At 39.1% G+C, this 239,826-nt stretch overlaps 5 protein-coding genes across 18 annotated transcripts; 3 read left to right on the forward strand and 2 right to left on the reverse strand.

Annotated features, from left to right (window-relative positions):
* The first annotated feature begins 921 nt into the window (after positions 1–921).
* On the forward strand, positions 922–36,220 carry APOOL (apolipoprotein O like). 2 transcript variants are annotated; one of them, XM_067548373.1, is made up of 9 exons: positions 922–1,030; positions 11,921–12,025; positions 14,541–14,660; positions 23,221–23,275; positions 24,799–24,897; positions 27,322–27,413; positions 29,677–29,793; positions 32,235–32,430; positions 35,450–36,220. In XM_067548373.1, exons 1-9 carry the CDS (start codon positions 1,019–1,021, stop codon positions 35,545–35,547), a joined length of 894 nt encoding a protein of 297 aa, XP_067404474.1. In that variant the 5' UTR covers positions 922–1,018; the 3' UTR covers positions 35,548–36,220. The 2 variants fall into 2 exon arrangements, with proteins under 2 accessions (XP_067404474.1, XP_067404476.1); XM_067548375.1 differs by lacking the exon at positions 24,799–24,897.
* A 3,661-nt stretch (positions 36,221–39,881) lies between these two features.
* On the reverse strand, positions 39,882–49,467 carry SATL1 (spermidine/spermine N1-acetyl transferase like 1). The gene is made up of 6 exons (XM_067548377.1): positions 49,346–49,467; positions 44,335–44,386; positions 42,865–42,945; positions 41,916–42,017; positions 40,960–41,000; positions 39,882–40,052 (listed from the first exon to the last, which is right to left on the reverse strand). Exons 1-6 carry the CDS (start codon positions 49,409–49,411, stop codon positions 39,882–39,884), a joined length of 513 nt encoding a protein of 170 aa, XP_067404478.1. The 5' UTR covers positions 49,412–49,467.
* LOC137153233 (uncharacterized) lies at positions 41,517–81,443 on the forward strand. Its single transcript, XM_067548376.1, has 8 exons — positions 41,517–41,530; positions 59,257–59,389; positions 64,183–64,288; positions 66,637–66,828; positions 68,614–68,716; positions 72,911–73,008; positions 76,179–76,344; positions 79,633–81,443. Exons 2-8 carry the CDS (start codon positions 59,314–59,316, stop codon positions 79,756–79,758), a joined length of 867 nt encoding a protein of 288 aa, XP_067404477.1. The 5' UTR covers positions 41,517–41,530; positions 59,257–59,313; the 3' UTR covers positions 79,759–81,443.
* Positions 81,444–83,969: 2,526 nt separating this feature from the next.
* On the forward strand, positions 83,970–151,550 carry ZNF711 (zinc finger protein 711). Of its 13 annotated transcripts, XR_010919729.1 has the most exons (15): positions 83,970–84,515; positions 102,824–102,931; positions 104,819–105,349; positions 112,622–112,780; positions 113,385–113,531; positions 114,228–114,365; positions 120,733–120,780; positions 121,457–121,600; positions 122,218–122,387; positions 126,003–127,594; positions 134,979–135,046; positions 136,257–136,334; positions 137,464–137,529; positions 140,801–140,949; positions 148,455–151,550. XR_010919729.1 is itself a non-coding variant. In XM_067548378.1 (9 exons), exons 2-9 carry the CDS (start codon positions 102,853–102,855, stop codon positions 123,393–123,395), a joined length of 2,424 nt encoding a protein of 807 aa, XP_067404479.1. In that variant the 5' UTR covers positions 83,970–84,515; positions 102,824–102,852; the 3' UTR covers positions 123,396–125,044. The 13 variants fall into 13 exon arrangements, 6 of the variants coding, with proteins under 6 accessions (XP_067404479.1, XP_067404480.1, XP_067404481.1 ...); XR_010919726.1 differs by lacking the exon at positions 140,801–140,949; XR_010919728.1 differs by lacking the exons at positions 140,801–140,949; positions 148,455–151,550 and having other exon boundaries at positions 137,464–137,625.
* On the reverse strand, positions 137,770–177,981 carry POF1B (POF1B actin binding protein). Its single transcript, XM_067548384.1, has 14 exons — positions 177,023–177,981; positions 164,100–164,201; positions 160,264–160,464; positions 150,539–150,669; positions 149,566–149,593; positions 148,449–148,523; positions 146,281–146,373; positions 145,114–145,227; positions 143,921–144,073; positions 143,598–143,708; positions 141,771–141,899; positions 141,118–141,194; positions 139,803–139,917; positions 137,770–137,877 (listed from the first exon to the last, which is right to left on the reverse strand). Exons 1-13 carry the CDS (start codon positions 177,752–177,754, stop codon positions 139,809–139,811), a joined length of 2,055 nt encoding a protein of 684 aa, XP_067404485.1. The 5' UTR covers positions 177,755–177,981; the 3' UTR covers positions 137,770–137,877; positions 139,803–139,808.
* Between the last annotated feature and the right edge of the window lie 61,845 nt (positions 177,982–239,826).

Here is a 239,826-nt window from a genome sequence, read left to right on the forward strand (position 1 = left end):
AGTCCTTAAAGAGGGGACCCAGGTGCAGGCCAGCAGCTTCTGGAGAGAGAGGGCAGAGGTGCCTTGCCAGAGGTGGGTTTTTTTGCCTACTTGCCACTTGCCACCATCTGTTTTCAGATGAAACAGGTCTGTATGTTTTGTAAACAAATTAGACTACAAAAACACAAGGTCCTACCTCCTCACCCACTTCTGCTCCAGACACTGACCTGGAGGGCCCTGAATTCTGCTGGGCAACACAGCACCAAGAGGTAAAGCAGTACACAGCAGTTGTCCTCTGCTTGCTTTGGCTTTTTTGTGGCCAGACTGTGGAGGGACCACATTTTTGCTGAGCTGTTGCACGGGGGAGCAGCGAAACAAATTCTCTGGCGGGGCTGTGGAAACTGGCCCATCGGACCAAACCCTGTCTCCGTCCAGCAGGGGTCAGGGCTCAACCCAAGGTTTTGTGAACCCTGCTGTGCCGAGACTAACCGGCGTCTGGCCGCGGCGGTTTATGCTGGAGTAGGAGCGGCTCGGGCCAGCATCGCTGGGGCAGCGGGAGGGGGGCGCTCGGAGTAGGAGGAGCGGCACAGCATCACTGGGGGGGGGGGGGGGGGCGGCTTGTTAGCTCATTTAACGATACAGTGGGGGGATCTGGGGGGTAGCGTTGAGGCCTACCCCAAATTTGTCCCCGAGCCCAGCCGCCCAGCCCCGAGGAACGGCTCCGCCCAGCGCCCCACAAGCATCCCCAGCTCGGGGCCCGATGCGTGAAGGGGTCCCGCCCCGACAGGGGCCCTAGCTCCATGGCGCATTGGGGGCTCGGTCTGACCAGGAGGAAGACGAGGCACGAGGGACACTCAGGGACCAGGGAGGCTCAGATGAGCGGCCGGTGTCTCTAGCTCCGCCCCCTCATTCTCACACTGAGGGCGGAGGAGGGGCGTCGCCATGCCAGTCCCACAGGCCCCGCGAAGCAAGAGCACTGGTTTGGCCTCCTCTCTTGCCGTACGGACTCTGGTGGGCGGGGACGGGACGGGACGCTAAGATGGCGCCTGAGGTGAGTGTCCGTCCCCGCTCCGACTGCTGACGGGCGAGGGCAGCGGTTCTGCCGCCCCCGAGACACGCTACAGGGGCGGGCAGCGCGGGCGGGGACAGTCCGTGCTCCCTTCCCCAGCGTTGAGGCCTGGAGACGCTCCACCTGGCCCCTCCTGTTTGTCCTCAGTTCTCCCCTCAGGGCCTGGAGACGTGCGCTCCCCCCAGGGGTCCTGCTCCGCCGCCGCTTCCCCTCTGCGGCCGCTCCTGGCTTTGCAGCGGCCCGGACGCTCCTCCCTACGGTCAGGTGCTGCCGGGCCGGGGCCCCCGATCCACCGGGGTTTGCGGCTGGGAGAGTCTTCGCTTGCTCTTGCTCTTGCCCTTGCCCTGGCAGGTCTGCACGGCCCCGGCCTGGGATGTTCTCTGAGGCTGCAGCTGGGGCAGAGGAAGCACATGGTGGGCTAGTTCGTACCGCCCGCCTGGAGCCTGTGGCTGTGTCTATGTGGCCTTGGAGCACCAATGCCACCCAGCCTGGAGTCGGTGGGGCTCTGCACTGCACGGCACAGGCGGCATGATGATGTAGGTCTGGGTAGTCGTCGTAGTCACTTCACTTCATTGGCTCACGCTCTTATTGTGTCTCTGCCTTGGCCACTTGTAACTCCTGCCTTGTGGAGGCCAATGTTGTCGGGCTGACAGAAGTGCGGGTTCAGTGTTGGAGACTTGTGCTATTCATTCATACTTACCTGTGTATCTCTTAGGTGGTGCCAAAAATATCTGTTGGAGTCACTGCTTCACATTTTTTCTTGACTTCGTTAAACATGACTCTGCTTCAAGGCATCTTTATTTTTATGTCTCTAGATTAGAGTATTGAGTTTATAGCCATAGGGAAACACTGGCTTTCCCCTTATGGTCTGGTTAATAATGCATTTACTTCAGCATTTGTACACACAGCAATTTTAAATATTAGAGATTAAAATAATAATTGACGAAGTCATCTCAAATAACTCCATCACCACAAGAAAATAAAAATGAAACCCAATATACGTGTATTGCGTCATTTGACCAAAAGCCTGATTAACACTGGTTTCCACTGACCATTTATAGCTGTATTCCCTAAGAAAGCTTGTATACCTACTTTCAAATGGAAAAAAAATTAGTTTCTGATCCTACAAACATTTATGCATATGCTTAAATTAGTTTGTGAGATTTTGGGTGCTAAAATCAAGCCCCAGTTGGAGTGAACTGGGGGAAAAAAGACTGTCTTAAAAATGTTTATTTAAGGTCCAGTGTTTAATGGCTAGTCAGGTGTAAAAGCACTGCAAATGAAAGTCTAGATCCTGCAGTATATTGCGTGGGGATGGCCTGCTCTTCCCACATGGAGCTCCTTAGACTTTACTGTGTTTGCATGTGGGTGCAGCAGTCTGCTTCCATGATTGGGGCCTTATATTACATTTTTAGTACAATACATTTTTATTGAAGCTACATTTTCTAGGGTTCTCATGCTGCTTTTATTTGTTTAAATTAATATCCACAATACCTTAGTAAAATTGTTTAAAACCTTATGTGACTGATATACCAGATTAAGAGTCTTTTGACTGAGAACTTAATTTTTCACTTCTTTATTAATGCTTTGTCTCCTCGGGCCCCATGAATGAGTTCTTCATTCCATAGGCCCTTCTGAATTGGACCTAGCATCTAGCTGCCAAGGAGAGTGCAATATGGGTTCTCTAGGACCCCACCTGTGTGAAAAACATCATAAGGGGACAAAGGTAGAGTTACTCTACTCTCCTGGTCCCCTACCCACCCTGACAAACTGTGTTTGGTTCTGAAGGAGCCCAAAGAGCTTAATTAGGGTAATCACCCCACATGAATGGGTTCCTATCTTTACTTTTCATCTTCTCTCCATTCCCCATCTCCTCACCCCCATGAATTTCTCTCTTTTCCCACCCCCTCTCCAGTTTCCATCTTCTTCTGCCCCATCACCTCAGATTTCTTTCTACAGTCCTCCAAAATCAGATATGGTAGCAAGCAAGTTGGATTCTTTCCAAACTAATTAAATTGGCTTGTCTAGAGCCTATACTCTTCTATTGTCTATAGCTCAGCCCCAAAGGATTAATACTCCTTGAAAAATGCCCTACCAATTAAAACTTCCCCCATCACAGGTGGGTAAGGAACTGACTCTTGAATGTAAAGTTTGGAACTCTCAATCTACCACTACTATGCCAAAAAAAGTCCAAGGCAGTGAGGAAGACCTTAACGGTAATTTTTGATTAAGGAACAGAAAGACTTCTTCACTCTACAAATTCTCCCAAAAAAAATTCTACCCTCCTTTTTAAACATTCCAGTTTGTAGGCAAATCAGTTATTTCTCTCAAAAGTTAGAGGGTGATACAAAATAGGAGGTTATAACAAAGTCTAAACCTAACCTTTAAGTGGAGTTGAGGCTTTAGCTTCCATAATGAAATCACGAAGCATCATAACAGCCTGTGAAGTAGATAAAATATTGTAATGCCCTTTTTTTTTTTTTTAAATTGAGACATCACAGAGCTCAAGTGACATGACCAAGGTATCACAATAAGACAGTGGCATCTCTGGCTATAGGCCCAGGAGTCCTGATTTCTAAAAACTTAACTCAATCAGTAGATGCACATTCTAAATGGAGAGCAAGAATATAATCATAAGTTGATGCACTGTTGTATATAATCAATAATGCTGATGTTATTGCATCATAGATATTTAACAGAGTAATATTCCTGATACTCCATATTTTTTCTTTTACCAAATTACTTCGTTTGCTCCACGCTCAATGATAGATTATACGTTGCCTGTTATAACAGTCCCTTGTCACAAGCATACAAAAGATTCTCTTTTGAATTGCAAAGGTAAACTGAAAGTTGAAATAAATACTTTAAAACTGTAAAAATATCAAAGTGATTCTGAAAATTCTTAAAGGTTCAATACTCTCTTCTCTCCAAACACCTTCTATGATTTACTCACTTGGAAGAGAACAGGAATTGGAAGAGAACTTAGAAATACTATTTACTATTTTGGAATCTGCTCCTTGATACTTTTGACAGTCATGTTTTATTTAATGGATTATTAATTTTTAAAATTGAGAGAATTGAAAAGGAAAAAAAAATCCATCTAATTGAAAAAAAAACAAAAAACCCTACATTTGTCAGCCATGTTTCATATAAACTTATATAGCCTTTAAATGATGACTATTAATAAAACTTGAAGCAAGGTACACTTATTGGAGGCACAATGAGAGAAATTAACTTGCAATATGCAGTCAGTTACTTAAAATGGGAATGTAGTCTGATGTCTGATTGTAACTGAAGTACTTCGCTTCAATGGAGTTATTCCAGATTGACACCAGTAAAACTGTGATTTCCCCTCTCCAGGGTAGAGTTCCAGCTATTAGCTATCCATTCTTAATCTGCTCAGTAGCATTGGTTTCTGCTCTCAGGGCTGCTAGCCTTGCTTCCTGACAAAAATGAAGTGGTGTCTGATTAAAAAATGAAAAAAAACCTAGAGAATCAGTTTTATTAATAATTTTTACAGTCCTTTTCATCTTCACAGCATTTTGCAGACATTGACTGACTAAATTAATCCTCACAACATTCCGGCAGGATAGGTGAAACCAAAGCAGAGGTTAAGAGCTTGATCATGCAAGTTTCTGCCATTTTGCAGTTGGACCCAATGTGCCTTGTCCAAAGCTACATAAGAAATCATTCTTACATCCGGGTTGGGCACACTGAAGTTCCTGGCTCCCACTCATGTTCAAACAACTAGAGCATATCCTTTTTACTTACTTTGGAATTGGAGCACAGAGTACAGTGATGTATTAAGAAATTTCAAACTTTTTTGATAAAATGTTTAAGTAAATAAATGGACTATCAGCAAGTTTAAGATGTGTCCTTATGCCTAATTATGGAGCAAGTATAATCACACAATTTTACCAACAAGATTGTTTATTTCACACCATGGCCATTCCCACCTGTTATGCATGCCCTGTGCAGCTTGACATTTACTTAATTTAAATGAGCTGTACAGTACCATGGAATAACTACAGAATTTCACATAATGTATTTACTTTGCATACATAAAATTATACACAAGATTAATATTTTTAAGAACAGGCTATAAGTACAATAGAAATTGATTCCTTATAAATAGTTGAAGTAATGTTTAGAATATGCAATTATACATAAGGAAATGACATTAGAACATGCTATATTATAAGCAACAAAATGCTTTAAATACATAAAATATAGATAATAGATGTTAAATGCTGCACAATTTTAAATGACATAAAATATACCTAAAGGTCTCTACTAGGCTTCCATTCAGGTGTGCAAACAAATGCGTGCACACTTTTTCAGTACAAACATGAATCAGACTGTTGATCAGACAGTTCTTGTACCTGCTCACATGCAAGTGGTGTTTGCCCCTACAAAACCGTTAGAGCAAATGTGTGTACACATTTGTTTGCAGTTTTATTCTACTTGCACCCTTATTTTGCATATGCATACAAGTGGAGTCAATGTGATGAAAATCAGGTTTGTCATCTAAAATTCAGTTAAGATGCATTTTCTCAAAAAGGATCTGTACAGCTTGCCTCTGTGGATGGATAGTGTTGTCTCAATAGTATTTGGTGTATGAATATGAGTGAGGTTCAAAGTCTGTGTAGCAGTGCCCCACCGGGAACTCCTCTGCCCCTGCCTCCTCCTGGCTCAAAAACCACTCAGAGACCCTCCAGTTCAGCAATCACCGGTGCAGTTTATTTACAGCATGCAGTTCCACCATCTTCTTTTAATAACATGGCTTGGGTTAGAAGCCTCAGGGGCTTCTGCCACCAGGCAGGAAGAGCCTCTGCTCACCTTCCACCCTTTGGCTTTCCTTTCATGTCCTTCACCTGAGCCTATATATAGCCTCTAGCTAATTAGGGTGACAGTTGCTTCCTATTCAACAATCAGGTACAGGTGTCTCTAGCCAGCTCCAATTTACCTCACATAATCAGGGCTGATGTGACAGAGGGCTGGCTAAGGAGTTGCTGCTCAGCATCCTGTTACAGTCTGCTTATGTGACATCATATCCTATTACTGTATATACTGTTGTCTTCCATTTACTACCAAAATTCACTAAGTGTGGGCCTTGTTCATCTTGTAATAGAAACTTTTACAGTTTGTTGGTCATCTGCTAAAGCAAAGGTTACCAGTAAAAGTAACACAGGTTCCCCGTCAATAAGAGCATTTGAAGTGGAGGTCTGCTCTGTTAAATTTTGTTAAGTTGTCGTCACAGACTTGTAAAACATTATTCAATGTTAGTGCTTATGTAGGCTACAGCGTTGTGTTCAATCTTGCATTTGCTTCCCATTGTCAAAATATTAATATTGCAGCTAAACTGAATGGAAGTTTCCCAATAAAAACATCTGGTATAGTTAAATGCCTATGTGACTGATTGACTGACTACTTAGTGGTGCTTTATAGCAGGATCCACATTACATTATAAGAATGGCCATACTGGGTCAGATCAGTGGTCCATTAGCGGCGCCCAATATCCTGTCTTCCTGGAGTGGCCAGTCACAGATGTTTCAAAGGGAATGAATACAACAGGGCAATTATCACTTGATCCATCCCTTGTTGTCCAGTCCCAGCTTCTGGTAATCAGAGGTTTAGGGACACCCAGAGCATGGGATTGTATCTTTGGCTGTCTTGGATAATAGCCATTGATGAACCTATCCTCCATAACTTTGGACCATCAGTGCTCCAAGGTTTGAGAATCCAGTTACGTAAGTACAATGGTTCAGGAATGAAAAGATTCATTATAAAGGAAAACATTTGCTTTGAATTTGCCTTTTATTTGTCAAAGATCTGTATAAGAATGACAAAAATGGAAAAGTTATCAGTAGACAATGTGCCTTTGATTTTATATTTCCAATGCACTTTCTGATTTTGCAGTTAGTAGTAGTTAAATATCTAAAGGCTGTCATTTTCACTTGCAATTCATTTCAGATGCAGAATTGGAGTCTCTGTATATAAAAATCTATGGGCCAAATTCTGCCTGCCTCTCTGTGTGTGCGCAGAGTGCATCTTTCATGAAAGTCAGAGGGTGTTATGTGATTGTGTGTAAAGGCAGAATTTGGCCCCGGAATCTGTTTTCTTTATTTCAAAAACATGTTAGTGTACAGGATGGATTGATTTTAAATTAACCAGCAGGAAACCTTGATTTAAGTCACTGATTTTAGTCTTGTTTAGCAGTTGTACATTTTTGTGGTTTTCCTAAAGAAAGTCTGATTCATAACCATTAAAACACATTGCTTTGCAGCTAAATAGAGATTTTACATAGAATTTGTGCTGCTTTTTGCTGACCAAGAGGTTACACTATGCGTATACATATTTATTTAAGCAATTATATTTCTTACATTTATTCAGACTCTTAATTTTCACATTTTTATAATGTTTGAAAATGGTGAAGGATGCATTTATTTACTAAATTAATAATATTTTTACTAGCGATTTGTGTCAAGCTCTATTTGGATGGAAATTCAAATAAAATGGACAAAAACAGCATTTTAAAATGTTTATTATTTATTAAACCACTCTTGGATACATTAAAAATTATCAAAGCATCTTTTGAATTTAAAACTAATGGTTTTATTAAACAAAGGAAGTATTATCTCTTGTTGAACTAAACTGTTTTTGGTCACCAGGTCCTTCAGGATTTTAGAACTAGCAGATTTCATCCTCTCACACCTTTGTTTTTATTCATAATTAGAAAATAACCTTTTTTGCTTTTTTTCAACTTCCGTTAGTTTCTTAACTTTGAATTTGTCATTGAACTCAATTAGCTGAATAAATTGAATGAAGAAAATATTCTCTTTGCCCCTGCAGAAGAGGCTACTGCTGTCAAAAGCTGGTTTAGCACTCCAACAAATTCTGGGTTCCAGGTGCTCTACCAGGGACTTCTGCCAGATCAGTGGTTTGGCTTCTTTATAACTTGGCAGCAAATGGCCCGCTTAATATTTTTTTGTTTTATTGGTTTTATTACAGTATAGTAAGTTTAGATCTTAAAACAGGTTGTCATAATTTCACATTTAATTTTAAATAGGTTTCTTTTTTAAAAGGAAACTTGTATTTAATAAAATCTGATTTAAAATAAAAAAAAAATCCAATTTTATTTTTTTAAAATAATTGATTTTTATCCATCCTGTTCATGTATTTTTTAAGAGTTTGTCACCATAGTATTTAGGTATTTCATATCTCCAGCTTACATGTGCCCATATATTTTGTTTATGTAAGGTGTTTGTGGAGCAGGTTGAATGCATTGACTGCAGACACTTTCAGCACCTGTCAGTTTTCTGTGCTAACCAGACGGCCTTGAGTAAAATGGGGTGTGCAAGGACTACTTAAATACATGGCAAATAAGCTACAGAACTGTCTAGTTTGTTTGTGCTCTTGTTTCTACCACTCCCAATTCCTGTAAAATTTACTTTCTTCCACACATACATTCTGAATAGACATGCCTTCAAAAAACACAACTGCTGTTGGTAAAATAATAATAAATTGGGTTATTTGTTTTATTGTATTGTAGTTATTAAAATAACCAGAGAGACCTCATGTGGGTGTGAAATAACATCTTCACTCTGTTGTTCCTGTGAGATACTTTCAAAAGCATAAGGAGTTCTGAAGTGTTAGATTTTTTTGTCCAGTATGGCCACTACTCTGCAATTGATCAGATTGTGGAATCCCTGTTGAAAGTAACAAGATATCTGCACAGATTTTGAATGTAGAGTATGTTTGTTATAGAAAACTAAGTGGTCATGGAAGACATCTTTTGATATCAAAGTTATTCCTACTACAGCTTTAAGTAGAGTCCACCTATGTGAAAATACGACCCATGCGGCAGTTGCTAAAATTAGACCTATCTTGATCTGATTTTTAAGTACTGGTGTTGTGTGAGAGAGCTGCTGAAGGCAACTTTTATCAAATACAGACACTTTTTTTTTTTTTTGAAAGTTACTTTCCAGAGTTCAGTGTATAACCTGCTTATTTGAGTCTTTTACCTTTTCTCACTTGAGATTTATCCCCACCTGCTGTGTAGGTTTCCTTAGCTTTACACCACATTTTTGGGGAAAATACCAAGGTTGCAGAGTTTTAATGAGAATAACACACTTTCATTATAGTCACAAATGTGTAACATAAATTAAAGCATAATGGAACCCTAAATCTTCGAGTAGCAAGGCTCTGAATGCTTTGTAGTGCTGTAACTGTTTAATTTTCATACTTTTTGCAAATCTGTATTTTTGATCTCTGATATCATTCCAACACTTTGAAGTAGATTGTTTGAAATGCAGAGACTTAAAGCCAAAATTATGTAGGTATATTTTGACAGCTTTATTATTATACTTTGATTTGTTTTACTCCAGTTCTGTTATAATAGAAATTATGCTTTTAACAATTTTTCCCCCTGGAATATTTGCTAAGTCAGAATTTTTCCACTTAAGCAAAATATCTGCTATTCATGGTTCTGTGACCAAAAATAATGCCAAGACTGTTAGTCTCCGCCAGTGGTTCTCAACCTGTGGCCCAATCAGCACAGCTGCCACCCATGTGACATCCTTAGGGCTATCCAGGTAGTATATATATTGTGTGGATGCAGCCCACATAGAGAGATGCATATGTGGCCCACAATGGTAAATAGGTTGGGAACCATTGGTCTTTGCTGTTTTATAAAAATGGTTTAGTCCTTTGGAGTGAGATGACTGATCGCTTTTTATCCATATAAGAGATACATTAGAGCCCCATGTTTTTTGCAAATGCAAAATAACACAAAAAGAAATAAAAACAGCCTATAAAACGGAATAACTTACCCTGCAACAGCAGCTCCTGCCTGTGGAGATGGGCCCACTCTCGCATTCCAGGCGTTGTGATGTGGTGCACAGGGTCACAGTGCCACTGACTCAAATGTGGCCCATCTGCCTCTCACCTCCTGGTCATGAAGGAGGGGTGACCAAGTCAAATTTGAGCAGCGCTATGCATCAGGTTGCAATGCCTGGAGTAGGAGGCTGGGCCTACCCCCATGGGACAGGAGCCGTTGCTGCAGGGTGAGTACAGGCAGGCTCACTCTGCAAACCTCCCCTACCCCCCTGGAGACAGGACCCAACCACCTCTTCCCATGGCTTCCCCCCACTACCCTGGGGTATACATTCCTGGAGGGAGGATTCATTCCCCTTCCCCAGGGCTACCCCCCAGGAGTAGGACCTGATCCCCCCGACCCATCCCCCTTTCCAGGGCCTCCCACAGGCTCCCACCCCCAGGGACAGGACCCACCTCTGCCTACAGGCCTCTCACAATAAAAAAAATTAAAATAATTTCACGCAGGTCAAGAATGTGTGATGTACTACACAGTCTTGAGGTCTCCCTTTGCCAACTTGCTCTGTGGCATTGTAGAGAAACACTTTCTGATTGTTATCCATGACCCAACTTTCAGTCCTGAATGCCAAAGTCACTGAGAAACTCAGGAACCAAAAACCCTGGCTCTGAATACCCTACAATTCTAATGATTTGGATCCATACTCACCCTGGATTCATCTCTGCAAAATAGTGTTTGAATTCAGTCATTTTAACAGTTCCTAAAGCAACATTTTATAAAAGTTTTTTATTGTGAGCACTACCTGGTACTGCTTTTCATTTACCACCTGATTTCGTGTCCATTGAAGCCAGTGGGAAGATTTCCATTGACTTTATTTGGGGTTGGATCAGGTCTTTAGTAAAAATAAAAAAGAGATCACACAAAAATGCATTGCAAATATTAAGTAACTGAATTCTTATTCTAGAATTTCATGCTGTTCCATGTCAAGGGATATTTTTCAACATAAAAAGTTGTTTAAAAATGCATTTCTTGAAAGTTCCTGTGATTAGTGCTTTGAAATAGAACAAGATATTCTGGCATAAAATTAGACACACACACTTCTCTTCTTTTCTGAAGTCATTCTCCTGATTAGCATGAAATTCCAGTTTGATTTTTATGGCCTTGAGCTTGTGTACAGAAGTTTCCTTTTGTGCTGCTTTTAGCAAGTCCGCAAGAGCTGAAGAGACTACATGATCATGCTTTTCTTTCTCTCTCTAATATCTTTTTATAGAAAATTTAAAATTCTTAAGAAACCAGAAAAATTTTGACTTTACCTATGTAATATGAAAGTTCTAGGGCTCATATGCATATCTTACGCTTTTCATCTTAATTGTGTTTTTCTTTGTTTAAATGAACAATGCTTTGAAATTATAAATTTTATTTTACTATGTTTGACCTAATTATTTATTAGGCTCAGGAGGAGGACAAACTAACCAGTGGACATGGTAAAGTCTCATAAATGTAGCACAAGTATGATGCTGCTTTTCTTGCCTTTGTTATTTTAATAAGAATAATTGAATCAAATAATTATTGGACAGTAAAGTGATGATCAGTAGCATTTTGTTAGTCATTATACAGTTGTCTTTAAAAGCATCTAAAGTGAAGCAGTTAATGCCATTCAAGAATTGGACTATTTTCACCATTCACAATATAGCAGAAGTAATTCTGATAAATAAAAAATTACTGACAAATTAGTAGTAGGGCCATCCCAATGCATTGGACTGCACATTTCAGACTCTAGATCTCTTCCAAAGTGAATGCTCTTGTACTTTTGTTGTATCAAAAAGGTTTCTAGTGTTTTTGTGTGTGAGAAGTGGATTTTAAAAGGTACTTTCTTAAGCTGATTTTTAATTTAAAATAACTTGATATGCTTAGTCTGTTAGGTCAATCAGACAGATGACAGTATTACTGAAATTACCTCTGGATTTTAGTGAGGAGGAGAAAATGTAATTTCTAATTAACAAATAAAGGGGTTTTTTTAATCTCGGTCTTTCTCCCAGATGGCAAGGCTCGCAGCTATCCCTGCTGGTCTGGCATTTGCGTCTATTAATGTATATGCTGCAACACAGGAAGAATCAAAAGCCCAGTCACTAAAGCCAAATCAGGTAAGATTGTTGCTATTGTCTCATGCATTTTTTTAAGGATAACTGGAAGTATACAAATACCAGTGAAGCTTTACTGTAAACTATATTATACAGAAAACAAAGAGTAATATTTAGATATGTTTTGGAATGCTGTAGCACTGTTTTATATGCTGCTACAAATGGTCAAAATATAGACAATTACAAGATAATAGTTTTAACGTTTAATATAATAATTAATAATTGAAATTTTTATGGATCTAGGTCAAGGAGGAGGAAATACAGTTGTCACAGATCTTAGCAGGTGACCCCTCCTGGCCACTCACTAGGACTGCTGTGAGGGGAATCCGAGCTTTTGTGTCCTTGGGTCCCCAAGTTGTGTTAAGCCCCTGAATGGAGCCTGAACAGAGTCCAGGCACTGCCCCAATCTTTGGAACCTTAGTGGCATTCTCAGAGCACAGAGCTTTTATCTGGCACCCCTTCAGAGAGCTGGAATCCGTTGTCCATCTGCCTGGCCCTTTGGAGCAATAGCGGTTCATCTAAATTCCCTTGTACTTAAACACACCCTCTCCCAAAACTCCACCCAAAATATGTGAAGCTTCTGGTTTATGCTTATGTCAGGCCTTGTTTACACTAGAAAAATAAGTCAATCTAACAGGTCAACTTATAGCCACCAATTAATGTGGTGGTTGATGTCCACACTACTCTCCTTGGGTCAATGGAGTGCATCCTCACCAGGAACACTGTCACCGACTTAGGAGGAGCCGTGTGGGGAGCTGAAAGATTGGGCTCTGGGCTGCCCTTCCTCTCTTACCCCCCATTCCCCACTCAGAGCCAGCCCTGGGCTGCTCCCTTCCCCATTCCAAGCTGGGGAAAGCCGCCCGAGGCTTCTCGCCGCTGACGAGTGGGGTCCAGCTGCCCAGGATTCTTGGCCTTCCCCCAATCCCGAACTGGCAGCCTTGTCAATTTCTCTCCTTACCTTCTCCCCTCCCAGAACCCCTTCTCTGTTCCTACTCTCTCTGGGAACCAGGCAGCCATGTCAATTTCAGGGCTTAGTCCTGAAATTGACAAGGCTGCCCTGGGTCCCCTGGAGAAGCACCCTGGTTTCTTTCTGGGAAACCAGGCTTCTGGGCTTCTCAGCCCCCTCCCAGCCAGGAGCAGAGACCAGCTGCTCAGCTCTCAGGGAGGCTTTCTTGTCAATTTTACTGACAAGAAATTGACAAGAATGACAGCCCCACAGCTGATGTAAGGGATGCAGTGTCTATATTGACACTGCATTGCCCTAACTAAGCTAACACAAGACCTACACCGCTCGTTGAAGTGGTTTTATTTTGTCAAAAAAATGGCAGTTTTGTTGGCAGGGGGCGTGATTGCAATGTGTACACCAGTACTGCTTTGTTGAAAAAAGCTGACTTTGGTTGACAAAAAAGTCTAGTGTAGACCAGGCCTCAGGGTGATGCAACAGCTGCAAAGTAGTTAATGCACACTTGCACACTTTGCACAGAGTCTAGCAGATTTGCTCTTTTACTTAATCATATAAAACATAGGCAAGTACAGCTCCTGCAGAACAATAAACATCTTAACCTGCAGTGTCCCTCACATTCTAGCAGAGCCTTCCCTTAAGGGTTCTTGAGGATTGTTGATGTTCAGAAAGGCAGGCAGGCAGGCAGGCAGGCAAAGTGTCTCCTGCCTCACAGAGACTGTTACGTGGTGGGTGGCCTCTCCCTCATGGAGTCGCTTACTCAGCTTCTGTGACCTTGCTGTTTCCTACCTCCCCGCTTCCTCTTCTCATGTGGCTCGCTATTTAATCCGCCTTGGCTGCCTTTGTTCTGTCCTTTTGGGTAACTTCTCACTGCTGCTACCTCCCCCTTCCTCTTCAGAGGAGTCCGTTAAACTTGATTTCCAAAAATACAGTTGTTTTTCTCTATAATCTTCGTGTGCTTGAAGTACTGTCATTAACCTCAAGTATATTCCACTGTCCCTGTCTGGTGTGTACCTGATACAGGACTTGTCAGCAGTGGTGGATCTGTATACATGTAGACCCCTATTTTTTCATAATACAAACTTCACAATGTCAACCAAAAGTCATAAGTTGCACAGACATAGCCTCAATTCATCACAACAGTATTTACTGAAACTTGATGTTACTATTGCTCTAAGGTTCAATATTAAGTAATATCACACATTTAGATATATTTGTATTAATATTAAAAAAACTGGTTTTCCAATTCTTGCCCTCATTTTATTTTCTAGTGTAGAAGGTGTGCGTGTGTGACTATATCATACTCAATAATAATGCTACTAATTAAAACTTATATAATGCTTCTCATCTCCAAGAACTTTATAAGTATTAATTAACCTGCACCGCAGTTTTGTAACATAAGTTTATAGATATAACATGATATGGAGGCTTTATTTTCTTATGGGTAGAAAGGATTTACTGTTTTCTTTAAAGTTGTTCTAAAATTTAGTATTTGCATCTAATGATTTTCATATGTTTCTGAAACTAGCCTCTAAAGTAGACTCTTTTTCTGTTCAGCTTCCCATTTATTCTGTGCCGCCTCTGAAATCTAGATATGTTGAAGACGACCCTGGTCATTTGCAGGTGGGGTTTTCTACATTAAGAAAGACAACTAGTCATTATGTTGGGTGGTGCAAGGTAAGAAATATAGTTTGATTAATTATTGACAGCAAAATGTCCTGGAATTCCTGACTGAACACTTGAGTATAACATTAAAGTACAGCATATTCCATCCCATTTGTTGGGCATGTCATTCAATGAGAATTGCCATGGTATGTAGGGGACAATGTGAATGATGTTCCTGGTCTGAGTTTAGCAAGAAGCCAAGGAAGGTATGCAGAGAATGATAAGATCTATTCAGTCTCCCTGCAGTCAAAACCAACAGCATTGAGACCGAAAGGTCCCTTTCTGTCTACCCTTGGATTTCACAATTATGACAGTATTCAGAATAACTACTTGGTTAAAACAAAAGTGGAATATGTTAATGTATTGTTTTTTCCAATGTTATTACATTTTAATTTTTGTCTCTTTAATCTAAATGACTTTTAAAAACAAAGCATTATATCCTACTCTCACTGAATAGGCATATTCACTGAGGCATAAGTCTTTGTAGGAATAGGGTCCAATTTTGAATTGAGATTATAATTTTACTTTTCCCCAGCTAAATTGGTTGAAATGAATTTGATGGAAAATTTGAATGCTGTGGAATAGTAAGTTCTAAGACTTACCATGGTTTGCTTGATTAAATAATTGAAATAGCCATATTTTATACTATGAATACAGTCGTTAATAGTAGTACTAACTCCTTAGACCACATGGTCAATTCCATATTTTTAAAAGTTCACATCTCAAACTACAGATGACAATTTAAAAAAAAAATTAAAGTAATATCAATTACTTCAGCTTTGCAGATTTAATTAAATTGACTATAGCACCATAAAGTAAAGGGAATAAAAACATTTCTTTAGTTCTTTTCATTAGAATAAAGTCTGTTTTACAGTTTAGGAAGCTAATAATTCAGTTTTCTAATTGGATCCAAGGAGCTGTATTTAATACCAGTGTTCTTTCAGCTGTCATTGTTACTACAGTTATGCCATATGATTTCTTATGATGTCTAGCTTGGAGCTCTTGAAATTTACAATTATTTTAAAATTTATTTTTCCTCCATTAACCTCATGACCTCACTATCTACTATATCTTTGGTATGGTCCTCATCAAACTAAGCTCTATTTTTTGCAAGTTCATACACTTTATGTAGAAGGTTGTCTTGGCTTTTTTTTTTTCCATGTACAATACCTCCTCATGCTAAGTATAAGTGCAATGTTAGCTAACAAGGAAAAAAAGATGAAGAAAGGAAGGAAATTCAATGGTGCGGAAACTATCTGGATGAGCTGAATGATCAGTGGGTTGGTATAAGGTCCTGAAGATACAGTATAATAAGTCTGTGGGACACACTTGAGGGGGTTGCTCAGTGTTAGCTAAAATTTCATGTCAAGATTTGCCAGTCTACATAATATGGAGTTTTAGCTTTAAATTTCCTAAATAGTTTTATCTTTGTACAGCATCACAGGAGGACTGCAATTATAGCTGAGTGCCCAGCTTTTCCCACAGTCACTTTTTGTTTATGTGGCGTAGGGATGTTGCTGTGTCTTGTTCTTTTCTATATGTTAATGTCTTTTGTAAGTCTCTTCAAGGGACACTGACTTAAGAATCATACTCTGGCTATGCCTTAGGTATGCCTGACCAACCTGATTGCCTTCTATGAGATGACTGGCTCTGTGAATGTGGGGAAAGCGGTGGACGTGAAATACATTGACTTGAGCAAAGTTTTTGATACAGTCTCCCACAGTATGCTTATCAGCAAGTTAAAGTAGTATAGGTTGGATGAATGGACTATAAGGTGGATAGAAAGCTGGCTAGATCATTGGGCTCAACAGGTAGTGATCGACAGCTCGATGTCTAGTTGACTGCCGATATCAAGCAGAGTGCCCCAGGGGTCGGTCCTGGGGCAGTTTTGTTCAACATCATCTTTAATGATCTGGATGATGGGATGGATTGCATCCTTAGCAAGTTCGTGGATGACACTAAGCTGCGGGGAGTGGTAGATACACTGGAAGGTAGGGATAGGATTCAGAGTGACCTAGACAAATTGGAGGATTGAGCCAAAAGAAAATCTGATGAGATTCAACAAGGACAAGTGCAGAGTCCTGCAGTTAGGATGGAAGAATCCCATGCACTGCTACCGGCTGGGCCGGCTGGCTAAGCAGTAGTTTTGCAGAAAAGGATGGCGGGTAACAGTGGACAAGAAGCTGGATCTGAGTCAACAGTGTGCCCTTGTTGCCAAGAAGGCTAACAGCATATTGGGCTGCATTAGTAGGAGCATTGCCAGCAGATGGAGGGAAGTGATTATTCCCCTTTATTCAGCACTGGTAAGGCCACATCTGGAGTACTGTGTCCAGTTTTGGGCCCCACACGACAGAATGTGGATAAATTGAGAGAGTCCAGCAGAGGGCAATTAAAATGATTAGGGGGCTGGGGGCTGACTAGGGGGCTGACTTATGAGGAGAGGCTGAGGGAAATGGGCTTATTTAGTCTGCAGAAGAAAAGAGTGAAGGGGAATTTGATTGGAGCCTTCAACTACCTAAAGGGGGCTTCCAAAGAGGATGGAGCTAGGCTGTTCTCAGTAGTGGCAGATGACAGAAAAGGGAGCAGTGGTCTCAAGTTGCAATGGGGGAGATCTAGGTTGGATATTAGGAAAAACCTTTTTTCACTAGGAAGGTGGTGAAGCACTGGTTAGGTTATCTAGGGAGGTGGTGAAATCTCCATCCTTAGAGATTTTTAAGGCCTGGCTTGACAAAGCCCTGGCTGGGATGATTTAGTTGGGGTTGGTCCTTGCTTTGAGCAGGGGGTTGTACTAGATGACCTCCTGAGGTCCCTTCCAATTCTATGATTCATTTTTTTTGGCTGCTATTTTTATAAATAACACCTCAGTTTATAACAACTGAGAGTTAGCAACCATGTATCTCTCTTGTTTGTTTACTTTATGAATTTGACAGAATTTTGTATATCGCCACTTCACAATTTCCCCTTGTATAGTCATTCTATTTTCCTTTTTGTTTGTGTGGACCTTGTGTGGAGGGAAGAGAAAATATTTACAAACAGGAAAACATGATTGTAAAATACAAAAACTGGGTTATGTTATGGGTAAGTGTAGTACATGAAAATATTTTAAACACTTTCTTTAATTGACTAGATTTCAAGTTGATTGTCCCTTTAAAATGAGGGTAACCAGTCACTGTATATTGCTTTTTTGTATTGAAAAACCAACTGCTTCACTCCTTTTGGAAGGAATCTGTGCCACTGGAAAAGGCATATTATTACAACAGACAATAACCAAAATATTGCTTATTTTATAAAATACATTCATTTGTTCATCGCCACAGATAATTTGAGGGTTTTAAACTAATGTTATAAAGTAGTGCGAGATTGTTATTTAAGGTATATAAATTTTCTGTGCACTTAAAGCACAACATGAACTACGTCAGCTATGCTTTAAGTATGATATTTTAGTAAAGCTCTATTTTAAGACAAAGAAAAATTCCACGGTAAGTATGTCACCCAAAACAATCTTTGATACTAAATAATCAGGTTAAAGGAAGGGAAGTAAATAACCTGAAGAAACTTTGTGTAAAGTAGATTTTTCTTAAATTTCATAAGCATTGCTACTTTTAAGTCCCAGTTATGCAAACACATACACCTGTGAATGCTATTGAGTATGATTATTCACCTATATAGGGATAGATGAATAGATTCCAAGGCCAGATGGGACCATTCTGATCATCTAGTCCAGGGGTGGCCAACCCGCGGCTTGCAAGCGGCATGCGGTTCTTTGCTCCTCTGAATGCGGCTGGCAGCAGGCCCATGCTCTTTGCTCTGAAATTGACAAGCAGCAGAGGAGGGGAAAGTGAAATTGACAAGCCCTCCCCTGAAATTGAAATTGATGGATTGGTGCTAATTGTCTGGGAGGGTAAGAGTGGAGGGGAAAGTAAAATTTACAAGCTGCCACGAAATTGACCTATGTAAGGGAGGAGGGAAGTTTGTCAATTGAGAAGTGAAATTGACAAGCTGCCATGGAAAATGAGGGATCAGCGGGAATTGTCAGTGGAGGGTAAGGAAAATGCGGCTCTTAGCATTATCAATAGCTATTTTTTTGGCTCTTCGTCTCTGACTGGTTGGCCACCTCTGATCTAGTCTGACCCCCTGTAGAATACAGGTCTTAGAACATCCTCAAAATAGTTCCTAGAGTATCTTTTAGAAAAAAAAATCCAATCTTGATTTCAAGTTTGTCTGTGATGAATAATCTGCCACAACCCTTGGTAAATTGTTCCAATGACTAATTACCCTCACTATTAAAAATTTGTTTTATTTCCAGTCTGAATTTGTCTGTCTTCAGCTTCCAGCCATTAGAATATGTTATGCCTTGCTCAGCTAGATTGAAGAGCCCATTATTAAATATTTGTTCTCCATGTAGATATTTATAGACTTCTTTTTGTTAAGCTAAATAGAATGAGCACATTGAGTCTTTCATGATAAGGCTGGTTTTTTAATCCTTTCATCGTTCTCCTGGCTCTTCTCTGAACCCTCTCCAATTTATTAACATCCTTTTAGAATAATGGGTACCACAACTGGACATAGTATTCCAGCAGCAATTGCCAATGCCAAATAAAGAGGTGAAATAACCTCTCTACACCTACCCAAGATTCCCCTGTTTATGCATCCCGGGATCACATTAGCTCTTTTGGCGACAGCATCATACTGGGAGCTCATGTTCAGCTGGTTGAAAGACATCTGCAGGTTGTGGTGGATAGAGTCATTGCTTCCCAGAATAGAGTCCCCCATCATATAAGTGTGGCCTACATTCTTTGTTCCTAGAGGTATGCTTTTTTATTTAGCTATTGTGGCAGGGTGCGCCTGTCCCGCCCTGTGGATCCTGCGCTTCAGCGGCTATGCCAGTGGTGCGGCGGGAAGGGGAGTGCAGGGGGAGGGGGAGACCCGGTCCCGCCCTCTTCCCCGGGCCCCCGACCCAGGGACCCCACAAGGAGTGGTCTCGCCCTGCTTAGTCCTGGAGACCTACTACCTTCCCTGGGTCGCCTGTCTGTGGCCCCCCCGGCCTGTAGACTGCTCCCTCATACCGGCGTGAAGGGTTGTGGTGTCTTCCCCGGCTGGAGCCTCTCTGTCTCAGTATGGTAGCGGCCGTGGATGATAGTCCCAAGCCCTGCAGCTACAGTGGCGGCAGGGCAGGGCAGGGCAGCTCCGCTTCACTCCTCTGTGCTCTGCGTTGCTCGCTTTGCTCTGCCTCCTCTCCTCTGGCTGTTAACTCCCTTTCAGCCTACTTGGCCTGCCTGAAATGGAGGCTTTTAACTGCTGGGGCAGCTTCTTTGATAGGCTCCAGGTGGCCTAATTGGCCCAACTGTCTTCAATTAGCCCCAGCTGGGTTACCCAGGGAAGAGGGCTTTATGGAGCCTGGGGCTAATATACATGCCTTCCAGTACCCTTTCATAGCCCTGCAGTCTGGCCCTGTCACACCATATTAAAACACAAATTGCTCTGAATCTGTGAGCTGTTCTCTTCATTATTTACCACTCCCTCAATTTTTGTGTCATCTACACATTTTATCAGTGAGGATTTTGTTTTCTTTCAGGTCATTGATAAAAATATTAAATAATACAGGGCCAATAACTAATCCCTGCAGGACCCCCACTGGAAACGTACCTACTTGATGATGATTTCCCATTTGTAGTTACATTTTGAGACCTATCAATTAGTCTGTTTTTAATCTATTTAATATGTGCCATGTTAATTTTACATCTAAAAAATTTTAGTTTTTTAATCAAGATGTAGTATGGTACCAAGTCAAACTTCTTAGAGAAATATATTCTGTCGACACTATTACCTTTGTCAACCAAACTTGTAATCTCATTAAAAAGATATCAAGTTAGTTTGATAGGTTCTAGTTTCTTTAAACCCATAATGATTTGCATTAATTACTTTACCCTCCTTTAGGTCTTAATTAATTGCGTCCTATTTAAGCCGCTCCATTATCTTGCCAGGGATCTATGTCAGACTGACAGGCTTGTAATTACCTGGATCATCCCATTTACCCTTTTTAAAAATTGGTACACATTGGCGTTCTTCCAGTCTTTTGGAATGTCCCTGGTGCTGCAAGACTTATGAAAGTTCACATTAACAGTCCAGCGAGCTCCTCAACTAGCACTTTTAAAACTCTTGTATGCAAGTTATCTGGACTTTCTGATTTAAAAAGTCTTACTTTAGTAGCTTATATATTTAACATTCTCCAGATACTAGTGGAATGGAAAGTCTTTTATTACTATATGATGAGACTATATAATCTGTTTTTCCCCAAATACAGAACAGAAATTTGAATTAAACACTTCTACCTTTTCTGCATTATTATTGATAATTCTACCATTCCTATCTAGTAATGGAGCAGTGTCATTGTCAACATTCTTTTTGTTCCTAATATATTTTAAAAACTCCTTATTGTCCTTAAATCTGCTTGCCAGAGATTTCTTCTTGTGTCCATTGGCTTCCCTTATCAATTTTCTGCAATTCCTAACTTCTAATTTATATTCATTACTACCAACTCCCCCTTCTTCCATTTGGGGGGGTGGGTGTGTGTATGTGTGTGTATATATATATATATATATATATATATATATATATATTTATTTAGACCCTTGGAGTAAAATTTTCAGTAACACCTATATGGCTTAAGTCCCATGTTCAAAAGGCTCCTAAGTTACTTAGGCACTTTTAAAAATGTAAGTGTAGTTGTTGTAATCAATATTTACTCAATGTCAGATCCTGATTCCATTTAAATCAATGGGATATTTGCCACTGACTTCACTGAAACAAGAATTTGGCCCTGAAGCATTCACAATTAAAGTGATTCAGACCCAGTTATGAGTGTATATCAAGCTTTTTTTGTATATGTTAGCTTAAACAATTTCCAGAGTGGTTTATAATATTTCAGAGCTTAAATAGCAGAGACTCCTTGTGGTGTAAATTCAAAAATTGATTGGAACAAAATTTCTCACAAAAGAAATAGAATTATACCATATAATCTGAAGTTGTTAAATGTTCTGAAGTATGTGCAGTTTACTTAGTAAGACTGACTTCAATTTTTTCAAACTATAAGCTGTCAGACTATATCTTCCTTTACTACTTCAAGAAAAACATTAAATATTACTTTTGACCAGTCTGAAATTTTGCTGTGGAGTAGTCCATTTGAATGGTTCTTTTGTTGGATGTCAGTAGGATTGGTAAATTACTTTCTGAGGCTAAGTTGCACATCTGAGCTCTATCACTGGACACAAATTATTCAATGCAAATCACTCTTGTACATCACAATCTTTAAGTCTATAGAGGAGTTAAATATTAGATGTAAGTGCACATGTAAAAGTTGGGCTTTTCCCCGACCTGTATAACTTTACTATATGTGGAAAAATCAATTTTGCATAATATTACATTAAATAATATTATATTACATATTTCAGATACTATGAAGAATAATCTTACAGCTGGGTGCTCGATTTTTTCCTCCCCAGATTATTTTTTTAAATCACAATACAAATTTATTTCAAGGAATGCCGTCATGTGGAAATTTGGAAAAACCTTCAGTATGTACAAGAGCCATACTGGGTTTTTTTTATTTTAAAAATAAAAAACTGCCTCTATATCCCCCTCCGTGGTCCACTCCACAAGTGCCCAATCAAGTCACCAGCTGTCACCTGTCTCTGGGCATGGACCCTTGTCCCACTTCTTTCTGTCTGGGGAGTTTTAAGCTGCACAGCTCCCTGCCTTACATTATGATATCCCCAGCAAGCCAGTCTGCCTAAAGGCTAGCGCCTGTGCGTTGTTTTCTCTCTTGGAGCTATGAACAGGGTAATGCCAGCAGTCACAAGTTACCACACAGCTCTTTCTAAGCAAGCACATTTATTCTTAAAGTTAAAATATAATAAAAACAATAAACACTAAAGATACCAGTGGTCACTCATCAGTTTTATGGGGCCATTATAGGCCAAAGACTTTCTAACTTTACCACAATGATTGGGGCCCCTATAGGACAGAAGGTCCATTTGCTGGATCAGAAAGAAGGCCCTGAGTCTGTTTGAACTCTGCCTTTTTTATGCCCCAAACTCTTTCTTTTTCTGTTGATCTCTGGAAAACCCAGTTTGAACCAGTATGTGCAAACCTCCCCATGGATGGTACCTCTCTGGAGGTGTTTTTTAACCGAGTGATTCACCTTTATCACACCCCCACTGTTCTTAGTTCCTGGCAGAGCTGTTCCTCCTCCCCCTCCCCCCGGGGTTGTATACAGTCCTTGGCCTACAGTGATACATAAACCATACATATGCTTATATTCCATCTGGTTGCAATATCTGTCACACCATCCATATATAATTTAAAAACACAATGTATGTACTGGGAGCAAAGTAGAAATGTATCTCTGCATTGTTAATTGTAGAAGCTTTTTGACTGACCTGTTTCTTTTACTTTCTGTGTAATTACATGGTGCTATTTGGCCAGAGATGAAAAGTATGTGCTCCAGTGTGTTGGCATTGAAGTCTTCAACTTAAAAACAGAATTCACTTTACCTAAATTTTCTTTCATATAGGATGCCTGTGTCTTTGTTAAAAATGGGATAATGGATTCAATACAGTTTGGAAAAGGTAGGTGAGTCATATAATCAAAATTGAAAACTAGTCTCTTCCTGCTCAGTGTTTGGCTATGAAAGTTAGAAAGCTGGTTAAAACCAGAGAACAGCAAATTCTATAAAAATATTGGTATTGTACCAGAGCAAACACAAGAATCAATGAAAAAGAAGACACATACCATTTGTAGCCCACCCCTCCACATAGCTGGCTTCATGCTATTTACTGTAGTCTTGTTTGAAAACGAAAAGAAAGTTCCTGATGCCTTTTTGTAATTATGACTCAACCAGCTTAGCTAGTGTTTGTAATTCCTTTGATTTTAAGTTATTAGATGACATTTTGAGGCTAAATGCTATCCAATCCCTCTGTGGGCTCAGAAGCTTTTAAATACCATAGAATTGTCATGATTTTACTGCAGGGTTAGACAGAAGGGGAAAGGCACAAGAAACCTCATACAGAGTGTCTCGGTAGTGTGCTACGTGCTGAAGAGTGCGCTACATGCTGCAGATCTTTTCTCCATGGTTTGGGGAGAAATGCCCCAAACCGTAGTCCATGATTTGGAGAAGGGGGGGGGGGTGGAGTGGCATCAGATGCTTAAACCTCTGCAGAGATGGTGCATAGGTAGTCCAACTGTCATTACAACCCAGAGCTGTGGTAGCAGCAGGGAGGAGGCTACACAGCTGCTCTGCACCAAGCTGTTGTATAGGAGAGAAGAATTCTTTTCCCTTCCTTATTTTACTTCTCATTTATACTTCACAGTTTGGTCCTAATTCTGGCAGATAAAATACTAGACGATAAAAATACTCTTTGTATTAAAGATGCATTTCTGAAATTACCTGTGGAAAATAAGTTACATTAAAAAGAAACAAAGGATGGTCCAGTGGTGAGGGCACTAGCTTGGGTTTTGGGCAGTCCCGATCCAATTCCTTGCTCTGCTGCAGACATCCTATGTGATCTTGGCGAGTCTCTCTGTGCTTCAGTTCTGTAAAAATGGGGATAAGAAAACTTCCCTACTTCACAGGGGCATTGCAAGGATAAATATGTTAAAGATTGTGAAGTACTTTAAGATCTACTGATGAAAAGTGCTATATATGAGTAGTATTTAAAAAAATCAAGAAACACCAACATAGTGGCATCTCCTTTTACCAATACTAACTACATTTTTGACATAAATTGAAAAGTCAAAACCCTGTCACTTGCGTTAAGAACAAGTGGTAGCATTTTACTAAGTACAAAAAGATATATAAAGAACATGACTGTGAACTTTGCAAAATGTATATTTTGTGAATGACCTGTCAGAATCCTGATCCTGTAGTTGGTCTCACTAATGCAGACTCCCATATGTGCGCCTGCAAAGTAAGTCAGTGAGGCTCCCAATGGATAGATGTATCCACAGTAACAGTTCCAATTGTAAGATGGGGCCTACCTCAGCATTCGTCTTTGGATAGACATGATTTTACTGTTCTCTGAAAATGAAAGAAAAGAGAGAAATTTGAATAATGTTCAGTTGTTATACCATAGTTGTTTTTAATTTTTTAAAGATGCATATGTTTACCTGAAGAATCCACCTCCAGAATTTCTTCCAAAAGTTGGTGTAATTACAATTTCAGGCCTAGCTGGCTTAGTTCTGGCAAGAAAAGGTATGCTTTTTTGTTTTCAAACACTGTCAGATTGGTAATTGGATGACGCATCTTAAATTTAACTGAGATGCTTTCTGCAATTTTGATTTAAGTTTTGGTAAAACCTTTTGAATACTTGTGAAGTTACAGTAGTTTAAAAACAAACAAACAAGATTTCAGATAGTTATAGTATCTGTACTATAGTATAGTAGCATAGAGGGGATATAAGAAAAACATCTAATATAGCTTTGTTTAATTTACTTATTTAAAATAACAAATGTATATGTAATTCTATAGCTTAACATTGTTTTATTAGAAGTACGGGCACTATTGTGCCTTAATTTTCTTTGGTAATTTATTATTTATTTGATAATTAATTTAAATCAGCGCACAATGTAAATTATCATGTTCACAGTTTCTACAGTCAGGGAAAAGATATGCAAATCTAGATCCACATGAATAAGATACTGTAGAAAGTCTGCCAGCAGGGAGATGGGATGTGAGGAGGAACTTATTCAACAAGATAATTACTCCTGTACAATATTCTTTAGCATCACAGAGTACCTCCCCCATTCCTTTAAAGGAGCAGCATAAGTTGTAGGTGTCTTCCTGGAGGAAGAAGCACATCAAACCCCTGTTGGTCGATCAAGAAGTATTTCTAGTGGACACTGAAGAGTCTCTCTCAGTGCTAATGGACCAGAGTGATGATAGTTGTGATATGGAATGTTGAGAAAGAGGTGTGTAAGTCAGTGGGGATTTGAATGCTGTAATACAGGAACAGAGATGTGCTGGAGGGAAATGATGTATTCAAAATCATTGGATTAAATTTTCATGCAATTATGAAATATACATTCAAAATCACCAGACTTAATTTTCATAAAATTATGAAATATCATTTTAGGCTTAATATTTCATTATTACTATAGAATTTACAAATATTTCCTTCTGAAATTTTCATAAGGATAAATGTCAGGGGAAACTAATATTTTAGATTATGGAAATTCATAACTGTGTGATTTTTAGGTAAAGCTATCAACAAATTGAAGGAGAATACCGGGCATAATCGGAATATCACATTTGCAAATGACCTTTATTTCCTTGGATTTTTAAACAGACCCAGATCTAAATCATTCCCCACTGTTTGGATGATACAATGGTAGTATAGTAAAAAGGACGGATTTAGGAATCACCGAACTAATTGGGGAATGGATGGTTTAGACATAAGAAAAGGGTTCCAAAGTGGAACCAAATATGCAGAGGTTAAAAGCAAAAACTGGTGAACCAAAATGCCTGGCAATGGAAGATGACCTTGAAAAAATAGGCATTTTTGAAACATGATCGAATGACAATTGGTAGCTATTAAAAATGAGGCACTGTCAGTGTTTTAACGGTCAAAAAAGAAAATGCTGGAACAAATAGATAAATTAGATCCTGATCCACATGAAACTGCTGGCAGGATCGAGTCCTTAAAGGGCAACAAGTCACCAGAACTGTATAGTGTATACCGTGCTGAACTGAAATGGTTAAACTGCTAGCAAAAACATGCAATTACTGTACTCAAAGGATAGCAAGTACCTATTTTTATAAAAGGTGTTGGGGTGAGTGACTGACAAAAATTATCTTTATTTCGGTATCAGGTAAAATGCTTGAAACAGTACTTACGTAGAGTTATATGACACCTGCCAATAGGTGAATTTGATACAGACAAACCAGCACAGTTTATTCAAGGAAATGATTTGCTTTTGTTGTCTGCTAGATTTTAAGTTTGTCAACAAAATAATGGGTAAAAGAGAACTAATAGATATAATGTATTTGGGCTTTCAAAAACCCTTTGCTAAAGTGAATGAGGAGGCTATTAAGGAAATTTAAGTAGTCCTGGTATGAAAGAACTGTCATGGATTAGGAATTGGCTAAGAGACAATAAACAAAGAATAGGAATAAACGATCAGTGTTAACAATAGATTGCCTCAGGGATATATAATAGGATAAATGTTTAATACATTCATTAGTGATCTGGAAAAGGTTGGGGGAACAATGAGGTGGTAAAATTAACAGATAACACAACATTATGTAGGATAGTCAAGAGCAGAGAAGGATGTGAATATTCATAGGGGCATAAGAAAGTCAGTTAGTTAGGTAGAAGGATGGCAGAGGAAACTCTTTAATAAATGCAAGATAATACACATTGGAATTTGAACTAGTTATGTAGACAATTTTAATAATATTTCATAATTGAAGATATATCTTTTTTTTTAATTTAGTACATTTTACTGAAACATCAGTAGGCCTGTTGGAATACAGATCCTAACTCTATGCCAGTCATACTTGTAATAGATTTGATTTGGATAGTTGCCAAAGCATCAGAAGTTAAAATTACATGGCTATCCAGTACTATATTTCATTTGTGTCTAGTACCTGTTTAAATTATTTGTGTGGCTTATACAGGTTCTAGATTTAAGAAAATTGCTTATCCCCTGGGGCTTGCCACATTAGCAGTATCCGTTTGTTACCCAGCTCAGTCAGTAGTAATTGTTAAGGTAAGTTTTGTTTTTTTGTTTTTTCATAATGTGACAATATCAACATTTTAATATTTAAGATGAGTGGGGCTGAAATGTTGCAACACGTCTACAGTATTTAATTTCTGGGGATATGGAGCTGGCATCAGTTTAAACGTGTGTGTGTGTGTGTGTGTGTTGCATCACAGTTGTTAATTACACGTCCATCAGAAACGAATAAAATGGCTGCATTTACTTGCCAGTGCAGTGCTATTGTAAATATATAATTCTTACTTGAAGAAAGGAAAGTTTCATTTTTAGATGCTATATAATTAAATTAACAGAAAATTGCATTTCTTAACAACTGCTCGTTTCAATTTATTAACATAATCCAAGAAACTACCCAATGGATACACAGCTGAGATTTCTGAAGCTCTTTCTTTTAATGTATATCCAGCATTGGATCCATGTAAAACAGGGAATCCCCCTCACTATTTTCTTGTGACAGTCATCTTGACATTTGTTTGTTGGCTACCTGGTTAGAATACTGATCAGAATTGTTTTTGCTACTTGTAGAAAATTTATTGTACTGTATTTAGATTTTTGCATATATGATTTGGTTGTATAGGGTAATTGTTGTATTGCCATTAGATTGAGAGAGATGAGATGTAACCATTTTTCCTTCTTGAGCTACAAAACAGTATCTTTCCTATTTGAAAAGTATATATTGTTTTGCAATGCCCTTCTTGCTGCTTGGTGGATTTTCTGTATTTAGACTCTCAAATGTGTATTTTTATTTTATTTGCAAAATCTTGAGGTAGAAGAACTCCCAGCTCTGTGATCAAGTAGAATCTAGATATTAAGGATGGCTTTAGTGAATCATTTTGATAAATAATCAGACTTAGAAATCTTGAAAAAAAGAAGCTGAGCATTGCCCTTATATCTGATTATGGTGGGATTAAGAGCTGAAAAGTGGGGCAGAATACCAGTCTCTTAGAAACACATGGGATTTGGCCACACAACTCCCATTAACTTCTTGTCATTAACAGAAACCTTGCAAGTTGATTCCCTGTAATTCCTGATTACTTGGACGACTTGTGGAAATTTATAGTTGTGGTTTTTAACTTCTTTGGGAAAAGCTAGTTACCACATTAGAGTAGCATTTATGCTGTATAAATGAATGACTACTTATATGTAATAGTGTGCTGTAATCCTCAGTGGGATTTGAGTGGCTGCAAACAGCGGCTTCATGATTGTAAGAATTACATTTCAGGGTTAGCATATGCACATCTTAATAGGAGGCAGACAGTGACAGTGTTCTGTGCCTAGCTGAAAGACTCATCACTAACTGCCAAATCCTTAACCCCATGCAAACTCTTTAAAGGCTTAACTACAATGCCCGGCAGTTCAGGCTACAATGTGACAAAATGCTGCACTCTAACTCCCCTGTGTAACACTTTAGGTGTGAACTAAAAGGTTCCTAGTTTACATAAATGTAGTCCTCTTTAGACAAGACTACTTAAGCGAACAAGGAACCTCTTAGTTTGCCCCTGCAGTGACCACACATGGGAGTTTCAGTACAGCACTTTGCTGTGCCTTGCTGTTTACACCCTTGTTGTCCGAACTGCAGGACAGTCATAGCCATAGTATCAGAACTTTGTGCACCCACTCTGTGGGTGAGGAAATAGAATCCTCTCTGGCTGCAGCTTATCTGTATAGCCAATCCACAAATGTTGCTTCATGCAACCTCACACGGTTTACTTAAAGTAAAAACTTACAAATTCAGACCTTTGTGAAGAAAAACAGCAATGTTCACTAATTTTAGTCAGGTCCTTTTATTTCTTGGTTGTATCTTTCCGTACCATGGGATTTGCTTTAACTGGGCATGAATTTAGCTCTGATTGTCTTTGCGTGAATATGAAGAGCCTAGGTAAAATGAGACAAGTTTTCGCATCAAGTTTGTAGCATATGATATGTCTGACTTTTCTTGCTGTTCCAGCATCTAGTGCATTCATTTATTCAAACCCCTATTCCCTGATTGTTTTAAATTCATTTTATGTAAATGGATGCACTGCAGCTGATTTACAATATGATTTAAACATGATTTATAACGTAAGATTGGGAATGGTGGGGCGGGGGAGATATGAGATGCATCAAATTTTTGACATGCAGATTCTGTCTTCCAGTACTGAAGCTAATATACAATTTATTAGAGGAAAACATTCGCTTTATTTGAAATGTTCTGTGAACCCTATCATTTTTAAAGTTGCTTATTAAAATAATACATTTTAACAAACTAAATTAGATAACAGGGAAAAAAGTGTACGCTGCAAGCCATCAAACATATGAAGCAATAAGATCACTATGGACAAAAAACTCATCTATGAAAGAAGTGCTATTCACACAGAAAGAAGACACCAAGGTAGGTTTTTCCAAGGAACGGTCAGTTAGTTATTCAGTTCAACGCCTTTCATTGATTTCTGAAATGCAAATTTAAGCAAAAAGACACAGGTGTATTTATTGATACTATTTAATATCACTATAAAGCAAGTTATGAGGCACAAAAGGCCCTCATATTTTATTGCTTTTGCTGTTTTATTTTGTATTATCGTAGCACCTAGAAGTCCTGGTTCTGGACCAGGACCCCATTGTGCTAGGTCCTGTACAAACATAGAACAGAGAGAGAGTCCCTGTCCCAAAGATGTTACAGTCTAAGTGATTTTTTAAAAAATTTTTGTTTGAATGTAGTGTTTGTGATAAATCCTAGGCTCACAGTCTTTGAGGTCTATTTATTCATATAACATATTCATCATGTGCAACAGCAGGGTAAGCTTCCCTTCACTGCCCTTTTAATATGCCTCATTTCTGATCTGGGGATGCACCCATAAGAAGATAGTTCATTCTCTTTATTCAAGCCACAGACCTGTAAATACTTACTTACATGATTATCTTTGCTACCTCTGAGGGGCCTCATTGATTCAGTAGGTTTACTCATGGTAATTTCATAACAAACGTGTGAAAATGTTGGCAGGATAAGTCCTGGGCACCTCTGTTGATATCGCTAATGTGAGTGCCAATTAATGGAAAATGTGATGCTTTTTAGCCTGTGGATGCCTATCAAGTGGCAACTGGCCAGAACACACCAATTTTATTACAGTTAAAAAGTGTAAATAAAACATTTATTTTTAGTGAATAAAAAATAAATAGATTTTTCCATTGGTTCTAATGATTCCAGATGTTTTTGAATTTGACTTACTTTAGTTTGGAAACCTGTATATTGTGAATGCCAGTTTACAGTGTAAAAAATCTTATCAGATTATGACTGTATATCTGAGTAATAACAACATGATTATAAATTGGATCTGAGGAAAAATTGGAATTTCCATCCTGTGGGAAATTCTGATATTTCAACAGTTTAAAAAAAAAAAAATCCTGAATTAAGATAAAAAGTTGAAAGTAAAACTTTTGCAAACGGAAAGTTTAAAAAAAAAAAAAAATTTTGATTAAAAAATGGTGAAATGTTTCAGTTCATCATTTTTGAGAGAAACAAAACATTTTCAATCAGTTCAGCATTAAACTGCATTTCCCTATGGGAAGACACTGGCATAAGAAGTTTATGGTTTTGCGTGTCTCATGCTCCATTTTCTGCATTGCACCCAGCTCACTGGCCAGACTACATTTCCGCTGATGCACCCCAATGCTCAGTCAGAGGAGGAGATCACAGTGCATCATGGGAGATGTAGTCTGGCTAGACACCCAAGCCAGTAGGAGAAAGTTAAGGCATAAGATGCCCAAACTACAAGTTCCAAGAGGCATCGAGGCACTGTATGGAAATAGTTTTATGTATAACTGATTAGAAGTTAAACATTTCAGGTTACACCAACAAACAAACATTTTGATATTTTATTTCACTTTTCTTCTTGAAAGATCAAAAAAGAAGTCTGGCAAAATAAAAATTTTCCGGTATGAAAATTTCAGTTTAGCAAAAACTATTTTCTGTCAAAATAATTTCAGCGGAAAATTCCTGATTAGCTTTAATAATAAAAAAGTCTGTTTATTAAAACACTGATATGCTTTGACATTTTTGTTAATCCTCAGTTTTATTTCCATTGAGAACCATGAACAGAAATTTGACTGTGGAGTATTTTATTTCAGTTGAGTACTGAGAAACTGTTAGAAATAGGAACTGAAGTGGTAAGCAGAATTATAAACTATCAGAGTTTTGCTAAATAAGTTCTGCTGTTTCCTAAACTAAACAGTTGCTCATCACTAGTCAAGAATAATCTGCAGGATGTTTGTTAGTCATCTTGCTCTAAGTGGTTAGTGATAATTCAAACTCCAAGTCTCTTAATAACTTTGCTAAGGCAAAAGGTAATTATCCTGTAAATCCACCTATTTGTCTAACTTTATTCTGTGCTTCAGTTTCCCCATCTGTAAAGCCTGTACCCTTGTTTGTAAAACAATTTACATCTTGGATGAAAAGCAGTATATCAAAACTAAGTATTATTATTCATTAACCATTAAACAGGCTTCCATATATCCAAATTTGAAGTTCCTTGTATCTTGAGAAATGCATCTTCTGTCCCCTTATTGTGTTGACCATCGTTATGCAGACAACCTTAACATCATTAAGGAATATCCTCAATTATTTGGATCTAACGTGAAGTAAATTGAGGTATATAGTACACTAATTTCTTCTAGCATATTTCTGTGTATCCAGTATAAAACTTTGTAAACTGAATGCGTATCTGGAAATAATTTATTAAAAGATGACAGCTCTTTTGTAATTTCCTTTATTAACAATATAATAAAATACACATAAATATTATTCTGTTTTGTTTGATTGGTTCATTTGCAATTTAGCATAATTCACATCTGCAACAAATTCTGGAACCAATTGTAGGAGATCAAAAACATGCAAAGATTCTTAAACCAACCCCTGAACCTGAGGTTAAGTCAAAACCACTCGCTATAACAGATTCTTCTGAAATGAAGATTGAGAGTTCAAAAGATCCGGTGCCTTTGCCAGCAAAAATAAAAGTGCCAAATGTCATCTCAGGTACGAAACTCAAATTAGCATAAACTGCAGTGAATTGTGAATTATTTGACTTTATTTTTCATTATTCTTTCAAAATTCTTTTAAAAACTTGATATAGCATACTAAGATCCCAAATAGGGGGTCTCACACAGTGGACCACACCTCAGTAAAGAATATGTAATGTGGACTACTTTTCTTTCCATTCCCAATTATATGGATCCTTCTTGCTGTCAGTTGCATATCTCCTCTATGGAAACTGCAGTGTTTGCTTTCGTAAAAGGGTAATATTGCTTGAATGTGGCATCTGTTTCCTCACATGTATATCAGCTTACTTGTGAAGGCAACTATTGTGGCTTCCCCTTGTTTCCAGTTGCTTTTACAGGCATCCTGGCTTTCTTAAAATGAAATATCTAGGTATCTGTAAAAACAGCTGGATATAAAGAGATCCAGCACCAGGTTATCAGGTTTGAAAGCCCCTACCCTAAAGCATTGACCAAGTCCACACAATTTATATATGAAGCATTGTATTTTAGTTTCACTAGTTCTTTATTGTGTTGCTCTTCATGCATTTTAAGTGATCAATAAGGGATTCATTGCATTGCATGCTGATGATGAAAAATCCTTGAATGTGCTCATAATTAACAATTCAATTCATATCGGGACATTACAGTAAAATTATCATGTCCTTCTTCTTTCAGTAAGAATCATTTTCCTAGTAATCAAGAAAAGTAGTAACTAGCCTATCTAGTAAAACAGAGCTATGCCTATTACTGATAACGCAAATTTTAGTTTGAAAATGTTATATTAAGTTCTTCCAATATCCTCCTATCACCTTTTACACATGCCCATCTGTCTTTGTATAAAACTAAACATAACCTGTTAGGGGTTTGCTATTAAGGTGTATTTTTGTTGTTTGTTTTTGTACCCGTGACATTCACAAGGGTACCCAGGGTTGTGAGGCACCTTGCTGTCACCTGCTGGCAGCATGAGAAAGCCTTGTCTGTGCCTCTTGTGGTTCAGCTCCCCAACTCCACCAGCCTCTGGCACCATAAACACTGCCTTCCAGGCCTCCACAGGCCCCACTCTTTCTTTTCAGGTTAATTATAGGCACATTCCAACGTCTGAGTCCTCTGAGCATCTCCCTGGAGTGCCCATCTCCTGATCCACTGGGCACTTACAGAATTCCCAGATCCTTTGCTCCTGAAGCAACAGTACACCCCAGCTTACCAGTTATACCCTAGATCAGAGCGCTGCTTAACATGCAGCACTTAGTTTATGGTAAAAATAAGAAGTTTATTTAACAACGAGCAAAGATGATAGCAAGTGATAGCAAGTAGAAATATTGGAGACAAATGGTTACATATAAAAGAAAATCCTAACACACATTCTAGAGCCTAGATTTAATTAACAAAAACCCCTTGTCAAATCAAGTTTAGCTCACCCTTGAAGTCTTTCCAGCATTTTTTCAGCCAGACTTGGTTGTCATCCTTTTTTCATGAAGCAAACACACTATCAGCTTTCTTCCTAGGTGAAGTATACCTTGTTCCTAGGTTAAGTATACCTGAGTATGACATGGTTCCAGTAATCTATTGTCTTCACTTGTAAGCAGGGTAACCCCTGCTAATTGTTTTATTTCCTATCTAAAATCTCCCTTAGAGAGTTTTCATCCCTTAATCAAACTGTAAACAGGTGTTCATTGTGAAGCATATAATACTCAATCATCATGTAACTAGACAGGTAGATAAAGCATCTCTGCCTGAAATAAACCTGTTTATCATGTTCTGTGATACTTGTATATACATTGCACAATGATTATGGTGGTCAATGTGACACAAGCTTTCAGCAGAAACTTTACTTGACTCCCTTTGATGAACTATTATGTAGAGATCAGAACCAGGGGATCTCTGTAATCCTGTGCACCCCTGTCATTTGGCACCAGGGACCTCTTCACCCTTTAACGTATTAATCCTTGTTTATCCCATGGCTCCCTTATTTTTCCTCTTTTAGTTTGTGAAATTATTGGGTCTCTTTGTACATATCTTTCTCATTCGCTGCAGCTCCCACTTTCCCTTTCATATTAAATGTATATACTTATAGAAGTTTAAAGATAAAATAAAGTTTTTCCTATTTGTCACCACATTTCCAGGTGAAATCAGTTCTATTTCCCTAATGGAGTCAACAGCTTTCCATCCTTTTGGCTCAAATGAGCTCGATGGAGTTTACTTCCCATAAACTCTACACATTGTTTGGGAGGATCACTTCATACAAGATATTCCCTGTGCTCCACCTCCCTGGACTGAGTGTGCTGCCTGCACATTTTAATAAACTTATGAAATCATCAACTAAGTCAAATTGTGTGAATTTGTTTGCTCTAATTTAGGCCTAGATAATCCATTTGTGATATAGCTCATAGTATGGTGCAGTGAGTTGTGCAGTTTGTCCCTGGACCAGCTGTGAGTGAGATTGTGACTGAGTCAGTATCTGCTTCCCAGTCTCCCCATTGCTCTGGAATGGTAGTAAACTATGATCCTGTCACTGCACATTCTGCCCAGTGAGCTGGTCTAACTCCTTGTGGGAGGAGAAGAGTCAAGTTTCTTCCTTCTTTCCAATTTGTCTCATTCATTGCTTCCCACCTTCAGGAGGGATGGATGTAGTAGCTCTGCAGAGCCAGCGTCCATGATGTAAGGGAGTAAAGGGGAGGCTTACACACTGCCCCTTTTCTCCCTTGTGCTAGTGCTCAGGACGTGCTATGATCAGGCCTTTAATAAATTACTTTGTAATTGTGAAAACAATTTAGTGACCAGTTTGTCAGAGATTGTAGATCTTTCAAATGTTTTTCTTACTTGATGTGATTTTCACTGCATTGCAACAATCTGCCTACACTATTCCAACCAATGTAACTTAGTAGATCACTTTATAATAATGTTTGAATGTTCACACTGCCAGTATGTATAACTTCTGAATAAGCATTTAAAAAAAAAAAGAGGAGAAAAAGCTTTTATGCCTTTACTATAACTTTTCATTTTAATATCTTTAACAGATGTAGTGAAGACAACAAAAATTAAGCTTGACCCCAAGCTAATGGACCATGGTCAGTCCAACCCAGAGGATGTGGATATGTACAGTACTAGAAGCTAAGGCACCAGTTTACAAATATTGGGAAGTACTAACAATAGCAAAGAAAAATGGAAGGCTTATGCAATGTATGATTGTACCATATGTGGTATAATTTAATCAGGTATTTTCTTAAGTCCCAGTGTGTAGAGTCTATATACTTTGTTCTTGTTGTTTATTGTATATTGTTTCTTACCACCTATAAGCAATTAACAAATAATTAAATACTTTAATTTCTTTGAACAATAATTAGCTGTTTGACACTGAGAATTATATTTTTCTCAATATGTGCTTGCAATGTGGTGTGACAGGATTGTCAGTGTCAAGTTGTTAATAAACATAAATCACCTTTATAAGGGACTGTTTGAAAGCGAAAATATATTTCTGTCCTTCGTCTGCTTAGTTGTTCAAAGACGGTAAAAGAGAAATCAGGTAATCTTTTGGTGGTTGTCTTCCTTCTCACTCACTTCCAGCTCTGGAATGTTATGTGGAAATGGTAGCATTTGGCATCTATGGCTCAAATACCTTATTAGTCTGAGCACTCACAAGATGAAAGAAACCAGTTGTGATTGTGGTACCCTCTCAATTTTAGTTGCTTTAAGATTTGTGTAAGCTAACTCCTTTTGCAAAAACTTCTGCTGTTTTTAATCTCTTTTCCGCTGAGGTAACTAGAATAGAAAATAAATTTTGCTCTGTATGTGTGTAGTTTTCCTGATTTAAAAATAACATTTAAAGTTAAAAGAAAAATTGTAGATAGTCTTCAAAGCATCCCTTGTAGGCCACACGTAAGTTTTCAGTCAACCTTTAACAACATAAACTGATGTTTATTTAGGTTTAGTCTACTTCAACCCATGTTAGTGGTACTATTTGTGCTAACGTGGAACATATTCACAAATTATGGCAGGAAAGTTGGGCATTTTAGTGACACAGAGGTTAAAACTGGCAGTTGTACTATTAGCTTAAAGTGCTCTCACAGCTTAACTTAAAAAAAAAAAAAAAAAAAAAGTTATGGAGATTAGTAGGGATAAAACCAAGGTCAACAATCTGTCTTTAAGCATGCATACCCAGAGCCCATTGACTTCAATGGGATATATGTGAACATAAGAACGAGTAGCTATTTAGATGGAATTTTTCACTCTGGTAAAGTTTGGATATGATAACGTGCTTTGAGACAAAATGGAAATCCTTTTTAAGGACTGTTTGTTTAACTAGTGAAGAATAGCATGGCCTGGCATAATAGAGCACCCAGCTATAGCTATCATTTATGGAGCAGAACATATACACAGTTCTTTGACTCTTGAAGTAATTATGCCAATGTTACGTCATAGTGTGTCAACAGTTTAATATCAACATATAGTTTAAAAATGTGAAAAATAGTTAATATCTATGGCTAGCAGTCTCTTTCTAAACAAACAACATGGCTGTTTCAGTAAAGAAAACAGGAATACCTAAAATACTGAGTTCCTGTTAAGTGACTAAAGTCTCAAGCCCGCAAACTGTTGTGTGTATAATTTACGTACCATGAGTATTCCCATTGAATCCAACATGGAAGTGTAGGAATTTCAGTATCTGGCTAGGCAAGGATTAGATGAATTTATTGGGACTACTCATTCATAAAATTATTTGTGTCTTTGCATGATTGTGCTTTAAGGGTCTACAACAGTGGAACAATACAAGACATGTTGTTCTTCTGAAATTGAGTCTCTCACCTAACTGAGGAAAATATAGTAATAGATTAAGAGTGCTAGAAATGCAGTTCAATTTTCTATGTGAAACTTAGAGGTACATTTTAAAAGTGATAATGATTTAGCCACAAGATATCAATTAGTGTCACTGGGAGTCATATGTTTATATCACTAGGTTCCATGAAATACACACACAAAAGACATTTTGAAAGTTTACCCTGAATCACTGACTTGTGAGGAAAGAATCTGCATTTAGATTCTACACAGCTAACCATCATTCACTTCTTAATCCTTTTGGTTATGGAAAAGAGGGGCGTTAACACAAAGGATTGCAACACAAAGGATTTTCTCTACAAAACTTACTTTAAAATAAACTAAGAATATTTTAAAAGAAATTGGGAATCCTAAATTAAGTTAAGCAGTATAATGTTGGAGCCCAAGATGCAGAGTACTAATGTGCAGTGATTGAACTTTCTGAACTTGATTCTTTTCAAGTCAGACATTGAACATATTACAATTCCATGATTTCTTCAAAAAATATAAACTAATGCTTACATAAGTGTTTTAGAAAGAGAACCTTGAGTTCTGTATATTTTCAGGGAAAAAGCTGTACATTTATAAAACTTTATTAAACCCTGTAAGTCTTCAGGTTCCAGCAGGTTTCTTAGCTTTTGTCATCTGCACTAACCAAATTAGTCTTGTGTTTCCTACTAACCTCAGTGTATCATCCAGCTGGTCAACGTCTAACTTCTTTTGGGAAAGAATTATCTAAGTGTTCAGTAGAATTATGGAAAAGGGAAAAAGATGACACTAGGGACACAGCAGAAAGAGAGTGATGTCTTCTGTTCTCATAGTCACAGAGTGGCTGAGATGTGCCTGGTTAATAAATTCTCCCTCCTCAAAGCTAGGGATTTCCAATTAGTTTTGTGTTGCCTCATCTATTCGTTCCTTAAAGAAGAGTAGTATGTCTGTTTATTACAGCTATATAGTCTTTTTCTGAATATTGCCTATCCCATGGGATCTTGACTAGGAAATCCAGTATCCCTTCCATTCTTTCAGAATGGGTTTGAGAAAGGGCTCTCTACTAGCTTCCCTAGGTTCCAGCCCTTCTGCATGTCCTCAGAAGTTCCATTAAAGGGTTCCTGAAAGCAGTCTCTTACTTTAAAGTCTACAGATCATCTATTTTGACCTGTTGGAACATATCCTTATCATTCTGAATGGTCCTCCTGACAAGGAAAGTGGCCTTTCCTAGTGATCATGCCCTCAGCCCAAAGAGTCAGGAAACTTGCAGTCCTAGCTTGCAATTCCTCATTTGTAATTTTCTACAAAGGGACAGTAGTTCTCTGAAAGTACCCCAGCTTTCTGTCAAAGTGGTCTCTCAGCCTTTCTCCTTAACCATGAGATCTTGCTTCCCAACTCCTGCTCTGGCCCTAAAGCCAGACTCAGGAAATGGTGGCACTTCCTGGATCCCCCAAGAGCTTGAGATCTGCATTACCTCATCTAAATTATTCCCCAAATCCAAGTCACTGTTCATGCAGTTCAAAGGGGCTCATAATGAGGAGGAGAAGGGTCCAAATATGTCTTTTTCTGCAGGATCCAAAATTATGTCCAGCACTTCAGCTCCCTTCCAGGCCACACTTACCCAGAAGAGATTTGAACTCGTATCCCAATTGTGGCCATGTCCTGAATAGAGTTGAGAGGGGCCTTAGTCGAGCTTTTCCATACTGCTACTTGATGCTCAGATCTTACCTGTTTGGTACAGTACTGGCTGGATTTGCATTTGCTGAAGAGGCCTTTGGTCAGGAAGTTCCCATAGGGGACCTTCCTCGGCAATTTTAAAGAGGCTGCCTTCAGAAGGTCTGCTCATCCCAATAAGCTCTTCATGGTTATCATCTTCTCTTGTCACTTTATCCTAGCCTATCTTAACTTTTCCTTAGTTACTCCTTCCCTCCCTGGTAGCTGGATCCATTCATCATTAATGGTAGCACCAGCATCACAAGAAAAACAAATTTCTCTCACCTTGCTTTCTTTAAAGTAGCAACGCCAGTATGAAAACTGACTGTATGCCCCAGTGAGTAATCAGTCTCAGACAAAGTGACTAGGTAGGATGATAATTTTCTCCAGCTATATTGGTCATTAACAAGGGGTGCCTACTTGCACCCCCATATGAGCAAGATTTGGGTGAAAAATTCTAATCTTGATTGGCTACTACCTGCCTGAAAGATGAGGACACAGCCATTCATCATACTGATCATGTCACATCATGGAAACCGGTTAGAAACATGTCAATTGTTTTTATAGCAGGCAGGATTACTTTAAATAGAAATATGCTTATGATACAATGCAAAGAGTACATTAAAACTTTAAAATATACGTCTATTCGTAAATAGAGGTGGGGGAAAAATAAAACATGGGGTCTCCTTGAAAAGTGTCTAGTTATGTAACAAATGATGAAAGAAACTTTAGGAATTCTAGTGGTACCTAATTGTAATAAAGGCTGCTGGTCATAAAACAGAAGTTATATAAACTTGATTGATCTTGTTAAATGATTAACAAACTGGAACTGTGTGTAAGCAGCAGATGTTGTATTGTGTAAAACCAAAAGTAGGTCAAACTGATTGCAGATCAATAATCTAATCTCACAAATTTTGGAATGGTAAAGGGGAACTTCCTTCATTCTTCAGATGCCATTCTGAGAAGATTCTCTCTGTCAAATCTGAAGAGATGCCAGCCCTCTTCAATGGAAAGGTCTGAAGCTCCACGTCTCACATAGTACTCTATAGATGGCTTGTTCCAAATGACTACAAGGAAATGCATGCAGCTACAGTGGGTTTTAATTGCTATCTGTTGAAAAGTAAACATTCTGTATTACTTGCAAGGCATTATTTTGGGATGCCTTCCCCAGTCCGGATACTCATCTACAAACAGAACAATCTGGGAAAAGGGCCACTGGTACCATTGTGAAAGGCCACTGCACACATAGTAGATGCCAAAGCAGTTCATGTTTTCTAATAAACTAGTCCCTTTTTGCACATGGTATAGTGATGAACTCAAGAAAATAGCATCAGTTTGAGCCAAAATTCTCTGCAGAGATGTCTTACCCTCTTCTAGCATAGTGACATTCACAGGACCAACAAGCCAGTGGTCTGCTAGATTAGATCGCTCTTAGGTAACAGTTTGAGAAAAAGGGCAGTGTAAGAACTAGTCGATGTTTCAATTCCTGGAAATTCTGCAAAACACTAGTATATGAGTTTGGCAGAGTGGGATTCTCAAGTGGCATGGGATAGCGACTCCCAGGGTATATCTACGCGACAGCTGGGAGCAAGCCTCCCAGCCTGGATAGACTTGTGTTAGCGGAACTTGTGCTAGTGCTAAAAATAGCCATGTGGCTCTTGCAGCCCTGGTGAAGGCTCAGGCTAGTCACTAGAGCGTGGGGGCTAGTCCATGCAGCAACATCCACATGGCTATTTTTAGCACACTAGTGCAAGCCCCACTAGCACAAGTCTGTCTACCAAAGCTAGAAGGTTCACTCCTAACTACAGTGTAGACATATCCCAACATAAGCCTTGGAGATGATGCACATCTACTACTGCAATACGAAGACTGCAGCTGCTCTGCTGATTTCCATAGGGGATTTGACCAGTGCAGTGAATTTAATAATCAAAATCTTAACTGTCATAGATTATAAAATGAGAGAAATGACCATTTAAGTTATGCAGTGTTTGTAAATCTTGTTTTAAATGATACATACCTGACTTAATCGCTTTAAGATTTCTGATCCAATGCCCAAGCCTGGTAAATAGTGCAAATATTAAAATATCAGTACACACAAAAGTTTCATAGCAAGATATATTTTTATGAAGTTGTAGCTGGACATTTAAAATATTTAACTGGAAATTCATATTAATTTAACTTCTATATAGAAAGATAATAGAATTACTTTTCTAATGTCATTGGCAGTGAGAAAATATACATTTTGTATCATATAATTTATATACTATAAATACATTTTCAACTAAGCTGTGTGTTTTGGAACTGGATCATAAAGGAACATTGATTTATAGTGAAGTAGTAATACTTTTAAACTATTGCATGAAATATATTTTCATTTGAGATTACTTATACTAGTTTGAAATTTTGGAATTTGTTTAAATTTGTTGAATTTATTTGTGAATAATTATATTTGTTTTATCACTTTCAGAAGTACTTGAAATAAAGGGTTGGCATGGGAAATATTTTTAAAAGTTAATTATTTTGTATATTTTGTCAATATCATTTCTAATAGGTTAAACCCTTGATCCTTGTATTTGATTACATTTAAGGTAATTAAAAGTTACTTTTAAACATGATTGTTGGACATTAAAATATACTTATTTCACTAGGACTGGAAAACAATATTAACTTCACCTTTAAAATTTTAAAATTCTGCAACATAATTACTTGGAAGAGTTCTGAAAATCATGCACAGAATGTATTAATACTAGCATTCCAAATATTATATTTCAATAGACAAAGTCCTCTCATGTTTGGAGACAAATTCATGCTCTCTTCCCTTACGAAACTTGTAGGATATTTATTTACAGAACTATATAACATAGAAGTATAGAAAGAGAAGGCTGAAAGCTGATTCATACTGAAAGAGTAATTATTTGATAATTTTTTTATTAAGAATGAGGCAGTTAACAAGCTTATTTGTTTGTTTATTACCTCTATAAGGTTCCATGACATAGAAGTCTTCCAGGTAAAGTAACTTGCCAATCCAAGGATCATATGTAAAGTAATACATAGCATAGCCTACAGTGCAACAACCTGAAAAGAAAGAAAATGTAAAGTGAAATAACTAGCTAGCTTACGTAAAGTATAATATCAATATGATTCTTTATAGTTATCCTTCAGTCTTTTAAAGGAAGCTTTTTATATAAATACAAGTGACTGTCTGTGAAAATTCTTGTGTTCTGAACCATATTAATATCCAGCAAACATAGATTTCAGACCAAACAAGCACTACAATATTTATTTTAATAGTATTGAAAGGTATGCACTCCAAACTTCAGGGTTTTTTAAAAGTCCTGGGTATTTTTCATACAGAAGACACTTGTAACATCTGGAGGTACTAGGAAGGAAACCTCAGATCCATGCTGATACTAAGGTGTAATCAAGAAGGCAGAATGTGTTATCAAAAGAATTTTGCACAATTATCTTGGATTGGTAGAGGGGTTCTTCATAAGGAGCAGGTTTCAGATGAGATTTATTTGCCATACTAACAATTGTCTAGTCTCTACCCTTTGTCCACCTCCACAGAATTAGTACCACTAACTAGCACTCTTGTCACTCTCCAGAGACTGCCATAAAGTGGAATGTGCATTGTGCATGAACACTCACTAGTGTGCATCAACTATGACCTACAGAGAGCACATTTTCGATAGAAATAATTCAGTCTCTGTCCATTCATCATTGATGGTTGTGATCTTGTTTTTATTAAAATATCTAAAAGAAAAATCCATGAAGTTTCACTACTGTGATCAGCTAATGGGTCCATATAGGAGCTTGAGACATCCTCATCCTTTTCAGTATTGTTATCCCTTATGTCACTCTTTGTGTAATCAGGGATTGCTAGAGTTAATCAATAGATAAATATTTGAGACGTGTAGCTTACTTCCTGTTTGTCCTTCTTTTGGCACCTCTGCTATTAGACAGTGGAAGAAAGGATGTTCTCCAAAGCCATCTTCAAGCAAATCTAAAAATAAAATTAAAATCTGTGAGCTAATGGCAGACTTACCGCATTAAAAACATTAATAAATAAGAATATTTTTAAAGTAGCTTTCCATTTGAGGGAGTACTTGGAAATAACTATTGTTGGTACTACAACTACAGTCTATCAGCCTTTTCCAGAAGAATGTATGGATTGTTTAAAAGGGGTAGACTGGAAGAAAAAGAAAAGGGCATGGTGGGGTGAGAGTATTTATTTAGGAGTGTGAGTCAAGATATTAATGCTCCAGATTGTATTTGCAGTAATCTTTAATTAATACTGGGAAAAAAGCCTAAATCTAAAGGAAAATTAAAGGTTATGAAATGGAAAACATTCAAACATCAATATTTGGGGGAAGGGGAGTTCTAAAATGTCTGCTCTTCTTGGACTATCAAAACATACAAATAAGAAACGATTATTTACAGCTGACCTGTATGGCCCTCCCATGCAGCCTCATCCAAAACCTATTGAAGGCAATAGGCAATTCTTTCTGTTGACTTCAGTGGGCTTTGGATCAGACCCACGATAAGCAATTCCAGCTCTGCTGCAAGAGTGCTTCAAAGAAACATTAAGGGTTATGGTTTTGGATAGTTTCTTTAGAGCAGTAAAGTGATAAATATAAAAACCTCAAATGTTGCACTTCACTGTTGATCTGGAACTGCAGCATTAAAAGTAGTTTGACTATTTCACCTACTGTTTTTAGCTAGCAACTAAACTGGAAGAAATTTTCCTAGGACAGTGTTAACTATGCTGAGTGGACTGATCCTGCATCCTTTGCTCACATGAGTACTCCTGCTGACTTCAATAGTCACATGAGTAAAGGCTACAAGATCAGGACCTTAGTTTGTGGTCCCCTCCTTTAATCAAGGTTACAAATAACTCGGCTGTAGATGAAGAAATGCCACACAACATAAAACTTCAGTTTCTGTGTTTTAAAAGTGAGCATTCAATTTTATTTACAGTGCTCTTAGCATACAGGTTCAGTATGGAACCAGATGGGAAACAAAGCTAATTACAAAAACAAAAGTATATGAAAGGAATAACACTTTACACTTATGCAGCACTTTTAAGAATCTTGCAGCTGAAGATCTTGCAGCTTTTAACTGAGGTAAGTGTTTTCTCCATTAATAGATGAGGAGATTGAGACTGTAGTGGTTCTAGTGTAACTGCAAGTAGCAGTGAACCAATAGCAAAGTTGGGAATAGAACTCCGGTCTTTCAGTCTGTCCTATGCTCTAAAACTACTATAACACATTGCCTCCAACAGCAATATTCATCAGAATGTCTCCTAAATATATACTGCATATTTCTTTATGTGTAATGCATGGGTTTCTCTAGGTGATTTTATTTAGAGCAAAATACAAGCTTAGAATCTTACCTTCTTCTGTTAATTTTACTGCATTTGGCATGTTTTCATATGCAGCTAGTTCCTGTCAGATGAAGAAATTGGAGTTTGAGGTTTCATCAGTAACTGAGGTCTTTACAAAGTACTATCCAAAAGATTAATGTTTATGCTAAACTTTGACTTCAATGCAAAATGCTGCCTTAGGCCCCAATCCTGCAGTGAGCTCTGCAAGTGAGGTAAGCAGAAACTGTTAATCTATAGCTGCTACAGTCTATCTTACTATGGAAACGGGGGGGGGGAAACCCCTGCAAATATGTGTTATCCTATAAACTGAGCACAGTCTAACCATAGTAATACTTTTACACTTACATAGCACCTTTTTATCAGAGACTAGCAAAGCATTTCACAGTCATTAAAAGCTGTCAACTTGAAAAAGAGAAGTAGTTTCATAAACTATCCATCCCAAATCCCCCTGCCAATTTGTAACATAATTCCATTTTTATTTTTTGTTAAAACAAAATCTCCTTTGTTTGAAAGGCAAACTACATATAAGAAATAGCAATATTGACTATACACCAGCTGGAAAAATAGAGAAAATTATTTTCTTTAGCCAGTTTTATAGTAACTTTAGGCGTCTTTTGTAAGACATGTAGATGGCAAAAACTTAGTGTGACTTTTTTTAAGTTGATGATGTCCCTTTGAGTAATGATGCTTCACAACACTTGTGAGACGGGTAAATGGAAAGTAGTTGTTACCTCCCCACAGTCTTGCCGTGAGTCAATAGTAAAGTTAGAAACAATACACGAGTCCCAATTTCCACGGATCTGCTGCAACCACTAGAGATGCTTTTTGTTTGTTATTAGAAAGAACATTCCTAAGTATTTTGTGAAGCATGTAGCATAGTGTCTTGTCACATCAGCAAAACTCTACAAATGATGAAAAATTGATGTTGTTAAGGCTAGCTCAATATCTTACAGAAAACATCTGCCATATTATTGAAAATTAACTCCTGAAGACGGGCAGTATTTTAGCTACCCCTCCAGAAGACCTGAACTGATTAGGAAACTCTCTTGGACCATTTGTGAAACACTTTGTAAAAGTGATGAACATCTTAGCTGTGGGAAGGATTGCTGTAGCAAGTGCATGCAACTACACTTGAACTGACTTCATAAAAGTAAGAATACTGTTCCAACAGGTGTAGGAGCATATTAGCTTAGCCTACAGGTATCTGGGCTTATTTCTTACATAGAGGAACATTATACCGTTCCTGTGCATGTTAACCTTACTATCCCTTCATAGTTTTGTGTGTCCATGATGTTATACCTTCTCTGGCTTACAGATGAGATGCAGTCAAAAACTAGCAAGAGAATGCAGGGAATAAATACAAAAAATTAAAATAGCAGCTGGAGGACCCCATTTAGGGAACAAGATCAGTTTTTGTTCTTTCTAGATGTAAATCTTGGACATATCACCTTTGGAGAACAGGATGTCTTTAAAGGCCTGATAGGGAGAGAGAAATATCAATAGTTAGCGCCAGATTTGGCTGTAAGCCACTGGCCACATTGTGGGGATTGTACTTGGGCTATTATGCAGTGGTACTCACTTAGAGAATTCTACCTGACTCCTACTGTGGCTCTGTGGTAATGCACACTGCAGTTGAAGTTACTCTGGTCTTTGAAATGGGATGGCATAAGTTTTTGCACCCACAATGTCCCAGCTTAACTGGCATGTAGGGACAGGAACATGATTATGTCCCCTCCTCAGCTCTCCCCATCGTCTTGGGGAGTGTAACAGTAGCCTTTGCTCTCCATGATAACTGTGACTGTCCCTTCCACAGGGACACACAGAGGGTGGGGAGGGTCTTGCATGCTCTGACTTCCTAATGCACCAATCAGGACCTGCCACAATCTTAAAGTGAAACTCACCATTCCATGTCCAAATTCAGAGTATTATTACCACTAATTTATCTAGCAGCCAAAATGTGTTAGGAATTTTACAGATGAGGAAGAAGACAAGGTCCTTGTGATGGGGTGGACTAGACCCTGCTGGAGGCCTGCCACACCCAGTCTCAGAAAGAAGCAGAGGAGAAGTCATCCAAGTGGCCTAGAGTGGCTGCAAGAGAAACAGCCAGAGAGGCTACTGGAGTAGCCAATCAGGCCGGGAGGGCCATAGAAAAAGAAGCAGCAGAGACAGAGCAGTCAGTTGCTGCCTAGAGCTGGAAGATGGAGGACTGGGTTCCTGGCTAGTTGAAAGAGCAGCAGGACCATGGAGAGCTCAGAGTGAGCAAGGACTAAGCCCGGAGCCTAGCTCAATCAAGCGAAGCTATCGCAATGTGCACTGTTGTACTGTTCTAGAAGACTGTGTCTCCAGGGAGGAAGCCCTGGCGGTACAGCCCCATACCAGTCTGGAAGGGGTTTGCTTGTTCCTCCTACAGACTGTGTGTGACTTGGCCGGAGGGCTAAGTCATTGAAGACCCACCAAAGAAACCATCAACTGATGTGAGTGCTGACCCTATTCCAAGAACTGAATGATTGCAGACACGGACTCGACCAATGGGGTGCTCATGAGAGGCAGATGTTGAACCCGTTACAGTCCTTCCCCAATAGAGAAAATGTGCAGCTTAAGGATGGGAAATAGTATGCAACAAGAAGTAAAATGGTTGAGTTTCAAGCTAAAGCATGACCCTTATTAGTGCCACTTTTGCCATTCCTCTTTTCCTTTTTTAACATTTCTGTCAGAAGAATACCATAGCTTTCAGCATGTTGAAAGGACTTTTAAAGAGCTCTGTGAAGGCGCTGCAGGCATTTCTGATCGGATATGGGAGGTAATTGCAGGTGTACTGGAGTAAGGCACAAAGCAGGAAATTAAGGGCAGTTTGCACAGGCAAAATGAACGTGTTCAGGAGTGATAAAAAAAGAAATGGGGACAGAGGTAGAATTTTCATGGGTATTTTATTTGGGGATTGTTTTTATGACACTGGTAAACCTGTATAGTTTATTTTTATTTATTTATTTATATAGATATATAATATTTATTTTAAAAAGCCAAAATCTGAGGGGAAAAGAAATCTAACTCTGAATTAAATTGAGAACATTGTGCAGTCTTGAAGAGAAGATCAATGCAGAAGGTGAGTAAACAAGCTTTTTAGGAGGAGCTAGGTGTGGGATGAGGAGATGGAATCATCACTTCCAGCACTTGGACAAGACTCGGAGTTGCAGTACAATCTGTTGGCATTTGCTATTTGAGGTTTCCTATCTACTGGTCCACATAAGTGTAGATCCAAGAGGCCCATCCAGAGCCCAGGCTTCTCTGTGCTGGTATTAGAGCTGGCATGGAGCCCATCTGCATGGTATGCAGGGGATAGAGAGAGACTCCTCTGAGTCACTTTGCCTTCATACATAGGGCTAACAAGAGATATTGACAGTGCAGAGAGACTGGTATAGGCCATCCTTGGAGAGGTGAATTCCATTCAAATCGTTTTATCCAGTCTGCCTTTTAAAATGCCAAGTGATGAGGCTTCTATTACTTTCCTTGGGAGACTGTTAACTAATGAATCTCACATGTGTAACCCTTGATTTGTGTTCCTTATTAGTAATTTAAAATATAAAGAATAAAATCAAACTGAATTTTTTAAAGTTCAAGTCTACAGAGTTGTTACAGATAACATAATTTAGCGGAAGGCTGTGAATGACACGAGTGATAAAATTAAAATATGTAATATAAAATAATTAAGCAAATAAGCATTACATTGTAACCCTCCACTGCATTTATACTCCTAAGGTGAAATGATGCATTTAGGAGTGTTTAATCCCTAAATGAGGCAACTAGGCATAATCCTTTCTGTAACCTTGATGGAGGATGGGCATGTCTAATCTAAAATTAGTGTGCTGCCCTTTTCATAATCAACTATAATAATGCCGCTTAATCAATTAATATTAAATTAACTTTTTAGCACATCTATATTTCTTCTACCAAAATTAAATATTTTCTGCTTTCTCATTAGCTATTTAACATGAAGCATCGTCTTAACATCTGCATAAATACCATACCTACAACTAATAATAAAGATTGCATTTTCCAAAACATTAACATTTTATCTAAAATACTCATAACAATCAGTTAGGACCAAAATATGTTTATAACATGATCTAGGGTTATGCCATAACTTATCTCCAACTTGCTTCGAAATTGTCTCACTTTACTTCACTCATATTTTACCAGACTTTGCCTCATTATCATCAATCGTATTTTTAGGAAATAGATTTTTGGGCCAATGTACATTTCTATATAAACATAAGTAAACATCATTTCGATAGGCTACATGTCAGGGAAAACTGAATTTCTTCTGTTTCTTGCTTTATTCTTAATTGATTATAGTATTTGTACAGTACCAACAGTGTGCTAGGTGTTTAGAGACAATGTCCCTATCTCAAAGGGTTTACAGCATAAAGATATAGCATACTAATTACTGTAAGGGGCAGGATGTAATGAAAAATAGTATGCGTGAGTGGTGAAGTTTAGCACAGGACTGTATGTCTTGGCAGCTCCATGATTATAGTTGGGGGGAGGTTCCCCCCAGTCTTGTTAGCAGGTCACTTCTCTTGTAGGGAGGATTATGATTTATAATCTTGGAAGAAATGACAGGAACTGGAAGATGAGAGGATTAAAGCATGGCAGACCAAGATAGGGAGGAAGCAGTATGGAGGAAGGATGGGAAACAGGACTGAGAGAGACAGGAAGAGGGCAGGTGGTCATGTGGCTTGGATGGAGTGAAAGGAGGAAATGGATTGGGGAAACAAAAGACAGGATATCAGAGAGGTAGGCAAGAGTTCCCCCTACACCTCATACTTCTAACTATCTGAGCCATCCTAACTAATTTGTCTTACATACTATTATCCACCAGCACATTAACAGTAGTAGCTGATAAAGATGCTTGCTGGGGTTTATGCCTAGCAGAGGAAGTACCAGTAAGCTTTAAAAAGAAAACTTGGAAAGACATTGACTGAGAGAAAGATGCTTGCACACCTCACTGTCCCTCTCTTACTTTGATGAGGCGCAGAAGTTCAGAACAGTCCTGGGGCTCTCCTGGGCGGATTCGGAAACAGCTCATGGCGCCAGCGCCAAGGCCAGACCTGTGGAAAGCAGGAGCCAGAGGCAGCAAAGGACTGATTACTTCCCAGGAGGATGCTGGAGCACTGTTGGGCCACCGTTTGAGAGATGTTCCTCCTCATTCACCATTTCAAAGAGCACTTTGGGGCAGGAAAGAAACAGAAATGTTTTCTTCCTCTCCTCCTCCTCCTCTCTTTCCTTCACTGAAGTAGTAATTTGGCCTCCATTCCTTGCCTCTGCTTTAGTTACATCCTACCCCTAGTTATCCTTGTGACCTACTACTTTCTTTTAAAGCAGCAGCTCCTGGGCAGGTTGGGAGTCACAATGGAAACCAGCATCACAATACCCACCTTTCCCCTGCCTCAGGTTCATGGCATAGCAGGATGTTGTGATCACTGAGACTGGAAGAAAAAAAAAGACAGAGGGGAGCTAAACTCAGTGGATTTACGGGGAGCAATTGCTTTCCATAGTACCAGCTGTATGTTTTTGCCCAGAAGGGCAGAGCTGAGGATTGTTGCCTGTTCTCTCACCTATGATTTCATTGAGTAGGGGATGGACTGTCACAAAGATAAGTGAGTTTGGAAACATGCAAATGTGGTGGGAGTATTAGGCATGAGGGGGGGAGCAGCAGGAGTCTTGGGTGTGCAAGATGATTCACGACTAGGAGAGGAGGCTATGTATTGAAGGGAGGGGTATGGCTGGCCAGGAGGTGGGAGGAGGTAGACAATAAAGGCAGTCCAACATCTGTCTTTCCTTGCTGCAGCCTGATCAAGCCACTAGCTTTTTCTGGATTGAGAGTTCCAGAGCCCAGGTTCCAGCCTAAGCCTGAACATCACCACTGCAATTTTATAGCCCCACAGTCTGAGCCCTGTAAGCCCAACTCAGCTGACATGGGCCAACCATGGGTGTCTTATTGCGGTGTAGACGTACACTATGAGGACCTGTGCATTGATACCTTTATCTTTCTTGGTACAGTTCCCCTTGGCCCAAATCCTGCATTAATTTTTCCAAAAGAGCAACCCAAGGAAAACACATGAGGGTCCTTGCAGTTTTCCTGCAGGTGTATCTACGGGAGAGATGCTTGTATCCATTCTGCTTTCCTTCCTGAATTCCCTATGCACTTCAGACTCAGTAGTAGTTTTCTATCACTTACTTTTATAGAATGTCTGTGCTGCTAAAGCAGTGGCTGCATTTCAGTGCTGGATAAATGATCCCTTTCTATAGTTTACACATCTGTTTAGGTGCTGTATGCACCTGTGGGATGACAGGCATATTATAAGTGTAAGATCTTTGTTTATTCCACCTGAAGTCAATAAGGCTATAGGGTTGTAACAGTGACCAAAATTTGACCCTATATGTTCACAGAAAACAGAATCTCTTAAAGTATATACTTTATATAAGTACATATAAGTATGTACTGATATAATAATAAATCCTTATCTGAATAAAGCTACAGTTCAGTCTGAAATAAATCTAAGTTTATTTCCTCTTTTACGGAAAGAACACAGTTCAAGGGAAATTGCTGTAGTATAAGAATGATCAGCTAGTCTTACTGGAAATTTCAGGGCAAAGAACATGGAATTTTAAATACCTCCTTTCAGAAACAGAATTGAAGATGTAGGTGTTTCATTTTAAACTTTGGGAGAAGTTATGGTAAAATCAAAGTGCAAATATTGCAAGCCATCGAAATCATAGCAAAAATTTGAACCTGTCATTAACATGTTTTGTAACCAAACTGATATGGCCAAAGGAAAGAGGTGTGGATGGAGTGCTACTATACTCCAGCAATGCTTTAAAAGGTAAAGTATAGTCACCTCTATTTCCCCCTGCTATTTCCAAGCAGAGCTCAAATGGACCTAAAGTGTTAGCCTATGTCCTTTAAATAAAGTTACCTGAAAATTTCTCAGCATTTCTAAACTCCAAATGGGAAAATGTTTGGAAGCCATTATTGACCTGGCAGCCATGTAAGTGCATCTATTCCTGAGTCAATGGCCTTCTGAATCTCCTTAACTCTATAGCTAACTAATATCAAAATATCTTGATAGATGCAGGCCACAATATTCCTTCAGAGTTCTTCCTCTTCTAGTCCACAAAACAAACATTTCAGTACAGAAACTGGTTGCATATATGGTACTAAAATACTGGAGAATGACAATTGTGTGGCATGTATATATAATCTACAGTAGTTCCTTTATTACCTTCCATTGTAATACTTTTAATATAGCCTCCTGAGTTTAGTAGCATGAACTTAACTTCCCTGTTGATATAATGGCAAGGCCTGTTATGGTTCTGTGAATTCATTTTGCCACTTCTAGGCTAATAAGCTATTTACACTTATGTGGGCTAACAATGGACACAAAATATAAAGATCAAAGGCCTTAAACTTCCTAATGTAAGGGAGAAATATCTCCCTTGACAGGAAGTTGGGTAAAATAAAACCGGTTTGCATTTTATTGGACTGGGGCCAGAACCCCTCTTGAGTATTAAGTGAATTAAAACCCTTGAGCCATTTACATGCTATTTTAGTCCATTTTGTACTGAATAGCATTATTCTACTTAAAATTCCTATGGAAAAAATCTTTACATCTTAAAACTTGTCTTTTAACCTAAACACTATATTTCTGTCAATATTTCTGGTGCTAATTCAGAATCCTGCATTGTCCATTGTGGTTTCTCTAAGGATTTTGAAACTAACACTTCTGTTTTTACATAACACCACCACTCTTTTTTTCGTAACAAGAAAAAGGCAGATTCAGATTAATGTACTTTCATACTTATGCATGTATTACTTTTTTTGACACTTTAAAAATAGCTTCTGGATTCATTGAGCATTCAAATTATCCAACCCATTACTCAGATGCAGACAGAGCATAAGTAGTGTTTGGTTTAAAAAAAAGTCAATCCAAACTGGGTTAACATAATTTCCATGAAACAAAGTTTACAATAAAAACCTATTTCAGTATTTCTGGAACTGGCAATTTTGGATTATGTTATACTTTTAAAGAATAGAAACATGCTTTGCTCAGACACCTAGTATTTTATAGATATATGACCTGACGCTGGAGAATGTGAATTTGATTATTATTGTACCAAGAAATAGCATTCACTGTGAGTCCAAGTCACTGAAACCAAGTTCCACTAGGCTCTACCTCAGGTTGCAGTCTTGCCAGACTCTTTAAGATAGGTAGTCAGGCATGGTTGGTGCTGGGAGGAATATCCATTAAAATTCAGGTGATGCTGCAGAAAGCTTTAATAAAATAATAATAATATATTGGCTTTTCTAGAGCACTTGTAACATATAGGACCAAATCCTAAAGAATGTAGCAAAGCTTGAACAAAATAAATTTTATAAGGAAAATATGCTGAAACACATTAATGCTTAGAAGAGGAATCCTTCAGACCATTAAAATTCACTTAGCTGACTTGTGACTGCCTACTGCAGAGTATTGGAGTACTGGAGAGTAGCAAATGTGGCTCTTTTCCTCCCATCCAGTATAAAGCTTTAACCCTTGTAAGTTCATGCTGTATGTGAACTTTTAGACCATTACCACAACATGCTCACTTCCACCATCCAAGTGGCAGAGTGGAGCGCTTAAGTACATGGAGTTGTAGAGTCTTCCTCTAAAGCTCTCGCTGCTTGACCCACTAGCACAGCGGAATAGCATTATTTCCATAGTTCTTAGTCCATAAGTGGGAACAGATGTCCATTTAGGACATAGCCACTGGTTTCTTGAATCACTTTATAAAATGTTTAGAGTTCTTCTTCGAGTGATTGCTCATGTCCATTCCACTATAGGTGAGTACACTCCATCATGCACGGTTCCCGGAACCTTTTTCCCCCTTAGCAGACCTTGTAAGGCCAGCTCAGGTGCCCCCTGGAGTCCTGCTTGCATGCTGCGGTACATGAGGCATTGCCAGCCCTACGCCCCCTCAGTTCCGTCTTTTCACCCGTGATGGTAGCTGGAACTAGCCTTGCTCTCTGCAAGTACAATTCCCCTTCTTTAAACTCCTCGTTATTCGAAGTACTTTAGTTCGTTTTAAGTAGCGTTAAGTGTAGTTAGATAAGAAGTCCCTGAGGGACTTAGAACTGCCAGGCCATGCCCCGGTCGCCTGGATTTAAGCCATGTGCCTCCTGCGGGAGGGCTTTTTTGCTCAGCGACCCCCCACGATCGGTGCCTTAAGTGTCTTGGGGAAGAGCACAGGAAAAATAAATGTAAGCTCTGCAAGACTTTTAAACTGTGGACTCAGAAGAACCAAGAGATCCGGTTAAAAGCCCTGCTCATGGAGGCCCTGCTCCCCCCGGTGTCCAAGCCATCCCGCTCCAACCTCGGGACCGAGCATCACCTTAGTGCAGAGTGCACCGCCAGCACCAGGCCCAACTCGGCACCGAGCAACATCCCCAGTGCCAAAGAAGAAGAGACGGAGCGCGGATACTCCCCTGCGCCGTCAGTACGGGCAGAATCGAGTGCGGAGATGCACCGGCCACGGCCCGTCAAGTCTTCTCCGGGGTCTGCATCTCCGAGCAGGGAGCCTCTCCGGACTCCTGGAAGTGGGAGAGTGCCCCTGCCGACACTGGAGACTTTTCAGGTGGCAAGAGCCTTGTTGGCCTTGCCTATGCCACTTCCGCCTCCCCCTCTGCTGAGGGAGAAGGGGCCGGTGTCCTGGGGCAAGCCCGCGTTGGGTTCCCCCGAAGGGCGGTGGAGATCCCCAGTATGGGGAGGAAGATCTCCTGCCAGACAGCAACTGGGGGTAGAGCGAGGACGCTCCCCCAGCAGCCGGCCGCTTCAACTCAGGATGTGGAGTCTCCCTCTCAGCGCCGACGTCGGTCCCCAGCATTGGAGGCAGCCAGGCCAAGAAGTGGCACCGGTCGAGGTCTGCCAAGCGATGCTTGGACAGCTCCTGTTCCAGATCCCTGGCACTGAGGAGTTCACCCGCACTGAGGCGGTGCAGAATCCGGTCACCATTGGAGGACTCGGCACCGAGGGGTTCGCCCGCACTGATGCGGCATGGAACCCAGTCGCCATACGAGGACCCCGCACCGCGCAGTCCCCGATGCGGAACCCAGTCACTGGTGTCCGGCTCGGCACTGCGGAGTTCAGAGTGGCTCCGGTCTTGATCACCGAAGGGCAAGCGGCACCGCAAGTCCTCAGTACCGAGACGGCACTCCAGTACCGCGAGCTCTTCGGAGCGTGCTTCCATCCGTCGGCACCGCTTGCGGCGACGGAGGCGGTCCTCGTCATCCTCCATGTTGGAGGAGTTGAGAGGACTGTCCTCGGCACGCCAAGGCACCCGGGACCGAGGATAGGCACGGCACCGCTGGTCTAGTGGCTCGGGGTCCCGCAGGCGTGACAGTCATCGGGACAGCTGGTGCCCCCACAAGGCATCACGGCAGGTGGCATAGTCAGCCCCGGTTTGGCCCCAGGGACAATGACTGCAACAATGGCCTTATTGGGCCCCATGGGGCATCCAGATGGGACCGGGGCCCCAATCCATCCTGTCAGCAGGAGTGCAGATTACGTCAAACCGTTGGGTCCTCGGGATAGTCTCTGGGGGCTACGCCATACAGTTTACCTCTGTCCTCCTCCCCCCCAACAACCCCGTCCTTCCGTCCCTCTTCAGGGACCCCTCTCACGAGCAACTCCTCCTGCAGGAGGTGGACACCCTCCTCAACATAGGAGTGGTGGTTATAGTTCCTCAAGGCAGAAGGGGGAAGGGGTTCTATTTGAGGTACTTCCTCATCCCCAAGGCGAAGAGGGGTCTGAGACCCATATTAGACCTGCATCATCTAAACAAATATGTCAAACGACTCAGGTTTTGCATGGTTTCCCTAGCCTCCATAATCCCTTCCCTGGATCCGGGAGACTGGTATGCCGCCCTGGACCTCAAGGACGCAAACTTTCATGTGTCCATCCTCCCCAGCCACAGGCACTTCCTCCACTTCATGGTGGCTGGCTCCCACTACCAATTTACAGCCCTGTCCTTTGGCCTATCTTCGGCTCCAAGGGTGTTTACCAAATGCATGGGGGTAGTGGCGGCCCACCTGAGGCGAAAGAGTATGCAAATCTTCCCTTACCTGGACGATTGGCTGATCAGGGGCAGGTCCAGGCCCCAAGTGCAGGAGAGCGTGACTGTCACTTGCTCCTCGTGCAGCAGGCTGGGACTGCTCATAAACAAGCAGAAGTCCACACTAACCCCAATGCAACGCATAGAATTCATTGGGGCCATCCTGAATGCTTCCCAGGCCAGAGCCTTCCTGCCTCAGCCACGTTTTGAGGCGATGGTCTCTATCATCTCCCAGCTGCACCGACACCCCACAACAACACCCAGGCACTGCCTACAGCTGTTAGGCCACATGGCGGCCTGCACGTACATAGTGAGACTAGCTCTCCTGAGGCTCAGGCTGCTTCAGGCGTGGTTGGCCTTGCATGTGGGATGGGGAGCCCACATCAGCACCAACCTCAGCACTCGGGCTCTGGTCAACGGAGGATAGGCACCTGCACATCAACATGAAGGAGCTGAGGGCTATTCGCCTAGCGTGCAGGGTATTCCTCCGATTCCTGACAGGCAGAGTGGTGCAGGTGCTGACGGACAACACCACAGCTATGTTTTATATAAACAGGCAGAGAGAGGTACACTCCTCGGCTCTCTGTGAGGAAGCTACCCGTCTGTGGGACTTTGCCCTGAGGCACAACTTCCACTTGGCTGCCTCTCACCTCCTGGGAGTGAGGAACAATGAGGTGGATCACCTCAGCAGGTCATTTCTACCCTGCCACGACTGGTCGCTGCACCTTTTGGGCAGAGTCCTGGGGCATTCCGCCCAGCCTCTCACCTCTGCAGGTGATCCTGGAGTACCTGCTCAGCTAAAGCTCCAGGGCCTGGTGCTGGCCTCATTGAAGGTTCACTTGGCGACCATTTCGTCCTTCCATTAGCCACTAGAGGGAAGATCCCTGTTCTCCCATCCCATGTCGGTCAGGTTCTTCAAGGGGGTAGAGAGGCTTTATCCGCAGGTCCGCAACCCAGTGCCTCCCTGGAATCTCAAACTGGTCCTTTTGAGACTCACAGAGCCCCCCTTTGAACCCATGGCTTCATGCCCTCTGCTCATGCTTTCATGGAAGGTAGCCTTCCTGGTGGCCATTACCTCAGCTAGGAGGGTCTCCGAAATTAGGGCCTTGACCTCAGAGCCCCCTTATACAGTATTCTATAAGGATAAGGTGCAGTTGAGGTCTTACCCAGCCTTCCTGCCCAATGTGGTTTCCCAATTTCATTGTAACCAAGATATTTTTCTCCCTGTGTTTTTCCCCAAACTGTACGGTTCGGGGGAGGAGAGGAGATGGCATTCGCTGGATGTGGGATGAGCCCTGGCCTTCTACATCGAGCGTACAAAGCTATTCCGGAAATCAATGCAGCTTTTCGTTGCAGTGGCAGTCTGGATGAAAGGCTCATCTGTCTCCACCCAGCGCATCTCCTCATGGATTACATTGTGCATCAAGTTCTGCTATGAGCAGGCGTGGGTGCCGCTTCCGGGAACCATCACAGCGCACTCAACCAGAGCTCAAGCCTCGTCTACAGCCTTCCTGGAGAGAGTGCCCCTGCAGGACATCTGCAAAACCACCACCTGGTTGTCGGTGCATACCTTCACGTCCCACTACGCTATCGTCCAGCAGGCATGAGAGGACGCAGGATTTGGCAGAGCTGTGCAGAGAGCAGCTCACTGGTAACTCCTACCCACGTCCAAGGTATTGCTTGTTAGTCACCTATAGTGGAATGGACATGAGCAATCACGCGAAGAAGAAAACAAGGTTACTTACCAGTAACTGATGTTCTTTGAGATGTGTTGCTCATGTCCATTCCACAACCCACCCTCCGTCTCCACTGCCGGAGTTGGCAGAAAGAAGGGATTGAGGGGGCGTAGGGCCGGCAGTGCTTCATATACCGTGGCATGCGCACAGGACTCCAGGGGGCACCAGATCCGGCCCTACGGGATCTGCTAAGGGGAAAAACGTTCCAGGAACTGTGCACAGTGGCGTGCATTCACCTATAGTGGAATGGACGTGAGCAACACATCTTGAAGAACATCAGTTACTGGTAAGTAACCTTGGTTTTTTTTGAAGCTTGATATAAATGTCACCATGTATGTCAGTTATTGTCACACTAAAGCAAACCTTAAAGCTGCAATGCAATATATATAACATATATTTATTTAATCATTTATTTTACTATTATTTAATCATTATTAATTTATTTATTTAATCACAGTTCAGTGTAACAACCATTGATGTACTTTACAACAAGGTGCCATATAAATGAAAAACTTTAAAGCTGAATGGTCATCTCTCTTTACGAACACAACAGAACCCCTGTGAAATGGACGGTTTAAACTGAAAGTCAACCAACTAAGTTTATGGGTTTTAGGTTTTACATTTTGGTTCTCTTCTTTATTTGTTAATTCTAACTGTTAGACAGCAGTTGTGCCAAACGGAAAACAGGTAGATTTTTTTCTACAGTCATTATACATGGTTTTTATTAATTCTAAAAATGTTTGCCAATTAAATGCTTTATATTCATTGTATTGATAAGGCTTCTGTTTCATAGATTTCATAGAGTTTAAAGCCAGAAAGGGCCATTACATTATCTGGTATATCGCAGGCTACCTAAATTTCACCCACCCAGCTCTAGTAAGCTCAGAAGTATTCAGTCATCAGAAAACTAGATTATGAAAAGCTATAAATTATGAAAATCTATATTAAAGAAAGAACAAAGCTGAACAAATACATGTTCTTGATGAATCTCTAACCCTTTATGCCACTATGGTGACTTTTTTTTGGGAGGGGGAGGGCGGGGGGGCATATGATTCAACAAGGACAAGTGCAAAGTCCTCCACTTAGGACAGAAGAATCCCATGCACAGCTACAGATGGGGGACCAACGAGCTAGGCAGCAGTTCTGCAGAAAAGGACCGGGGGGGTTACAGTGGATAAGAAGCTAGATATGAGTCAGCAGTGTGCCCTGGTTGCCAAGAAGGCTAATAGCATATTGGGCTGCATTAGTAGGAGAATTGCCAGCAGATCACGGGAAGTGATTATTCCCCTCTATTCGGCATTGATGAGGCTGCATTTGGAGTATTGTGTCCAGTTTTGGGACCCCCACTACAAAAAGGATATGGACAAGTTGGAGAGAGTCCAGTGGAGGGCAACAAAAATGATTAGGGGGCTGGAGCACAGGACTTATGAGGAGAGGCTGAAGGAACTAGACTTGTTTAGTCTACAAAAGAGAAGAATGAGAGGGGATTTGATAGCAGCCTTTACCTGAAAGGGGGTTCCAGGGAGGATGGAGCTAGGCTGTACTCAATGGTAGCAGATGACAGAACAAGGAGCAATAGTCTCAAGTTGCAGTGGGGGAGGTCTAGGTTGGATATTAGGAAAAAGTTTTTCACTAGGAGGGTGGTGAAGCACTGGAATGGGTTACCTAGGGAGGTGGTGAAATCTCCATCTTTAGAGGTTTTGAAGCTGCAGCTTGACAAAGCCCTGGCTAGGATGATTTAGCTGAGGTTAGCTCTGCTTTGAGCAGGGGCTTGGACTAGATGACCTCCTGAGGTCCCTTCCAACTCTAATATTCTATGATTACAGGAATTCAGGAAGAAAGGGGTTAATGGTAAAGATTTGTATAGACATATTTTGTAACCATAGAAGATTTATATGATAGAAAAAATGCCAGTATGTTTATAAGAAAGAGGTTAATTAGTAATTATGTACAGGGAAGGATGCTGTAAACCAAGTTCAAAATCCATGATCTTTGATCTGCTACAACAAAAGCAAACTCCGAAAGTAACATCTGTTACTGTTAACAGCGGCTGAAAAAATCTGGGAGAAGAACTTGTGTCGTTTCTTACAGTAACAGCTTCACAATGTCCAATTTCAGTGACTTCTTACGTCTCATTGTGTTACTGTCAAGTGGTTTGCTGACTGAACAGACTTCAGAACGTAAGAAATGTTTGGGTTACTTTGAAAAATGATGTTTTAAAACAATGTCCTGCTTACCTATTCACACCTTGTCCTACTGAACAACATTCTCTTCTTGTGTTAGGTGGAAATTAAGTTGAAACAGGAAAAAACAAAGATATAATGATGCTTTTTATGATAACTAACAATGTTCATATGCTATTATTAGGCATTCTAGGCTTTTTGAATTCTGCAATGCCAAGGTGCTGATGATCTATGGAGAAGTAGGCATGTGATATAAGAATACCTAATTCCACTTTGCTTGCTGTTTCTGTACTTGTCAACAAAATGTATAATTATGTGCATTACAACTGAACTATAGTTAAGTTTTTCTTGTGAATCCAGGTACTTTTGAGTTGGCCAATCTTATTTATATAGTTATATTTATTTCTTTATAAATAAAAATTAAGTGTACAGAATCCTAATTAGAATGGAAAATAAAATGATATCCTTATTTTTGTAACATACATTGTTTGTGAAGAGGGAAAGAGTGATCAAGATTTACAATATTGACAATGGTAGTTTTTGCAGCAAGTTTATAAAGCATGAGCAGCTAAGCAATATGGCAATATCAGAGTTCTTTGATGCGTAGTGTTGGAGAGAATCTTTGTTTTAACAACAGGCAATTATTTTTAATTTAGTTTCATTCATCACTGGTACGCTTTAGGAGGCAACTCAATAATTATTTGTACACGGTGCAAAGCAGCTGCAGTTTTCAGTTTCCTGACAAAGGTCATCGTGATCTAAATTTCTTTGGTACTCATGTTATTTGGCCCTCCTCCCTCCCAAAAGAAAGTTACTATTTTAGGCACTGATCTTGCATTTTAGGGAATGATCTTGGTCTTAGTCTTACAAGGTGTACTCAATATTATGGTCCCTAATCCAGCAAAGTTCTTACATACATATTTAATTTTAAAGGGAACCCATCCCACCTCTCTCCACATGCTAATGTAATTGCAGATCAGTGTTTTATTTATTTATTTAACTCCCTTAATGTTCTCTCATGGCAGCTCTAAAAAAAAATTATCCAACATGAAGCTTTTACCTTTCTTTTTTTTTTTTTTTTTTTTTGTTCTCTAACAGTTGCTTCTTTTTGTGCTCTGTCAGCTAATATAAGTTTTCTTCTCCTTGTCATTCAAATCCTCCCACTCTCCCAAATTACTTCCAACACTTCTCAGGGATATTTGTTGAGAAATTTCTGGTCTGACAGAAGAACTGTACTTTGATTGGGGACCCTTTCTTCCCTTTTCCTCTCCCCATGATATGTTATGTCCCTCTCTCTTAATTTCCTCTTTACTATACCTAAAGCAATGGAATAGATGTTTGTATTGCCTCCCTGGAATCCGGAATCTAAGGGTATGTCTTCACTGCAGTTAACCTGGGTCGGAGCAGCAAGGTATGGGAACCCAGATTAGCCAAGCCTGGATGTGGAATATCATTGATGCTAAGTTACATTTGAATAATACCTACATATCCATGTCCACACTGGCAACTGCACTAACCCAGGTTAGATGCTAGTATTTCTGGGGGCATATCCCATGGTTCTTAGTGCTACATTAAGCTGAGCCACTCTATGAATTGCTTCCCAGTGTATTGTGGGAGAACTTATATCGTCCCTTGGCTCCTGGGCATAAATATTCTTAGCCCACCAATGCAGTAAACCAAAGTACTTCTACATCTGTATGCTCTTCACTTCTGTCAGCTGCCACTGTTTCAGCCAATGCCAAGGCATGGCTCCATCTCAGGACTATGACCTATTCTAGCTGTTGGCATTAATGCAACACCCATTTCTACAACTGGAGGCAAACAAGGCATTTCAGCTGTGGCTTGTTGCCTGAGAAAGAGGCAGCAGGTCTTGGTTAGGAGATCATGCATGCAGACAGAAACAGCTAATGCAAGCTGAATAGCTATGGAATTCCCCTGTGCTGACCTGTGGTTCTAGAGCAGGATCACAGGTATAGAGTGGTGGGATTACCTTGTTGTGCAGATGGGGGTGACCAGCAGTGGCTCTAGAACTTCTGCATGAAGAAGGACCCCTTCATGGAGCTTGAGCTTGCCCTGACCCTTCAGCACCAGAACACACAGATGAGGGCCCCCATACCAGTCCAGGAATGGCTGCCATTGGCATGTGGAAGAAGGCTACCCCAAACTGCTACAAATTGTTGGCTAAAGTTGGTAATATTAAACCAACTTTTGGTGCTCTGGTGATGGAGGTTTGTGAGGCAACCATTTCTGTGGTCTGTCCACAGCTGATAAAGACTGTAATATCTCTGTGTCATGGGGTGTATGTATCCCCATGCTAGCCCAGCAACCAAAGAGTTAATACAGGCACTGCTGATTGGAAGCCTCACAGCAGCTGGGAGGATAAAATGACTGAGAAGCAGAGGGGTGGGGTGGCTACCTGAGGAGTGAGTAGGCTGATGAAATGAGCACCTGTCAGCAAACTACAGCTGCCCAGAGACAACAGACCAGGAGGACAAAACCTGACAGACAGGCAGGAGAGCCTGCAGAAATCCAGGAGAGGGTAGGAAAAAGCTCAAGGCATTGCCAGCGCTGAAGAACCCTGATCGTGCATATCTAGTTCAAAAGCCCTGAGCTGGAACCCAGTGGAATTGGCAGGCCTGGGTTCCCTTACTACTCCCCTGATGGACTTGGGAGTGAAGAAAGTGTTTTCATACTCCTGGGCACCAGAAATAGACTAAAAGCCCTGCTAGATATGTGAGCCCAGGGGCTGCACCACATTTGGCCAGAGGAGGCACCGTTGCACTGACACACCACTTAACACTTTGAAATAATATCTTTGAGAAAATGAGATTCCCAAATTGTGCTGGGCCATTAATAGCATGTATCTATTGTATGCCACCACAAGGTGCACAAAGATACTAACTTGCTTATCATGCAGGCCTTGCTCAGGAGATCTGGCGTTTACCTATTTGGACAATAAGGGACATTATTCCCTCCTAATAATATAGATAGCAGTGACGTGTTTGTGCCCACTGTTATTTAGGGACCCAACCTAGCCTTCTGTGGCTCATGAACCTGTACCCTGATTTAAGGACACCTGGCTGGAGAAGGCTTAATTACACATTGAGGAGTTGCAGGGTGAGAGTAGAATGTGCATTTGCCAACTTGAAGGCAAGATGTGGTGCCTATAAACCTGTTTGAATGCTACTGTGCTCAGTGCCATTCATCTTATTGGGGTGTGCTGTGTACTGCACAATATATGTAAGGCTAAGGAGAACTTTTGCCACAAGTGGATCAAAAACAGTGCTAGTTTGCAAGCCACCACAAGCAACTAGAGTGTGTGCCTCTGATAATCAGGGCTAGACCCCAGAGAGCAAGGGGAGTATGAGATGCCTTGTGTGCTCATATCCTTGCTTTGCATGGGGGGGAATTGTGATGAGGTGGAGTAATGTGATTTGCCCATACTGTACATATGAATTTACTTCACTAAAAGCTGTGGTATAAACTTCCTGACTTTTTTCTGTTTCCCAGGCACACACACACTAATGGATTGTGCAACCAAATACTATATTAAAAAATAAACAACCTAGCCATCACTACATAGACAGTGCAATTGTTAATAAAAGTGAGAAGTGCCAACAAAACCAATAGTAATGCCAATCAGTTCAGTGTCACTGAAAATGGACCAATGTACCTGTTCTCATTCCTTCTTGGAGATATCCTCCTAAAGGTGCTGTGTTTGGATATATCTCCCCAAATCATGGACTCTACTAACCTCACACCAGAGGTCCACCAGAATTTTGGTGTGAGACCCTGGCCAACTAGCAGTATGCTCAGTCTCCCTAATGGTATCTTTGCTCAAGTGCTGTTGAGTGCTGTGTAGAAATGTAGCAAGCCATGTGGAACATGAGGTTCAAATGCCAACTAGGTGTATATAAACTAGTAGGTGACTTCCAATGCAAAAAAAGGCAGTTGGTAAAAAGGCAGGAAAATACAGCTCCAGGAAGATTGTGGGAAGGCTTTGGAGAACTATTAGCACCCAGGTTGTGTAACCCAGGATACAGCCTTCATCCACACTGCCAAGTAGGGTGGGCTACTGTGAAACTGACTTCTAACCTACATCCCCAGGTGAGTAAGCAAGCCTGATGCAAAGCATATACAAACATAAATAAAATCTTTGTGGAAGGTAGGGGGGTTAGGAAGGCCTAAAACTGGGGTAACAGCCCAAGTTATTTCTGCACTGAAGACATACCCTAAGTGGCCATTCTCATTGTGACATCACTTCCTTCCATTAATTCTATACTTATATGTGTTTAGTATGCTATTGGTCATTCTTTTGCAGTGTATGGTTTTGTTTCAGCTGTCAGCCAAAAACCTAATTAAAAATATTCTGTAAAAAAAGTAAAAGTCTGATCCTTAAAAAAAGATATTTCAGGCCTCATGATTTCTGGTGTCTAGTAAGGTGTAAATGACCACATTGAGAGAAATTCAGATATGGCAACACTCAGATATTAAATCATAATACCTACATAGATGGGTATGATTTTTTGAGGACAAATGAGAAGGTGGGTACAGATTCAGAATAAAACAACTTTTGAGGGTAAGGCTTCATGTCTCAGATGATGAGACTTCAAGGTGTTTCTGAACTGTCAAACAGCAATTCTTATTCACTGGGAGGTAAGACTTATTAGTTACAGTTTAAAGATTATTTCACGTGAATCTGGAGTTTCTGATGCAGATGTATATACAGCATGCTCATCTGCTTTACTTTACTGTTGAAGTGTTGGTTGTGTTTTTCTTTTAATTTACAGCCAATTGCACTGGCATTGCTGACTTTGATAATTGCTTGGGTAATACAGAAGGCTTCTGTCCAAATGATATTGCTTGTGGGTGTAAAGACAACAAAGCTTTTTGCAAGTAAGTATTTTGGATATGCTATGTAAGTGACAGCATCTACAATACATTATTGCTGATAAAGTAAACGAGGACCCTGCAATCTGATCCATGAAGGTGAACCCCTGTCTTCCTTTGAGTTCTGCACAGGCAGAGAGATCTAGTCACAAGAATCAGATTCAGGATCAGGTCCTAACATTGCTATTTTTGCACATGTAAGCCATAAATTTTATAATTAAGGCTATGTATAAGCCATTATAACCTTCAGTTTTCTTATTCTAATAATTGTCTCAATATGTTCTGTTTGATCTCAATCCAAAGGAGATTTTTTTCCCAAGCTTATCTGTTTTTCAGACAATCTGTTTAGCCAGATTTAAGAACAAGAATGTAAGATGCTGCTTTTTTGTGGATGGGTATCTCAAAAACAGTAGAACTTGAAGGCCAGGCTTTAAAAAATAGGAACCTAAAGTTAGGTTTTTACATCCCCATTTAGACTCCCCCAAGTGCTGAGCAAACATGCTGAACAATCATTGGCTTCAGTAGGAATTGCTGAGTGGTGAGAACTTTTTAAAATCAGATCCCTATTTAGGAGCCTAAATATGGATATAGGAACATAACTTTAAGTTCATAAAATTTTGACCTAAACTTCAAATGTCACATGTTTAAGTCTTTTCTTTCTGGGCTATTGTAGAAAAAATAACAACTGAATCACGTACAGTACAAAATTTCTGCTAGCTTATGTGTGGTGTTACAATTCTGTCACTAAGGAGTACTGTAAATACTGTCAGTAGGTCTCTTTGTGGTTGCAGCGGTTTGCCTGTATGGAGCTAGTTGCAGGACTGGAGCCATAGCTTCCTTTTAATTCTGATTTCTGCCTGCTTCCTCCAATGCCACCCTCAAAAACAAACAAACACAACAAGACACAGCCTTCCCAAAAAAGGCAAACTACATGCATACAGGCTAATGCAATATTAGTTACAATTTTAAGTATTTAGGAAAAACCGGAAGAATGTTTCTCATACAGTAATAACATTAACTCACCTGTGTTGCATAATTTTATTTATGTTCTTAACTTATTTTGATTTATAATATCACACAAAAGTATGTATCTAAGGCTCTAAGTGCTTTTTACATCCATTAAAATACACTCTTAAAATGAGAATAAAACTAACACCCTCTCCTCATTCTCAAAACTATCTTTCCTTTTAAAAAATATCTAGCCATTTGAGCTGAAAATATAAGCACCAAATTAATCTTTTGTATCCATCATATTAGTCCTGTATGTGGCATATTCTGTAGTCAATCTAAAATGTTCTGCTACAGGAAGTAATCAACTCAAATACCAGGGTAGGATAACTTTGACCGTGAATCACATTTATAGCTATGCAAATTGAGACACTAATAAAGATAATATATTGCCATGTATTGGGGCATAATCTGATCACCCACAGGACTTTACAAAGAGCTCTTTTTTCAGGCCTGGGAAACATATTCAGAGTATCACAGCTAAACACAAGGTGGAACAGATTGTTTAGCATAAGAAGTAGTTAACACACATTGTACCTATGTAACTACTTATGCTAAACAATCTGTTCCACCTTGTGTTTAGCTGTGACACTCTAAATATGTTTCCCAGACTTGAAGAAAGAGCTCTGTTTAAACTCAAAAGCCTGTCTTTTCACCAACTGAAGTTGGTCCAATAAAAGATATTACCTCACCCACTTTGTCTCTCTCATATCATGGGACCAACATGGCTACAACACTGCATACAATATACTACATTGTGAAAACTGATATTCGTAATGAAAAATACAAAATCCACTTAAACATAAATTTAAAAGTATGACTAAGCAAAACATTCTCAGTGGAGGGGATCCAACTATGGACCAAACTTCCAGAGAGCATTAGGCAAATCCAGAGTCTGACTCATTAGAAAATGCTACCAAATCCTCTTTAAAAAGGCCTTTCTACCACAAGCATGACATTCATCATAACGTCACACCTCCAAATGAAAAAACTGTAAATAACAAATAAAATCCTGAAATAAACAAGCTTTAAAAATAAAAGTAAATTCAAAAAACAAAAAACCCTACCCTAAGCAGGGTTTTTACTCTGAAAAGGAAGAAGAGCCAGAGACTCCATGAAGTCCACTAGGGACTTTTCTATTGCTATTGGTTTTGCATGGTGCACTGATGCTACAGTGATGGACAGCAGTATAAAACTGTAAGATAGATAATGCTTTATAAAAGTATTGGATCTCTGGACCTCTGATGTATTTACTCATCAACAGAACAAAGCTTTTTTTTTCTGAATTGAAAGATTTTTTTTTAATTAATGTTGCTTTAAGAAACTTTTTTTTTTTTAATTGGCAGATGTCCTTACTATCAAGGCCTCTGGGGAGATTACTGGTACATGGGTCACAAATGTAAACAACTCTGGAATACTTTGGACTTGATTTTAGTAACGGTACTTCCTGCAATAGCACTGGCTTTCCTAGTTGGTGTAATAATACAGTGTGTCCACTACTGTAAAAAGAAGTCAAATCAAAGTGTTAAAGGAGCTAGGTAAGTTATATTTTACATAATTAAATGTTTTTTGCTGATTCAAAAAAAAATGAGCCTAGAAATAATTAACTCCTTACTTTATGTATATGTTGGATGATTTCAATAACAAATCAACTCAAAAGAAGATTGTGGAAGAGTCTGTCTCAATGTATTCGAACAGATATCCAAACTTTGTGTGAAGTGTAAAACTAAGAAAATCCTGGTAATTGAATTTATTTGCAGCCTTTGGTGATTTAAATTAACAGTGTTGCAGTCACAGTATGGCTGGAGATTTTGATCTGATTTAGTTTAGGACTAAATCAAAACATCATATCAAAACACTTAACAGTTATTTGGCATTTTACCTAACATAGGCACCTCAACCCAAACAAGACCTTTGTTTTCCATTCCCCAGGACTGACCATGCAGGCTCCTTTAAGTCCCCTTAACTGACTTGCTAGTGTAAGCTGAGGTTACGCTGTTTGTCCTGCCTGAATTTATGAGACTGTGCTCATAAGGCGTGGCTGCCTTTCCTCAACCTCAAACAGACTGAAGAGAGATCTGACCAGGATCCTGCCAATTCAGCAATATGTCTCCCAATCACTGGCCCCAGACACTGGCATTTTGAGCAGCTGCTTGTGCTCTGTGCACATCCCAACACTTTGTGCCATCTATGAGAGCATCCCCGAGTATTTAAAGAATAAGGGGCATCTCAGCCTTCATGAGCCAAAGGGCCTCCTTCCTGCTGTCACTAAGGAATGCACGTGCATCCCAAAACACAGCAACTCAATCTCACAATACTATGCAAGAGTTATAAATTTGATATGGCTGCCATACTAACCTACAAAGCAACACAGCTCACTGTAGAAGATCCTCAAAATATATGCCAACTCCAGGATAGGAACCATGATTTAAGGAGATGTGGGAGAAGTCACACCAAAAAAAGCATTACATATCTTGCACTGAAAAGAAAAATCCCATAAATTACTAAAGGAAAATTATAGCAAATTAGTGTTGCACTATCTCAGTCAGAAAAAATAAAACCGTTGTGTATGTCTCAATATACAGGGGCCACCTGCAAACAGAGGAGAAGGGGAAGGTGGGCTTTATTTCACATTGTAAGGGGCTTGGAAAAGTTGACTATATACTTTATATGATATGACCCCTTACTGCAAAGTCTCCATATTATTTATTATTAATCATGTGTATAATGCTGTTAACCTGCACAGTGCTTTATAAACTGTATAATATGTCATCTGCTGTAATGGTTTTATAATGTAAGGTAGACAAGGCAAATCAACAGCTGAGAAAAAGGAGGGAATGTAGAGATTACTGGGGAGAATGAGGAAGTTTTAAGGAGGAGCTGAAGCATACTGGGAATTTAGGAGACTATTCTGTGTACTGAAAGTGGAAGAAGATGAAGGGGAGAGTGAGGGGAGATGTGCATTAATGCAACATTCTGTATCTCTTCAAAACAGTGAGCTCAATTTTGGCCTCAGTTAAATCTTCGCAGCACAATCTATGAGGTTGTACAGGTGTAAATGAGAGAAAAATTTGGCCCAACATCTGCAATTTACTTCCTGGTTTTAGTCATCCCACTGTCACTGAATACAAACACTGTTTCTCATGATCAGTTGAAATGGTACATACTAACCTATGCAGCTGAGGATTGTAATAAAGATTCAGTATTCTTAGTCCATATTGTACCTGTATACAACAGAAGAGGAGGACCTAAGTTTTTCATAAGACATGTTCATGAACATTCTCCAAATTATGGTTGGTTGGTTGGTTTGTTTTTAATTTCAGGAAACAGGCAAGACAAACAGAAAACAAGTCACATCGTAACCCTGGGTATATTCCTGAGCTGTATGAAGACTTGAGAGATGTTTCTCAACAGCAGTCGGCCAAGGTAAAAAGTGAAATATTTGCCATCTTGCTTGTGTCACATGCTTCCACTTCAAGTGGAAATCAGATACGATTTTGTAACGCTTCACTGTAATGGTGAATAGTATTTGTAACAGTATACATTTTGTAGGCTAATCTGTTAAGCAATCAGGGCTTAAAATCTCAGTTTGTCTTTGTTCATCCAGTGCTTGATGCTACCTTGCATGCACAAGAATATAGTGCTTGTGAAAAGCAGCTCTGGAGCCTGATGGCCTCTGTTTATCTACAGAACAGGTACTGCATAGACAGCAACAGTGCAGGTTTCCACGCCATGGTCCGTCAGTGTGTCCCAACACTGACCTCTAACAATAGTCAACTCAGGTTGCTGAGGAAGTGGTTTGCTTTCCAGATCACTTTACTTATTGCTTTCCTAACAAACATGAATATATCTGTATGCAGTGTTGTTGTAGCCATGTTGGTCCCAGGATATACCTATCATGTGGCAATATATGGCACACACCTGCATTATCATTACTGTAAATAATTGTTCACATGAAAAGTAAAATTGCTTGCCTGCCAATTTTAAAAACATGTTGTTTTGTATGTACAAAATGGATATGTTCATAAATTTGACTAGCACAGTTAAAGAAGCCTAACAAGGATTTGTTCCATTCTGTCTTTCTTCAAATATGTACCTAGAGACAACAGTTCAGGCTCTATGTTCATGTTCTGTTATAATGAAGATATATTAGGTCAGATTCTCAGCTGATATACTCAACATAACTGCTTTGAAATCAATGAAGTTGTATCAATTTATACCTGCTGAGGACATGGCCCATCATGAAAAATATAATGTAATGGCTTTAAATTTTATGCAATGGAATCTTGGACTAAATGTACATAAGCTATGAATTTAAATATTTCTTCCAATTCTGTTTAGTTTGCCTTTTTTTCTAGATGAGGGGTTAAACTCTGGGTAAAACTGTAATAGTGGCCTTCTTTCTCCTGCCATGTATATTGTGAGACAACGTATCTATAGACACTTCAGTGGATAGGGTGGGTGGGTTGGCTGGTTTTGACTAGTCAGCAGAGTATGGTTATGCATCATGTGATTTTCAGTTTGTCTCTGTTCTTCATTCCCCAGATGAACAGTCAAGCTTGTAATAGGACATATGTACCTACACACTAAGAAGTTTTACCACAATTCATAATATAAATTGAATTAATATACAGGGTGTATCACTGAATTAGTACTGGGGCTAGAATACTTTAAGCAACTGCTTACTGTTTTATGATTTTATCTTTGGAACAAGGATGAGTCAAATCCTAAATTCACATTGAACTGAACGTGCAGCAACCTCTTTTACTAGTTGGCTAAACTGATCTGAAGCACAGAAGTTACATAAGATTGGTCCACGGTCACACTGTAGATCAATGACAGAACCAAGAAAAGAGCCCTTTCTTTATTCTGGAATATCTTCTTTAGGATGTCCGACAAAGTGGGTTTCTGCCCATGAAAGCTTATGCCCAGATAAATTTGTTAGTCTTGAAGGTGCCACAGGACTCTCGCTGTTTTTCTTTAGGATAGACTCTAGGCATTTAAATGCCACTTATCATCATTGTGTCAAAGCACCTCACAATCATTTTAATGAATTTTATCTTCACAAACTCCTCGTTAGACAGGGTAGATTAAGAGAGTAGCCCAAAGCCACAAAGGAAGTCTGTGACTGAGCTGGGAATTAAACCCATCTTTCCTGAGTGCCAGTCTATAGTGCCCTAACCAGTAGACCATCCCTTCTATGCCAGTTTCCTACTCCTGACTCACGACTCTGTTATCTGAAACTATAAACAACATATTTTTAGTAACAAAGATCACCCTTTGTACTGGCCAGCGCCATAAAGAAGAGATGGCTATATAAACTTTAACTGTATGAGATAAGGGAAACATGACTTTGTAGAGAAACAGATACAAATGTACTCTGATTTTCATGTTCTCCATTTCTTCCATTTGGACCTATACATGCAAGTCATCTCATTTACAAACAACAAATCTGGCTGCTTGAAAAATGAAAGCAGATATCTGGCATGATAAATACATTTATAAAATATTTTTAAATAGAAAAACATTTTTCTTGTCACTGAATAGAAATATGACATAGTTTTGCTTTCACCAGTAGATGGTGCTGTTTCATTTTTTTTAATTATTGGTGAATTTCGTATTACAGATGTTAGCTTTGTCTTTTCTTACTGAAGTAGTAAATGACCTACCTGTCAGATGAGAAGTGTAAGTACTACAAATTAGGGGTCTAGTTCTGCAGTTTACTCATGTGAGCAGGCCCACTAAAGACAGCCACTCATGTAAGGGCTACTGCATTATGCTTTCGTCAACTTCCACGGTATTATATTACAATGAAATATTTCTTCAAACAGTCGGTTTCTAAAAACTAAAAATATAACGTTAATGTGTTAAGCTGTTTTTAGTTAAGTTGTTACAGCAAAAGAGAGCCAGATCCTAATCTGTGCTACAGCCTTGTTATGATACCAGAGCAGTATAACGGGCCTATAAAGCTGCCGTAAAGAAGAAGCTAGCTGCTGAGTTTACCAGTGGGGGGAAATACCCAGGTGATATAAAGATGGCATAGGCGGCATGGCCAAATTGCACTGTAGTCCTAGAAATCCCTGCTACTGTAATAGCCCTGTTTGCCCAGAGCAGTTAGCCAACATTTGGCGCCTTGCTGTGTTGTTTACATTCTGAGGAGAAAATGATATGAGTCAAATATTTCTTTCATGCATTCCTGTTCATTTACAAAGAATGTACACAAATTCCTGTTTCCCTGAACACAGTAGAAACAAACAGGGGTAGTTTCCCTGCTTACTATTTCCAAACCTTTCTCTCCAGCCAGGACTATGCTCAAAAGAAGCTTGCCTTCTTTTGTCTTCCTCCTAGAGCAATGCTACTTACGCTTCTCTGGCTTTCCTGGCTGCTTTCAGTTTTGTGTGTGTGTGTCTTTCTTCCTCTCTTCAGGCAGAGAGAGACACACACTCGTACCCTTACCTACCTACCTGCAATCCAGTCAATGCCCCTGCATTTGTAATCAATCCAAGGGAAATTTCACTTATTCTCCCTTAGTTTTTGGAAGCTACCAACAACTTCCAGCATAACCGCTCTGATGGGGTTGCAGATTAGAGCATCCCTGAGTAACTATGCCTCTGGGTGGTGATTCTGCTGCTGCTGCTAACACTCAAATAAAGATAATACCCACTGTCCTCAGAATTAGAGAAGGTGAAAAGTATGGTATGGCTGACATTAGTGGGATATTTGCCTCAATGAGAAAACCAGAACCAGTGTTTTTATGCATTAGACAAAACTAAGATAATCAAAACACTAGAAACTGTACATTTAGGGACACTGGCAGGGATGTGGGCCATATAACCTAATAAATTTCTTCCCTCCAGATGCCAGCGTGCTAAGTTAACAAACTGCTGATGGTCCTGACTTCTTGTAGCTTTAGAAGAGGAAACTTAATTTATGAGCTTGGTTGCCACTACAGAGCACATATTTTGATTCTTCAGATTGCTCCCTTTCCTGCTGCATGAAAATGACCCTTTGCTTTGTCATTCTCTTTTTAGGGGAGGATCTCTCTGAAAAACAAAAATATACTGCCTAAAAAAACAGCCACTCTACAATTACTCACACGTATTAAAGCTCCACTCTATCCTCTTCCTTCTCTCTCTCTCTCTCTCTCTCTACTCCATAATACTTTTGGTGAAAAGGAAAAAGAAATGTTTTTTAAAAACCCAAATATTAAAGTGATCCTCACTGTCTCTTTTTTTTTTTTTTTAAACTTTATTTGTCTTTCACTTATTCTGGGATTAAATTAGGAGTTCCTCAAATTATATCAGTGGAGTTGCATCTGTGTAATACTGGTGGGAGAGGAACATCAGTTCTATTGAGTCTTGTTTATGATGTGGAATTTACACCTATTTTATTGTTAATGTATTGATAGTGGCAAGGGTGATTTATATTATCTTCACAACAAATACACCAAAAGGGAGTTTTGTAATTGGTAAATGTATTGATAGATCTATAAAAATGTAAACATTAAATTTTAAAAATCAAAGTCGAACGCGAGCAAGCTGCACCTGATGAGTTATTTTTGTAAACACACGATTATGTTCTTGCTGTATAAAGCTTTAGCTTCTGATCTTTCTTATACAGGATGATTTGATTACACAGAATCTTAAAATGCCAAAAATTCAACTGCAAAGACAAAGTTTTGTGCAGTCAGAGTCACCAGATCAAGTAGAAGGTTACAGGTATGCTGTACTTTTCTCAAACCTTCTTTTCTCATTATGGTATAGGAACTCCCATACAGGATTAAATCATTAGTCCAGTACCCTATCTCTAGCAGTAGCCAGTACCAGATATTTCAGAAGATGCAAGAAACCCCATAGTGCACAGTTTTGGAAAAACCTGTCCAAAGGGGAAGTTTCCTCCTTACTCCCATCCACCCAGGATTGGCATCTGCCTTGAAACCTGAGAGTTTCTCTCTTTCTTTATAGATTGGAATAATGTGATCGCTTTTTCTCTTTTCAGGTGTATAAATGTCCAGTGCTTTGTTGAATCCTTTTAAATTTATGGCCAAAATGGCCTCTAATGATGAGTTCCACTTGCTAATTACGTGTTGTATAAACAAGTATTTCCTCTTATCAATTTAAAACCTTTTCAATTTCACTGAATTTTCCTTGCTCTCATAATCGGATAGGGTAAACAGAAGCATATGATTTACCTCCTCTAAATCGTGCATTATTTTTGCATACCTCAGTTATGTCTTTTTTTATTCATCTCTCCTCTAAATTAAACGGTCTCTCATTATACTGAAATCCCTTCATACCTCTCTAATCATTTTCAGTGCCCATCTTGGAACCCATTCTGGTCAGATATCTGATCAGATTAAACTGATACTAAGAATTGACATAAACAAAATAAATTTTATTTCTAGTAATAATTGAATTCCATTTGCTCAAGTTATTCATTTGCACAAACAACTGAACAACTATTCTTCGTTGTAATAGCCCTTCTTCTGCATCCTCATTGCCTGGTCCAGTTGCTCTTGCCCCTCACTGCTCCGCTACCTGCTCTCCCTTCCCCTTCCCCCTCCCTTTTTTAAAGGCACAAGCAGAATCTACCTGTTCTGTGATGATTTCTTTAAGGATCATTGAAGTTCTAAGACATCTAAATGTATTCAGGGCTTGCTATTATGCCTCTTGCACTAGTATTAATTGTACTTTTGAATCTTTATATGCATATTAGAATTTAGCAGCTACTGACTAGGTTAGTCAGATGCATTATTTTAGAATTGTGAGGCTTTGGGGAAACTGATGGGTTTATTTCCTTTTTTTGAACACTGTTCTTTGTCCTCTCATAACTCAAAGGCTCTCGTTGCAATTACTTCAGATTTGTGCATTAATGTTTCATGAGAACTAGCACCTAGGACTAAATGTACCAAGTTGGAGTCTAAATCTTCAATTACTACGTGATCTTAATGTTTTTTCATAAATCTGTGTGGTTTGCCAAATGTTAAATTCTGTTCCACCTAATCTAAGCTATTGTTAAAAACAAAAAGTTAAGTTTCTAGCCCTTTTCTTTCTGAAGCTAAATTTCAAAATATAAATAGAGCCAGCAGGCTTATAAATTAGTAATGGTGACTTTTCTCCAAAAATCAGAGGTATATTCATTGTGATTGTTAGGGAGCAAAAAATCACAGTTCCCTCAGGTAGCTATGTTTTCTCCCCTTCTTTCTTCTATCCTACAACTGCCAGACACCAGAGCTTTTACCTCCAGGTTCTGCAGTAACAGAATCTTCACTTCTCTAACATGAGGTAGGCAATTGGCAGCAGAATATTCTCCCTTTGCAGGATTAACAGGTAGATGAATCTCTTTTCTTCCATCACCTATGGAGTGGAAAGATGAGGAAAGTCAAAAGATTAAAAAGAAAAGCACAGAAAATCCATGACACTTGTGAGCGTGATGACAAATTTACTTCCCAATTCATCACTTAAATTTAGGCTGTATCTGGATTTAGAATTCAGCTGAATAGGACAAGATTATAGCAATGCATTATAGCAGAGCCATCTTAAGAACCAGGACACCAACTTCTCAGAAAGATGCAGGCTTGCTTTCATATATAGATATATAAAAATAGTCAATATATACTTCTCAAAGATATAACACCTGGCTAAAATAACCAGCTACATCAGTTAATTCTGAGCCCTGAGCAGATTTATGATACAGTAGAACCTCAGAGTTCTACCTCCTCGGGAATGGAGGTTCGTAACTCTGAAATATTCGTAACTCTGAACAAAACATTATGGTTATTCTTTCAAAACTTTACAACTGAATATTGACTTAATACAGCTTTGAAACTTTATTATGAAGAAGAAAAATGCTGCTTTCCCTTTATTTTTAGTGTTTATGTTTAACACAGTACTGTACTGTATTTGCTGTTTGTTTTTGGTTTTTTTGGTCTCTGCTGCTCCCTGATTGCATACTTCCAGTTCCAAATGAGGTGTGTGGTTGATTGCTCAGTTCGTAACTCTGGTGTTCGTAACTCTGAGGTTCTACTGTACTTAAAAAAGAGAGAAGCTTCCAGTACAAACATCATCAAATCACATAACACTAGTTTGTGGTATATACATTTTATGTGACTAGACTTGTATTATTTTGAAAAATGGTGTGTGTGTGGTAATGGCCTACAATATCTCTAGCTGTCCCCATTTTTTTCTCAAATTTAATCTCTTCTCATTTTAGGCTAGTTTATGTAAAGCCTATATACTCTAGGAGAAAACATCTTATGTAACTTTTAAAAGACATTATCAATATATTAAGTAGAATTATTTCCTGAGGAATAAGAGCTCATTTTGTAACCAGAAAGCCATTGCTTCAGAAATTGAATGTCATAAAAGGTTATTAGTTTATTTGACTAGGTAAAGTATAATCTGGGAATTTTTTACATGAAGTATTATTCCATTAAAATGGCAAATGAGGAATACAGAAAGATTTGGTCAGTGTTTCTTGAACCATTTGGTTAGAATTCTTGCTTTGATTTTACATTTATTCTAATATTGGCCATATTTAATAAGTTATATCTTTATAAAATTGTTTATTGTGTTGGTTTAAAATATGATATTAATAAATCATTATATATATTATGGTAGTACCCACAGGTCAAAATTGGAATTTGGTAGGTAGAGGTAAATATGGTCTCTGCTCCAAAGAGCTTACAGTCAAATGGAACTACTCACATGCAATACTTATATGCTGAAGTGTTGGCAGGAATGGGGCCTAAGAGTGAAGTGTTTAAAAATAAAGTTTATGGTGATTGTTTAACTCAACACACATAATAACTGTGTGATCATTTATAATTATTTATATTTTGATTAGACATTGCAAGTATTTTTAAACCCTGTTTATTTCATTCTGATAGCTATATATCACATCAGCCATCAAGAAGACCAGTTCCAACAGCAGACAGTTCTTTCAGCCTCCAACCTCCTCAGCGTAACCAGTTTGGTCATCAGAACAGTCATTTTCCTGATGTGTATTCTAAAGAGGAGAATCCCATTCCAGCTATGTCTGAGAGGCAATTTCCTGTACGTATAAACTAGCTCAAGCACACAAGAAAGGAGTCTTATACAATCTTGCAACCTGACACTTGAGAACAAGCTGTCATAACCCTATATACATTTTATGTGGCTAGACTTGCATTCATTTGAAAAATGTTGTGTGTGTTAAAAGCTTACATCTCTAACTGTCTGTGGCTTTTATCTCAGAAATGTCATATCTATTCAGTGTAGGGTAGATTGTGTAAGGCCTATTTTGAGGGTTTTATCCTTGTGTGAGCCTCCTTCATGTGGGTGAGTTTCAGCTATTGTTGAAGTCAATGGGACTACTCATATGAGTAAGTGCTTAATAAAGTGAGTAACTGTTGCATAATTCAGCCTTCTGATAGAGAATCTAGAAGACCAAAGGCAGTGAAGCAATATCCATCTGCTGCTATGGAAACTAATAGCATTCTACACTAATTCTGTGTTGTTCATACTCTACAATAAGGGAATTTTTAAAACTTATGTGGAACACTAATATCTAACAGGCTCTGTACCTGATCCACCAATGTGTTACACTTGTTTTGTGCCACCATAATTTATTGATTTATTTGGAGTTACATCAGTATAAAACTGGAGTAATGTAGTGTTAAATCAAGCCCTTTGTTTCCAGAGTGATGGTGATGTACAAATCTAAAATGGGTGCTGTAGACACAAAGCTCTTAGTATAACTATGGTAGATTGGTCAACTTCCAAACTGGCTCATTATTTACTGTTTAACTAAATTTCCTCTGAAGTGTCAAATGTATACATTCTCCTTCACTTTCTGTCCTAAAACATTGTGTTGTTGCTACGCACTGTTAAACAGCCAAGAACAGTAATAACAGTAGTGCTGCTAATATTTAATTCTTACACAGCACCTTTCATCTGAGGATCTCAAAGTGCTTTACAAACATTAACAAAAAAGCTTCATGGCATGCTTGTGAAGGTAGGTATTATACATACTATACAAAAGTAAACTGAGGCACAGAGAAATTAAATCTTTTTCCAACACAAAGAAAGCCAGTTGCAGAACTTGGAGTAAACCATAACTCGCATTCCCTTGCTCTAACCACTGAGACCCTGTCTACACTTACCTCTGGGATTCGGTGGCAGTTGACGGGAGTTACACAAGCTACGCAAAAAACTTGCGTAACTCCTGTCGACTTCTGGGCTCCTCTCTGCGCGCCGTCTTCACTGCACTGTGCCGACGGGAACGCTACACTACTTGCAAAGGTGGTCTTAGTAAGCTGATTTCTGGATCGACTGAGCGAGTCTTCACTGACCACTCAGTCGATCCGGAGAAATTGATCTGACAGTGGCGACTTTGCCGCCATTACTGTAGCCGTAGCCTGAATCATTTGTAAAAGATTATTTAAAACAATGTAAGGCCTCCATGTGCTTCAGCAATTAATGTCAATAAAAAATTCTAAATAACCTAACTAGCACTCCCTTCCTGCCCCATAGGTGTCTCTTTCAGTAGTGAAGTGATTTGTGTGTACAAACGATTTGGGGTCTTTCCATATGGAAGGTACTATGCAAGTATAAATTATTGATACAGAAAATAGGCACAGTCATAATACAGTCAAGCAAAAAAGAACAAAATCAGTAGGAGAAGAGTTTAGTGTAAAGATTCTAAAAATTTTGTTACAAAAAATTAAGAAAAATAAAACATTCAGAAAAGCTCAAATATCTAATTGTTTCCAATTGACACTTTATGTATTCATCATTTATGTTTGAGCCTCTGAGAAACATTCTTAAATCTGACAGAAATCCCAACAAGGATCAGGCCTTTAGAGTAGGTACAAAGTAGAATTAATGACATAAAAGGGAGCTGAGTTGCCACCAACCAAAAGGTTGCCACTAGCATCCTTAAAGATACCAGATATTTATTTTGCTGTATAAGTAAATTTGTTGCCATCAGTGCAAAAAAATTAGGGTCTGAAAGCTAACTCAGCCAGTGGGAATTCTGGAAAAGTCTTTCTTTCTCTCAGGCATAAGTTTCTGTAATTCTCATACAGAAAATATTTTGTTGATACAAAAATGTTGCAAACAACCCATAAAGTTCATTTTTTTCAGAAATCTATATTCCTATTCAAGTATTGTTTGCAACTAGTTGTTCAATGGTTGATTGCAAAAGGGGAAATTGGTAAGAGAATGAAAAATTAGGTGCCTCTTCGTCTAGAGCTTAAACCATGTTTTAAAACAGTTCGTGCTAGCTGAGTGCTGAACTCATTTTCCTAGCTCTGGGGAAGGTAGGATCTATTCCATAGCATGGTTTTGTGAAACTGTGTTGCATATGTGATCATGAGTACCATGTGAAATTGTGGAGCTTTGAGAGAAAAACTGCATTTCTCATGGACTTTTGATCATGTTGCATACATACTGCCCAATAATATATCTTGGCAGGACATTCCAAGCTTTTGGGCAGCTTCAAAAAGATGTTTAAAACAAAACCAAAAAAAAACACCACTGCCAGAGAAATGTTTCCTTCTTTCCCCTGGTGTAGAATTTCTTCCCTAAAATTACACCAGCCCAAGGTCAACAAGAGATAGAAGTCAGTCCCAGACCAGTGACAGGTTTAAGGTCCAATATTTCACAGCCTTACAAGGACAGAAATGGCAGATTTATACCATTGGAAAAGCTGATTGCTAGCTCTCCAGTGGGAGACACTGCACTTGCTTCAACTCCTGGAAGTTTCCAGGATATCAAGATATTAGTTCTTAAATTCATGACATTTTATACATAGTAGAGCAATTAAATAAATTTTTTATTCTAAACAAAATTGTTTTTTTTTCCCCTTTCCCTCTGGTCTGTCTGTGCAGCAGAACTCATGATACTGAGGGAAACTTTTTTTATTCTTTAAAACATTTCTAAAATAGTTTTTCTGTTAAAATTTGACATAAACATAATAGATAATGGTGTGGTCTACAGAGTTTATTGATGCTTACTTTGGATAACTTACTTGTGGTCTCACCAGTGATGAACAATACAGCTATCCCAAATTCATACTGACAAAACCTTTATATCATACCATACATCTTGCTAGCTATGACTAACTTAGTTTGAACTCCAGTGCATACAGGAGCCAAATGTTTTGTTATTTATATCAAAATGATCTCCAGACACTCCAGATGAACACCGGATGGCTGGTGTTCACAAGTTCAGAAACTAGTACTTCAAATGTACATAGTGAAACCTAATGTGAAATATAAACAGCCTGTTTAAAAGAAAACACAGTAGGAAATGTCTTATTAAATTACCTTTATTTACGTTTTAACTTCAATCTCTTTACAGAAATCTGGCATACCGGCATTTTCTAGGTCTGACAGGTTTCAGAGTGTTGCTCAACCAATGGACAATCCAAACGCTGGAAGACAAGTAAGGCCTTATGAACTAGGACGCTCACAAAAATATATATAACTACAAGAAAGTTTTAATAAGAAAGGAAACATCTATGGAAGATTACTCTTTATAAAACAAAATTCAAGTGTTTCTGAAAATATTATCTTATTTTGTTTCCTGTCTCATATAGTTCTAACTTTCTTTTTGAAGACTTGATTGTACAGTTGGATATCTGTTTCTAAGTAGTACCCAAACTCTGCCATATCTGTCAAGACAAAAAGATCTTTTATGTTCACTAAATGCATTTTGTGCCTGTTTGACAGGAAAGGCCACATAAAGCCAAATGCTCCTCTCCTACAGAAAAACTTATGAGAAGGAAAAAAGTGCTTTTAGGTTAACATAAATCCATGGGAAATCCAGCATTCTTCCTTTGAGAGGAGGATCTAGAGCCACATGGAGGAGTCAGTGGTCATGGCAGCCAATCAGCCCATTGTTCCACAAGAAATCCTGTCTCTAGCTAGGGGAGCTTGGAGCAGATACACAGTAGTCTGCATCTCAGTGCTGCTTTCTACCCCTCTCTCTCCTTTGTAGAGTTTGTTCCACAGTCATGGTGTCATAAGGTGCATTTCTACTCCCCTTAAGGGGACTGAAGGCAGGGAGCAGAAGTTAATGTTACTGTGAGGGGCATTAACTCCCATAAGGTTTTCCCTTCTGAAATTACGCAGGTTCTTCAGGACAACGTGGAATGTAGAATGGCTGCTCTCAGACTCTGACCTCTCCACGCTCCTGATTTCCCATAAAGAACCAGTATTTACAAATCTAATTACAATTTGGGATTGTAAACTAAACCTTTAATTTTGTACATATTGACTTCCTACAGAATTAGAGGGCCAAATTCTGTTCTTACTTACCACCATGCAACTCCACTAACTTCAGTTAGTGTTGCATGAGTGTATGCAAGAGCATATTTGACTAGAGATTCCACTAAATTCAAGAGTGAAATTCCACCAAAATTCTATGTAAAATCCCACTATTCCTCTCCTGGTCTGTGACAATCGGCAGACGTTTCTAGAATCCAACTACTGCTAAGGGTTATGTTCTTCTCTCCACTAATGTTAAGCTACTCATTTCAGAACCCTGGGCAGAGTTTTCCCTGTACTCATAATCAGTGATGTCAGACCTCCATAGTAATTTGTTCATCGGACAAGGAGAGGTTAGAATTGGGGAACATGTTGTTATTCTGCAGACTATACAGTTATCTATTTGGAAGTTAATACTGTTTCAGTTGACATTAGCTTTGTCTGGCTCCTCTCCATGGTTCCTGCTGCACATCCATAAAGGAAGCAAGTAATGACAATAAGGTTCCAGATGCACAATGTCATGAGGAAAGCATCATATTGAGACACTGAGCTTCCAGGTGTCCTGAGATACAGCCAAATATTGGGATACCCAATAATTTATGGAGCTGAACCATCTGCTGTTCCATTGTGCTGCCCAGTATCTCTTGTACTCTGTCCCGCTTAGACCTCAAGTCTATCTCCCTGCTCCTTAAAGTTCAACTCAAAAATCTTTAGTTTTCCCTTTGAAATACGGTTTGACTTTATTTGTGACTTGTTTTATAATAACATAAATGAAAGACAACATGAAAATATAGTAGTGTGATTTGAGCCCTTTGTTTTCCCTTTATAATAAATCATGCTCTTAATTAACTTTATGAAATCAGTAAAACCATAAGGTAAATAAAGAAACTGCAAATAAAAAAAATTAACATTTGTGTAGGTATAGTGCTTTTCTCTCACCAGCATACACTTGTCTATGTTCTGGCATCTTGCATGTTCTCTCAGTTATGGCCCAGTTCATGTGCATTTTCCTGCAACTGCATAAGCAACAAAGCTAAAGGCATATTCAGGGCCCCTCAGTTCAGTTCCTGCTCTCTTGAAAGAGTTTAGTTGAATAGGCAGAGCTTCCTGTAGGGGGAAAAGGAAGGGTGACCTCAAGGTCGGCAGCTTTTCCTGTCCCTGTAACTCCTCTCCCCTTCTGGCTGGCAATCTCTCTTGCTGCTATTGTTTTTCTCCCTTCTAGACACACTTCTATACTCCATGAGCAATCATCTGGGGCAGTGTCAGTTTAGCTATTCCAGCTTTGGCTAGTAGAGCAGACAGGAGATAAAGGATATTTAAACAGTATCTTCTACACATCACCCACCTCTGAGGGAAGACTGGCTAATGCAGTTGAATCAAATCATCTCATGGCATCTTAGTAAACCAGTAGTTGTCCCAGGTGGCTGCAATCTCATGCTACAGAATCTAAGATTCCATTAAAAAAAAAACCCATCAATATGCTCTGTATTTAATTAGACCTTTTTATTATTTTTTATTATTACTATTGTTTGAAACTGGTGATGCTGGGAAAAGAAGCTATTTTAAACACCAAAATCATGTCTGAAAGTATTACATTTTGGAGCAGAGGAGTAAAGATGGTCACTGAATCAAGTCTTCTAGGAGGCAGCTGCCTTCAATTTTTCAAAAAAAGAACTGGATTGTACACAGAGGCAGCTGAAGTAATTAACGTTGCAACATGGTTCCTAGTTGAAGCTGAATTTTGCATACTCTCTAAAATTACATACATCTACAGAAAAGCTTGAGAAGTGGTCCAGAGACCAGGATAGATTTTACAATGCAAACTTGAGCTCAGCTGATCAAGGAATTTACAAGGTATAGCTCTTCACACACTAACCTGAGCTATTTTTAAAAGTCAATATTCTCATAAAGCTTTCTTTTTTTAAACACAAATAGCAAACAATAATAAAGGGCAACATTCACATAGAGTTTATATCACAAGACTGCCTCTTGAGAGATCTAATACCTGGAACCAAAAACAAGTTGAAACCCCTTATCAATAATACAAAACTATTGGTCTTTATTTTTGGCTCTACAAAATGATGTGCCAGACTAGAAAAAAAGGAATTTCCTCTACAAAATACCTTGCAGTTTAGGCTGCAAACCAAAAGGTAAGTATTGACATCTGACATCTGTTAATATCTCTGTGCATTTCATAATCCTTATTATAGATCAAGGCTTCATGTTCCTATCCTAGGGATAGGCAAATATTAATCTGATCATTTTCACAGATAGTGCAATCTTTCAGATATCTTGTCACTTTTGTATTTACAGTATGTTATGGCTCTTACTGCTTTAGTAGCTGAGCACCTCAAAATCTGTATTTATCTTCACAACATTGTTGTGAGGTAAGGAAAAAGTACTATTATCCTCATTTTAAAGATGGGGAACTGAGGCACACAAAGATCAAGGGCCAGATTTGTAAAGGTGTTTAGGTGTCTAAAGAGGCAGACACACACTTCTGAAAACCCCACTATGGACCTAAGTGTTTTAAATTGATTTCTATTTCCATATTTTCCATTCCTAGAAGAATGATACAAGATGCTGGCATCTTTACATGGACAGAGTTAAGGTTTTGGTTGTGTTATGTGTGAATCAGCACTTTAACTGTGCACTTTGTAAGTTTGTATTGTGTTTTTTTTTTCCTTGTAACAATATACTCTGAGGGGAGACTTTCACTTAGCATTTGCTGATTTTCTAATGTTTGAGTCTTAGGGAATAAAGTCCCAATTCTGTAAGAGCTTGGGGAGTAGAAGACTGTTGTACAGCAGCATGCTCACCTACATTTTAGGCATTTTTTTGTAATTGATTTATCTTCTGAGCAATGAGTTAAACCAGGTGTCAAACTCTTGAAAGGGGAAAGCCAAATCCATGTAAGACTATAGTACGTGGACTGCAGTATGTAATTCAGGATCACATACTCCCAATGCAAAGCAGAACTCCCATTGCTGTCAATTGGAGAATATGGCTCTTTCTATAATAACTAAAACATTAATTATTCATTATTGTCTCATTCAGTATTACTTGGTGAGAAAATATGTTGTGCTTTAGGCCTATCACTAATTCTGCTCTTTGTTCCTCTTCCTTCTATATTTCTCTCCATAAGTCACCTGTTCTTTTATTTGTGTTTCCTTCCTTGCAGCAATTCCTAATCACCGTGTACTTCATTTCTATCCCATTTCTTGTTCCATTTACTAAAATGGTCAACTAATAAGGATCAGGGAACTTCACACAAACTCTGAGACACTATTTTACGTCCTCTTCAGTGTCAAGCAGACATGGGTCCCATTTGTAAACTTATCTCTGTACACATGACAGATCTAGAAACTTGCTTTAAAAATAAACCCTGAGGTTCTGCAGAATGTGCATGTAGCCTGCAGCCCACAAAAAAACGTTGGGCTGGGGGGAGCAGAGCCACTGAATCCAACCACGTCCACAAGCCCGCTCTGCTTTGGCCCTTTCACTCCTTCGTCTCCTCCTCTCCCCCCTTTTCCGGCTTCTCCCATTTATCCCTGACCCTCCTGCCTTCAGCCCAGCTGCCCTTCTCCCCTCCCCTCCTTTGCTCCTCTGTCCAGTTTGCTTCCTTCCGTCCCCCCGTTTTGCTCACAGACACACAGGGCACGGTTTTTTGAGAGCAGCAGAGCAAGGGCAAAGACTTCAGGTGCGCTTTCTGCGCATGCTCACATCTCTGGGGCACGCTCTGGCGCTGAGTGACGTGCACCAGCGGCGGCAGGGCTGGCTGGTCGCGCGAGGCCGGTGGGGGGAGGGGGAGAAGGCCGCGCGCGCTCGCGCCCCGTTTCCTAGCCCAGCCTGTGATTGGTGCAGGCCCCGGACCTGGCGGCCCCGAATGCCAGGCCCCGGCGGCGGCGGAGTCCTGCGGCCCGCCCGACCCGCACCCGGGCCCGAGTCCTCGGCACGGCGCAGGGACCCGCACAGGTGAGCGGAGGTGCTAGAGCTGGGCCGGCGGGGGCTGGGGACAATGGAGGCGGCTAGGCCTCAGCGCAGGCCGCGCCCGGGGCCTGTGCGCTTCGCCGCCGCCGCCGAGCCCGGCTGCCGCCTCCCTGCTCTGGGTTTGTGGGCTCTACCCGCCGGCGGCTTTTCCTCAGCTGGGCCGGCGCAGCACCTGGGTCCCGCGGCCAAGCGGCCTCTCGGGCGGCCATAAAATGGCGGAAAACAAGATGTCGGCGGCCGGGGCGGGGGAGGCTCTGCTCACGCGCGCCCCGGAACGGGGTCTGCCCGCCCGTCCTCCCCGCACCCTGGACTGGGGACTGAGGGGCGACGGCTTCTGTCCCGCAGCCGCCTGGGCTCGAGCCTCTCGGCGCCGCAGGGGAGGAGCGGGCCTGGCGGCGGCCCACCCGTGTGAAGGGTCTGCACGGGTCTGGGGAGCGCCGCTGCCCCGTCCCGCGCGCGGCTCCAGGCCGGGGAGGTATGTCTGGGGAGGCGCCTGCCGCCGAGCTGCAGCCCTGACTCATCATGGGCTCCTTTGTCTTCACGGGCTTTGCGCTCGTCCCCCCTCCCCTAACCTCACAGGCACGGCAGGGGGCGCTGGCGCTCTGCGCGTACCCTCCACCTCACACACACACCCACGGAGGCGGTGAGTCCCGCGCCTAGTGCTGCAGTTCCCATCCCGCTCTTTGCTGTTTGCTTCTAACGTGCCGGGCTCCCCAGGGGCGGGTGCTGCGTTGTGGCCCTCTCTGCACAGCGCTGCCCATCTAGTAGTGCGGCAGTGCGCGCCCTGCCAGTGCTAGCCCTCTGCGCATGCACTTCAGTCTGTGGCTGCGGTGCACCACTCGCAGTTCGTTTCATGCGCTGCGCCTGCCTCTATTCGGCACGCACGCTCCTGTCTGGGATGCACATGCAGGAACCCTTGCCCGTACCCAGCGCACACACACACAGGACTGTCCTTGTGGTGTTCACGCTCTGCCCATGGTAGTTGGCACAAACACCTTTGACTGTCATTCTGTTGCCCAGGCACATGCCCTGCCAGTGTTTAGCGTGCGTACTGCTTTCTGTTGTTTTCCTGATACACATTCAGTCCCATCTGTAATTGTGGTTGCCTCATGCATCTCACCTGTCATCTTTTGTACATATGCATATGGCCTTCCAGTTTTCAGCACTCTCAATCTGTTCTGTCATGGTCTGAAGTTTTATTATTTATTTAGTTGTCATTATATAGTCAGAAGCTATAAATAGACCTAAACTTTGATTTTTAGTACTTTTTTCATGGGATAGGTAATATTTTTATTTGGACAGTCAATTACGTTTCCCCCCCAGTTTTGTTATGGTAAATGAAGGTGAGGTGAAATAGATATCATACCTAACTGGTAAATTTTCATGGCTATTTTGCAGGCTGACAGACAAAAGACTGCTCCAATAGACATACTCATTTTTACAGTGCACTCTGTGTTGCTGGGTAGGGTTATATTAAGCTATGCATTCTTTCTAGTTTAGATTTTCCTGTGCAGGTTTTATGTATAGTTCTTGTTACATTTATATTTTCTTAATACGTTGCCATGTTGTAGATGTCTATAATAAACACAAGAAAAAATAAAATGAGTTTGGAATGTGTGTTAGAGTTCAATTTTAAGTAATAAACATTCTGGTGCATTCTTATTAAGCTGATCTTTAATATTAAAGGGACCAAGGTGAATACCTTTTGTTTTTCTGTAGAAATTTTATTTTTTAATATATTTCTCTATTATAAACTTGATTATCCTGTTAAGAGGGTGTAGACATTCTTAAATTACATAGGGCATTTGATTCTAAATGATAGTAGTCATTCAAATGTAGAGGTAAGCAACCCATGTTTCATTTGATCATATTTAAACAAACATATTTAAACAAAACATGTATATTTAAGCCTGATTACTTAAATTGCAAACATGCTAAAAGTAACTTTACAGAGGTGAGGATCTCCATTGGTATGCCTATAACAAAATATGTTATAAATTGTACTCTGTTAAAATTTTATTTTATTATTAAAGTTTTATTAGGTTAGCACTCCACGATTTAGCTTATAGAGAAAACTAGCTTCTGTGGAAACATTTCTCATCCTTATTAATATTTTGTACATTGTAACAGTGCCCAAAAAACATAGAGGTTTGGGTGCCCTGTCATGTTTATGCAAACACATAAGAAGTCACTCTCCTTTCCCTGAAAAGAGTAAAATTGTTGCATATTGAAGATGACCTTTCTTATACTTAAAACACTTTGCAGGATGGAAACATGCATATTTTTCCTAAAGATTTCTATCACTTAGGTGTTTGATGAAGATGAAGGAAGTGTTCCTTCATGAAACATTTTATTCTAATGATTATTGATATAGTTAACCTAAGAAGAGAAGAAATTATGTTTATGAGTTAACTCTTATACACATCTAACAGTGGTGATGATGAGAATGGTGCAGCTTTTCTCAGTAGTGTGGATAATTATTGGTTGTTTAACTTCTCTATGCATTCACTAACACATGAGTAGCATGAAACACTTTCTTTTAGATATTCCTATAATACTTAGCAATCCCTCAAAAGTTTAGTGCAAACAGTCTTCCTACTTTTAGAGAAGTTGCAGCCCTTTTGTATTGTCACAGCAGAAGGGCTGTTACTGCCTGCCCTCAATCAGGTCTGAGCCCTTTTCTAGGTGGAGGTTTGGCACACTTCAGATCTGTTTAAGATTAGAAAATTCCCAGCAATAAAATCTTAAAATTACATCTTTCTTCTAAAGCCAATTAAGCATGTAGCCGAATTTTAAGTACAACAAATCCCAAATAAAATATTACAATTTTTTCAGACTTTAAGGTACAGCTGAAGACCAGTCTCAGCTTGGCCTACATCAAATTCTTTATTTTCCACTCTGCAGGTGATGTATTCCAAAGTGACTCTCTGTCACAAGGTAAATGTGTTAGAATTCTTAAGAAATTGAAAAGGTTACTGTTGAGCTATGAATTGAATTGTTTTATTTGCTTCTGCACATTGCATCCTCCCCACTAGCAGTTTTTTCTAATAGCTAGGTTGCGGAGGAGGGGAGTAAACAAATATTGAAAAGCTTAATTAGTTAATAGAGGGAGAGATTCAGAAAATGCTCATAGTTATGGCTGCATATAGATCAGTCATTGTCCAGGTCTTTGTTTCTGCAGACTTTTACAAGATTCCCCTGGACTATCTCCTCTCTTGGTCCCTTCTGCATGGATCTTCACATATTTCATTCTGTACTGGATGGGGGAAATTTTTTTAACCAAATGGATTTTTTAAATATATAAATAGGGGGTTTTATTTAAATGTTTTTTAAAAATTAAATTGAAATTGATAATCTGATAAATGACTAATGTTTATAGTAAATTTAAGTTTAATTAAACAAAATATTAAGCAGTACGTGTTTGCTGTCAAAGTTTTTAAAAAAATCAAACCATAGAACTGGTGGAAGTCACTGACTAAGAACCTAGAACCAGAATTTTTTGAAGTACTTAATATAACTTTTGACAGCCTTTTTTGGGTGCAGTGAGTATATTTTCTTAATTTCAATTTGTTCAGCTATAGTTCAGTTCAGTCACCAGTTCATTCAAAGTTAAGACACCCATTGGGAACCAAAAAAAAAAGCAGGAAAGCTGCTTCTTCCAACCTATGAATAAAAAGTAGGTGCCAGAGGATCAGATCTACTGGTTCTAAAGTCTTGAAGGACATGGGGACCAGCAACAATTGGTTCAATTCACTGACTACACTAATTTCTTTTGTTTAATAAAACAGTTGGGTTTTAAGTGCAAAACGTGTTTTGGTCAACTTTTTTATGTATCTAGCACAATGGCCCCCAAACTTTTGGGGTTGCGCTGCCCCTCCTCCCCCCCACTTACCTGGTCCATGCCCCTCCCCCCTCCAGGAGCTGCAATCGGGGGCTGGGAAACAGGGCCAGAGCAGTGGCTGGGACAAGGGTGGAGGCTAGAGTTGCAGCTGCGGACCTGAGGACGGGGCTGAAAATGGGGCCTGGGGCTGGTACCAGGAGCAGGGTGCCAAGGGCAGTGCTGTGGGATGAGGCTGGAGTGGGGATGGGGGCAGAGCAGGGCTGGATGGTGCTTCCTCTCTGCCCTTGTGGGGGCTACCCAGACCCGCCGTGCCCTCTGAATGTTCCTCTGTGCCCTCTAGAAGGGCGTGCCCTACAGTTTGGGGTCCTCTGATCTAGCACATTTAAAGTAGTTTTATTTAAACTTAAACTACGTAAACCTGGTGAGGACGTGTACCATTGAGAGAGGAGTTGTAGTGTGGACATGAAAAACTGCAGTAATTACTATGGTGGCTGTATGTTGACCTAACTTAGGTCGACTTCATTTTGTAGTGTAGACTTGCCCTACGGGTATGTCTGCACTTAAAATGCCCCAGTGGCACAGCTATGCTGCTGTATTGCTTCAGTATAGATGCTACCTACGCCAATGGGAGGGATTCTCCTGTCAGCATACGTAATCCACCTCCCCGAGAGGTGGTAACTGGGTGGATGGAAGAATTCTTTCATCAACCTACCTCTGTCTACATGGGGACTTCACTTGGTTTAACCATGCTTAGGGGTGTAGATTTTTCACGCCTCTGACTGACATTGTTAAACTGACCTAGACCAGGCCTAAGTCCCTGGCTTGATGGTTTTTGTAGTGTAAGTGGACTGTAAAGGCCACACTTGGTGCGTTTCTGAGTGCCTCTAAGAGCAGTGTTGAGGTCTTGTCTATGCACGGTTTGCACTGGAAAGTTACATAGATATAGCTACGTCTCTCAGGTGAGAAAAATCCACACCCTGTAGAGAAGTAGTTAAGATGACTGCACTGTCAATGGTGTTAACTTGCACTGTCAATGGTGCTAGGTCAACAGAAGAATTCTGTCAACCTAGCTTCCACTTCTCAAGGAGGTGGATTACCTATAGCAACTGGAGAACCCCTCCTGTCCCTGCAGTAAGTGTCTACGCTGAAGTGCTACAATGGTTCAGCTGCACTGCTGTAGCATTTAAATTGCAGACATACCGATTTTGGAAATTGGGGCAAAATGCCAACGTTCTTATGGCCTGAGTGTCATCAGTTCTCTTTAATTGTAGTGGAAATTGAGGATGTTCAGCATTCTGTGTCACTGGGTTCTAAATTTTACTCTTCCTAATCTTTCCCAACTGTTAACAGAATGTGATGGGATTGGAAATTAGTCTGTCTAGCCTGACTGTATGCTGAATTGTCTTCATTTGTCTATTAAGGTAATTTGTGCTTATTCATCTAAAACTTTTCAGAAGATTGGTTGGTGGGATGGAAAACTGGTCAGTAAATTTCTACGATATTATATTATGTTATGTTATATTGTGAAATTAGAATAGTAAACCAGCCATTTATAGTCTAGAATTAAATCTGATTTAGCTTTAGTAAGTATATACTGTAGCATCTGTCATAAGAATAGTTTGTATGGCTGTAGCTTAATTTGAGAATAATTTTTTTCAGTCAAAGTATTGGAAGGTGTAGGATTCCGTATGTGGTTTTGATTCACATAATAATGAAAGGATCTAATCCTGCAGGTATAACATTGAGAATTAACGCTGAAATTAGGAAAAGTTGTGTGTGAGAATTGATTGTAGGACTGGATCCTTAAATATTTTAATTTTTCCAATGACTCTTTGTAACTTATAATTTTTGATAGTATTGTGGGTAGTGCTTCGAATGGGGGTGGGGGGCAGTTATGGGGGCTAGGCCCCTTACTAATTTTAGGGGCTACCTCACTTGTGTTTAATTAAAAGGCATCAGGGAGCTGTGTTTTGGCCTCCTTGTTTCTCACTTAGGCTTAGTGCTGCTGAAGTATCCCCTGGTGCTTGAAAATCAGGACAGAGCTACACTCTGACGCTTCAGAAAACTATGCTCTGGCAGCAGTGCTGTGTCATTTTCCAGCAAGGCTGTTGATTGGCTGCGAGGCAGTGCCACCAATTAGGGGAGGCTGGGGAGGTTGAACTTACCTGCCCACGGCTTTTGCACATGCTCACAGTTCCACGGGAGAGGGGGTGTGGCTGGACCACTTTTAAGAAAAGGTCTGGTACTAAATCAGCATGGCTGCTTTGAGTGGTCTGGAGCATCATTCCAGTTGTGTGCTTTCAGTGCTCCTCTGAACGGGTGGAGGGTGGCCTGGCTAAGTTTTCATGAGAGGTATTTAGATCTGGCACATGGTGTAATGCTGTCACTCAAATTTGACCCAGCTTCCCCTCCTACTAGATGACGTGGCAGCTGGGCCAAATGGTGTTGTGCAGCCTGGTGCACAGGAGTCTGTGTCTGTATGGTGGGCTGTAGAGGAGTCTGCCAAGACTCGACTCCTGGTGGCACTGGCTCATGCAGTGTGTGAGTAAGAGAGAGGACAGACTCCCAACCAGAGGGAGAACTGGGGTTCCCTCAGCAAAAAACATCTGAATTGGGGCCATTGCTGCAGGGTGCTGTTTCCTGACTTTTGTGATTGGTCGGGTGCCAGGCTGGGGTGAGGGTGAGAAGAATGGAAGCTGAAGCAGGAGAAATTCAACCCCTGATCCCTGAGGTAACTGGCCCAGGCAGTATTGTTCTCTTCCCTACAGGGAATGGGATGGGAGACATGGCTTGCTGCCTGTGGGGTAGAAGGGGATTCCAAAAGGAGGCCCATGTGTGTGTTCCCTTTGAGGGGTGATGGGGACTGGTCCCTTTCAATTGAGGTGGTAATTGGGGCAAGCTCTGGAAATTCCCTCTCCCCCTGCTTCAAGAGAGCTCATGGTGATGAGTAGTGACGGGAAGTATGTGGAGCCTCTTAAATATCCCCAGACATCTCTGGTCTGGGAAGGGGGAATGTGTGGAGAGACCCCTGGAATAGTCCCCCTCACCTCTGGTCAGGGAAGTGGAGCCTTCTAGAATTTCCTTCCTTCCTTTACAAGTGTATGTCTACATTGCTGGGGTTGCACAGATCAATGCAGTGGGGTTGATTGAGCGGGCTGTGGAGACCCGCTCAATCAATCCTGGAAGTACTCTCCAGTTGACACCATAAATCCCTCCCCTCCTCCCCCCTCAAAAAGAGTAAGGCTGCGTTGACCAGAGGGCATCTCAAGTTGACGCAGCGCAATGGACGCTGCAGTATGGCAACATAAGTAAGTTGACAGGAGATACACAAGCTACTTTATGTAGCTACACCGTTGTCAACGGGAGCTACTTTATGTATTTTGCGTATCTCCCATTGACGGCGGTGTAGACCAGGCCTAGGTGAAGGAGAGTCTAAGGGGGATTCTTTGCAACACATCCTCTCTCAGACATGCACACCCTCTTTTAGGCTGGGGAAATGTCTGTGACGTGAATATAAAATTAAATAAAAAAAGCAAATAGGGAAGTGTTATGCCCCCTCCACAAAAGACAAAACAGCCCAAAAGCTATAGCAATATTGGCACACAATTTTTTACTGCTGTGTCAGTATTGGCACAGCACTTTACTATTTGTAAATAGAAAAAAACAAAAATACATTCACTGAGTGTGGCGTTAAACAAGCTGGGGACAAGTGTCCCTGCTCATTCCCTTAGCTGCATCTCTCTCTCTGGAGTCTTCATCTGTGTCTTTGTCTATTTAGATGGGAAGCTCTTCTGTCAGGGATCTTGTTTTCCTGCATAAAGAAAGTTAGGAAGCTTTAGGCATGATAAAAATACCCCTCTTTGGCTTAAGAGGGGCCCATCCCTTTCCTGAATATATCTAGGGGAAAACCTTCAATCCTGGGGGAGTTGACTATCATTTATTGGGGGACAAGGATAGGTTGTAACTTGAGTGTAACATTCCCTTTTTTTGTGGGTAGTTTCTGCTGAGATTGTAGATGTTTTATCTTCCACATTTTAATTAAATTTAATAATAAAAAAGGATGGCATCCATTCTAACGAGCAAGAACTCCAGGATAGGATGGAGGAATTCTGAAGGGCCATTCATTATCCTTTGTTACAGGGATTTGGGCCTATCTTCTGAAAATAGTTCCCTTCTTTCATTAAGGGCTCCCCTAATTTCCCCTTACAATTGGAGCACTGATTATGGGTCTATCGAAATATTATTTCTATTATACCCAAATTGGATTGGCACCCCCTGATGCTAGAAGTTGTCTGAGCATCTGAGACCTTATAATCTAAATTTAAGATAACATGCAACGAGTATGATTTGAACAAACAGTAGGAATGATAAGGGAGAGAGAGGATGAGGGTGATGTTCAGGTGATACGGTTATATAGATTCTTCAAATGGCCTCTGCATATTCCCACGTGTGGGATTGGTACCTCCTGGGGTTGAGCTGCAGAACCTTCTGAAAAACACTCTGTTGCAGCCACTTGTTTCTCCCTCACTCTTCATCTGTGTGGGATTCTGAGTATCTGATATGGGAAGTTGCCTCAGTCACCCCTTAGTTCCTTCTTAACCACTGAAGGTGCAGTAAACTCAGATTGCATGTGGTGTCCTCAAGACAAATTTTTTTTCTTTGACTCTTTCAGGCTATTTTTGGTTTGGTTATTTTTAATTTGTCAGTTAGTGCAGATTTCTGTATTTAAAAGAACAGAGAAGACTTGGTATTCATTTGGCACAGGTATCTGGACTGTTTTGAGCAGGAGAGTCGTCTTACCCAGCTGAACAGGAATCTCCTCACTCCCAATCAAATAAGTCTGGCAAATGTAAGTCCAGAGTTGACTTTGGAGATCCGATAGCCTAAGTGACTCAGTGCCTACCTTCAGCTGCGTAGAGTTCCCCAGTTTTAATTGGTTTATTGAGCTCAGTGCCAAGAGTCTAGCACAGTGGACACAGCACTGGTGTCTCTGGATCTTTCTGGGTTGGCTTAATCTGGCACCAAGGTCCCTGGATTCTTCCATGTTAACCTAATTTAGTGCTGATATCCTGACATTGTTGAGGCAGGATTGAGATGCTTGAATCTCACCAAGTCAACCTAATCTGGTGCCAGGGTTCCAGCACAGTCAACTCTAGTGAACCAGAAATAGTTTATTGCTCACTCTAAATGGCATTAAGGTCCCCTAGTCTATCCAGGTTGACTGAGTCCATTTTCTGTGGTCTGGTACTGTGGGCTGTGGTGAACTGCTTGATGAAGAGGTTCAGTGCCCAACTAGACATGCCATTAGTGTTTTCATAATAGTCTGGTTCATCTGAGTCCAATACCCAGGTTTCTACACTGTTGACTGGTGAACCACTTGCTTGAAGTAGTCCAGTACCAATGTAAGTAGTCTTAAGTCCCTGGATTCATCTGAGTCAACAGAGTCTGGTGCTGAGCATCCAGCACAATTCTGATTAGCCCCTTGCTTAAAATGGTTCAGTGCACAGAGTAAGCAGCACTAAGGTCCATATTCCAACAGTGCCAAAGATACAGCACCAGTATCCTTGATGAACCACCAATATAAGTGGTTCTGTACCGAACACAAGTGACAGTAAGATGCTTGAATCAGTGTATGTCAACATAGGGCCTGATGAAATACATCCTAGAAAACTTAAGGAACTGTCTGAAGAGATCTCTTACCCATTAGCGATTATCTTTAAGACCTCATGAAGTATGTGGGAGATCCTAGAGAACTGCAGAAGGGCAAATGTAGTAACTGTCTATAAAAAGATTAAGGAGGACTCCCCAGGGAATTATAGAGCAGTCAGCTTAACTTTGGCACCTGCAAGATAATGGAGCAAGTAATCCATCAATTTGTAAGCACCTAGAAGGTAATAAGGTGATAAGTGACAATCAACATGGATTTATCAAGAACAAATTATGTCAAACCAGCCTAATATCCTCCTTTGACAGAATACCAAGCCTTGTGGATGGGGGAAAGCAGTAGATGTGTAATGTAACTCAACTTTAGTGAGGCTTTTGATTCTGTCTCTCATGACTTTCTCATAAACTAGAGAAATATGAACCTACTCTGAAGTGGGTGCCCAACTGCTTGGAAAAGCATACTCAGAGAGTAAATATTAATGGTTCACAATCAAACTGGAAGGGTATATCAAGCGGTGTCCTGCAGGGTTCTGTCCTGGAGCTAGTTCTGTTCCAAATCTTCATAAATTATTTGGATAATGGCATAGAGACTACACTTTTCAAGTTTGCGGATGAAACCCAGGTGTAAGGGGTTGCAAGCACTTTGGAGGACAGGATTAGAATTCAAAATGATCTTCAAAAACTGGAGAAATGGTCTGAAATAAATATGATGAAATTTAATAAGGACAAATGCAAAATACTACACTTAGGAAGGAAGAATCAACTGCACAGATACAAAATGGGAAATGACTGCCTGGAAACAGGCAGTGCTAGCCCATTGGGACAATAAGTAGGAATATTTTTTGGCCCCCACACCCCAACACATAAGAAAAAATGAATAGGGAGTCCCCTTCAGCTGCTCAGGGCCCTAAGCAGTTGCTTAGGGTATGTCTACACTGCAGACTGAAGTTGATTTACTTTAAATCGACTTTCACCTGCAGAATTTTAGGAGTCGCAGGAGCGTGACCCACACTACTTGCATCCCCACTCGCCATGCTTGGGTTGACATTCAAAGCAGTTCACCATAGGTAGCTATTCCACAGTGTGCAACTAGCCGCAGAGGTTTTTGGGAAGCTTGTCATCCCCATGATACAAAGTGCTCCCTCTCCCTCCCCTCTTGTCCCAAGCAAACTGCAAACACTTTTTCATGCCATTTTTCTATGCTGCACGCATGCTGTTGCTGGAAAGACACAGTGCAGAGCTGAGTGGGCTCCATCATTGTGAGCATCAGAAATACCTTCGCTTATCCTGCAGTATTTTCAAAGGCGGGAGAGGAGCCACAGAACAGAAAATGGCAATGTTATTGAGACTGCCCTGCTGCAAGCCATAGAGCAGAACAGTTCCCGTTTGCTGCAGGATGTCACACATCATCTTCAGTCTGTGGAGTGCCAGTTCTGGTCCCGGGAAGCAAGCAAAGATTGGTAGGATCACATCGTTATGAAGCTGTGGGATGATGAGCAGTGGCTGCAGAATTTTCATATGCGAAAGGCCACTTTCTCTGAACTTTGTGCAGAGCTGTCCCCAGCCTTGAAGCATGTGAATACTTGCTTGAGACCAGCTCTGACCGTGGAGAAGCAAGTGGCCATTGCTCTGTGGGAGCTGGCAACCACAGACTGCTACCTGTCAGTTGGGAATCAATTTGGAGTTGGTAAATCCACTGTTGGAGCTCCTGTGATGCAAGTGTGGAGGGCCATTAATAGGCTTCTGCTAAGAAAGGTAGTGACTTTGGGAAATGTGTAGGATACAGTGGATGGGTTTGCCACAAGGGGATTCCCAAGCTCTGTGTGTGTGGGGGAGGGCAATAGATGGCATGCATATACCTATGCTAGCACCTGACCACCTTGCCACAGAGTATATAAACCGGAAGGGATACTTCTCAATGGTGTTGCAGGCACTTGTGGATCACAGGGGATGCTTTATAGACATCAGTGTGGGGGTGGTCTGGAAAGGTGTATGATGTGTGCATCTTTAGGAACTCTGGTCTGTTGCAGGTGGACACAGGTGGACACTTCCTTCCCTGACCAAAAAAAAATTGGAGATGTGGAAATGCCAATAGTGATCTTGGGGATCGTGCCTACCCCTTGCTCCGTTGGCTAATGAAGCCCTACGCCGGGCACCTGGACAGCAAGAAGGAGTGTTTCAATAACAGGCTCAGCAAGTGCAGAATGGTTTTGGAATGTGTATTTGGCCATTTAAAAGCCAGATGGAGATGTCTGCTTACTAGGTTTATCAGTGAAAAGAACATCCCATCAATTATATCTGTGTGCTCCATAATTTGTGTGAAATGAAGGGGGAAAAGTTCCCCCAGGGTTGGGCTGTGAAGGCTAAAAGGCTGGCTGCAAATTTTGAGCAGCCAGATTCCAGCTCTACGCTCGGAGCCAACCATGGAGTGCTTTGGGAAACATTGAAAAACCGGTTTTGCAAGGAACTGCAGTAACGTATGTTTGTGCTTTGCCTTTATTTCCCATCCCTCATCTTTGCTTCAGCGGCCCCCTCCCCTTCACTCCTCACCCAAGCTATGAATGAATAAAGACAAATGTTTTTTAATGCTACAAAGTTTTATTTGTGACCAGTTTTAATGGGGGGAAAGGAGAATAACTTAACATTGTAAAGTGTCACTGTGCAAGCAACTGTGGTTTCATGCAATTCTTAAAGGGTCCGTTGCGTCCTTTTGCTTGCATCCACCGGTGTGGAGTGCAGCACGTACTGCACCCTGCTCAGTCTCCTCTGAGGCCGCTTGAGGGTGAGGGCTGATGGAAAAATCTGCAGGCGGTGGAGCATTTTGGAGGGGCTGCAGAGGGAGTCTATCCTGCTGCTGCTCTTCCTCAAGCTCTACCAGATGCCTCAGCATGTCGGACTGATCCCTCATAATATGCAATATCTCCTGTTGCGTATCACGCTCCTGCTTCTGTGCAGATCTTCTGTGTTCCATGTCTAGTTTTTCAGACAAGGACGTCCTCCAGGCTCTGAGCTCTGTGTCAGCAGCCGCGGAGACGTTCATTAGTTCGCTGAACATGTCATCCCACAGTTTTTTTCTGCTTCCTAATCTGTGAAAGTCTTTCAGCAGGAGTTCTGCAAGGCGGGCCAAAGGCCGAGGTGTCTACTGTAAGATAAGCAAAGCACAAAGTCGCCATTGTTAGCTGATCCAAAGTAGTAAAGGAAATGTTACAATGTAAAAAGCACTCCCCTTCATGTTCACGAGGCTAAGCCAGACCCACATTCCATTCTGTACATCTCGGAGGGGTCGGACTGGCGTTACAGATACGGTAAGCAACAGGCCCTTGTATCTGTTATAGAGAGGCTTCATTAGCACTAAAATCCACAGTCCTCACTTGAGCAAGGAGAAGGATCACTGGCCTCCCCTGTAACATGCCAGAGACCGGTTTGGGAGGAGGTGGGCAGAACAGATTAGAGGATACTGCAGGTGAATTGTAGTGGCAGAAAACATAGGGCAACCAGTGTCCCGACCCATAATACCCATTGCAACAGTACTAAGGACTAGTCTTGAGGAGACGCCCAGGTACCCCATCCACGGCAGAGGAATAAAACAGAGTGACTGTATTGGTCAGGTACTTTAAACTTGCGCCATCTTCCCTAGGTGACTATGTGTGATATCAGTCTCCTGAGGGTAACGCAGGCGGAAAGGGACGATTTGCTGCAAGCATCGGGGTACAGGCCAGGCCCTTATGCTGCGATGCTGTGTTCCACGATGATGCCTGCTCATTTAATAGCAGAGTGGTGGGGAAAAGTATCATACTGTGGTGGAAGAAATAAGGCTGCTCTCCCCAGAAACCTTTTGCAAAGGTTAACAGATTACCTGTATGAAAGTTTCCTTGAGATATCCACAGAGGATTCTCGGAGCATACCTCTGCACATAGTCTGTTTCAGGAGTAACCCTCCACTGAAGTTTGCCACCACCCAGTAAGACTATCCTCTCAAAAACACAAACTACTTTTAAGAAGCTGGACGAGGGACATAACCGCAAAAAAAAAAAAATTGCCACTCTCCCCCCACTCATCAGATGTGACTTCCCCTGCATCTCGATAAGTCCCGCTGTCTTGTGTGTGGCTGGACTACTCTGGGGTAACGAACAGGTCCTAGCTCTCAGGGAGAATGGATACCCTGCTCTCCTGCACCCTGCTGTGTTCATCCTTCTCATCCACAGAGTCCTCCTTATTCATTCTGGACTGGGATTCTTCAGAGGTATTGATGCTGCGTGGTGGCACAGTGGTGGGGTCCCCACTAAGAATTGCACGCAGCTCCTTGTAAAAGCGGCATGTTTTGGGTGAGGAGCCAGAATGGCTGTTAGCTTCCCTTGTTTTCTGATAAGCCTGCCTCAGCTCTTTGATCTTAATGTGGCACTGCTGCACGTCCCTGTTGTGCCCCCTCTGCAACATGCCATGAGATATCTTCTTGTATATATCTAACTTTCTTTTGCTAGCTCGGAGCTGAGCCAGAACAGACTCTTCACCCCACAGACTGATGAAATCCAAGACCTATGGTCTACTCCAAGCTGGAGCATGTTTGGGCCATGCAGTCGCCATGAGCAGTTTAGCTACAAAGCTCTCTCCATGCTGTCTAAACCGGAAATGGAAATTCAAAATTTCCCAGGGCTTGAGGGGAGGAGCTATTTCCTGTGTACGTGGCCACATTACAGCAGAACATGAATGTCCAGAGCGGTCAGAATGGGGCATTATGGGATACCTCCCAGAGGCCAATGGCGTCGATTTAAGTTGCGCTCTGCCTACACTGATGCAAATTCGACCCAGGGAACTTGAATTCAGCACTACACCACTTGCAGAGGTGGTTTTATTAGGTTGACTTTTACTGTGCTTTAAATTGACATAACTTATGTGCCAATGAAGACGCATACTTTAGGGGGGCGTTACGTTGACCTCCATTGCCAGTGTAGACTAGGCCTGAGTCTGCTTACGCCTAGCACTGGCCCTGCCTGGGAAGAAATACTTCAGAAAAAGATCTGGGGTTTATAGTGGATGGCCAACTAAGTATGAGTCAACAATGTAATGTTGCAAAAAAAGCAAACAGCATTCTGGGATGTATTAGCAGGAATGTTGTAAGCAAGACACGAGAAGTAATTCTTCCATGCTACTTAGCATTGGTAAGGCCTTGACTGGAGTCCTATATCATGTTCAGCGTACCACACTTTGGGAAAAATGTGGAAAAACTGGAGAAAGTCCAGAAGTGAGGAACAAAAAACGATTAAAGATCTAGAAAACATGATCTACGAAGAAAGACTGAAAATACTAGGTTTGTTTTGTCTGGAGAAGAGAAGACTGAAAGGGGGCGGTGGGCCTGATAATAGTTTTCAAGTACTTAAAAGGTTGTTATAAATCGGAAGGTGATAAATTGTTCTCCAATTAGACAACCTGTCGAGGCCATTTCCAGTCCTATATTACTGTGATAGTTTGATATCAAAGATCCAGCACCGTTAACTTGAGTAAACCACTTGTCAAACTATTTGACATTGACATGTATATTACCTCTTTTTACAGGACAAATTCTAGACCGGTTACATATATTTTAAAGTAAAAATAATAGAACCCTGTACAACAGATTCCTTAATAGTGTAACTGGGTGATAACTTTATCCACACTGTCTGTGGCTGCCATAAGACTTAATTACAAAGGTATCACCTTTTCTTGACACTCCTTACACCTGAGCCACTTATGTCTCAGGTCATGCAAGGTGCAGAATGGCAAAGTAACATGTCCATGAGAGAATTCCCATCTCACGTCACTTACCATATACAGTAATATTTCCAAATGTGGACTGTAATTTTCACCTTGTTTTCCAGACTTTCCAAGGTTTGTGGATTCTGTAGGAAATGAAATCAAGTCACTAGAGGTGAGGCCATTTGTGTAGCCTGCAAGGCTTTCTTTAATCAAGACCAAAGGTTCATCTGCCAGAGAAAAAGGGTCCAAGCAGGTTCATGGAAGAGGTTTTGTACAACAGCAGAAATGTCTTTCTTAGGTCTTAGTCTGGCCTTATGTGTTATGCAAGGGGAGAAAGTCTCAGCTAAGGTTGTGTGTTAACAAGGAGAACTCCTTATGTTCAGTGTGATCCTGAAGCAAAACAAGACGTAGTGTCATTGACAGACTGCCCTGTCTTGAACTGGAATAGAAAATTCCCATGTATTCCCTTATTTTGTTGGTTCCATCCCGACTGATCTGCAGAGAGATCTCCTGAGCCAAGATGTTGACAGGTCTTTTTGCAGTTTTGTCTTCAGACTTCTTAGGTCTCATGCTAGCATGACTCTCCAGTTTACTGGATTGTTGTGTTCAGGTTAGAATAAGAATGTCCGTCTGAGTCTTAATCCCTCAATTTGATACCATGATTTCTAGATTGCTGAGATGCTTGATTAGAGTGCTCTTTGGAAGTCTAGTGGATCCTACGCTAAAACAGAAACTTTTTTAGCAACATTAAAGAAAAGTTTGTTTGGTTAAATGTTACAACTTGAACATTAAAAACTGCATTTTGAATTTCACCAGACTGCATGGGTTCTGATTTCAGCTTCCACCCTCACAACCTCTGGCAGCGGTCTTACGATAACTTAGTTTATGGTTGAGTTGCTCAATGTACTGATAGTTTGATGGCTGCACTGAAAGAAACTGATTTTTTTCTTAGTAATACACTTGGTTGTGCTGTGGATACCAGGGTGTGAATATATTTGTTTAGCTGCCTTGGGGTTTTCCTCAGGTGCATATGTTTCTTTTCCTTTGGGGTCAAATCTTGTGTCACAAAGCTGTTGGGATCTATGGACCACTATTTGCAGAGCATTATCTGTACAATATACCTGTGAAGAGGGCAGGGGGTTCATCATAGCCATAGATACAGCCCATGATCTTAGTGAGAAACAGGCCAAATTACCAATTCTGTATATACCAGAAGTGGGCAATAAATTTTGCAGAGGGGCCACTACACAAATTTTGGTAAGTTGTTGCGGGCCGACCTTCCTTCTTCCGGTCACGGAAAGCCACCAGCCAAGAAACTAAGCTGACTGACACTCCATTTGCCAAGGGCAACTTAGTGATTCTCAGCCAGTCACTTCCCGAACTTCCTGTTTCCGGCCACATGACCAGAAGCAGGAAGGTTGGGAAGCCACCGGTTGAGAAAGCACCATTTGAAGGTAGATTAAGCAGAGCTCGGGTGGCCTGCTTTCAAAGTGGGTGGGACATGGCCCACCCATAGCTACGCCCCTGCATGGAGGAAGATTAGTTTCCTCAATTGCCGGGGGTCATGGTGGGCCAGACAGAAAAGTTAGATGGGCTGGATCTGGCCCGTGGGCCATATTTTGCCCATCCCTGCTCTATACAAACTGTAGTCCATATGGGAAATGTGATGTGGTCACTGTCATCCTTCCCACTTTCAGTCTCAAGTAATTTCTGTTTCCATTTTATCAGACCTCTATTATGTTTGTGTTTCCCAAATCTCTCCTACACCCTTGTTATGACTCATCCGGTGCTCATTCATTTGGAGTTATCAAAAGGTATTCAATTAATCCAAAGGTAGTATCCTTATCTCATTCATAGAATTTTTAAAGGTTATAGAATTTGTAAGGTTTATTGCCTACTTTAATTTGTGTTCCTGTGTATTGGTTTCCTAGGATCAAATTTCCAACGTGTGAAATTTCCAATCGTTGTGAACGATTTGTGTATGGCTCAAATAGGATCTCAAACTTTGTCATGTAGCTGTATTGGTTTACTTCCTTGCCTTCTTAGTTCCCTTTTTCTTCAGCAATATGCATGTCTTCTGAGACAATACTGAGCTTGCTACTCTGGATCTCAAAAAATATTACCTCATCTTAAAGTTGAAATTTATTTGGAAAACATTTTAAAATGTAACTATTTAAGTTAAAAAAGATGATGCCTTCCATTCAACTCTGAGATATTTCAGAGTTATCCGCCATGTATAGCGGATTATTAGTCAGGTCAGGACAGTGAAAGCCATAACCATAAAGCTGCCTGTATTCTCTTTTGAGGCCCTTCAGCATCAATCCCCACCCTATCTCTCATCTCTCCTTCACTATCAATGCTCACTTCTTATCAACACATGAGGCCAGTCTCCATTGCCCCTTATTTTTGTGGCTCTAATAGGATCTAGGTAACTGTGGCAACTAATACTTGGCACATCATTTGTTGCTATCATCAGTAGTGCTTTTGACAATTTAATGAGCTGTCATTAGTCGTGCTGTGGAGAAAATCTTTGAAAATTTCAGAGCATATTTTCATATTCTACTCCCAACAGACAGACAAAAATTTTGGGCTCAATTCGTACAGTATTGCCCCTTGAGGTGGTATCTATCCGGAGTTCTGAATGTTGAGGATGTTCCAGTAGCACATTCTAGGTAAATCCTTACAAGTTGTAACCTAAACAGTGCAAGATCACAGTTTTTACTTGCTTGTTTTTGTAACTAAGGCCAAATCCAGCAAATACTTGCACTTGCTTAACTTTTCTCACTTTAGTCCTTTTGATTTTATTAGGTTACTCATGGATGTATTTGCAGGATTGAGATCTAATATGGGATTGTAAAATAATATGACAAAGTGAATTGTGTAAAGTAGCATCTTCCTTCCCTCCCCTTCCCCCCATCTCCTTCAGTTTTGCAGGGACACATTTCCATTTCTACAGGCATTGTCTTACACAGAGTGAATGAGACTTTAGTCAAATAGAACTAAACCAACATTAACATAACATGCATTTAATGTAAGTTACAATTTTCTTCCTACAGCTATTTGTGAAAGAGCAAGCTGACTGACTATGGATCCAGGTGGTGGAAGTCTTGGATTGCAGACACAAGAGTCCAAAATGCCTCACACTATGATTATGCAAGATTTTGGTAAAACATTTTATTTTTAAACACTAATGTGTAAAATGGGTGAGATCTTTTAAATAAAACTTATTTTCTACATGATTGAATGTTGCTCATGCTCAGATGTAACGTATTCCTTTGGGAAACAAACAATACATATTTGATTTCCCATTTTTATTAATGTATACTTTAGTTGCTGATATTGAAAAAGTGTGCATCAAATTTAAAAATTGCAGCATTCGTTTTGGATGAATTAGAACTTCAGTGAGTTGATTAAGGGGCAATTTGTACAAGGTTCTGAATGCCTCCTCTGTACAGCTAGGCATCCCCAATCCTCATTGATTGGGTGTGAATCGAGGCATTCAGTAGCTTACAGTATGAGATACTTAAAGATCTTGCTGAACTATCCTTTCTGTTTATCTTAAGTCAGTGTAGTGATTTTTTTTCCTTACGTTCTTGGGTTTGTTTGGTTTTTTTAAATTGCTGTTTCCTTCTGATCTGTTAGGATGGTAGAGGGACAGGATTTAGCTTTCTTCCCCCAGTGGAATAGACAAGGTCTGTGTCCTCAACCAATGGCTAGGGATCTATAAGAAAATCCCTCAGATCATGGGCTTTCCATAGAAGTTTTGTTTTAAAGCCCTGTACTTCTACATTAGATCTTAGGCCCTCCTCAAGCATGGTAGCATGAGTTCCTTTAGATCTATGTTTTTATGGCCTCCCCCCTTGCTGCTGTCATAAATTTCCCCTTCATCCATGCCTGTGTGTAGCTCAAAGGCCTTGTCTGTGCAAGGAAATTGTATCTATTTAACTAATTACGTTTAGAAGCTCCTAAATTGAAATGACTGTCCATACAAGGTGTTGCATTGATTTAACTAACCCAGTTTCTAAACTAATTTAGTTAAATTGATACTATTTTCTCATGTAGACAGGGCAAATGTAAGGTAATAGTGACTGCACCAGCCACCAGTATTTGGGAGGAATGGTACAGTGGGCAGTTTTGAGTCTCTCCTTGACCTGCAAGACCCCTAACCCAGAAATCTATCAGTGGAGAGGCTTTTGTTTTGGTATGGGAGGACCATTATGCAAAGCTCGTATTTATGGCTTAAGTCCTTTGTTACTGAACCAAATTAATTACAATTACAGTAAAAATAGAAAATATTTTAAAAATCTTTACTACCTTAATTTTAAAACGGTGTATGTTCTTGAATATCTTATCTATAAAGATTAAACGTACTGTTTTTAGTTAGGCTTTAAAATAATTGGATGTTTCTAACATGGCTTCTCTTGCAGCCCAGATTCCTGTCTGCTATGTTTCCTAGAAAGGAAAAGTGTTAATATTTATTAGAGTGAATAATTGAAACCTCTGGCATAATTTGGTACTCAAGTAAAACAAGTGATATTTTTCACAGTTTGAATTCTCCAGCTTTGTATATGTTTAAAGAAACTGTTACCTTGTGTCACAGCAAAGCCAACTGGCTTCATGCTGTTGAGTCAGTTTTGCTGTTGGGCTCTGTTGCACAAACAAAATAATGCAATGTTCAGGTTGCTAGCATAATAGAAAAATGTTTTAGCTTTTTTAGAATACATATCATGGGACCACCTACTGAACTTTGGCTTTTAAATCTCAGTTTATCAAACCTAAATTGGGGGAGGGGGAAGATTTGACCTAATTCCTTTTAAAGAAAGATCTGGTTTTTTTGTGCTTTTGTTTTCTTTAATTTTTAAATATAGAATATTACGAGATGGTGTTAATCTTTATCTGGAGCAATGTAAAATGCAATGAAATTTGATGGAAGGCAAGGAACCCTCTTCTGTGCATAGCCTGTTCCTTAGTTACATGCCTTAGATACACTACATTTGATAAAATAATGTGAATTTTAACATTTTTCCCCCTCATTCACAATTGTTTCATAGTGGCTGGAATGGCTGGCACTGCTCATATTGATGGAGACCATATTGTTGTATCAGTCCCTGAAGCTGTACTAGTTTCTGATGTTGTCACAGAAGATGGGATAACTCTTGATCATGGCTTAGCTGCTGAAGTTGTCCAGGGACCGGATATCATCACTGAAACTGATGTTGTAACAGAAGGTGTAATTGTTCCTGAATCTGTGTTGGAAGCTGATGTTGCTATTGAAGAAGCATTAGATACCAGTGATCATGTTTTGACTTCTGATCTGATAACGGAAACTGTTAGCGTTCCTGATCAGGTTTTTGTGGCTGACCTTGTTACGGGTCCTGATGGACATTTGGAACATGTGGTGCAAGACTCTGTGTCAGGAGCTGACTCACCTACAATCGTTTCAGAAGAAGTTCTTGTAACCAATTCAGATACAGAAACTGTGATTCAAGCAGCCAGTACTGTTCCTGGTTCTACGGTTACAATAAAAACTGAAGATGATGATGATGGCAAGAGCTCATCTGAAGACTACTTAATGATATCTTGTAAGTGAAATAAAGGTAGATATGAATAGGAGATTATTGGAACTAAAAGTGGTCTAGTAGAGAGAGGTTATTGAAACTGACATCTTGCTATTCTGTGCACCTGAACTCTCTCAAAGAACATTCTCTTGCCAAATTAATTCCTTAGTGCCAAGAGTTAGATTGTGTGTGTGTGTAATTCCAAAGGGTGATTTTTAAAAAAAAACATTCTTTTTAATATACTACATGTACTGTATTTACACCTTATACCAATTCAGTAAATTAAAAAAAAAAAAAAATTATCAAGTTATGGAAATATGTGCAGAAAATAGCGCTGTTGGGTTTCATCAATAGCATCAAGGTAGGGGGAAAAAAAATATAAGAGTGGCCATACTGGATCAGACCAATGGTCCATCTGGCCCAGCATTCTGTCTTCTGACAGTAGCCAGTGCCAAGTGTGTTAGAGGAATGAACAAAACGAGGCAATTGTCCTGTCATCTAGTCCCATCTTCTGGCAATCAGAGGTTTAGGGACACCCAGTGCATGGAGTTGAGTCCCTGACCATTTTGCCTAACATAGAAACTTTAAAGGTAACTGATTTGGCTATAAATTTGTCTGACAATAGGTTTATCTATAAAACAAAAAGATAGTAGTCAGCTTGCTGTATGTCCCACTGCTCTGGGTGTGAACTAAACTAAAAATGTTGTGTGCATTTATTGACTGACACTTCTGACCTGATGCTGAAAATGCAAATTGGCTTCTTGCCCTATACTGCACTTGGAGAGTGCACATGGGTTATTAGCTACCTGCAATTAGGTCACTGCTAGCTGAGTGAGAGCAACTGAAGGAAATTAGCAAAATAGTAGACTAGGTAAATAAGCCTTTTTTTTTTTTATACAATTAAATGATGTTGATCATTGCACATCTGGCACCAATTTTCACTCTCAGGCATTGGGCTGCCATGCAGGCCAGTAAATATACACAATATTTTTCAGTGCAAGCTTGCAGCTTTTCTGAATTACAGTTAGTGAAATTTGACTAAGTCAGAATAGGTTTTGATTGTCCAGTAACCATTTTATGTAGCTGGAAGCAACTCATCTCAATAAATGATGAGAATGCCAAGTATGTCAAAATTTCAGAGATCTATTTTCAATAAAATTTTATTAAAATTATCAGGATAAATATAAATCATTGTATTCAAGGACATCTTATCAATTTTACATTTTGTAACATGTCTGTGAGGCTGTTTTTCCAAAACATTTTTTTAGAAGTATTACGTTTAGATTTTTTCTAGAATTGTGGGAGAGACAGAGTTACAGTTTTCATCAATCTGTCCTTAATGTAATGTCACGGGTGCATGCAAAGGGCACATTAAATATTTCACTTAAACTAGTGAGGGTTTTTGATTAAGAACCAAAAAAAACCCATTAGGAAAGCAAATAAAAACTTCTACATCAGTGGTATTCCTGTGTATGTTTGTGAATAAAGGAACACCATTATAATGCTCAGTTGTTTTCACTGAAAGAATTCCTCCTTTCTAACAGAGTACTTATGATGAGTTGTGTTCTGTTACTGCGATATTTCCAACTGCATCCTTGTAATTGTAAGTAAAGTCATCTTTGGAATTCCTTCTAAGGTAGATAAGTATAACTTGATGGTAGTGGTGACTGTGTTTTAGGCAGATCATGGTCTGAGTAAACACAATTGCAACCTGAGTTATTAAAAAATCTGGTTTTCGAAGACAGGCTTTAAAGTGATCATCTCATTTAGATACACTAGGATAGTTCTCACCTTCATGGGGCTTGATCCTGCAATGTGCTGAGCACCCCAACCCTGGTGCAACAAAATATATGCTAATTTTAAAATTAACCTTAAAGTTAAGCATGTACTTAAATGTTTTGCTTGACTGGGGCCAGAATACTCATCACCTTGCAGAATCAATCCTATACAGCTGTTTTTTCAGGTTTTCTAAGACAGCACTGAATTGGTTATGCTTCTGAAGATAATATGTAAATCTTTAGGGCTAGATAGCTGTTCTTTTTGTTTCCGTAAAGAAAATGAGAACTTGTATTCTGCAGAATCTGAATCTGTCATGCTGAGACAGATAAATACGTCCAGTGAGCCAGGAGTTTGAAACCTCGGATTAGTATACATGTTTTGCTGTATAGTTAAATATGGAACAAATATTACAGGAGTATAATTGTACGCTATAATTCCCCAAGATATCCAGGGTTGTCAGACTTTTTTGTAGTGTGGACCACATCTGAACAGAGAGATTATCGCCTGGATATCTCCTCTCTGATTCAGGAACACATTACATCCTTTGGCAACAACAGCAATTGTTTATATGGAACATAATCTTAGAAAGGTATTTAATATATTTTTAGCTGCCTTTTAATGAAGTGTAGTAGCTGGAAACAAGGATATCTAACATCTGACTCGCTAGCTTTTCATGAATCACCACCAAGTGCTCTGTGGAACACAGTTTGGGAACCCTACAGTATACAATTCTCTGGAACAAAAAAGCAGGATTAATGCATGGAGCTTAACCTCAAAATTACCTTATCTTGCTTTGCGTTACAGTTTTAATACTGCCTAAATGTAGTTTTTACCATTTTAAGCTTGTATCTCCTAAATATGCTACAAATTTACAAGGAAGAAATTAGTGGTAAATATTACTTGGAAACTAACAAGTATAGTCTGATCTTTTTTGCTCAGAATTTGTATATGCACAGAAAAACTTTGTAATCAAAGTTTTCACTAGAAATTTGTCACCACTGATACGTTTTATTTGTGCAAATGAATTTAACTTCTTAAATTAAAGGAAGCATTATGAGCATATCAGGTAAAAATAATAAGGCTGAAAACTCAATGCTTAATACACTTACAAATCAAGCTATGGTATGTTGGATATGTCAGATCACAGTTTCTGGAGACCTAAAATGGCCAAATGGGACCCCCCCTTCTCCCCCTCCTCCCTCCCCCCAAAAAAAGGAAATTTAAAAGTTGATAGAAAGTTTGTTTTAAAATGTAACCTTTTGTTAGATTATTTAAAACAAACAAAATGAGATTTTAAAAAGTATACTGTATACACCAGATAACCAGAGTAAATTGGACAGTTATCACACTTGTAACTTAAAACATACTTTTTTTTTTTTGTTTTTGTTTTTCAGGTTTGCGATATTCAGACCCACAGCGGATTGCCAGCTTCTGGTCTATGTGTTGGCCCTGTATGCACTATGCGGGCGACCTCATATCCACCAAAGAACAACACTGGAGCTGGCCATTAGGGGTAAGGTAACGTTCCACCACCACCTCCTTTTTAGTATATTACAATACAGTGTTGCATAGTTTGCTAAAATATTTTAATACATATTTCTTATCTTGTACCATATGGTATATAAAGTAAACATATTAAACTTTAGAAAACTTTGCAAAATTGTAAAACTATGGGACTTGTATTGCCCTAATTTCATCCCTATGGGCTTCTTTGGTGGGTGTGATATCACCAGCATAGTGCATGCTGAGACATCACATGAATTGGGAGCTGGCAATCCACAGTGAATCTGGACATCACACACCTGAAAACAACTAGAAAAGGTAAGTTTTAAGTTATAAGTGTGCTGAATGTTCCTCTTAATATGATTATTTAGGAGGATTCAGCATATATTTCTAAAGGAATCTGGTTTTTTTAATAAATGTTTCTAGTGGAGAAATCAGAGCCAGGAGACTTATGTTGTGTTCCCAATTCTTTTATTGACTTATTGTGTGATGTAGAAATTTTTATTCCTAACAGTTAATACATTTAAAAAAAAATGTGAATTTAGTGTTCCTAAAAGACACTGGATTAACAGCCTATGCAACTGGAGTCTTCTTAAGAAGTCCATATAGTATGTATTGTGTATAGGCATTGTTTAAGCAAGCATCTAGACACTGCCCAGCATCGAAGAAGAAACCTCTGGGGATTAGAAATTAGTTCAGTTCTCAGTCTCTCTGCTAAAACTGTGGACAAAAATTAATTAGTGCTAATTATGTTGATTTTTTTCCTCCTAATATAACTAATGGTCTCTGTAAAGTGGACTGAGATCACCAAACTTATTTCAGATAAACTAGTGAAGTAGGTGGTAAGACTTATAGTTACACTTTTTAATTGCTGCTGAGGGTGAACTTAGATGTGTTGCATCATCCTAGAATTGAAAACAATTATATTCCATTACCATTTCCTCAAACCATCCAGTCGTCTTAAATTTATCTATCATGTTGCAGATTTATTTCAGGAGTTGACTCCAAATTTTGTTTTTATTCAGTTTAAACATTTTGAGTATATTTTTACTTCACTTATTAAAAGAGGAGCAGCTTGATTTTCAGAGAGTCTAAGTATATAGGGTTTGGGACAAACGCCTGTTGATTTCAGTTTCAGTTGTATGTGCTTAGCCACTCTCAGAATCAGGCTAAGGATGTTTGTTGGTTTAGAAATACTTTTAATATTTTAGTTATTGCAATAGTGTTGCCTTCCAGAGCATGGATTTAGAATTTTTAACAGATGTAGTTAAAAGTAAGTTGTATATTAAGAGATAAGATACAGTATACTTCAGTATACGCTATATGAATGTTTCACTTTACCCCTTGCTAAAAATACTATTTTAAAGTATTTTACAATGAAGTATTTTTAAATTTTTTTTGAACAAAGTCTTTGTTTCATTATTGGTACCTGGTGCTCTGGTAAAGCAGGAAAGCAATCAACCTGTAAAATAGTATATTAGTTCTTAGAATTATGTCATGAGAGACACAAGAATATTTGGTCATTTTCATCACTCCCTACATTGAATATTTGGAAACTTTTAAAAGAAAAGTCATATAATTGACTATTTCACTGTTCCTGGTAGGAGGAGGAGGCTTCCACTTTTGAACAACCTTTAAAGTATTAACATGTTAATTAGTCGTATTTAAATTGATTGTGTGTAAAATCTGTAAATTAAAAAACAAATAAACTGCATGATGCTTAAAGACATCATCTTTAAATCACATTTACCTCAAGGTTTTATACTTATTAGAATTACAGGTGATGCCCCTAAATTAGTGTAATTTTTTTATATTTTTGTTTTATTTTGTACATTTAACAGCAATTTGTGTATAGTCTATTTCATTCTTCTCCTGTACAGTCAGTTTCCAATACTGCAAAGATTTATGAATGGAACTACTCACTTTGGTAGAATTAAGCATGTGCATAAATGTTGCAAGATTGGAGACTTAATTGGAAAGACATAAAAAATGGAACAGAAAATCCTGTAATTTTTAAAAGGATTTTTTTAATAAAAAGAATCAGCTCATTAATGGTTCTTTATCATAAGATTAGTCCGTTCTAAAATATTCTAAAATAGATTACAAATATTTAAGCGGATAGCACCCTTTAATAAACAAAACATTGTTTGACTTTCTCCTTCCTTCCCTATAAAATGCATATGGATAGTTGGACTTATAGTCTTATCTCTGGTGACATTCTGATAACATGAACATGCTCTGATAGTACATGCTATAGCTGCGTCATATATAAAATTTATATTAACAGCCTGATACTGTTAAACTTATTAATCAAAGGTATTTGTAGATTCCTTTCTAGTTTTGCTATTGTTCTTGCTATTCATTTTCTTGTTATGTTGGACATCATGCAGTCATCTTGGGTGGGATACAGTGGATGTTGTACAGTACATTTATTCAGGACATGTTTAACAAATAAAGGCTTGATCCTGCTCCGACTGATTTCAGTAAAGCAAGATCAGTCATAAATTCTTTAAATGAAAAGGAAAAAGAATCTAAAAGGTTTACTGTCATCCAGAAGAGGAAAAACTTAAAATTTGCTTTCAGTGATCCTAGTTTGTCTTTCGCAAACTCCCTTACCATTTACAGCCCAATATTTTTTTAAAATAAGCTTGAAATATGCAAAAGATTACATAGCTTCCTCTTCTTTCATTTTCTTTTTTAATCTTTATCAAGTTACAGAAATTTAATTTTGCAGTAGTTTACATTACTATTTGTTGATTTTAATGTTAATCAATTAGTTGCTTTATGTCTATTTAGTTCTGTTTTCAGTAGCTCCAGTATTGTTCTGACTCATTCAAAGACTTCTGAGATTTACAAGTTTCATCAGTGACACCAAAAAAACCTGCTGCAGTTGAGTAGGTATCATTAAAATGACTTTCAGAGTAGATATTGCCAAGTAATAAAGAAATAATCCACTGTCGCCTCTTTAAAAAAATTCTCAGTCTTTGTATAATATAATATACATATTTTTTAACTTGGGAAATGGTCCAATGTGGATTACAACTTGTTTCAAAGTGAGGAATTCATCCCTCATTTGAAGGCTTCAGTGGGTATCCAGTATTGCAATAACCATATGCTGCCTATGTGCAAAGGGAGTAGGCAGTGTTCTGTCAATACATGAGTAAGAGATATGCTTGCTGTTGTGTGACTTTCTGATCAGGCTTTTTCAGCATCCTTTGTTATGAAATCAGTCCTATATATGTGAACACTTACTTTATCAAAACAGCCCTACTCTTCCACTTAATAGTAGTTTGAATGTAATCGTTTGATTGATTGTATTAATAAAACTACATTTTGAGAAAGTAGATTGATTATCACTTACTCCTTTAGTTATAAATATAAAGGATGTAGGTAGCTCAACTTCAAATAGTTAGACATAAATCCAAGTATTATTATCTCAACTTTTAACTAGCAAGAGAAAAAAATCTCACAAAATATTTGCCATGCTAATAACAGACCCAAAAACTCGCAGCCAGACTAAAACACATTTGATAAGAATAACAGCTGGTAATTAATTATTAGTACTAAATATTTTGAACACTAGAGCATTTTGAAAATCTCTAGTGAATGAAAATATCAGGTTTCGGGTGGTTTGTTTGTTTGTTAAAATTCTATTAGATATGTTTTATGTTTTTACTTTTTTGATCCATCTATGCCTTCTAGGCTTAATAGTTTAACATAGAATAAATATCCATGTACTTTTTATGACTTATTCAGGCTGCTTTCTTGTGATTCATTTTTCAATCATGTTTCTGTCCTTCATTTACTAATTTTTGATAATGAAATTGAAACTTTTTAGTAAAATAGACTGAGATATAAATGGAAAAGGAACCCTCTGTGTAACTGCTTTTTTAATAGCAGTTCTGTTGGATCTTGCATATTGCATATGTAAGGAAACCTTGCTAGAGATCACTTCTTGACTCCTTACAAAATTTGTTTGTGAACCTCACTGTCATTCTTGTTTTATTTTTACAGTGGATGATGTTGGAGAAAAATTAGACCATATTGGAAGCACACCTTTAAAAATCAGCACTGAGGTTTCACATGATGATGTTTCTAAAGATGATGGGTTTGGATCAGAAGTTATAAAAGTGTATATATTTAAAGCTGAAGCTGAGGATGATGTGGAAATAGGTATGTTCTTACGTTCATATAGACTTATGTTCTGTTTATTGATTCAGTGGTTTAAAAATTGTTGTTAGTTTTGTATTCTTTATTTAATAAAATCCACTGAGTTGCATGTTTTGCAGCATATGAAATAACATTTTTGTAATGGCTTTTTGGGTATGTCAACCTAATTTAACTATTCCTTTCACAAGGAAGAATCTAAAGATTGTTTTTTGCTAACACAATATTTAAAACAGCATAAAATAGCAGCTTTTGGGTGACGCATAATATTTTTGCTCATATTTAGCACACTGCTAGCATGCAAAAACTGACAAGGTTTATGCCTGTGATACAACCTGAATAGCACTATTCAACTGTTCGATCCTGATTTCTGTCAGGATACTGGTGAGAGAGGAAGGTTTTGTCTAATGTGCCACCGATGAGTATCAAATTTGAAATTAATGATGGCAAGAAAGCACTTACATATATTGAAACATTTAATCAGAGTTGTACTAAATGGCTGTCTAAAACAGAAAAAAAAAATACTGATATAAAACAGTTTTCTAATTTAGTTCTCATGAGATGATATTCTAGACTGTCTTGTTTGCATTGACTGTTTTCCTTATTCAAGGAGGAACAGAAATTGTCACAGAGAGCGACTTTCACAATGGACATTCCGTAGCTGGAGTAATTGAGCAGGGAAGTGTTGGCAGAATGCAACGAGAGAAGATGGTTTACATGGCTGTTAAGGACTCTTCTCAGGAAGACGAAGATATTAGTAAGAATTATTTTTAAAAAAAATATTTTTTTTTACAAAATAGTACAAGAAATGAAAACTCTTTGCACAATATTGATCACTTCCTAATAGGAACTTTTTCATATTTGTGAATGACTGTTCCCAGATTTGAAGTAGTAGAAATCATATCTTGCTTTGGCCACAAATAAGAGCAGCCTACAGCAGTTACTGTAATGTAGATGCATATAAAATACGTATTGTGCCTACCTTATACAAGCAGTTCATTATTTGTATTGAATTTAATGTGTTCATTGATTGTCACTGGATTAGTAATTGATTTTTGCAACTTTCTAATTTTTCAGTTTGCCTAACAAACTGCCTTGCTAAAATCTTGTTTACCTCATTTAAACAATTTTATTTAAAGTGTCAAGACCATTTTAGATCACTTTTTAATTTTATTAAGTAGAGCATTACTTATTCTGGCAAAGTGGCAAAGAGCCATCATTAGTTACACACTTATAAGCTCCTTTTGGTTGATAATTATTTTTTCTATTTCAGGTCTAGCAATGTATATGGATAAAGCAATAAAACCCTATACAAGTATTTTGAGTGGGGAAGGGAATTGTTCAGTGGGTACCACTACTAATCAGAGTAATAATATGAAAATAAGCAAAGGAAAATTTCAGCTGAACATAAAGTAAAATTAATTCAAGAATCACTACTTCTCCTTAATTGTAGGTTGTGCTGAAATAGCAGATGAAGTTTATATGGAGGTCATTGTGGGTGAAGAGGAAGCAACATCACTTCCTGACACACAGCTTGAAGACTCTGGTGTGAATAAAACTTTTGTTCCTGTTGCTTGGGCTGCTGCTTATGGTAGGATGCTAGATTCTTCTTTTCCTGGGAATCCCCTCCTCTTATTTTTTCTCTGATTTTGCTCCCAAATCTTTTAGGGCATGACCTTCCTATCTCTCCACTATGTCCATGGAGGATTGTAAACAGCTTCCAGTGGAGCCTGTCATCAACTTTAAAAATTCAGACATTGGGGTCACTCAAATGATATTTCAGCAGCTGTGTTTACTTTCTCCAGAATGCCCTCAGACTCTTCCAACTAAGGAATGAAGGAAAATGCCAGTCCCAAACTCTAGTGTTTTGTACAGCACTGGCCTGCCAGACAGTCCTTAAATTATTTTAGTATCTGTTTTTTTGAATAATAATAAATACCTTGCTTAGTTTTTGGTTTTATGGAAGAAAAAGCATAGTAGTTTGCAAGGTTTTGATACTGTTGTTTCAGACACCAGTTCAGAGACGATCAACATGCAAATTTCCCTTGTATATCTTGAAGTCAGCTACTGAGCATTATAGAGTCTTGCGTAAGCTAAAGGAATTTGTTTAAAATACATGAAGCTGGTTGGTGAGTCATTCACACAAGTTTTATCTGAGGAAAGGAAAATGAGTCTGAGAAAATAATCTTAGGACTTGTCATGTAGACATGTTCCTCTCAATCTTACACACTGCATAATCAAACTGTTCACTCTTTAAGACAGAAAACAAATTGTGAATTATTTTTTAAAAAGTATTTTGCATGTCTTAATAAGCTGATCATCTTCCCCTGTGACAGGGATTGAATAGCATTAACTTTTTACTATGAAGTTTTATTGGTGCACATTTTTTGTATTCTATTAATATTTTATATTTACTGTGCTGTAGGATTTTAATGCATAAATATATCATATGTTAGGAAGTATCCTCTCAGATCATCTCTGAGTCATGTTATGAAAGAGAGAGCCAGTCGTTTATGGATGGAGTTGTTCTAACTGGAGTTAGCTGGAATATGGAAATCCATTCCTATGAAAAACTTTGCAATTTTAATTTTTTTCCATCCTGAATCAGAATGAAAAGTAAGAAATACTAATTTTTTTTTTTGTGGAAAGGATTTCCAGAAAAATTCCATTTTGAAAGAATCAAAATTAATTTTTTTGCTTGCCGGCACCTCACTTGGAAAACTCTTGTTAATTTAACTTTCTCCCTGCAGGCTGAAGATAAAGTTGATGAGCATTGCAGGCAGGCAGTAAATGAGCCATCATTTTAATTTTCCTGATGGAAAATCGATTTTTTGTACGAAAAATTTCATGTTGTGAAAAGGGCATTTTCTATCAGAAAATTAATCTGACAGAAAAGTCCTGGCCAGATATGCTTCTACCCCCATTATTTGGCAGACAAAAATGTGTGTGACTCACAGAGCCCTAGAAGCATAGAAAAACTGTTTTGGTCGCAAATGAGAAGATGAGGATACTAGTAAGATGTAGCCCTCATCATCCCATAGAGCTTCAGCTTTCTTCAGGCAAGTTCTGAATGACCACTGTGTCAAGACATACAGTAAAGTAGTCCGAGACTTACCATGCACCAAGTTCTTGATAGGAAAGTAAGATATTTGGACTTGCTCTCATGCAAGAGAATTGTGGAACTGTTATTCTTGTTCGAGTGATGTCTCCGTGGGTGCTCCACTTCAGGAGTTGTTGCGTCTCAGTGCCTTTCATCGAAGATTTGTGCAGCAGTGCCTGTACGGGCCACGCATGCACGGAGGGTATCTCATGGTGTTGTTGGCATGCTAATTGTCACGTGCACAGCCCAACCCCCTCAGTTCCTTCTCAACCATCCCGGGCCTTAGACAGAGCTCCACAGCACTCCTTTCGTTCTAAGTTAAAAGTTGAAAAATAGTTAGTTTAGGAATAGTTTAGTCATAATATAAGTTAGTTAAATTAGTTAAGCTATATAGTTCTAAAAAAAAAAAAATCTTTTTCTTCAGTTGCTATAGCTAGTTTAATTAGATATATGGAGTATCATTTCTATACAAAAAAACTCAGAAATGCCAGGATCACCAGGATTTAAGACATGTGAATCCTGCAGGGACGCTATTCTGAAATCGGACGGACAGGCTCTCTGCGTCAGGTGCTGGGAGAGGGCCACATCCCTGCTAAGTGCATGCATTGTGCCAAGCATAAAGTGAGAGCCAGGCAGGAGAGAGATCTCCACCTTAAGCTTATCCTCATGGAAAAGTCAGCCTACCTCCGTGTCTGACACAGGGGAGAGAGGCAAAACTATGGCTCAATCCTCCAGTGTAAAAAGTAAGGGAGCCACAATCTCACCCATTAGAGACGCGTCTAAACAAAAGCCGTCTCCGTCCAGGTCTTTACCTCCCATACCATCCACCTCCACGGAGAGTTTTGCTACAGCACCTATCACTTCCGGCACCAAAAATGCATCAGCACTGATCTAAAAAACAATGCTGGCTACCACACTATTGACACCAGCCAAGTGGGTAACAAAGACCACACCGGCACGTATGCCATCGCCTTCAGCACCACCATCACTACCATCGCCACCGTCAGCACCAGTGAGAGAAAAGTTAAAACCCACACTGCACCAAAGAAACAACCAGCCTTGGTGCCAACAGTACCAACAAAGCATTCACGGCTCCATACACAGGAGGACACACCTCCATCTCATTCCCCTCTATACGGCACCGACACATCACCCTATATGCAAGCATCACTGTCATCCATCTCACCTATTCCCACTCCATTATCTAGTGATGATGAAGGCTCACAGAGAGGAATTTTCTCCCCATACCAGTCTTCTCCAGCCAGAGAAGAGACTATATCATCGCTAAGATCACTGGCTCATATTGAAAGGACCATGAGGGAGTGGATTGAACAGATGAAACTGCTCTCCCAAAGATCTTCCCATTCACATAACATCTCGGAACCATGTACATCCTATAGTCCGCAAAAGGGCACACCCTCAGCATGAGCCAAAGCCCTAGTAAAATCTGCTCCACCATCCCTTGGACAGGATTCAGACCTGAAGGCGTGAGATGATGGGATGCAAGGGGAAAACTCCCCAACTTACAATTCATCTTCATCTCCGGATGAGGCAGTAATGTCCCTCCCCCCTCAACTGACTATGGCTGATGATTTCAGGCAATTCCAAGAATTGTTTAAATGAGTAGCAATAAGCCAGGACATACCGCTACAGGAGGTCGAAGAAAACCAATGTAAGCTACTTCAAATACTACGCACATCAGCCAATACGAAAATAGCCCTACCGAATAACAATGCCATAATGCAACCTGCTGACACCATCTGACAAAAACCAGCATCAATTCCGCCAACCTGTAAAAGGGCTGATAGAATGTAATACTTCCTATCAAAGGGAAGCGAGTTCCTATTCGCTCACCCTCCTCCCAACTTCCTTGTGATAGACGTAGTACATCACAGATCTAAGCAATCACAGCCTAAATCCACCCCAGGCGTTAAAGACAGCAAATGCCTAGACCTGTTTGGGTGCAAAGTATATTCCTCAGCAACCTTACAATTTAGAGTGGCTAATTATAATGCCTTATTAGCCAAATATGACCACGATAACTACAGAAAGATTAATGAACTGAAACAATACTTACCTGAAGACAAGCAGACACAACTGAAGTCTCTGCTGGACAAGGGCCTGCTGATTACACAAACAGCTCTGCAGGCAGCCCTTGATGTAGCAGACACAGCAGCTCGCACGACAGCGATAGTTGTTGCTATGCGCCGCACCTCCTGGCTCCAGTCTTCTGACATTCTAAGAGACCTTCAAATGAAGGTGGAAGACTTACCATTTGATAAGGACAAACAATTCTCTACCAAGACTGATGACACCTTACTCTCCATGAAGGACTGCAGGACAACTCTCAGAAACTTGGGTATATATACCCCATTGTTCAAACATAAAATCATACCATAGGAGGGACTTCTCCTCCAACCGGCAACAAAGCCCGTATGATAACTACAGGCAGAAGCCGAGACCACAGAGAAGAAGACAACCACCCAACAATTCCAACTCCTCTCAATTGACTCAGCCCAAATAGTCATTTTGAGGGCTTGGTCAAGGGTCTGAGACACACCCCACAAGCAGGAACATCAACCATTTTGGGTACCGATTACACCCCTTTTTCACCAAGTGGACAGAAATTACCACAGACAGATGGGCCCTAGAAATCATCGACAAGGGCTATGTCATCCCCTTCACATCCATACCACCCACCCTCCCCGTCCTCCTTCAGGGACTCCTCCCACAAGCAATGAGTGAGAGATCAACAACAGGATCCTACGCAACATTTTTCAACACTGAGGCACACTGTTCATAGACCTATTCGCAACGAGAGCGAACCGCAAATGCATTCAGTTTTGCTCCAGGGCAGGACAGGGATACCAATCTCTGGTCCTGCTCAAGTAGAAAGGGGCATTACTATATGCATTCTCACCATTCGCTCTCCTGTCACAAGTAATAAACAAGATTGACAGAGGTACAGTCCTGTTCTTTCTTATAGCTCCAGCATGGCCCAGACAACCATGGTACCCATACCTAACGATAATGTCCACCTGCACTCTACTAAGACTCCCACCACGGAGTGATCTTTCATCACAGAATGGGGGAACAATGACTCACCGCAGTCTGACCATGCTCCATCTGACAGCCTGGAGGCTCCTTGATTCCAACCAATAGAAAGATCGTGTTCAGCACAAGTTAGAAATATATTACTTAACAGCAGGAAGCCATCCATGCGCAAGACGCATCTGCAGAAATGGAAAAAAAATTAGTATATGGTGCCACACCAAAACCATACTGTGGTATCGGCACCCTGCCACAAGTACTTGAATACCTACTGGAATTAAACACCTCAGGATTATCCCTTAGCTCTGTTAAGGTACATCTAGCAGCCATTAGCACATTCCACCAAGGTGGATCATCATCACCACTCATTTTCTGTCACCCTGTTAAGAAACCCTTTTTGTCTGGCCTTCAAAACTTATACCCAGAAATACACGACCCGACGCAAGCCTGGGACCTAAACGTGGTGTTAAGGGTTCTTACACACTCCCCTTTCGAGTCCCTAGCCAATTGTTCTCTCCTTCATCTGTCGATGGAGGTATCATTTCTAGTCACCGTAACCTGAGTGAGACGAGTGGGTGAGATAGGGGCCCTCATGGCAAACCCCCCCCAACACCATCTTTTACAAAGACCGTGTTGTTATGAGCCCACATCCAAAATTTTTACCAAAAGTATCGTTTTTACCAAAAGTATCGTCGTCTTTTCACGTGAACCAGACCATATACCTACCAACATTTTATCCCAAACCCCACAAGAATCAATCAGATGCTAGATGGCACACATTAGATGTACGAATAGCATTCTACCTTGAGAACTAAACCGTTTTGCAAATCATTGAGGCTATTAGTCTCTACCACTGAATGCTCAAAGGGCAACACAATATTGACCCAAAGACTATCAAAATGGATATCAGGATGCATACAACTATGTTATGAACTATCAGGTACAAAACACCCAGTACGTATTAAAACTCACTCCACTAGAACGATAGCAACTTCCGTTGCTCTCCTCAACAATGTTCCAATCTCTGAAATACATAGAGCGGCCACTTGGGCCTCTGAACACATGTTGATAAATCACTACGCGATCACAACTAATGCAAATCTGGACACTCAACTAGGGTCCACTGTATTAAAATCAGCTATTGTGACTGTTCCAAATTTCCCTCCCACCCGCCAATAGCGGGACCCCGCTGTCCAGTCACCTGAAGTGGAGCATCCACCGGGACATCACTCAGAGAAGAGGAGGAAGTTACTCACCTCATGCAGTAACCGAGGTTCTTCAAGATATGTGTCCCTGTGTGTGCTCCACTACCTACCCTCCTCCCCTCTACTTCAGAGTATCGATAAGTCTCCATGGTAGAGAATGAACTGAGGGGGTCAGGCCGTGCACGTGATGTTTAGAGCACCAACGATGCTGCGAGACACCCTCTGTGCAGGCACGGTCCGTACAGGCACTGCCGCACAAATCTCCGATCAACAGCACTGGGGATGCACCGACACCTGACATGGAGCACCCACAGGGGGACACATCTCAAAAAACCTCGCTTACTGCACGAGGTGAGTAACTTTCTCTTTTGGACTTGGTATTGTTTACCAGTATCTATGCATGAAAGCAAGTTTGTAGAAGTATATGTATAATATAGTCATTGTCTGGTTTGGCATCCCTATAAAAAGCTGTCAGGATTGAGGACTCTGCAGTAAATTAAATTTAGTTAGCTAGCAAGCTGTTATCTCATTCAAGGAGTTTCAAACCATCATTGTCAAATACAATTTCAGTTTATGAATTAGTAAAATATTGTTTTCTATAGGAGATGAAAGAAGACTGCCCAGAAGATATGAAGACTGTCAAGCAGCAGGTGAGAACATGTCATTACATTTAATACAAGAGCAAGAGCTACATTTGCTTTCATAAATTTTTGAAAAAACACATAGTTGTATGTCAGATTTACTGCTAAGAAGTTCATTACTGTGTCCCTGATTTCATGGAATAATGTCAAATTCCTAAACCACAGCTGTCCTGATCAGTGAATGCTACCAGACTATTCAGAATGCATATGTGTAAGAGTTCCATACTCCTGGAACTCATTTTCTCAAGGAATTTCAGTTACATAAACATTGTGGAAATAAGAACAATCCTAAATGCAACAGAGGCTCTCAGAAATGTGGTCTATCAATATCTTTTAGTGCAGTTGGGTAACCAGGGAAGGGAAAATTAGGCCACTGGGGGAGTAAAGGACAGTTAGGTGGAAGAAAAGAACCAGCATAATCAGCTGAATATTAAGGGTTTGGGAGTGGAGGAAACACAGTCCAGAGTGAGCCCAAATTTAATAAGATTCTTATATAATGATGTGATTGGTGCTTTATCAATAACTATGAAAACCCTTTGAAAATAAGTTTACGCATTCTTTTCTACAGTGAACACTTTTTTTTTTAAGGTAATGTAAAGTGACTTGCTCCCATGTAATTCCAGTTATCTAGTCACAAAGAAAAAAATTGCTTATAGTTTTTATGGTGTCTGATCTTTGTATTCAGGAAATAACTTGGATACACGATTAGAAAACAAAAATGGTAATGCAGCACAGTACCTGCAAATCTGTGATAGCATTAACACAAATAGAGCGCTTAAACAAAAAGCCAAGAAGAGGAGGAGGGGAGAAACCAGGCAGTGGCAAACAGGTAGAATATTTTTCATTGTTTATTGTATTAGTTTAATATGGAAAGATCCTTTTTCCTGCAGCTATTTAAAAAAAACAAAACACACCACTGGAATTGTGTACCGCAACTGTTTTAAAACTGTTGTCCCTGGAGAATTTGCTGGTGGTCCACAGGTTGCTGGCTGGTACATGGTGCTGATTCTCTAATTTCCAGCTGGCAAATTGCATTAAAAGACATCTAAAATAATTTATATTTTTCTAATATTACTTATGCATATAAAAAATTCCTGTAGTTGACACAAGGATGTTACGTGATCATGAATGGGAGGGGAGATATACACAAATGAGAATGGGAGAAAAGTTGATGAACAAGGCAATCTCTCTATTAATTTGTGGTCTATTCAGTAAACAAGTGCCACCAGTGCTCATGCATTGGAGTAACATTGTGGTTTTATGCCTTGCTTCTGTCAACTCTTTTAACAGTATTTAAAATTGTAGATGTCTGGGATTTAGTTGTTTTAAGTTACTAAATTATTTGCTATATGTGTGAAGTTCAAATAAATATTCTTGGAACAGTTTTTTTTATTTCAGCCCTTTTATTCGTTTTCTTCATAACTTCTTCTGTTTGTTTGAAAACAGCTGTTATAATAGGTCCTGACGGACAGCCCTTAACTGTCTACCCTTGTCACATATGTGGGAAAAAATTTAAATCCAGGGGATTCCTGAAAAGGCATATGAAGAACCACCCAGATCATATGATTAAAAAGAAATATCAGTGTACGGATTGTGACTTTACAACTAACAAAAAAGTAAGTTTCCACAACCATCTGGAAAGCCATAAGCTTATAAACAAAGTTGACAAAACCCACGAGTTTACAGAATATACAAGGAGATACAGAGAGGCAAGCCCATTGAGTTCTAATAAACTGATTTTGCGGGACAAGGAGCCTAAACTACACAAGTGCAAATACTGTGACTATGAGACTGCAGAACAGGGACTGCTCAATAGACATCTGCTTGCAGTTCACAGCAAGAACTTTCCTCAAGTTTGTGTTGAGTGTGGGAAAGGATTCCGTCATCCATCTGAGCTTAAAAAGCATATGAGGACCCACACCGGGGAAAAGCCATACCAGTGTCAGCACTGTGTCTTCAGATGTGCTGATCAGTCCAATCTGAAAACACACATAAAAACCAAACATGGGACTGATTTACCATTTAAATGTGAACATTGTCCCCAAGCATTCACAGATGAAAAAGAACTTCAGCAGCACACAGAGTTATTTCAAGGACATAAGACTCATCAGTGCCCACATTGTGACCATAAGAGCACCAACTCAAGCGACCTGAAACGACACATTATTTCAGTTCACACAAAGGACTTTCCCCACAAATGTGAGGTATGCGAAAAAGGCTTCCATCGTCCATCTGAGCTCAAAAAACATAGTGAAACCCATAAAGGTAAAAAGATACATCAGTGTAGGCACTGTGACTTTAAAACTTCAGATCCTTTTGTACTTAGTGGGCATATCCTCTCAGTTCACACCAAGGACTTGCCTTTTAAATGCAAAAGGTGCAAGAGAGGATTTAGACAGCAAAACGAACTTAAGAAGCACATGAAGACCCACAGTGGAAGAAAAGTGTATCAATGCCAGTATTGTGAATATAGCACTACGGATGCATCAGGCTTTAAACGACATGTAATATCCATACACACAAAAGACTATCCACATAGGTGTGAATTCTGCAAAAAGGGATTCCGTAGACCATCAGAAAAAAATCAACATATAATGAGGCACCACAAAGAGGCCATAATGTAATATATGATATGAGAAGGAAGCAATTTAGAAACTGTAATATGCTAATTGGGGAAAAAAAATCTCATGAACTGTTTCTCCTGGTTTCAAAGCTTGATATTAAATCATAACTTTACATTCTTTGTATTAAAAGTCTTAAAAGTATTAAGGTTGATAGGGGATCTCATAGTCTTATGATTGTTGCTTATCAGAACCTAAAGAGCACTATAGAATGCAGAAAGATGGATGAATGTCTGAAAGGTTGCAGAGAGATTGCTGAATGTCTTCTATTTAATAGTATTATACATTGTTAAGCTACGGAAGAGAAAATGAAGATGATTGTTATCCATTTCATCAGTAACAGCATTTGTCTCCAATATGAAAACAGTTCAAATGTGATGGGATTATTTACAAACTTTTTGTCAAGGCAACCAATTCTAACTTCTTATGCAGTTTTGAAAAGAATATAAGTCAATCACTTGGTCATTATGTTTTTAAATTGTGCCTGGAAATTGTATTCCAGAATTTGGTCAAATTTTGGGGTTTCCCCCAATTTTTTTAACATTTCATTGGGAAACATTTTTGTTTCCTTTATTAGTTTAGGTTCAGTGAGTAATTCTTTAAAACTATTTTCAGAGCTGCTAACCTATTTTATGGCAGGATATGATGTTAAAAATATTGCATTATGTTACGAGCTCAAAGGTGGTGTTCCGGTGCTAGGGTTAAAAATGTCTATGTATATAATTTCCCTTTTTTATCTGAAATTGCAGTTGAATGTTGTTCAGTATGGCACATGACAAAAGTACCTTTGAATCTGACATTTTTTTAAAAGGAAAAAATGGATGCAACTGATAGTGTTGTCTCAACACTTTTTTTTTTCTTGCTTCTTTAAGATCTTCTCTGAAAAGAATATTAAAAAGATTCAAAGAACACAGTAGTTTTCTTGAATTAAAATACAGATTACTTAGAGGTTCTTTAGGGCAGTGTTTATAACAGGTATGACTATTATAGTCCTACTTGCTAATATAAAATTTTCCATATAGACGTAAAATTGCACCTTTTAATCAATTCTTAAAAAATCTCTACCATACTATAAACATGCATTTTCAATCTGTAAGAAAGTATATATGCAGTATTTAACCAGAAAAATATGCTGCCACTAGAGTTTGGAGGTGGATCTTCAGTTTACAGTGTATACATTTAAAATATGCATCCCTTTAAACAATGCTTTGTGTTAGCATGCTGCAAATCAAATGGCGCTTACTATAACAAGCTGGTCTAGGGCTATTTAATGAAAAACCTGTTCATAATGTTATGCATATAATGTGTACTTTTTTACTTTTAGTTGCTTCATGTTTGCACACAGCTGTTCACATGATAAATTGTAACTTTACTTCATGCTATATTGTGGCTTTGTGTTTCAGATAATGTTCATATTTTGTTTTTGCACCAGATGAGAATCAGTTCCTCGAGAATAAATTTTTTTTATATTTCTAAACTTCAGAAAGCTAAATTGGGAAATCTCTTAGAAAAATAAGTGTTTTATGTGGCTGTAAAAAATGATGTACACGCTGTAAAATAAGATTGTCACTGTTATGTGGGATTATTATTTCTAAATGTGTTACTCATCGTAATGAGCATACAATAAAATGCATCTCTTGCACTCCAAGGTTCTTTGGAGTCTTTGTTTCTCATTTATGCTGAACCTAGGAATGTTCTCATTCACCGAAAGTTTGCCTAGGATTTTAATTTTATCATTCTTTCCAGCTTTGTATGAGTTTATTCATCTGGACTGCAGTAAGCCAATTAACTAGCAAGTGTTTTTCAGACAGGCTATCACTTTTTTTATTGTTCAGTTTAATTATTTTCACTGTGTTGTTAGAACTAGAGCTGGGTGAAATTTTCTTGGCTAAAACTTTTTTTCCAAAAAAATGCAGATTCAGGTCCGCCAAAACATTTCATGAATTTGTGTTGACTGTGACAAATTGTTTTTGTCAAAACTCGCCCAACCAGCCTCCAAAAAAATGTTTTGACATTTTTTAATAAAACCATTTTTATTTTTCTACACAGTGACTTTTTGTTTCTAAATTTGCTTCAATTTTATTTTAAAAAACTCAGAAATTGTTTCATTTCATTTTGTCGAGCAAAACATTTTGTTCAACCTAAAACAATTTTTTTCACCTCTTTTTTTTTTTTTTTTGTTGACAAATGATTTGGGGGGAAAATTGCTTTGGTTGGCCTGGATAAACTAAGCAAACCAAAATAACCGTTATTTGTGCAGCTCTAATTAACACTGAGAGTTTACAGTAAATGTGTAATTCAACATATTTACTAAAACTGTCAACAAATACAAAAAGTAATTTATGTTCCTTTGAGTTTTCTTGTTTGGATTCTCCAAAAACATAATTTTCCACACATTTTGGAAAAAACAAAAGTAGATTTAAAAATTTTCAAAACAATAAGAACTGTTCACAATTTTTAAAATACTAAACCCTTATTTCCTATTTCAGACTTTCTTGTTGCACTGTATTGATTAAATAATGGAGTACTAGATTTAAAAACTACAGGCACTTAGGAAATAAGTGATCCATGATTATATTTTTGTTTTATCATCTATATTTTTTCCTTCAGGTTTTGAACACTTACAAGTAAAGGTGGGCCAACTGTAGAACAAACTTATGTGTGCAAATACCAGCAGAATACTGAAAACCTGAATGCTTCAATGAAAACAGGTAGTCCAGGACAGTAGAAATAGATGCATCCACAGGGTGAAAATTATGGTGAGAAGCCCATATTGAAAAGTTTCCATTTGGCCCTGTAAGTTAACTTTGTTGAAAGTTCCTGGCTTGGAATGAGAATGTTTCATGTCAGCAGAATGTCTGTCTGTCTTCCAGGCTCAGCCAGCTTGCATCCACGCTGTGATATGTAGGAACAATTGGCCTGGGTGTAGAATCAGACCATGGTCCTGCCTTATGATTTCTGGAGTTATTGGCAGTTTGATGTGTGGTTGAATTGATAAGTGTACCAACTCTGAGTACCAAAACTACTGTGCCCACTCCAGGGCTATTAAGATGACTTGAGTTTTCTCCTGTTTTATTTTCCTGAGGAACCCAGGGATCAGAGGAGAAGTGCAGAGCAGATTCCTGTCCCTTTGAATCAAAAATACATCTGAGAGGGAGCCTGGACTCATTCCTCTCCTGGAGCAAAATGTAGGACATTTGTGGTTTAGAGTGATCACAAAGAGGGCTGAGATGGGAGGGCTCCACTTCTGAAAAATTGTCTGAAGGACTGAGTCATTGAGGGACTATTTGTGAAGAAAAAAGTGTGTTCTGCTGACTTGATCCACTATGTTGTTCTGGACACCAGGTAAATGTAGGGCTATTAGATTAATGTAATTCTGAACGTGCTATTCCCAGAAGAGAACAGGAAATAACCATCTTGCTCCTCCTTATCTGTTCATATTGTGTATTGCTGTAGTATTGTCCATCAAAACTTGAACAACAGTGTCCTGAATTAAAGGTAGAAGTGTCCTGCACCTAGACCAATGGTCATGAGTTCTAGTGTTTATATGTAGTTGGGATTTTGTCAGACACCATAAAACTTAGGCCTGCAGATGAGCCAGATGGGTTCCCCAGCTTTGTCTGGAGGAATCTGTCATCCAAGTGTTTGAGAGAGTGAGAGATGCAAATACTATCCCAAAAAATGTTCTGAGGCTCTTTCCACCAAATTAGTGAAGAAAGGATGTTCCTGGGAACAAGCATGGACAGATTCATGCTGTGTCTGTGTGGCTGGCAGACTGATTTCAGCCAGCTGTGGAGAGGATGAAGATGCAATCTGGCATCCTTTCTTACATAAATGCAAGTGGCAATATGATCCAGTAGGCTGCAACAGACCTTCACTGATGTCTTGGTTGAGTTTGGAGTTCCAGTAGAAGATGACTTAGGTATTGACTCTGTCACAAGCAAGGTATGCCCCTGTTGACATTGAATCTAGAAGCATTTCTATTAACTCTGTTGATGCGGTAGGAATAAGGACTGATTTGTCTTCATTTTTCTTGAGTCCTAGTGAGGAGAAGACCCCACTGCTTCAGTATCTTGTTACGGTGACTGTCCTCATGTCAGTCAATTGTCAAAATAAGGAGAAACATGAAGGACTGTGCTGGTGAACTGCCACACCTGAGAGGCTCATGATAAACACCTTTGGAGCTGTTGAAAGGCCAAACAGTAAGTCTGAATCAATAGTGAGTGTTTTTGACTAAGAATTGCAGGTACTTGCTGTGGGATTGAAGAATGGAAATAAGGAAATACACATCCTGCAAGTTGTCACCAACCTATCTGTGGCCTCTAGGGAGTGGATTATAGAAGCAAGGGTGACTATTCTGAATCAGAAATGAAGAAGGCACTTATTGTCTGAAGTCCAGGATAGGATGACATCTACATTTTTTCTTTGGAATAAAGAAGGTAGTGGCAATAAAACCTCTGCCTAGGAATCCTGAAGGCACTCTCTCTATTGTACGTAGCTAAAAGAGAGTCCACCCCCTGTTGAAGCATGCTCTCGGGAGAGGGGGGTCCCTACAAGTACAATGTAGCTGGAGGGGTGAGGAGTAGGCAAATTGAACAACATAGTTCCTTGCAGCCCATGCATTGGACAAGACAGGCGTTTGCCCAATGGATGGAAAATGGGTACAGATCTGGATTAAGATAGTCCAAGACATTCAACCTTGCATCAGTTTGAAGCACTGGGCCAGCAGTATTGTGAGATGATGTAGAAGGGGCAGATTCTCTTTTCTTCTGGTAACAAGGCTGCTGCTTAAATGACTGTTGGTTTTGGGTGGTAAAAATAAGAGGAGATGAGCTTTTGTCTCACATAGACTGCGTGTAAAGGCCCAGAGAACAAGGCTCCTGGAATCTTTGAAGGAGTGCAGCACCCCATTTGTTTTGGAAATGGAAGCAATCACATCCCTCTTTCCAATGCAGAATAGCCATTTATCATTCCCATCATTTAGAGGAATGGCTGTCTCTTAAACCCTGGAGACTTAGGACTGGTCTAAACTACCGCTTAAGTTGATCTAACTGTAATGAAAAATTAAAATCTAAAAATAACCTAGAGCTCTAGAACTTCAAAATAATGCACAAAGAAAATTCAAATAACTTGGTTCTGAATCAAGGACAATCAAATGGATTTCACTATGTGTCCCTATGATTACTTTAAAAATTTAAGAACATGTTAAATGGAACAATTTGATAAAAACATAATGCTAAATAAATAGCACAGTATAATACTGCACTGCTAGTATATGATGCCTCTCCGCAGATTGCTACATCTGAAAAATGTTAGATTTTCATGGTGGGAAGAAGAAAGTGGGTTTTGTTGGCTGTTAGCTATACTCAGAGAACCGTAATATTGCATCATGAATGAAATGTCAAAATACTGTAATCGCAGGTAGAAAGAGCCACAGTCAAAAAGATGAAACTCCATAGTCCCATTTCCCATGCTCACTTTATCTGAACAATATCTTGAGTAGTTCCTACACCTTTTATTGTTAACAATATTGGCATAGGGCAAATACACAATAAAGTTTTATGTCTGAATATAAGGCCCAGCTACTAAGTAAGACAATAGCTAGTAACTCTGCCTCTGTAAATAGCATATACAAGGATGATATTTTGCCACCAAATCTATGAAATTTTGTTTTAATTAATATTTTTTCACGAATTTTAAATGATGTAAGTAAGGGAAAAATTAGAACCTTAGTGGCATGATTGTAACTATAGCATGGATTTTTTTTTTTTTTTTGGCTAGGCTTATTTTTGATTTTTTTTTTTTTTTTTTTTTTTGGCTAGGTACTGTACGTGGACAAAATACATAACAGCTGTTTTAAAATTCACTTTTTAATAAAAATTGTTCTGTAAAATATAACAACTTTAGGTGAATTGTATGTACTTAAAAATACATACAATACTTAGTTATCAGTTATGGCTCAGTTATTGGACAGTCTCATTAATTGTCCATTTTTTAAAACAACAATATAGTAACATAATAAGGAGTCTTAATAAAAACAAAGAAATTTGGAGAGAGTGATACATTTTTGTTGATAGCACCTTCTCTTGAGGATTCTGTACTTCAAGTGTGGCTGAATATTCGCAGAGACTTCTGCAAATAACAAAAAAATGAAGATTAAAGAAAGTTTCTTTCTTTAACTAATATTTTTTTGTTTTAATTCAAACCATCAACTAGTTTGGTTGTTTTTTTTAACCTTTGAATTATTTTTACATTTCTGCTGTTTGTTGCTGAACCTGTCTGTCCCATTTCCACCGAGCCTGAGTTCAGATAACTTCAGACAGATGGGTACTTCGCATGGTAGAAGTGGGATATTCCCTCCCATCCCTCTTCAAGGACCCCTCTCACAAGCAACTTCTTATACAAGAGGTGCAGGAACTGCAAAGAGCTGGAGCAGTACAGGAGGTCCCTCAGGAGCTAAGGGGAAAGGGCTTTTACTCCAGATATTTCCTAATCCCAAAGGCCAAAAGGGTATCTCAGACCCATCCTTGATCTACAAAACTTTAATGGATTCATAAAGAAACTGAAGTTCTGCATGGTCTCCCTGGTTGCAATCATCCCTTCTGTAGATCCGGGGGATTGGTATGCCACCCTTGATGTGAAGAATTCCTATTCTCATATGTCAGTAGTGCTGTCACACGGAAAATACCTCATATTTGTGGTAGGCTGCACTCATTACCAGTATACAGTCCTTCCCTTCAGCCTCCAGGCAGCCCCAAGAGTGTTCACCAAATGTATGGCAGTTGTTGCCACCTTTCTAAGGAAATGTCAAATACAAGTGTTTCCATATCTGGATAACTGGCTGGTCAAGGGCCGCTCCAAGGAGCAGGTAGAAGCACATGTCAATCTAATTCGTTTGACCTTTGACAAATTGGATCTTCAGCTAAATGTACCCAAGTTGACCCTGTTCCTTACACAGAGGATAGAGTTCATAGGAGCAATCCTAGACTTGGTCCAAGCCAGAGCACTGCTACTAGAGCTTCACTTCCAAACCATTTGCTCCATCATAAAGGACTTCAGCCACTTTCCCACCACAAAGGTGCAAAATTGTTTGAAACTCCTAAGCCACATGGCCTCCTGCACATACGTGGTCCAACACACGAAACTGTATCTCAGGCCTGTCCAGTCCTGGCTACCATCGACCTATCAGCTAAACAGAGACAAGCTTAGACAAGGTGGTCTCATTTGCCGCTTTGGCCCTCAAATCCCTTCGGTGGTGGCTCAACCCTCAATTAGTATGCGTGGGGGTCCCCTTTGCCAGACCACAGCCTTTGTTGTCCCTACAAACGTGTCTGCTCTGGAGTGGGGAGCTCATTTAGGGATGCTCAAGATTCAAGGCTTGTGGTCCCCAAAAGAGTTGTTACTCCACATCAGTGTCCGAGAGCTGAGAGTGGTTCATTTACTGTGCCAAACATTTCAGCCTCACCTAGAGGGCAGGTGTTTATCAGTCATGACGGACCATACAACAGCGCTTTTTTATATAAAGTGTCTGTTTATAAATATCTACAGGGCTAGGTGTAGATAGCTACCTACAGCTACAGTCAGAGACCTTTATCTTATAGCCATAGATAGCTCTCTATAGGCATAGACAAAGATGGCTATGGGTAGATAGAGATGTTAGGTATAGATAGATATGTATATAGATTGTACCGATATTGATATGGCTATAGATATTTATACATAGCTATGCACAGAGTGATTTATTGATGTAGCAGTATGTATAAATAGCTGCTTTCTCCATATATATCGATAGCTTTAGGTAGTGGTAGCTATAGCTATCTATTCTTAGAGCAAGGCTATGTCTACACTGCAGCACTAATTCAAATTAGCTTAATTCGAATTACAGAAAGCGATTTATAGAAAGCACTGCAGACTGTCCACACTACAGTGTTTGTGCTGGTTTCTTGCGTCCACACTGGCCAGCCTTAATTCGAATTAGAAAGCAGTGCAATGTGGGAAGCTATCCCACAGTGCAACTAACCATAGAGGCTGTTGTGACGAGTGTCATCATCCCAGGATGCAGCACTTCTTCCCCCAAACAAACAGGAAAAGGATTTTCATGCTGTTTTTTTACTCCCCCAATCGCCATTGCTGCAGGCACATGGAGCCAGCTGAACTATGCTCTCATTTTGACCGTGACAAATACATCGCAGTTTATCCTGGATTACTTTAGAACTGTATGCTATTTGCCTTTTATGCCCCCCTCCCCACCCCCTGTATATTGCTTGCCTTTGATTTTGATTCCACAGGTGTCTGTAGAATGTAGGATAAATAACAATGAGTCAGTTAGTCTATTAATACAGTGATACAAATGTTTCCATTTCATGGATGGAAAGCATGATATAGTGTATCCACATGTAGCGCTGTGAATAAACTCTTAAGAAAGAATCAATTTCCATGATTGGCCACTGAAACAATGTAGCAAAGAATTTCCTCTCATTGCTGGCATTTAAAACGCATTTACCACACTGGGAAGGGGGTGGGTGGTGAAATCTTTCAAAGGGACAAACTTTAAAGGGCTAAACTTTCAAAGGGACAAATCTTAAAGGGACAAACTGCAAAGGGCTTGCTTGCTGGGCGTTTAAAACACATTCACAACGCGGGCGGGGGGGGTGAAATCTTTCAAACCCTTAAAGAGACAAACTGCAACGGGCTTGTTGTGCGTATAGGAGGGTGATCGCAGCTTGGATTTTAAACCCATTCACTGCAGGAAATGAAGATTCAAATCTTCCCGGGGCTGCTTTGGGGAGGGTACTGAAATGGGGCATCATGGGATACAGTCTGGAGGCCAATTAATTCGAATTAAGTCCCATTGCATCCACACTCTCACTAATGCAAATTAACTGATGCACTTCAGGCGCTAATCCACTTGCAGAGGTGGTTTTATTAATTCGATTTTAAAGGCTCCTTAATTCGAATTAACAATGCTCAAGTGTAGACGCGGGAGTAATTAATTCGAATTAAGGGACTTTAATTTGAATTAAGCCACCAGTGTAGACCAGGCCCTAGATACAGACATTTATATACATATTTATCTCTATCCATTTCTAGCATTCTCACTCTTATGTCCAATAAATAATTAAAATGGAAAGAAAAGAACAATGCGAAACATTCAAATTCTGCGGCTTTCTGACTTGCACAGCACAATACATCACTTGGGATTTCAGTGGAAACTGATTTAATTTCAACGATTGTTTAGTGGAGGATAACAAGGGTATATTTTTATATAGCTTCCAGGAGACAGGATGCATGGCATGTGTAAATCAGTGTGATCTATTCTGTCCTGCTCATCTCAACATCCCAAAGTTCTTTACACAAAAGCAGCAACTTGAGTAATCTTTCTTTACTAATTTTTCAAGTTAACAATGAGAAAAAAATCACTCAAACACCTAACAGAAAAATTTGATATGAAAACTGAACTAGATCCCACAACCTAATCCGTTGTGAAAATGATGTCAATCACAATTTTAATCCTTCCTGTTTTACCCTAAGTTACACATTAGTGTATAAGAATCTGCTGGTATGGGAATTGCTGCAGTAGCATGTAAGACATTGGGAAGTTGTACCTTAGTGTCTATAAGAACGACTCACACAGATACTTAAAAAAAGGTCTGTTGCTAATTGATTACAATGTTATTCAAATTAAGTCATATCACATAGACCTTTGAGAGCTTGTTTTCCCTTTCATGATAGGTGATAATGGTTATCATGAATGGGAGCTGTGCATGTGCACTAAGGCTGAAATAGACCTCCCAGATGTCAGATACCAACAAAGCCCTTCCAAAGGCTGCAAAAAGAACCCCATAAATCAGACCACACATGCATGTGCATGACAGATTTCTTTTACTCAAAAGCATTTGATTTTTTTTATATACGTATAAACAAAAATCAGTTCTCACCTGATTAATGCCCAATTCACAATAGTTTTAAACCTGTCAATTCACATGTCAGTCATTTTTCTTCTTATATGTTGAAAGGATGTTTGCAGCATCCTTTATATATAGTTACATATTAACTTTAGCATGTAAACATCTTTATCGTACTGAAGGAAAATAATTGTTTGCTTGACCACAGTTACTCCATTTTAGTTGTTTTTAGTGTTCTGCTTTCTGTTGAAATCACCCACCCCCTCCTCTTCTCTTTGTTTATGGTGCTTATCTCTGCCAAGGTCAGAGAGAGATTAACAGGAGAAATGAGGAGTCAGCCTTAAGTAGTTTTTGCTTTCTTTTTAGTCTTGGGAAATAGACCAGACAATTTTGATAGATAAGTTGAAATCTTCTGCCCTTATCTTTTATGTTATGTGTATCTTTATAATTAGAAGATGTGTAAAGCCAATAGCAATAATAATAATAATTTGAGTGTACCAATAAGCATTAAGAATTTATGCATATGTAATTTCTTTGTTTGTGTTTGTATAAATATGCAAGAGAGCATGCCTTCGGGATCTCACACTGACCACTTGCTGGGAAGTGTCCGACCTCTGAAGAAATAAACTTGGAGACTGCCCAACTACCTGCGTGGATCTCTTTTTTATCTGGTGCAGGGCAAACAAACCTCATTTGGAATCTTTTTCCAACAGTACAGAGTAGTTAATTCTCACTAAACACTTCATAAAACCCTCACTATAGCTGACCAGATGACAAAGTGAATGTGTGTGACATTACCCAGGTTCATTCTGCGCAGTTGAACAGCTGTGTCCTCTCAATTCTCCAGTGTGAGGGCTGCCTTTTACACTTCTTTGCTATGAGAGCAATTACTCCTGGTCTGCTCTCATACACCCTCTAGCATATAAATTACTCCAAGCTCTATTATATATGTGTACTAGCCAGCCACCCCTGAATTATATTACAGAGTGACACCAGCAAATTCCTGATTCCAAACATGCCCTCAGAAATGTGCGTCCTGTACTGCCCAGTATACTCCAGGATGCTCATTTAGGGATGCTCAAGGTCCCCAGAAGAGCTCATAGAAAATCTGTCATTTTATTGATAGAAAATGATAAGCACAAACCCTGTTTATGGAGGTTCACAAAGACTTCAATCCAAACACAATGGTTCAGATAAAATAAGTTTATTAGTTACAAAAAGATAAGATTTTTAAATCATTACAAGTAATGAGGTAGAAAAGTCAGAATTTGGTTATTAGGAAATAAAAGGTAAAATGCAACTAATATCTAACTTACCAGGCTCACACCTTTTTCCTGCTAAAGATGGCCGCTTAACCAGGTGATAGTCCATTTGATTATGTTGCCACCTGGCTGGGGTGTTGACTAGCCTTGTGGCTAAAGGGAACTGGTTCTAAACTGTTCCCACAGACTTGGAGTATGTCTTACACAGTGAAATTTTATAACTTTACACTTTGCCATACATCTTTTGACAGGACAATAATGTTCTACAAATTATGGGTTTTCATATACCGCACAAGGAATACTTTGTACAAAATGTATGTCATGTAAAAAGGGGTGAACATAAGGGTATAGACTCGCAATGCACATGTGTAGTGGTTTGGTTTGTCTGTCTAAAGAGTTCTTCCTTTACTTTTGCATAGCCTGTTGACTTGCTTCCAAGGTAGTTGAACCAGAGCGAGAGAAGCCTAACATGATGGCAGCAAAGACAGTAAGTTAGCCATTCATATTTTTAAAATGAAATTATTTTTCTGCTCCCTGTTGACTCAAAGTAACTTTTCACAGCTCCACTTTTTTGTTTTTTTAAACGAGGGGCCATTTTACTAACCTTGTGATACTGGCAGTTATGCTTCTCATACAATTAAAAAACAAACAAAAAAAAAACTGTTACTCAATAGAATTATGCCATGGCCATTAGGCAGTTTTGACAAACTGGAATAATTTCCCACCTTTTCATGTGACTGTCTTCTAGTATCACCACTTACGCTGTAATGCCTTTAGTTTGGCAGGGAAGGCGAAGCCCTGTGAATGTCACATTACATTATGATTCAATGAGAATTATTTTTAAATGGTGTAAATGTCAGTGTTATTTAACAAGTTACAGAAAGATAATTTGTCAGACAGTCTATAATTAACTTAAGGTCTCTTTCTTCAGGGAGAGTTTGCTTGACCCCATACTTCCTTATCCATGGCTAACTGATGCATTAGACTTATTCATGTGTTTTAATCTTCAGGAGTTTGAGACCAGTGTGTGATCCTAGTCCCATTAAGATCAGTGACAATATATGTGCCCATTGACATCAGAAGGGCACAAACAAGCCCTAAATATGATTTAGAACGAAGGAAATATGGGAGTTCTGGCCAACTAAAACTTCAGTGATTCTCAAGTTGTGGTAATGTCAGAGAGCGGTTTGCCTGAGTAAGAATGGATGGATTAATCCCTACTGAATAAGAAAATATTTGAATGTCACACAGGGCAAAAATCCCCCCCCCCCTCCCCCCCCCATTGAAGGTAATTTGACCAGTCTTCAGTTGTTGTTGTTGTGTGACTTTGGGGTGGAAGGACAGTAACTGGTTCTGATATTCTCAAAATATTGATGGTGCAAAGGGCCAAAAACCAGCAGTGTGGAGGACTGTAGAGCAAGCATGGTTTTATGCCCTGGTTCTCTCCCTGATACCCCTTTGCCCCACTAGCCTACATGGAAGGCTTGGGGTCCTTGGCCCAGAATGATTTGGTGTCTGTTAAATAAAAACATAGCATCAAGTTGCCTAGTCATTTAGATCAATGAATTTATCTAAAGAATTTAAAAGATAGGCCTTAGATGTTTTCTAGAGCAGATGGACGCAGGGATGTAAAGTTTTGTTAAAATAAAATTAAACTTGCATACTATTTTATTAACAGACAAATGTTTATTTCACAGCTGTTATCATCCATAGCTCACGAGTGCTCTCATCAACAAACATATTGACCATCTGTATGGACATAAAATGGACTCCAGGTGATTATAATATAACTAAATCAATCTGCAGAAATATAGAAAAGAAAACCTTTACAAAAGTAATGCAAAGCTAGCACCTATTTAAGTATTGTAGATCTCTTAAGTAAGTCATCTTGCCCCATTTCTTCTATGTATGTTTTTTTTTCAAACCCCACCACCTTGCTTCAACTTACTACTTTTTCTATTTTATTATTATTATTATATAAAAATCATTGGGACACATTTTGTGGTCCTGAATCAAGTGGGAACTTTGCTAAATTAACAGAATATATAGCCCCAGCACTATTTTCATTCTACTTTTCCCTATATAAAAAGAATGTATACACCACAATCTTGAAGTAAATTTCAAGAATCTTAAACTATCTTATAGTCACACCTGTTTTTCAGTTTATAAAGGTTCAGTCAAAAATCTATTCCTATGATCTCAAATACTTTTTTAAACTAGTTGCTTTAAATTTAAAGTTTACAGGATTACTTTTGCCAAATTATAGATGTTTTTCATAAAATGTAGCTGCTAAATTAGCACTTATCTCTTATGTGCTAGCACTCAGGCATTTGTCTTGCATGGAGTTGCTCCTGAGTTAAAGCATGTTGGTTAGTTTTGTTTGAAAACATTTTACAGCATTCTATACAGAGAGAGGTAACTTTTACTTTTAGAATTTCTCATGCAGTTTTGAGGTCATCTTGAAAAGAAGACTGATTGGTTTTTTGTGTGTACCTCCTTTTTTTGTGTAAACTTCACTGATTCTCTCCAGTAGTTTTAGATACACCTCTAGTGGCTGCACTTAGCATTTGATCTCAGTATGGACAGATAAGAAAACTTAAGTGCAGAATTGGAACTAAAGTAAGATCTGTGATAATGTTACTAGTTTCTACCACTAGAAAATCTTGTAAACTTTTTTATGATAGACTTAAGTCTATTTCTTGTGTATGACAATCATAAGCACTACCGTTGTAAGAAATGCTAAAGTGCTTGCCACAGAGGTACATGTCAAATTTTACAATCAGTCATTTCTCCTTCTACCATTCACAACTGGTGTGACTGAGTTTCATCATGTATGCACAGAAAAAGCCAATATGCCACATGCAAATTAATAGTTTTTTTGGTCCTCTCTCCCTATGCAACAAGTAAAACAGAGGAATGGAAACTACTGCTTTACTCAGTGTCGTTTGGAAGGACTAAATTTCACAAATGGTATGTATGGCCTGTTGCTTTTCATCTCCATGGAGACTGTAGTGTTGGGGATTTAACTACATGTAATGCTAGAACTATCAAGAATGTGTGTTATAAACATGACAGTGTTTGGTAATGAATGGACTATGAAAAATGCATGTTCTTCATCACATAAAAGTTAATTGCTTGCTTTGAGAAAGACCAGCCACTGGTTTTCACAATCCATTATTTCCCACATTTCCTGAATCCTTGTCAAAGATGTAAGGCCTGGTTCTAAACATTTTTAATGGTGAAAAACAGCAGAAAGTAAAAGCAATGATACAGTCATTTGGCGAGAACCCTGTGGAGCAGCTGTGACCTTCACAGGATCTGAAAGAAATAAGCAATTGAGTGGAAGTTAACAAAACAAACAGCATATTGGATTTCACATATGTAACAATTTTGCTGAACATGTACAAGTAATAATCATGTTTCTTGCATAGATTTCTTTGCGTGTGACCTAAGCACCCATACTTCCTAATCAGCACCTCTGAAAATTAAGACACTCAACTTAGGCGTGAAACTTCAGTCACCCAGATTTAGATATTCTGGTACTCATGGTAGCATGCTACTCAACTGCTATCTATTTTTAAAAGCTATAACAACTTGAGCACATATGTGGTTTTGAAAATATATACTATATTTCAGTGACAAAAACTTCCCTTTTGACTTTTTTTTAAAGTACATGCCACTTTATGTACCAAGGCTTGAATGTAGTAGGGTGCCCCATTACTTTGGCTTTCCTTTAGGCTTGATTAGGATTTTCTCTATTTCTTATTCAATCATAGAGTCTTCCAGTACTACTTTCACTACATGAGGTTTATTACATTTTTCCCCCTTCACTTCCACTGCCTCTGATTTCCAGCCACCATCACAAACTCAGTCTTTACAAAATTAATTTCTTAATTTTCCCTTCTAATCCTGCTTTATCTTCATTGGTAATTCCTCTAGTCTTTTTTGTTTTGGCTACTTCTTCCATACTCAGTCTGTGACAAATACTAAAATCCCCCTCTTGTTTAAGCACCTGACTCTACACTGATCATCTCTCACTTTGCATAAGTAACCGCCACCTGTGTGGTCTTACTAAAATATTCCTACACTCTGACCTTGGTCTGCCTCCCTCAAACATTTGACTCTTACTGCTCTCACATTTCCTTGTACTCAGAATTTGCTACTAGGGTGACCCCTACAGCAGGAACAACTGCCCCCCACCCCCCCTCCTTAAAATCCACCAATCTTTCCTACTGGTCATGCCTTTGTATCTTCTGTCACAGTATGTAAGCTTTTCAGCCAAAGGAGCAGGTTTGTCTGTAAAGTGCCATCTCAGTTTACAGTGCTGGATATATCTTTATTATTGATAGCATGGAAGGATTTATAAGGTATTGGCTCCCCAGAAACCTTTGTCTGCAAACTACTTGTATCCAAAGACGGGATGAGAGCCTCACACTTCAGCACCTGTACACTGCTCTAGCTCTCTACCTATTGTAAAAGGGCCCTAAAACCAATGCTGATTTCAGCTGGTGGAGGATTCCTCAGCCAAAAGTCTGGCTGCTGAGGCTCCCCTCACAAACACTGGAGAGTATATGTACTGGGGGAGAGGGGTATGTGGGGGCTTACAGATTCCAGGCAATGTTGTGGTCCATAGGGCAACCCTGGTAAAAACAATTATGCCAGGGACTTCTTCAAGGCCAGAGGAGCAGCCCAGAATTTGGGGGACATAAATTGGTTTAAAGCCACCATTGTCCGTGGGCTTTCAGTTCTGAACGTGCCTCTTACTCACCTCCTAGCTTATTGAGGGTGTGGAACATCTTATTACAAACAACAGAAAATAGGGCACATTTTCAGTGCTGGGATTTAATAGCTTATTTACCATACTGAAATGTACCCCTCTCAGTACTTTTTATGGAGTAACAACAATAAAAACTGTAACCCTTTCAAAAGCTCAAGTAGGGTTGTAAGCTATGAGGTACAACAGAGGAAAAAAGCAGAGGCTAGTCTATTTATATTTCACCAACAGGCATAGACCATTTTTAGAAATGTCATTGTTTCACACTAGACAAGTCTGTTCTCTGGGCTCTTTTTACTTTGTGCTATTTTATTTACTGAACTAGAAAAGAAGCCTCCAAAATAGTTTGGGTTTGTAAAAGCATTAAGGCACCAGTATAATAGTAACATTTTTGCTAATATCTTCTTTAAAAAGTACTTATGGAGTTCAGATTTTAGAGTACTGAATCTAATTAATACGGATAACTTACATATTTCTACATTGCTTCAGTTGTCTCAATTACAACAGTCTCTGTTTGGCTAACTGGTGATGTAACCATGTAGTCATCAGACAAGAGACCAAGGATTGGATATTGGTTCCTGTACCTGTATAAAAAGTTTTGCAAAACTGTAAGTGGAATACTGTACATCACCGTTAAGCTTTTTAAACATCTATGTTCAAGGCAGTATCTTGCCTCAGATGACCAAACTTCTACTCCCCTCCCCCCACACACCTAGTTTAGTTATCAAGCCCAGCTAGTTTAAAAGGGTTTAGCTGATTTGTTGTCAACCAAAATTCTCTCTCTCCTCAAAGGCAGACACTTTAGAAGTGTTTCTACAAGTATTACTTTTTTTAAAAGTACTCAGTATTCATTAATAATTACGAACGGTATGCCATGATTCTGTCTGGCACCCATAAATTAGCATTACAGATTATATGCAAGGTATGCTCAAAGATACAGGCCTACAGTTAGTTGCAGAGGACCAAAAAAAAAAATGGCAACAGTAGAGCGTGTGGTTTTAACTGTTTGCTGTCCTTTTGACATGTCTTTTCAGCTTTGGCAAAACTGCTCTGTAACTTCGGCTGCAGCCTCCAAGAAGAATCTTCATAGCTCATAGCGCTCATGGTTTTCTTAACTTTTGAGATTTGTTTGACAGGAGGTGTTTTATCTGAAGCCATTGTGTTACTCCCTCCTGCTTGGTTCCTCAGAGCCCTGCTATTAACTAAACTAACACATGCTTACAGAATTAATACAGGTCAGTCCCTATCCTTTATACCCCATACACAAGAGGGCTTTATTATTACACAATCCAAAAGAGAACCCAGCTTACTCAGTGTTCACTCTGAAGAGCAAAAGGATTAAAGAGTAGTATATATTTTTTGTCCCTAAAGCAAGCAGATTTTAATCAGCATATAGATAAGGACAGGAGTTGCATTTTTATTTTGACAGTCTAACCATAAATGCACTTTTTATTCAAAAAATTGTAGCAGAATAGATTTCCTCTGAGAACACTGGGATTTCTTAAACTAAACCTTAGAAGACTGTAATATCAAGTTAGATGCAGAGGAAGGAAAACATCGATTAAGCTGCACATCCTCCAACCACTTCATTAAAATGGTTGGTGTTCCTACATAAAGTGAGTCCTCTCCAGACATTTTTCTTATCTGGGTTTTTTCTAAGCACTGTTAAATATTTTAAAAGAGAGCCTTATAACTCGACATTTGCAGGCAACTGCTTCTGTGAAAACCAGTATAAAATTAAAAAGAACAAATTGTTTAAAAGAATTGTATAATAACCACATTACTTTTTAGTGATGATAGACTTTGTTACACCTGTAGACTGATTGCTTGATGATCTTTCTTGCTTCAACCTGAAGAGTTCCTAGGGGAACCAAAAAAATCCATGGTAATTCTGAACTTTTCACTAAATGTTAACTCTAAAAATACTTAAGGTTAAACTCCTTTCAGCAGAGACAATGGAATAAAGTTTGTTATTCCAATAGACTGGGTCAGAGAAAGACCTACAGGCTCTACCTAACAGTCAGTGTTATTACAAAGAGTTGGGCAAAAACAAATCCTGTTTCAGGAGACAAAAAGGTTGAACAGGTTGCAGAACTCCCATCTCTAATGAAGTATGCTCATAGGTTCCACTGGCCTCCACTTCCCATGGAGGAGAGGAAGGGGCAACTGTTAAGAATCTTAGAGAAATTTTATAGTTTTAAATGGAAAAAGCGTCCTGCAAATCAAAGCCTGAAAGTTTACAGGTAGTATAGCAGTTAAAGGAAACAGCACTACTGATCTGTTATTGTGGCAGATCTTCTCTACTCTGCCCCCTCTCTATCTTCCACCTTAAATTCTAATGATTTACACAGCTAAAATTTGAATTTTCTTGTGATCTTCAACAGCGTAGGAGTAACGACAGACTTTATAAAACTGCTGCACAAATTAAGTGGTTTACCTCATGCTGCTGTTTAATAAGAGTCTCCTTCTCTTCCAACATTGAAGTCAGTTCACACATCCTCATCTGGAAGTCACTGTTACTTCCATCTCTTCTTGAAATATCTTGCTGGAACTGGTTTAACTGGGACTTAAAAAAAAGTTTTGCACATGCTAAGGAATCTAAGGGAAGGAATAGCTCTGAAGTTTTAAATCAACATAACTAAATCAACATAACTTGCAATGAATAAACAATGGAAGGAGAGAGGTAAGGGGGGGGGGGGGGGGAGGAGTTCAAGTCTTGTCTATGTTGTTTTTCCTGAAAGGTGCTACTGGCTCCTGGAGAAGGAGAAGCTGTTTTTATTTGTATGTTTAAAAGCTGTTTGGTTTGTTTTTAGTTAATTCCTATTTCTCTGACACACCTGAACAGGAGAAAAGTATTTAACTGGCTTAGTTAAATATACATCTAAGACCCCCAATGGAGTCTTCTGTCAGAACTGTGGAACACTAAACTTGAATTACTACTATTATTATCGTTAAAGAAAAAAGGCAAAAGCATGCATAAAAAGCTTTTCAGGCCTTTTTAATACATAATGAACCAAAAGGGGAACAAATCCAACTTTTCCTCCTCTGCTGGTCACCTTTAAACTAGAATTAAGCTAATTTTATCTAGTTTGTGGATTAATTTTATTTCATGCACTTACTTCTCCCATGTTTTGTTGCTATTTGTTTCTGTTACTTTATAATTATTTAAGATTTGTATTATGGTTGTACCCAGAAGCCTAAATAAGGATCATGACCCTCAATTATGTCCTGGATATGACTCTGAAAACAGGATTTTCATCAATAAGGGATTGTTTTTAATTCTGTATCCTACTGGCATACACTTAAAAATCCAAATTTTGTTTTTAAGTTATATGTCTGCTATTAGTACAACACGTTGGTGTACTCTAACTGAAGCTCACGAAAGCTTATGCCTGCTGAAATTAGTCAGTCTTTAAAGTGCTGTTTTTGCTGTGTACAGACTAACATGGCTACCCCTCTGAAAGAAACAAAAGAGAAGAAAATATTTGTATTTCCAGTTTAATTACTTGGCATCTAAAGCGCTGATAAATGCACCATCTTATATTTGTGTGGATTCTGACACAGCAAGAAGCCACACTAAAATAACCCGATTAAAATACATTTTAAAAAAACTTCAAAAACCAAAGAACAACCAACTTTCAGGGAGACTCAGGAATAGGTCAACCTCAATTAAATGATTTTAGTTCCCTTTTGATGCCATGGAGCGGTTCTGAAGTGACAGTATTACTTTAGTAGTTTATTTATATTTGACCTGCTGAGAGATCATTCTAATGTGTGCTATGCTTGGTAACCAAAAGAATTTACCAGAACAGGCTGAGCTTCAGAAACCTACTGATACCAAACAAAAAAAAGTACACCCTTGGCATGACAGAGGTTTTATAGGCACAAATTAAATCAGGATTTGTTATTTTTTGCCCCTCCAAAACACGTGAAACTTCTGTTTATGCTCAACTCCTAAGTCTCTAATATGTAGTAAAACTGCCAACCCAATTTTGGAGTCAAAAGATTCTGTAAAAGCTGCCTCTGTAGAGTAAATTTTTAGTTATAATCCAAACACAGTGTAAACAAGGCAGCAAGGATTTCAATGGATACAAAACAGAGAGACTACTATTCTAATTTCAAACCACAAAATACCTGAAGTACATTTGGTTGGTATAAGCTTTTTCCATTTTTGAAAATAAAACCCACTACTTTCCTATAATCCATACTTTGCTCAGAAGTCCGTATATGATCATGAATACACGTTATAAGATAACCAACATACCCTAAGATTGTGGATCTCTCTATCTTTATCCTCTCTCAAATTGTTAATCATCTCCACGTAACGGCTAGAGAGCTCGTCTGTGGTAGTTCGTTGCATTGGATTAGAACAGGTCTATGCAAAACAAAATTATAACACTAATTATTATACAGTTTATATCTTTATAACTGTGTTAAAGTATGTATCAGCTGATGAGAAACCAGTTTGCTCTTTATTAATATCATCTTTAAATGTCCACCTCCCCTTCCCCCCCATTTTGAATTCTGAATCTAGTGCAGCTGGATTTGAGTGAAAAAAGATTGACAGGAAAATAAAAAGCCCATTACCTGCATTCTCAGGTTCTGGATCTCTTGTTCCAAAGCACGCTTGCAGTACTCCAGTTCTTTTAATCGACACTCCTTCTCTCCCTCAGTGAACCGGAGAGAGAGGATCTGTTCTTCCAATGAACGACATTTTGCAGCACTGTCTCTGAGTTCTTGCTATGAAAGCAGCACAAAATTTTTTTAGATATAGGCCAATGTGGTAGTCTCAATTTTTGTCTTTTGAGCAAAGCTCAGTTTTGGCTATACAATTACTTACAGGGAACCATTTTTTAAACTTACTGTCCTACAAAACTTTATTCATAGCTGATTTGTCTCAGTTGGAGGGCCTGATGTTGGGAGATGCTGCATATATTCAACTTTCATTAAATCATTGGGAATTAAAGGCAGTCAGCACTTTTCTGGGTCAGGCCATTAGTGTATAAACTGTATCCAGTGTTGGCTGTGTACTCAAACACGAAATATGTTTGGTATTTACTTTTCATTGCGTAAGCATGTGTGGAAAGAGGTTGGACATTCTAGGAGGTAGGCCAAATTCACGCTAAAAGAAGCTATGAAACTTAGCACTGGATTTTTCAAGAGAGAAAGTCCAAAACTAGAGATTTGAAGAACATTCCTTACCCCCAGAATGTTAATTTGTTTATTTGACAGTGAGCTAAATTCTTAATAGGCTTTTCAAACATGGACAACAACTTCAATTATACATGGAGTATTCATGAATTTTTTTTTAAACAGATTAGTAACAGACCACTTACTGCTTATTACAAACGTGGCCATGAATTATGATATTTGTGGCAGTTACCATATCCTACACAGAACATATTTCCAGGTGTCATTCACTTGCAACTGACAGATACAATTTTTTTAAAACACACAAATATATTTTTAAAAAATTAAAGTAGAAAAAATAATTTGCATCCAAATTAAGACTCCATTACACTGGGAAACCGGCACATGAGGCTTTAGTATAAATGAAAATAGGGCCCTTTATTTTCCTCACCAGAACCCTCTGTGTTAGATGCCTGAACATCTCCAGGAATAGCATAAAGTTGTTCAGAACAACATGTTATAGAGAACACTGATCTCTAACTTATCTCCTTTTTGTTGGAAGCTCTATATTAAGAATAGATTTGTGAAAGTTGTTCATAGAGCTCAGTATTAATCCTTGCATAACACTAATTTTGTTCCTATGAATTTACCTGCTGCTGGCGATTATTCTCTCTCACAGATGCCAACAGTGTTTCATACTCCTTCACCTGAGATTCTTTAAAAGCCAGGTCTTTCTCTAGTAACATCTTGTCAGTTTCCAATTTCTATGAAACAAAAGTACTTGTTATGAACAGCTACTATAATTTTTCGGTAGAAATAAAGAAAGGATCCCCTTATTTTTAAAAAGAAATAGATGAATTAAAATGACAATTTATCAGCTCATCATGAAGTCAAACTAAATATATAATGAAACAAGACCCCAAGATGTATACTTAATTCTAAATCAGTTTTGTTGGATATACTTTAAACACTTCCCGATTCCTTTGCTCTGTTACAGTATTGCACACTAAGCCCAAAGTGTCTGTAGTTACATTATTTTCTGCATAGATTCTTATATCATGTTCATCATGGTAGTAGTGCATTAAACAACATGACGAACATCTGTCACTCGTTTATTCTCACATCCTTCCCTCGGGGGATTGTGTGCTGTGGAGTGTTTTGGTTTTTAATTACAATTTATATACACACGCACGCACACACTCTTATGTTTAGGTTAGAGAAGGCAAGGTCAAAGAAATGGGCCTTGCACATAGTGTGTGGTGAGATTTACGATGGTCCATTGTTCCTTAGGGAGCTCATACCATAGTCTCTGGCCAGCACCTGAGAATGCTATATCCCCTGTCTGGTTCTGTTCAACAGAATACTTTGGGTTCTATTTTTGTATTTCTGTGTTTTATAATTTTACATTTGGTCAAGTTAAGCACCATCAAGGGTAGATATAATTCCTCCACAACATATATAGTTTATTATTTTGCTGTCTTGTCTTATGCCATGCACATCATCCTAGTATCTGAGTTCCTTCATCAAAACAGGCAATTACCTATACAGCTAATTATTAAGGGAAAGTCATCATGCAGTAGTGGTAACTGCAGGGAGTTTGCTGCTGGGACACAATACTGGTCTAGTCTAAATTTTTTTTTTATGACTAAAGCTGATTTCTTGCAAATTCTTCAAATAAACAGTGTTAATGCAACAAACCAAGGTCTGTGTTATGCAGGAGGTCAGACTAGATGATCATAATGGTCTCTTCTGGCCTTAAAAAAATCAATCAACCAAAGAGATGAGGCAATGGAAATTAAATTTTACAATGGACCTACCCCTAAGTCATCTTGTAGATGGCAAAGCTCCTCACGCAAACCACCAAAAGTAGAAAGTACAAGTCGCAGTGATTTATCTGATGTCACTCTCATCTAGGAAGAAGAAAAGGATTGGTTTCAGCTTTTTTGTGGGATATAACCTTTGACAATAACCAAACAAAAATAGTAAAACTGATTGTCTTCTAGTTTAACACTATGGGGTTTGTCTGAAACCTGTTTAGTGATGTGTTAGATAATTGCAAATTTGGAAATTACATTTACTCTGCAGCTAACTAATTCTCAAAACAGAACTGTAAGAGCTGCTCATGTACTCATACATTGAAATCTGAATCCAGGTCTACAAGGGTGTGGTTTTTTCATTCAAGAAAAACAACACTGTCAGTTAAGTTACACAAAATAATACAGGACAAAACATTCCAACTAAGAAGGAATAAAAGAAACAGAGAAGAACAGTGGGAAGGGAGAAATAACAATGTATATGTTAATATTTCAGATTTTGAGCTACATGGTGAGTCTAGCGCATTTAGAATTAGAGCAATTACAAAAAAAAGAAAGCCACCAATCTTGGGAAAGCATACAGCAGTGATTCATCATCTTGGAGGTCTGCCAAACCAAACTTTCACTCCAAAGACAAAACCCATTAGATAAAAATACCAGCTCCTCCCTTTTACGGGGAAAAGCAAAACATTAAAAAGGAGTTAGCTACATGTAAAGAAGAGACACAGTAGTGTTTAGTAATGCCATGTTGGTGGTCTTTTTTCATTATTAATACACTCAAGTGGCTCGGGGCCTGTTCGTACTAAAATGATATGTTATTGCAGTGTCTCATGGTGCAACAAGTCTGGTTTAAAGTTACGGTGAGGAGTCGAGTTGTTTTCCTTTAAAAGAATACAAAAACAGTTCTAGTTACTGGTATGATCAGTGACTCTTGTGATTATCAACAAAGGCTTGCCACTTCTATAGTAAAGATTGTAATCTGTTTTTTTATGTCTGGATCAAAATAGATAGTTGACCCTGTTTTTATTTATTTATTTTTATTTTTTATTATATTTATTTTTATTATTATTATTCATACACAGCACTTTTGAAAGTTTCTTTCACAGGATTCCCAACATCTCTCCTTAGCTCAAATTAACAAAAATGTTTTGTGACACACAAGATTGTTTCAGTTAAAATTAATAGCATTAAATACCTTTGTGTAAAATAAAAATCAGGATGGGCTGTTATTTTGAGTACAAGTATCAAAATAGTATTTTGTAGCAGCATCCATGAGCACACAATAGCTATCTAGCTATTACTACAAAGGGGCTTCAAACATAACATTTATACTACAATTCCTAAGCAATGCCCGTGGAGTTCGTTTTAACTCAGCACATTTCACAGCAGTGGCCAGAAAAGCATACTACTAAAACATGGGGATGGGGAAAAAAACACTCAGAATATTATAATGCCATTATGTAAAGATAGTATGACTTCATTTGGAACCTGGTGTTCTTTTCTGATCACTGCATAGCCAAAAATATCTGGCTAAAGGGGTCCAAAGATGAGTGACAAAAGGAGAGACTGGGACTATTAGAGGAGATTACTAAAACAGAACATGATAGAGGTATACAGAATAATGGGTGCACTTTATATTAAGATTCCACTTATAAATGGTTTGTAAAGTATGAAGTTATTAATCGATGTCATAAGTATATTACAGAACTGAGCAGTAAGTGTTAGATGGTCATCCGTTGATGTTATAGGTGGCTACAAGACATGATAAGCAATCAGTAAGATCTGCTGAACTATACCAATTAACAATTTAATAAAGTATCTACTCATCACTTAAGTGTAGCCAAATAAGGAAAGTTATAGAGAAGGTAAATCAGGTGTTCCTATTTAATCCATCCTCCTAAGACAAGGAGGCTTCCAATGAAACTGAGGCAACAGATTTAAAACTGATAAAAGGAAATGTGCATTGTGTAGAAAAGTAATTAGTCTGTGGAAATGACTGCCACAATACAAGGCCAAGCCCTTAAGAGGATTCTAAAAAATGATTAGATGTTTATAGGAGTTACATTAGATAGAATAAAAATGTGTAAGGCATCTGTGCTTCAAACACTAACTGCCTCAAATTAACTGTATTTTTTGTAGATTTGTAAGCGATTTTTTTTTTATTTGCATACCTGCAGGAGATAGCGAATTTGCTGCTTTGTCAACTCTGACAGTCCTTTGGGAATCAAACCTTCAATGTCTTCTACCTAATAAAGAAGAGAGAAAAACAAACCAATTTGTTGGCTTTGACATCTTGAATAAGAATTCTTCCTGAATATCAAATGTGATCTCTTCATTAATTACACTCCATTTCTTGGAAAACATGAGAAAGATGAAAACCTGAGAAATGATCTGCACACAGATCAAGTTATATCCAGAAAACATCTGAAATTTATATCTTGCACTGTATATAAAGCTAACTTAAATGGAGATACATTAGTTTGAAGCATATTTATTTTTGGCTGATGAATAAGCAAAAAAGTCTGACACTTAATTATCCTCCTATTCTGGAGAAATAAAAGTTACACTGAATTGCAGCTACACTAGCTTGTGATCTGATCAAATCACATCACAGTAAATCGATGGAGATTAGAATACTACATGCTGCAGGATATGCTGTACATGATTCAGTAAGTGGCACTCTTTCCCCCAAGTCAGTACAAAATTTCTGCCTGTGATCCACTTGGCCAAATTCCAACAGTATCACAGTAGTTAAGAGATTGACCAAGCTGTCTTTTTGCATTTGTCACTTTAAATTCCCTTTAAGTTTCTCTTGGAGACAATATTATACTTTACTTCCTGTGGAGAAAGGCTGTGCAGTGATATTAAAAACAGTTGCTGCATTTATGGGAGGGTGAAAGTGCTATATGTTTATCTAGTTACACTAGAGAAGTTTTCTAAGCGAAGCACATCTTATCCAGATTTTTACTTAATTTGCCAGTTTTACAGGCAAAAAAAGCAGGAAAAAAGTATTAATGTTCGCTCCTCACAAGCTGCCAAATAAAGTTATTGCAAATTATTTAAAGGTACGTGTTTATATAAAACCATATTGCTATATATTTAGAAATCCTACTATTAACTAGGAATGCACAACTACCAAAGATTGTCCTCCTCATATTAAAGATTGGGCTAGCTCCTCAGCTGAGGTAAATTGGCATAATTTCATGGAGTTCAAAGATGAGTCTCTGCCCCATTGTTATTACCAACAAATATTAGTGACCATTTGGATTGGATTGCTCCAGTGCTTACTTGACTTGTAGATTCAATGTCCTGTGTCCTGTAAAATACACAAAAGTGACAGATTAAGAGTGCCTCTTGCTGATTTTTAAAGCGGAATGAAAAAAACTACCCAATCACGAGAAGAAATATAGGGCAAACTTTTGGTGTCCATCATTTTTAATTCAAGAATCAGAACAAAGAAGGGTTATCTTCAGCCCAAATGACCCCTTATTTTCCTTTTGAGGTGACAAGCAATATCAGAGCCATTACAATTGCTTTAAGCATTGACAAAGCTTTAAACCAGTACCTTGATGAGTTAATTCCTCAGAATTGTTAAAATCTTATTTTCTACAGACTGGGCCAAATCCACTCCTGGTGAACCTTCATAGCCTTAACTGGAGGCAAATATGGCTCAATGAGTCCAAGAAAAGGAATGGCGGGGAGGAGAAGAATGAGGAAATTTAGAAAAACTTGTAATTTGTTTTGAAGATAGCTGCAGCCTGAGAAGATTCAGTATCCAATTCTTTCAAAAGTGGTTTATAATACATGTAGAAAGCAGCTTAATAATCATTTGTGTATAGATACTGTGCATTATTATGGTGCACATAGCCTGACTGTGAATCCAGAGCGCCCAATTAATTACTGGCATCAGGGTAGTTTCCTGTACATCTTCAGGTTGATTATAGTAATGTAATTGTGTCTTTAAGCAAAAAGTCACAGCATGCAGTATGTTCATTGCAATATGTGCAGCATGCACTGTGTGCAGTCTAAATTATCTTGACAAGGGAGGTATGTAGTTGTTTAACTCTGTACATTTGCTTCTTAATCAAATAGCATGGCTTATGACTTCTGACATCTTGAGACACTCAAGAAGTTAAGTTACTGCGTGCCACACTATGAACTTTAGTTGGCTGCAGAACGCAGCTCAAATAAATAGCACGGCTTTCTCTAACCATGACATAGATTCCGAAAACACTTCAATGAGATGGAGGGTCTACGATACCTTCTTCCTAGCTTTTCCACATGCTGCAGTAAACAGCTGTACAGGTCACTACTTTTGCGGTTCACTTCAGCAAGTAGCTCTCCAAAATATCTGGAGTCCAGCTGGTCATTAGATTCCTGAAGACTGTGCACCTGAAGGGAGAAAAGGTTATCAACATTAACAAGAAAGACTTTTTTGTTTGTTTTTTTAAGGTGACAATAAGGGAGTGTAACCCAGAGACGCAACTGGAGAGTGGTGGGATTGGGATTCATTATGGAATGCTCAGCTATCATTAAACTATGCCAACCTAAGCACAAATGTAATTGCCATCAATCTCAGAGATTTCTTTTTACTACACATAAATATTAACCTTAATGTGGTATAAAAAATATTTTATCTAACTTTTTCCAAAAGAGGTTCTTATTTCACTGATTACAATTGGCATGCTCTTATTTAACTCTATAGTGAAAGCACAGCACATTGAAAGGGAAGAGGGAGGATCTGGAGGAGTGGGAGTTAAGTGGCTGTGGACAGGAAACTAACTCCAAAGTTTTAGATTAAGAAGCAAAGATTACCTGAACTGTGTTTCATTTCCTGTATAATTCTAGGTGGAAAAAGGAGTCACCAGAATAAACTTCTACCTTTTAAGTTTGTCTCCCTCCCCTGCTTTATCTGTGTCACACACACATCTTTCTCTTGGTCCCTGCTCTTATATAATCTGTAGCTTCTCCCCACCCCACCTTGAAGTTGCCTGAGCCACTCATCTGTTCTTGTTGAAGTGCTAATTCCGACTATACTCAAGATTGAGTATCATCACAGGATACAACTATTAATATGTAATCATTCAAATTAATTTTAACAAATAAAAATAATGTTAAAATCAGTTTAAAGTGGACATTTAAAATGAAATCAGTGAAGGAGATTCAGAACATAGGGAGTCACCATCCTCACTTCCTTCACTTGGAATTCAGTGGCTCAGAATGTAATAAAATGTCTTGTGTCACAACTAAGAAGCCCTGGAGGCCATTCAAACAAGGACTATTGCTCTTCTTTCTGTTTACAATAAAATGAATTAAAATATACTGACCATGTGTGACATTTTTAGTGTCTTTAAAAGTGACATCTGAGTTAAAAATTGCTGAATGTTAGTTCTCTTCTCTTAAAAAAATATAAAAAAAAGGTAACATCTCTATTGGATCACTACTAGAACTCAACTAACCACCAAAAGAAAAAGGCAAGTCAGCTCTTCTCATTTCAGCTCTCTCTGTTAAGCAAAGCTCAAAAAGCACACAAAAATCTGACAATTTAATACTTACGCTGCATCAATGAAATGATTATCTTGAACAAGATGTATAATATTGCAATAAAAGTCCCTGAGACTTGCCAGTGATGGTACAGAAGCAGGAAGCCTGCCAAACAATCAGTGAGGCTTCTGGATGATCAAAGTCCTAAAGTAGCATTAAAGCCATTGTGGAGAAACTAAATGAATTCTCTGAATCTATCTTCACTGCAAAGGAGATTCCCACATTCTTTTTGGTGACAAATCTGAGGAACTGTCCCAGACTGAAGTGTCAAGGGAGGAGCAAATTGATAAATTAAGTCATGAGGACCAGATGGTATTTACCCAAGAGTTCTGAAGGAACTAAAATGTGAAACTGCAGATCTACTAACTGTGGTGTGTAACCTATCATTTAAACCAGCTTCTGTACCAGATGACTGGAGAATAGGCTAATGTAATGCTGATTTTTAAAAAAGTCTTAGCAGAGATCCTGGCAATCCTAACTTCAATACTAGGCAAACTGGCTGAAAATAAACTATGATAAAGAACAGAATTATCAGACACATAGATGAACATGATATGTTGGGGAAGAGTCAATAAAGCTTTTGTAAATGGAAATCATGCCTCACTAATCTATTATAATTCTTTGAGAGGGTCAACAAATGTGGACAATGGATCTATTGTACTTGGATTTTTCAGAAAGCCTTTGACAAGGTCCCTCACCAAAAGCCCTTAAGCAAGGTAAGCAATTATGTGATAAGAGGGAAGGTCCTCAAATGGATCAGTAACTGGTTAAAAAGGACAGACAACAAAGGGTAGGAATGAATAATCAGTTTTCACAATGGAGAGAGATAAATAGCGGGACTCCCGAAGGATGTGTACTGGGCCCAGCACTATTCAACATATTCATAAATGACCTCGAAAAAATTATAAACAGTGAAGTGGCAAAGTTTGCAGATGTTACAAAATTACTCAATATAGTTAAGTTGAAGCTGACTGCCAAGAGTTACAAAGGGAATCGAACAAACCTGGGCAACAAAATGGCAGATGAAATTCAGTGTTGATAAATGCAAGTAATGCAGATTGGAAAATATAATCCCAACTACCCATACAAAATGATGGGGTCAAAATTAGCTGTTATCACTCGAGAGGTCATTATAGATAGTTCTCTGTAAACATCTTCTCAGCGTGCAGCAGTCAAAAAAGGTAACAGAATTTTATGAACAGGATAGGTAATACGATAGAAAATACCATAATGCCACTAAATCCACCCACACTTTGAATACTGCATATAGTTCTGGTCATTTCTCAAAAAAGATGCATTAGAATTGGAAAAAGTGAAGAGAGGGCAACATAAGTGATTAAAGATCTGGAACAGCTTTCATATGAGGAGAGATTAAAAAGACTGGGATTGTTCAGTTTAGAAAAGACAATTAAGGGGAGGATATGACAGAGGTCTATAAAAATCATGCGTGGTTTGGAGAAAGTGAATAAGGAAGTGTTTTTCACACAATAAACGAACCAGAGGGCCACCCAATGAAATTTATAGGCAGCAGGTTTAAAACAAAATGTAAGGAAGTACGTCACACAATGCACAGTCAATCTGTGGAATTTATTATCAGGGAAGTTGTGAAGGCCAAAAATTTAAGTGGGATTAGAGGCTAGGCCCATCAATGACAATTAACCAAGATATTCAGGGATGCAAACCCCACGCTCAAGGGGTCCCTTGCCTCTGACTGCCAGAAGCTTTGACTGGACAACGGAATGGATCAGTCGAAAAATTCCCCTGTTCTATTCCTTCCCTCTGCAGTATCAGAAATTGGCCACTGGAAGACAGGATAATGGGCTAGGTGGACCATTAGTCTGACCCAGTATGGCCATTCTTATGTTCTTATTTGCAACATAGTTAGTCATTTTCTTAAGACAGAATTTGCAAATGATAGCAAAATGTGAATCACTTAAGTAATGCTCCCATCTCCACCCTTCCATATTAACAGCAATGCAGGTTTGGGGAACATGACTACCTCAAACTTTGCATTTTCCCATGATGCAAATATGCCTCTTTGAAGCCTCAGGCACTAGTCACAGAGCACTGCATATCATAGATGAATTATTGGAACCTAGTCTCATCATATCTTTGTGCACTCTTCCATTGTGGCAGCTTGTGAGATGAATGCTTTCCACTTCTGCGGCTTATGTGGAATGTATCTGCTTCAAGCAAAACGCATATTGTGATTCATTCCTGATGCCACCAACACATACTGTGATGGATGACATTTTACAGCAAAAGGAAGATTATGACCACAACAAAATGTATTTTAAAATTTGTATTGAGAGTAAGTCAATTTAATTAAGAAAAATCTGGATTTATTACAAAACTTGTACTGCAAATTTAAATTACTCTCATGATTGAAAATTAACTATTAAAAGTAACTTTTGACAGTCCTGAAAGAAAATGAGGTTAAACATGGATTCTGTATGACCTGACTTTTTGGTACTTATATTTAGGGCTCCATTCTGAGTTGTGATCCTCATATGCAAATCCCACAAAACTGACTCACCCGTGTTTTTGAGGGATTAGGTGTAGCCACTGAGAAACTAAGTGTGATACTAAATTGCACTATGGAATATAAAACTTGCAAACTTTACTCAATTCTTCACATGCAGATTGGATAAATTCATTCCCCTGAGAGTGGCTCTGGGACCTAAGTAGCATGCACCTCCCCCTCTACCGCCACCGCCATCCCTACCCAGACACTGAAGATATGATCTGCCCTGGGGTCAAAAATAGAGTTTGGGGAAGACAGACAGAGGCTGGGATTGTGTTTATACTGGCCTTTTCTGATTTTTCTCTGATTACTATTTTGTGTTGCTATGTTTTCTTCATAAACCTTGCTCAATTACTCTGGTATTATGGTAGCGCTGCAAGGGCCAAATTCTGGTAAAATTAACTGGTGCTTTGCCACTAACTTTAATGAGATAAGGGTTTTGCCATAAATGAATAAAATGTAATGTATTTTTCCTATTGGATGTCTGCATTTGTTAATTTGGTTGTAGCTTTCTGCTTTTGCCAAACAGAGGCGCCATTTTTCTTGACTGCTGTCTGGCAGAACTGGTAAACGGAGTAGGTAGATACTCCCTTCTCAGCTGCTGCCATCGTTTGCCAAATGAGTAAAGATGGGAACACAAATGTTTCAGAAATTTTGGTGAAACAAAAAACTTTCTTCTGTTTTGCCATCTCAGTTTTATACAATAATAAAAGTTACACAGTACTCTACATCAGCAACATGATGCACAACTATTAACTGACGTTTAGTTACTGGAGAAAAGTACATTTTAATATTTTTACATCATTCTGATAATGTGTCAAGGAATATTAATAACTAAAAGGGCACCATAAAATGTCTAGTCCGTGATTCATGCCCTGAGATATCTGCATTTCTGTGTATTATAACAAAATTAATATACTGTACAGTGTATTTTGTCTATTCGTTACAGTCAAAGTTTCTAACAATAAGTTAAATAGTAATGGTGAAGGGAGATATCCACTGCATTTGTTTAGTGGGTAGGATGAAGAAATATAACTTCTGCTTTATTATGTGTGTATAAGTATAGTTTGCTCTATGAGCAAAAATCCAGAACCAAATCCACTTTATATATAAAACAAGTAGTAAATAATTCCATCCTATCTTAACAAATGCTCTCTATTTAAAAATAGTGTTGTTGGTTCATTTTGATTTTATAACCAAATTTAGAAGATCTGTTATCTTTAATCTCTCAGGATTACCTGTTTGAAAAAAGACCTGTCTCTGTCCTATGAAGAAAAAGGTGTGATCGGGGAGGGCGGGGACAACAGGACCACAGACAGAACATTAGAATCTGCCGCAATAGAAAGATGTTGAGCAATTGTTCAACCATAGCTCTGGGTCTTATTCTTATTTAAGAATTACTGAGGTATTAAGCAAAGTATCTTGAATGCACAAAGAGTCCAGTCCTGTAAGATGAATAGAAGTTCAGGACCCAATCCTGCAGCTCTTACTCAACTGAGTCCTGACATTGTCCTCAATAGAATTACTAATATGAATAAAGGTTTCATAATCAGGACCACAATTGCTCAGCAAGAGAAATTTTTTTTAAATAGACACACACACAGAGTTACATACTTTTACAAGCTCTGAGTCAAATCCTGCTGGTCTTAACTCATGCAAGTAGTTCCATTAACTTCAATGGAAGTTTGAAGTGTAGAATTATATACATTTCATGTTGTGTCAATGTATACGTGATATTCTTATTTAAAACAGAAACATGGAAATATATCCCAGGAGCTAACATTCAGGTCTAAACAACAGCTAAGTTTGTGATTTGATCCTGGTTTGTGTCAAAAACACAAGGTAACATTCTAAAATTTAACAAAAATAGAAATAATTGAGTCCTGAAACTTTAAAGAAAACTAAAATTTAAATATATAATAAAACTACTATTATCATACTTAAAAGCAACATTCCTATCTATGAATAGAAGGCTCATCTCTTTGGAGCATTTTGTTTACATCATATTACTATATCTTGGGGAAATAATTCCAGATATTTCTGAGAGAGTGTATGAAACACAGACATGTCAAAAATTGTTTCATTGCTACTCTTTGTTCGGATGTATTATATAGTACGTTATGCAAACTCAAGAGTAAACAGAATATGATCTCTGTTAAGACTGTTGGCATTTTAAAGAGATACAAAGTAATTTTTCAAAATTAATTATTATATGAATATGTCAACTAAGTTGCAGAATATAATAGTGTACACCCCAGTATATTTAATTTTAAAAGATTGAAACTCCTTTAGTACATCCTGGAAGGAACAAAACAAATACTGTCAAAGTGAGTTCTATATCTTAATTTAAAAAAAGACCATTAAAAAAATATATATATATTCCAGCTATAAAGACCACTCCCAGTTCTTTAGTGTTTTGTTTTATTGTAGCTTCAAATGTTTTTAGATGGCATGTTTTTGGGGACAGGAACTATTACATATATCATCCAGTAGAAGCTCTTAAGGGATTAAAATTTTGCAGGAGGCTCAAAATAACTTCTGGGCAATTTGAGCTATTACTCAAAAAGGGAGTTCTATACACACAATGCTAAAATAATACATTCTAGGCGTTCCTCAACATTAACTCCTTAATTATGTTGGAAGAGCATGTTTCACAGAGTAAGCGGTAATTATTATTAAGTGGTTATTTTTGCTACTAAATAATTAATTCAGTATATTTGAACTTTCACTTAATTTATTCCAAGGGTTCTCAAACTTTTTTTTTCTGGGTACCCCTTTGAAAATATGTCAAGCTGTGATGACCCCCCGCCCCAAATGAGTGATAACCACCACCCCCATGCCATGCCACCCTTACTTCTGCGCTGCAACTGTTCTCCAGCCATCCAGCTCTGAAGGGCTCTGGCTGCCAGCCGTGGACAGGGCTGGCAGTCGCAGCCATGACATGTGCAGGAGTTGACAGCTTGCAACCCCTCCACCCCCAAAATAACCTCACATCCCTTGAGGGGTCCCAACCCCCAGTTTGAAAACCCCCGATTTATTGGTAAGTGCAGATAGAAAGTAATCCTGATAGAGTACTAAATATGCTTCCTTTGTGGAGGACTTCTGCTTCAGAAGTTGAAGATGAATTAGTTTATTCCTTGGGATAAAATACTGATTTTAGTGGTTTGCATGACTGGATAAAACCCCAAAACAATAAACCAACTAGTCAAACTTTGAGACACTTCAGATGCAACAGAAGAATGATCAATTAATAGATCAAAAAGATCCAATTTACAAACTAGAGAGGTAAGCAGTAGTATACAGTACTTAACGACATTTGTTTGGGAGTAAAGTGATTTAAGACTGATTTAAAGTGTGAAATATATATAATGAACAAAATAACTTTCTTAGAATCATGTTAAAAAATTAAATGGGTGAAAGTCTAAAAATTTAGAGTCAAGGTTCCATAGCCATTTAACTCTGCCCCGCTTATTCTTCATGGAACAGATGCATATTGTAGAGTTTTGTGAAGAAAGAAAGAGAGGACATCTGACATGTGGAGAGGCTTTTCCAAATGATACGGAAAAAAGTATGAACTTGGCAGAGGAAAGGGACCAAGAACAGTCCCAAGGGAAGCACAGTGAGGAAGCATGACGCAATGGAGGAGAAATAGGATAAATTTATGAAGTGTTTTGAAATGAAGCAGGAGAAAAGGTACACCAGTGCAGAATTTCAAGAAGGGGTAGAAAAAAACCACAGGAAAAGTAAGCAAGCATAATAGGGGGTCTTCTTCCTTTGCACTTTCCCAATCAAAATTTCACTAGTAGCAGTGGATGCAACATTAGTATTAATGTAGAAATGTTAATTTCAAGGAAGATATTGTTACAGTCAGAGAAATCTGTGCTGGAATGACTAACTTGGCAAGACACATTAGCTGGAGTAGTGCCAAGTTAATATATATTGTTAACAGCCAAAAAAAGGCCTCCTTAGGTGAAATTGAGTACTGCTGAGACTAGCTACAGTTAAACAGTTTAACCATTTGATTGGCTAAGATCAGAGTGTGATATACTGATGGATAAACATGGGTGTTAGTCTAAAAGCTGAGTGAATGTTAGGAACCATAAGGAAAAGAATAGATAATGAAACAGAAAATATCATAATACCAATATATAAATTCATGGTTCATGCACACACCTTCAATACTGCATGTAGTTCTAGTCACCTCATCTCAAAAAAGATATATTAGAATCGGAAAATGTACAGAGAAGGGCAACAAACATGATTGGGGGGATGGAACAACTTAAAGATTAAAAAGACTAGGAGTGTTCAAGCTTAGAATAGAGATGACTAAGGGAGGATATGATAGAGGCCTATGAAGTCATGAATGGTATGGAGACAGTGAATGAGGAAGTGTGATTTACCTCTTCACATAACACAAAAAAAATTAAGAGTCAACCAATGAAATTAACACAAGGAAGTTTTTTGCACAATGCACAGTCAATCTGTGGAACTCGTTGCCGGCGAAGGCCAAACATATAACTAGGTTCAAATAAAGAATTAGGGAAGTTCATGGAGGGTACATCCATCAGTGGCTATTAGCCAGGAATGTCAGGGATGCAGCCTCATGCTCCAGGTGTCCCTAACCCTCCAACTGGTAGCTAGCTGGAACTGGACAACAGGAGATGGATCTCTCCAAGTTGCCCTGTTCTATTAATTCCTTCTGAAGCATCTGGCACTAGCCACTGTCAGAGACAGGTACTGGGCTAGGTGGACCATTGGTCTGACTCAGTATGGCTGTTCTGAACAGCATGTGGAAAGTAATGTTAAAAAAATTAAGTTAAAGTTATAGTTAAAAATGAAAAGTAAGTCTCTCACAGGAAGAAGATTGGTCTCTCTGTAGGAGAGGATGAGCAAGAGCATTCAGTCTCACTGATGAGAAAAAAATGTAATAAATTCTTACCAGATGTGCAGAACCAAGTCAATCTACCTACCTTATTCCTGAATAAAAAGAAGGATTTGCCTACTGAGGCAGGATACATGTTCTAATCTTTTCCATTTTAGGCATAATACTATATGCAAGGATCAAATTTTCAGCTGCTTCATAATGATTGTGTTCCTATGGTAACTATCTATTTGCATATGCCAAAATGAGGTTTTGCAAGTGCAATGGGCCCACACAGGGTATATCTTCACTGATGGTAGCAAATTTGCTGCCATCAGATCGATGTATCTGGATCGATTGAGCGGAAGTGAAGACCCGCTCAATGGATCCAGAAGTCAATTCAATAAAACCACCTTGAAAAAAAGCGTAGTGCTGTGTCGACGGGTACGCATTTTGCGTCGGCGCAGCGTAGTGGAGACGGCGTACAGAAGAGAATTTATGAAGTCGATGTAAATTACACAAGCTACTCAACTCAAAATTGAAAAAATAGGCCTTCAAAAGCCATAATCTGCATACTGAGGAAAGTATGCATTTAAAATTCTCATCTCCATCTGCAAGTGACATGATTATAAAGCGGATAGATTTTAAAAGCTGCTCTCTTGCTCAGATACCAACCAAAAAATTTGTTCCATTTGGGCCTCTAGAAATTATATATAGAAAATAATGTTACAGAAGGACCCTTTCTAGGCCAGCACATTGCCAGTTCTAGACAGTCTTAATGAAACATTTCACCTACTGCGCCGACAGTACAAGAAAATGTGAAAGTTGAGATTTCAGCCGTAGCATCTATACATATACATTCTGGTTCTTAATCTAATTTATTCTGAGCATTTTCAAAAAGGATATGTAGAACATAAACCTGACACTATATAATTAGACTGTAAGCTCCCAAGGCAGGGACCTTTAATTTAATTTCTCAGTAAAGTGCTGTGCATTGTATACAATAAAATAATAATATACTTTGAAAAGTAAAATATTAAACAGGAATAATTCTTACTGGTTCACAGCCGTTGATTGTTACCCTCCTCACCGTGTTCATTCCTCTTCCACCATCACTTACAGAGATTGAGCTTATTTCACAGGGACTGCAAGTTTGTGTTTCATGGCATTGCGGGATGACTTGGGGCTGTTCAGACTGCTGGCATTGCTGGCTAACCTGGGATTGGTTGGACTGGTGGGAAAACTGGTATTGTTTCTCCTTTAAAAAAATACGAAGGAAATTCAAGATTATTATAGAACCTCTCTACCTACTACAAAGCCTCTATATAAATAAATAAAATGCATTCTTACATGGGAAAACTCAAATAGTAGTTTATGTTGACCAGCTATGCAAATATTTTAATTATATTGTTGAAAGTGCCACATTATACCTCATTTTTTTTTAAACAGTTGTTTGTTCAAACACCGTTTTAATGTTGTGATTTACTAAATGTGAATGTTGTTGTAGCCATATTGGTTCCAGGATATTTGAGACAGTGTCGCCAACTCTCATGATTTTGTCATGAGGGTCTCATGATAATTATTGTTCCTCTTAAAGACCCAGCTCCTGGAGTCAAGTGGATATGTGATTATTTCAACCTTCATTCTTAAAGAAAAGAGTTTCTAGCCCTCGTGGCTATGAAGAAAGCTTCAAAAGGTGACACCAGTGCACCTTAAAGGCTCAAAAAGCAGAAGACAAATAAAAAGAACATCAAATCTATTATTTTTACATAATATCATGATTTTAAAGGCACTCATGATTTTTGGTGATCCTGACTCAATTTTTGAACATTTTGGGTTAGCAATACTGAAGGTAAGTGAGATAGTACCTTTTATTGGACCAACCTCTGCTGGTGAGAGAGACAAACTTTCGAGATTACACAGAGTTCTTATCCCGTTCTGGGAAACTAACCCAGGCCAAGTCTACACTATAAAATTAAGTCCACCTAACTTATGTTGCCATACAGTCATCACAGTAATTACATCACTTGTGCTTGTCTGCACTTTGCTCCTTGTGTTGGCAGTTTGTGTTCTGACTGGGAGCACTTGTATCGATTGCCCCACACTGACAGTATAGTCAACATAAGCAAGTGCCTACTCTGACATGTTGACCTAACTACATCAACCTTGACTCTACAACTCTCATACAGGCAGTTAAATCAGCGTAGCTAGACAGTTATGTTGGCGGGAGCGAAATTTAGGTCGTACACACTTCCATGCCTAGGTTGATGTAAGTTGCTTTGTGTCAACCTAACTCTGTAGTATAGGCCAGACCTCAGAATGTCACTGCTAAATACAAGGTGGAACAGACTGTTTAGCATAAGACGTTAACACATATTTCAAGGGACTATTCAAGGTTAACAGGTCCCTTCACCTTGAATTAATGGTCCCTTGAAAATCAAGGGCTCTGTCACACAAAAGGTTTTTTCCCTGAGATTTGCAATACATTTTTAGATTTTATGTGACATAAATATTACAAAGTTGGCATTCTTAACATACCATTTCATGAAATGGTACTTCCACTTATTTATATTTAGATTCTATTACTATTCTAACATATGTTCCTTTGAACATATCCTGTTATAGTAAGAAACACAGAAGTTAGGAAAAGAGATGAAGTTTAAAATTTTATATTTCTTGACTTTTTTACTGCAGTACAGTTTAGTAATTGGAACTGAACTTAATTTGGAACTGAATTAACCTTGGAGATGATTCAGTGCATTTGCTTTGTAAGTTTCCCTTTCAAGTTTTTGATTTTCACAGTGAACAATGCATAGTGACATTGCAACATTTTTCATACATTATGCAAACTACATCATACCACATCATTTATGTTTTTATAATGCAGGAAAAATGCAGCTTTTAAAAAATGTATCAAGTATATGAATGACAAGGAAATTGTCAGTAATCTAGAAGCTAGTTTAGGCCATGACTCAACAAAGCACTGCAGAATATACTTAAATCCTATTGAAGTCAGTATGTTTCAGATTTTGCTGACTTGGGTTCTTAATCCTGCAAGTCTAAATTTTTTTTTTTAAGTATTTCCACATATAATGCATTTTAAAAAGCATCAGTCTAAGATTCTAGAGTTTGTTTTTGTTTCTTAGTACTGAAAATGGAATGTCTGAATTTGTGAAATTTTTTTATAAAATATTTTTTTTGAAAAATTTCCAGTTTGATTTCCTCCCTTTTACCTCCTTTTTTCTAGTTTTCCTTTTAAACCATGAGTTTAAGAAAAAAATAAAAAATGTCCAGACATTCCCTCCCCCTTTTCCACTCAAACCTTCTCCAGCTTTGGAAAAGTTATGCAGGGGGAAGAGACCCTTTATACATAGTGTATTCTCTACTGCATTCAGTGGCAGAAAAAGGAGGGAGAAAACAAAAATCCAAAATTTCACTATTTTTTTTCAGTTTTTGAAAAAACAAAACAAACATACAATTTGAAATTGGCATCTCATTTCAAATTTTTCTGATGAAAAATTAAATGTAATCAAAAATTACATTTTTCAATGAAAAATAAGTTTTTGACCAAACCCCATTTTTGGTGATGAAATTTTTCAGTTACAAATTTTCAGTCAGCACCATTAGAATGTAATTAGCCAGAAACAGAGTAAGATTCCAAACAATACTTTTCCTTATACAGTCTTGTTTTTCTAAAAGCCTGGGTAAATAGGAAAACAAATTCATGCTATTTGGCGTTATTTTTAGAAGTCAGTGGGATAACCCCCATGAGAATGTACTTATCAATGAGAGTAAGGGTTCCACAATCAGGCTCAAAATTATAACACTAACAAATAAAGAGGCACAGCAACTCTCAGCTTCATTTTAAAAGGAAATTTTGGGGGGAAAAGCATAACTAACAGGTTATTTACACTTAGTAGTTTCTGTAAGGCCAAGGTTACTGCACACTCCAGGGGCTCCCTTGCATTGCTCCTTCCCAGCCATAAGCTCCTCATGCCACTCTGTCATCTCCCTCTATTTCACGGACTCCCCGCAATTCCCCTCAAAGTCCTCTCTGCCAGGGGTTCTGAGTGCTCACTCCATTCCTTTCCCCCTCCCATATCAGGGGCCCCATTCTCCCCTCCATGCCAGTTGCTGTGTGCCTCTCTATTCTCACTTTCCCCCATGCCCTCCATTCCCCCCTTGACAAGGGCTCTGTTTAGCCCTCATTTCCATTACCTCCCCAATGTCAGGAGTTCTATGTGCCCCCCACTCCCTCCATTCCAGGTTCCCTCATTCTACCCCCACATGATAAGGACTCCCTGTGTATCCCCCCATTAGGGGTTTTGTGTGCACACCCCAATTCCCCATTATTATTTTTTCTGGGAGATAAGTTATTCAGGGTCAACATGTTAACTCTACTCGAGTATTGTTATGCTGGAAGGCATTAATGAGTGCCATCAGCCAGCTGTTTGATCTATAGACATCTGCAGGGGCGCTTGAAACTGGGGGTCTGCTAAACAGAAAGCAGGGGCTCCATGTGTACCCCATTTCCCCCCTTTTGATTTTCTCCAAAATGAACAGGGTTCTGGCCACAACATTCCCTGAAATTTTGGAATTGACCAGATGTGACCAGATTTGAAAGTTAGTGTGTTACATACAGACAAAGATAGAAATGCCATCAAGCTGAGCATAGGCCATTGTGAGCTTGTCCAATAGATGTTTCAAATCCTGTTCATCTTACTCATCAAAGAAATTCCACTGATTTCAAAAAGGGACTTGGCCCTAACGTGTACTAAAACAATTCTACATCAGAGTTGCTTTAATTTCCAAGCAAAGCAAAATCTTGAGACCATCATAGAAAAGTGTTTGTTTTCTTGCACAACAGATGAATATATTTTAAAAATGATTTACCTGTTCAGGATTTAGCAACTCATATCTTCTTATTGTCTTTTCATAGATAACATTATTCCCTGGGCAGTAACTCTCCGCTCTCAGGAATGGAGACAATGGCTCCTGTAATTGTGAAACATTTTTAAAGTGTTAATATACAATCTTGTGGATATACCCATATATTTAGCCTACTTTGAATTAGTGCTATTTTTAATTTTAAACTTTTTTTTTTTTTTTCAAATGAAAGGACAATAGCAACACATCTTGGCATGATAGGGTGCTGTGTACGTGGAAGAAGTAGTTGAGACAGTAAACGGTCATGTTAATTTTACATGGGGAACAAATAATGGGCTCTGCAATCTACCATAGAAAGGCATAACATGATCCAATGGCTGGAAGCCGAAGCTAGAAAAAAAATATACTGGAGGAAACAAGGCATAACTTTTTAAACAGTGAAAGTAATTAACCATTAGAACAATTTACCAAGGGTTGTGGTGGATTCTCCAGCACTGACAATTTTAAAATCAAAATTGGATATTTTCCTAAAAGATCTGCTCTAGGAATTATTTTGGGAAAATTCCATGGCCTGTGTTATACAGGAGGACAGGCGAGATGATCACAGTGGTCTCTTCTGGCCTTGGAATCTATCATTTGAATCAATGGGGTTGATTTTGTTTCCAGTCAAGAAAAGAGTCCCCCTCACTTCAGTGAGCTTTGGATCAAGCCCTTAGAAGTATACAAGATTGGGCTCATTATTATTGATAAACTGTGCAATCGCAGGGAGATTCTAAAGTACTAAATCAACTCTGCAGGAGAGAGACTGACCAAAACACATGTGTTAAGAAGACAACAATTGTTTAGAGTAGACCAGAGCAGAGCACAGATATATAAGTAAGATGAAGGAAGAGAAATATAGCATTGCCCCAGCAGAAGTAAGTCTGATTTTGTTTCCTTTTGGTGGTCTTGTTAGATGCAAGCATTAATCCTCGGCGCAACTTGGAAGCAGAAAGGAAGGAAGAAACAAAAAGCACAACTTAGATGAATCCACGTATCGACTGGTCACTGGGCTTATCTGTATGACCACTCAGTTCATGGCAAGCTGGGGTGTAAATCTACTTCACACTAGCCTGTCGCACATTATCTGTCCATGTTCCACAGTGTGCTCTGATCTACCCAGCTTTGAGTAGATCAGCACACCCTTCGGAACTTTTAGTGCATGGTGGCACAGTTCACATGGACAGCTAGTGCCTGGCATGCTAACGCAAAGCAGATTTACAGCGCAGCATACTGTGAGCTAAGTGTTTGTACAGGGTGTATCTCGATGCAATGTAAGCCAGGGTTAGTAGAACTCAAGTTAGCAGTCCCTGGGTTCGTTAACCTAGAGCTTGAGCATCTACATTCATTTGTAACTCCAGGTTAGGAATTGTTGAACACTTGGCCCCAATGTGGGGCTCCAGCATCTACACTCCATTATGCAGTCCAACCACCCATATATCCCAGACTTCCTAACACTATCCCAAAATGTAGCAGCTTTGTTTGCGGTGCAGTGTGGGAAAATCTGACCGTCCACAAAACTTGACTGTCCAGAGGACAAAGAAAGTTTGCCCACAGGACTGTGGAACGCTTTTGGCAGACCCCCAGAGCACTAGTCCAGTGGGGCTGTCTACACTGCAAAGCAAAAGGGCTTGAACCCAAGGGTCCTAACTTGACTCAGGTTCAGAGTCTCCACAGCCGTGGGATCCTGGGACCCTGAGTTAGTGCAATGGGTGTGTACATGGAAGGGGGATTAGGCTTGAGCCTGAGTTCAAACCGGAGTTTACATTATAGTGACTAAATTTGGGCACCCAAGCAGAGGGCACTTTTGAAAATCTGAACCTATAGCAACTTGCCCAAAGTCATAACAAAAATCTGTGCCAAAGCCAGAAATATAACACAGATCTTCAGTACTAATCCAGTGTTTTACCAACAAGATCTTCCTTCCTGTCCCGATCTAATTAAAAATTACATTACAGGTTCCCAGGCTTCTGGGCTAGCAACAATACCGTATCCCGCATATATTAAAATAACTGGCAGTGAGAGATACTGTTTCATGTAAACAAGTAGCATTTCTATGTCTGCGGCAGACACTCGTGAAAGCCAGCCACAGACATCCTTTATCCTAACTCAACTCTTCCACACATCTGGGTTAAGCAGTACTTCAGGGTGGTGCAAGAATATCCTTAAATAATGAAAATGGCTACATACACTGTGCTTGTCCTAAAACAATTCTGTCCCATTGCCACACTAGCTCACATCTGCTTTCACCACAATCACCAGTGCTTTGTTTCATGCAGGTATTTAGGTTTTTTAGCATTATTGAGCATTGTGCACATTTCTCCACATTATACAGAAGACTTTTTTGGGGGAGGGGCAGGGGGCACATAGTTGCTGGGCAAAATTAGAATTCTCAGTGCTGGCATTTTCTTTTTTTCAGCTCTTTCATTTGTACATAGCACCCCAATGGAGTTGGCTCTTAGCCCCCACGCCTTGTCTGCAAAACGGGAATAAGAATCAAAGCTTATGCAATTTTATTGGGACAGATCCTCAGCTGGTGTAAATCAGAATAATTCCACTGAACTCAAGAGAGCGGCACCCATTTAAACCAGCTGAAGATACAACCCATAAAGTACTCTCGTATCGACAAATGAGAAGCACTGTAAACACACATACTATCTATTGTTTTTTCAGCGCCTCACTTCTGAGATGAGACACAAAGAAATTTTTATTTTATTTAAATAGTGAAATAATGGGAACATAAGAATTGCCAGACGAGATCAGATCTCTGGACCACCTCCCCCAGTATCCCATCCCTGACAGATCCAGGTGCTTCAGGGGATGGTGCAAAACATCCATAACTGACAATTGTGAAATAAGATATTCCTGGGAGAAATTTCTCCTTTTCATTCAATCATTTTCATTCTCTAAATTTTTTTTTTTTTTTAATTTCCTACCAATTGTGTTTGCTTTCATTTGGCAAATATTTGTTTCCACTTCTTCTAGTGGAGTATCCACATAAATTGACACCTTAAATTCCATGTGTATACCAGCAACATCAACAAACCCCTTTTGAGTACAGAGCCACAGTCCAAACCTACATTCTTCAAGTAGAAAGACAGGTGGGTGAGGTAATATATATTATTGGACCAATTTCCGCTGGTGAGAAAGACGCTTTCGAGCTACACAGAGTTCCAAACTGAAAGAAGAGCTTTCTTCCCACCCAGCTGAAACTGGTCCAATAAAAAATATCATCTCATGCACCTGGTCTCTCTAATATCAAGGCACCAACATGGCTACTACACTGCATTCCTCAAGTAAGCAGAATTCCTTTTGAGGTCAGTTTGATGATTGGGCTGTTTGTTAGTTAACTGTTGTAGAGTAGCAGGAACAACTCACAGGTCATGGTCACTTCCTTCCCTACCAACTAAGTAATGCCAAGAAGACTTCTGTTGCTGTTATCAACATTTTAAATCAAGGGGGCATTCATCATTGGATAAGAGCAATTCCAAAGTAGGTCAGATATCCAGTTTGAAACTGCCACATCTTTGTTACAGTGTAATAAGCCTGCAGCAGTTTTTCAATCCTCCTCCTAAAAGAGTGAATCATAACACTAGGAAAAAGCAATTAAAGTAGAAAACATTCTACCCTAAGCATCAATTATAGTAATTAGGGAACGTCAAAGTTATGAGTACTGTTGAAGAGTTGTCATAGTCTTGATCACATTTTCACCCTTTTGTATAATTATGGCCTGATCCTGCAAACTGTCATCATGTGAGTACTCCTACTGAAGTCAGCAGGACTCCTTATATGAGGCACGACATTAAAAAGAAAAGATGACAACTTACAAAGGATAACCATGTTTCTAAATTATCCTAATTTTTAAAGGATCTGGACTATAAACTAAAACACCTACAAATTAAAATGATTGATTTCGTCACACAAATTCCACTTCCCAAAGCCTGCTCTTTAAACATACGTAATTTTGTGTCTCAGTCTCTGACTCAAAATAATTACTTAGACTGTAAATTCTCTCAGGCAGAGAGCTTCTTTTTTATTCTGTATTTGTACAGTGCCTTGCACAATGTTGTCCCGGCACACAGGCACTGTGGTAATACAAATAAATGATTGGGAAAAGTTTTGTTGGCTTTTTTTTAATTCAGAGGTACCTACTGTAGTAGGGTGCACTGAAAAACGTATCCTTTTAAGAAACTGGATTATATTTAAAGTACATAATCTGTGAAAAGCCTCACAAACCTACCTAAACTAAATCCACTGCCTCAAGATTTTGGGATAAAAAATTCATGTTATTAAGCTCTCTAGCTTGTAACTTGTAAAGCTATTTTACTCAGCTACTAAAGTATTCTCATAAGTATAAAGAGACTGGGAGGATATTAAGATAGACTACATCTCTACTCTTCTAAGATTTAAGGAAAGATTCTAAATTCTATGTAGAATAACGTACTTAGAGTTCAGGGGGATGTTTTACCTCCACAAATCCATGTTCACTTTTAAGATACATAGACTCAGTTTCTACCACAAAGCATGTACCCAGTTACACTAACTTAAATTCATAGTAATGCCACTGATTTAAACATGGTTACACTAGCCTGATCACCTCCTCAGACAGCCTGATGGAGGAGGCAAAATGAGAAGACATCTTTTTGAAATTATTCTTCACTTGTTCTGTCAGAGAAGTGGCATTTGCCTGCACTTCTCCTCATACCTGCAGAACAGGCTAGAGTCACACAATCTGGGAGATTAGCTAGAGGCCAGTGCCCTCTACACAAAAATCCTGTGCCTCCACACCGGCTCCAAGTCCTCAGCACGGGCTCTTTGTTCCCTGCTATTGCAGCCCCAGTGGAGCTGTGCTGCCAGGACTTCTACCGACAGCAACATGGTGTGTAGGGGTGAAATATCTTCCCCAAGCCCTCTCCTTCCTACAGTGTACCATGGAAAACCTTCTGCACTGCCATGGGGCAACTGAACTCCTTTCCTGCAAGAAGTAGAGGTCGGCATGGAGAACATCCCATGCCTGGAAAAGTTTCGGTGACAAGATCAGGCCTTGTACATACACCAATGCAACAAAGCAGGTTTGGGTCCCACACCATTAAATTTAGGAGGACAAATTTAAACATGCACTGGCAAGCAGAAGACACTGTGGTTTTGTGCTCAAAGGTTTCTTTGAAATGCCTTAAGGTCACTTCAAGGGTTTTGGTTTGGTTTGGTTTTTTCACAAACATTATAATTGTTTCATTGAACTACTCAGCCATTGTTTCATTGAACTACTTGTTGCAATGAGATTCATGTCTGATATAACAGACTGTAGAAAAGCACTCAATAAACCAATAAATTGTGGAATGGCAACCAGTGCTGAATTCTGTATTGTTTGGACCAAATTCTATGGGGTCTTCAGTATGGGACTAGTTCACAGGATTAAGTGCAATTTTCCATTTCAATATACATTGCAGAGTCACACCTTTAAATTAAGAAATAATAGAAAGAGATCTCCACACTAAAGTGGTGAATGTGTACTGACACCAGAACAGATAAAAATAAAAAAGTATAAAGAATATATACAAGGCAAGCAAAACTTAAGATACCCTTCAGATAAACATGTATCATTGCTATTCTAAAAAAAAAACAGAAAAAAGAAAAACTTCAGCAACAGATTCCTTAGCAGAATTTACAAGTGACCTAACAATCTGCAGATATGATAGTTAATTTACCACCACACAACATGATCAAAGATAAATAAAATCATGACAGCTAAGAACTCTACCTCGGAATAGAAATAATAAACCAGATTCTGCTATCAATTAATTTTGAGTAAATTTCAACTCTGTAGACTTCAGTAGAGTTACTCCCAATTTACACTAATGTAAACTGAGAAAAAAATTCATCCCACTATCCAGAGAAACAAAAAAGAACACTCAGAAGAGATCATGAATGAAAAGTAAAAGAGAAATCTGATATAAACATAGGACTGTGAGATTGCCTATAAATTAACATGACAATTTTTTTTTTTTTTAAACAACTGGTTTTCTAATTGTCACTCGTGATCTTCCATGTTAATCTACTAAATTTGGGAGCTGGGAGGAGGTGGGCTAATTCTTTGGCTCTTGGTCTCAAACAAAACAGACAGATCAGCGACCATTGGCATTCCACTGACATCAACTTCAGGTTGAGGGTGCTCAGCACCTCAGAGGATTGAGCCCCAAGATCTTGACCCTGCAAACCCACTCTCACGTAAGGACTCTTCACATGAGGGTTTGCAGCTTTTAGGTGTTTTAGTTCAGTCTGAAAAAGGCTTTCTTCTTATATTTCCATGTAGTGTTCACTCTTCAGAAATCATAACTAGGATTTTAATACTTACACTCTGTACTCCAAGCAGGGTTCATTCAAACCTAACAGCAAAATGAGATCTGCAATAAATACTGTAACCAACTTCAAACATTTATAAAAGTACTTCAAAGTAGGTCAGAGCACAATTTCCCCTGAAAGACTTCTCATACAACCTCACTGAAGCCAATGGAATTATTCCAGATATTCCCTGATGTGACAGAGAGCAGCATTTGACCCATAACAACAAAAATGAAAGAGTAAATCAAAGGCTGCATACAGCAAACAAAGAACACTAAGAACAACAGATTAACAAAGTAGCTGCTTTCATCTGTGACAAGGCAATACAGTCAAATAGATCATAAAATACATCTATTTCCAAATTTTCTTACTCAGTAATGTAATCAAAATATACATAAGAACAATCAGAATGGAAAACACTGACAGAATAAATGCTATAGTGCAAATGTTTGATTTACACACACACACACACACAATCTTTAACATCCTTAATGAATGTACAGACTCTATGCAGAAGTAATCTTTTAAAAGTATCACACAAGAGATGCCTCTTGGCCAATCAGCAGTAGCAAACAATATAATATTTCTATATCACTTTTTATTTGAGAACTCAATTAAGGTTCAAAACATCCATGTGAGGTAGGTATACCCATGTTATAGCTAGATAAACTGAGGTACACACAAAATTAAGCAATCTCCACAAAGTCAATAGGAGAGTCAAGGATAAGGCTCAAGAGTTCTTACTCATAGTCCCCTGCATTTCCCATTGGGCAACTCCGTTTCCCAATGAATTACATACTTCCCCATGTAGAGAACAATCTGTTAAATTCCACCTACTCCCCCTGTCACTCTTTATACTCCTTCCAAAATTCTTGCCAATTACTTCCTTTGTCTCTTTCATCCACTCCCAAGTATATGCCTTCTCATTTACTGCCACTTGGGTTTGAGCAACCTCCTAAATTAATCTTTATTAAGCATCCTCCTTCTCCACCTTCCAAAAGTTTAGGACCAGTAATTCAGCTATAGAAACCACAACTCAATCTATATCTTATCTGGATTACACCTTCTTGTGCTTTTTCTGATTCAGAAAACACTTAAGCATGTATTTAACTTTAGGCACATGAATAGCCCCACTGACTTCAATATGACTACTGTACATGCTTAAAGTTAAGCCATGTTTAAGTGCTCTACTGAATCAGGAATTTAGAACCTACGTTGTTTCAGGGTAAGAACTTGTTTGTTTGACACTTAACTCGTTTTTTCAAATATGTCAACAATACTACATACAGAGACAAGGTGAGTGAGGTAATCTCTTTCATTGGACCAACTTCTAGAAGATATTACCTCACCCACCTTGTCGCTCCAATATCCTGGGACCGACACAGCTACAACTACACTGCATACTACAATAGCACATATTAACAATACTTAGCATTTTCATCTCTAGATTTCAATGCACATTATGTGTTCCCATTTTACAGACTGAGTCACTGAAGCACAGAGAGTTCAACTGACCTGCCTACGGTCACAAAGCACAGTCAGTGGCAGAATGGGAACTCTTGTCTTCTGACTTTCAGACCAGAATTCTGTCTACTAACCTGGAATTGTAAAGTTATGACAAGAAGAGTTAATACTGGTTGTCAAAGTTTTTCTTAAGTTTGTTCAGAATTAAAAATCTTAAATTCATAAACTGGAGCTAAAGTCACAAAAAGGAATTTTTCTTTGACTGCTAGTTTTTTGGTTTTTTTAAATAATATATACAGGCCCGATTTTGGAAAAAGTTAGCTTAAACAATTACACACTTAATATGCTCACACACTTATCTCAGTTACTAGATAAACTGGAAACTAGATAATTGCGCACAAAAAGTTAATAATAATTTGTACAGGCAATAACCCAATTTGAATGCACAATCAGAGTAAATGCATGCCCAAATGTGACACAGTAGTGAGCACACTGTATGTGAAAATTTGCACATTCACTTATCTGAAAATACAGCCCTACAGTAGGATATTGTACAAGGAAGGTAGGGATTTTACAATGTTTTCTTGTTGAAATGTATATTATTACTGTTTCATCCTCTTTTATTCAGTCTTAAAGAATTTTTCAAGGTCTTACCAAAGTCAGTTTTTGAAAAGTCATTCATATTGTGGAAGTCTATGAAATACATCAGATGTCACAAAAATAAAGTTTTCCTCAGCTTTTAACAGTATAAAAAGAAGTCAAATTTGACAATAATTGTACTGCAGAATTATGGAGATGAATGTATACCACTATAGTTAAAATGTGGTTAGTGTTTCTTTTACAAACCATAGATCAGGCCTGATCCAATTCCTATTAACATTCCACCTATTGCAAAACTTGATCATCCATCAAGGTACTTAGTTCAGGACCACCATTCTTCAATCCACCTTCCAAAATATAATTTGAGAGGTTCTAAAGTTAAATGAATGTCACAAACAATATGCTGGTCTCAAATGCTTCTTTATGGCTTTGATATAGAAGTAAAATTTGCCAAATAGTAATTAATATTGTCTAAACAATTTTAAATGTCTAAAATATTGACATTTGAATTATATGAACAGAGACTTTTGCGGTAATTTTTATAAGGATTTTATTACCATCTTGCTTCCTATATACACTTCTCCCATTTGAGACATAGATCAATAGATTCTAAGGCCAGAAAGGTACACTGTGATCATGTAGTCTGATGTCCTGCATAACAAAGGTCACTGAAATTCCCCAACAAAGAGCATATTTTGAAAAATATCCAATGATGATTTAAAAATTGCCTGTGATGGAGAATCCACCTTAACACTTGGTAAATTGTTCCAAAGGTTAATTACCCCACAGGTTTTTTTGGTTTTTTTTAAGTATGCCTTATTTCCAGTCTGAATTTGTCTAATTTCAACTTCCTGCCACTGGATCTTGTCATACTTTTGTCTGCTAGACTGAAGACCCCATTATCAAATATTTGTTCCCCGTGTAGCTATTTTCAGACTGGGAATCAAGTCATCACTATGCCTTCTCTTTCTTAAACTAAACAGACAGGAATCTATCACTATATGGTATTTTTCTAATCCTTTAATCATTCCCGGGGGCTCTTTTCTGAGCACTCTCCAGTTTATAAACATGCTTCTTGAATTCTTGACACCAAGAAATCTGCAACAGACATGACTATGTATCAGGTGCAAAGGGCCATTCCAGCAGCTAGAGATTGCCAAAGCAAGAGGGTGCTCCATACACACACGCCCACACACCTCCTTTTCTCAGTTATGCCCCCTACACCAGGGGCTATAAATGAAGGAATTCCCTATGCAAGAGGAATCTTCAGCTAGCTACTTAAACTGGATTTAACTCTGCTTTGCACTGTTAGGAGTGACACAAAGCAGGCCTGAAGAGCGCAGGATCTTACCCAACAAGTTCACATTTAGGCAACCCTGAATCTATTCTCTTGTATCCAAACAATTTATTTACACTTTTGGACAAAAAGGCTCCTACTTTAGCTTTAATTTATGCAAGTAATAGCTGACTAGGCAAAAAAAATCAATAAAAATCGAGCTACTCTGTATTTCTGTAGGGACATGTTTTCTAAATATAAAGACTGACAATATGATTGGCAAAGGGATAACCTGAATATTTTTTACCAGATTCTGCAAACACTGATGCATGCATGTAATTTCACTCATGGAAATAATCCCACTGCAGTTACTCATGTATGTCTGTGTTTGTGGGACTGGGCTCTTAAATATGTATTTAGTTAACCCACATACAGGATTTTTGCACCAAATATTTGAGTGAGCAACACTGTTTATAAACATAATCTAAAATATTCCATCTAATCCATCTCCAATAGTCATGGCTAACTATCTCTACCTGAACGCCAAGGACATTCTATGATTTTGTTGTGAATAACTATAAAAGAATTTATGAAGATTCCATGGGATGAGAAGCAATCTGTAGCTAACTGACTGAATTTGCTAAAGACCAGGCTGCCTCTGGAATTAGCCTTTATTTACCTTGACTAAAATGAAACAACCCAAACCACATACTGTATGTATCTCATGCACTTGTGCACAAGCATAAAGAGATACTTCAGACAATTGCTGCATTTCATACTAGACCATACTGATCCTGCAACACATGCTCAGGAAAAATTCCCACTGAAGTCAATGAGTTTTGCCTGAGTAAAAGACTTTTAGGTCAAACACAAATCTGTAAATCTGTTTAAAAATGAGATGGTCAAAGATGTATCCCAATGTCATAAACATCCTGAACAAGATGACATCTAAAACTCTTTGAAATTCAAATATTAGTAGAATGATCCAGCAAGGGTGTGAGCATACATATTCACACACAGCTGAGGGTGTTTAGTGTTTTATACAAATTCACATCTGCTGTTAGCAAAATGCTCTATTTTCCATAGTTTACAAAAGCCCTATAGCAGAGAAATGAAAGACATTACACTAAGTGAAACCACAATTGATAGAACAAACAAATCCACTATAAGAAATTACACAAACAGAACAAATCCACAATAGGGAAGACATTTCACTTTTAGCAACATTTCACTCACGATCTTAAAAGCACTACAAATAAATTATTAAACAAAATTTTATTGCAGCTCCACAAACTTTTTCTGACATTAATACCAACAAATGTTAACTTTGTTTTTCTAAAAGATAACCCACAAAATTTCCCATAGAAAAAGGATGCATTTCCAGAAGCAGTGTGATAAGAAGGTTGAAGGAATAACTAACAGTTGCTATGTAGTGCCACTCTATGCTATTGTGCTGTTCCAATTGTAGCAATAAATAAATATATCAGCATCCATTACAAAAAATCAGTTTACCTCCACAATAAAAACTACATCTTTCCTCTGCCTTTTGACCTCATTAAAGACCTACTGGTCTTAATCTAACAACACACTCATGTATCTATTCTGCTACTTTTTTGTAGTCATGTTTTTTCTGTGAACAGGTTTACCACTAACAGTATGATCTATTAATATTGATTTGTGCATTTTCAACTTCAAGTAGAATTCCTTTACAGTTTAATTTACACTGTAAACTTTTAAATTAAGCTTATAATGCTTTTAAAATTGGTTCTGAAACTAATGTTTTTAGTAATCCCTATTCTTTTTTTAGATATATTTATTAAAGTTATTTGTATAAAAAAAAAACCAAATTCCACAAATAGAAGACAATAAAAAGATACACTCAAATATAAGGATTACAAAAAAATAGGGGTGATACATTTTAAAACACTGTTTTTAATTATATTGTGACAAAGATGTGCAGAAAATTTTGTAACAGGATGGAATATCTTCGAGTTGTTGTGGGGATTTATTTGTTTGTAGCTCTGTACTCAGTAATAATAGGTGGGACTAACTAAAGAAAGCTTGAACAAATACGACCGTAATTCATCCATTCAAAGAGAAGAAAAAGTGGAATTTAAGTTGAAAATCATAAAAAACCTGGATTGTGAAGATACATTATCGTTATGTATAGCCTTTCAAGCATGGATAAAAAACAGATTACCTAGCATAATTTCAACAATGGCCTGTTGTACAGATAACATTTAATATGCTTTTTTAAAAATACATTACAATGTAATTAATATAATAAAAAATTACTACTGGAACACAGAAAAGTATCTTAAAGTACTATCTGGTTTTGATCTCATTTAGGGTGACCAGATAGCAAGTGTGAAAAATCGGGACAGGGTGGAGGGTTAATAGGTGCCTATATAAGACAAAGCCCCAAATATTGGGACGGTCCTATAAAATCGAGACATTTGGTCACCCTAAACTCGTTCCAAAAGCAGTCGCTAGCTTTTATGAGGTTCAGCTATCCATTTCATAATCCATTTATCTTTACAGTACAAAAATGATATATAATTTGTTATATAGGAACAGGATTAGAAATCTCAGGACAGACTGCAAAACATTTCTAAACCTAGTAATTTCACCTGTTACAATTCTCAGCTGCAGATACCCACCAGTGCTCATACATTAACTCAGTTCTGCTTACACCGTATTCATAAAGCCATCACACACATACAACACTTCTAATTAGAGAGAAAATAGGGAAAACTCTTTTCTAAATTATCTTTTCTCCGTATGTCAATAGCTCTATAGTGAAAGCTGAACACATCCTTTGCCCACTGGTGCCTGCGGAAAAGAAAAGACTTCCTTATGCATCTGTGTTAGTAGCACAGGTTGTATAACTCACTTCAGGAAGTCCAGCCGTGTACAGGAAGTTTGCATTTCAAGAAGGTTCATCACCAGTCCGTCTCAGCAATGGTTGTGTAAATGGGCCTGCGCATCCCCTCTCCCCCCACTAACTAGTAAAGACACACACACACACACACGCTCTGTAACTAGTAAATGACCTCCCCCCGCCCCCAACACACTCACTCACACGCACAGAGCAGGGAGCAGCAGACGGACGGCGGCCCAAGTCCACAGAAGCACGAGAGAGGGTCGGGAGCCACACGAGCCCCGGCCGGCCAACAGGGCAGGGAGCGGAGCGGGGCGGCCCACGTACCTGTTGCTGAGGCGAGTCGCGGTTCCAGACGACGTGCTGGTAGCCTGAAGTGTTCTCCAGCGGGGACACCGCCCGGGGGGAGCACGGAGGGGGCTCCAGCACCTGCACCCGCTTGCCCCCGGGGCAGCTATAGGTCCTCACCCGCTCGTACACCACGTTGCCCTCCTGATGCTGCTGGTGCTGGTGGTGCTGCAGGGGGGGCAGCGGCTCCGGGCAGGGCAGGGGCCGCGGGTCGGGGCATGGCTTAGGCAGAGGCTCGGGGCACTGCCAGGGCCGGCTCTGCAAAGGGGGCGGCTCGGGGCAGGGCAGCGGTTCGGGACACGGCCGGGGCCGGCTCTGCAGGGGTGGCGTGTCGTGGCAGGGCCGGGTCTGCAGGGGCGGTGGGTCGTGGCAAGGCAGCGGCTTGGGGCAGGGCCGGGTCTGCAGGGGCGGCGGGTCGTAGCAGGGCAGCGGCTCGGGGCAGGGCCGGGTCTGCAGGGGCGGCGGGTCGTAGCAGGGCAGCGGCTTGGGGCAGGGCCGGGTCTGCAGGGGCGGCGGGTCGTAGCAGGGCAGCGGCTTGGGGCAAGGCCGGGTCTGCAGGGGCGGCGGGTCGTAGCAGGGCAGCGGCTCGGGGCAAGGCCGGAGCCGGTGGTGCGGCAGAGGCAGCGTGTGGTAGCAGGGCTGGGGCCGGTGCTGCTGCTGCAGGTGCGAGGGCAGAGGCTGGGGCTGCTGCTGCTGCTGGTCGCCGTACATGGTGCCGACGGGGAGCCCCTGGAGACGAGACAGGGCAGGGAGCGAGCGAGCGAAGCACTGCTGCGGAGCGCGAGCGCCAGGCCTGGGCAGCGAGTGTGGGGCGAACTGGGCTGGGGCGGGGATTAGTAGCCGCGCGAGTCGCGCCCTGGCAGGACACGCCTTGGAGCGGCGACGCACCTGAGTGACTCCCCTCGCGGAAGGGAGCGGCACCGGCCGCCGCCTCCGGGGGCCAGGGGCCAGCTAGGCCGGGCGCTGGGAGCCCCGCCCCGGGGGCTGCCCTCTAAGAAGGCAGGTGGGCGCTGAGTCGAACAGCCACCGCAGCTGGCAGAGGGACGAGGAGACCCGCTGCAGCGCCCGCCCGCCCGCGATCAGCGAGACAGACCGGGAGGGGAAACAAGCCCAGCCGCCCTTTCCCACTGACTGCTCAGTGCTAGCAGGCCCAGATCCCATGTTGCAGTACAGAGCCCCCTGCCCACAAGCAGGAGCAGGAAATTCAAAGACCCCTCAGAATTAAAAGCAATAGATCACAACTTTTTGCAATACCACAGTTTCCAGGGGAGGTGCCACGGTCACCCTATTGTCAAACAATAGGCTGTATATATTGGTGCTGAATGATCCCTTTATATTTTCATTTTATATACCCATTTTCAGTTGTCACCAGCCTCTGTCAAACATTTTCTGCAGTTGTAATAAAACAAAATGAAATCATTTCAATCCTGTTGTAAATCCACCCAGACTTCCCCTTTGGTGTCTTAATTTGTTTGTTGGGTGAAGGGGGATATAAACATACAGTTATCTGCTACTCAATCACAGTCACTTAAATCACTCAAATTCTATGTCTAAAGTAGGGGGTTTGCAAACATTTCTAACCACTTCCATTTGTAATCTTAGGGACCGCCTTCTCTCCCATGCACATAATCCTCTGGGTACTAAAGCAATTGCTTATATCAAAGGGTGATATTAGGCAAGCATTGTAATGTATTTTTAGCTATTTTTAATACAGTTTGGGAGTTGGTGTCAAGGAAGAGAGCCAGCACCATGTGACCTGGTTGCTTTTTTGGGACAGACCACCAGCAAATTTTCTATTGATTGTTTGGGAGTCAATGGCCTAAAAGTTCACTATGTAGGGAAAGTACATACTTCTACTGAATTTCTCAATCCAGAATATTTCTTTAGGGCTCCCTTTTCACATTCAGTAATGTGAGGGACAGCTGGCCTGTCCCTCTTCTTGGAAATGCACAGGATAATAGTATTACTATTTACTATGTAAAATATTGTATAAAATCTCAAACATATATGTATCATCCTCTGATGCTACAGATTGGTGCACCATCACCCTATAAAAGCTTGCTAACTGCTTTCAAGTCCCACAAGATGAAGATTGTATTATTAATTACTAGTGCATATTGATGATGATTTTATTAATAGTCATTGTAGCTAGTAGTAGCTGAGAGAGGCTTCAGACACTTGAAAGTACAATCGGACAAATTTCTCGTTGATTTATATGTTGATTCTTAGTCTGATAAAAGAGTGGGTGTTTGCAGAGGGTGAGCAGAAGGAATCCTTTCATATGTAACCATTCGATTTCTAACATGATATGGTTTTTCTGGTTTTTAGTAGTTTTTAATGTTCTCACAAGGAAATCCACTACTTTGGGACTCACATCAGAAAGGTGCTGATCAACTCCTACAAAGCCCTATCTCATTGCCTACTGATGTCAATGAGATGTGACACACCTCATATATAACATATGCGTAAATACTCAGCATTTGAGGGATGAATCCTAGATTTCTATGAAAAATTAAGGGCCATTATTTACCAAACCTGATAAAAGCAATAAATACAGAACTTTATATTCCAGAGCTAGAAAATAGAACTTTATCTGCTATTAAACCTTCACCATAAAGTAAATGGTAAACATGTTGCTGAGTCTCCCTTCTTTTATGGTACATGAATGTCATTTGAATACATACTACTATTTTCATGCCACCTGTTTTTAATTTACCATCCCAAGCTGTCCTACGAAAACTCATAATGAAAAAGGGCCTGATGTTATCTGGAATATTATAATAGAGCAATTGTTAAGCCTGGCACTGTAAAGGGAGAGTTTTGTGCCAATGTATTATGCTTATCATGATCCGAGAACAGGAAAATGAGCTCAAATTTCACAACAATAACTTGCTTTTCCCCTTCCAGACAGGTTGTCTGATGAGCAATTCATTGTTATTGCCATCAGGGGAGGTGGAATCATTAAATAATTTGGCCCAGAAACTGGTGCCATTGTTTTCAAGAGAAGCAACATCAAGCTTTTAAAAATATTTTGTATACTTTGCTTTTAATTTCTACATTACGCAGGGAGGAATATGTCAAAGCAGCAGCTTCAGTGTCATTTCTTTCTTTTTTTAAAAAAAAATTTACTCTTCTGAAATCATTAGACAAATAGTATATTTTATTGTGATCCTTTTGAATGTACCTAAAACTTCAAAATCTGTACAAAACTACCAGAAGCATGTAAACAAACAAACAAAAATCCAAGGTGTTATTTGTTTTTTGCTTTTTATTTTCCCAATAATGGAAAGAATGGTTTCAAATAAAGCTTATTTCACATGCTTCTCTGTACTATTGCATTCATATGATTCAACATGGTTATGTATCACAGATGGTAGTAATTTAAAATCACAACAGAATTAATGGACCAGACCCTTCATTGATATAAATCAACTAACAATAATAATTATACATACATATGTTTAAAAAGTTATAAAAATTACTTCTTTTCACTTAGTGCTTCCCACTTGGAGTTGCATCTACTTTGCATCCTTTATCTTCTCAATTTAATGCTTTTTTAAAAACATCTTATGTAAAATAGCTTATGCAATTATGTTTATCTTTAATGTTTCAGTCATTAATTTTATTTTATTGAATATTTTTGCAGGTTATATACTTTTTCATTCTCATATATTTAGCTGTTAAAAGTAAACTATTTGTATATTTTGGTACATAATGCAGAAATTCTATAAAATGTTTGTAGTAAATTTTCAAAGACCAAAATTCACTCATTTTATTCTATAATTCAATCACAGTAGTTGGGGTATATTCATTAAGTTCTCTATTTAATTAAAATAAATCTTTGCCTTTCCTTGCCATCTGGGGGAGTGAGGGGAAGAGAAGGCTCAGATTTCGGATCAGTGGCTGACTGATGATGCAAGAGATAAGGGACCAACTTTTGTTAGCTAGTCTATAGTTAAACTACAAAGAAGGAAGAAGATGCAGAGCTCATCATAATGAGCTGTCTAACCCTTCCTCTTTAATACACATCTGTTTCATCAGCTGATTGAAATTAAGATCTACTGCAGCGTAACATAGTTTTGGCATATGGGAGTTACTTCAGCCAACGCCCTTTAGTTGGGGAAGAACTTTACACAAGATTAGCAGTTTGACATCATAAACAACCCAAAACATTTATTTTAAAGAGGACATGGCATTTGTTTATGAAAGTTCGTATCTGGTGGAAGAATTTATGGCCTTGAAAAAGCCTTTAAGAAATCTAGGTTTTTGTAAGATCTTTTAAAAGATCTTTGCAGCCGGGACTTTTTCTACCTATGTGTTTGAACACCACCTTGCACAATGAAGTCACGATCCTAACTAGACTTTAATATAATAAAAAAACAATAGCCGAGACTGTGGTGTTTTCCCATATCGAGTGATAGGCTATGTGTACGGAACCTGCAGAAAAGACTCTTGTTTTAACTATTTTCCCAGCCCCAACAAACCTTAGGGCTTTCAACTTGTTCTGATTTTCAGAAAGTCAGGTGTGCTGCTGCTTGTATAATTTGCAGATGCAGTTATCACAAGTTCACTTGCAAATTGGTATTTCCAAGCACAGAGTAATTGTCTGCACAAAATTATTGTTAGTAGTAGTTGTATTACTGTACCACCAAGAACCTCCAATCTGGGCCCCATAAACAAATTGGCTGTCCCTATACCACCTTGTGGCTGGAGTGCCTCTGTACCGCCTTGATCTTTATTCTCTCTCCTCCAGGCCCTTTTATATATTCCACATGCTTGCTCATCCAATCACCACCTTTATTGGGTGCTGGGTTTATTCAGACAAAATGAACTCAAAAGTAAGGCCACTCTACACTACAAAATGAAGTTGATCTAACTTATGCCACCATACCATCCCCACAGTAATTACTTCGCTTATGTGCATCTACACTTTGCTCTTTATGTCACCAGTGCGTATCCTCATCAGGAGCACTTGTATTGATTGTACTGTTAAGTGTGGGGCATTGGGAGAAAGCTTCTGAAAGCCAGTAACAGTTGACATAAGCAATGCAGGGTCTACACTGACAATGCAGCGACCTAATTACGTAAACCTTGACTCTATGCCATTTATGCAGGTGGAGTTACTAAGTCAGGATAACAGGGCAGTTATGTCAGCAGGAGCAAAATTTAAGTGTAGACACTTCCATAGTTAGGTCGATGTAAGCCTCCTTGCATCAGCCTAACTCTGTAGTGTAAACCAGGCCTAAAACTCAAAAACTCTGTCCTGGGGCACAGCTCTGAGCTCACAGCTTGGCTGAGTTAAAGTTCCTTTGCAGGGTCCTTTTATCAGTCCTTAGGAGGTGATCCATTCTGGGGTTCAGCTTGCAGCTACCCTACTCAGAGCTGATTCCCTTACAGGCTTCCCAGAAGCCCCAGGTTCCCTTCAGGAACCGCTTCTGCTCTCTTATAAGGAACCAGTTGCTTGAGGTTCCTTCTCTACACAAGTGTCTCTGGTTAACTCATTTAGCAAGCCTGCTCCAGGCTTCAAGTCTCCCACACGTAGCTCCCTCACTCTCTCTGCTCTCGTCATATGTCTACAATGCAATTAAAAACCCATGGCAGGCCGTGCCAGCTGACTTGGGTTCAGAGGGCTCAGGCTGTGGGGCTGTTTAATTGTAGTGTAGTTGTCTTGGCTTGTACTGGAGCCCAGGCCCTAGGACTCTGTGAGGTGGGACAGTCTCAGAGCTTAAGCTGCAACCTGAGCCCAAACATCTACATAGCAAAAACAGCCTCATAGCTGCAAGCCTGAGTCAGCTGGCACAGGCCAGCTGCACGTGTCTAATTGCAGTGTAGACATACCCTCACATGCCAATCCCGCTTTGTGTGGGCCTGTCACTCTGTGGCTTGCTATCGTCATTCATCCTGGACAGAAAGTCCACATTGTGGTGACTCATGCCAGCACTATGTTCTATATGAAAACAAAAGTGCTGTATGATGAGGTACATTACAAGTGACCAAGACATTTGAATTTTTCATTGTCTGGAGTCTTTGGAGCATTGTGTGGTACTTGACAAGAAGATAGGAAGTCCCAGATAAATCATAGTTCAGGGCTTTCACCACCCACTTTATTTCTAGACACTTCTGCTTGAGGACCAAATACCACGTTTCATGGTCCAGGAGTTTCAACTCATATACAGACTAGGATGTCCCTGAATGTGAAATTTCGGGGACAGTCTCTCATTCCCAGGGCCTGGTATGAGGCGTCTATGTGTAAAATAAATTCTTGTGAAATATCAGGGCTGTACAGTACAGTACAGTACAGAGAATCCTTTTAATTTCTTGGAACGCCCGGTCACATTAGAGAGATCAAGTGACCTGCCAAGGAGCTGATTTTTAAGAGAAGCTGCTAGAGATGTAAACTTGGGTACAAAATCACTTATAATACCCTGCCAGCACAAGAAATGCCCAAACTTGCTTTTTTGTCTTCAGAATGGAGGTGTTGGCTAGGAATTCCATTCTGAAGACAAATGGTTGCATTTTACCTTTCCCCAGCAGATAGCTTAAGTATGTAGTATCCCACTTTAGTAATGTGCATTTCTTTAGGTTTGCTGTTAAATTGGCATCTGGTAGGGCCTGATGGACTGTGGCTAAGTCCCTAAAGTGGCTTGGCCAATCCCAGCTGTAGACTACCATGTCATCCAGTAGACCGCTGCCTAGGATTGATGCGGCTGCAACACCTTTGAAAAATGGCTAGGGCTCCATGTAAATCAGAGGGCATATTACACTGAAAAAGGCCTATGGGGATCGAGAAGGCTGTATTGGCACAGCAATCAAGGGAGAGGAGATTTGCAATAGCTCTTAGTTAAGTCTAATGTAGAGATGTATTGGCCTTAGCTGAACTGATCGAGCAGGTCATTAACTTGGGACAATAGGTAGGCATTGAAGTTAGAGTTTGCATTGATTTAGTGGAAATCTATGCAGAATTGAACAGTCCCCTTCAGTTCAGTGATGAGGACCACTGGACTACACCAGGGGCTTCTCGATTCTGCAATCATGCCTAGCTTTAAGGTCTTTTCCTGTGTTAACTGGGACTTCAGCCCCTCCGGGATTGGATAGGCCTTTCGACTGGACTGGGTCCTAGGTTTTATATGAATTTGATGGGTTACTAGAAAGTTTGTCCTGGAAATGGGAAAAATACAACCTGATACGCCCACACTAGGCCCTGTAATTGACCTCTGTGGCCTGTGGACAATCCATCTCCAAGGGGGACCCCCCCCTTTAACACTCATCTCAACCAGTTCCAGGAGCTGGGGTCCTTAATCTTTATCTCCTCTTTCTGGATGGATAAAGTGATTATCCTGTGTCCTCCAGGACTTTACCAGATTTACATGGTAGATCTGCTTTGTTCATCGCGGCTTTGGGCAGAAAACCTCAATCAACCTGACCTACCCTCTGAATGACTTGATGGGGGCTAAACATTTTTCTCTGAGCTAGGAAGCAATAGAACAACTTGATTGCTACGGGGAATATCCTCATCCCAACTCCCTGATTATACTGCTAAGCCTGGCTCTGTTGGGCCTGGAATAGTTTGGCTCAAGCAAAGTGACTGAGATACTCCAGCCTCTCCCTCATTTGCAGGACTTAGTGGAGGATATTCAATGAGTGTGTAGGCTGGGTGTCCCATGACTCCTTGACCAGATCTAAGATACACTGGGGTTGTCTTCTATAGAGAAGTTCAAAAAGGGAGAAGCCTGCAAGTCTCGTACCCAAATAAAAGGTACAACAGCAATTGATCCAGTCTCTGGCTTCTGTCCCAACAAACTTTCTCAGCATTGACTTAAAAGTTTCAGAAAACCATTCAACTAGACCACTGGTCTGAGGATGACAGACCAAGTCCAGAGTGGTCAAACCTTTAAGAGGTACCAGATATGTTGAAGCACTTAGGACGTAAAGTTTGTCTCCTGATCAGTGATAATTACCAAGAGGAGACCTAACCTGGAAAAGATGTGCAGCCACTCCCAAGCAAGGATGGACATGAACAGCCTCTGAGTGCTTTATGGCATAGTCAACTAGTACTAAAATACATTTGTGGCCCAAAGCACTTTTCTCAAGGGGTCCTATGATGTCAATTCCCACCCTTTCAAATGGGGTTGTTACCGGGGGGGGATGATAAAGGGAGCCTGACTTTGTCCCTTAGAGGCTACCTTCTTGTAGTCTGGGCAGGACAGACAAAAGTCTGCTACTTCCCACAATATACCCAGTAAAAGGAATCTGGCCAGTCGTCTTTCAAGCATTTTTACCTCACTGTCTGGTCATCAGGACAGAGTGTGCTAGTCTCAACAGTTCTCGTCAAGCGGGTTTGGGGACACTGAACTGGATACTGGCTCTTTCGCATGTGGTCGTTACTCCACCCAGTATGGAATTTCATTGCATAACTCAAAATGGGGAAATTGTTGGGTGGAGTGTCCCAAGGTGGCTTCCCTATAGATTGCAGATACCTAGTTGAAGCATTCTTGGAAGATCTGATCCTCATGCGGAGCAGTAATGAGCGCAAAGATGTCATCTGAAGCAGGGTTTCTCAATGTAGGTTGGGACCCAAAATTGGTTCGCCAAAATGTTTCAAATGGTTGCATGGCAGCTACTGTGGCACCTTTCCCACAGGACTGGCTGGGCTAGCATTACACCAGGCACTGAAACCTCTGGGGTTTCAATGCCACTCAGGTTTGGCCCAGCTATCATGACGACGGGCGTCTGGCTAGGCCAAATTTGATTGAGTGGCACTGCAAATTCATAAGCCAACTCACAACTCCACAAACAAATTTGGTCAAATCAGGGAGGTAAAGCCAAACCTGAGCAGCACTGCAACCCTGGAGGTTGCAATGCCGGGAGCAGAGAGTCAAGCCCAGTCAGCCCCACAGCACAGGAGCTGCAGGACCTGCTGCTGTGGGGTGAGTACTGGGCAGGACCCAACTCCCCCCCCCTCAGCCCTCCCAGGGGCAGGAACTGACCAAAACCATCCCAGGGCTTCCGCCCCAGACTATTTACTGGGTCGTGACAAGCCATAAACATTTACAAATGGTCCTGAGCTAAAAAGGTTGAGAACCACTGCTCTGGAGGATAGTAGACTACAGTTGATAGAGTCTCTGTCTCACTTGTGGGAGAAGATTGATCGGAAGCCTTTTAGGAGGTCCTTGGGATGGACTCTCTTCTGATTCTGTGGGGGCACATCCAGCACAGGCCCACACAGACTCAGCCCTTGAGAGCTGCCTGGGACAAGAAGCACAGAGTTTCTATTCAAAAGCATGAGGAAATACTTCCAATCGTGACCCATGAGTAAGAGCCAGGGAAGGTCTTCCACTACTCCCACTTGGAGACTTTCCATCTGGTCAGCCAGTGACACCCAAGATAATCACATGCCAACATGGGGCATTCTTGCTGCATATGTCTCAACTGTCCACAATAGCAACATTTGATTGAGCACTCTTGAACAGTAGACAAAGACCACCTGGAGCCTTGGAGTGCTGGCCCCTGGAGATTCCCAGAGAGGTAGGGGTTCTGTCTTTCAAGGGGGCCCAGTGCTGTGGGTGCCTCCTTCTTCAAGGGGCACCAAAACCTGGCCCGGATCCAACAACCCAAGTCACCATGTGGGAGGAGAGAGGGGAGGACTCTCCCAATGCTTGAGGCCTCTGCCTCCAAAAACCTATCCATGTGCCTTTCCAGCCCCTGCGATGGTTGCTGGGTGGAACTGACTGACTCAGGCTTGTACTGCTACAGGGAGAATTTTTAAATACTTTTCCAAAACAATGGTGTCCATGAGGTCACCCATAGTCTTGGTTTCTGGGGTCAGCCAGTGGGTTACCCAAAGGCTCCACAATTTGGCAATGGCCCATGCGCAACCTCTATTTGGGAACAGTTCCTTGTGAAACTTTGTCCGATAGACTTCTGTGGAAAGTCAGAGGTGATCCAGTACAGCAGCCTTCAGAGTACAGTAGGACTGGGCTTCCTCTGCACTTAGGGCCCCGTAAGAAGTCTGGATCACTCCAGTCAGATAAGGGGTTAGCTGGGTGATCCCAGAGCTCCTCTCCCAAAATGGCTGTAATATAAATGAATATTTTAAAACAAATGTAGTATACAACAATCACAGAGATGTGATGATAAATTAATGCTGCTTTTTGTAAAATCTGTGTCCAAGACAAACCTGGGTGCCTAGAATTAGGCACCTAAATCCATATATAGAAACCTATAGCCTGAACCAACCCCTACTGAGATCAATGGAAAGAGTTTCTTTTTGACCTTTTTGGAACAGAATGTTTGATTTTCAATTTCAAAATGACATTTCATTTCAATTTTTAAAAATGTATGATGATGATACAATATAAAATTAAATCAAAATCAGAATGAAATATTCTGATCTAATCATCTACCTGAAACAATTTTTGCCCAAAATTTGGCTTCACAGGAAATGTTCACATTTGTTTTCATGCCATTTCAGAAGAGAGATTATTTTTGAAATTACTGAATTTCTCATGAAACATAGAATCTGGTTCCTGCTCAGCTCTAACTATTTACTATTGTTAGGTTTGTTTTTTTCATATAGGTTCCTGTATTTTCTACTGTTCATCTGTGACTGTTTATTTTACAACTCTAAACACACCAGAATTAAAGAATGAATAACGGTCAAGGCAAAACTAATCCCCTACCAGGTTTGATGTAAAACTAGTCATTGCCCTGGCCATTAATTTTTATCCATTGTTATAAAGATAGCAGCTTTAAGAGGCAGATGGAAGATTTAAAACCCAAATACTAGCATTCCGTCTTGCTTCATTTTTTTCTCAGTATCTTGCCTTCAGCATGAACTTGTGAAAATGAAGATCAAAAGCAGGATGATTGATTACTGTAGTGACAATATGGACTAAAAATGCAAACACATGTGCATAGAAGAGAGAATCAAAGGATCCCCAAGAGAAAGTCAGGAATCTATTCTTCTATGATACCAAATACCCAAATGTTATAGACTTGTTTTGGTGTTACCTCTCTGGGAAGAGCACTACATTTCAGAATGTATAAGTTTTATTGGATTATCAAACCTTGTCTGTCTCAGTAACATTTCAGAAATTGTGTGGAAGCCCACAGGTTATTAGAGGATTCACCACTCTGATAGTACTGTAGACCTGATCAAGAGAGCATTTGCTGCCATTAACCTCAAAATGTCATCAATCTCTTCTTAAATTCTACATACTTCCTTCTAGGTCATATATTGAAATATGCATACACAATAGCAGTAACTTGTTTAAGACCATAAGTGTTTGCAACTTCCTTCAGATACCTTCTTTTAAACACCTGAATTCAAACTGCTAGTAAATGATGTTCCTAAAAAATTTTTTTTTAAAAAATCACAAAAGCATGAAGGTTTACACATGATGTTCTATTTCCCTCTGTGAGTTCTATTTTCAATCAGATTCACTCCAGTTCTCCCCCACTTCCGCAAATTCAGCTGTAGAATATGAACAAAACTCACAAAGCAGTGAAAGGTTAACATCAATCATGATTTTTGCCTAAGCCACTTCTATTCCCTTATTTAAAAAAAAATCTGGTTAGCAGATACATTATTAATTTCCTAAAGTTACTGGTAATGACATTAAATTCTGTAAGTACCAATCTAAGGAGGCCTCAGGTGGCAAGAGATACTGATAGTTCAGGGATTGCAACCCAACCATAATGATGATCTAATGGATGGCCTGTGTGCACAATACGAAAAATAAATACTGTCGCTACTTAGGCCTGTATGAGCTGCTGCTTCTACGGCTATTTCAGATTCTACCCTACCTGCAGAGCTCCCAAATCCATTTTTTTCACATCAGTAGAGATGCATTTATTTAATATTATGAATATATATATTTGTTCTCTCTTCTACATTAATTTGTTTAGCTACTCCCCTTTCTGCTTCAGCTTCCCTTCTCCTCCTTTACTCTCAGGTCCATTCCTACATATGGCTATGTTCCTGCCTAATCTCTCTTTTACAAGCTTGTATTTGTGTATTATAATCTTCCCTGCATCCATTTTTCTACTGCTCATTTTTTAGCCTTTAGGAATTTTTGCCTCAATGCTTGTGTTCCTTTTGGTTCACAGGTTGCATTTTGTTGACAAAATTTCCATTCAGTTTAGTTTAATGACAAGGTTTTGGGTTTTTTTAAATGATATGTTATGAGACTATTTGCTATGCACTGCACTGTTTGCATACAAAGGTGAAACTAAAATTACAACAACTGCAACCTGAAGGGGAAGTGAGGTGATTTTCTCCCCTTCTTGCCGAAGTCTGCAGCAGCTTCACATGCAGAACTCCTACTTCTGTACACCAAGGCAGCCAAGATCAAGATCTAAGTTTTACTAGTTTAGCATGCACTACTTAGGGCTGATCTACACTGGTGGTGGTTGATGGGAGATGCACAAGTTACATTACGTAGCTTGCATATCTCCCGTCGATCATCCCATTCAAGTATCCCGGCATCTTCACGGCGCTGCATTGAAGGGAGACACCCTCCCATCAACGGTGCTTTACTCCTTTTGGGGAGGTGGATTAATTCAGTCAACCGGAGAGCACTCTCCGATCAACTGAGTGGGGGTCTACACAGACCCTCTCAACTGATGCTGCTACATCAATGCCTGCCACCAGGCAGTGAAGACATGTCTTTAGGGTTTCCTCTTGCTAAAGCCCATCACCTAGAGCATTTTCATTCTGACTTCTAACAATAGACCCAAAAATGGACTTTTATAAAAGATTTACAGACTATTCTTTCCACAACAGGACAGGTTACTGGGAACGGACTGGCTACCATGCTGGCTGGCACGCATGACCTCACAGGTCTGCCAGCTAGAATGTGTAGCTAGCCCTATGATTCTAGCACACAAACTGCTTCTTGCAGCTGACACTATCTTGAATAGCATCACAGATGAGAAGAGATTTAAGGAGAGATCTGAAGGAAGAGGTGGCTTTTCAGTTGTTTATGGGAAACTCCTCCAATGCTAGCATGGGCAAGACTGGGATCTTTGGAAGAATGGAGCCAGAAAACACTCTCTTTGCAGCTATGTTTTGACTGGATGTAAGTGGGGTAAGATTCAAGTCCAGAGACAAAGAGGCTACAGTAGTTGAGACATGAGAGATGGAAAGGGTCTGGACAACAGATTTAATTGTGTGAATAAGTAAGGAGAGACCAGATACTATGTTAGAAGCAGCAGCAAGATTTTGACACTGCCTGGATGTGAGGACTATAAACTTGAGTTTGATCTTGAAAGTGCAGAGACTTAAAGATTTTGCAAACTATACGTTGTTCAGACCAGTTTGAAGTCAGATGTGGGTCTGACAGATGTGGAGTTTACATGCAATAATCTAAGAATACAGAGATGTAATAATGTCTCAAAATAAAACAGTTAAAGAGCTTTAGAAGCCTAATGCGTAAGATAACATTTCTTTAAATGCACTTTCAATACTCAAAGTGAGATTTGACTCTTGAATCTCACACACAGAGAAGTTCACACACCACTAATAAATAATAATTCTGTTGTATCTTATAAACAATCTAATTTAGTTAACCAATTCTGACTCCAACATGGAAGCAAGGCAAACCCTGATTTGACTGTTAATGTTTTGAACAGTGTTTAATCTAATCAAGAAATGGTATGGAATATTTCCACTGACTTCATTGAGTTTTGGATAAGGCCACATGTGAGCTTGTGTAACTTTTGGCTGCAAGTGTCTCAGAAGAAGGTCTGAGAGAAATCAGTATGGACATCTAGTATTTCTTCATTGCAATAAGGAGATCATTGACCAAGAAACCAGCACCTTCTCCGTACCATATCCAAGTTTTAAACCAGATTAAAAGGGTGGGGGAGGGGGGAACCCAAGGAAATCTGAGGACCCCAGATAATACCAGATGTGACTCACCAAAAAAGGACTGTCAGAGACAAGGTGACAGTTGATGAGATTATCAGTAAAAGAAATAGCTTCATGAGCAGGAATCTATCAGTTTCAGAGAGATTAGGTCTTTGTTCTTCTAAAGGAGAGCACCGATGGTCTTCAGCAATAAAGGGATTTCATGTTCTAGAACTCTGCATGGGGATGCAAAGCTATTTTGCAAACTAATCCTAGCAGTCAGACCAGGCTATGTCAAAGCAGAGTATTTGTAAAGCAAGGGAGAAGATAGGGGAGTGAAACAGGTCATTTTCCAAGAAAAAGCATTTGAACAGTCATTTTAGGTGGAAGCTAAAGTTAGAGGGCCAGATCCCCAGCTGGTATAAATTGGCATAGATCCTTGAAAGTCAATACAGCTGTGCTGATCTACATCAACTGAGAATCTGAGAAAAATATTTGGTGGTTTAAATTAAGAATACTGGAAAAGTTTGTGTTTTTAAGATAATAAAGGAACAAGTTAATAATTAAGTGGGTGAGTTTTGGACACTAACCAAGTGTGTGTGTGCGCGCACGTGTGCATCTGCTGCAACAATGGGCAAGGATTCCTCCCATTCCTCCCATTTATATTTTTATCAGCCATTGACACAATTCCCAGGTTGCAGCCTGAAGCTCCTCAAGAACCTCATTGAATGATACTTGCCAAAATTCTATTAGAAAATATGTCACATTTCCCCTCCCTGTCCTGGAACAGCAAGGACAGAAACAGCCCAGCCTCTGAATATAATCAATATTATCGAAAAGTAGAATGACAGTCTACTCTATATCAAAGTGGAGATGATAACCTAGATTATCAACACACAATAGTTGATCAAGATTTTGTAGACATTACAGTAGAGAAAAAGAAATCTTTTTTCCCTTTCACCAAAGGATGACAGAATTCATAAACTATTTATATTGTGATCAGTCAGATTCACAGTGCTATTTCCAGCATCCTAGCTTTCATTCATATGCCTCATTTATCACAGGTCACCTGAATATCCAGATGACCTATGAGGATGTCACAGAGAGACCTTTCATCCCCATAGTCGAAGACACAAGATGATCATGATGTTCCTCAAGCTATTGTCAGTCAGACCAGTTAGCCTCACCTCAGAGCCCGGGAAAATCATGGAGCAGATCCTCAAGGAATCCATTGGAAAGGCAAAAGAAAGGAAAGGCAAATTCACCAAATCATGCCTGACCAACCTGATTGTCTTCTATGATGAGATGACTGGCTCTGTGGATATGGGGAAAGCAGTGGACATGATATATCTTGACTTTAGCAAAGCTTTTGATACGATCTCCCACAGTATTCTTGCCAGCAAGTTAAAGAAGTATGGATGAGTTGGATGACTGGACTATAAAGTGGATAGAAAGCTGGTTAGATCGTCGGTCTCAATGGCTAGTGATCAATGACTTGATATCTAGTTGGCAGCCAATAACAAATGAAGTGCCCCAGGGGTCGGTCCTGGGACCAGTTTTGTTCAACGTCTTCATTAATGATCTGGAGAATGGAGTGGATTGCACCCTCAGCAAATTTACAGATGACACTAAGCTGGGGGGAATGGTAGATACACTGGAGAATTTATTAGGCACTGGTGAGGCCACATTTGGAGTATTGTGTCCAGTTTTGCACCTGCTCCTCTCCACCCCCCAACTACAGGAAGGATGTGGACAAATTGGATAGAGTCCAACAGAGGCAACAAAAATGATTAGGGGGCTGGAGCACATGACTTATGAGGAGAGATTGAGAGAACTGAGCTTGTTTAGTCTGAAGAAGAGAAGAATGAGGGGGGATTTGATAATGGCCTTCAACTACCTGAAGGGGGGTTCCAGAGAGAATGGAGCTAGGCTGTTCTCGGTGATGGTAGATGACAGAACAAAGAGTAATGGTCTCAAGTTGCAGTGGGGGATCTAGGTTGGATATTAGGAAAACCTTTTTCAGTAGGAGGATGGTGAAGCACTAGAATGGGTTACCTAAGGAGGTGGTGAAATCTCCATCCTTAGAGATTTTTAAGGTCCGGCATGGCAAAGCACTGGCTGGGATGATTTAGTGGGGGTTGGTCCTTCTTTGAGCAGGGGCGGTTGGACTAGATGACCTCCTGAGCTCCCTTCCAACCCTAGTCTTCTATGATTGTTAGATGGCCCATTGATTGCATAACATTAACATTATTTTTCAAAGAGCTCTGAAATCCTGGTGGAGCCATAGGAATCCAAGTTAAAAACATATAAGGGAAGCACACAACACAATTAACAGTTGTGTTACTAAGACTGGAATGTTCTATAAACAGGAGTCACCTGCTCAAACTGGTTTCACAGAAACTCCACCCATCAAAGATCAAGGAATAATACTAATTTCCAATCATTATGTAGACAAAGGGCCTAAACCTGATCTCAGTTAGGTGATGCATGTTTACTGATTGCTATCTAGTAAATCAATTTCTCTACACCCACAAATTAGCTGAATTAACAAAATAGTTACACACTACTGGGCTGACATTTATAAGCGACTCCCATCTGCTGTAACTCATGACAATATTTGTACTGAGTACACCATTCTGCCTGTTGCAAACTTACCAGAGTGCTCTGGTATTTGTATTTCCACAAAAGCTGTTCTGTAAACACAGAACAAAGACCTCTAATTTCACTGCTTGCACAGACCTGTGAAGTGACACTTATTCTGGCATCTCAGACATAAAAGGTCTGTTTCTCAAATATACTTAGCCACTAAAAAAAAACTTCCTCAATTCAGCAAAAGTTTATGACAGGCTTCAAGTTTATGAGAGGCCAGAGCGCTAAGGGGCACCCTCAGAGTTTACATTTGGCATTAAATAATTCAGGAGGAAATATATCTTAACTTCTCAAAGTCAACAGTTTGTTTGTTTTTTCTTTTAAAGAAGAGAGGTAGGCACAGGACTCAGAGTCAGGAAACCTGGAGCTTGCTTCCTGCACCCTGAGCAAGTTGCTTAACCTCTTTCTGCATCTATTTTTTCATTGTAAAATAAAGACAATATTTCCTAATTTCATTGTTTGTAAAGCACTTTGCAATTTGTGGATACAAGGCACTAGAGAAATGCAAGTACTGAATTATTATTAAAACCCTCTTGGTTCTACATGAGTGCGGTGTCAGCACTGCACTGCTACACGCAGAAACTGAATGAGAAACAAACAGAAACAAAATAAAAATAGGTGGACTCAGATCATCCCTTTTTTCTGGAAGCCTGAAGGGAATGAAAATTCAGAGCATCCTTATCCAAGGAGGGGTAGATGGGGGGAGGGTGGGGAGGGAATGCAAAAGAGAATTGCTGTCTCATAGCATTGTTTCCTCCTTCCTCTAGACCCTTGTGCTAGCCCCTCACTCTGCAGGACTTGGGAGTCACATGTGTGGAGGCAGTGTGTTGCTGCTGTTGGCACACTGTCAACCTCCCCTCATCCCAAACCAAATCCCAGGAGAATTCCTTGCCTAAAAGAGTTTTGAAGTTATTAATTTAGTTACCCTTCTCTTTGATGCAGACTCCCCAACATATAATTTTGGGAGGGTCATGCAGAGGAATACTTGGCAGGATAGTCTAATTGAAGCCAAGTTGCAACAGAAGCAAGAGTGACCTCAGAAGCACTGCATGTCCCAAACCTCCACAAAGATGACTCTTGCTTCTAAAGGATCCTCGAGTACAGCTGTGCAAATACCAATTCTTTTTGTTTTGCTGGCAATTCTGATCACTTCAGCATGCTGAAATAGTACTAATAAACAACTAGACAATTTTGGTTTGACTCAGATTGACATAGTTTTGGTGTGTGTGTGTGTTTTTTTAATTTATGTTAATTCCCACTTATGCAAATACTTTATAGAAGAATTATGAGTTTAAGTCAGGAAGAGGGTGATTTGTAAGGTGGAGCTAAACTTCAATTAAAGCAGAGCATGGCACACTATTCTAGAGTACAGTCACTACACAACCTCCTGAATTTGCTTTGTAATTAAACAGATATTCATTTGTAAGTGTTATTATTATCAATACATTAATCAAAATAATTAAGGGGACACCCCAAAGTTACATACCTAATATTCAATTTACCTTATAATATGGGAAGTCTTCTGCATTCTAAACACCAAACAAACCATTGAATTGGGACAGAGGTAGGGTGGTTTCCTGCCTATACAGAATAACTCACTATGAAACTGTTTACACTTCTGTCTCATTACACCTTTCTTTGATAATAAATACAATAGAGATGATGAGAAGAATGACATCACTTTGCATTTTCATAGCACCTTTTATCCAAGGAACTCAAAGGCAAAGTGCTTTTTCAGAAGAAACATTGAATTAATTAAGCCTCCTAACCCCATACAAAGTTGGCATTAATATACCACTTTATAGAAGGACAAACTAAGCCACAGGAAAGTTAAGTGACTTGCCCAATGTCATAAAACATATATTGTAGTTGCAGATCCAGAAAAAGAATTTATGGCTTTATAGTCCTGAATCTTGTTCTCTCATCACTAGGCCACTGTCCCTTCCTCACAGACCTTGAGTGAGGTGGAAGGAACTACTAGTGGCTCACTTACTTCTTTCTTCTGCATTATGGTAGGATTTATTTTGTTATTCCAAAACCCATTCTTAATATATGGGCATCTTAAATATCTACAATCCCTTCAATTAAAACACCTACTAGAAAGTTTACTAAAGATGAGCAGAAAGTGACTTACATAAGCACAGCTGCTGTAGAATTGCTGCCAACCAGAGGTCACACATGCAGAAAAAAAATCTAAAAAGTACTATAGTTTAGGGTTTTGCCACACAGCCTGTTCTTTAATGGGCCAAATGGAGATCCTTTCCCATTCCCATATTTGATCTTACAAAACCTGTGACTGACTTGCCCTAAGGAAAAAACATTACCAATTTTACCAAACTCAAGCATTCAGACAATCCCCTCCAAAAAACACCCGCCACCTCTTCTCATTTTTAAACCAATTAATAAATGTGGGGTTCTTATTATTTGCCTCTGTTTTCTGAGCCATAAGGTGCAGACACTTCACATTGTGTGCTTTTCTCCACAACCATGAGGGCTAGACAATTACTTAAAAGAAACACTGATATTCTTGTACAATCTCTTGATTCCAGTAGCGGGGGCTTTAAGAAGAATACTGAATATCATGTAACATTTTAGAGACTAGTTTAATTTTATAGAAATTAGAGATAGAAAAGAGCTAACACAATATTCCCAATCACCTGAAAGACAGGCCGACTTGGGAGGCGGGGTTCTAGGCTACTATGGGGAGGATGGGGCAGAGAAGAGGACCAGCGCAGTGGACGCAGGAAAAAAAACAGTTCGATATCAGGTGCACCTCATCATTCACTGGAAAGATCTTAAAAGCTGTTGGCATGCTGGGAGAAATCCTTAAAACTCTCTCAAACAAGTAGCTAAGTCCCCTTTTTGCACTGCTGCAGTTATGTAAAGAGGATTGAGGCAGAGCTAAGAATCGGGTACTTCATGAGTACATTAGGTGCACTTGAAAGAATGGCCAAACTTTTAGACCACCATGGAGAGCTCTTGCGTTTGAAAAGGAAGATCTCAGTTATGTTCTGACCAGTCTTCTTAAGAGGGTGAAAATAATAACTAGGGGTATCAGTCTTTAAAAGAAAACATCCTCTGAACTTTATTGATGAACTTGAAGATACAGTATAAGCAGCCTTTTGAATTCTGACAGCTACCTCACAGAGGAGAAAACTCAGCCCTAGAATAAACAGTGAGTGCAGTCACAGAGAGTTGTATGCACATTCACCTGGACTGAATAGTGGCCCAGAGAACCTACCAGAACAGTCTAACCATACAGGAAGCTTCTTGTCAGTTCTAGGGTCACAAATCACCAACTAGTTCAACAACCAATAAACACTAACTCCCATTCCTAACATTCCTCTTTCCAAAATGTTAACCTCTTATCAGAAAAGACTTTACTGGTATAAGAGCTAATTTACATCTCCATGGACTGTTCCTGACAAGTGGAGTGACAAAAAGATCATCTTGTGAGGCTGGTCTCTTGTCTTTGGTCCACTCAAGCAACCAATTATCACTAACCCTTTCCTAACCATCTCCAGTTCATTTAGAATTATTTCCTGTTTTATTATGTGCATAAAGCCCACATAACACTCCATTGATAGAGAACATTTGTGCTGGATGCTATTTCTCACACTTTGCACTTATGCTGTATTTGTTAATTAGAACAAACCTGTATTGTTCCTGGAACTGTGCCTATAGAAACTAGTGCAGAAGTTTGTTTATGTTATATATAATTATGTGCATGGTGTAACCTGTCCACAGCCACTGCAGAACATATTGCAATATCAAAAACATAAATCCATCCCTTAGTTAATCATTCTGTCTGGCATACCTCCCAGTCTTTCGTGGCTAAACCTCTGAAGATAGACAAGATGTACAAAAGCAAAATTTGGATGCATAAGGACAGATAGCTAAATTACATTTAGGCACCTAAGGGTATGTCTATACTGAAATAAAAGACCCGCGGTACAGCTGTGGTTAGCCAGGGTCAGTGGACTCAGCCTAGCGGGGCTCAGGCTGCAGGGCTATAAAATTGTAGTGTCGGCATTTGTCCCTGGGTTGGAGCCAAGGATCTGAGACCCCAGAAGGGGGGTGCGTTTCAGACTACGGGCTCCAGGCTAAGCCCAAATTTCTACATTGATATTTTTAGCCCTGCATCCCAAGTCAGTTGACCCAAACTCCGAGACTCGGTGCTGCAGGTTTTTTGGGTTTTTTTATATAGCAGTGTGAACATACCCTAAGTGGCCTGATATTCAGAGTTACTGAGCACTCGCACAACTCACACTGATTTTAAGCCAGTTTCATTGGGAGTTGTGGATGCTCCGCATCTCTGAAGATCAGGCCACTTGTTAAAGCACTTAATTTCAGGCACGTAAAGTTTGAAAATGTTGACCAAAATGAACATGGAAAATGGAGGTGCAGGCTGGCACTGACTACATATAACTGAGTGAATAATAGTATTCAATTAGTTTAATCTAGCAACCCAAATCAACTGGTAAAGTTTAGTTACAGTCCAAGGCAAGCCTCGTCTTATTATATTCTTTGATCTAAGTATTGTGTCAAAAATAATCATTTATGACTATAGCACATACATCTAGGAAGGAAAAACCATTTATGGTAATAGGACTTAATTAAATAGAATGGTGGCTTATACAACTGTTTAATAATTTTTTAATACCTCACATAGATACTTTGCAGTTCTTTCATATATTAATTATCAGGTTACATTTTTCTCACATCAAATATCTAAACAAAACTATCTTGGCAAAAACTGTATAAAAATATTTACAATTTTTTCTATTTATTGTATTTTATATTTTGTTATACTTTTACTTAAACTATGTTATCAAGGGGACCATTATAAATTAATGCAATATTTTTAAATACTTTATTACTTGAGATTTCAAATATCACTTTTTTAATAATGTGATGAAGGTAGACACACCTGAGATATTCCACTTTATAAGGCTTTATCACTGGCTGCTATAACATCTAGTAAATATTTTAAAATATTTTACACATTATTGTACAACCTGTGGTAATACATCTTATAATAGTTAAAAGGGATTTCCATTACTATTTATTAAGTATTTATAAATATTACCTTAATTACAAGTTTAGAGACTGACCAAATCAGTACACTGAGTGGAAACTCCTTTGAATTTTGTTGGGGATGGTGGAAGGGGATTTAATTTGAATATTCAGATCTAATTTTGCTTCATGGTTTTTGTTCTGGATTGGACTCAAACCCAGAAGAGACATATTTTGCAATTCTGGATTGGATGTAGCTAAAACATCACAAGAACAGCTGTTCTCACTAAACGCAGTTAAAAATGGCAGAAAACCTACAACAGTGGATTTTATGAAATTTTGAAGGGAAAGTTATATCACCTTGGATCTGCCCTGCCAAACCATTGTGAATGTACTCCTGCAACTCTGTAGGCAGTTGACTCCTGCTCCCACATAGCTGTCAAATTCTAAGTTGCTACTCCAATTAATTTTTTGCAGATGTGTATGAAAAAATAAGCTTTTTCTGACTCAGTCTGTCTCCTCCTTTCTAATAAAATAGTAACAATAATTATATCCCCAGATCATAAGGTGCTTTCACCTTGCTGAGAGGTATGTCAGGATTGTCCCCATTTTACAGATGGTGTAAACTGAAGCACAGAGAAGTGGAGATAACCTAAGGTCACACAGCAGGTTAGCGCAAATTGGTGCAGCTCCAAAGGCATACATGCCTCATTTTGGAAGGAAGGTGTGGATCAGGTGGGAGATGTGCTGATGAAGTGCCTCACCTGGATAGCCACCACTAGGGGGCTCTGTGGAACTCTAGTTGGAATTTAAAACTACTCTAGGAATTTAAAACTAGGAAATGGAATTCCAATGGGAGTGTGCCAGCAGTACCAGTACTTTCCTTGTGGGTGAATCCTCCTCTGGTTCAAATATCCCCATGGATGCAGGGGAATAAGAATCACACTCTCTTGTGCCTGAAGGGGTGAATATAGTCCAGTGTCAAAATACACTAATTTAGATTTAATTTGCAGCTCATTCCTGGAATTTATATGTAATTTATATAAATTTAGAATTGTCTAGATTAGTCTAAAAATGTTATGTTAGCATGTTAATACATGCTAAGTCAAAGTGAGCTGAAAGTCTGGTGTAGACAACACAGTGTATAACTTAACATATGCTCAAATGATCAAATTAAGGCCGTTGCTTCTCCCAGGCTTTAACTTGGCTAGCTTAATACTTGCAGAGAGCAATGTGCATTGCCCATCTTCTTATGTGGCACTTCCATTACTGGAGGTTTGCAATCATAGTAGCCCATTCTGCATAGTCCTCTGATAATTTTTGATCCACCAGAATACCACATGGTCCATCCAACCTCTTATTTTTCTGCCTCTTATTCTTCTGCCATCAACTTTCCCTTCCAATGCCTGTAAACATGCAGTGCCCTCTGAACCTCTGAAAAAGTGTTTTGCAAATCAAATCTTTCTTTACATAAAATCTCTAAGTAGCATTTGTTGAGTTACAATCATCTCCAATATGGGCTTTTTTTTTTTTTTTTTTGGTTACTCAGTCTATCTATGGTATTTCAGAATTCTGCTGTAACACCATAATTCAAAGGATTATGATTTCTTTATTATAGAGTGAATGCGCATGTTTGAATGTCCATGTTTCTCCACTGTAATTTAATACGCATCAAATGTCAATTTTTAAGAGTTGAAATTGCCTTCTTATTTATGTCCCTTCTCATCAGATGTTTATTCTTCCAGGATGTCTCAGCACTAGATGATGTATGCTCAAATTCCCATTTAGTGGCCCATTGTCTGAGGATAGTGTGTCAGGTACGCCAGACCTCGCAAAATGCTTCTTCAGTTCTCTGATCACAGTTCTTGTCTGAGTGTTCTCCAGATAGTCCAGGCAGAGTAGTAATCTGCTGTGACCTTGTAGTACCTGTCATTTAAAGTGAACAGGTCTGTTCTGACCTTTTTCCAGGGTCAGGTTAGAATTTCATGGGGCTGTGGAGTCTCCTTCTGTTGTAGATTTTTATATTCTTCTACACCTCACACTGTTCCATGTACACTCATTTGGCATTCATGCCTGGCCAGTAGATACACTTCCTGTCTAATGTCAGGCACACTTCTATATCCAGGTGTGAAGCATATATCTGTCTCATGACATCAGCTCTTAAAACTGCTGGGATTACTGCCTGGTCTCCCTTAAACAAAATCCCATCTTGCACACACAGCTCATCCCTCTCCAGGTTGTAGGTAGAAATTTGCTGTGGCCCTTCCACTTTGCAGTCTGGCCAGTCCTGGAGTATGAATCGTTTTGCTGCCTGTAACTCCCCATCCTGTTCAGTGCTTTATTGGATTGCCTGGAGCCTCCCATCAATGAAGTGAAGGTACTGTACATGTTGAAGCTGGAATTCCCTCCAAGACCTCTTTTCACTTGGTTTCTCAAAAACTCAGTCCAACTCCAAACTTTGTCACTCAGGTATCTTTATTTAGCATACAGCAACGTTACGCTGAGTTGATCAGGCTCAAATGCAGGAGGGGGTGGATGTACATCACAGCTCCAAAGTTACAAAGAAATCCTCTCCCTTTATATACATTACATATCATTACATTGGCTGTACATTACAGCACATGTTTTTGGACTGGTTTGGTTATTTTGCAAGAACTAATCATGGTGCAGCATGCACTGTCCATGCCTTGTCCATAGTCTACCTCCTTTTTATCACCTCTCTACATTCCTACCTTATAGTAAATGGTTCCCTAGGTGTCCTCCCTCTCGTCTTAGCTGGTCCAGACATTCTGTCATTTTAGCTTAATGATCTGTTTACCTCTCAAATTCTATCTTTCAAGAATGGGGCCTCCTTCCATGTGTTAATCACTCATGTCAGGCCAGGCCTCAGCTAAGGTTGATAGACTAGCTACTGTTCCACAGAGCCATCTGCGTTGTACTCTGGAAGGTATGACCTGTTCAGTGTACCCGGGCATTACCTTATCCTCACCTCATACTGCTACAATCTCAATAACATGCATTGCAGTCATTTGGGTGCACTCAGCAGTAGATTCTTCCTAATGGTGTGTGATCAGACTGCATGTCTGCCTTATGACCAAAGGTGAACTGATGCAAAGATCACAGCCAGTAGCTCCTTTTCTATCTGAGCATATCCCCTTTTGATATGTCAAAGCTCTAATAGCAAATGATATGGGCTGCTGGCTTTGCATCAGTACTCCTCCTTGGGCCACCATCGGAGGCATCACACTGTAGTTCTAGTGGTTCCGCAGGGCTATAGTACTTTAGGGTTGGTGTCTTACCTACGATCTTCTTTATTCTTTCAAATGCCTGTTCTTGGGTCTCTGACCATTCCCATGCTGCCTAAAACATTCCCCTTTAATTTACCTTCAAGCAAGCATGTCCCATTTATTTAATTAATCTCACAGAAAAATATGCCCACTTCTGAAATTAGTAACATCCTATAGCAGAGTTAGAAGTATATGGAAATTAGGAATTAAAATACTAACTAATTTCACATGTCTAAGTGTGCCCCTTGACCCAAATCATGGTTAGTGCTTCCAGGAGTCTACTGCCCTGGAGACCTGAAGACCAGAATTCTTACAATACCCTGGGATCAGTCTGTCTCCTCTCTCTGGTGATGTCAGAATGCTCACAGGGAGAGGGACAGGATGTGTAGCCATTCACCTCTAGGTCAGCAGATCAAACCAGCAGCAGTCACCAATGATCAGAAAAGATTTTATGTGATGGCTGATCATTATCTGTGTGAACTGAGCTGAGCTGTGAGAAAATTATACCTTTTTCAGGGAATTTCAAGCTGATATTTTTGTCCTATAACAGATCCATCATTTCAGTTAATTTAATGCCCGACATTTAATTCTGAGCAATGGTTATTTTTCACTTCAGAACATTTAAAAATGAAAGCAGCCCCCTTTGCTTATAATGCTGTGCTTACAACGTTTTAAGCACAAATAGAAATGACCATTTTTAGAATGTTGGCAAGGCATGGGAGGAGAACGAGAAATGTATCATACCACTGAATGATGCTATTGATTCTAACCCCACACCCTGCCTCTGGTTCTGCTCCCAAAGCTGATCTGGTCAGTGTTCACATGCATCACAGACCTAGTACACATTAGAAAACTTTGGCCAGTATAGCTATAATGGCCAACCCTTCCAGCGTATATGCAGCAAGTACCGTCTTTTGCTGATAATAGCTTATATCAGTTCCCAGGCAGAATAAGGTATACAGGCAAAAGCACTCTTTTCCCAATGTAACTGCATTACACTAGGACTTTTACTGGATTGAAAGTGTTATTAAAAAAAAAATCACATTCCTAACCCAATATTACTATACTGGCAAAACTTTTAAGTGCTGACTTAACCTAAATCAGTGGTCTCATTATTAGCCAACATGTCTGGTGTGTGTGGGGACTGCCAGCATTTTTGCCAGTTCAGCACTCAGCAAGAGGCCCAAGGGTATGTATTGTGGAAATTAAGGCAGGCAGTGAGAACACAGAGAAATATCAATCACCATCAGTTACCAGCAGCAAGATCAAAAAGAAAAGGCAGAGTTTAAATAAGAAAGTGTATTCACAACTATATGCAGAGAACATAATCTTCAGCCGTAGTAGCAGCAAAGACACAGGGAACCCAAAGCATTACTGATTTATGACCAGTACACCGCATACTGAAAATCTTGGGAGTGATAATGATCATCATCCATGACAACTGTAAAAAACTCACAGGAAGAGCAGAATGAAACAGACTTCCTGGCTTTGTTTCCCATTAGGATAAAGTCCCACAGTTGAATATGTAAAGTTACAGCACTACTGAATTTGACCTCTATCCTTAGTCATTCATGAGCTGCACTGAATTAACATCTTAAGTACATCCTGAGAGTTGGGCAGTTTTTACAAACCCACAGAGTTGCTTATATTAGTACTGGCCTTAATATTTCCTTGCTTAATTTTGAGTTCCATATTGAAACATGATGATGCTGAATGACACAAAAATGCCAATAAAATAAATTTTAATTCCCCCCCCCCCCCCCCGCTTGCTCCTCTAGAGGTTCCCACCAGTTCCCTCAGTTTGCCAATCCTTAATATCTCAGTGCTCTCCCAAAACCCTAAAACCCTATAACAGATCTACCTAATGACAATTTCTGTCAACCCTCCAAGCTGTTGTCTTGTTGAGAGGAAGGATCACTGACCGGCCTTCCTTTGACAGATGGGAAGCCTGCTCATACCTCCATTGTTTTCCCCCACAATCAACCCTCAAGAACAACACCTCAAGCATGCCCTGAAAGACAAGATACTCTTCTTTGACAGGACCTAGGGGGCAAGCAAATTCCAGAGCATAAAATCCCATACTGAGAATTCTCCAGACATTCAAATATATGGGCTGTTACCAAAAGCGCTCCAGCTGAGTTTACTTGTGTTGTGGACTTCTCAAGATCCTTCTACAGTAGAGAGAAAAGCTGTTATTTCCACCAGTTGAGGGGCCTACTACACTGGTCAAACACTTTGGTCCATATGCTAAAGTTAATATTTCACAAGCATCGCCAGTAGTCTTTTGAATGCATCTTCTTGGAGCAAGACTTGACAGTGACTCCACCATACTGATTCACCCTCTCACTAGTGCACATGTGCGCACACAGTCATTGCAACTAAATAATTTCAGCTGTCCCTTTCATATTCATCCTACAATACTGGGGTCCATACTTTTGGGGACTGCACTGTCCCAGCTGCATTCAGCAAATCCCAATTCTCTTCTCTTGCTTAAGCAAAACTGGCACCAACTAAAGCAGTTAGTTGTTCAGATCTCCTCTTCAATGGTACTCTGAAAAACCCCCAGATGTAATGCATTGAATGTAATATAAAATAAATGTTAATAAAATATAAATGTGATAGGGAAACAGATGGTTAAAAACTCTGGCCTTCTTGTCTTCTCCAAAGGAAAAACAAATTATATTATATATATTATTAAAAATTATAATTGTATGATATTAAAAAATAGCACACTCACTCACCCACAATAGGAAGAAAGGGGAGGAAGGGAAAATGTTTGATATTGTGGTGCCTATAAGAGAAATATAGAAGGAATACTATAATTAATGACAGCTCAACTACAAGTACATACCTTAGGCCAATCTACCAATCCCCAGTAAAGAAATCTGGAGCCTCAGACGTATCAGGCGATATTCCATCCATCATTAGTTCTCACACAACTTCTGAATAACTGACAAAGGCACTACAGGGACAACTGCCACTTATGTGGCAGGAGAAAGTGGAAAACTGGTTGGTCTAAAGAGCCTTTCCTAGTAGGACATTTTCCTTCTGGATGCAAATTGTGTACAGTGTTTGCAAATACTTACTTGTGTATGCAATTATCTGACTTGCATAAAGCAATGAATTAATGGTTAATGAATACCTAAACACTCTTTTGCACACCTAATTTGGTTGAAAATCTGGCCCTGGTGCTAATCAATAATCCTTGTTTCACCAGGTCACTTGGCAATCAAATATTGCGGGAATTTCTCTGCTATTTCTTGTGCTGTCAAGTCATAATAATGTAATATTCTAAAAATGACAAGCATCTGCTCTCAAAGTGGTACTTTAAGTTCAACAGGAAACTAAGCAGGGCCTTCAATCTCTCATGGATGTTGAAAGCAAATGGACAACAAGAAGAAAATCTTTTTCTGTACATATAACACCTTGCACCTTGTACATGCAACAGTTCGCAAGTTTCAGAAAGTTTGCATATTTTTATCCTGGGAAATGCATCACTGTAACATTTCTCTCCCACAAAATATCAAAGAGATTTGTTCAGGTATGTCTGAATGATGTACATATCTGAATATCAATTAGGGAATTCATAGGAGTCATATTTTTAAATATGATTATGGAATGAAACTCTATTCTCTGTAGGTGAATGAGAAGTATAGAGCAGGTATAGAGCAGGTATAATTTTCCCCATTTTACAGATGAGATTACTTCACAAGGAACACTTTTGGAGAAGCTGGGAATAGAACCTATATGTCTATTATGACAGAACCAGTTTTCATGCACTAAACTACGTTTCTGCTCACAAAGATTAGTCCAAATCTACACGCTTGGCTATGCAAAGACTGCCACCCCTCACAATTTTATCACAAGTCTCACTCTCTTCAGTGGGTTTTGCTTTGTTTGGGTTTTTTGAGCTTCTCATGAACTATTGCAGTTTTCTTGTGAATTTTTACTACTTGGCTACTACCTCTTCATTACTCTCAATGGACTGCTGCCACATGTTGCCCTTAGACTTTGGCCAGCACTGAGTGCTTCTGAAAAATCACACCGTTAATCTATTTCTATTCTGTTGCCCTTAGACAAGATGGCAACTATTTCCCTATAGTCCTTGCATGTGAAAGTGATGCGATTGTTAGTAAGGATGGCCACAGTCTCTTGCTGCTCCTATTAAGACTGAAGCCAGGTTGCCCCTTGTGCTTTCCATAAGGAAACTGGATGGGAAACTCTGAGGGAGAGAAGGAAATACAGGAAGCAGAAAGGAGAGAAGGGAATATGAATGTGGGTTTGATGGAGACTGAGAGGGACCACACACTGGAGTTTGGGAAGTCATGAAGAGGCTGAGAGATGCAGTGGAATGTGAGGGAGGACAAAGACTGAGAAAGGCAGGTGAATATGAAGGTACAGGGAGCAGAGTGGGGGAAGAACAAGAGGCTATGACGGACAAGGAATGTGAGGATGCAAAGGAACGTTGGGAGCAAGGAAATAAGGGTGGCAGAGAGGGGAAATATTGGGGGGCAGGTTAATACAGAACATGTAGCAAAAGAGAGACAGTGGGGGGCATAAAAAAGAATGTTAGTGGGACAATTTACTGGGTAGGACAGAAAAGGAAACAAGGAGGGGAGATAAAGAAGTTACAGATAAGGAAGAGGGATGCAATGATCGCCCTCCACACCCTAACGAAAAGCAAAAGATAAGCACAGCGAGGCCTGCATTTTGGTGTATACATGTAAAGGTTGAACTTGAACCAGAAATCATCACACAGAAATGGAGGGTGATGAGTGCATTCTCCCTGTAGGCTCAAAAAGCAGGCCAAAAACAAATCTAATAAAAATATTTTTAAACTAATCTCAGCATGATTTTTGAATTTGTAGAGTTGAAATGACCTTTTCTTTAGTGTGATATCACTGTAAGTGAATAGGAAACAATCCATATGTATATAAATGAACAATAAAATTTGACTTTCAGGATATATGCTAAGCATATTTGACATTTTAAACATACACTTTCAACTCCTCTGCCTTCTAATTTTTCTTAAAATGCAAATAATAAGACAACTGATTGTCTTTCGATATCCTTCAAATTTGAAATAAAATTATTTTGATATCTTGACATAATGGATCATACCTGCTCTGCCATGCAAGAGCCAAAGATGTATGGGGAACATGCTGTAATAACTTTGCAGCTAAACGTCTACTGGATAACACTTCAGAAACTATAGTGAATAATTCCCCTGTGTGTCAGGGAGTTGAGTTTAAGCCCCTCCTAGAGAACATCTTTTAACCCGAATAAGTTATGGTCTACTCAAATTGTGCATTTTTCTGCAATACCTAAATGATAATTTTGGTTCCAGATCTTTTAATAGCAACAGATAGCAAGAAAGTAAGAAAACAGCTCCCTCTGCTGTTTCTTTTTTTGAATGTTTTCCAAATGTGACTTTTAATAATTTTCTCTGAGGTGAAAAGCTGCAAATACAAATGTATTCAGGACAACATCAAAGTTTTCCATTTGAAATGTGTTAATGGTAAAAGTATGCTTTTTTAAAGCAAAAAGTACATTACAAATGTTCACATCTCAGGGTATATAGGTTAAGATAAGGTTAGGAAAAAAGTGATCATAAAATGGGTTGAAAAGTGTAGGGGGGACAGAGAAGGGAGAAAGAAGATGGATGTCTGAGTGAAATGGTGTGGAGTGTGTTTAGAATGCATATGACTAGTAGCATAGCATAGATGATTGAGATTCCCAGATGAGGCTGCAATTATCTAGCTTGTATTTTATTCCATTAGTCCACAGCTAGGTAAATTGCTAAAATGGTTAATCATCCTCATTGCTAAAAATTTGCACCTATTTCTAGTCTGAATTTGACTAACTTCAGATTTTAGCCATTGGATCCTATGGGTCATTTGGCCATCTGTACTAGATCACCATGAAAACAACGCTACAGCTCCAAGAAATAATTAGTGCAATCCCCAGCTGGGTCAGGTGGAAGAGTACAGTGTTTACATTGTACTACACACACAAATAAACCCCACTTATAAACCGTTAGAGCGCAGGTAAGGCGCATGCTGTTATGCTCCTAAGCTGAAGAACATTCTTTAGATGTCAGGGCTTTTTTGTTTTTTCCTGAACATTTGTAGCAAATGTTATGCCAGTGACAGGTGATGTTTTCTTCATTTATGCACAGAAGAGGTACAGGGGCTTAAATAGTCTTGTAAAAAGGTAATTTGTTTTGTTTTTATTTATTTTGTTAAATTTTACCTGCCTGAACTTCAGGTATTATCATGTTTCTAGGATATAAGCCTGTATAGACATATTAATACAAGCTAAGCAGTTAGGCAAATCAAAATTTTTGTTACAAATTCTTATCTGACTCTGAAATTATTAAATTTTGTCTGAATCCAATTTATTAGCCAATATTCAGCTCATCTCTAAACATTAATAAAAAGGGAATTAAACCATTCCAAAATCTGTCAATGTTATACAACAGCCTGTTTAAACAACCTTTTCTTAACCAAAACTGCCCATTAAATGAAGGATGATACCCTTTGATAGCAGTGTTTATTACTGTGCATTACTCCTCTGTTTATTTCAAACCTAGTTTTTCTTAAGACAACAGATGCCTCCATATCTCTTTGGTTAAATAGAGTCATACTGTAATTAGTAATTTTCCCTTTTCCAAGCACACAAATACTTCTACAGCTGTAAAACTACTCTGGGGGTAATAAACTGAAAAACCAGTACCACCTGGAAGAGCTAAGAGTTATGGAATTATGTTGTCCAGCTCCATTCTGAACATATACTAAAATTTAACAAATTTGCCAGTACATTTACAGAAAACTCATTCTGTGTTCAAAGAGTAAGCATTGTAAGCCTGGTGAGGATACAGGATATTATTCATATTATTCAAATAATAGAAAGGTCCAAATACATGATTTAAGAGAAAAATCTATGCAACTTTAAGTATGAAGCTACTACTGCACATAAGCAATTCAAAAAGAAATATAAACAAGTGAAATTAACTGCAGCCTAAAGAAAGCACCAATGAAGAAAGTAGCAAGTGTCTATGCAGTACAGCACTACGGAGGCATAGGTGCCACTAAAATGCTTGTAGTATAGACATACCTGAAGAAAAAGAAACGAATTGTAACAGCACCTATTGACATTTGTAAGAAGGTTTTTGGCAATGGTGCTTCTGGGATAGCACCCTAATGCAGGGTTTCACTGTTCACCTGTATTTGGTTTATTTACATAGTGATCATGGAATTGTTGGAAATATGCAGATGGCCAAACCATTTTTTACAATATTCGTCATTTCCTTCCCTCCACCCAATACCACATACACCATTTTTAAATACATCTGCTTGCATCAGAAAGACTGAATTTCCTTAAGTGTATTTCTGCTCTCACTAGAAGTAAATAGTTCTATAAATCTCATAATATAAATCCCAGCTTTATAAATTATTAAAGTGAAATCCTGGCCCCACTAAAGTCAAAGGAAGTTTTGCCATTGACTTCAGTGAGGCCAGGATGTTATACCAGAAGTTAAGATAGTTTTAAATAAAGTTGGGATAAAATATAACACTTTGGATGATTTTCCAAATTAAATTAAAGCTTGTTTTGAGTCTCACTGTGTCTGTCGAAAGGTGAAAATGAGAAATTATAGCAGCCATGTCCTAAACTTTACATCTTTTTAGCTGAAAGGCTAGGGCATCTATAAATCCCATAATCAATATGGGACATTTGTTCCTTAAACCAAGATCTAAATATGTAATTTCACAATAAACTACCCTAGACACTAGTTAATTTCTTGCCTTTCCTTATGTTAACATGGCCTAATGAAAAGTATTTCATATGTAAAACTTTATTTTATCTTGAATCACATCAAATATGTAAAAAGAAATTCCAGAATTTTTTTAGATATTGTTATGAAATGGTTTACACATTTTAAAGAGGAAAATTCTTTTTTTCAGTGCAATTACAGTTCCTACTCGTGCAAAATTCCTTTTGAATTCAGTGTGAGTTTATCTTGCATTAGGATGGTAGGATTGATCTTTTAATCTTTTACATGTAATTTTATATTCCAATCCCAATCTCCAAATCAAAATTTTGCACAGAGCTAAGACAAAGGTGAGTTTCCCAGTCAGCTATCTTCTCTCTCTCTCCCCCTCCTCCACTTTTTTTAAAATTTTGCAAATACACAAAATGCTACACATGCAGTTTTTAGCTCTATGAGCTCTGTATCCATTATGCCCAGCGGGATCTCCACACTTTAATCAACTCCAATGTCTGCAATCACTCAATTATGTTACTAACTAGTATGTCACAACAGAGCAGATTTTGATGTAAGTATTAAGTTGGCATCATTTCCACAAGTGTAAGCAGGCTGATTTTTGCTACTCTCAGTTTTCCTAAAATAATTAAAAATAACCAAGCACAAAGACATAGGATTTGCTTTGCATATTCAAGAATGGAAGATGACTTATTTGAAGAAATGTATCATTAGTAGTTATGCAGCTGGTTCTCATCATAATGTTCTGCTGAGTAGAAAACTTCACCTCTGGGTAGCTCCCACTGAAGTCAATGGTAAAACTCTCACTGATTTCAATGGGAGTACAAGTGCATCCCTGAGTGCTTTTGAAAATCTCAAACTTAATCAATTTCTTTAAATTCAATAAATATGTTAAAGATTTTCTTTTGCTGCTATGCATTTCCTGTTTTCTTGGCAATATTACACAGGGAGTGCATGTTCAGTAACTTTTGAATTTATTTGTCCATGAGACAATACGGAATCTTTTCCAACACTATTATGTTCAATGAGTGGCATTCTACAAATGCTTTTTTTTTTTTTTTTTTCTTTCTTTTTGCACGGGGTGAGGAGGGAAGGTAATTTCAAAGCCAGAATTAATCATTACTGCACCAAGGGCCAAATTCCATCACCAGATGCATGGGGTTCCCACTGACCTAATGAGAACTGTGTATGTGCATCTAAGGGCAGAATTTGACTCAATTTTTAAAATATATTTAATACCTTTTACCTGCAACAATCACAGAGAAAAATCTTGGGCCTAATCCGCACTGAACCTTTCATGGAGTTGGGGGAACTATCACAAATTCATCTTAAATACCGTTACTGAAAAGAAACCATTTAACCCTAGCCACGCTGGCCAGACAAACAGTGCCTAAACCATTTTAGCTGGAACTAAATTTAATGTGAGTTTTAAAACCATGCACCTACATTGGTTCAAGACAGAGTGAAAGACTACAGGTTGTTCCTGATCTCCCTAGTGAATTCTGTCATTTTCTTTGGAAACTGCCATAACTATAGCAACCCATAACTCTGATTAATAGGATATAATACAGTTCTTCGTGTATCCAGTAATTCACAAATTGCAAGTATCGGTCTCTCATAATGTTTAATTATCACCATTTTGACACGCTGAATTAAAATGTAAACAAACTGATCTGCAAAGATCAAAGAAAAAAACCTATATAGAAAACAAATTGGTATATAAAAAATTCCATTAAATTCAACCAAGTTAGGCAGAGAATTTGCCCCTATCTGCAAGCCTCCATGTTTTTCTGCATATATAACATGTACAGACTACATTTTCTTTCTAGCCTCTATTTATATTATTTCTTTGGACTTTACAGGAGAAACCAAAAGCCACAAACAGTAATAGAGTCCAAAGAAACAATGGCAAAATTCTAGAGAATTCCAGAGTACTTATTCTTCTATGGCATTGAAAGGGATGTAAAGTAAAACCGTGAGCTTACAGGAGAAATTAATAGTATGCAGAGACAAAGATGGGGGAGGAAATAACTTTTACTGGAACAACTTCTGTTGGTGAGAGAGACAAGCTTTGGAACTTACACAAAGCTCTTCAGGTGAAGACTGTACTAGAAAGTTAGCACCCAACCTTTCCCAGCAGGTGTCAGTATAAGGCAGTATAAGGGAGCGCTGGTTAACAGGAATTAAAATTAAAATATAAACCTCAGAATCACAAAACACTGTTTGAAAGCAGAGAAGGCGCATGTTAGCTATTTTTTGGCAACATACCATACTTTGTTTTCTGAAAACACACACACTGAATTCAACAGATTTAATCATTTCATCTTGGTCTTTTCTATGGGACTCATCTCCATATTTTCCACGTCTCACAAATGATAATGAATGTATCTTCTCTGCTCCCATGGGAGATAAAATAGCACTGTTATACCCCATTTTACAAAAGGAGAATGGAGACGAAAACAGAGTGATGTGCCTGAGATCAGAGTGAATAAATTGGAGAGTTAGGATTAGGATTCAAAATCTCTTAACTTCCAAGCCTGTGATCATCCCTCAGTCCAGAGGCATTGAGCATCCACTGCTCCCTCATTGACTTCAGCTGCAACAGCAAGTGCTCAGCACCACTGAAAACACAGCATCTTGCATCTCAAATTAACCACAAACCGTGTTCCTCTTTCTGGGTGTCTACCCACCAAATTTCTGGTTTAAGTGACTTGCTCAGCTTCATATAGGAAGTCCAGGGTAGAAGCAATGCCAGGACGGAGTTCTCCTTTATCTTCCTGCAGTTCCCTGCCTCATTCTTTACACTCCTTCTGCCTTCTAGAGTAAATAATGCAAGTGTCCTAAAGACAACAGCCTCACTCACTACACAACCCTGTGCATAGTACATCTTGTGTGCTGAGTGAAGCAGGGGTCCTGTGGAAAGTAACATGATCAAATAATCATGCACAAATGGGCAGATTTAAGGTTGCCTGTTCAACTTAATGCTGGCATTTCCTAACTTTCTAAGCTCAACCATGCAACCTACATAACTTTCCTTTAACATAGAAAGTAATTTCCTAGGGGTTTGGGTTTTTTAATAAAGGAAAAAGCTAATGCATGCATTATAAGCTTTACAGCACAGGATTCAACAGCTTTAACTACTGCACACTAACTATGTTCGAGGCAGCAGAAGAAGGAGGCTTTGATCCTCTGTGAACCAGCCACTAGAGGATCCATAACACACAAATAGTGAGTAGCCCCATTTTACAGTATAGCCAAGGACTAAGCTCTGGGGGCAGGTTCTGCGAGTGATGTGATTTGATTCTGCCTCTCCAACCTTAGAGACCTAGGTTCTATTCCCACTTTTAGGGAGGGGGAGGAGGCATTGCTTAATAATAAGCAATAACAGTTAAGTGTAGGATACAGAATAGAACATCAGTTAGTGAAAGGAGTCCAGAAATCCATGCTCTCCTGTTTCCCAGCTTTCATCATTTGCCTTAGCTCCTAGCGCTCTCATTTTGTCCATGGCAGATGGGGTGGCTCCAGTTCCATGTGATGCCCCCACCCCTATCCCCGAGTAGGGAGATTGCTCATTGGGGCTATGTCTGGGAATGGCTCTCATTAGTTTTGCCTGCCAGTTCTCTCTCTTCTTCCCTCCCCAAATGCTATAGTTGTTCAGCCAACAGCTGGGCTGGCTCAGCTCCTGGTGGTTCACAATGCAGTGTATGTTGCTGATGCTTCAGTGGCAACCCAGCTTTACACTGGTTCTGAGATTTTGACACATTACCAAAATTATACTGAGATACAAGCCAGAACCGAGAAATAGTGATTTTCAACCCCTTCAAACTCAGCCACATCTGAACCAAATTTCATGGAACAAACAAAAGGCCAGATTCTCAGCCACAAGGCTATCATCCCAACATATTTCAAAGGCCTGTGCAGAGATCCTCAAAGAAAGATCTTTCCTAATGGAAAGCACTAGGCCACTTAAATAATGGGATTGCTACCAGTTTCCCCTATATCATCTGCCTGTGAATTTCTAATCTGTCCACCATTGCATCTAGGTACCGTATTAAAAATTAAGAGTAATATTATTTGTTTGAAAAACAAACCTACTTTCTACTCTTCTCTCATTTTATGCTGCTCTCTTAACTGGGCTCATTTTTGGTGGTTGCTTTTTAGGGGATATGTCAGGCAATTTGGCCAGACACAAAAAAAAGAGCCCATAACTATTAATAGAAATACACAAATAAGTTACCTTTGTCTTTGTTTTTCAGGTGATGGCCTAAAGTAACTCCTTTACATGGAGCCTGCTCCCTGTTGAGCGAGAGGAGGGTGAAGTACAGAAAATTGCTTTTCACTTCCTGAAAATATTTGAGAGCAATGCCAGAAATTTTTAAAATGCAACAACTCAACAAACCATAGATGTTTCAAAAGGGGTACAGCATATTTTACTACAATGGATGCTCAATTCAGATGATTCTGTCCAAACCAGAAGTACAATCATTTTCAGCATTATTTGAGGAGATGCACAGAGTGTTTGATCTCAAAGAATAGGATCTGAGGGGATTTTATGCCCTGATTTTTTATTGTGAGGACCAAGTGTCATGGTTGCAGGGCTAGCTGCATTTGTTCCCTTCTTCATCCCTCTGAGTGGACCCCTTCACATGTCCAGCATCATGCCTTTACAATCAAGCAATTCTCCCAGTCTTAGACTGGGCCCTGGTCTCCAGTATCTTGTATATCAATCATGTTTACCCAACAGGTCTGCCTCGCTTCAGCATCTGCCGTGCTTTCCTTCAGGAGTCTGTGACAAGGGGAGTACACAGTGACCAGACAGCTTTCTTAAAAGCAAACTATTGTTTAATATTAACAGTAGGAACAAAGCATTTAGAGAAAAGGAATTTTACAACAAGAAACAGTCTACCCCCACCTTACCATATCTTCTTGTGATTGTGGCTTAATCAAGTCAAACAACTGCAGACATCCCAGCAGGTGCCTGTCTGTGTCAGTCTGGTTTCCCCAAACAGCTCTCAAATTATTATTTCCCCACCTAGTGAGAGGGAGAAGTGCTTTTTATCCAGCCAGGCTTTTTTTGTTCCTGTTAGTATCCAGGCTTCAGCCCTACTTCTCAAAACCAGTTCAGAATGCTCCATAGGTGGGTCAAACCAGATCCTCAAAGCCAACAGTTCTTCCATTATCCCATTACAAACTTAACTGTTTGCTGAGGGGTGTCCTGAGCCATTGCTTTGGCTTCCTGCTTGTTTCTTACAACCCTCTTCTTTAACTAAACCAACATACTCATACAGTAAATGTCCCAATAATCAGGTCACATACAATATTAATAAATTATTACAGAGCAGCTCCACTTGTCACACCAAGTATGGAATTATTTTAGCCTTAGATGACATAGGCATCATAATTATTGGCCTATTTGTAGTATTATGAGATATTGCTATTACCAGCTTAACACAGCCCATTGTTTTTTACTGAACTTTTACAAGTGAAACGCTTTTAAGAAACCTATTTTAGGTTTATATTAAAAACTTATTACAAATTATTTTGACAATATAATTTAATTAGTTAATGTAAATTCTGCTTTCTTAAGATCTTAGTATTTTCCATGTTAAGGTGATTAGGAATTTGACTAAAGGAAAATGTATTAGAAATAATTTGAAACATCATTTGTAAGCATAGTTTTTTATATTGTAAACTTGTTAATTATTTTTAATGAAGTAATCGTGTGTGATTACATTTAGGAAGAAAATTCTGACATTGCTGATTTTAGATATTTTTGTGATATATATATATATATACCTTTTATACTTCTCAAGTGTAAAATGTATATTTATTTTGCCCTTGTAATATGAGATTTTGGTGATGATGTTCTGATCCTCATTTTCATGGAAGTGTTCATCTTTTTTGCTAAAGCCTGGAGTCAAAAAATGAGTATTTTTCTCTGAAATATATAGCACATATTAATAATGAACAATAATAATGTAATTTTGTGCTCTACTTTTTTCCCCTGAAAAATGGAACTATTACTTAAAATTCAGGGCAAATTAAGTTTTATGTCATTTTAAATTTATGGAATATAAGATAACATTACCCTCAACTTGCCAGAGATAGCAGATGACAGAGTGAATCTAGTGAAACCGTCATTCCTTGAAACCTTATAAAATGAGGTTGGTTTCTTATTTTATAATGCCAAATTTTACGTAAAATTTGCATTTTTTTGTGCAACTGACTGTTTTTGGCATTGTGCTGCGATAAAATCTAGATACACATTGTAGTCCAGACTTTCAGACCAATTAGACATGCAATTACATGTACAAAAAGCATGCACAATTTTGCAGCTAATTTGTGCATGAAATTATTGTGATTGCACACACTAATTGAGTAAATGTGTGTGCAAATGCCAGTAGTCATTTGTGCTAGCAATTATCCAAATTGTATATACAATCATGGCACTTGCATGAATAAATTAGACACACTCTTGCACACCAAATGGACCATGTTTTTTAATCAGTAATGCTTGTTTCATCAGGTCTCTTGGCCACCAAATTTTGGGGGCATTTCTTTGCTTTTTATGCTTCTCAGTCAAAACAATACAATGTTCCACATAAATGAAGCATATCTTTCAATTTCTTAATGATAAAGCAAAGGGCAAAGAAGAAAGGAGCCCTTTTCTGTTTTATTCAGCAATATGAGTCTTCTGTGAATGAAGAGTAAGCTGCAGAAACTTTGCATGTTCTTCATGATGGATAATGCATTGCTTTAGTACCTCTCTCCTATAAAGACAGAAACTTCCTCAGATACACTGGGACTGACATACACATCTGAATATTAATTACAGAGATAATTTATAAGGAGTAATTTTTAAAACTGATCATGGAGTGGAAAATATTCATTATTTTACATTATTTGATTTTCATATAAACAGATATGCAAGGCATATCTATAGGGTGTGATTTCCATATTTGTATTCCTAACAAAAGATTAGACACTTATATCATAGTTCTCAAGATAATCTGCTAAAAGAGAACCTCTTCTACTTAAGGACAATAGGTTCCAGTTAAAATTGGTAGCAGGTCAAATCAGTTCACAAATCATGTAAATGACAGGGTTTTTAAAAAAAAAAAAAAAAACTTTCAGTTTCTTTGATAATCCCAGCCTAAAGAGATAGTGAGCAGGATGAAGAAAGTCAAAAAAGTCTGGGCAAATTAAGAAATGAAAAGCTATCGTGAATACCATACAGAGGGCCTACAGCTGAGTGTCAGGAAGCTTAAACAGAATTTGTTTCTACAGTAAAACAAATTCTGTTTTGTTATGAGAAAGCAAATTATAATTCCATTAGATAAATCAATGGTATACCCTCCCTTGGAAACTTGGCTCAGTTCTGATCAGAATCTCTCTCAAAAAAAAACATACAACAGAAACCAAAGGGGTCTAGAGAAGAGTAACAAAAATTATCAGAGGTGCGGAAAGACATATGTAGGGAAAGGCTGAAAATAATGGGGCTATTTGGTTTACCAAGGAGATGAATTAGAGAGGACATGATAAAGGTAGATAAAACAGTAACTGTTCAAAAGAAGGTAAATTCAGTGCATCTATTTACTCTCTCATAATACAAAACAAAGGGATATTCAATGAAATAGAAAGGAAGCATTTTAAAATTGATAAAATAGAATATATATATTATATAACCTGTGAAATTCATTGCTCCAACTGAAGCCAGGAACTTAAAAGTATTTAAAAAAAGATTTATATTGATAGTGAAAACATCAACAAATTCATTGAATAAAATTACTTATTTTGTAGGGATATATATCCACATATTTCAGAGCATAAGCCAAGAAATTAAAGGCTTATCTTCACTTAAAAATTAGGTTATATTAGAATATGACCTTGAGGTCATGTTAACTAAAAACAGTAACTTACCTTACAGTAACTGCAGTTCTTCGAGATATTTTGTCCACACAGAACCCACTCTACTACGCATGTCCTGTGTGTCTTAGATCAGATTCTTTTTGGCCAGCAGTGTCTACTGGTGATGAGCATGCACCCTGCATGTCCTAGACTCCCTCCCCATAGGGCATAAAAAGCAAGGTGACCTCAGCTGTCACTTAGTTCCTTAGCTAATAGAGAATCCCTAAGCCTAAAGGACTCCATGTTAGTGGGAAAGGGAGGCAAGTTGTGGGATCTGTGTGGACAAAACATCTTGAAGAACCATGATTACTATAAGATAAATAACCATTTTTATTTTTTTGAATATTTCTCTATACAGACCCCAGTCAAGGTGATTGGCAAGCAGTTGTCTCTCTAAGGTGGTGGCTGGCAGCAGCCCTATTTAAACAAGTATTGTAAGACTGCCCTGCCAAACTCTGCATCACATCTAGAGGCTGACACTAGAGAATAATGCTTTAAAAAGGCATGCACGGAGCTCTATGAGCTTACCTATATGCACAGTTAAGGTGCGGCAAACTGGGATATAAATCTACTTCACACCAGCCTGCCAAGCACAGCAGCAGGGTCAGACTTTAAGGCCAGAAGGGACCATCATGATCATCTAGTCTGACATCCTGCACATCGCAGGCCACAGAACCTCACCCACTGACTATACCTTTGGCTGAGTTACTGAAGTCCTCAAATCATGATTTAAGACTTCAAGTTACAGAGAATCCACCATTTACACTAGTTTAAACCTGCAAGTAACTGTGCCACAAGCCTGGGCAAAAATAACCCAGGGTCTCTGCCAATGTGACCCAGGAAAAATTCCTCCCTAACCCCAAATATGGTGATCAGTTAGACCCTCAGCATGTGGGCAAGACTCACCAGATACACATCTGGGAAATAATTCTCTGTAGTAACTCAGAGCCCTCAATATTTGCTGCTAGTAGTTCCGGATTGGCTACATGCCATCGTAGGCAGTCCCATCATACCATCCCCTCCATAAACTTATCAAGCTCAGTCTTGAAGCCAGTTAGATGTTTTTGCTCTCCCTGCTTCCCTTGGAAGGCTGTTCCAGAACTTTACGCCTCTGTTGGTTAGAAATCTGCATCTAATTTCTAGCCTAAACATGTTGATGGCCAGTTTATATACATTTATTCTTGTGTCCACATTGGCACTTACCTTAAATAACTCCTCTCCCTCCCTAGTATTTATCCCTCTGATATACTTATAGAGAACAATCATATCTCCTCTCAGCCTTCATTTGGTTAAGCTCTTCAAGTCTCCTCTCATAAGGTAGGTTTTCCACTCCTTGGATCATCTTAGTAGCCCCTCCACATGGACAGGTAGTGTCGTCTGTCAAAACTTCAATTGTGTTGTCCTAAATTAGAAGTGGAAACATCCTACATGCTACACAAATGGCCCTGAGTTCTAGTATGTTTATATGTAGTTGGGATTTTGTCAGGGACCATAAACCTTGTCTCTGTAGATCTGGCTCTGTAGATGAGCCAGATGCACTCCCCATCCTTGTCTGGAGACACCTGGCATCCAAGCGCTTGAGGGAGGTGGAGACAAACGTTACCTTAAGAGATGTTCTGAGGATCTCTCCCAAAGTAGTGAACGAAGGGCATTCCTGGGAACAAGCTTGGACAGATTCATGCTGCATCTGGCTGGCAGACTGACTTCAGCCAGCCATGGAGAAGATGAAGGCACAATCTGACATGCTGTGTCATATAAGTGCAAGAGGATATATGACCCAACTGAGACAGACCTTCATTGACATCTTGGGTCAAGTCTGGAGCTCCAATAGAAGATGACTCAGGTGTCAAATCTGTCACAAGGAAGCTATGCCCTTATTGACATTGACTCTAGAAGCATTCCTATGAACACTATTGACTGGGTAGGAATAACGGCTGAATCATTTTGATTTTTCTTGTATTCTACTGAGGAGAGATGAAGTACCTTCCCCACTGCTTAGTGACTTATTACAGCGACTCTCTCGTATCGGTCAATTTTTGAGTTAAGAATAAATGTGAAGGCTTGCCTTGGGTGAGCTGCCACGACCAAGAGGCATGTGGTGAACACCCGTGGAGCTGTAGAAAGGCCTAATTATAACCGTCTGAATTGATATTGATTTCCCTCCCCCCCCTGAATTACAAAAACTTCCTATGAAATTAAATAATGGAAATAAGGAAATACGCATCCTGTAAATTGAGGGCTGCAAACCAATCCAGGGATCTGGGAGGAGATTATAGAAGCATGATTGACTATTCTGAACCAGAAATAATGAATTAACTTGTTTAGTTGTCTGAGGTCCAGGATAGGATGCCATCTACCTTTCTTCTTTGGAATAAAGAAGTGGGAATATGAACCTCTGTTCAGGAATCCTGAAGACATCTCACTATTGCACCTATCCAAAGGAAAGAGTCCACGTCCTGCACAAGAATACTCTCATGAGGGGGGTCACCAAAAGGGATGGGGCTGGAGTGTGAGGAACAGGGACTGGTATTGTACCACACAGCCCTTCACAGCATATGTATTGAACAAAGAAGACAGGCATTTGCCAAGTGGAGAGAGGAAACTGTATAGATTTTAATGAATTGATCTAGGACTTTCAACTGTGGCATCAAATTTACTACCTCAGAGATGTATTGTGAGATATTGTCAAAAACTGACAGAGCCCCTTTTCTTTTGATAACGAGACTTTTTCTTAAATGGCTCTGGTGGTAAAATTAAGAGGAAGCAAGCTTTTTTTCTCACATGAGGTTGTGGTTTTGAACTGTTTATTCCTGTAAGCCAGAGCATAAAGGCCCAAGGAATGAAGTGTCAGTGTGGAATCTTTCAATGAGAGCAAAATCTCGTATGTTTTGGAATTAAAGGGCAAATCTTCTATGGCAGTTTGAAGTCCCTTTGGGATGTCCCTTGATTTGAGTGAAGATGCTTTATGAATAGAATCACAGAAATTTAGGACTAAAAGGGACCTCAGGAGGTCATCCAGTCCACACACACACAGAAACAGGACCAATATACCTAGACCATCCCTGACATGTGTTTGTTGTAAAAAGCTCTAATGATAAGGATTCCACAAACTCCCTTGGGTAACCTATTTCAGAACTTAACTAGCCTTAAAGATACAAAGTCTTTCCTAATTTCTAACAAATCTCCCTTGCTACAGACTAAGCCAGTTATTTCTTGTTTTACCATCAGGGGAGATGGAAAACCATTGATCACCATCCTCTTGGTGATTGCAGTTGCCACTGCTCTTGTGATGGTGTGAGAGGCATCCAATTTGGCTTGCAAAGCTTTCCTCACAATGCATTGACCCTCTAAATATATAATCTGAGGCTAGGGGTCCCAAGGAGACCATTATGACGAGGATTGTATCCCATATGGATATGGCATGTGGAGCAAGGAGGATGATCTAAGGATTCTGAGTTCTTCCTGAACCGTGTCTTGAATGCTGAGAAGCATGAAAAACTCTCTCTTCAGGATCCACTTTATAGCTTGATTTAGAAGAAAAAAAGGCTACACTGGGAAATGGACTTCTACCACAGACTGATGGTGATGAAAACCAAAAGAACACACCTCTTCCGAAGAACATGATGATCTCTGAGGAAACAGCAGTGATCCTGCTATTATGTGCTGCGGTACTGAGATTGGAGCTGAAGATGTTGGGTGCAATGAATCCTGGGATGCAGTACCAAGAGAGTTTTAGAAATTCGAGCCGATGGCGAAATTTCAGGTAAAGGAGGCTCTGACTTCAGTGTCACCAACAGATCCATGGGTGTTCTGAAAACAGTCAGTGCTGAGGTTAGTGGTACCAAAGCTTGCAGTACCATTGGTACTGGATGAGTCAGTACTGGATTGCCAGTGTCAATCTCAAATCACAGTGCAGGATTGGGGCAACTGAAATCAGCAATGCAGATGATGACAGTATTGACAGATGTAGACATGATGGTAGTAAAAGTGGAATGGTACTGAGTTGTTACCAAAGTTGTCATCAGATGTGAAGGCAGAAGCTTCTCTGGGGTAGATTTTCACTATATTTTTAGCTGTGCCAGGGATAGTGATTGGTGCCAGAATAGTTTTAAAGCTGTGCTCTTTCCTGTTATGGGCAGCAGGAGTCATCAGCTGTCCCAACTGGATCTGTATTGGAATATCAACAGCTTTGATGAAGTGCTATGTCTCTTTGAACCCGAGGAGACTCAAGATCCATTAGTGGCCTTGTGTGAAGGTACCCTCTCTGTTGCATCTAGAGTCACATTGACGCTATAGAGACAGGGTAAGAAAGGACACTGACACAATTCCATCCCATTGCCATGAGTGGTAAGAAAGAATTAAGTGGCAGTTGGGGTGGCCCAACCAGTCACATCCTCAGGGGAGGAAACTGAGGACACACAGGGCCCCAACAGACACTGCTGGTGAAAAAGAATCCAATCTGGTGGACACGGGTCATATGCACACCTAGAGTGGGACCCGTGTGGACAAATGTAGGCTCAGAAGAACAAAATGTTAAAAATTACTTTGTATTATTTTGCAGCCTTTGTAGACAGAGGCAAGTCATGTTTAACATCAGGTCAGGTGGACACAGGGGTTTATCCATAACTATGAAACATGAGGTTAAACATGACTTGTCTCTGTTTATGCTGACTGCAAGGTCAGTGACTGGGTATATCTAGACTAAGAAAATGTGTGTTTAAGATGTGTTAATTAAAATGTGTTTATCATGTTTCAAAACACACTATTTTTCCAGTGTACACAGCGCCTTAGTTAACACTAGTCCTCACAGTCATGTTCTAGCATGACCTTATTCTCTAGTGAAGAGAAACCAAGTGATGGAAGTTAGGAAGAAAAGTCCCATAAAATGCCACCCACCTGCCTCAACAGGTGAGGAGACTTGATGGGTCCAGCCGTGAAGGGGGTGAGGGAGAGAGAGATTCACTAAGGGACACAAGGTAGCTCCTCCCCTCAGGAGTCCCTGGTACCCATTGACTAGCTGTGGGGAGGGGGTGCTGATTGGCCAGCATTCCCCAGTTCCCAGGATTTAACCCAGCATCAGGGGCGTATGCTCCATTCCTGCAGTCCACCCCTACCTTCTCAAACACAGAATGGGAATCCAGCCCGACAGATGTTGCAGGTCTAGCCAATCACCTGTTTTGAGGTCGGGAAGAAATTTTTTTCTCCCATGGGCCAATTGGCAGAGAACCAGGGAGTTTTCTACCTTCCTCACAGCATCTTAAAGCCACAGAGGGTTAAGGAATGCACTTCATACCTAACTGAGGTACTTGGTTAAGCTGTTTATTCATCACAACTTACGGTAGTTTCCAGTGCAGTTAAAAGGATAAAATGAACAGTTCCTAGAGGTAAAAGACCTGGAATTTTGATGATGGACCTGTGCTCATGGGTGAGGCCTTGTGGCCTTCATAGACGGAGGACCTCACCCTTCTATACCCTCTATCCCCCTCACAGTGGGAACAGAGCTGAGTCAGTCCTGGGGGGGGTAAGCTGAGGAGAGCCTACCCCATGTTATGGGTTACATGGTAAGGACTCCTGTAACCACCGCACTTGAACCAATTAAATGGTATAGGACAGAATGGGTGATGGGCAGGTAGTGCCTATCTCGTGCTAAAGTTTAATAAAATTAAGGCCTGCCACTTAGTTCAATGCACATGTGTGCCCTCATTTCGCCACTGTCTCTGCATCAAGGACAGCTTGTTCCATAATTACTCAATGTAAGGTTTCTTGCCCCTTTCTTGGAAGCATCTGGTACTGATTTCTGTCAGAGACGGTATTCTGTAGATATAAACTACTAATTTCGACAGATATTGTCATTCCAATGGTTTGCTAGCAGTTTCCATTCCCTGGTTATTCTAAGTCAGACAAGTTTCCTCTTCCATTTTAGAGTTCCTTTTCTGCTCTTGGGATTTTTCTCTGACTCACCCTACAGAATTCCACTGTAAGATTGTTCCTTTTGAGTAGGAGATCAGAATATACAATTTATCTTTTGGAGCTTCCTTTATGGATCGCCCAACAAGAGAATCTAAGAAAGTTTAGGTGATGTTAGCTTATGTTACACCTGGTCATCAGACATATCCTCAAAAGACTGGGTAGCAAGAGTCCTAAGGCTATGCCTAATTCTTGTGGCAGTTTCAGAGGAACTAACACAAGGGGACAGATTAGAATATTGTGAATTATTTTGGTATACTTCACCATGATATAAACTATATCTTTGATTATTCCCTCATTCATTCACCTTTACTTTAAAGAGGATGGAGATTGATGTGAACTGAAACAAAGTCTTAATCTTCTGCATCTCTCTCACTAACTATAGAGTTTCACTGAAAAGTCCTTTTACATGTTTGTCTAATGCTAGACTAAAGATCCTAATAATTCCATGTACACACAGAAAGCCTTTGCCTACATGAAATAAATATGCCACTCATCAGGACAAAGTGACTTCTTCACCACTTGTTGATGCTGAACTTCAGAAGTTTCCATTTTTTCATTGTCTAGTTTAATAAAATAATGGTGACATTGTGATGGCATCCATTGAAAAAGCAGTGATCATAATCAATTTGCTTGGTAATCACGTGGCTGTAATAAGTACTTCCATAATAATACTATACACTATTAGTGAATTATTACAGTAGTTGGTGGATACTTAAATGAATTAGATACCCTAGTAGCCTAATTTTGTGTGTTAATCTAGAATAACAGTTTGTTATAATCAGTCACTGGTAAAAAGGAGACTAACTGTCATTACATGGATTTGGAAAATAAGAAACCATATGATTAGCTAGCAGTTATTCAGTGATATTAATACATCTTAACTAAATGATTAAAACTCAGACTTCAAAACGCAGGGTTCAGTCCTGAGACAAATGAAGTCAAAGGGCATTTTACAACTGATTTAAATAGAAACAGGTTTAAGTCCCCTGGTGTCTTTCCCCTTGTATCTCCATCCCTGCCCTTTCCCGCCCCCAAAAAAGGTTTATATGTAAACACAAATTTCTGATAAAAATTATTTTAAATTGATAAAAAAAGGGGGTGGGTGAGGAACATGTTGCTATGTAGTGTTTCATATAATTTTCTTCAGATCATGCTTCAACATTTAATTACTAAAGGAAAGCATGTTCAGGAAAAAGATAAGAATTAGCAAGATACTCAAAATAATCTGTATGGACTATGCTCATTTCCAAATTTGGACATAAGAATAGATCAGAAAGATTTAAAGGCCTTGGGTCTCTAATCACACCCTCTTGCCTGATCTGTGAACATAATAGCAGACACTACTTTTCAGGTAAGCTCACACCACACAATATTTTATCCATAAAAGGACTAAATCACAGAAATAGTTACTAGATATATTTTTCAGAAGTCAGTATAAATTATCTCTATCTACAAGAGAAAGGATTGGTAATCCGAGTTTACTGATGGCCCATAAATATATACATCTGTTTTGCAGATTGAGGTTATGAAGGCACACAGTAATTTACCTAAATTCTTTATAATTAAAGAACGTATCTATCTACAAGACTATATTTCTAAAGCAATAAAGCCACATGTATGAGGTTATAATGTGTGATTACTCTTCCTCAAGATACTGGGATTTTGTAATTTATTTGAATGGGTTTTGTTTATCCACATAAAATATCCCAAATAAAATTTAGACAAAAAATAATTTCATTAAAAAAAGAAAAAAAAATCCATTAATATCCTGCAGCGAGATAAGTAGCCAGAGAGGAAGGATGATGCAATGGTTAGCATGCAAGCCTGGGAGTCAGGAGACCCACATTCAATTCCCTGCTTTGCCGCAGGTTGAATATGTGCCTTACTTACCCACCTATAAACCAAAGGTAACAGTACCTCACAGGGAGTCATTGTCTTTCATATGGCTTGGGTAGGTAGCAATGATTACAAATTTATATCTAGATTTGATAGCCAGCACATTGCTGCAGCAGTGAGTTGGTGAATGTCCTTCAGACCCCCAGTGAAAGAATGAAGGGGGGGTAATCAGATATGATGTGCTCCATCATTTGTGACCAGTGACCACTGTGGAAAATGGTGCCTCATTTTCCCTTTAAAGAGGTTTGTCTACATTTCCCATGAGATGTCCTGATGCCATTCAATCTGCACCAGTCTTTCCAACATAAATCAAAACTTGGGCTCCCTGGCAAACTCAATGGCAAGCTGTTTGTTTTGAGCTATCAAAACACTCCATGTGGCTCTCCATTGAGCCTCAACATCGAAGGTGAGCTTAAGGTTCTGCAGGTCATGATTAAGAAAACAAGATGGGCAGCTCTTCTAACCTGTGGATGCTGAATGTGCGATAGAACCAGGAGCCAGTCAACTGGGGTCAATTTGAGCGTCCCTGACACTATGTGCATGGAGTTATTGAGTTGACCATCAAGGAGTTTAGTGTGACTACTGTGAGACCACACTGGCACACAGTATTCAGCTGCAGAATATACCAAGGCAATTGTTGCAGTTTGTAGGGTCCATGGACTGCAGCCCCATGATGTTCTGGCCAGTTTCCTAATAAGTGCAACACAAGACCTGACCGTATCGCATGTGTTCTTGAGATGTTGTCGGAAAGTCAAACTCCGGTCCAGTGTAATGCTGAGATACTTTGGGTTAGCCTAACAGGGAACCATGGGGATACACTAAAGACTGCAAGGCAGAAATCCAACCACGATGAGGGTCTTGTAAGTGCCTAAGACAGATAGCAACCTCTATACTCAGTTTTAGCCAGAAAGTGTTACTATCACCACCCCAAAGTTATAAAATCCTGATTTTGTAGAGAAGGCAGTAGCAAGTATGTGGATTGAGCAAGGCTCTGGAAATCAGAAAATTCTGAGTTCTGATGTTGACTCCTTCTCTGACTTTGGGTAGATCACAATTCCCTTGCCCGGTTCTGTAAAATGGGGATAATATTTGCCATACTATGGGTCGTTGTGTGTGTGTAAATTTTCTCACAGATATATACTAGCAATGGTGTTATAAAAGTACGCTTGGACAATTTAAGGCCATGTTTTGCAGATAAACTCCTTAATGTTAATGGAGTGGAGGCGATATTTTGGTTTTCGATGAAAGACTACAAATCATATATAAAGACGAAGGAACTGTACTTTTGGTACTTGTTGGTATTCATGGAACTTCAGTAGCTCCTGTTATTTCATTGCTTTGCATCTATCATAGCTATTCTCTTCCAGGACAGAGAAAAATGATTCAGCAGAAATTGAACTTCCTCATTTCTATGCTGCAAGAACTCATATTCATTTTCAGAGCTATTCACTGCTTCAGAAAAATAGTTATTGTTAGCTCGGACCCTTCTTGAATCCTGACATGCCCTGGTGAGGACAGTCCATCAACAAAATCACAATTGTCCTGGCCTTGTGTAAGTGATGCCCTGCTATCCTCATATCCTATTAGGCTGCTCCAGGAAAATGTGTCCAATGTCACTTATGCCTCCACACTCTGAATTTTTACTTGTCTGCTGTCTTCAGTTGTAAGAAGTCCATCTATTTTGCAGATAACAGTGTTCTCTATGAATAATAAAGAAAGGAGCACCCTAAAATATTCACTCTATTGATTACATTTCTTTTAAGAGATAAACATTACTATAAAAATCCCCTAAGGCTCTTGTCTCTTTGCTTGCCTGGTCTTTTTGTTTGGAACTTTAAAGAAGCATAACATTACTATCCTGTTGCAGCAGAAGTAGCAGATGATGAGAGAGGAGAGACCTCATTGCTCATTTTAGATCACAAGTAACTGGCTTGTTTTCTACACAGTGAGTACTCATATTCAGATTCCTTCCACTGAAATGATGAGAGACAGCTATATCTAAAATAAAAATTCTAGTTCTAATTCTAGTGATCATTTACAGCTACAGCTGCAGTGAGCGGTTTTCCGGTACAGCTGTGTTGCTGAAAGCTCTCTAGTGTAGACATGGCCTTAGAGCGAGTCCCCTTCAATTCTGCCAGAGTTCTTTTATTTTTCTATATTCACTATCCTTTTCCTGTCCTGGTGAAAACCACATTTGCAGGGTGTCTGGAAAGGAGGCTAAAATCATCAAAGCTAATAGCTTTCATATTGTCCCTTAACAACTCTTAAGTGTTTGCTGACAGGGACTATCTTGAGCATTCCTTTCCTTCCTGCCTGATTTCCGTGACAACCCTCTATTGAATTACACCAATATATTCATACAGTTCCCATCCCAACATCAAGTATCCTTAAATCATCACAAGACAGCTCCAAATCTGTCACAGATCCCTGCACAAATACACAATCGCAAATTAGAAATAGAAACTGGCAAACAGACGGCCACTGGAAACCTAAGGAGGACTCAATTCATAATAAATGTACCAGAGGAAAATTGGAAACAGAGATATCTACTATTGCTGGTATTTACATACCATATTAATCACTGGTCAAATACCAAAACAAGGTGATAAAATTAATAAATTATTTAAAAAGAAGGCAAAATGTATAGAACAATGAACAATATTTAACAAACTGTAAATAGCATAGCGATAAAGTGCATTAGAAATACCATAGATTAGACAGATTAGGTGGGATTAAAGAGAGACATCACTGTGCAAAATTTCAAGTAGTACATGAAAAGAAGGTACCATTAAAGATAGTAAATGAGTTGCAGCTAAAAATGCAGGAGAAAAACTCTATATACATTTCAGAAGTAAGGAAAGGCTTCAGAAACAGGCTCTCAAAAAGCAGTGGCCTGTCACAGAACCAGAACTGGACACCAGTAACAAATGGAAATATTGGATCGAAATCTACATTCAGTTACTTGTGTAAATAAGAAGAATTTGAGCATTGATGTATTTATTTTTACAAAAGTTGTATACACTGATATCCAAAGTAGGTTATTGAAATTGAAAAAAAATAATTTAATGTACTGAGGAAACTTTCCATTCTATTTTGAAACAACCTGTTTCTCTCAACCATATTTCTAGCATACATTTATCCCACTAAGCAACTATTGTTTAAATTGTTTTATGTGATGAAGCAATGTGTCAATGGGTACTCAGCACTGATGGATGCTGTTTTGGTACTGATGAATGAAATAGTGCATTTGTGTTTGAAGATTGTGCAGTTTACATTTAAAATATTTACATTTAAAAATATGATTTCTTATTTCTTTATCAGAATACATATGAAATTTCTGTTGAAAAATGTTGTTAGCCAAACCCCACCAAGATGCCAATAAGGATCCATGCATTTTTGTCTTTCTCCTTGATGAACACCATGCAGACAATGCAGCCATCTGGTCAGGATGAGAAAAATTGTGTAAAAATGAGATATGCATGTGTAAATAAAATATTGATGAATGAAGCCCTGGAAACTGAGATGAAAGTGAAGCAGAACAGACAAGTAAATCATTCTGATATTTACGTTAGTGCTGAAATTATGTTCCACTACTTTGTTTTTTTTCTGCTGACAGCAGTGCAGGTGACAAAAAATACATTTAATTTTGCTGCTTGACACAAATGTTGGGGATTTGCAAACAGTTTTAGTTTTGCTGCTGAGAAAGCAAGCTTCACTCAGGAGAAAATGGAAGAAGTTTTGTTACTTCCTTTTTAATTACCTGGGAGGCACTCAAAAAACTATGGTAATGATGGCCCCGTAAGTACATAGATGAAAAGTTCCAACTTCAGCTTCATTTATAGTCAAATCGGGGATGATTTGTGTTTGAATTGAGTGAAGTAGTTAAAGAAAGAAATAAACCAAGCTTTCCTTCATAACTCAAATGGACATGAACTTTTCAAGGTTCAAAAAAAGTTAAGCTAACTCTCCCTCTTGGGGGTGAAACAGGAGTTTAATGATACAATCAAAATACACAAAGAAAGATCTGTCATAGAGACCCTGATGTATTTGTAGAAAGTCAAACTGACAAGTGGAGAAAACTAGGACTATTAGGATAATCCACTATAACCTTTGGATACATATTTGTATTTTAAATCCACAAACCTTTGAGAAAATTCATTGATAGGTTCCTAATATTTTTGAGAGGTTTTTAAACTCCAAATTCTCTCAACACAACTGGCTTAGAGAGAGAGAGACTGAGTAACAGCCTAATCCAACTTCCAATAACTTTGAGAGGATGGATTGGGCCTTAAAAAACAGACATCTTTATTGACCATATGATCCCAAGTTTGGGAATCTCTTCAATTTATATTAAACATGCCCTTCCCCAGCTTTTTCTGTAATTATCCTGCTCTGTTAAGGCTCTTCTAACTGGTACCATGACCCTTAGGTAACTAAGGAAAAGGGTTGATGGGTAGGCAACAAAGTCATCCATCCTCACATTTTACATGAATGACCCCAATATTTGTCATTACATCAAATTTCTTGGTTGGATCTATGTCATCACTCTATAGAGAAATAAATATCAAATACTCATCTCACATCTGAAATATTTAGTGTATGTTTCTCTGCTTATTTCTTTGCGTATTTGAGTATCATATGAATTTAAATCTTAAAGACAAAAAACCCCAAATCAATCAAGTAAAAATCAATCAAAATCAGTACTATCCATTTGTGAAACTTTTCACATTCTAGAGTAACCTAATTTTAACAGTTCAGTAACGTTTATGCTACACTCACTTTACAGTTCAATAATTTCAGTCCTATTTCTGGGTTTATTAAATGTCTCAACACATTGGGTTGGAGTTTGGTGTAAACTGCATATGCATCCAATGTCAGTTTATCTAAATTTTAATCCTTTTGTGAACAATGCTTCCGTACACTGTATTGGTTCTCTTATGAATTTGGAAGACAAAATACAAAGAAAAATTATTCTAAATGGGAAAATACATATTATAACAAATCTGTCACCACCTAAGATTTGACTGTTGCTTCAATTCTGCACACCATGGCACTCTAAACTTCAGAGTGATTGAATTCAGACCTTCCTGGTCCAAAATGAAAGGCCTTTACCACTAAAGCTAATGGAGACTCTCTGCTAGTTGTCAGCAGCATAGCACATCAGACACAGCTGAACAGTTCTGATTCTAACCAATGACTTTGAGACATATTGTACATATTAGTCCATTATATTACAGTTTAGGGGGAGATTTTCAAAGGCACTAATAGGAATTAGGTGCCAACTCCCATTTCAATAGGAATTGGGTACTTAATTCATTTGGGCTTGTGAAAAATGTGCATATGTTAAATGATCCTTTTACCTATTAGATTATTAAACTACAGAAGAATTTGAACTACACCATTTTTTGAAGTTGCAATCTCACTTTGACTTTGATCATGAAGTCACAAACCTGTTCCAATGAGCAAAGCTAAAAAGAACTGAGGAAAAAATGGAAAACTGAGCAATACCACATACCAACAAAGAAGAGACCTATCGTGTCCATTGTGGTAAAGAAGAGACAGTACACACTGCAGTGCACACAAAGAGGATTCCTTATAGACAAAACTAAAGAGAGTGTATAATTATCCCTGGATAACATCACTAACTTAACACAGCCTGTCAACAAACAAGACGACTAAGCTGTTAGGAATGGGATAGCTGAATACAATACAATACAAGATGCAAGATAAGTATTTGCCAGTTGAAGAAATACACCAGATTTATCTGTAAGCTAAATCTATGTATCAAAATATCAGTGTGTTAGCTATGAATGTTTACATCTCATGCAGAGAGAGGAGAAATAACTGCTAAAAGAAGAGAGATAATTTGGTATATTTGATGGCAGCTGTTTAAAAGAAATTATGGGATATAGGTGGAAGCAATAAGGTTTTGACAGAGTGTGAAGCAACTATGTGGTAATAAAAGAAATTCTGTTCGGGAGAGGAGGCTAAAGTAATAGGGCCCTATTTTGTGACTCCTGAGTTTACCGATATACTTGCTGTAGGTGGAGAAGCAAATGAGGAAAGCAAAATGGATGGACAATTGAATGTGGCAGATAAAGTGATGGGCGTCAGATGGTTTAAGATCTAGATCAAATGCAAAACACATTCATGTCTCTCTAGAAAGTAAAATGAACTCAGCTGTAGCCTAAATCAAATTGTCATCTGCAGCACTACCTACCAAAGAGAGAACATTGCATAATCCTGGAGCAACAAAAACTAGAGACAGAAAAGTGGTCCTGATGCAGTACCATTGCTATTGATAGAGGAGAGTCTGGGCTGTAAGGTTCAGAAACCAATGTAATCAACGTAAGAAATGAATGCAAGTTTTCCAGAACTCGGGAATGTTCAACCTGGGGTTTAGGCTGTCAAAATGTTGACATGGGGGTTAATTGTTAACTTTGCATGTGGTTCCAAAACCTTCCCAAAGTCTGAAGGTGCTCTGATCCAGGATTTTGGTTCCTGCACATTGTTAGTCCAGAGAAATTACCAGTATTTCATGTAATAATTGAAGCTTTTGGTCAGGAATCGGGATATAGACTACACTACTATAAGTTAGAGGTACTATGCCTAGGGCTCCTAAGATTTTCAATAAATGACAAATGCCCCCTGAAGGCAGTGGATATTAAAATTAGCTATTTAGGCATTAATGTATCACCTAAATTGGTGGAGCTGTTTAACTTAAATATTTAATTTATATAATTATTAAAATTATTTACAGTGACTTAAAAAGTCAGACATTATTGCCATTGACTTTGATAGATAGAATTTGGGTACTTGAAATGAATATTCTGCTCAGGGTTCTGTATCCTATTTCTGAGATTCCCTTTACCTCTCCCAAAAAATTCTTCAATAAATTAAAAAAGTTACTCAAATATTATTATGGTCAACTCAGAAACAAAGAATCAAAACAGAAAGGCTGCAACATCCAGTGGAGATAGGAAGCCTGGTTCTACCAGACTTCATGAATTACTACAGGGCAGCACAAATTAGACTGGTACTGGAATGGATTGCTAATAGAGAGAATCCATCATGGATATTGATAGAACAGAAACTGGCAAACCCAATTTCATTTTATAATTATGTGTTCAACTCATATCCCAAAATTCTGGCACCCGTGAAATATCACCTGCTACTTAAAAGTGCCTTTACTAATTGGGCATCCATGAGGCACCTGACCAAACAAAAAGAGCAGATCTTGGTAATAAAAAAATAGTAGTACTTTCAAACCTAGGCTGAATAAGGAAGGCTTTAGATGTTGGGGAAAATATCACTATAAACTGAAGAATTTCTTTAGTGATGGACATCCCTTAAAACAAACAGATGTTGCTGATATATGGGGGGAAAAAGAACAACATAAAGGTATGTTTAATATGAGTTTATACAGATTGCTTAATTAAACACTTCCAGAAAAGAAATGAACAAAACTATCTGTATTAAAAGTTTTATACGGAGGCCTGAAGTTTCAGCAATCAAGATTGTGTCTGGAACATATAATCTGATGACTATGTTTTAAAGGACAAACTGCATTAAGCTATTAAGTTCTGGAGTACAGACTGTAAATAACCAAAAAATGGAATGAGATAATGCAAACAACAAACACTGGCTCTGATACTAACTAAATAGTGCAGTTTAGTACTCTTTATTTTACGGAATGTAGGTTTTTACATCTCTACATAATAAAATAGATAATATTGCCCCTAATATCTGTATGACATTCAGAACAGCTAGGATGTCCTATATATACACATGATATGGAAGTTTTACTATTTATAAGTCAATTTATAATATGGATAAACACACACAAAGATCAATGAACCTGTGTTTTATCCACTTTAGTTTACTGAATCCTGAATGCTATGTGTAGGTTAGCAAGGTTCAGAGAATATATCAGTGTTTAGAGATAGGTTTGTTAGTTATCAGGGAAAATCAATAGACAGAGGATACTAAGCAAACTTTAATGCCAAACAATCATATTTGTATATAGTTACTTATATTATACAATTAAATTTTAGGATCCACAGCTGTAAATCTTGCCATTTTGTAACCTCTTTTATTTGCATTCTCACCAGACATCGATGTATCATATTTAAGAAATGGCATATGGTTACATTCTTTTGAAATGTAGAGTGGTGGACAGAATTAGTAACTTTCAAGATCTTGAAATTTATACTACTTGTATATTTGTTAACAATAAGCAGAATTAATGAGATTGAAGTCACAATCACACTGTTGCAGCAATAATAGATGGATTCATAATGACACTACCTGGAGGATCACGTGATTTTGTCATGAAATTATGACAAAATAATTTAAGTATTTTTTGTGTGCCCAATTTGGACCCAAACCACCAAAAAGAAAGATTGTATGTATGAAGGATTAGCTAAGCATGTTTTCAACATACCAATTCCAATCGCATCCATTTTAAAGTATTACACACTTCTTAAAGTATTACACAAAGCATAAACTTCAGGACTTGGATATAGCATTTCAGCTAAACTCATGCTATTTTGGCACCAGTCAACTGTATGCTAAAAAAGTATTAAATGCTGGCAATAAACGATCCATTATTTTGAAACTAGTGCTGGCCTATAGTATTAAGTTTGTTATTCAGAAGAGCCAGTGCTCCGCATTACACACCAGTTTTGTGCTGTTGAACTCTGCAGAAACTGAGAGCAGAGTTAAGTGTTTAGAATGCTTAACTAGAGAGTCCACTGTGTGCACACAAGTTAATTGAAACCATGTTTCCTTACTTCACCCAACGCAAAGGAGCCACATAAAATTCAGTGTAACATCTTAAATGGTGCATATAGCCTTGCTCAGGGACCTCAACATCGGAGTGAATTCCACCCTTAAACAGAATTACAGTAACTTTTAATTAGGAACAGTTTCTTATAAGTAAACAAAATCACAGTATACAGAAGCTTTACTGAATAATTTTACACTGTAGAATGGTGAATCAAAACGGTCATATCATATAACTGACTAACACATACAGCAGACAGTTGTAGATGACATCAATAGAATCAGTTTTCCAATGCACAAAATGCCAAATCCACAAAAGATAAATGACTTGAGCAGATATCTGTCAGTTATTCTGTCTGTTCATTTGTGTATTCTTCTTTGGATATTTGTTTATCCACAATGCTACATTACAGTAAATATCAAATATTGTTGCTACTCTCTGGATGCCAAATGCAAGATGCATATTCCATACATGCTGCAAAGTGTCACTAGACAACACAACATGTGTAGAACCTAGTGAGGACGATTACCCTAAGAAAAGAAACTTGTGTCAGAAAAATTGTGTCATCTCAGAAAATGAAGATTGACAGCTATCAGGTGTGAGAAAAGTCCGAGCCATGTTTGTGCAAGTTCTTTAATGCTAAGAAAATTTGCTCTTTATCTGTATCTAGGATGGAGAAAGTGTGTGTATGCAAATGCTCTCCCTACCCAATGACAGACACTTGGAAAGCCAAAGTGCTGCACTTTGCTTACTATTGCTCTCACAATCCTAATACATTAATTCCTTTTTTTAAGTAAGCCTGGGAGGTAGAAGAACTGGTTCTATTCCCATCTCTCCCACACATTCTGTGTGAGATTTGGGCAGCCGCTAATTCTCTCTGAGCTGCAGTTCCCCCATAGGTAAAAATGGGATAATGAAACTTCTCTATCTCAGAGTGTGAGGAATAAATCTATTAGTGTTTGTAACCACATCATAAAAATGCCTATAAAAACAAATAAGTTGTTTGTTATGTATAAAAATACCAGAAAGGGCCTGCAAAAATCAGCCCCACTCGAGGTTTGCTTCATTGGCCATCTCTGTGCTTCTTCCAACTATTCCTCAGCATCAGTGTGAATGGAAATTTTGCATGCTGTGGTGCAAAGAATCTCTGGAGACATCTCTTGATTTAGGATTCTTGTGTGTGCTGACCTTATGAGATTACCTTTCAGATCACTACAGGTTCCAGCTGAGAGGCAGCCAATTCTCTGACTTTACCAGGAAGGACAGAGCAGTCTTGTGGGGTAAACAAAATACAAGAATGTTTAATCAGTGCTCTGCCACATATTACTTCTGTGGCCTTGGTGAAGTCAACTAACCTCCTTGCCTTGGTATCCCCATTTGTAAAATAGGGATACTTGTGCTGACTACAGAGAGGCAAATTAGATAATAAATGTAGATTGCAAACAGCAGCATTATTAATCTGGTAAAATGAGAGAGGAAAAGAAATAAAAAGGATAATACCCTTAGTGAAATGAAGCGACAATATGCGTCCTTGACTGACCTGTGATTAGCTGTATGAATCACCTAAGGCATATATTATTATTTATCACAGTACTCAAAACTTCGCTGGGCACTACCAAGACAGAAAGGGATATGATCTCTTCCTTGAAGGGCTCACAAGCGATTATCGGACATGATGTAATAAGGATCTAAGACAACAGAAGTAGGAGGGGGAAATGGGCTGGAATGACAGGTAATATCCGTAAAACAACAAAGTTACTAAGTGATGGTTTGAAGAGCATGAAGGAGTAAAGAAGTCTTTTTTCTGTTTGGAAATGAAATAAAAATAAATGTCTTAGAGTTGGCTAATTTCTTGGGGCTGGAATGAAAAAAGTGTAGCAGCCTTGCAAGCCAGCTCAGGAAAGTGTTGCGGGTGTAGGAATCTGCACATAGCTCAGAGATGGCTGTGGAAGAAGTGGACAAACAGAATAGTAGGCTGGTGTCATTAGCAGACAGACAAGAACATGAAAAAAAGAGGAAAGAAAGGAAAGGGAAAAGTAGTGGGAGGTCTCTAAGAGAAGGTACAACTATCTTGAACTTAATGCAGTGAAGATCAGGAACCAGCGGAGGGAATGAAAGAGGTTAATGGTATCAGATTGTCAGGCAAAGAAGGGGATCTGTTTTGCTTGGACTTGCAGGAGTGATGTAAGCATCAGGAAGGCCAGCAAAGCGGAAAGGGTTAAGTGATTGATCTGAGTGATGATGAGGGCATTGATAATGGTTTTTCTGTTCAGACAGAAAGAACAAGTCAGATTTAAGACTTGGAGGAATATGTGGTCACTTTTAACACATTCTGGATGTGAAGGGCAAGGGAAGAGCACTGTTCATGTCCATGCAGCATTTGATGTCTCAGTGTGTGAGGTGGACTCCGAAAGACGTATGGTCACAACCCAAAACTTATTATGACCTATGTGGGCCAACAGCTCATGAGCCTGAATAATAGGGAGGATGGTGATGTGGCAGTGAAGAGAGTGCATGAAAAGGGTTTTTGAAGAAAGAAAGGAATTCATGTTTGGTCATATTAAGTTTGAGCTGATGGAATACATCCAGGAGCAAGTATTGGAGAGACAGGCTGATATGTAAGACTGGATATAGGAAAATAGAACAAAAATTGTAATGGAGACTCAGCCCTTTAAAAAGTCGCCGTATGATATCATACCTTGTTATAAAATCGTTTACAATATTGAGAAATATTCAAAAATAGAACCACTGTTATTAAAATGATACGTTCAATACCTCCCTCTCAAAGCACATGCTATCTGTGTATTGTAAAAGAAAGTAATGTAGTGAATCAGATGTAGATAAAGGGTGTGTGTTTCTGAAAAAAGGAAGGAAAGCATAGTTTGAACAAGCTGCAGACAGAATAGTATTTTGAGAAAAACATACAGGTTATCATGACAAAAAAATTTTTAATTTAACAGTGATATGAGAAAGCAAATATATATATATTTTTTTTTAACGTGCATTGAGCAGGAATGAGTAAGCAGCAAATTTGATCTTTTTCGCCTACTGAGATATCTTTTTCTTTCAAATAACAATTAGCACATGTGCAAGTGTTTGATGCCATAGAATTTCTCAAACCACTTTTTTTTCCCCTCCCTCAAAGAGACTTTCCTTACCATTCCTTTAACTTGTGGGCAGTCATGAAAATCTGACAGAGTATTCATACGAATCATGTCTTTCATCTCTTTAGTGTGTGAAAAATATAGAGTTAGGTTTGAGGCAGAAGAGGAGTGAATTCAGTTTGGTGGACCAGTGAGCAGAAAACCAAACAAGGAGATGAAATCACTAACTTTCACTTCACTGGACCAAAACAAAACCTAAACAATTAGTCTGACACCAAACATCACACTGTCAGATAAATGTTTTGATGACTTCAGGAAATTGATCTAAAAATAAACTGCATAGCTGCAAAGGAGACCGTAGAAATATAATATTATAGATTGAAAGGTTTTGTGAATTTATTTAATCTAAAAACTGAGAAGTTTGGCCTCTGCTTTCTTTCTCTTTCTTCATAGTTATTATTGCCTCATTATACAGTCATTTGTACAATGTTTTGGCAGACATTTACTATTGCATAAATTAAAGTCACTGAATCTCGTTTTGCCTACAGGTCTTTATGAAAATACCAGCAGCATTTTTATTTGAATGTCAAAGTTTGTCAACCATTAAACTGATTGATTTTTCATTATACAATTCAATAGAAAAGGCAATCTCCAGTCTGTATGCAACATTACTCTGAGAAAAAAAACACTCATCTTTGTAAAATCCTTCCTGCTTATGCTTAAAAAATTATATTCTCTTCACAGAAGAGCAACATGTTTTTAAGCTATCTTTATCCATGAATTGTTCTGTTCATATGCCTCAGAAAAGAATAATGCTGTAATTCAATGAAAATGAATGAATTCACGTGGTATAATCCCAAAATTCACTTGCCCTTTAAAATCCTTTTAATGGGATTTTAAAGGTAAAATGTCTACTGATTTCAAAAGGTTCAGAATTAGGCCTTAAACTGAATATACTATAGTGCTCATAAAATGAAGCAAAGTAACCGCTCCAGAGAATTAAGTTTTTTCTTTTTCAGATACAGCATGGACAGCAACAAAGCAAGTTTTCCCAAAGAGATAGTTTGTCTCAAAATCCTGCCCTGACGAGACTTATCTACCAAACTGAGAAGATCATTTAAAATTCCATGCTCATTTAGTTCTCAGTCTCTTTACTGGTACTGCGAAGAAGAAAGGCAGTCATGAGGGCATTTTATGATATTGGTAAAAGTCATCTAGAAAACAAACTAAAATCATGAAATTTTAACAACTTCCTCCAAACGTCTCCAGATGCCAGAAAGTTACAATTCACTGATTTCAGCCACATTCAAGCTGGTAACAGGCGAAAGTCTTTACACCTTTTAACATGGCCTTGGGCCAGGCCTGGCAGCAACCATGAATTTCTGGGAACAAGTCCCGCATTTACAACTCTTTAATTGCAAGCATTTGCAAACCCACAGGATCACTTCTGATGAGTGACATCTGTATGTTTTTGAAATATATTATGCCTCTTTGTGACTTAAAAAAAGTTATACTAAGCCAGCTCTGCTACTTTCCAGCAACACTTTATGCTGCCACAAGGAGATCCAACACTTGCATCCCAAGCTCACGCCTTGCTCTCTGGAATAGAAGCATAGCAGAGGCTATACCTCCCATTGCACCCCAGGGATCCTCCATGTCCAGTAGGGGCATAGACAGCTTTTATATGGGAGCAACAGCGGTTGAATAACACTTTAATGAGTCGTTTTGTACCATAACTAAATTTGTCCACTTTTACTATAGCGAGATAAATGAGCTTGTTACAAAGTCAGCATTCCCTCTATTAATGCAATCCCTAAAATTGGGGGAGGGGACCTAAAACCCCACAAGCTTCTAGTTGTTTACATCCATGTCCAGCAGGAGTTGCATCCAGCTCTCAGCATGCAGGATGAATTGGTATAAGACAGGCCATTCGGACAGTCGTGCTGGGTATCTCACCTGGTGCTGGGTTTAAGGGGAGGCAGCAGGCCATGGCCTGGGGCAGTGTAACAGTGCCCTTCTGCCAACAATAGCCCTCCCTTGTTAGGAAGACTGCTACTGATCAATCCCAATGCTTGTAAACAGTGTGGGAATTGATTGCAAAGTGGAGGTAAACTCCATAAAGGGGGGCGTCAGACAGAACTGGACCTCTTCCTGCTCTGATACCACAAACATCCTAAACTTCCTCCCCTGTTTACAGGGGTTTTGGTTGCATGGGATGTCAGTTTGTCTATTATATCATTGTTGTGGCAGCTTGTGCAATCCTTATCTTAACCCTCAGCTTTGGAAGGTTAAAAGGAAGGCTAAAGCTAACGTATTTCTCTTCAGTTACATTTCTAAGTTCTTGTGTTTTATTATTCTGTGTTAATCTGGATCCCCCCTATATGAACTGTGCTGATTGACTAGAATATCATCTCCTGGAGGAACTGGGCTTATAACTTTTTTTTTCATGTATAAAAGACTAAGGACAAAATGAAATAAGAGCCTAACGGAGTTTTATGTATGACAAGTTCTCTTTTACCTACTGCTTATTTCAAAG

Source organism: Emydura macquarii, unplaced genomic scaffold, assembly GCF_026122565.2.
Source record: "Emydura macquarii macquarii isolate MOO-44397 ecotype Brisbane River unplaced genomic scaffold, CSIRO-AGI_Emac_v2 contig_1253, whole genome shotgun sequence".
Classification (NCBI taxonomy): domain Eukaryota; kingdom Metazoa; phylum Chordata; order Testudines; family Chelidae; genus Emydura; species Emydura macquarii.

What these genes read in the sequence shown, in the direction of transcription:
- LOC137153233 (XM_067548376.1), top strand. Translation starts at nt 59,314, where the DNA reads ATGTCCAATTTCAGTGACTTCTTACGTCTCATTGTGTTACTGTCAAGT. An exon ending in GATCAAGTAGAAGGTTACAG is followed by an intron (nt 73,009 to 76,178) that starts GTATGCTGTACT and finishes TCATTCTGATAG; the next exon opens with CTATATATCACATCAGCCAT. An exon ending in TGTCTGAGAGGCAATTTCCT is followed by an intron (nt 76,345 to 79,632) that starts GTACGTATAAAC and finishes ATCTCTTTACAG; the next exon opens with AAATCTGGCATACCGGCATT.
- APOOL (XM_067548373.1), top strand. An exon ending in CTTAGTTCTGGCAAGAAAAG is followed by an intron (nt 24,898 to 27,321) that starts GTATGCTTTTTT and finishes TGGCTTATACAG; the next exon opens with GTTCTAGATTTAAGAAAATT. An exon ending in CACAGAAAGAAGACACCAAG is followed by an intron (nt 29,794 to 32,234) that starts GTAGGTTTTTCC and finishes TTTGCAATTTAG; the next exon opens with CATAATTCACATCTGCAACA.
- SATL1 (XM_067548377.1), bottom strand. Translation starts at nt 49,411, where the DNA reads ATGAGCTGTTTCCGAATCCGCCCAGGAGAGCCCCAGGACTGTTCTGAA. An exon ending in AACTTCTGCGCCTCATCAAA is followed by an intron (nt 44,387 to 49,345) that starts GTAAGAGAGGGA and finishes TTCATCTGACAG; the next exon opens with GAACTAGCTGCATATGAAAA. An exon ending in TGTCATGGAACCTTATAGAG is followed by an intron (nt 41,001 to 41,915) that starts GTAATAAACAAA and finishes ACTATTTACCAG; the next exon opens with GCTTGGGCATTGGATCAGAA.
- ZNF711 (XM_067548378.1), top strand. Translation starts at nt 102,853, where the DNA reads ATGGATCCAGGTGGTGGAAGTCTTGGATTGCAGACACAAGAGTCCAAA. An exon ending in TATGATTATGCAAGATTTTG is followed by an intron (nt 102,932 to 104,818) that starts GTAAAACATTTT and finishes ATTGTTTCATAG; the next exon opens with TGGCTGGAATGGCTGGCACT. An exon ending in AGACTACTTAATGATATCTT is followed by an intron (nt 105,350 to 112,621) that starts GTAAGTGAAATA and finishes TTATTTTTACAG; the next exon opens with TGGATGATGTTGGAGAAAAA.
- POF1B (XM_067548384.1), bottom strand. Translation starts at nt 177,754, where the DNA reads ATGTACGGCGACCAGCAGCAGCAGCAGCCCCAGCCTCTGCCCTCGCAC. An exon ending in ACATTGAATCTACAAGTCAA is followed by an intron (nt 148,524 to 149,565) that starts GTAAGCACTGGA and finishes CTTCTTTATTAG; the next exon opens with GTAGAAGACATTGAAGGTTT. An exon ending in AAATTCGCTATCTCCTGCAG is followed by an intron (nt 146,374 to 148,448) that starts GTATGCAAATAA and finishes TCTTCTTCCTAG; the next exon opens with ATGAGAGTGACATCAGATAA.